Source organism: Liolophura sinensis, chromosome 1 (genome assembly GCF_032854445.1).
Source record: "Liolophura sinensis isolate JHLJ2023 chromosome 1, CUHK_Ljap_v2, whole genome shotgun sequence".
Lineage (NCBI taxonomy): Eukaryota > Metazoa > Mollusca > Polyplacophora > Chitonida > Chitonidae > Liolophura > Liolophura sinensis.
In genome coordinates, this window is record NC_088295.1 from 6,651,437 (window position 1) to 6,857,794 (window position 206,358).

At 40.3% G+C, this 206,358-nt stretch overlaps 12 protein-coding genes across 16 annotated transcripts; 6 read left to right on the forward strand and 6 right to left on the reverse strand.

Moving 5' to 3' along the window:
- Window positions 1–623: 623 nt before the first annotated feature.
- On the reverse strand, window positions 624–13,539 carry LOC135472123 (diacylglycerol kinase epsilon-like). Of its 3 annotated transcripts, XR_010444503.1 has the most exons (13): window positions 13,432–13,539; window positions 12,171–12,228; window positions 10,823–10,886; window positions 9,615–10,295; window positions 9,270–9,413; window positions 8,762–8,907; window positions 8,164–8,221; window positions 7,563–7,676; window positions 5,513–5,584; window positions 4,934–5,061; window positions 3,868–3,979; window positions 2,709–3,445; window positions 624–2,388 (listed from the first exon to the last, which is right to left on the reverse strand). XR_010444503.1 is itself a non-coding variant. In XM_064751484.1 (12 exons), the coding sequence occupies exons 4-12, from the start codon at window positions 10,293–10,295 to the stop codon at window positions 3,326–3,328; spliced, it is 1,575 nt and encodes a 524-aa protein (XP_064607554.1). In that variant the 5' UTR covers window positions 10,823–10,886; window positions 12,171–12,228; window positions 13,432–13,539; the 3' UTR covers window positions 624–3,325. The 3 variants fall into 3 exon arrangements, 2 of the variants coding, with proteins under 2 accessions (XP_064607554.1, XP_064607563.1); XM_064751484.1 differs by having other exon boundaries at window positions 624–3,445; XM_064751493.1 differs by having other exon boundaries at window positions 624–3,445; window positions 13,400–13,522.
- A 227-nt stretch (window positions 13,540–13,766) lies between these two features.
- LOC135474862 (alpha-2-macroglobulin receptor-associated protein-like) lies at window positions 13,767–22,562 on the forward strand. Its single transcript, XM_064754499.1, has 7 exons — window positions 13,767–13,963; window positions 14,254–14,395; window positions 15,101–15,247; window positions 16,963–17,058; window positions 17,365–17,597; window positions 18,041–18,199; window positions 20,378–22,562. The coding sequence occupies exons 1-7, from the start codon at window positions 13,808–13,810 to the stop codon at window positions 20,444–20,446; spliced, it is 1,002 nt and encodes a 333-aa protein (XP_064610569.1). The 5' UTR covers window positions 13,767–13,807; the 3' UTR covers window positions 20,447–22,562.
- Window positions 22,563–25,100: 2,538 nt separating this feature from the next.
- On the reverse strand, window positions 25,101–38,554 carry LOC135471086 (NFU1 iron-sulfur cluster scaffold homolog, mitochondrial-like). Its single transcript, XM_064750136.1, has 8 exons — window positions 38,482–38,554; window positions 36,663–36,781; window positions 36,159–36,294; window positions 35,404–35,470; window positions 35,076–35,190; window positions 34,151–34,254; window positions 30,565–30,699; window positions 25,101–25,523 (listed from the first exon to the last, which is right to left on the reverse strand). Exons 1-8 carry the CDS (start codon window positions 38,544–38,546, stop codon window positions 25,452–25,454), a joined length of 813 nt encoding a protein of 270 aa, XP_064606206.1. The 5' UTR covers window positions 38,547–38,554; the 3' UTR covers window positions 25,101–25,451.
- A 181-nt stretch (window positions 38,555–38,735) lies between these two features.
- On the forward strand, window positions 38,736–41,865 carry LOC135461451 (UPF0728 protein-like). Its single transcript, XM_064738559.1, has 4 exons — window positions 38,736–38,842; window positions 39,467–39,568; window positions 39,818–39,937; window positions 41,496–41,865. Exons 2-4 carry the CDS (start codon window positions 39,475–39,477, stop codon window positions 41,558–41,560), a joined length of 279 nt encoding a protein of 92 aa, XP_064594629.1. The 5' UTR covers window positions 38,736–38,842; window positions 39,467–39,474; the 3' UTR covers window positions 41,561–41,865.
- Window positions 41,866–43,030: 1,165 nt separating this feature from the next.
- On the reverse strand, window positions 43,031–71,232 carry LOC135462062 (2-oxoglutarate dehydrogenase complex component E1-like). The gene is given in 21 exon segments (XM_064739411.1): window positions 43,031–44,430; window positions 45,097–45,260; window positions 46,242–46,478; window positions 46,791–46,916; window positions 47,419–47,490; window positions 47,880–47,899; window positions 47,902–48,057; window positions 48,578–48,705; window positions 49,126–49,276; window positions 49,706–49,928; window positions 51,720–51,872; window positions 52,127–52,306; window positions 52,562–52,690; window positions 52,961–53,231; window positions 55,199–55,345; window positions 55,929–56,083; window positions 57,025–57,125; window positions 59,476–59,581; window positions 60,966–61,157; window positions 70,326–70,993; window positions 71,108–71,232. Coding segments are annotated over 20 exon segments (3,048 nt in total). The 5' UTR covers window positions 70,560–70,993; window positions 71,108–71,232; the 3' UTR covers window positions 43,031–44,327.
- Window positions 71,233–78,427: 7,195 nt separating this feature from the next.
- Window positions 78,428–94,351, forward strand: LOC135480115 (solute carrier family 15 member 4-like). Its single transcript, XM_064759882.1, has 10 exons — window positions 78,428–78,648; window positions 78,857–78,955; window positions 81,548–81,633; window positions 81,917–82,056; window positions 84,944–85,113; window positions 88,391–88,593; window positions 90,414–90,600; window positions 90,831–91,031; window positions 92,697–92,831; window positions 93,304–94,351. Exons 1-10 carry the CDS (start codon window positions 78,429–78,431, stop codon window positions 93,570–93,572), a joined length of 1,710 nt encoding a protein of 569 aa, XP_064615952.1. The 5' UTR covers window position 78,428; the 3' UTR covers window positions 93,573–94,351.
- Window positions 94,352–97,952: 3,601 nt separating this feature from the next.
- LOC135462166 (solute carrier family 15 member 4-like) lies at window positions 97,953–110,734 on the forward strand. Of its 2 annotated transcripts, none has more exons than XM_064739544.1 (10): window positions 97,953–98,319; window positions 104,197–104,295; window positions 105,113–105,198; window positions 105,475–105,614; window positions 106,541–106,710; window positions 107,050–107,252; window positions 108,442–108,628; window positions 108,947–109,147; window positions 109,559–109,693; window positions 109,862–110,734. In XM_064739544.1, exons 1-10 carry the CDS (start codon window positions 98,055–98,057, stop codon window positions 110,068–110,070), a joined length of 1,695 nt encoding a protein of 564 aa, XP_064595614.1. In that variant the 5' UTR covers window positions 97,953–98,054; the 3' UTR covers window positions 110,071–110,734. The 2 variants fall into 2 exon arrangements, with proteins under 2 accessions (XP_064595614.1, XP_064595615.1); XM_064739545.1 differs by lacking the exon at window positions 97,953–98,319 and adding an exon at window positions 98,328–101,703 and having other exon boundaries at window positions 109,862–110,733.
- Window positions 110,735–110,746: 12 nt separating this feature from the next.
- On the reverse strand, window positions 110,747–114,644 carry LOC135462167 (ankyrin repeat domain-containing protein 50-like). Its single transcript, XM_064739546.1, has 3 exons — window positions 114,402–114,644; window positions 112,295–112,379; window positions 110,747–111,969 (listed from the first exon to the last, which is right to left on the reverse strand). Exons 2-3 carry the CDS (start codon window positions 112,300–112,302, stop codon window positions 110,763–110,765), a joined length of 1,215 nt encoding a protein of 404 aa, XP_064595616.1. The 5' UTR covers window positions 112,303–112,379; window positions 114,402–114,644; the 3' UTR covers window positions 110,747–110,762.
- A 6,915-nt stretch (window positions 114,645–121,559) lies between these two features.
- LOC135470927 (RUN and FYVE domain-containing protein 2-like) lies at window positions 121,560–165,644 on the reverse strand. 2 transcript variants are annotated; one of them, XM_064749979.1, is made up of 17 exons: window positions 165,339–165,644; window positions 159,782–159,952; window positions 159,081–159,198; window positions 158,151–158,255; window positions 157,141–157,264; window positions 156,170–156,240; window positions 155,552–155,626; window positions 154,980–155,151; window positions 154,213–154,329; window positions 152,988–153,008; window positions 151,225–151,392; window positions 137,357–137,454; window positions 136,583–136,669; window positions 127,801–127,930; window positions 127,351–127,445; window positions 125,956–126,082; window positions 121,560–125,466 (listed from the first exon to the last, which is right to left on the reverse strand). In XM_064749979.1, exons 1-17 carry the CDS (start codon window positions 165,508–165,510, stop codon window positions 125,329–125,331), a joined length of 1,989 nt encoding a protein of 662 aa, XP_064606049.1. In that variant the 5' UTR covers window positions 165,511–165,644; the 3' UTR covers window positions 121,560–125,328. The 2 variants fall into 2 exon arrangements, with proteins under 2 accessions (XP_064606049.1, XP_064606057.1); XM_064749987.1 differs by lacking the exon at window positions 152,988–153,008.
- LOC135470945 (uncharacterized) lies at window positions 142,000–145,959 on the forward strand. Its single transcript, XM_064749998.1, has 3 exons — window positions 142,000–142,227; window positions 142,908–142,982; window positions 145,297–145,959. The coding sequence occupies exons 1-3, from the start codon at window positions 142,051–142,053 to the stop codon at window positions 145,330–145,332; spliced, it is 288 nt and encodes a 95-aa protein (XP_064606068.1). The 5' UTR covers window positions 142,000–142,050; the 3' UTR covers window positions 145,333–145,959.
- A 178-nt stretch (window positions 165,645–165,822) lies between the features above and the next one.
- On the forward strand, window positions 165,823–173,384 carry LOC135476757 (bifunctional methylenetetrahydrofolate dehydrogenase/cyclohydrolase, mitochondrial-like). Its single transcript, XM_064756887.1, has 6 exons — window positions 165,823–166,040; window positions 169,506–169,690; window positions 170,590–170,865; window positions 171,737–171,844; window positions 172,407–172,625; window positions 173,249–173,384. Exons 1-6 carry the CDS (start codon window positions 165,826–165,828, stop codon window positions 173,377–173,379), a joined length of 1,134 nt encoding a protein of 377 aa, XP_064612957.1. The 5' UTR covers window positions 165,823–165,825; the 3' UTR covers window positions 173,380–173,384.
- A 3,252-nt stretch (window positions 173,385–176,636) lies between these two features.
- Window positions 176,637–201,393, reverse strand: LOC135476748 (calpain-9-like). Its single transcript, XM_064756876.1, has 20 exons — window positions 200,794–201,393; window positions 192,228–192,297; window positions 191,021–191,125; window positions 189,791–189,947; window positions 188,818–189,001; window positions 187,527–187,610; window positions 187,185–187,270; window positions 186,858–186,935; window positions 186,275–186,368; window positions 185,724–185,811; window positions 184,527–184,660; window positions 180,510–180,727; window positions 179,746–179,776; window positions 179,344–179,461; window positions 178,578–178,639; window positions 178,242–178,313; window positions 177,915–177,993; window positions 177,541–177,657; window positions 177,029–177,084; window positions 176,637–176,775 (listed from the first exon to the last, which is right to left on the reverse strand). The coding sequence occupies exons 1-20, from the start codon at window positions 200,959–200,961 to the stop codon at window positions 176,749–176,751; spliced, it is 2,028 nt and encodes a 675-aa protein (XP_064612946.1). The 5' UTR covers window positions 200,962–201,393; the 3' UTR covers window positions 176,637–176,748.
- Between the last annotated feature and the right edge of the window lie 4,965 nt (window positions 201,394–206,358).

Below are 206,358 nucleotides of genomic sequence, written 5' to 3' on the forward strand. Positions count from 1 at the left end.
GAGATTAAAATTCTGATTTGCTGATAATGCAGAGAGGATTGCCCGGCATAAAGCCTATGGCCTTGGTTCTCCTATAATAAGTGCACAGTGTCTAAACTAAGGGTTACCTAAAGCTTAGTCTGGGTCTGCCTATTTCTCACACCTGCCAATCAGAAATCCCAGCTGCATTGAGTTATGATTATGGTTACAATAAAACAATACCAAGCAGACTATTACAAGCCACGTTTATTTACCCACAGCTTATAATTATTTTGACTAGATTCATAGGCATCCACAAAATTAAATTATGGCAGATGAAAAATTTCTCGTAAACTTTAATATATACAATAAAAAAAAGAACAAATAAAAAAAATAAAAAAGGGGGGGGGAGATTTTTCAATATTTACTAAGCAACAACAATGGTTTTAATAAATTAAGCATTAAATTAATTGTTCCATGACATTATATATATATATATATATATATATATATATATATATATATAAAGCATCAATATAAAAAGGTCATTTATAAAAAGGTAGCAGAATAGCCCATGGTTCTAATTACATTGACTGTCTTTCCTCATTGAAGGGTTTATTCAAGGGTTTACAACAAGTTTACAAGATATGTCTAGGTGGGTCTAACACAAATGTACACAACTTATCTCAACAGAGTCCTCATATACCAAAGACAATGCCACATAAAATCATCACAGTCATTTCTATATTCATAAACCGTCTGGAACAATGATAACACTGCACTTCATCATGGCATAAGCCAAGTCCTGTACCATTAGTTAAGTGATATTCATTGTAACAATACCAGAAAACTGTCTGCAAAACTTATAAAATTAGGTGAAAATAAACAAATCAGCGTGAAACTTGATCTACATGTAAACTACAAACACTAATGTCAAAAAGGAAAACTCAGATTTAATCTGTAACTTGTCATCGTGAAGTCACATACCAACTTCCAATTCAATATGATCAACCACATTGAATAAAATTTGGCAAAAGTCTCAAAAACAGTCAAAAATAACAGAAAAACAGCCTAAGTTACATAGGCTTTAAATGAACGTAACAGCATGCAACTTATCTAACAGTTTCTGATAAAGTTATGTTTCATTTGAATTGTTTGTTTTCAACAGTTTTACAGACTTTTACTTAAAATGGTTCAAAAGTGACAATAATAGCCTGAAATTTGAATTTGACATCGCTTGTCATCCCCCAGGTTATGGTACATGTAGGAGACTAATAAATAAGATGATAAAAATGTACATGTATTTGGAACTCTGTAAAATTGAGCACAACAGGGAACAAATATGAAGTACATATGCAATAAAAAAAAAGGAAAAAGCATCATAAAAATATTCCTTACATTAAATAATTATCAAATAAAAAAATCACCTGAAACTTCAGATTTTAGAACTAAAATAAAAAGAAAGAGAGCACAATAATATTAAAAGTATATGAAGTTAGTGAAAGCTCCATCAACCTTAAACAGGCTCAGAGAAACTTTGGACACGTTTCAGATTTCCCCACCAAAGAAATGCCAGAAAGCAGACTAACAACACATGTTTATAATGTAGATCAGTGTACACAGGCCACACTGTAAGCAGTGAGCTACACATACATGCTCGTTAATAGCTCAGCTCTGTTGTACAAATACATGCACTGAATTGTATGCTGCAACACTGACAATAAATCCAATGTCTGCCCCACCCTATAGCAACACAATTCTAATAATCAATGTTCTCCTCTATGACGACATAAGCACTGTGCCACTCTATGATGTCACTGTCTCACTATATGGCAACACAATAACTCCCTACTCTGTGGCAACACAATCACTGCCCCACTGTGTGGCAACACAATAACTCCCTACTCTGTGGCAACACAATCACTGCCCCACTGTGTGGCAACACAATAACTCTTCCACTCTGTGGCAACACAATGACTGTCCATGTTGACCACTGTGGCATTAGAGGTCAAGCAATCTTGGCACTCAATGACAGCATGCATCGTAGGCACATCCCTTGCTGTAAAGACTCTAAGAGTGTGATCTGCACACCTCAATTCAACTTTGTTTCAAGTGTGTGAAGGTGTGCGAGTGTGATTCATGTGCCATGATTCCAAATCCTGTGCTGGCCTCACTGTTTACTTCTTCCTGATTTTTTAGAATTTAATGTCAGAGTAAAAATGTAGTCAGCCCCCAACAGTAGTGCAGATTTTTAATACAGTACACTGAGCAACTACTGTAGCCTGATCAGACATAGGAGAAGGCCTCAGAGATTAACCCACAGTTGTCAGAATCAATGTCCTCTGTGGCAACCAAATTGTCTTCTATGGCAACACAATTCTAGCCATCTTAGAACTCTTATGATGACATGCACTGTAGTTACATCCCTTGCTGTATAAAAGGCAACAGGCGTATGATCAGCAAACCTATAAAATTCAACTTTAAACGAGTGTGATACAAATATCATGCCTCAATTTCCAAATCATGTGTTGACTTCTCTATTACACTGCTTTCTGAGAATGACGTCAAAAACATGTGCAACAAATCCCAGGAAAAATTAAAGATTGCAAACCCTGCTTTGTTATTAAAAGGCAACACAAGCTTTTCTGAGTTGCAAGTCAACGTTCAACATGCATGCAAATGCATTTTATTTTCTCTAAAAATATCTTGTTAAGGCTGGTTGTTTATTTACCTAGAAAACAAATATTTACCCCTCTCTCCAGCAGTGCAATTACTCTCCACAACAGTTCGCTCATGAGCACTGATATCTTGGGTTGATGTACACTGTAGCTAAGGCCTTGTTTTCACCGCAGTCGATCACCAATAAGGTTACGAGCTCAAACACCGCTCTTCCTTGTTCACTGCAAATCAGGAGGTCTGTCAGTAACCTGCTGAATGGATGGGGCGTACTCTGATTTTCTCCACCCTGTCACACAAAATTACTGAGAGCATCATTAAACGCTAATCGCATAAACAGATGAATGAAATTATGCCCCTTCATGCCCTGAATTTCCAAGTATTCCACTCCAGTCATAATAGATACATGTCTGTACATTTGCTGCTGTCCTCTTAATTTGTCATCTCATGTCTTAATGATTAATGGCATAACAGGGAATACTTAAAATGCCTCTAAATATATAATTTTCTTTACATCAGCCACTAACAGTAGTGCAGCCTTTTTCATATAGTACACAGAGCAACTAGCCTGATCAGGCATTAGAGAAGGCCTGGGACATTAGCCTACATATACACGGCCTGAATGGCAGATTAGCCCAATCCTATCAGTTCTGCTGAGAACCAGCACGATGCTGGGTTATCTCCCTTTGTATCAGATTTCAGCGTTCACCAGCATTGTTCCCTGTCCATTGTATGTTAAAACAATCTCTGCGGGATGCTGCTCCCAGGGCTCTCCGTCCACTTGCATTGGAGCATTGCCAGTTAAACTTATCTGCAAAGTACAAATGCTTTGTATTTAAACAAACCAGTTAAGTAATTCTTCACTCTGTAACATACATGTGATAAGGAACATCATTAGCTTAACCTGGCACAAAACACCAGCATACATGTACCTTGACCTCTTAGTCTATTACTTACACACCCACTTCAATTCAGTTTATCACACATCCATAACAACTACAACATGGAATTCATACAACGCTCACTTAATTAATTTTTAAAAAGATACAAAAATGTCACTGTCTAATACATAGGGGCAAACCTTTTATGTTATTATTAGATTTCATTGGTCCAATGCCAGCCTCTTCCGAAAGGCCCTCATGAATGGACAAAGACGGCTGTGGGAAGAACCTTCCAATTAGACAGATTTGATCTTTACCTCACTAATCCTCACGGACAGAAGTGACCACTCACCTTGACAGAACGACCTTGGGCCAATTTTAGTGGAGCTGCCAGACCCACCTGGAGTTGAGCGATGTGGAAGGAAGAATAGAGGCCCATCACCTCTAGCAGGCCATCATCAAACCTGGAAAGTAAAATGAATTACAGTTCAGCACATTGCTCCAATAAGCATTTATAATGCCACAGTAAAGCATAACTAATGACAGCTCACCACAGTGCTCCAATAAGCACATTTAGTGCCACTGTAGAGTGAGAACAATGGCTGATTAGCACATTGCTCCAATAAGCACACTTAGTGCCACTGTAGAGTAAGAACAATGGCTGTTTAGCACAGTGCTCCAATAGGCACACTTAGTGCCACTGTAGAGTAAAAACAATTGCTGATTAGCACAGTGCTCCAATAAGCACACTTAGAGTCACTGTACAGTAAGAACAATGGCTGTTTAGCACAGTGCTCCAATAAGCATTCATACTGCCAGTGTAAAGTAAGGAAAATACCATTCTCAGCACAGCTCAGCACAGTGCTGCCACAAACACACCTATTACCACTGTAAAGCAACAGGAATAACAGCTCAGCTCACAGCTTCCACAAACATATCTTGTGCCAATGTAATGACAGCTCTGCTCACTGCTGCACGAAGCACACCTATTCCCAGATATGACAGCTTGCCTCCAATGAACCTGAAGATACATGTACTGAAGTTCATGTTACCTAATTCCAAATCTTAACAGATTTATCTACATGTACCTTAGGAGATCCTGATAAGGTATGTGTAGTCAGAGAGATTTGTGTCAGCTAAACAGTTTACCGTGTAAGAATTTAATACTAGTTGCCTAAATTTTACTGGCTTGAAAGTTCTCTCTATAATGTTACTTAGTTTCACAATTTTCCATCGAGTATCAATCTCACCTGACAGTGAGGCATAGTTAGACGGTCTCACTTCTCTACACTTTAGCATTTACCTTCATAAGTATGCCTGGTCAAGAAGAAACTATCCTTAAACTGACTGTGATAAGGGCATTATGGGTAATTTCACAGCAGATTTCATGTTAGTACATGTACAAGTAAGTAGCTTACCGTGGGGGAAAGAATTGATCACCATCCCCTGGGGTCCAGGGCTTACAACCACCACCCCAGCTGCTGATGTTCAGAACAACCACCCCCTCCAGCTCTGGCAGAGTCAGTTCCTTCCCATCCACCTCTACCTGTAAACATAACAATACACACCTGAGTACACACAATAACACGACAGACAGGTATATCACAACCAGTTCCTTCCCATACACCTCTACCTGTAAACATAACAATACACACCTCAGTACACACAATAACACAACAGACAGGTACATCACAACCAGTTCCTTCCCATACACCTCTACCTGTAAACATAACAATACACACCTGATTACACACAATAACACAACAGACAGGTATATCACAACCAGTTCCTTCCCATACACCTCTACCTGTAAACACAACAATACACACCTGATTACAGACAACATTAACACAACAGACACATACATGACAACCTGCTCTTTCCCATCCACCTTTACCTGTAAACACAACATTACACACTTGATTACAGACAACAATAACAGAAAATACAGCCTCAAAAACCACCTCCTTCCCATCCACAAAGGAAACAGTTCTTACCTTTAATTTCTTCTGGAGATTTTTGCACTCTCTCTCAAGAACATCTTTGGTGCCATATGTAAAGTAACAAAACTGAAAGAGATGAACAAGAATGTATTCATACATATAACTGAACAATCGACATGTAAAAGTGTTATAAAATACCCTCAATACCCTCTAGCATAGGTTGGTTGTTTAATTCTGGAATTCTGGTGGCTTTTCCAGGGGTAAAACTCTCAACATATATCATATTACTTCAACCACCTCACATGTCAAAGTTCAGCCTTAAAGGCAACTTATCCAAATTAACCTTTTGATTATTGTTATAATTTATCTCGAGTAAATTTACCAACACCAGGGCTTCACAGGAAATACATTTGCTTCAGTCTAGGCACAGAAATTACCTTAAGATACACCTCTTCCTCATTATAACAAGCTTCATTAAAACACGTTTCAAAATAACACAATCACAAATGTGTCCTCGAAATGTGTGCTGTTTTTGTACACATTTGTAGAAGTTTTTAAAAGCTTCAGTGAAGAAAACTTCAGAGTTTGTAAATATCGTGCACTCAGAAGCTTGGTTATCATGTAATTATTACAATAAAAACCATGAATTTATGTTGATTTGGCCTACAGTTAACATGCAGTATCACACCATATTATACACGCCACAGGCTATCCACAGGTAACAAACTTCATTTGTCATGCTTCGCTTAAAGCATGGAGGGTAGATCTGTCCCCAATCAACAGCGCTGTAATGAGGGAGAGGTCTACGCTTAAAAACAGCAACTGGTAAGCATGTGAAAAAGTTGAAGGGATGGGGTATTTACAAAATTCTTAAGCAGATCATTACTATATAAAATATGTCCTCATTCTTCAATATACACACCTTAATGATACTACTATGATATCAGGGAAGAGGGGAGGCCAGCTTTGATGGACAGAGTGAGTGACTGAGTGAGTGCTTGGGGTTTAACGTATTACTCAACAATTTTTCAGTCATATGACGATGAAGGAATCCTTAGGGTGTATGTAATGTGCTTCCTTGTCGAAGGACGGATTTCCATCGCTGTTTTATTTAGTGCTGCTTCCCTGAGACGACTTACTGAAGGCAAGTAAGCGGCCCCGCCCGAGCCATTATACTGATACAGGTCAACCAGTAGTTGCACTATCCCACTCATGCTGAACGCCAAGTGAGGAAGTTACAACTTAATCTTTTAAGGTCACGGGTTTGATGGACAGATATATGTATTTTAGCCATTATTCCCCAGTATAGGCACCCTATTAATGATTCTATGTGTGAAGAGGGAAGGCCAGCTTTGATGGACAGATACATGTTTTTTAGCCATTATTCCCCAGAATAGGCACCCTATTAATGACTCTATGTGTGAAGAGGGAAGGCCAGCTTTGGTGGGCAGATACATGTTTTTTAGCCATTATTCCCCAGAATAGGCACCCTATTAATGATTCTATGTGCGAAGAGGGAAGGCCAGCTTTGATGGACAGATACATGTTTTTTAGCCATTATTCCCCAGAATAGGCACCCTATTAATGATTCTATGTGTGAAGAGGGAAGGCCAGCTTTGATGGACAGATACATGTTTTTTAGCCATTATTCCCCAGAATAGGCACCCTATTAATGATTCTATGTGTGAAGAGGGAAGGCCAGCTTTGATGGGCAGAAATATGTATTTTAGCCATTATTCCCCAGTATAGGCACCCTATTAATGATTCTATGTGTGAAGAGGGAAGGCCAGCTTTGATGGACAGATACATGTTTTTTAGCCATTATTCCCCAGAATAGGCATCCTATTAATGATTTATGTGTGAAGAGGGAAGGCCAGCTTTGATGGGCAGATATATGTATTTTAGCCATTATTCCCCAGTATAGGCACCCTATTAATGATTCTATGTGTGAAGAGGGAAGGCCAGCTTTGATGGACAGATATATGTATTTTAGCCATTATTCCCCAGTATAGGCACCCTATTAATGATTCTATGTGTGAAGAGGGAAGGCCAGCTTTGATGGGCAGATATATGTATTTTAGTCCTCATAACTCAATATACACACCTTATTGATAATCCTATGAGTGAAGAGGGAAGGCCAGCTCTCTCTTCGTCTGTGGAAATTTAGGGTCACCAGAGCATCAACTCCTATAGACGCATAGTTGTTCATCTTCACTTTCTGAATAAACAAACAGACAACCAAATGGTCTAATACATGTACATATTTACTTAACTTACTGGAGTGGCCAGCTTGAGTGACGGAGTAAACCCGGCAGTCAAGAGGAAGCCTCCATCCTGACAAACTTCCAGAAAAATACTCAAAATTTATACCCAAAACACTGAGGGATTGATTCAAGCAGGCAACTCCACTGGTCAGAAGAGAACTGCTTGTAGCTGAAGAGACACCACTGAGCCAGTTATTGCTATCAAGCTATTTTCACAAAATCTTGTTCTCATATATCAGCCATACCAGTAAATGCATTTGGAAGGTAAACACTAAAACAGTAATACCACAACTACTGCTAAAACAAATCAAACATTAATATGCAATATAGCTATCTGAATTTGTTTGAAATTAATTCTACCTGAAAACAAATGGCGTGAATATAGATCACAGGAACAAAGACAGCTTCCTTAGAAATTTCCACATGTGTGGTACCACTTACCTTATTTCGTCGGTGTATTCCTGCAAAATGTTTGGCATGTGAGATTGCCACTTGCCACCTGATGAGGAAAGCAAATCAAATTCACTCTTATTTACTGGGAAATACCGAAGCCCAGAGCTATACTAGTAAGACCAGCACATCTCATACTGTAAACTTTCCCTAACCACAATTTAAGAAACACCATCTTGCTTTAATTAATTTAAAGATGCACACATGAAGAACACTAAAAATGTCGTTATAAAAGAACACTTCTTTTGTCATATATGTGTAATACAATAGACATCTTCGGCATGATAATTCAGTGGTGGCAGGGTTTTGGTGGCATGGACTCTACCTGAAGAAAACACAGTTTATATATATATATATATATATATATATATATATATATATATATATATATATATATACACACACACCTAACGAATCGTAGTCGTCATATGACTGATAAATTGTTAAAGTACCACCTTAAACCCCAAGTATACATACATTCACACATAAAAGCTTTACATGTAACGTGCACACCTGAACTGATTTCACTCATAATGATATATACAAGTCAAATTGGACATGTCACCCCAGCACAAATCCTAGCCCTCACCTGTCTAATTTGGTGACCTGTGCAGTGGCCATGGCATCCAGGATTTCAGTCAGTTCCTTGTCTCCTGTGTACCCGTCCCCCCAGCCAAGCACCTGAGAGAGGTCATTGCCTGTACCTAAGGGCAGGATACACACCTGTGGAGGGGTCTGAAAAGTAATGATCAAACAAACTGTAGTAGTATCACTAGTAGTGTACAAAGCACAGGCACAGTATACGTACTGAGGTGACAAGGTTGTCCGTACCTAAGAGAAATACTATAATATATAACACGAGTCACTAAAATTTTTCTTATGATTTGGACTGTACAAGTATTGTACAACAACTGGAGAGCACTAGGTCTCATACAATGAGACTGCTTGGCTGAAACCACAGTCTAGGATGTGACGCTTCATGCCAAGAAGTTTGTCATGTCATCTTGATGACAACATTGAAATCAACTTCAACTCAAAACAACACTTTTAGTTACATAAATACAATAGATAGGTTTCAAAAACTGTTTAGGTTTTACCTTAAGTTGAAGCTTCTCTATGGCATTAAGCACCCAGCCCACAGTTCCATCACCCCCGCAAACGAGGATCCGACAGGTAATGTCAGGTAACAAGTGGCACCACTCTATGGCGCTCTCAGGTGGGATGTCATGAAGGTCAAACACCTACAAATACACACATGACTTATTTACAGGGCCACATCACACCATGTATTAAATATTACAATCCCTCACAGCATTTAAAACATCTCTTTGTCCATTAAGTCAATACTGCTTAAAAATGATACATCAGACTGGTAATCAAATCAGAAATGCTACAAAATGGACATCAAGGAATCAGCAAACACCTGTGTATTTCAGTATTACCTGAGCGGGGTTAAGTAATCCCCGAAACCCCTGCAGCAGGGCTTCCCCGTCATTGTTTCCACTCTTCCTATTGGCTATCACAATCACAGGACTCCACTCCTTCAGGTTGGGTGGGAACACTGACTTGACAATGAGGTGTCGCCGCCCCTTCAGTCCCACCCATTTGAGGGTGACGCAGTAAGGTGGTATTATGGCGTGCCTGTACGCCCCCAGATCACAGATGTCAGTGTATGCCCCTGTCCTACAGTCCTCATGGATGGCCCGTTTACACCAGCAGCACTGATAATCCACCAGCCCAGCTTCCACTCCACACTCCTTACCACACACGTAACACCGGCTCCCTGCCTTCAGATTACCCTGTACCCAGTGGTGGCTAAGATCATCCCCTTTGATGGACAGGCGTTTACACGGTATCTTCCTATTGGCTACCTTCATGTAGTGATCAGCAACACAGACTCCGCAGGAGTCACACTGGGCACCATGGATGATCAAGTCCTTGCCGATGCTGCAGTATGTGGCGTTGCTGAAGATCTCCACCATGGACCAACGGTGACCCTTGTTGAAGTCCCGGACTGGCACCTCGTAATGCTTCAACCTCTGTCGGCGGTACAGCTTAGTCAAGATCACCATGATCAGCAGCAGCAACATTACATAGACTGCCACACCTAGCAAAGATTCCATCTGCACACAATAGAGAGACTGTGGTCAGACCATAGAACAAAATCATGGGACAACTCATCAACTGTTGAATAGTATCGCAGCCAAAATACCTGGCATGGACCTGTTGTTAACCTGAGCACCGTAGGCTTACATGTATAAGTGCTCATGTCAATCAGTTCTCACAATATCAACTCTTATCATGTCACAATCAATAAACAACAATACACATTGCACACTAAGACAAAAGTACAACTTCATTCTTGGAGAAATTATTTTCATATACGTTACAAAAACAAAAATCACTTGAATACCTTTCCAACACTCTGAACATTGGTCTTTCTAGGACTTTTTTTCTTGTGCTCTTCACAAAAATATATATTTCTTGTTTTGCCTGCACGTTACTATTAGGAATGCAAATCCAGGTCTTCAGTGAGGGGTGTGACAGGCACATATAAAGGCATGTTTAAGGACTGCCACACAGCTAAATAAACACATGTAGTCAGCACTTGCTGCCATGTGATAAACACCAGATCAATCCATAGACCTACCTTCTGTATGTGTGTGTCAGTCAATACAGCCTTCCTATAATCCTTCCCCTGACCCTTAACTGTCCTAAACACAACAAACAACAAGCCAGGTCAAGCAAGATTTACACAAACATGGAGCATTCTAACTACCCGATACATTTCATTTAAAGAGTTAATAAGATCACATTTGTGTTTATATTTTGGCTATAAACATAAGTCATGTTATTTATTTATTTCATTGGTATTTTACGCCGCACTTGTACTCAACAATATTTAATGGAAAAGACCTCTAAAAAATCTAAATAGGCATCACTAAATAGACTACTTAAAGCTATGCATAAACATACTTTTATTTATTTGTGAGGGTGGGGGGGGGGGTGATATTTGTGAAAAGAGTTAAAGGTGTTCAAACATTTGAATTCCAAGGTGGGCCTTATGGACCATACTATCCGAGGTTAGGAACTATGACATCAGAGGAAGTTTTTCCAACTCAATAAACGACACTGAATGCTGGAATGACTCTTTTTAACCCTTGAGTAAAAGATTGCAGAAATTACATGTATGTTTCCAAAAATTCTTTCCTCTTGGTAAAAATGAAGAAAAAAAAAAGGTGAGGTGAACTCCTAGAGTTCCTATATACTGTCCGTATGGCTCATAAAGCCAACCACAGTATTCATATATTTGAATGTCTGTCAGCACTCTTAAAAAAATCTGAAAAAATGAATGAAAGTATTTTTACGCATAATTTTCAATTGTCTGTATGATGAACCTTACTTCTTTTACTTTAACTTATACCACGGCATCCAGCATTATGACAGGAGGAAACCCATGACCATCTTTTGGTTGCTGGAACACCCTCCCTAGAACAGCCCAGAGAGGAATATAAGTCATTTTCACACTGATTGCAATATTATGTATGTGAAACATACACTTCTGCTCACCATCATGACATGACATGAATGATGTTGAAAGTGAACCTGCTAGCAAACCTGTAATCATTAAAGTGACATTAAGCCCCAAGCAAACTCCTAAACGTTACAATGGCATTAAACCCTTACCAAACCCCACAAGCCTACAGTGACATTAAATCCCTACCCTAGCAAACCCCAAAACGCTACAGTGATATTTAACCCCTAAAAAAAAAAAACAATTAAACCCCTAGCAAATCCCTAAATGCTAAAGTGACATTCAAACCCTTAGCAAGTTAAAAGTAAATTTTCATCAAAACTAATCAGAGCTTATCATATTCTGCATAAAAATCTCTTTCAATGCAAAAGCATTGAACCATTCACAATTAACCAAGTAACATTTATAGTAATTGAAAAATCCTGTAATGAGCTGTACTGCAGACGAAGTTCACATAGATTACCTGGCTTACAAGCCCTGCACACACATTTCTCATCCTCCAGATTTGATGGCATTTTGGTCTAAACAGAAAACAAAAATCAATGTCTATATAATATTTATTTATACAATTGGTGCTTTACAGCATACTCAAGAATGTTTCACTTCGAAGACGGAGGCCAGCATTATGGTGGGAGGAAACCAGACCAGGGGAAACCCACGACCATAAAAAAGTTGCTGAAAGACCTTCCCATGTACGAAAGGAGAGGAAGGCAGCATGAGCTGGACTTAACTCACATTGGTGGGAGCCTCCAGGGTCACTGAGCCGTGCTGGCGTGTTAACACCCTCGGCCACAGAGGTCTCATATATTACTTCAAATACAGGTCTTCTTAGAATATTTCCTTAAAGGCATTTTTCATTGGAAAGATTATGATTTTTACTATTGGGACATGTAACAAGCACGAGCTAGCTGATAGCTCTTTGTAAGGCAGCTTGGAAGTTGGAGATCACATGATCGCCCTAACATGAGCAAAGACAAAAATGCTTTCAAATGTAAGGGTACTATAGACATTGGACTTTGTTGTCAGTAGTTTATCTTTCGAACAGCCAGGAAACTGCAGAGGCTTGAATTCAAAACATATCAGAGGTTGGTTCAACTTGTTTGATTCAAAAGTTTAAATGGCTGGAGTACTGTTAAAAGATGGTTTAGTAATGCTGGCTGTGACATACATGTAAATACGTTTCGATCAACTCAGGGAATAAGTGCATACCAAATGTAATGTAGGGTTTGTGCTGCTATTTTTACAAAGTTATGGAAGCCTACAGGCCGGTGCTGGGCGCTACTTTATTTGTAGTGATCAGCTACATGTAGCTCAACTAGCTCTGGAGTTTGAAATCCATGCCACGCTTATTTAGACTGACGGACTCACTCAGTGTCACGTGAATAAATTTTAAAACGCCATTGTGACGTGATATTAATTTAATTCAAGCATATGTGGACATGGAGCTCACTACGACACTCTGACTAGACACACTGCGCTGTCAACACTTTCTGACATTATGCTGACATGAAACACGCTAATCAAGCCATGATAATGCCAAAAAATGCTGACAGCGCTATCGCTGCATCAGCATGACACGTGACTGGAGTCAGCGCTTGTGTTTTGTTGTAGTTGTTGTGTCAAACTGTTAAAATAATCCAGTCAGCTGACGAAAGGAAAACTCAGTCATCCAGTCGAAGTGTGTACGCCCACCTACAATTTCCATGCAAAGAAATATCCGTCACCTGGGGTTTTGCTTTAAGCCATTCTCCTTAATATCACATCATGGGGATGTAATTTAACGTCCGTCCGAATTTTCGGGAGCATCATTTTTCGATGATGAAGCGTACTTTCACACGGGATTTTCAAACATGTTATGACAAGATACGAAGAAGAATTGAATTTAACACAAGACAATATATAATTTCATTGAACATTATTTTTACTGTGAAAGTTACATATATATTAGTTAATTTGATACCGCGTATTACAGTCACTGATGAACCACTATATTGTGAAAGATATAGTCCCTGATTCCGGATATTTTATTGATGTCAGTTTTGTACTAGACACACGATTATGGGAGGCGTGGACAGAGGGGAAGAAGGAAAGAAAGGGAAAATGACGTCTGCTAAAATATCCACATTTGTTCTGCTTATTTTTCTAAATTATGGTGAAGGAAGCAAATATTCGGAGGAATTAAACAGGCCGATCTCAGAACTGAACGACCCCTTCCGAATGATGAAAGTTAATTTACTGTGGCACAAAGCAAAACAGGTACAATACTACAAAGGCACATCTAAAAAGCGATGGTTACCGGTAACAGATCTTTTTTTCTATATATAACCCGACTGCCTTCATTTACCTGTAAACTCAGAATTCTAGTCTTATGATAAAAAAATACATCAGTTTAGTTCAAGGCGAAGTAAAGCTCCAGTGTTTGTTAAATGTCAAAGTTAGTCACTTTCAGTTGTCAAAGTGAGAGCAAATGAAATTTTACTTAATTTTTCTCCATGAATTACTTAGTTGACTTTTATGAGTCATTACATGTTGCTTTTCTCTTTAAGAACCTGCCTGAGAAGAAACTTGTTGATCTTTACACTGAGTTGAAAATGCATGACAAAAAGGAAGGCGATTTGAAGAAAATGAAGCTGTCTGGCCTTGATGAGGATGGTTTAAAATCTGCTCAGCTGGAAGAGAAATTCATGGGTGTGTATGACAGATTCCACAAAAGTATGGCAGAGGAAACACAGAGTAGTAGCTGTATTGAGAAAGAGAAAAGCCTGCAATAAACAAACTGGAACAGCTTTAGAGCCATTACTGAAATTTGGCTAACACAAAATGATAAAGATAACCTCAGAGTGTATACATTAAATTTGTGTGACCAGAAGTAAACTGCACAATCTGGACTGCATAGTTTGTTCAAAAAGTTTGGCATGAACGTCCAACTTAGGTTTTGAAACATCATGACAATATGCTGACACTTTTGGCTCATTCATTTACCTGTTTCATTTTATAAAACATGATTGAATGAAGGAGACCACTATAATGCCATGCCGTTCTAAAAATAACGAAAAAGAAGTGAAGTATCTCATTATGTATCACAAGTGCAATGATTTGTATACATGTATACCTGTAATTATTATTGTTATTTTTTCTTTTCTTTTTTTTTTCTTTGTTGCACAATGAAAGCTGTTACATTCAGCCTTATGCTGTTGCAGGAGGGTGTACATAAAAGGAGAGGGTTACCTATGAATCATAGCACTTTAATACAAAGTTACTTTCAGAAGCTAAAATAACACTGTAACTTCAGCAAATTAAGAAAACACTCTTGGAAGTTATGAGTTATACATGTCATGTGTTGTGTTTAACTCATCAAATAGATTAAGATTATATGTGCCTTCTTTTCTCCAGAAATTGTTGTAAAGTATGGGTTGAATCATCACTACAAATATGAACAGGGTGAGGAGTCAGAAACGTCGGGGAAGAAGAGACCCCAACAACTGAAGGACCCCAAACTGAAGGACTTGTGGCATCAAGCTTCCTCCTCAGGTTTCTCTGGTGAGTGTCAAGAGTCATGCCCTTGCCTGTGCTGACCTTCACTAGTAAGTGTCTAGAGATTCATACTGTTCACAGTATTATATGTGTCTGTAACCTAAAAGGACAAGACAGCACCTGGATAAAACATATTTCAATCAAAAGCAGGATACTGAAGTTTTCTAAAAAGTATCATACTTTAACTGAATAACATGAAGAGCGAAATAACAATGCTGCACAAATGGCGGGTGTGAGTTAAGGCAGCCATCTTGAGAATTTTATCCAATCAGTCACGTTGCTATCATATTGCGCGGCCTAAGTTATCACGTGGCCTCTACCCATTCACTCCATGAAGTTACATATAATAACACACAGAACAACTGCATAAGACATCATTTTGAGATCATTAACAATGATTCAATTACATGTAGCCAAAGGGCCATTTCACAAAGTGTTGTGGGGCAGGTCTGTACCATTTACGGACCAACACGGCTTGTAAATCAGCTGATTAACAAGCCATGTAGTATGCAACGACGGAATCACAAATGATGTCAGAAAAGTAGCATACCATCTCGGTCCAAACCCCATTCATCTCCCCAAATACATTTTTGTTGATCGTTTTAGCGTTTAGTCAGCAGTTTCTAAGTAACAAATATCAGTCAATGCAAAATTCTTTAGGAATGCCGAAGGTTTATTGGAGTGAGAAGACGGTATCTCAATGGACCAAGCTTAAAATTAATTAAATCTTATGATATAATTTTTTTTCTCTGAAGTTATTAAAGCTGAAGAATTTAAATTTTGATCCTTTGTCTTTCTCACGTTCAAGGGATGTTATTTTCTGTTTTCTTTTATAAAATACAGTAAAATTATTCAAACGCCGTGGTCAAGCAAAGGTGCTTTCTCTGACGTCCGTGATAACTAGGTCAGCACTGCTTTCATCTTAGAGGCCACCGCTACAAAATTGAAGGATAAAAACCAGCGACAGTCGAATGTCTAGATCAGCCTCAGTTTTGCTTAGATTGATCCATTTGTTACAGAATTGAGCATGAATCTATTTGCACAACAATCCTATTGTAATTTTTGTAAACATTTAAAAATCACCAGCACAACTTCTCAGGAGGCTACCCCCTGAACAAGGCTGTGCATATGCCACTAGGTTTAAACAGGATCGCTGGAGTTCCTTGTAAATGACATAGTACATGTAAGCCTACTGTATCAAGAGTTCAAGCAGTGGAAGAAATATTCTTCCAGTATGTCCAGTTTCTGAGAAAAATATATTTATCACTTGGGCCTTCATTGCTGAAGTCCAGAACTAATATATCATAGGCTACTGCTTAGATTATTATGTGGGAAGTACCTTCGACATCAGAAATCTAGTGTAAACATGACATCACCTTACTCTCGATAATGGAGATGTGCTGAAGCAGGGCCAAGATGAAGTTCCACTAAACTTTTACTGGATTGAAAAAGATCTAAAAAAATATTTAATGTCTGTTTAAGATACTTTGGATGGTGGTCTTTGAGTGGACATAAACATTAGTCAGGTACTGTCTTTCACTTTAACTTTGCCCAATTCATTCCCTGAATTTTGTGCAAACTGTAATTCAATTACAGTTTTGGTCAATTTCAGGACTTGATTTTACCCATCATACATCTTTACGTGTAAATAAGTGATATAAAGAGTAACTATAATGTTTTGTTTGAAATATGTGTATGATTGGGCCTTCTTTCTGTTGCAGAGAATGAACTGAAGGCGTTGAAGCAAGAGTTATCTCATCATCAGAACAAACTTGATGAATATCACGCTCTTAAAGACGAGATTGATAGATTTCAGGGTACGTAATGATCAACCCCGATTACCTTGAGCACTGCTTATCAGTGGGTCCATGTGAATATTTAATTTACAGTATATCTTAATTTATTCCAATTCCAATTAATTGTTAAATGACATATGTAAATGGGGGAAATGTATTGTATAGAAATGTGGATGATCCCCCGTCATTGTATTCATGGGTACTTTTGAGTAGGTGTCCACTTGAGTATATTATAGGAGAAAAACAGATTTGGGTGTGTTGCTATGTCACCGGCCTCAAGTATTATTGTTTCATCCGCGTACAATCTTACATCTCAATTTTATATAGAAACTGAACATAACATGGTGGACTCTGAAGATTATGATGAGTATAAACTAAAGAAGAAGAACGTTATGCTGAAGTCCAAGCACAGGGATCTAAAATCCAACTTTCAGAAACTACAGGAGTTAGCATCTGACCCAGAGCTGGCCACGGAAGACTTCTCAGATCTGCGTGTCTACCAGCTGTGGTCTATGGCCAAGAAATCAAACATGTCGCACACAGAGCTGAATTCACTCAGGGTAAGATTGAGAAGCTAAAGTTATGTCGTTTGAGTATTTACCGTGTTACATGACCTTTAACCACTGACAGTTGAAAGCAAGTGCTGCGTGCATTTGCATGTAGTGAGCAGTCATCATGGCATGACGCTATGCCTTGTTTGCAAGGCAATAATCAAAGCACTTTGATTATTCTGATTGGACAAAATAATGTCATATGACCAGTCTAACTGAAAACTGCAATGGAGGTGGATCTTAAATTGTTTTGGAGTGAACGGAAGTGATTACATGTGAAAAAAAGAAACTGCTGGCCATTTTGTATTCCTGCAATTGTTGTCTGTCTGACAGCCCAGGCTATCAACTTTCCTGGCCTTGGGCTTTAATGTGTGTTGTGATAATTTTGCTGTTCACTGTAAAATGAATGATGAATCAATGATGTGTTTGTGTTTTTTTCTCCACTAATATAGGAAGAACTGAGGCACTTTGAACATCGTTTGAAGAAGCAAGAGTTTTTCAAGGAGCAGCTGTCCTTGTCAGAGAAGAGTTTAGACGGACAGGTGAAGGATGGGGATTTCCCGGAAGCACATGTCAGCTTAGAGCAGAAAGTCAAGGATTATGACTACAAGGTAATTATATACTTGTACACGGAGCCATAGAGCCATAGTCTGACCCTGCTGGGTGTAACCCTATAGACGGAGCTGTTTAATACAAAAACACCCTGTCCATGGTAACTTTATGCATTAAGGTCTTACAGACAAGAGTGTTAAATTTCTGCACTAGGCTCTTACAACCACTCTCAAGCCATGGTAAATTTTATACACTAAGCTTTTACAGTCACACTGTGTCCATGGTAAATTTAAACACTAATCTCTTGAAGCCAGCTCTGCCCGGTTTCCTCCCACCACAATGCTTGCCGCCGTCGTATAAGTGAAATATTCTTGAGTACGACATAAAACATCAATGAAATAAATAAGTAAATAAAGTCACACTCTGCCCATGGTAAATTTATACACTAAGCTCTTATAACCATACTCTGTCCATGGTAAATTTGTACACTAAGCTCTTACAGCCACTCTCTGTTCATGGTAACTTTAAGCACTAAGCTCTTACAGTCACACTCTGTCCATGGTAACTTTAAGCACTAAGCTCTTACAGCCACACTCTGTCCGTGGTAACTTTAAGCACTAAGCTCTTTCTGCAACACTCTACCCATGGTAACTTTAATCACTAAGCTCTTATAACCATACTTTGCCCATGGTAAATTTGTACACTAAGCTCTTACAGCCAGTCTCTGTCCATGGTGACTTTAAGCACTAAGCTCTTACAGCCACACTCTGTCCATGGTAACTTTAATCACTAAGCTCTTTCTGCAACACTCTGCCCATGGTAACTTCATACACTAGACTGTTACAGCCACTCTCTGTGCTTGGTGAATGTAGGTTTAGCCCTATACACTAAGCTCTAAGCTACATGCTGTTCAGGTTGTGAGTTTTCCTCAGACATTGCCTGGTTTCCTACCACTGCAATGCTGGCAGCCATTCTCTTTCTACAGCTCTCTGTCCATGGTTACTGCATACACTGGGCTCTTTCTGCCACGCTCTGTCCATGGTAACTTCACACGCTAGGCTCCTTCTGCCACACTGTGCCCATGGTAACTTCATACACTAGACTGTTACAGCCACTCTCTGTGCTTGGTGAATGTAGGTTTAGCCCTATACACTAAGCTCTAAGCTACATGCTGTTCAGGTTGTGAGTTTTCCTTAGACATTGCCTGGTTTCCTACCACTGCAATGCTGGCAGCCATTCTCTTTCTACAGCTCTCTGTCCATGGTTACTGCATACACTGGGCTCTTTCTGCCACGCTCTGTCCATGGTAACTTCACACGCTAGGCTCCTTCTGCCACGCTGTGCCCATGGTGACTTCATACACTAGGCTCTTTCTGCCACACTCTGTCCATGGTAACTTCATACACTAGGCTCTTTCTACCACATTTTGTCCATGGTAACTTCCTACACTAGGCTCTATCTGCCACACTCACTCCATGGTAACTTCATACACTAGGCTCTTTGTTCCACACTCTGTCCATGGTAACTTCATGTACAAGGCTCTTACAGCCACACTCTGTCCATGGCAACTTCATACACTAGGCTCTTTCTACCATACTCTATCCATGATAACTTCATGTACTAGGCTCTTACAGCCACACTCTGTCCATGGCAACTTCATACATTAGGCTCTTTCTACCATACTCTATCCATGCTAACTTCATGTACTAGGCTCTTACAGCCACACTCTGTCCATGGCAACTTCATACACTAGGCTCTTTCTACCATACTCTATCCATGATAACTTCATGTACTAGGCTCTTACAGCCACACTCTGTCTGTGGTAACTTCATACACTAGGCTCTTTCTACCATACTCTATCAATGGTAACTTCATACACTAGGCTCGTACAGCCACACTCTGTCTGTGGTAACTTCATACACTAGGCTCTTTCTACCATACTCTATCCATGGTAACTTCATGTACTAGGCTCTTACAGTGTGTTTGAATTCAGATCTGCTTGGATTGGCTTGCAATCTATTTCAGGAGATCTTTTTGTCAGGTACATAGTGAAGAAAATTCTCTCCACCCATAAACCTTACTGCAGTTGTATATCAAGCGAAGTTAGAAATTATTGATCATGACATAAAGTTCCAATCAAACTAACAAACAAGCTGTTTTAAGGTCAGTCATAAATATGCTACATATCATTGTAAATTGACTGTTATAATGACATAGATGATTTGTTATATTTGTAGGTCAAAAAGCTTCACACAGATCTGAAGATAAGAATAACACAAGCCACGGAGAAACACTCAGAGTTGTGACAGGTTGTTCACAAACTGCACATTATTTTGCACTGGAAGTATTTTTAAGAATCTTGTCTTCCAAGGGAGATTACATTTTTCCTTTTCCTATTCTGTCAGTACTGTTCACAAAGGTGTGTGTCTACAATTGGTCTTTACCTTATCTTTTTGGTTTATTTTTACACTCTTATGTTCTTATGACTTATTCCTGACTTATTTAGTTCTTCCTGCATGTATATGTATTGTAAGCTACATCTGATATTGTGACATTTTTATTTGTTTTGTTCATACAGTGCCTGTAGCAAGTATATCAGTTATCTTATCCAATGGTTACGTGTCCATGTTGCCTGTAGCGTGGATACCGGTTATCTTTTTGAATGGTTACATGTTCATAATGAGTTATGCAAGGATATCAGTTATCTTATTAAGTGGTTACATGTCCATATTGCCAGTAGATAGGATACCACTTATCTTATTAAGTGGTTACATGTCCATATTGAGAATAGTAAGGATATCAGTTATCTTTAGTCTTGTTACATGTGCATATGGAGTTTAGCAAATAGATCAGTTACCATCCTTTCACATGCACCAAGTGCTTGTAATGACTAATTCACAATTGTGTAATGTCTGTAGCAAGCGGATCTGTCATATTACATGTAAATGTACTTTGTGTCTGTAGCAAGCAGGTTAGCCATCCCATATGTACATAGTACCACTAGCAAGCAGAAGAATCAATCTGTTTTAATGGGAAAGTTGTGACTAAATCAAAAAAAGTTTTGTCAGTAACGTAATGAAAGAAAAGCTTCATTAAATCCATGGGTAAATAAAAAATATTTTAACATTTAAATATCTGAGGATGTACGTTTGTCTGATCAGTGGTTCACTCCAATCATCGAGTTTTTAAACTACTTATAAGTTTCTGAAATATGCAAAAGAAATTTCATCTCCAAAGCTTGAATACATGGTGCAGACTCTATTCTATTGTAAATGGTTGTGGCTAACATGATTAAGAGCAGTCTTATGTTGCATTATTTACTTGATGTAATATTATAACAGTCCTAATTTGATTGTTGAGATAATGTACATTTGATGATAATGCATCTGACATTGTAACCTTTTGAAGGGGCATTATTGTTCGGGTATTTATGTGTTAAAAATTAGCAATGTTGGGGTTGTGTGTTTTGAGAGGGCACAGAAGCCATACACAGACAAGAGATGTAAAGGATAGTCTTATTTGTACAGGAGAGTAACTTGCAGTATTTCTGCCCATACTGTTTTCTCTTTGCCACGTGAAAAACTGAAGGGTTAGAATGCGCCTACATGTAATATGTCCCCTGTAGGATTAAGCTACTTGTATGTGCATTATTTTTCAACAGTTGTTCACTTTATCAAATTTTTTCAGTACCGGAATTTTCTCGATATTGTTAAGATTTACCTTTCCAAGATAATTTATGAAACTGCTTAGATGCTCGTATGTATGTCTTTGAAATGTTGGTTATACATGGTCATAATGCCCTCTTATAATAACTGATATATATTTATGTCTACATTATACAGATGTCCATATTGCAGAGATACTTATAGCTAATAAGTTATGGAATGTAAAGTTTGGTGTGTAATATGCCTTTAAGTTTATATTATGATGTAAATATTATTGTAGCAAAGTGTCAGACTTGTGTGCATTTGATGTGCCATCTGATTTTTCCCAAAGACTGCATCCATCCACAGTGGTCACATGGTAGAAATCATCATGCTGTCAGTATTGTAAGTCACATGGCTGGAGATGGAGCTGGCATGAAGCATAAGCGAAATATTTTAAAGGTGAAAACAATGAAAAACACTAAAGCAATTTATCCGTTTATTAATTTTTAAGACTCCATTGAATTGTTATCAAGATCTGACTTCAAAACAGCTGAGAACCAAGTTTTTCGTTATAAAGGAGGATATACACTCATATGTACATGTGGAAAGCAATCAGAACTGGTGACTTTCTACTTAAGCACTTAACAATGATTAAAAAAAAAAGCGAAGTGTAGCCATGAAGTGTTTTGCAGAGCCTCATTGTGACCATGCGTTTGTTATGACTGCATGTGCAGAATATCTCTGAGATTTCTAATAAAATGTGCCATATAAACAGGACGTGAGAATCCACATTTTTCATTGACAGTGATGAACGACCCTAACTGACATGTACATGTGGTGTAAATGAGGAAACATACACGTACTCATTCTGGTTATTTCCACTTCACAAACTTAGTCAATTACATGTTGCTTCACCGATGACGGATTAGGAGTAAAATCTGTTCTCACTGAAAATATCCATGCAACCAAGATAAGAAAGTGTCTCAACAAGCTCTTTACATTGTTATCCCAACATTAAATTTCACATTTATTAAAGGGAAGAATTTTGAATTTGAATTTGGTACTCAAGAATATTTAACTTATACGATGGCAGTCAGTGGATTTAACCACGGTACTCAAAGTAAACCACTGACCTTCAGCAAGTTAGTGACTTTCCCACGTGATACAAAGATACACACGCTTCACCAGTTGAAAACAAGTTGTATTCAGTAAATGTATCTTACTACTTACTGTCACCAAGACCCCTTGAACCATGTGAGCAGTGAAAGCAGGGAGATCCACACTTTGTCTGTCAAAGGCCAGGATAGCTGGGGAGAACTAGGTATAGGATCTCAGCAAATAAGTCACAATTTGTCTGTCAAAGGCCAGGATAGCTGGGGAGAACATGGTATAGGTTCTCTGCCAATAAGTCACAATTTGTCTGTCAAAGGCCAGGATAGCTGGGGAGAACAAGGTATAGGTTCTCTGCAAATAAGTCACAATTTGTCTGTCAAAGGCCAGGATAGCTGGGGAGAACTAGGTATAGGTTCTCCGCAAAAATAAGTCACAGTTTGTCTGTCAAAGGCCAGGATAGCTGAGGAGAACGAGGTATAGGTTCTCTGCCAATAAGTCACAATTTGTCTGTCAAAGGCCAGGATAGCTGGCGAGAACAAGGTCTAGGTTCTCCGCAAATAAGTCACAATTTGTCTGTGAAAGGCCAGGATAGCTGGGGAGAGCTAGGTATAGGTTCTCAGCAAATAAGTCACAATTTGTCTGTTAAAGGCCAGGATAGCTGGGGAGAGCTAGGTATAGGTTCTCAGCAAATAAGTCACAATTTGTCTGTCAAAGGCCAGGATAGCTGGGGAGAACTAGGTATAGGTCTTCAGCAAATATGTCACAGTTTGTCAAAGGCCAGAACAGCTGGGGAGAGCTAGGTATAGGTTCTCTGCCAATAAGTCACAATTTGTCTGTCAAAGGCCAAGATAGCTGGGGAGAACTAGGTATAGGTTTTCAGCAAATATGTCACAGTTTGTCAAAGGCCAGGATAGCTGGGGAGAACAAGGTATAGATTCTCTGCAAATAAGTCACAGTTTGTCTGTCAAAGGCCAGAATAGCTGGCGAGAACAAGGTATAGGTTTTCAGCAAATCTGTCACAGTTTGTCTGTCAAAGGCCATGATAGTTGGGGAGAACTAGGTATAGGTCTTCAGCAAATATGTCACAGTTTGTCAAAGGCCAGGATAGCTGGGGAGAACTAGGTATAGATTCTCAACAAATAAGTCACAATTTGTCTGTCAAAGGCCAGGATAGCTGGGGAGAACTAGGTATAGGTTTTCAGCAAATATGTCACAATTTGTCTGTCAAAGGCCAGGATAGCTGGGGAGAACAAGGTATAGGTTTTCAGCAAATATGTCACAGACTAAAGTAACAGTAAATATGGAAAAAATAATGGTTTCTGACATAAGTGCACAATAAAAACTTTCTATAAAAGTTCTGGTAAATAATTTGACTTGAGAAATCAAAAAGAAAAAAGTACCAATTAACACAGACAAAGACTCCTTTTATTGTGAATGGGCATTACCAGCACAAACTGATGGTTTTAAGGTCTAATGACGCTCTCACAGGTATTCTCTCACTGTATTTACATTATTTACATTGTGACTATGTCAAACCTACTTGGCACAGTTCACAACAAAATACTTGCATTCAGCTCACAAGTAACAGATATAGACAGGTTGATTTCTCCGTTGTCATACACGGTGGCTGTACAACATTTACAGCACTTTTTCAAATGTACAGTATCTCCGTTGTCATACACAGTGGCTGTACAACATTTACAGCACTTTTTCAGATGTATAGTATCTCTGTTGTCATACACAGTGGCTGTACAACACTTACAGCACTTTTTCAGATGTACAGTATATCTGTTGTCATACACAGTGGCTGTACAACACATACAGCACTTTTTCAAACGTGTACAGTATTTACTTTAATATTGGTAACCCAAGACAAGCCCATCACCTTTGATAATAGCTTATCTGACGGCGATTCTATCCAATTACAGTAGCCCTGTACACAGCCACTATCAGACAATCACTCACCATCTATTTCACCCTAACAGGCACATCACACACATATACATACACAAAGTTAATACTCTGTCACAGATCAAGTACAGCTGCATACCCTCTGTGAATCAGACAAATACATGTGAAATATTGTGCTATGTGTATATGTTACATACAGTTGTAAACATACATACATGTATGATGTACATACATACATACATGTAAAATAAATTTTTGGAACTGTATTGATCAATAAAACATGATAGCCAGGGTATTCTGCCTGGCTCTGATATCTCTTCTCTCCTTCAAAGAACAAATTAAGTGACACAATTCTAAATAGCTTGTCACCATGCAAAATCCTACAACATGAAATACACAATTCTGCTGAGTTTTCTTGATTCTTTATCGTATTATATAACTATACACAGCTTTAATGCTGCGTCCACTCTTCTGAAAAGTGTGGACCCAACATCAGGAAATTTCACGTCATGTAAGCCAGCGTGTACCGAAAATAACCATAACAACCCAAATAAGAGCAATGTGACACTGTGGTTAAGGGACTGGGGGAAGCGTATGCAGTTTGTTTGATTAGGTAAGAGCATTACACGTACATCCAGCTTTAGGTTTCCCCAAGTTTGTCCTCGAGTTTCTTGAACTCAGACTCTGTCACATTATCCGCTTCATCATATACCTACAATGCAAAACACAAGTGCCATTAGAACTCCTTCCAAATGGAAGATTCCTTATTTAAAGAATACATGAAGACAAATGGGGGATGCTAAGCTGGTTCTGCATCCTAATAAGTTCAATGAACACATTTCCGAAATTTTTCACCTATGCACAAAACAGACTGGTTATTACAAAATGTAAAATATGCCTCATTTTGTTTGGTATAACTTTCTTCCCTATCCTTAAAATCTTTCATTTATCCTTTAAGAATGACAAATTGCAGTAATTCCACCTACATTAACCATGTAATACAAACTGCGTAAAACTAAACTTTATTCAAGGATTGAGAAGTAAATACATCTATTGGTCAAAGACGAAAGCAAAAAGAGGTCCCAATTATACGCAACAGCATCCAAGAAATTTGACACGTATTTAGTGAAAAAAAAATGCTTAATTCCAGATAATTACTGAACATTTTTATCTCTCATCGGTAGCGTACTGTACTGTATTTGAAAGTCAGAGTAGGTAAACTGTAATAGATCTAGTTATAATCTAATTAAACTTTGATACAATCTACTCTAGCATTATCTATTTTTGTATACTGATGCATTTAATAGCTACATGTAGGTTCTTAATATCAGTATTTTATACCCGTATTACGCTACTCTCCCACTGGCCACGACTATCTTCACATCTGCTTCATGTCTAAAATCGGCTTAATATCGGTATTTTATACCAGTATCATGCTACTCTCCCACTGGCCACGACTATCTTCACATCTGCTTCATGTCTAAAATCGGCTTAATATCAGTATTTTATACCAGTATCATGCTACTCTCCCACTGGCCACGACTATCTTCACATCTGCTTCATGTCTAAAATCGGCTTAATATCAGTATTTTATACCAGTACTACACTAATACTCTCCCACTGGCCACGACTATCTTCACATCTGCTTCATGTCTAAAATCGGCTTAATATCGGTATCTTATACCAGTATTACACTACTACTCTCCCACTGGCCACGACTATCTTCACATCCGCTTCATGTCTAAAATCAGCTTAATATCAGTATTTTATACCAGTATTACACTACTACTCTCCCACTGGCCACGACTATCTTCACATCTGCTTCATGTCTAAAATCAGCTTAATATCAGTATTTTATACCAGGATTACGCTACTACTCTCCCACTGGCCATGACTATCTTCACATCTGCTTCATGTCTAAAATCCGCTTAATATCGGTATTTTATACCAGTATTACGCTACTACTCTCCCACTGGCCATGACTATTTTCACATCTGCTTCATGCTATAACCAGCTTAATATCAGTATTTAATACCAGTATCCATGCAACTCTCCCACTGGCCACGACTATCTTCACATCTGCTTTCATGTATAAAATCAGCTTAATATCGGTATTTTATACCAGGATTACGTTACTACTCTCCCACTGGCCACGACTATCTTCACATCCGCTTCATGTCTAAAATCGGCTTAATATCGGTATTTTATACCAGGATTACGCTACTACTCTCCCACTGGCCATGACTATCTTCACATCTGCTTCATGTCTAAATCGGCTTAATATCGGTATTTTCATACCAGTATTACACTACTACTCTCCCACTGGCCATGACTATCTTCACATCTGCTTCATGTCTGAAATCGGCTTAATATCGGTATTTTATACCAGGATTACACTACTTACTCTCCACTGGCCACGACTATCTTCACATCCGCTTCATGTCTAAAATCGGCCTAATATCGGTATTTTATACCAGTATTACGCTACTACTCTCCCACTGGCCATGACTATCTTCACATCTGCTTCATGTCTAAAATCGGCTTAATATCGTATCTTATACCAGTATTACACTACTACTCCCACTGGCCACGACTATCTTCACATCTGCTTCATGTCTAAAATCGGCTTAATATCGGTATTTTATACCAGTATCATGCTACACTCCCACTGGCCACGACTATCTTCACAACTGTTCATGTCTAAAATCCGCTTAATATCGGTATTTTATACCAGGATTACACTACTACTCTCCCACTGGCCACGACTATCTTCACATCTGCTTCATGTCTAAAATCGGCTTAATATCGGTATTTTATACCAGGATTACGCTACTACTCCGACTATCTTCACATCTGCTTCATGTCTAAAATCGGCTTAATATTGGTATTTTATACCAGTATTACGCTACTACTCCTCCCACTGGCCATGACTATCTCACATCCGCTTCATGTCTATAACCGGCTTAATATCGGTATTTTATACCAGTATCATGCTACTCTTCCCACTGGCCACGACTATCTTCACATCTGCTTCATGTCTAAAATCGGCTTAATTCGGTATTTTATACCAGATTACGCTACTACTCTCCCACCTGGCCACGACTATCTTTCACATCTGCTTCATGTCTAAAATCGGCTTAATATCGGTATTTTTATACCAGTATTACGCTACTACTCTCCCACTGGCCACGACTATCTTCACATTCCGCTTCATGTCTAAAATCGGCTTAATATCGGTATTTTTATACCAGGATTACGCTACTACTCTCCCACTGCCACGACTATCTTCACATCTGCTTTCATGTCTAAAATCGGCTTAATATCGGTATTTATACCAGGATTACGTTACTTACTCTCCCACCTGGCCACGACTATCTTCACATCCGCTTCATGTCTAAAATCGGCTTAATATCGGTATTTTATACAGGATTACGCTACTACTCTCCCACTGGCCACGACTATCTTCACATCTGCTTCATGTCTAAAATCGGCTTAATATCGGTATTTTATACCAGGATTACGCTACTACTCTCCAACTGGCCACGACTATCTTCACATCCGCTTCATGTCTAAAACCGGCTTAATATCGGTATTTTATACCAGTATCATGCTATTCTCCCACTGGCCACGACTATCTTCACATCTGCTTCATGTCTAAAATCGGCTTAATATCGGTATTTCATACCAGTATTACACTACTACTCTCCCACTGGCCATGACTATCTTCACATCCGCTTCATGTCTAAAATCGGCTTAATATCGGTATTTTATACCAGTATTACGCTACTACTCTCCCACTGGCCACGACTATCTTCACATCCGCTTCATGTCTAAAATCGGCTTAATATCGGTATTTTATACCAGTATTACGCTACTACTCTCCCACTGGCCACGACTATCTTCACATCCGCTTCATGTCTAAAATCAGCTTAATATCGGTATTTTATACCAGTATTACACTACTACTCTCCCACTGGCCACGACTATCTTCACATCTGCTTCATGTCTAAAATCGGCTTAATATCGGTATTTCATACCAGTATTACACTACGACTCTCCCCACTGGCCACGACTATCTTCACATCTGCTTCATGTCTAAAATCGGCTAATATCGATATTTTATACCAGTATTACGCTACTACTCTCCCCACTGGCCACGACTATCTTCACATCTGCTTCATGTCTAAAATCGGCTTAATATCGGTATTTTATACCAGTATTACACTACTACTCTACCACTGCCACGACTATCTTCACATCTGCTTCATGTCTAAAATCGGCTTAATATCGGTATTTCATACCAGTATTACGCTACTACTCTCCCACTGGCCATGACTATCTTCACATCCGCTTCATGTCTAAAATCGGCTTAATATCGGTATTTATATACCAGTATTACGCTACTACTCTCCCACTGGCCACGACTATCTTCACATCCGCTTCATGTCTAAAATCGGCTTAATATCGGTATTTTATACCAGTATTACGCTACTACTCTCCCACTGGCCACGACTATCTTCACATCCGCTTCATGTCTAAAATCAGCTTAATATCGGTATTTTATACCAGTATTACGCTACTACTCTCCCACTGTCACGACTATCTTCACATCTGCTTCATGTCTAAAATCGGCTTAATATCGATATTTTATACCAGTATTACGCTACTACTCTCCACTGGCCACGACTATCTTCACATCTGCTTCATGTCTAAAATCGGCCTAATATCGGTATTTTATACCAGTATTACACTACTACTCTCCCACTGGCCACGACTATCTTCACATCCACTTCATGTCTATGACCGGCTTAATATCGGTATTTTATACCAGTTTTACATTACTCTCCCACTGGCCACGACTATCTTCACATCTGCTTCATGTCTAAAATCGCTTAATATCAGTATTTTATACCAGTATCATGCTACTCTCCCACTGGCCATGACTATCTTCACATCTGCTTGATGTCTAAAATCAGCTTAGTATCGGTATTTTATACCAGTATCATGCTACTCTCCCACTGGCCACGACTATCTTCACATCCGCTTCATGTCTATAAACGGCTTAATATCGGTATTTTATACCAGTATCATGCTACTCTTCCACTGGCCACGACTATCTTCACATCTCCTTCTTGTCTAAAAATGGCTTGACTCCGGACTCGACTCCTAATGCGGCCTTCTAATTGTTCTGGTCATGTCTTGGCATGTCGGCTTTATACTTGTTGAATCTTGTAAGGTCAGCAAACTTGGCCAGGAATTCACAGTTATGATACTGTCTTTGGTTGTGTCGAAATTTAATCCTGCAATTATCTTGATTCGGTCACAAAAATCAGCATTTGGTCTGGGTTTGTCGTCATTAAGTCGTGTTGTGCCGGGACACTTTTTTGGACAAGAGTGACCATGACCTTTTACAACTATCCCCACTGTCATTCCATGTTGTCCAGCCAAACAGACAATGTGATGGTAACAATGGAAATGGCGTCAAAGGCACCAAAAATGTCATTTCCAGTCAGGTCTTGAAACAGTGTTAAAGGTCTTGAACACTTGTGTTCAGTCCTGGAACTTTGATTGCTGAGTGACCACGATGGGCTACGACATCTGGGTCAAGAACATTCTGGATGTCGTAAACACCCGTGAATATAGTTGTGGGCAGTGGGAGGGACTGACGTCTGTGGTGGTAAGACCCACCTCCTAATGACCCAGTGGGAGGGACTGACGTCTGTGGTGGTAGGGTCCACCTCCTAACCACATACCTGGATGACGCCCATGACCTCTGGCACATAGAACTGTAACATGTTCTGAACTCCATTCTTCAAGGTAACCACTGAGCTTGGGCAGCTGGTGCATGAGCCCTGCATCTTCAGCTTCACAATACCCTCCTCAAACCCCTGGCAATAATACACACATCACAGAATAGTAAGCACACAGAACAGCTAGTACACAAGCCCTCCTGATTCAGCTTCACCCTTCTCAGACCCCTGTAATAATACACACATCACAGAACGCTAAGCAGACAGAACAGCTGGTACACAAGCCCTCCTAATTTACCTTCACCAACACCATCCTCAAACCCCTCTAATAATACACATATCACAGAACGGTAAGCAAACAGAACAGCTGGTACACAAGCCCTCCTGATTCACCTTCACACCTTCCTCAAACCCCAGTAATAATACACATATCACAGAATGTTAAGCAGACAGAACAGCTGGTACACAAGCCCTCCCTGATTCAGCTTCACAACACCCTTCTCAAACCCCTGTAATAATACACACATCACAGAACGGTAAGCAGACAGAACAGCTGGTACACAAGCCCTCCTGATTCACCTTCACACCTTCGTCAAACCCCTGTAATAGTACACATATCACAGAATGTTAAGCAGATATAACAGTTTGGTACACAAGCCCTCCTGATTCACCTTCACACCTTCGTCAAACCCCTGTAATAGTACACATCACAGAATGTTAAGCAAACAGAACAGCTGGTACACAAGCCCTCCTGATTCACCTTCAAACCTTCCTCAAACCCCTGTAATAGTACACATCACAGAATGTTAAGCAGACATAACAGCTGGTACACAAGCCCTCCTGATTCACCTTCACCACCTTCCTCAAACCCCAGTAATAATACACATATCACAGAACGGTAAGCAGACAGAACAGCTGGTACACAAGCCCTCCTGATTTAGCTTCACAATACCCTCCTCAAACCCCTGTAATGGTACACATATTACAGAATGGTAAGCAGACAAATTAGCTGGCACACAAGCCGGCCATATCCAAGTTCAAATTAGCCTCATGTTTGAGTGGCATTAAGATGTTGGGAAGGAAGTACACTGGGAAAGTCTTTCTTCTGGATATACAATATCCAGGTCATTAAAAGGGAAGGAAAACATAAAAATGATGCCAAAATCAGATGGAGTGCCAAAACTTATTTGCAAATATGATCTTTAATAGTTTTTTGGGATTTTTTTTTTCACGAGAAAAAGGGTATTTGAAAATATTTTTGTATGGTGGGTATTTGGGACCAACTTTTGATATTTATCGTTGTTGCATAAGAATGTTCTAAATAAGGATGTAATGCTTGTCTAAAAAAATTGATTTGAATGTAAATTTGTTGTTATTGTTGTTGTTAATATTTCTGAACATATTAAAAATATAGATATGATCCAAATTGAGGTAATACATTTGTTAGCTGAAAAGAACAAATTCTAGTGCAAAAATATTTATTAAACCTGTGTTACATCCTCATTTATGACATTATTAAACAAAGACTATAAATACCAAAAGGTGGTCCCAAATACCCAAAATACAAAAATTATATGTAAGTGTCTTTTTCTCCTTAAGAAAAATTGGAAAAAATACTAAAGACCACATTTAGGAATAACTTTTCGCACTCTTTCATCTGAACTTTTTGTCATTTTTATGTAGTTACTTACATCATTATTACTTTTGATGTTAGTAACTACATCGAACCGTCATGTTAAAGAAAATAGCTACAGGGTTCATACAGAAATGGGGTTTTAAAATTCCACGATATTTCATGATTTTCCAGTCCATCAGTACTAAATTCCATGATATTTCTTAATTTTCCAGTCCATTATTACAAAAACTCCAGGATGTTCCATAATATTCCAGTCCATCATTACTAAAATTCCTGGGTGTTCACCTGTAAAATTCAAACTGTCGAATGGGTGTTTGGTGGGACTGTTAGTGCAATTTGATGGAACAATAAAGTTTGGATTGTTTGTGTATGGTTTTTCTATGCTTTCAACATTATTTCAGTCATATCACTTTATTTAACGAGTGTTAAACATCATACTCAATGAATCAAATGCCTATGGTTTCTGTCTGTTCTACCAAAGCTGCAATATTTAAATAGTCATGCAAAGCATGACAATAAAACAATATACAGTTCTATTTTTACTGACAGGAAGGCCCAAGCAAGTAACATTAATTCATGTAATTCTAGTAATATTAAATGAAACCCTTGGCATGGCCTACATCAGGTGACAGTACAAATGAGGAAAATATATTTATTTATTTATTTGATTCTTCTCTGACGCCATACTCATCAAGATTTCACTTCATGAATGCTGCTGGTAATTAAGACTAAAGACTGGAGCAAAACGGATTACCTAGAGTAAACCATTAACCTTTTGCAAATTACAGACAAACTACCCACATGCAACACTCAGAAAAATGTATACATGTTGTTTTGTTTTTTTTTGGGGGGGGGGGGGTGGGGGTGGGGGTGGGGGGGATGCTGGAAGACAAGTGATCTTAATGAACAATACAGTATGCAACTGGCTACACAAGTATCATAAACTGCTTGGCCTTACTGTCACTAAGGCCTCACAATGGTACTAATAATAACAATATACCACGATTTATTAACACTTGTTTAATATTCTCATCCCTGAAGTTGAATAGAAGAGAATCCATGGTGATTCATCCCAGATACAAAGGATGTTTTATATAAGGTCTCTAGAATATCTTCTGCTGTAGCTCATCGCATGAATTCAGAGCAAGTGTCTAGTGGTGACAATGTTGCCTTCCCACAACCGAATATGAACATCCATCTATTTGTTTTGTGTCCTCCTATTTTTGCTTTCATCAAACAAAATCACTTTCATTTTTATGTGAAATGATGTCTCCCTCATCCTGCTGCACTGTCCATTCACACACATAAGTTACTATCCACACACAGTGTACATTTTACCATTCACACACAGTGTACATGTTACCATCCACACACAGTGTACATTTTACCATCCACACACAGTGTACATGTTACCATTCACACACAGTGTACATGTTACTATCCACACACAGTGTACATGTTACCATCCACACAGAGTGTACATGTTACCATCCACACACAGTGTACATGTTACCATCCACACACAGTGTACATTTTACCATCCACACACAGTGTAAATGTTACCATCCACACACAGTGTACATGTTACCATCCACACACAGTGTACATTTTACCATCCACACACAGTGTACATGTTACCAATCACATAAAGTGTACATTATACCATTCACATACAGTGGACATATTACCATCCACATACAGTGCACGTTACCATTCACATACAGTGGACATATTACCATTCACACACAGTGTACATGTTACCATCCACACACAGTGTACATGTTACCATCCACACACAGCATAAATGTTACCATTCACACACAGTGTACATGTTACCATCCACATACAGTGTACATGTTACCATCCACACACAGTGTACATGTTACCATTCACATACAGTGTACATGTTACCATTCACACACAGTGTACATGTTACCATTCACATAGACTCACCATGTAAATAATGTCTCCCCCATCTTCCTGCACAGTGGGACGAATCCTAGTGTCAATTAGCTCCTTAATCATTTGTACAGTCTCATCATCTTCACAGTCTGCAGCTGAAACAACAATCAGCAAAGGACACTAGTCATTCACAGGGCCTGTGTGCTCATGACTGATCACATAATTTACACAGTGACACTATCTGAAGCATAACAATCGGTAAAGGACACTAGTCATTCACAGGGCCTGTGTGCGCGCGATTGACCACACAATTTACACAGTGACACTTGCTGGAACATAACAATCGGTAAAGGACAACAGTCATTCACAGGGCCTGTGCGCCCGCTATTGACCACACAATTTACACAGTGACACTAGCTGGAACATAACAACAGGTACAGGACAACAGTCATTCACAGGGCCTGTGTGCTCAGAATTGATCACATAATTTACACAGTGACATCAGCTGCAACATGTATGAATACACCTATTATTAAATATGAAATAATGGTGAAATATAAATTTTAAAGCACTGAGATTTATCCTAGTTCCCAGCTGCCACGTTTACCTGTTACTGAGTTCCAGTACCAAATTCTACAGAGAAATCACAAACTGTACAGAGTTTATCTGTATTGGAGTTCCCAGCCAGGGTCTGCAGATTTTACCTTTGTCAGAGTTCCCAGCCAGACTTCAAAGTATTTACCTGTACTAGAGTTTACAGCCAGGCTCTACAGATTCTCACTGTATCAGAGTTCCCAGTCAAGGCTCTACAGATTTTACCTGTGTCAGAGTCCTCTGTCACAAATGTTGAAGTATTTACATGTACCTGAGTTCCCATTCCCTAACATGACAGTCTTTCCTAGCTGCATTTGGGTTTGCAGTCATAAACTACAGTCTTTCCCTGCACCAGGTCATAGTCACAGACTCAAGTATTTACCTGTGTCAGCTGGAGCCTCCTCCTCAGACATCACAGGTAAACCAGTTGCAAAGAAATCCATAATGGTGGCAAAAATCTGAGGCTTTAACACCTGCCAATCTACATCATCATGAATCTAAAATACAAAGGACTTACATGTATTAAACATTAATGGGTACACCCAAATGTGCAGGATAAGAAAAGCAATGAAATTACAAATTTCATAATAGTAACTGGTGATGCAATAAGACTGTAAGCTATGAGAGTGTGGGAGAAATCCTACATGCTTGAGAGAAATCCCTACAGGCAAAAATGCATGTACAACACATCTGACATGATCATAACATACCCTTGTTACAGTAATGAAGTCTGTGCCAAAGAAAATACCTCTCACTCCATCTATTCGAAACAACTGCCTGTTGATAAAGGAAGAGCACATATTAAAACAACAGAATATTAAGCTATACACAAAATACTTGAAACCACAATGCAGTGGAAGTCGTTTCTAAAAAACACTCTGTGCTGATTCATTTAAAGACATATTACCTTACTTACAAATGCAATACAATAAACAAAGACAGTTTTAATAAAGTTTTAACTGCGTCGGTGGCCTATTGGTTTAAGTGTCCGCTTTGAAGTCAGGAGACCCTGGGGTCAAACCACGTCAGGTTATTCCAAAAATTACAAAAATGGTACTTGTTGCTGCCTTGCTTGGCACCCAGCACTGAGAGGTTACAACAAGGAAACATGACTGGTTGGCCCGATGTCAGTATAATGTGACTGGGTGGGGTGTTACGTCTATGTCTTCAGCATTATACTTCAGTGGCAGCAGCACTATGGCAGCATGGACTCACCCTGCCACAAGAAGACACAATATATGAACACACATCTAATGACTCGTTGACATCATATGACGGACAAATTGTTAAGTACGACATTAAATCCCAAGCACACATATACATATTTAATAAAACTCACTATAATTACACAACCAACTGACGCCTTATTTCTGCTGAAAGCAAACTGGTGATTAACCTATACACATTATGTGAATCTCATACTATCATATATTAAGTATGGCATAGTAACAAAAAAGTCACTGACTTTGCTAAGGGTGAGATCTGTGCAGATTTGGCCGTGGGAAAGTCCCTGGTGCCCGACTCAAGAATGGTTCTGCCTGGGATAAACTTAAGACTGTTTGGATTTGGAGTTTCCTGTGTCTGAATGAAAATCTGTCGTTCTGAAACGTGCAAAGTTAGAAATATCACTTCCAAGAGCTGAACTATAAATTATAATTAATATAATAAAAAAATGACTATGGACTATGTGTGCATTCATGCAGTACACATGTACTCATAAGAACTAGAGTAAATCATGACTGTTTGGAGAATGTTAGAATTAATACGAATAGCTAGAATCTGGGACTAATATAAATGTTATATTAGTCCCAACTAGAATCAGATGGGTCTTGAAATTTGCTTAATCTTTAAATCACTTCAATCTTAAGACAAACTTATAGAAGCATGAAAATGGTTTGCTTTCTGATTAACAACCACTTATCAGGACAAAAAGCCCCATGCAGCGTAATGATTACATAAGAGCTCTGACTTTGGAGAAGAATTTGAGAGAGTCGGACATCGTCTCGCAGCAATGAGGGCTGACCACCATTCTGAGTGAAAAGGGAGAGTGATCGGGCTGAGCACTGGCACACTTTCCAATTCCAATTCCTGCAAGTAAACAAAAGATTAAGCTAAATAACTTCAAGGATAACAGGTTGTGTTTCCAATACAGACATTTTTATCCTGACTCATCTACTGATTGGTGTAATTGTTTGCTCAAGGTGTAACATTATATTCAACCTCTTTCTGGCTGGCTGGTTCCAGAGCAGACATCTTTCAAAATTTATTTATTTATATGATTGGTGTTTTACGCCGTACTCAAGAATATTTCACTTATATGATGGCAGTCAGCATTATGATGGGTTGAAACAGGACAGAGCCGGGGAAACCCACGACCATCCACAGGTTGCTGCAAGACCTTCCCATGTACGGCCGGAGAGGAAGCCAGCAAGAGCTGGACTTGAACTCTCAGCGACCGCATTAGTGAGAGATTCCTGGGTCATTATGCTGCGCGGGCATACCAACCAACTAAGCTCTTGTAAAATGGACGGATATTTACCTTTGGGACAACTAGTAGCTCAAGATTTTAGTCTGGTCTGGTGTCTGAGGGTCTAGAACCGTAAACATTGTAAATATTTATTGGACAGGTGGAGGAGGTTAACATCTATCCTACAGGGGTGAATAAGACCAAACCATGACTATACAAGCACCAGAACAAATATAAAAATGCAAACATATAGTCATCCAGGACTAGTCAGATATGTGATTCTAATATTTATTTGTGGAAAATGCTTCACTCAAGCATATGGTTCGTGTGAAAATCAAATAAAAAACAGAGGCTAGGAGAAACCCACAATCATCCGCAGGTTGCTGCCAGGGCTTCACACATACAGTCGGAGAGGAATCTGGCATGCCTTGCACTCACAGTGACCCCACTGGTGCGAGCCTCATGGGTCACAGAGCCTCACCTCAGCCACAGAGGACTCCCCAGATGGTTATCATTTAAATAATAAAATTGGATAGATATACACATATCTGATTTATGACACAGTCAGCATATTCAATATTCTTACCATATACTCTTTTGTTAAATGCATATATTTTGCACATGGAGCTAAGTTTTGTGTTACCTGTTCTATGTTGTTTTTAACTTCATTATTCAATTGTTTTTATGTCATATACATAAAAAATCAATTATAAATCGATTTTATTGGTAAACAAAACAAGATAAAACTCGGAGAAAACCATTTGTCATACCTCCCTAGGTAGCTTGTCTGACACTTTGTGTTGAGCGTTACACCCATCAATCAAGTCCATCACATGCTTTTTAGCATGTTCTTCAATTGTACTTATAGTACACATATACTCTCTGTATCCTAAAATAAGTAGTAACATGCAAATTATATTACATTTTCATACTAGGATAATTCAATGAAACCACGATTTTAGGATTCGGCATGGGACTGAACAGTGACCGTCTGTCGAAAACTTGGCGTCTGGCCATCCACAACACGTCTGCAGTAATGTCAGTCATCCTGCACTAAGCCAAGGCACTTGGCAAAAGTAAAGACAAGTATGTCATGTTCAAATATTTGAGATCAAAAGCGGGTTGGGTTTACTCAGAATACATGCAGAAGCGAATTTATTTCGACTTCGATACTGGTTGTGAAAACTGGACACTCTATAACCCACACGATTTCAATCATCACATACATTATCTGGCTACACAAAACAGCATTCACTGTCATTTCAAAGCCTGGTAAACTTCAAGTATCCAGGAGTGTTAAAAACCATGTTGAATATCCTACCATGCATGGCTGTTGTTTGCAAATAATCTACTTCGTAGCAGCCGACCTGTCAGACGGGAAGCCATGATGAAACCGCATACAACCTTGCCGAAAATTCGCCAAAATCATATCATTCTGAGAAAAATTATTGTCTATTATTTCTTTGAAAAAAAAATTGATTAGGTTTTTCTCCTGTATGCATTTTAAGATATTGTTCGTAATAATTAGACCAATAAATGCACCAAATTTCAGCAGTGCTTCATTTGTCAACATCCGGTTTTCCTTAGAAACACCACGCTAAAAGTAAGACAATCGCACAAATCCCTTTTAAATCAAATGAACCGAGGTTTTTCAGGCCGAACGAAACCGGAGAACCACTGAGGTGAGTTTGACGACGAAAATGTTTTCATTGTGACCTAATAGATAAGGATAACTGATTAGGCTACGTTTAGAATATTACAACATTTTCTATGTTGGCCGCGATGTGGCTGAAATATACTGCCAATGTGGAGTTATACGTCATAATCATTCATTTTCATTTTCGAGTTCATGTAGACTTAGCTCTGAGATCAGATGGCCATGCTTCCAGCTTAGCTTTCACATCGTATATTTATCAAAGGTGGAAAGAATGAAACAGACTTCAGATCAAGTGAAGACTAATCCATTTGGTACATGGACTCAGTCAGCATGCTATTTCATTTCAGTTCAGGCTGTTTCTAGCTGGATTAGTTTGTAAACTAGTTTCCTTATCGCAGTGTATGCTGAAAGACTACTTATGGTAAATCTGACATGCAATGTCAAGATTAATATGTGGGCATTTGAAAATTCAAATGGCATACTGAGCCATTCTAGATTTCCATATAAAATCGCATCTCAAGCTCATCATAAAGTAAAAATCTGCGCCTGGGGCTTCAATAGTATTAATTATGATCCCTCACAAAGTGAGTTGATGGTAGTCAGTGGCTTCATTCTGAAGAATTTTGGCTAATGTTAATTTGTTGTTTAGGTTTCAGAATGCCATCAAACGCCAAAGTTTTTATTCACTATGGCCCTTATGAGGCCTGTGGTTTAGTTCATCATAGGAAGACACGCCTGGAAGGACTGGACAGTAAGTAGATGGTGATGATTGAGACATGTTTACCATTGTACATGTACTGTTGTGGGTTATCAAACTGTGATAATGTGCTCATATTATTACGTGGAGAATTTGTTGAACGTGCAGTGTTTTAAATTTTAACCAATAATTTAGTGAAGAAATAGCCCTGTTTTGGATAATGCATTTAATGCATGGAATTTTTGGTGGAACCAACTTAATTTCTGATATTTGCATTTGGTATGATATTTCTTTTATCTCCAGCTGTTTTGACACAAGATGGACACACAGTGGAAAAAGTTGAAGTCCCAGATAGAAATGTTGTACAACTCTGGGTTAATGGAGAGATGGTCTTTAGCTGTGATATTCGAGACTTAGATTATGGTAAGTTCCCTGTTTGAAAAGTATATGCTATAAAGAATTATAAAATTTTTGAGTCAGCCAATATGTGGGAATGTCTAGGAATGACATTTTTATTGCTTGGAGCTATAAACTTTTTTGCACCATGGAGGTTCATGTGTTTTGTGAAACTTGAGACCGTATTTCCAAACATTAAAGTTTATGAGTATTGATGCTAATGTATAACTGATATTATTGTGTGTATTCACCTTTTTAAACTGTGCCCTAATTTGCTGCAATGTAACAACAAATTACTACAAAGATACATCACTCAGATGTTTGACATCCGGTGTTGAAATCTCAATACCAGAATGACATGGCTGAAACTAATGTCTTCAGCAAAATCAAATGTATCAAATGAAAATCTCCATATTTGTTTAATTAAACCAAGGACATTAAGCCAAAGAAAAGAAGAAAAGATATATATGTAAAACTATGTCTACACTTTTGTTAAAAATAGATGGTTCAATTTTAATATTTGAATTGTAGAGTTTGCTTCATCATGCTTATGTAACATGTTAATAGGGTTTGGATGGTGATGGTGTCACAAACCTTTCTTTTTTGCTCTAAATCAAGTATTAATGGTCATAATAGGTCTTTGTGTGTATGAGTGCTAATTATTTAAAGGAGAAAACAATTTAAATATCAGTCAAATACCATTGAAAAGAGTATGCATTTCCTCACAGGTGCATGCCATAAAAAATTTTAATATGTACCTCAAGTGGATAAATTATAAATAAAGTCAGCGCCAAAATTTGCTGTGGGCGACTCCATTTTGCCTAAGAACTTGTCCTGAAGTTTTCTGTGTTAGGAGGAAAATTGCCGCCAGAAACCAATGAAGTGCACTTCGTACATTTCCCGTAGAGCTCTTCTTCTCATAAGGTAGCCAACAGTACAGTTCGTTTTCTGCTTGACGATCAGGAAACCGGAATGTTGGACGTAGGTTCCAAGTTTACACGAACAAGCCGGCAGTTTTAACGACTGTCATTGGCTGAGAGGCAAAACACCCTCAGCATAAATTTCGGGGTGTTAAAGATGGAGGACGCAATGGACTCAGCGATTTATGCCAGTTTTGCCATTTATAGGCCTTACGTGTGTGGCGAGGAAAAATCGCAAAATTATGCAGCAGCCACCACTAGATAGAAAAAAAATGTGCTCATTTCAGCCTATAGTGTCATTTTTCTTAAATTTTATTCTCCTTTAATGCACTTTATAAGAATTTCTAAGTTGCAGTACATGTATACATAAAAAACTGTGGTGTCATTGATGCTTAACAGTATCTGTTTAATGTACACGTATATCTACTTTCTCCTGCAGTTTTCAGAAAATTATTTTTCCATCATTTTATCTGAAAAAAATCTTGAGTATGGCAAAAACACCAATCAAGTTTTAACTAAATGATGTTAACACTTGAAATAATATCTGCTGCCTGTAAATCATTTGTCTTTATTCTTATATTAAATAAAATTTATGCGACTGTGTATTAACTATGAATGACTTCACCAGAAAAATAATCAGTTTTTTGTGTTTGTTCATTGTTCAGGAGGGGATGGAGACTTAGATGAACTGTGCCACAAAGCCCGAGATGCTGTTCAAAAGGCCTTTTAGAAAACTGAAGAAAGCAATCACTCATCACTCATGTCAGAGATCGAACACTGTGAAGCTCACATACATGTGGATCATGTAGTTGATTTCATCCAAAATTGTGATATCTCAAACATGCCATTTCCTAGTTTTAATGTATATATGTAGGCCTATTTACTGTTGAACAACCATGTCCCTTGACAAAAGAGAACCTTAGCTCAGTTTTGTGTCAGGCAGTGGTTACAATGTTACAATATCTACTTAATTTTTTGTATACCTGTGCATTTGTCAATAAATAGTCCTTGCAGAAATTCATTCTTGTTGTTGGCAGTAATAATGATGCATCAACATGGGCATCAGAATGCTGGAGGGGGGAGGGGCACAGTGGAAAATGTATTTTCAAGTGATGATTAACTTTGAAAGGGGGTGCTCAAGAGGAATGATAGCAGCCATTCTAATCTGAAAAATGGTATATGAAAATGGTTGATGTATGTCTTTCAGGCAATCTAGATGTATAGGGGTTTCTCTTAGCTTGGTTTGTTGTCATGGCAGATTTGCCCCTTCCCATGTCAAAAACCCTTTCCGACACCTATGATCAATCAATAAAATGCATAGGCCATTGCCAAGACATAAAAGATGGGTATTTGGATTTTGTAGATTCACCCACTTTCACTGATTGTGGGGCCTTGATGACAATATGCAGTCCACCATACTATCATTCGCTGAAGACCACTTGTCTTCCATTATTATGGTGTACATAAGTTCAGTGGTTTATGCTGTCCATGAAAGGTACCATGATCATATAGGTTAAAAAGTCTTCACTATGACATTAAACAGCAATCAAATAAATAAAATAATATTCCAGTATAAAATTTTTGTTTGATAGCTTGATAGGTGATCTTGTCAGTTGACATTTTCGTTATGACCCCCTTTGGAATGATGAGGCAGCATACTTTTTAATCCCTTGAGCAGGTGCTAGTGTGAAGCAGACCCTCGAGCCTTTGTTACGTCAAGAACGGATTTTGGCGTAACATTGACACCGTTACAATGTATCAGTTTGTATTGTAACATCGCACTGTCTTTAATGTGAGGTCATCAAGGTGGACTGGGATAGGAACTCTTGATGTCAATAAAATGAGGTCAAGGTCCTGCTGCTGGACATTTGACAGGTCCCCATTGAACCCAGTTCTCCTGGTTAACAGGCGGATGCTCTAACCTCTCGACAACTTTGGTAAGCTTATTGGTTAAAGCAAGTAAACCGCTAGGCTGGAACCAATTGTGATAATGTGGTAGACTACTGTTGCGAGTTGGAAAAACCAAAGCACTCTGTCAGATAATGAATCAGTTCTGTAGGTTGATCAGCTGGTCAAACTGCTGAGGCAACAATACCTGCACCTCGAACACAACTACTGGTTCATTTGAATAGGAAATTTCCTTCAAATCATCCCGTTCAGCTCCTCTATTGTTTCATTTAGTACAATTAACACAATGGTGTAATGTGTAAAATATCCTTTATTCAACAACTAACACCCTCCAGTCAACCACACAACATGAATGACACAAGAGTTTTTATGGCTTTTCATATAAAAATGAACTACAGCTGTCTACTACCTGCAGTCTCAGCTCACATAATAATAATAATAATCAACATAATTATATCAACACCTGAAGAGGTAAGCTCTGGCTAACAGACAAGTGTGTGATTGCTACTGACTACTCTGCCCACCCCCAATTATATAGCAACTGTAGGGACAACATACAAATGTAAGACAAACAGTTGTGTTTGTGAAATTTACCAGGCGCAAAACCAATCCAGATCCTCTACAGACCAGCTTATCTTTGGTTAATAAGGCAGAAAGGTGCCAAAAGCACTGAATATCGGTAAATTTATGACTTTCTGAATTTATGATTAAGTGCATAGGCGACATCTCCAAATAAAGAACTGTTTGTGCAATTTTATAAACTCAGTACATCTAGACCACAGTGTAAGCTGAAGTGATCAGACTTGTGGGGTGTTTATCACAGGCTTTATGTAGGACAATTAGAAGCAAAATACAACGTTCACAATTATAGAAAATTTACATGGCTTTAGGCAATTTATTCAAAAACATGATGCATGTATTTAAAATAAAGTTTCTAGGCTACCTGATAAAATCACAGAAACAACCAAAAACATGCTACATAAAATTCCTGAGAACAACTTGTTTTCACATGCAGTTACTGAGTCTGGCCAGCCAAAAGAGTTGTCACTACACATCTGAGGATCACACAGTACAAACCATTATACACTACTGTACTGGAAAGTTACACACCAAAACACTTAAATGTCTGTTGTCTTCGAAACACTTTTAAAAGTACCAAACACCGAAACAATCCATAATTCAATACCTAAATCCATATTTTACAGCAAACATGGGACTCTTTCATGCTAAATCATCTTAACTAAAGAAAAAAAAGTCATTCTTTCAAAAACAGTTACTGCGCGATATCATTACCGGACATCACACAATAGTTCCAGCTGTGTCAATGAATCGGATGTAACGTATGGTATTAGCACACAACCACTGTACACACTACAACATGTCCACTGAAATGTTACAGATGTGCTAAAAAAGCTTCCTAAAATAGGAAATATTTTCAGATCCAAATAAATCCATCTCCATTTACATGTTCATATTAAACATTCCACTGTTGCATCAATAAATAAATCTGTGAATATAAATATTGCAGTGTTAAAACTTTAGCTGTTGATTCCATCATGGGCTACCTTCTCTGTCTGCCTAGCTTAACTCTATTGTAGAGATATTGAGTCCCGTAAGAGGTTTGCCAGTTCTATTAAGTGCATCTGTTTATTTCCTGTTGCAGCTGCGGCAGATGCAAAACGTCCTGCATATCTGAAACACATCAGATGTACAATGTATTTGATATGTGCACATAATAGACATCATTATGATACCTGTGCTATGAATTTAAATCAAAGCAAGACAGAAAGTTTGGCCTGGTACTTATTTTCATGCAATCAAATTCAACCAGTTTTTGAATTAGTTTTATTTCCAATTTTCTTTTTGTCAGAATAGGAAGAATCAGAGACAGACCCATGGCTTAAGATGTGTAGAATTGCTCAAACATGAAGTTTACAGCCTTCAAAACAAAACAGGGGGCCTCTGTGGCCGAGTGGCTTAGCACGTCAGTGCTGCGCAATGACCCAGAAGCCTCTTATCAATGTGGTTGCTTTGAATTTAAGTCTTCCTCTCGGACTGTACATGGGAAGGTCTGCCAGCAACCTGCAGATGGTCATGGGTTTCCACTGGGCTTTGCCCGGTTTCATCCCACCATAATGCTGCCCGCCGCCGTATAAGTGAAATCTTCTTGAGTATGGCGTAAAACATGAATCAAATAAATAAATCAAACACAAACTTTTCACATTCAATGTATGGTGTAAGAGTAAACTGTAAAGTAGGTTATCACACACACTTAATATCCACATTATGAATATTCCTCATAGCAACCACATTGTGGATAAATATCTATGTATAGATGGACAAAACACTGATACTCACTGTATTTCCTTGTCCACTTCCATCTTCTGCAAAACAGTTCTCATGCGAGGTTCCACATAAAACCAGGCCCCCATGTTTTTGTGTTCCTCTTGTGCCCAACAGAGCCGTGCCTTTGGGTACTTGCTGATCTCAGCCTTGACTAGGTCAAATGGGAATGGGGAAATCTGAAACAGACAGGTCTCAGGTCAGATGGGGAAATGTGAAACACACAAGTCACAGGTCAAATGGTGAAATGTGAAACAGGCAAGTCATACGTCAAACAGGGCATTTAAAAATATACAAGGAACAAGAGAAATCTGAGACAGGCAAATCATAGGTTAAAAACTGTGATTAGAAACAGACAAGGTACAAGGGAAATCTCAGACAGACAAGTCATAGGTCAGCTGTCACAGGTCACAAAGAATGATCAGAGATAGACAAGGAACAAGGGAAATCTGAGACAGATGAGTCACAGGTCAACAGTCACAGGTCAAAAGGAGTGATTATAGATAGACAAGGCACAAGAGAAATCTGAGACAGATGAGTTGCAGGTAAACCCATCACACGTAAAAAAAAAATGATCAGAGATAGACAAGGCACAAGAGAAATCTCAGATAAACAAGCCACATGTCAAACGTCAAACAGTGCATTTACACATACACAAGGGAAATCAGAAACAGTCACAGGTCAGCTGTCACAGGTCAAAGAGAGTGATCATAGATAGATAAGGAACAGGGGAATTCTGAGACAGACAAGTCAAAGGTCAAGCTGGGTGAATAGAGACAGAAAAGGTACAAGGGAAGTCTGAGACAGATGTCACAAATCAAACGCACCTGTAGTCTGTAATTATTTGCAGCTAGGTCCTGACAACTGTAAGTTTTGATTTTAAATGACGACGACGGTAGCTCACAAGAGTACAAGAGGGAGTAAGTTGATAGTGAAGCCTATGATCACTACTTTCATGATTTATAATCAACTCAGGCTTACGATCCCTTTGTGCAAACAACCCTAGGTAAATAATTATTTAATTTATAAAGATAATGAAGTTGTTTCATAATTATACTGACAAATCCCTACAGTTTATTCAGAATTCCAATCTACAGAAAATGTGCAATACTGTTCTTGTTGACAGATCCTGCTGTGATGTTAGCTATCTCTCCACATACCTGTTCAACCCTGGCTATGGCAATGCTCTCCACTCTCTCCTTCTTTTCTCTCTCCTTCACCAGATCGTAGTACACTCGGCCTGTGCAGAAGATCAGTTTCTTCACCTGGTCGGGGTCCTGAGAAGCGGGGCCTTCCTCTGGGATCAGCCGACGGAATTTTGACCCCTCCGACATCTCATCAAAGCTAGACCTGGCCTCAGGCAAACGCAACAAGCTTTTTGGTGTCATGACTATAAGCTGGGGAGAAAGGAATCGTCAAGGTCAGTAACATTTCACACAAGGTCTATATGCTAGTGTCACAATCTTGGGACACTTTCTCACAGCAAACTGTGATACAGTTTTGGATACACTAATGACAATAATGTCATATAACCACATGTGCTGAAGTACACTTTTTGTAACACTATTTTGAAATAAATAAATAAATATGTTTACAAACAATTACAAACTAAAATGACTTACATTTTCCTTTGGTATATGTCACTATCTCTGTTTCATGCAAACTATAACGAAATACTTCTTAAGGGAAGAAAAAAGCCAAAGACTTACAGGTTTTCTAAATGGAAGAGCAATTTGTCGTCTCATGGCATGAAAGAAATTGGCCGGCGTGGTGAAGTTACACACAAACCAGTTGATCTCGTGCAACTGTTGCATTTCAAAGTTGGGGCCTTCAGGCTGGCAACAAAAATGTACACTGACTTCAGGCAACGAACTGGTAGCATACTTAAGACAAACAGTAACTACACTGTATCTGATGACAATATATATGTACCTAAAGTACACTTATAGCATTTAACAAGCTAAAGATAAAGACAGCAGATAAAAGAAAAAGCTACACAAATACTAACTTTGACAGAGGATTAAGAATTAATTTTCATATTTTACTCTTGATCAACAACACAGTCCAAGTACTTACCATCCTTTTAAAACCTATCCAGGTTCAATTTTCTCACTCATCTCCTTGTTGCATAAGAGATCATGTAATCTGCTCTTGTCTTTTATGCTCGCATTCAAGATGAGGTTACACTAAGATATATACATTCAATTGGACTCTCCTATATGGTGGCTGTAATGATTGTATTAGCATAACAATACCAAACAGGTCAAATCCCTGTATTTACAGTATGAAGCAGAGTGTTTAGTTTGTGAGGGAGGGGGTAGGGAGTGGTGTACTCACAGGAAAATACTCATGGTCATCGTTGCTCATCTGGAGGAATCTCTCGGGGCGGGCACTTGAATGTTCAGGACCCTGGAGACATGGTACAGGTACAGTATGACAGATGTGTCAATGACAGGCCCATGTACAGGACTGTCAAGGTCCAGTTTTGAGCACAGTACGACAGGTGTACAGGTCAGGTGAGTTACAAGCGACAGAAGAAATGTACAGATACATTCATGTGAAAGACAAAAGTTTACATATCCAGTTTAGTGTCAAAAAGACACTGAATTTACATATATTCATGGCAGAATGGATAAAATAAGAAATAACCTTAAAATATGGTAACCTTGACACTTGACAACCTGCTTAGTGTTATATCCCGAGAATACACCTGTGTATATTGCTAAGTAAAACCTATGTACATGTAATAACATGAGAACAAGGCTACTGTGTGATATTTATTGAGTGGTCTGTCTTACCATTCCTTCGTAGCCGTGGGAAGCAGCAGGACTAATCCACTTTGCCGGATCCACTTGGACTGACCACTGCTGATAAACTGGTCAATAATACACTGAGCTGTGTTGTGGAAATCACCAAACTGAGCCTCCCAGATCACCAGGGCATTGGGGTTGGTCATGGAATAACCCAGCTCAAACCCTGAAATAATGCAATACAAGTATGAAAAGACTGTCTATGTCTAGTTGGATATCAACTGTGGCCAGTTGTTCAGAAGTGTACTGGAAGTGAGATAAAATTGTGGTCAGTTGTTCAGGAGTGTACTGGCAGTGAGATACAATTGTGGCCAGTTCTTTAGAAGTGTACTGGAAGTGAGATACAATTGTGGTCAGTTGTTCAGAAGTGAATTGAAAGTGAGATACCAACTGCAACCAGCTGTTCAGATGTGAATGTCTGATTACGCCAAATAAGTCATCACCAAATGACTTAACAGCAATAAGAATTGGAACACCTCATTCAATAACCCTTTGCATTTTATTAGTGCTGTTGGCTGTGCCAATTTTCCACTCACTGTAACGGTAGTTGCTGTCGTATACGCGAAAAACAATGAAATAAATAAGTACTATCAGATCATCGAATGTTCATAGAAAATTGATGAATGACATCAATAACATTGTGAAATGTCAAAACTGGAAGACGACCTTGTCCATCACTGCCTTACCGAGGACTCCATACTCTGACAAGGAGCTGTTACACACAGTGTACATGGCCTGGTCCTGACTCAGATGGTTGAGGGGCACGTACGTCATCTTGTCCACGTTCTGGTTGTGCAGGACACTGTGACGGTGGCTGAAAACACAGCATGCATCACAATCAGTACTAACAGAAACAGAATACACTTATTTCTTTCTTTCAATGCTGTTTCATGCTGTGAATATTTCACCTGCCCCACGGCAACCAGCGTTATGATTGACGGGAATCCGTCTGGGGTTGGGGGAAACCCACAACCATCCGCAGGTTGCTCACAGATCTTTCCATGTACGAGTGGAGAGGAAGCCAGCATGAGCTGGACTTTAACTCACAGCGACGGCATTGGTGAAGGGCTCCTGGGTTGTTGTACTACACTGGCACACTAATCACTGGGCCGTGGAGCCCCAAACAGCTGATGCATGTACTAGAGTACAGCGAGTGTGGATCTATCACAGCAGAGTATGGTTTTAGCAGAGAGAGTATAAAATCATCCAAGCTGATTGCCGCAGAATCACATACCTAAAGGTGCCTCTCTCCACGTCCTGTCCAGACAGCCTTACATGGACGCCTTCCATGAGTAATGACCCCCAGGCCATGGCCTCCCCCAGCGCCCAGTCCACCATGCGCTCTTTCACCATGTTGTCACGGTTCTTCAATATCCTCTTCAGGCCTGAAACACATCAGGTTACACATAGCTGTCTACCAGACTTTTCACAATCGTACACTTCTAAAAACATGAGGAATAAACTACATCAAGTAGACATGTACAGACTGTGAGTCCTGTGTACAGACTGTGAGTCCTGCGTATAGACTGAGAGTCCTGTGTACAGACTGTGAGTCCTGCGTATAGACTGTGAGTCCTGCGTACAGACTGTGAGTCTCGCATACAGACTGTGAATCCTGCGTACAGACTGTGAGTCCTGCGTATAGACTGTGAGTCCTGCATACAGACTGTGAGTCCTGCGTACAGACTGTGAGTCTCGCATATAGGCTGTGAATTTCAAATGAAGACTGTACACCCTGGAAATCCTGTATAGAGATTGCTAGTCCCGTGCACAGGGTGTAAGTGTACAGAGTCTTTCCAAGGTTGTGTTCTCACCTCCATGGATGACAAAGTCCCCAGGTGGCGGCGTACTGACAGCCCCACCGATATGCCTCAGTGTGTCCTCTGATACTCCCGTGGGCTGCATCTTCATGGGGTCACGCCCCTCAAAGAAGCCACTCCAGGGTGAGTCCAGCCAGTCTGTGTTCCTCACTGCTGTCTCTTTCTTGGCCAATACATATGCTTCCTCACAGATCTTGTCATATTTGGCCACTTCCTCCTGTCAACAACAACGAGGAAATTCAGGTTACATATTGATACCTCTGTCAGAAGGTGTTACATGCATACACAGTATTTCACCTAAAGTTAGGTATACATGTCTATAACTGTGATTTCAGAAGCACGTACAGGCCTTAAAAGGAGACTTTCGGTGCCAACACTTAAAGTGAAAGACAGTACTTGATTAATACTTATGTCCACTGAAAGACTACCATCCAAAGTATCTTAAACCGGCATTAAGTATTTTTTTTAGATTTTTTTCAACCCAGTAAAAGCTTAGACAATGCTAAGCCTTGACAAAGCTTCAGCACATCTATATTATCGATGGCAACGTGATGTAGTTCTCTAGTTCTCTAACGTCAAAGGTATTTTCCGTATAACAGTCTAAGCAGTAGCCTGTGACAGATAAAAGTTGTGGATTCGGCGATGAAAGCAAATACAGTTTTCTCAGAAACTGGAATAATATTTCTTCCACTGCTTGAACTGTGAATACAGTAGGCCTGCTGTATCATTTACAGAGAACTCAAACCATCCTGTTTCAATAGCCTTGCTGCAGAATGCATGAGCAGGGTATTCCTGCTGTGATTGTGCTCGTGATTTTGACCCCAAATAAATGCTTACAAAACTACAATAGGATTGTTGTACTACTAGATTCATGCTCAATAAATCTAAAGACCACCAAGGCTGATCAAGGCATTCAACTATCGCTTGATTTTAAGCTTCAATTTTGTAGCGGCGGCTTGTAAGATGAAAGCACATCGGCTTGAACACGGCGTCTCAATAATTTTACTGTATTTTACACAAGAAACAGATAAAAAACAATCCCTGGTATGTGAGAAAGACGAAGGAGCAAATTTTAACTTTTTCAGTTGTAATAAATTCAGAGAACCAAAAAATTATTTCGTAAGATTTTTAATAAATTAATAAACGAATTCTTTGCTGGCTCAGATATTTGTTATTAAGAAACTGATGACTAAATGCTAAAAAGACCTACTTGGGGGGATGAATGCGGTTTGGGCCGAGACAGTATGCTACTTATGACAAAATTTGTGATACCGTCGTTGCATATTACACAGTTTGTAAATCAACTGATTTTATGTTTGTGATGGTCCGTAATTGATACAGACCTGCTCCGCAGCCCCATATGAAATGTCCCTTCGGCTAAATGAAACTAAATCACTAAACGATCCCAAAATGATATCTTATACTGTAGTTCTATGTTATCATATGTCACTTCATGGAGTGAATGGGTAAAGGTTACATCACAGCTTAGGCTGCGCAATCTGATAACGACGTGTTTGATTGGATAAAATTCTCTAGATGTCTGCCTCAACTCACACCACCCATTTGTGCAGTATTGTCATTTCGTTCTACATGTTATTTGGTGAAATCTCATTAAAATAACAAAGTTTGATACTTATTAGAAAGCTTGAGTATCCTGCTTTTGACTGAAATATGTTTTAGCCAGGTGCTGTCTTGCCCTCTGAGTTTTTCTGATAACAAATTAATCAACCTTCACAAAAAACTGTCATGTGGCCCTATAAGGTGGATGAATACATCAGAATCAAGCACAATGTGCCCCTTGAAAACTGCTAAACTTCAGGTGAAGTCACAACGCTGGACACGCACAATCAGTTTACTCTAGGCCTGGTCCTAGCTAACATTTAGTAGTCTGAATTACATGAAAGTGAAATGAACTACATTTTTCAGTACTGGACAGCATGTTAGCATGCATTAGTATATTTGAATCCCCTGACACCATGTGTATGCCAGTTTCTCCCCTGTCTCTGACCTCGTACTCCTGCTGTGTGACTGTTCCCTCCTTGATAAGCTTCTCAGCATACTGTGACAGAACGGTGGGCTGTTTGGAGATCTTCTTGTACATGAGAGGCTGTGTGAACATCGGCTCGTCCATCTCATTGTGGCCGTATCGCCGGTAACCCACCTCAAGTCACAAAACCACACAGTAACCAAACAATGTTCAATTTCTACAACTCTCACTAACACTCAACAGATCAAATATTTAAAGAGAACGCTCTTAAATCTTAATGTACAGAAAAATTTACTTTTGTTTTTTCACTGCCTGTACGGTAATAAATTCATTCCTTAGAATGGTTGAAAAGTTGAGAAATTCAGGCAAGGTCATCTTGTTCCTGGCTAGAAACACGCCCTGGGTGTGATAAATGAGCGATGTCTTACCAAGTCTATGACACAATCTTTGCCGAATGTGGCCCTCCATTCAGCAGCCACCTGGCACACATAGATCACCGCCTCAGGGTCATCTGCATTCACATGGAAGATTGGGGCATTAACTACTCGTGCAACGTCTGTTGGGTACGGGGAAGAGCGTGCCATACGAGGGTCAGTGGTAAAGCCAATCTACAACATGAAACTACGAGGTCACATCTAAACACAGTTGACTGCAACAGTGATCTTAGATATACATTCAATCGGCTCGAAAAATCTACAGTAGTAAATATCCAAACTAGTTATATTGTATCCTTTCATGACGTTAATTAAAGTAACCAACTCACAGGTACATATATGAAAAGGTATAGTCGTGGTGAAAGAAACCAAAATATATATGGAATGAAACTAAAAATATCACAACTTTTATCACGCAGTCTATGTTACCTGGTTGTTGGCCACGATGTGGATGGTACCCTTTGTGGTGTAGGCGGGCAGATCGCTAAGATGGAAGGTCTCATACACCACTCCCTGGCCAGCAAAGGCCGCATCACCATGAAGAAGAATACTCATGACCTTTAGGGGGAAAAAACGGACAAATGGATCAGGAGCAAGCTACCTATATTTTCTGAGGGTGAAAAAAAACCAGGCACATGTACCAGTGTTTCTTGCCATTCTAGTGCCATAAGTATTTCCATGTCTTCAGTTATCTGCTGGGTGGCAATATACCTGTTTTTTGTTCTGTTTTACAAGATTACTGTAAAAGTTTTCCAGTTTTACCTCTGAGTGTTAGATCACAGTACAATCCTCACTTATTAGCATTTGATTGTCCAATCTTCAGTTTACCTGCTTGCCATCCTGGTCACCCCTGTAGAACTGCTCTGCCCGCGTCTTGCCCTGTACCACAGGGTCACAGGCCTCCAAGTGGGAGGGGTTAGCCACCACAGCAATCTTCACCTGTTTGTTGTTCAGGCGGTTCAACCTCTCCACACACATGCCCAGGTGATACTTCACGTCACCAGAGCCCTCGTCTGATGCTTCCAGTTTGGAATCGAATTGACAGATGATCTTCTCCAGAGGTTTACGACACACATTTGCCAGCACGTTCAGACGGCCTCTACACAAATACACAAATCATCAGATTTAAAACACATTTCTGACACAGTAGAGTTCAATCACCAGTAATTACCCTCTATTATTTAAAGGATACCTGAAATCCTTGGTTTCTGTTTCTTAGTACGTAGTATGTAATGTGGAGTATACAATGTGGCAATAACTTTTTACCTCCATATTTCTGCTTTATTCAACATCATGATTTTTCTCCCTTGCCCTATTAGATTTTCTGCATATTTTGCAATGTTGTATACATAGATTTCATGTTAAGCTAAATCAATCAACCATGTGTAAATTCCTGCACATTCTGAACGACCAAGGCGATTTACCTGCAACGCATGTCAACAACAAAGCTGTCCAACATGACAGTTCACCTACATAAACTCACCATACACTCATGTAACTAAACCGTCTACCCCAAGACTACTGGACTCACCCATGAGGCATGCTGATAATTAAACCATCTACCCCGAGACAGCCTAACTCACCTGTGGGGCATGCCGATAACTTAACCGTCTACCCCTAGACAGCTTGACTCACCTGTGGGGCATGCTGATAACTAAACCATCTACCCCGAGACAGCTGGACTCACCTATGAGGCATGCCGATAACTAAACCATCTACCCCGAGACAGCCTGACTCACCTGTGGGGCATGCTGATAACTTAACCGTCTACCCCTAGACAGCTTGACTCACCTGTGGGGCATGCTGATAACTAAACCGTCTACCCCGAGACAGCTTGATTCACCTGTGGGGCATGCTCACAACAAAACCATCCACCTCAAGACACCTGGACTCACCTATGAGGCATGCTGATAACTTAACCGTCTACCCCTAGACACCTGGACTCAACCTGTGGGGCATGCTGATAACTAAACCGTCTACCCCGAGACAGCTGGACTCAACTATGAGGCATGCTGATAACTATACCGTCTACCCCGAGACAGCTTGACTCACCTGTGACGCATGCTGATAACTATACCGTCTACCCCGAGACAGCTTGACTCACCCATGAGGCATGCTGATAACTTAACCGTCTACCCCTAGACAGCTTGACTCACCTGTGGGGCATGCTGATAACTTAACCGTCTACCCCTAGACAGCTTGACTCACCTGTGGTGCATGCTCATAACTAAACCGTCTACCCCGAGACAGCTTGATTCACCTGTGGGGCATGCTCACAACAAAACCATCCACCTCAAGACACCTGGACTCACCTATGAGGCATGCTGATAACTAAACCATCTACTCCTAGACAGCTTGACTCACCTGTGGGGCATGCTGATAAATAAACAGTCTACCCCCAGACAGCTGGACTTACCTATGAGGCATGCTGATAGCAAAACCGCCTACCCCGAGACAGTTTGACCCACCTATTTGACATGCTGATAACTAAACCGTCTACCCCGAGACAGCTCGACTCATCTGTGAGGCATGCAGATAACTGAACGGTCTACCCTGAGACAGCTTGACTCACCTGTGTGGCATGCTGATAACTAAACCGTCTACCCCGAGACAGCCTGACTCACCTGTGGGGCATGCTGATAACTAAACCGTCTACCCCAAGACAACCTGACTCACCTGTGACGCATGCTGATAACTCAACCGTCTACCCCGAGACAACTGGACTCACCTATGAGGCATGCCAATAACTGGACTCACCTATGAGGCATGCCAATAACTAAACCGTCTACCTAGACAGCTTGACTCACCTGTGACGCATGCTGATAACAAAACCGTCTACCCCGAAACAACTGGACTCACCTATGACGCATGCCGATAACTAAACCGTCTACCCTGAGACAGCTGAACTAGCTATGAGGCATGCTGATAACTAAACCGTCTACCCCTGGGCAGCTTGACTCACCTGTGAGGCATGCGGATAACTGAACTGTCTACACCTGGACAGCTTTACTCACCTGTGAGGCATGCTGACAACTAAACCGTCTACCCTGAGACAGCTGGACTCACCTGTGAGGCATGCCGATAACGAAGCTGTCCACCCCCAGGGAACTTGACTGATCAATGAGAGTCTTCATGGCAGGGATCATCACTTCACAGCCCTCCAGGCCGAACCTCTTTTCAGAAGACCACTTTCTCGCTAGGAAATCTTCAAACCTGATAACAAACAGGTATGCATAAAGTCTACTGTCACTTTGTACTTTAACTCTATCTGAACACCTTGAGGCTATTAAACTTGATAATTCTTGGTGATACAGGGAACATGTCATGGTAAGAGATTACAAAAAGTCCTGAAACATTGCACAAAACACTGAACCACAGACAAACAGCACAGTATTTACCTGATGAATGAGTGAGTGAGTGCTTGGGGTTTAAAGATTTTTAACAATTTTTCAGTCATATGACGACGAAGGAATCCTTAGGGTGTATGTAATGTACCTCCTTGTTGCAGGACGGATTTCCACCACATTTTTTATGTAGTGCTGCTTCACTGAGACGCCTTCCTAAAGGCAAGTAAGCAGCCCCGCCCGAGCCATTACACTGATACGGGTCAACCAGTCGTTGCACCCTTCATGCCGAACGCCAAGCGAACGCCTTTTGTCTTAGGTGTGACTCGACCCAAGATTGATCCTGGATCTACCGCTCCCAAAGCGGACGCTCTAACCAACTGTGCTATCCGGGTTGGTCATTTACCCGATGAACTAGGCAGCTTAAAGCTGTATTATAACATACAACTCACCTTGTAGATCGAATCAGTCTTGCCATGGTTAGTCGCTTCTGATCACTGTCAAAGTTCATCACACCGGGTGTTTCAAATTTCCGTCGAATCCAGTCACATTGCTCGAAATTGTTGATGAACATGTATTCTATTCCAATGTGCTGACAGTACACGCCCTGTACATTGACAAAGAAAGTCATAAGTAGAGAACAGAACAAAATGTCAAACACCTCACAAAACTACAGTGCACTGTAAGATAATGAACAAACAATCATCTTGTAAACTAGGATAACATCTTCATTACATATAACAAAGTCATCAATGCACCACTCAGTACCACTAAAATGTGGTTACCATCATCAGGGCTGAAAGCATCGGTTGTTCAATGTCCAAGGCAAGTAAATGTAATGTGAGATACCCAAGGTCCGTAGCTCTGGCCGCTCACGTCAAGATTTTGAAGATGCAAACAACAAGTACACGTATAAAAGTTTTCTTAAATTCTTGATTCTAGTTCATGCTGAAATGTACATGTTTAATGATAATTTGATGAGAACCTGTTGTTGAATTAACTGCTCTGTAAAATCGACAGGAGTTGTGGATATTTGAAGTTTGAACCCTGTCAATGTAGCATATATCTACATGTATATATGACAGCTGAAATGCAGGTATTATTCTGAAAGCTGTAGGGATCTGAAAATGTCAGATTTCAATGTGATGTAAAGAATCTTCAGGTACATCATCAGGACAGACCTGCAGAAAACTTTGTACAGAAATTTCTTTCAGGTTTCCAAACAGTATATGTTAACAAGAACAATGGATCCCACATGTAATAAGTGATGGCAATTATTTCAGCTTATCAATGATCTTACACACATATTATAGATGTACAATACTCTTGTCGGATTCAACAAGCACAGGTTTGAACGATTAGCCACTTCCAGCATCTGACCGTTCGTATTCCAGCTTGTGGAGGCCATTTGTTATTACAATGGATACAGCAAACTTGGTAATCACTAGCCTCTACTCAACTGCACAGATATCAATCTTGCTACACGTATGTTTACATGAACCCACAGCATGATCAAATAACAGGGAGTTTAATATTCCATACACCAACCTGTAGTCTTTCCAGGATATCTTTTAAGGGGAGTGCACCCTGTGATCCTCCAATGTGTGTGGTGTGAGGCAGCCTGAACACCCTCTCCAGGTCTTGATTGTCTGTCAGGGCAACAATTGAGGGCAGCAATCAGAGGTCAAACATGGGATTTAATGGTCAAATGTGGGGTTATGTCATGGTACATATAGGACATCAATGACATGTTAGCTGCACACAACATTCTGCACTGATTAACTACAGTAAAATGAGCTGCATGTTACTTAGATAAAACATGTATGTGTGTAGCATATATTTGCCTGTACATCTGAATTTACATGTACCTACCAGAACAAGTACTGTATATTCCAAATTTATTATAAAGCTTTACTGTTAAATGCCTCATACTTTACAGGCATAACTTTTAAAGCCACAATAATTTTTTTTTATAATTTTTCACAGAACAAAAACAAAATAAAAAAAATGTGGAATAAAGAAATGAAACTAACAAATTTAAATTCATGAACATGTCATGTGTAGTGATAAGATACAAGAATGTCAGAATATCAGTGAGTTTTTATATGAGTTATCCGTGGGCTGCATCTCAGCTTGTTAGGCAGGCGGTCATCACAGTGCTTACCTGAAAATCTTACGCTGTACACCCAAAAATGAAAAATAGCAAACTATGTCAGATTAACACAAGCAGGTACAGACAACACACAGTTAAGCCACAAATAACCTTGTGTCTTACAAAGACAAAAAAAACAAACAAACACCCAGATTAGAACGGATCAGTTTCATGACAGTCACACCCCATCAAACCAAATCACACTAAGTAAGTAAGAAATTTCTCCAATGAGGGTAGGATGGCACATCTCCGAAGACCTTGTCACCTTTGACAGGTACATGTCAAGTGTACTATTGTACCTGGTTGTACAGATGGCTCCCTTGTGAAAAACTCAAGTTTCAATTTTTTCAAAGATTTTTTGGTCAGATTTTTCATTATAAAACATGACATTCTCAGTCATGAAACTCCCTTGTGGAAAACTCAAGTTTCAATTTTTTCAAAGATTTTTTTATCAGATTTTTTTCATTATAAACATGACATTCTCAGTCATGAAATGCCCTTGTGGAAAACTCAAGTTTCAACTTTTTCAATGATTTTTTTATCAGACTTTTCATTATAAAACATGACATTCTCAGTAATTTTTTACATGCTGAAATTTGATTTTTGAGTTCTTTCTTCTCATAATAATGTTTACTCAGAGTGACAGTTTATTTATTTTTCTGATTGCTGGGTTTGTTGGGTGAAGGATGTCCGAAGTAAATACACATAAGAAGTCTTCTCATCATAACTAAGTTCTTCCATAGCTCTGGATGATATTTTATACATGTATAACAATATTGTTTGCCAGTCGTTTGTGATGTCTGCACATGTACACATAGTCATAGGGACACAAGTCAGCCACCACAGAAAGACCTCCATTCCCACATAGCAGCTGCCATCACCAGAATAACCTAACAAGAGAATACCCATCACTGACATACAGACACCCTGTACATGTAGTCAGCAGGTACCCAAACCACACTAGATGACCACACCTCTCAACAAATACCTCGAGCAATCCAATCTGTGAAAAGTCAGAGCCCAGGTAGAAATCATATTAAACACCAAGTTTTACTCACAGGAAGGAAAAAAACAGTGAGTCTCAATGCCAACAAATCACAGCTATTTAGGACAGGTAATGTAGACAGGTACATGTAATTCTGACAAGAGGAGAAAAGTAAAAGGCGACAGAAATGGGACAAGATTCACGAGTTACAAAGAGGCACACTGTTAGGGGAGAGGCCACATTCCAGTGCAAGTAAGTACTGTCCTCCAGTCTTCATTACGCCACGGCATTGGCAATCTCAGGTTAGAACAGGCTTCAGGGCACCTGCCAGTCAGACATCAGGTCTTACCAAAACTATACTCAGCCAGTTGTAAATCTGGCACATCCTCCGGGCTGCCGATGGTCAGGGGGTCCACCTTGGCCAGCTGGTGACCGCGAATCTACAATCACACTTAGGCAAGGTCAACACACAAGCAACTAAAGGGAAGTAACTACAGCTATACAGCAAACAATACCACACCTCCTTCTTGGGAGATGCTGAAAACTTCCAGATGTGGGGCTGTGGACTAGATGCACAATTTGAATAGTGGACAGCAATTCAGCTGTAGGCTGCATGGGGAAGAGAGAGATAAGCATAGAGACAGTGGCCGAAGTGACCATCCCTACAAGATGATGGTTCACACAGGAAGTCTCCTCACAGCATTCAGAGGCTTACCCCGGAAATGCCAGAGGAAAACAAGAGAGACTACAAGTGTGCACAGGTGAAGGACAAACACACAGACACACATACAAACAGAGCTCTGAAAACAGTCATCAGTGGGGATGCGAGTCCTGGACCTGAAACAGAGTCGAGAGTACGTACCTACAAAGCCATAGTTCTGTGGTGTTAAGGCCACAGGTACCTCCGAGTCCAGATCAGCATACCCAATGCCTAAGGGGTCCAGAGAGGCTATATGATGGCCTTGTATCTGGAGATTTAAGGCAGGTATTAACAAGAAAGAACAGGCCTTAACTTTTTTATAATCCTAACAAAGACCCAAAATTTTCCAACTATTTACAGGTTGAAATGCTCATCGGCACATGCTACACACATACTACTTATTTTATCTTATTTACACGTATTAATTTTTTTCATCTTCAAATGCATCAGTAGGGCAAGAGTCAACCATGTTACAAATTTTAACAAAAGTTGCTAGAAAAACACTGGGTTTTGGCAAACCTGGCTCACGCCCCAGATTTGAGATGCTCAGCTCTCAGACATGTAGTAGGTGTGGTCTTGTCAGTCCTCTGTCAGGTTAAAAGTTAAGGCCTGTAGAAGTTTACATACAAGTGCATGTACATGTATATTGCACCTTATCACAAAACATCCATCTTTCACATGAGAAAACCACATAAAATAAACTTATTATCAAACACAATGAAAATTAAAAAATATCTTCATTTTTATCTTTATTAAATTTAATGAATTTGAATCCCTCAGGTGGGCTTTATGGGTTATGCTGATACATGCGATGTTGGCAGCCAATTACAACACTGAAAAATTTTGCCATTTAGTCTATACAAACCACACATTTACAGCCCATATTTATTTGATAGTTGTTTAACGCCATACTCATGAAGACTTTTTGATTACATCATGGCATTTCCACGGCCAAAGTAGATGTACCATCTATGCACGTGCCATCCTGCATATTACATGATGATCTTCATAGGAAGTGTTACTACATGTAATAGCTAAAAAAAGGGTAAAAAGGTTTCAGTGATGTCATGGACCACAAACAATATATAAGTATTGCCCTTAAACCCCATTCAAATACTTGAAAGCATTTAATTCTGTTCAAGAAAGTCCTTATAAATATGTTTAGGTATTTTCATAAAGTCCTCAGCATTGTATCTCATAATAACAGCTTTTTTTTTTGTGGTCTTCTCTTTTATTTTATCTTTCTGTACATATAGATGCTCAGGGTGCGTTCTATTCGTCGATCTGATCGCCACTGGTGGCAGCTTCAGTGGCCATCGGAGGACACAGTGTGACGTCCCAATGTGCACGAAGTCAAGTCAAGTCAAGCGAGTAAAGACACTACAATACATGCCACTGGCTCCACCAACTCAGTGGTGTCAGTGGCGCTACTAGTTTCCTACAGTGGCCAATGGAACAATACGTCAGAGTTGATTGCCTCCTCCAGTGGCCACCAGAGAGCGAATGGAACAGACCCTAGGATAAAAATAAACAAAACTACATGTGAGAGAAAACATTTTATCTTATGTTCTTATGTGCAGATTCCAGTTTCATTCACTTAATTAGCTTATTTTGGAATCTTGCCTTGCAAACATCAGCAACATGTACAATACCTGGTAAGCTCTGATGATGGCTTGCACAGACAGATGGTCGGCTATGACTTTATCGTTGACAGGCTCCGCTGAAGTGGCTGCGGGGGAGGAGGAGGATGGGAAAGCTCCCAGAGGGGCAAGGGTTGGTGGGCGGACATATGCCTCGCCTGGGCCCGCACCCTGTGTGGCTTGTCGAAAGAAAGAGTCCCAGGACTGAAAATAAACAGCACAGTGGGTATCATATTGAACAGAACACACACAAGGCATGAGTGTAAGTGAACAGCACGGGAGGTATTTCAACAGCACAATATAAATAATATCATAGAGCACACACAAGATATTAATACAGTGTACATGTACATGTACATACTTGGTCACAGGTTATCTGGACAGCATCATACAGCACACGCAAGGCATTAGTACAGTGTACATGTACATACTTGGTCACAGGTTACCAGCACAGCTTCATACAGCACACGCAAGACATTCACACAGTGTACATGTGCACACTTGGTCACAGGTTACCAGCACAGCATCATACAGCACACACAAGGCATTAGTACAGTGTACATGTACATACTTGGTCACAGGTTACCAGCACAGCTTCATACAGCACACGCAAAACATTCACACAGTGTACATGCACATACTTGGTCACAGGTTACCAGCACAGCTTCATACAGCACACGCAAGGCATTAGTACAGTGTACATGTGCACACTTGGTCACAGGTTACCAGCACAGCTTCATACAGCACACGCAAGACATTCACACAGTGTACATGTGCACACTTGGTCACAGGTTACCAGCACAGCTTCATACAGCACACGCAAGGCATTAGTACAGTGTACATGTACATACTTGGTCACAGGTTACCAGCAAAGCATCATACAGCACACGCAAGGCATTAGTACAGTGTACATGTACATACTTGGTCACAGGTTACCAGCACAGCGTCATAAAGCACACGCAAGACATTCACACAGTGTACATGTACATACTTGGTCACAGGTTACCAGCACAGCATCATACAGCACACGCAAGACATTAGTACAGTGTACATGTACATACTTGGTCACAGGTTACCAGCACAGCATCATACAGCACACGCAAGACATTAGTACAGTGTACATGTACATACTTGGTCACAGGTTACCAGCACAGCATCATACAGCACACGCAAGACATTCACACAGTGTACAGGTACATACTTGGTCACAGGTTACCAGCACAGCATCATACAGCACACGCAAGGCATTAGTACAGTGTACATGTACATACTTGGTCACAGGTTACCAGCAAAGCATCATACAGCACACGCAAGACATTCACACAGTGTACATGTACATACTTGGTCACAGGTTACCAGCACAGCATCATACAGCACACACAAGACATTAGTACAGTATACATGTACATACTTGGTCACAGGTTACCAGCACAGCATCATACAGCACACGCAAAACATTCACACAGTGTACGTGCATACTTGGTCACAGGTTATCTTCACAGCATCATACAGCACACGCAAGACATTCACACAGTGTACATGTACATACTTGGTCACAGGTTACCAGCACAGCTTCATACAGCACACGCAAGACATTCACACAGTATACATGTACATACTTGGTCACAGGTTACCAGCACAGCATCATACAGCATACACAAGGCATTAGTACAGTGTACATGTACATACTTGGTCACAGGTTACCAGTACAGCATCATACAGCACACACAAGACATTAGTACAGTGTACATGTACATACTTAGTCACAGGTTACCAGCACAGCTTCATACAGCACATGTAAGGCATTAGTACAGTGTACATGTACATACTTGGTCACAGGTTACCAGCACAGCATCATACATCACACACAAGACATTCACACAGTGTACATGTGCACACTTGGTCACAGGTTACCTTACCAGCTCGACCATAGCCGTCTCCCCACCATGAACTAAATGAGTATAGCTGTCGATTATGCAAGCTTCAGAATGGCAACAACAGCAAGGAATCACAAAAATGTAAGGAAAATGCACATACAGCGCTATAGTAAGTTTCTGTTGAGTGTGCCTCTAAAACTCATCAAACAAGTATGCCAGATGTACAAATCTGCAGAATTAACACACATGTACAAATCTGCAGAATTAACATACATGTATAAATCTGCAGAATTAACATACATGTATAAATCTGCAGAATTAACATACATGTACAAATCTGCAGAATTAACATACATGTACAAATCTGCAGAATTAACATACATGTACAAATCTGCAGAATTAACATACATGTACAAATCTGCAGAATTAACACACATGTACAAATCTGCAGAATTAACACACATGTACAAATCTGCAGAATTAACATATCTGCAGAATTAACATACATGTATAAATCTGCAGAATTAACATACATGTACATATCTGCAGAATTAACATACATGTACAAATCTGCAGAATTAACAGACATGTACAAATCTGCAGAATTAACAGACATGTACAAATCTGCAGAATTAACATACATGTATAAATCTGCAGAATTAACATACATGTATAAATCTGCAGAATTAACACACATGTACAAATCTGCAGAATTAACATACATGTACAAATCTGCAGAATTAACACACATGTACAAATCTGCAGAATTAACATACATGTACAAATCTGCAGAATTAACACACATGTACAAATCTGCAGAATTAACACACATGTACAAATCTGCAGAATTAACAGACATGTACAAATCTGCAGAATTAACATACATGTACAAATCTGCAGAATTAACACACATGTATAAATCTGCAGAATTAACATACATGTACAAATCTGCATAATTAACAGACATGTACAAATCTACAGAATTAACAGACATGTACAAATCTGCAGAATTAACAGACATGTACAAATCTGCAGAATTAACATACATGTACAAATCTGCAGAATTAACATACATGTACATATCTGCAGAATTAACATATCTGCAGAATTAACATACATGTATAAATCTGCAGAATTAACATACATGTACAAATCTGCAGAATTAACATACATGTACATATCTGCAGAATTAACATATATGTATAAATCTGCAGAATTAACATACATGTACATATCTGCAGAATTAACATACATGTACAAATCTGCAGAATTAACATACATGTACATATCTGCAGAATTAACATACATGTATAAATCTGCAGAATTAACATACATGTACATATCTGCAGAATTAACATACATGTACAAATCTGCAGAATTAACATACATGTACATATCTGCAGAATTAACATACATGTACAAATCTGCAGAATTAACATACATGTATAAATCTGTTTTCCTTGTCTCTGTTATTTAACGTGTGCTGATCCTGTTGCATGCTTTACATCTTTATACAACCTACGTACAATGTAGAACTAACTGTTGATTGTTGATGTACCACTTTTCACCTACACTGTACATGTACCAATGTGCCTCATCTTCAGCTACATGCATCTTACCACTTTTCATCTACAATGTACATGTACCAATGTGCCTCATCTTCAGCTACATGCATCTTACCACTGTTCATCTACAATGTACATGTACCAATGTGCCTCATCTTCAGCTACATGCATCTTACCACTTTTCATCTACAATGTACATGTACTAATGTGCCTCATCTTCAGCTACATGCATCTTACCACTCTTCATCTACACTGTACATGTACCAATGTGCCTCATCTTCAGCTCAATGCCTCTTACCACTCTTCATCTACACTGTACATGTACCAATGTGCCTCATCTTCAGCTACATGCATCTTACCACTGTTCATCTACAATGTACATGTACCAATGTGCCTCATCTTCAGCTAAATGCCTCTTACCACTCTTCATCTACACTGTACATGTACCAAGGTGCCTCATCTTCAGCTACATGCATCTTACCACTCTTCATCTACACTGTACATGTACCAAGGTGCCTCATCTTCAGCTCAATGCCTCTTACCACTCATCTACACTGTACATGTACCAATGTGCCTCATCTTCAGCTACATGCATCTTACCACTCTTCATCTACACTGTACATGTACCAATGTGCCTCATCTTCAGCTACATGCATCTTACCACTCTTCATCTACACTGTACATGTACCAATGTGCCTCATCTTCAGCTAAATGCATCTTACCACTCTTCATCTACACTGTACATGTACCAATGTGCCTCATCTTCAGCTCAATGCCTCTTACCACTCTTCATCTACACTGTACATGCACCAATGTGCCTCATCTTCAGCTACATGCATCTTACCACTGTTCATCTACAATGTACATGTACCAATGTGCCTCATCTTCAGCTAAATGCCTCTTACCACTCTTCATCTACACTGTACATGTACCAATGTGCCTCATCTTCAGCTAAATGCCTCTTACCACTGTTAATCAACTCATTTTAATCATTTTTCTGACAGCCTGACATCTGCGAACCATGAGAACCATGTATCAATAAAGCTGTGACATTTATGACATGATGTTTCCCCTAACACTATTTGTTCTGGTGGCAGATTGCGCCAGCTGAGGCTACAGGCCAACACAGATTAATGACATTTCAATAGGTTTTGGATGCTAATGCTGGGGAGGAATTGGTGGATAGCCCCTGCATACTGAGCACAGCTCTGGGGTTATTGGGCACATCGTCTGACTTCCTGGACCATCCAATGTTATTCATGGCCAGAATTACGCAGATGTCAAACTTCACGAGACCTCCACCAGCCTGCTGGCAAATCAATACCCACATCACTTGTAAGCTCAGTGTTATGCTCACTGTACAATCACTAAATCGATGTGGGCTCCTGTCTATAAAGCTGTACATGCTCTGCTTTAATTGCCCAGCCCTGCTCCTGCTCACCCAGTGTGATTGAGCTATCAAGTAATACAGTCCCCCATTTGAATTTGCATGGAAATAAAGTCTTTTCAAAATGGGCTATGGATGAATACACATACACAAGATTTACATCATGCATGAGTACAGCATCATGGATGAAGAAAGAACCTTCACCTTGGACATGGAACATCCACAATGCTCCATCAGCTTTTATTTACATGAGGCTCCAATTAAAATGTTTTATGTACGGGTGAAATACATAAATGTCTGCAGTACCTAGTACATCACTGAGGCATTTCCAGATGAAAGATTTCACATCTGGTGAATGGCAGAAAAGCCTAGGCAATATTGCATTATGCTGAGCTCAAATTAAACTGCTTATGTAAAGTTTAGTTTTCACACTGAGACAAGTGGTTTTATTTTGTGGATACTGTACGTGATGGGCAAAAGGAGTCTATTTGGGACAGCTGGCTGAAAAATGTAACTTTGAGCCCTACTTGACCTAAACATGATGGATACACATCTAAAGGTATCAACAGTGACAATGGTACATGCGCTTACACAACCGACTGTGTATTATTTGTAAACTGTTCATCAGAAATTATACAAACATAATGGACAATAGATGGGACACTGTGATTCCTTAATATACCATATCTGAAGTATGCTACTGTGTGCATGTAACAGTTTTTGGCATGCTGAGGTTACACAACAGTGCAGAAGTACCCAGCTAAGAAACATGCTTGTCTGACCTTGTCATACACAAACATCCCAAGTGCACTGCGATCTAGGCAACCTCAGACCCATTTGCACAGTTGTCTGAGGATACATGTAGACAGAGACTATGCCAGGCTTAGACTAATATTACAATGTACATGTAAGTGTTTTGTTTGTGAAAGCCATGGGGCTACTATTATTATAATAAATTCACTATGCCTGCCACTGGAAAGCACTGCAAGATTTCTGCCCACTAAAATCAGACTTTGCTTCTTAATATACAACACTTGCAGCAGTGTCATATATGTACCTGATCACAACTGACTGTTGGTTAGTCTTGCTCCCTAAATTATGAATTAATGTACTAAAAGGGAAGACACTTAAATGCAGTTAAATCGCACCAATCAACAAATCAACCACAATTTTCCTGTAACCAAGTTTCAACCCTATATATCACTCCTCCGATCATCCCTTGAACAAGGACTTTTCATGCTCAAAGCACGAACTTAATGTTACACACTTTCAGCACTAGTGGAACCGGAAACTTGATTCAAGAGTAATCATACACTTTACAGGTAGAGTAAGGATTTTGGCCTTCCCCCAAATGCCACACATAATGTAACAATGTAAGGTTGACAAAGGTCAGACCACCTGCAGAGCGTCTTGAGTTACATACATGTATAGTACATATATTGAGCGTCCATAGGAAGTATGTTTGAGTTTGAATGTACAAGTTTGTATATTATACAATAACTTATCCTGTATACATAATGCATGTATATGGCCCTTAACACAAAGATTAGGTACCACGGACACAGTACTGTAGTGTAGGCATCAATCCATGGAAGTCAATGTATTACATGTACAGCCAATCAAGTTTCCCCACCCCTCCAATCTTCCACAGCTCACTCTCATTTAGGAGTCTGTTGAGTGAGTGAGTGAGTGCTTGGGGTTTAACGTCGTACTCAACAATTTTTCAGTCATATGACGACGAAGGAATCATTAGGGTGCATGCACGTGTAATGTGCCTCCTTGTTGCAGGACGGATTTCCACCGCTCTTTTATTTAGTGCTGCATCACTGAGACGACTTACCGAAGGCAAGTAAGCCGCCCCGCCCGAGCCATTATACTGATACGGGTCAACCAGTCGTTGCACTATCCCCTTCATGCTGAACGCCAAGCGAGGAAGTTACAACTTCCTCTTTTAAAGTCTTAGGTGTGACTCGACCCAGGACTGATCCTGGATCTACCGGTCCCGAAGCGGACGCTCTACCAACTGTGCCATCCGGGCCGGTAGGAGTCTGTTGAGAACACTGAAGGTTGTTTATGGAACCAAACAGATCAACACACTGCAATGCATCTTACTTGTACACAAAAACTGACACACATTTGTATGTGACACATGGCGTGTACATGTAGATGTAGTATATGAACATGTAGCTTTCAACACAGCAGGGCTTAACACTAACGGTGACTGTGTCCAGGATACAGTGTTGGGGATTACAGGATTGAATAATTGACTACAGGATACAGTGTTGAGGATTACAGGATTGACTACAGGATACAGTGTTGAGGATTACATGATTGACTACAGGATACAGTGTTGAGGATTACATGATTGACTACAGGATACAGCGTTGAGGATTACATGATTGACTACAGGTTACAGTGTTGAGGATTACATGATTGACTACAGGTTACAGTGTTGAGGATTACATGATTGACTACAGTATACAGTGTTGAGGATTACATGATTGACTACAGGTTACAGTGTTGAGGATTACATGATTGGCAATGTACACTATGCATCATCAGCTTAGGCCCAGGTCACACAGGGGTGGATAAACCATCAGCTAAGGGATGGGGGTGGGTGTGTCTTAGCTCGTGAAATGTACAAACATGTAAATGCTGGCAGTTTAATTCGGAAAGTTTTCCCCCACTTACCAAAAGATGTTGTTCGATAGATTATGGTAGTGTGAACTAGGAAAGTGCATGTATTACACTTTAAAAATCAGTGTGATGGGTGAATGTACATACTACAAATGAATGTAAGTGATACCCGCAGTTATCCGATTTGACAAATATCAAGCTGCCTTCCCTAGTGCGATACTGTGGGTAGCAGGGTTAAATGTCTGCTGGTCTCAGTACTGGTGCTAAAATGATGTTCAATACCCTTCAGAAATCATAACCGAAATAGCATTCCCTAAAGGATATTTGTGGCTAGATTTTTTTGTGCAGTCTGCGACTGCTTATAAAGTTAAAATAAACATATTCATTCTCCAGGTAGACCATGACAGAGGTCACGCCATAACAATTTGATATATAGGAGGATGACTTCTCAGCCAGTTGACCCTGAACATGACCTTTCTTGTTCCTCATGATGTGCACATAACTAGTTGACCAGCAGACACCAGAGGTCATCTAAATGTACAGCACTAATAATAGACTATAATATCCATGACTGACCACCTGCATACCTGCTCACCCTGTCAGCAGGGGATAATACTTGATAATCAGTCTAAATACAGAACAGGCTTATGAGCTGTTAAAATGTACACACTTAGTAGCGATGTAAAAGACAGGAGGTGTATTAAGCTGGATCATTTAACATCTAACACGAAGAGATTTACTTTTCAGCGACCATGCAATACATGCAGTTTCACTCATTTTAAACAGGATACAAAAGCCTATTGGAGCTTCACCTAGAAACACCCTCATTAAGAATTCATAAAAAAAAAAAAATCACATTCACTTTCTCATGGTCTATTTACAGTTCACAGATGACAGCATTTAAGAACTGATATCTGATACACATTGATAAGCAGATCAGTTGATGACATGGCAAAATGAAGTCTGATTTTTCTCATTCAGGCATGCAGTATCATTCATAGGTCACCAAACCATCAATCTTTCCCCATGCTGACCACGGCTGGTCTTACTGGTGGCCACCATGCTGTGATGCACAGAGGTGCACAACTGAGTGGGCAACTCCATGTGCATGTAAATGAGAAGTTATGAAATGAACAACAATCACAATGAGTCAGTTATTACATTTCCAACACAGAAATAACAATTCTTGGTTCCAAACTGTCAACAAACGATGTACATGTACATACAAGTTGATGGTCCAATTCATAGCTTAGGTCAAAATTTAACCATACAGTACATAGCTTGACTAAAGGTTAAAGATGACCTGTTTGTAGGATCATAAAAAACCTGAGAATAATATTGTGTACATGCGTTCTTAACTTTCATTCAACAGCACTATAGCAGGCAGTCTTCTCAATGACAATGAAATATTTTATGCTCAAGCTGCATGTATTCAGACCATTTAAAGTGATGAGCAACATTGTGCATTTACAAAAGCCATAAAATATATCCAGCAATTGCTTGGTACTCAGAAGACTAATAAGATACTGTAATATTAATGTACATGTATTCTGAATGTTCAGGGCTCAAATAATATGTGTGCATAATAAATGGCCAAAATGGAAAAGAATTTGACAGCGGTGTAAATAGGGTGGAGCCTATAGATGTGTGTCCGTTTGTTTTAAAGAGTGATTTACTCACATGAAAGAACGACCACATTTAATAATCAGAATCATGTGAGGTATTTAGACCAGTTATCAGAGTACACAGGCAAGTAAACAAAAGTGTATGTAATTAATGATGCATTCTGTAAACCAGTGGTGAAAATCTGCACTTTTTGAGGCACACAGAATGACTGGAGTAGTCCTCAAACAAGACCTAGTGATCAAGCATGTATTTTTCTTGGATTTTGAACACCAGAGCTTACCTTGTGAACACTGTTTGGGTCTTTCTGCCAAGACACATACATTTCTTCAACATAACTGGAAGAACTTCCATTAAGGAAGGGTTCTGCTGTGACGGGTAAGGCATAGTTGCGGACACTGTGAGTTACTCCACCAGTGGAGCCTGTACGGCCAGTCAACAGGTTTGCCCGGAGAAAGGTCAACACCCCTTTCCTTGTGCAGCTGTTCACAGACATCAGTGTTTTTAAACGATACATATCAAGTCCGTTTGATATGAAAGTGTCTTATATTATGATGGAGGTCTGGCTTCACGTGTCTAGCCAGAGTGACAGCACTGCGGGTGTCGACACGAAGACACCCTGGCGAGAAGACTGGACCGGGGGGAGGGGGGTGAGGGGCTAAGCCTTGACGACAGCCAGCCTGAGCGGAACACCACTGCCCTTCACTGCTCACCAATCGTGGCGAAAAGAGAAAATCTTCACAGGCTTTCCAGCTCTGCAGGCTATTTCAGATGAATACGTAACAAACGGTTGGCGTTTTCCAATATTACGTCAGTAGCCAGGGTGACGGGGATTCCAGAAAGTATGGAAACGTCGGCGAGCTGAGACCAGGGAAATCCCTCTGACCTCTGCGTCCTAATATGGCGAGCAGTGGTCTCCGTTCGAACGGAGTTTGTCCGTCAGTTTTATTTCTGAAAATATAGATTATCAAACCGTTAGTTTAGTGGACAACATAGAGTGAATGATAGCCTCTCCATATGAAAAAGATCTATCTGTTATAACTCCATCAGAACTACGACACTTACCCGTATATTCCTCGTGGTTCTCTCCCGGTACTTGTATCGACGGAGTTTTACACGAGAGTGACGTCAGCTCCGGAGTTCTCTAAGCCGCTGCCATTGGCTCGTCTTTGATCACATACCAGCCAACCAACAGCGAGTTCTGCAAAATGGCGCGAAGCACAACTGAATGTTAGAATGCGCTCCTTCAGAAATGTTACAGTGCCAATCGAATTGAATCACGATTTTTACCACAACTAAGAATGCGTGAGTTTTCATATGTAAAATGCGTGTGTTTTCATGTATGAAAGGAACCAGGCACCTAAACCCACACTGGTTGGGTTAGATAACTTATAAATGAGGTTTTTGTCAAATGTCGCAATCAAATTTACAGTTCTAGGTTCCAAAAAAGCGTAATTAGTACAAAAGGCTTTCAGATGAACTGTGACCAACTTGAAGGCTGAAACCAAACGTTAGAGCGCTGTTTTGATCATGTTTTTACCATGATCGTTAAATCATTCACCCTAAATATTTGTTCTCACCAGACAGTCTTTACATGATAACTAGTTAATTACTTTATGTTACTTATTTTACACCTGATTTTTAATCTGATAAGAAGTCGCAGACTGCAAATATATATATATATATATATATATATATATATATATATATATATATATATATATATATATAAACATATTCTCTATATAGGATATCATATTGTGTATACGGTATAGGACCTGATGTTCCATTAATTTAGGGACAAGTTTATAAGTTTTTGACCATGTTCAGTAAGAAGGTGAATGACATGAATATATCAAATATATTTTGACAACCTATGCTTTAATTATTACTGCAGTGTTATCAGTGATATATCTTCAGGCTTACAAGTAGATATCGGTACACATGCACCCCATGTGTCTGCTGCCATCAACCTCATGACAGCCAGGTAGCCGCGTGGTCATGCACCCTCACGACATCGGGTCTGGTTGATATCACATGACAAACCTGCTATTATCAGCATAGAAACTGAAACGTGATTGTTGAACGTCTTAACCGTGTGCTGTCTACAACTTCCTAGTGAGCCGATGCTCGATGTTACCACATCATAGTTGTTCTATTTACCAAAGTTGTGAAGGTAAGGAAAAGTTACAAATAAAAATCGATATCATAGATGCTAATTTGTAGTAATTATAGAGTTGAACTGCCTGATCGCATGAAAGACTTGTTTGTTACCTGTACATAAATTTCTGCCGAAGACATGCGACCTCATATATGTAGAAAGCCCCAACCCCCCATATGCGAAGACACTGCTACACAAGCAATGTAATTGTTCACCCAAGTTAATTTTGAATCTCACGTAACTGTATGACAGAACTGAACTACGCTTGACATAATTAACTGCCTTCAGTTTTTGTGAAGCGGACGAAACTCGGACCACAACAGCGATTATGTTGCCCAACTGCATTTCTGGGACAGTCACGTGAGATTGGCATCTGACGTGGTTATGTCCCCTTGACCAGTAGTAAATCCAGGAAGTTCGTCCACAAAATTTTACACATTACGGTGTATTGGACAACAAGTTTCAAAATGTGTGTTTAAGTTTTTACATATCGTTTAATGTGAAATGCCATGTATGAAACCTTTTAAAATAGTATACAAATTAAAGTGCAACTTATGTTTGATGAAATATATTGTTTGATTGAATATTACATATGTTAACAGTGCTGTCGATTTGGAATATACTGGCTCTTTGCAATGATATAATATTTGAACATTAATGTGAAATATGTCATTTATTATTTGGCACCAAATATAGATATCAGTAGCTATATCTGTGAATTGTAAGCTCACATGTTCTTGGTTAAGCAATGATTATCAATGAGAGACATTTCTTAACCATGATAAAATTTAGTAGTATGTTTGTCATGCACTTGTATTTTTTTTTTTTTTTTGATTGGTGTTTTACGCCGTGCTCAAGAATATTTCACTTATACGACGGCGGCCAGCATTATGGTGGGTGGAAACCGGGCAGAGCCCGGGGGAAACCCACGACCATCCGCAGGTTGCTGACAGACCTTCCCACTTACGGCCGGAGAGGAAGCCAGCATGAGCTGGACTTGAACTCACAGCGACCGCATTGGTGAGAGGCTCCTGGGTCATTACGCTGCGCTAGCGCGCTAACCGACTGAGCCACGGAGGCCCCCACTTGTATTTAGTACTATTAAACAGTATCTGTCAGTTTCATAATTCTTAAAAACTATATGTATCTCAACAGTTACTTGAATAATTGAATTTCACTTCAATTATTGAAAATTATTTTAGAAATGACAATGCTGGCTGCCGTCATATAAGTGAAGTATATTCTTGAGTACAGCATAAAACACCAATCAAATTAATAAATGGATAAATATTTTGGAAATGTCTGAGACAAGCCTGACCTACATGATCTTCGTGCTATGAGGTATAAGTAAGTTAGTGACTTATCAGTGAATCGCTCTGATAAACTTGTGGATTACATGTTGTCAGTATAAGACTGTTTGTGATTTGCTGACCAGGACAGCCAGGGCTAGTTCATGGCCTAGGCCATACATTTGTGCATATTTATAGGATCTGTGTGATTTCAACTCACTGCTCAGTTCATGGATCTGAGCTAGAGTGACCTGCTTTACTGCCATACATTGGTCACACACCACATGGTCATGTATATTTCTGCCAGTCATTGCATGACCCACTTATTCTACCTGTCATCTGTCATAATCTGGAAAACATTATGAATCAGTGAATTGAACACACTGATGTGTTTGACATTTTAATCTAAAGTCATGATTATTTCCTGTAACAATATTAAACTACACTGATGAATGTGTTTACTCTAGATGATTTTCTCTTAGCTCAGTTTTCATTGGACATACAACTACATGTAATTACAATAATAAATTTATGTTGAGCCAGGGAAGGGGACTGAGTGACCAAAATATTGCTGATTGACATTGTTATTTCAAGTTAATTGCATAGAAATGTGTACCTCTGAGATGATCCTAGTCAGTGACCAACACACAACTGTCTCTCTGTCTCTCTGTCCACTATTTCCCTGAACAAAGTAGAAACTACTGATGTCTACTATTGCCCTGTATAGTATTTATATCCTTTCCGATGTCACTTACCAAAATCATGCTGAAATTGTCAAATAAATAACTCTCATTTGGTGTAGACCCAAATCAGTACTTGTGTTAGTTAGTACTAAGTATCCCGTCACACATATTTATTTTTTTGTTTTATAACATCTCCCTCGATAAATCCCTGACCAAACTAATGATGATTGACTGTACCATGATTTGTCAGTGACTAAAATAATATGAGCCAGCAGTCTTCCCCTATACATAGTTCACAGACCAAAATATTGCTGAGTGGCTTTAATATCTCCCATATAAGTCACTGACCAAAATACTATTCCTGAGACTAAACTACTGCTCCCCTAAGTCACTGGCCAAAATACTGCTCCCATAAGTCTGAGACCAAAATACAGCTCCCATAAATCTGAGACCAAAAATACTACTCTCATAAGTCTGAGACCAAAATACTGCTCCCATAAGTCACTGAACAAAATGCTGCTCCCATAAGTCTCACACCAAAATACTGCTTCCATAAGTCACTCACCAAAATACTGCTTCCATAAGTCACTCACCAATATACTGCTCCAGTAAGTCACTCACCAAAAACACTGCACCCATAAGTCACTCACCAAATTACTACTCTCATGAGTTACTGACCAAAATATGGCTCCTGACACAAGCCACTGACCAAAATGCTGCTCCCATAGGACTCATACCAAAATACTGCTCCAAAAACATTGGCCAAAATACTGCTACCACGAGTCACTAACTTCCATGAATTACTGGTCAAAATATTGCTCCCATAAGTATCAGATCAAAGTACTGCTTCTATAACTCACTGACCAAAATACTGTTCCCATAAGTCTCAGACCAAACTACTGCTCTCTTAAGTCACTGACCAAAATATTGCTGACTGACCGCCATATTGATCATGACTAACCAAAATGTTGGTTGTAATGCACATACTTTCAGGAGTCACTACCCAAAACAGTGCTGACTGACTGCCATATAATCTAGATGTGCCTTCAGCCTTGGGGTCACTACCCAAAATGCTGCTGACTGACTGCCTTATAATGTACATGTGCCTTCAGCCTGGGAGTTGCTACCCAAAATGCTGCTGACTGACTACCATATAGTGTACATGCGCCTTCAGCCTGGGAGTTACTACCCAAAATGCTGCTGACTGACTGCCATATAATGTACATGTACCTTCAGCCTGGGAGTTACTACCCAAAATGCTGCTGACTGACTGCCTTATAATGTACATGTACCTTCAGCCCGGGAGTCACTACCCAAAATGCTGCTGGCTGACTGCCTTATAATGTACATGTGCCTTCAGCCTGGGAGTCACTACCCAAAATGCTGCTGACTGACTGCCATCCAACTTCAAGGGATTATATACTGAAAACGATACATTTTGAAAATGCCATCATAGCACCCATGAGCTAATGTGCATATGAGAAGGGGATGGGAAAAGGCCATCACCCACTCACTCATTCTGTGCTTTGGACATGTGTATCACAAGGTTCCAACTTCTGGAGGGGATAGGATGGGCTGGTAATGGGCTTTCTCCCACTAACCTCTTCCATTGGTTGGGATAGTTATGTTGACAAAATTCACTCTTGCTTTTATTATTATTTCACTGTTTAAGTACTTTGTGTTGATTTATTCTGCCACTTTATATCTGTATATATATTGTTTTCAAAATCTTGTTGTAAGTGGTTTACACGATCCAAATTACCATGTTTTCCAACGCATATGTATGTAACATATTGTTTCAAATTGTTTGTGTCTGAGGGCCTCAGGGTAGATCAACCTAGTGTTGACTGAGTATATGTATTGTATTTTACCTTCTTGAAATAAAGCCATTATTATTATTGGCTAAACCTCTGCAGACTGATTATAATACATGTGTATCTCTCCCATAAGTCATTGGCTAAACCTCTGCTGACTCACTATAATACATGTGTATCTCTCCCATAAGTCATTGGCTAAACCTCTCCTGACTGACGACTGACGACGTTAAACCCCAAGCACTCACTCACTCACTCTCCTGACTGACTGCAATACATGTGTATCTCTTCCCATAAGTCATTGGCTAAACCTCTGCTGACTGACTATAATACATGTGTATCTCTTCCCATAAGTCATTGGCTAAACCTCTGCTGACTGACTATAATACATGTGTATCTCTCCCATAAGTCATTGGCTAAACCTCTGCTGACTGACTATAATACATGTGTATCTCTCCCATAAGTCATTGGCTAAACCTCTGCTGACTCACTATAATGCATGTGTATCTCTCCATAAGTCATTGGCTAAACCTCTGCTGACTCACTATAATACATGTGTATCTCTCCCATAAGTCATTGGCTAAACCTCTGCTGACTGACTATAATACATGTGTATCTCTCCTATAAGTCACTGGCTAAACCTCTGCTGACTGACTATAATACATGTGTATCTCTCCCATAAGTCATTGGCTAAACCTCTGCTGACTGACTGCCATACATGTGTATCTCTCCCATAAGTCATTGGCTAAACCTCTGCTGACTGACTATAATACATGTGTATCTCTGCCATAAGTCACTGGCTAAACCTCTGCTGACTGACTATAATACATGTGTATCTCTTCCATAAGTCATTGGCTAAACCTCTGCTGACTGACTATAATACATGTGTATCTCTCCCATAAGTCATTGGCTAAGCCTCTGCTGACTGACCATAATACATGTGTATCTCTCCCATAAGTCACTGGCTAAACCTCTGCTGACTGACTATAATACATGTGTATCTCTCCCATAAGTCATTGGCTAAGCCTCTGCTGACTGACTGTAGTAGAAGTATATCTCCCCCATAAGCCATTGGCCAAAATTCTATTGACTGACTATAATACATGTGTATCTCTCTCATAAGTCACTGGCTAAACATCTGCTGACTGACTATAATGCATGTGTATCTCTCCCATAAGTCATTGGCTAAACCTCTGCTGACTGACTGCAGCAGAAGTATATCTCCCCCATAAGCCATTGGCCAAAATTCTATTGACTCACTATAATACATGTGTATCTCTCCCATAAGTCATTGGCTAAACCTCTGCTGACTGACTATAATACATGTGTATCTCTCCCATAAGTCATTGGCTAAACCTCTGCTGACTGACTGTAGCAGAAGTATATCTCCCCCATAAGCCATTGGCCAAAATTCTATTGACTGACTATAATACGTGTGTATCTCTCCCATAAGTCACTGGCTAAACCTCTGCTGACTGACTATAATACATGTGTATCTCTCCCATAAGTCATTGGCTAAACCTCTGCTGACTGACTGTAGCAGAAGTATATCTCCCCCATAAGCCATTGGCCAAAATTCTATTGACTCACTATAATACATGTGTACATGTATCTCTCCCATAAGTCATTGCCTAAATCTCTGCTGACTGACTGTAGTAGAAGTATATCTCCCCCATAAGCCATTGGCCAAAATTCTATTGACTCACTATAATACATGTGTATGTTCCCCATAAGTCATTGGCTAAACCTCTGCTGACTGACTGCAATACGTGTATCTCTCCCATAAGTCATTGGCTAAACCTCTGCTGACTGACTATAATACATGTGTATCTCTCCCATAAGTCATTGGCTAACCTCTGCTGACTGACTGTAGCAGAAGTATATCTCTCCCATAAGTCATTGGCCAAAATTCTGCTAATTACTGATCCTGCCAGTGATGCCCCTCCCAGAAAGTGATTAAAATACTGCTAGATGACTCCTCCTGGAATCAATCATCCAGTGTGGAGTTAGCTGATGTGTCTAACCGATCACCTGGTGGTAATGCAGAACTACACAGCAATTCTCACTGAGAACTACACTTACCTGTATACTATATTGTGTCGCCTTACCCAAGCTTAATTTACTGTGGACTGTAGGCTACTTTTTACCTGAGGTAGGTGCAGCTATAGTTACTGGCAGACTGACAGGTGCTCCTGGGGAAGGTAAATAAAGAGAAGTAAATCAAGGAATGTATAAATTGTCTTCTTGTCTAATGAGACCTGCACACTTTGAGTGTTTAGGCCGAGAGAGTTTTTCATAGGTGTGCACAAAGGTCATGAAGAGGTGATAAATTCGTCAGGTCTTATCTGCGGTTTGACAGGTATAAAAGCAGGGCACCATGGCGACGCACTCCAGATCCCAACCAGGGCAGAGAAGCAGCCTTTGCTTCAGAACGGCAGGATGGCACCCAGCACCCAAAACTACATGGAAGACAGCACGCCTGCCAAGAGCCAGCCTCCAGCGAAGAAGCAGTCCATGTTCGTTATTGCTTGCATATTACTGACAGAGCTTTGTGAACGCATGACATTTTACAGCATATCTGCCAACTTGGTCCTTTTCTGTACCAATAAGCTCGCCTTTACCAGTCCTGATGCCACAACTGTACAATATGTTTTTACAGGTAAGTTTTTCACTTTTCGTTGAACTAGTCTTCATTTAAATATTTTCTGTTGACGTGTAATGTCTCACAAATAATCATACTGAAAACTTACAAACCTGCAGTCATTGAGCAAAAGCATGGACATCATATTTTACTGTGTAAGTGTGAAGCGGGTCACATGGTCAAGTCATGGTCACAATCTGACAGTGTTGTACAATTGCATCCCCAGGCTCATGTTACCTGATTCCTGTGATTGGAGGATGGATCGCTGATACAATATCAGGAAAGTTTAATGCCATCTATGGCTCCGGTCTCCTGTATGTCGTGGGTAAGTGTAATATGGTCTCCTACCCAAGCTCACCTGTGTAATCTAGTTAGATGTAATTTAATAACTCTTTCATCCATTCTCTTTGCCTATAGAAGAGAAGGGCAAAGTCCCTGGTCTTCATATATGAGCTTGTTTCTTTCTTGAGGCTTAGTGTCCTTTTCAACATTATTTTGTTCATTGGATGCTAACTTCCTCTAGAGCTGGTTCTAATGCAAAGATATTAATTTTGTTGCCTCACTTGGAGTGAAGTGCCAAATTCCCCAGATACAATGCCAGAGTCACGTTGGATGAAGCTGTACTTAGTGTATTTTCTCAGTACCAAGCAAGAGGAACAGGCAGAAACGAGATTTATGGCACTCCATTGTGTAATTCTGGCAGGATAGGAGCTACAAGTATTAATGATTTCAAATCAAAACATAGCTGATCTCTGGTCACTTGTGAGGGATGGGGTCACTCTAAAATCTGATGAAGTGCAGTCATTGTGTACAGAAGTGGTATGAATGGATGTGAACAGATAACATTTTTTTTAAATTTTGGAAAAAATTGTCCAGCATACATTTAGTCAAAATGTCCATATTACAGTGCATCCTTTATTATAATGTCACTTGGGCTGGTGGCTAACGCTTCGACAGCACATAAATATATATAAATCATATATATAGGTTGTTGGTAACTATGTCTGTCTATAGTACATGTGGGGTTTTTGGGGTGGGGTGGTGTTTTTATCAGTTATACACTGCCATGTATATAGTAAATATGACCTTTGATATCCAGCCTTGGTCAGATGTTGAAGTATGTCGTGTCTGTGATATAGTCAGTCAGGTGTGGTCTGAGACCTCTCTCCACCAGTCAGTGTCAAGACACACATGGTATGTGGCTGCAGTGGGTATGTTTACATGAACAGTGGCTGCAGTGGGTATGTTTACATGAACAGGGGTATAAGGTAAGCTATGTAACTGACACCCCCCCAAGGACAGTCCCTATAGCTGACATACCAGTGAGGACAGTCCTATACCTGACATACCACCCAGAACAGTCCTATACTTGACTTACCACCCAGGACAGTCCTGTACCTGACATACGACAAAGGACAGTTCTATACCTGACATACCAGCCAGGACAGTTCTGTAGCTGGCATACCACAAAGGACAGTTCTATACCTGACATACCACCCAGGACAGTCCTATAGCTGACATACCACCCACGACAGTTCTGTAGCTGACACATTCCCAAGGACAGTCCTATACCTGACATACCAACAAGGACAGTCCTATACCTGACATACCAGTGAGGACAGTCCTGTAGCTGACATACCAGTGAGGACAGTCCTGTAGCTGAAATACCAGTGAGAACAGTCCTGTAGGTGACATACCACCCACGACAGTTCTGTAGCTGACACACCACCCAGGGCAGTCCTGTAGCTGACATACCACATAGAACAGTTCTATACCTGACATACCAGCCAGGAGAGTCTTATATCTGACATACCACCCAGGACAGTCCTGTAGCTGACACACCACCCAGGACAGTCCTGTAGCTGACACAACAATAAGGACAGTTCTGTAGCTGACACACCACTAAGGACAGTCCTATATCTGACATACCACCCAGGACAGTCCTGTAGCTGACATACCACCAAGGACAGTCCTATACCTGACATACCACCCAGACCAGTACTATAGCTGACAAACCACCCAGGACAGTCGTATATCTGACATACCACCCAGGACAGCTCTATAGCTGACATACCAGTGATGACAGTCCTATACCTGACATACCCCGCAGAACTGTCCTATAGCTGACACACCACCCAATACAGTCCTATAGATGATGTAACATGTAGGACAGCCCTGTACCGGATATACCACCTAGGACAGTCCTATACCTGAAATACCCCGCAGAACTGTCCTATAGCTGACACACCACCCAATACAGTCCTATAGATGATGTAACATGTAGGACAGCCCTGTACCGGATATACCACCTAGGACAGTCCTATACCTGAAATACCCCGCAGAACTGTCCTATAGCTGACACACCACCCAATACAGTCCTATAGATGATGTAACATGTAGGACAGCCCCTGTACCGGATATACCACCTAGGACAGTCCTATACCTGAAATACCCCGCAGAACTGTCCTATAGCTGACACACCACCCAATACAGTCCTATAGATGATGTAACATGTAGGACAGCCCTGTACCGGATATACCACCTAGGACAGTCCTATACCTGAAATACCCCGCAGAACTGTCCTATAGCTGACACACCACCCAATACAGTCCTATAGATGATGTAACATGTAGGACAGCCCTGTACCGGATATACCACCTAGGACAGTCCTATACCTGAAATACCCCGCAGAACTGTCCTATAGCTGACACACCACCCAATACAGTCCTATAGATGATGTAACATGTAGGACAGCCCTGTACCGGATATACCACCTAGGACAGTCCTATAGCAGACATAATGTAGATGTTTTGTCACAGGGTAATAACACTGTTGACCAGAAATCAATCAGAAACCTCCCCAAAAGTGTCCACCTGTGAACCCCTATTTAAGGTAACAGGTGTCTTACTTATTTCAGGTACGTTTCTGCTTGTCTGCGCTGCCATTGATTACAGGGACTGGCTTGGTCGTGATGATGAGGGCAAATACTACAACCTTAACCTGGTAAATTTATTTTGTGTTGTAACTTTAGTTACCTGGTAATGTAGTCTGGTTATGAAACCTCATTGTGGTAATGTGATCTGAATTTGGAACCCTAACCTAATCATATATAGTTTGATAATGAAACTTTGTACTGTTTGTAATGCAGTCTGATAATGGAACCTTGACCCTCTGGTAATGTAGTCTAATAATGAAACATTGGCTCTGGTAATGTAGCCTAATAATGAAAACTTGACCTGCTGATAATGTAGTCTGATAATGTCTCACTGTATATTTTGCATAACAGGATGCGCGCACAGGCTATTACATGACAGGCCTGTTCTTTGTGGCAGTGGGGACAGGTGGAATTAAGGCCAATGTCGGCCCGTACGGTGCTCTGCAGGCTGAAGAGATTGGCCCGCAGGCGGTGCAGACATTTTTCCAGTGGTAAGTGCAGTCTGCTGTAAGGGGCCCTGATTGATGTGCCGGCCCTGGGATCACAAAGTGATCTTACACTTAAGTCAAAATTTCAATCATTGAACTTGGTATGTTCCTTTTAGTGATTTTAGCTGAAATTTGGTTCACAAAAACTTGCGCAGAATTTATGTTGCCAAGCAATATTTTGACCTTGTTACATAAGAAATTACAATTTAACGATAATGACAGCAGATGGTAGCGTGGGATGGAGAAAGAGGATGGCTGGAAACATTACCACTACGGGATGAGATAAGTAACAGATGTTAGAAAGCTTAAGACTGATGGCAGGATAGGGTGGATACGGCAAAACAGTGTGTCACGGAGACAATTGCAACAGGTTTTGGAATAGGGATGAGAAAGGCAAAGATCATTGTGGAGATGATGGCAGATATGATTGACAAACACAGTAAGGGGATGTCTGATAGAAGCAATGTCTACAGAATAAAAAAAAATATATTCTTCAGTATTGTGATAAGATAGCAACTTATGTTCTTTCACAAAGATAATGACAACAGACTGTTGGAAGGATAAGAGAGCAATTGTAGCAGAGATACATCACGGGGATGGCTTTAGATTACTGCCACCACTAGACAAGTTTGGGCAGGTCTCTCAGCAACCTGCGGATGGTCGTGGGTTTCCCCCGGGCTTTGGCCGGTTTCCTCCCACCATAATGCTGGCCGCCGTTGTATAAGTGAAGTATTCTTGAGCACGGCGTAAAACACCAATCAAATAAATAAATCAAATAAACAAAGTTTGACCTTTGAAGCCTGTGGGACAAAAGTATAGGATAAAGAAAAAATATATTCTTCAGTATTGTGATGAGATAGCAACATATGTTCTTTCACAACGACCAGTCCTATAGCCTATAACTCTCTCGATCTGCGGTGGCTTTAGATTACTGCCAGACAAGTTTGACCTTTGAAGCGGTGAGACATAAGTATGCTTCATGAAGAATAGCCTGAATCAAATGTAATCAGCATTCATTTGTAATCATAAGTAATCAGCAATTGTTTCACGTGTACGTGAATGGCATAATGGTGTGCATACTTTGGCAGAAAACCCATGCTTGAAGACCATGTATGAATAGAAACAAAGGTTGAGACAGAGCTTTTGTGTTCTGACATCACTTCTGTCCTCATCACCGTGATCCCATTCACATCTGTGTTGATCAAAATTCCTATACCAAATATGTTAGTGGCAGAGGTGTAAGGCGACCATAGAGTCAGGCAGTAGGTTAGGAAAGACATAGATCTCCCAGAGATAATGACTACAGACTGGGATAGTTGTGGTGATCTTTGTACAAATGGGATAAAATGTATTGATGCATCACATTACGTTAACCTATAAGGCCGTACATATGAGGTTACTATACATTAGTGTTGAATGCGTGGTTTGCGTTGCAATGAACGGCAATGTAAAACTTCTTCTAGTAGCTCAGTAGAAAAGAAACCTGAAGTAGTCTGATTTATCACCAGTATTTATAAGCCTTCATTACTGAATTGTCCCAGATTAAAAATTTGGCACAGTTCAATAATTTACAACTGTTATTTACAACTGAAAACAGTGTACATGTACATGCATGAACAAACTGAGCTTTAGTATTAATGTGCTGGTATTGACAATGACTGGACATTGGCTGTTCCTAGCGCCACACCTAACTCCACCCCTAACTCCATCCCTAGATAGTTTGCTGAACTGCTCGCCAATATGACATACTACCTTAATATTTCACATTTGTCCAATTCCATGTGTAATGTAATGCTACCATTTTCCACTACATTTATTAAGAAATTACTTGAAAGAATTGAATTTTCACAACATATCCACAATCTATGGGTTTTTAACCTTAAAATATTGTACTGTAAAGAATGGAAGGTACTCTAAAAAATGTTGTATTTATATATTTATTGGATTGGTGCCATTTTGCATTCTCAAAAATGTTGTATTTATATATTTATTGGATTGGTGCCATTTTGCACCATGCTGAAGAATACTCTACACCATTCTACTGCTGCAGGACACATTTGGCTCAGCCATGGTGGTCCTCCTGCTGAACATGTTGTATATTGACAGTGATGGACCATAATGAAGACACACCAGTATTTGGTCAAACATGTTAACCTCTGAAGTAAAACTTTACCCCCACCCCCCGCCCCCGTCTACAGCACCCCTCACCCACCCTCCTCCTCCATGCCCCTTCAGTCAGTATCCTTATTGTATTCACATTTACAAAATGACCATATTCTGTACATTTATGTTACATTCAGTACGATTACTTTGCATTGTCAAGTTTACAGTGGTTTTATTTAACATTTATTCCCATTGGTTAAGTGAATTGTGTGATATGTTGTTTTAGAGTGTCATTTATTGCCTCCCTTCAGTGAAGTTGATGTTTATTGCACAGCCTGTTGACAATAGTGCACGTCCTCCTAGGTCTTTAGGGAACCACCTAGATTACATGAGTGGCCTCTTGACAGGAACAATAGAGCATAAAGCTGCCGACCTAGCCCAGACTTGCTGGGGAAGACATTTACATATTTATCCTGTTGTGTTCATGGAGTGCTGAAGAAAAAAAAGATTCTAATAATTACAACAAAATCCAGATGTGATTTTTATTTTTACTTAATATCACATTGTATTATGTTTAAAAAAACTAGGTGAGACATCTTGGGCTAAGAAATGAATTTATCATTCAACTACATTGTACATTGTAATCATAACAACCTCTAACTAACTTTTCATGTCTCATTCACGCAAATCGTTATTGTAAAAAGGGTTCGAGTAGTTTTTGTTTTGTTCATTTTTTTTTGTTGTTACTACATGTGTTTATTTATTTGTTTGTTATACTTTGTTTCAGGTTTTATTTCTTCATCAATGTTGGATCTTTCATTGCATACTCGGCCGTGGCATACGTACAGCAGAACATTGACTTTGCCTATGGCTTCCTCATCCCAATGATCTCTATGATCTTGTCCATTGTGATCCTGATGGCTGGACGATCCAAGTACAAGGACATTCCACCAGGCGGTAAGTACAGACCTGTGTGTGACCTGATATCTGTGAACCTGTCCATTATGATCCTGATGGCTGGACGGTCCAAGTACAAGGACATTCCACCAGGAGGTAAGTACAGACCTGTGTGTGATCTGATGTCTGTGAACCTGTCCTTTGTGATCCTGATGGCTGGACAGTCCAAGTACAAGGACATTCCACCAGGAGGTAAGTACAGACCTGTGTGTGATCTGATGTCTATGAACCTGTCCATTGTGATCCTGATGGCTGGACTGTCCAAGTACAAGGACATTCCACCAGGAGGTAAGTACAGACCTGTGTGTGATCTGATCTCAGTGAACCTCTCCATTGTGATCCTGATGGCTGGATGGTCCAAGTACAAGGACATTCCACCTGGGTGTAGGTACAGACCTGTGTGTGATCTGATCTCAGTGAACCTGTCCATTGTGATCCTGATGGCTGGATGGTCCAAGTACAAGGACATTCCACCAGGAGGTAAGTACAGACCTGTGTGTGATTTGATCTCAGTGAACCTGTCCATTGTGATCCTGATGGCTGGATGATCCAAGTACAAGGACATTCCACCAGGAGGTAAGTACAGACCTGTGTGTGATCTGATCTCAGTGAACCTGTCCATTGTGATCCTGATGGCTGGAGAGTCCAAGTACAAGGACATTCCACCAGGAGGTAAGTACAGGCCTGTGTGTGATCTGATCCCTGTGAACCTGTCCATTGTGATCCTGATGGCTGGACGATCCAAGTACAAGGACAGTCCACCAGGAGGTAAGTACAGACATGTGTGTGATCTGATCCCTGTGAACCTGTCCATTGTGATCCTGATGGCTGGACGGTTCAAGTACAAGGACATTCCACCAGGAGGTAAGTTCAGACATGTGTGATCTGATCTCAGTGAACCTGTCCATTGTGATCCTGATGGCTGGATGATCCAAGTACAAGGACATTCCACCAGGAGGTAAGTACAGACCTGTGTGTGATCTGATCTCAGTGAACCTGTCCATTGTGATCCTGATGGCTGGACGATTCAAGTACAAGGACATTCCACCAGGAGGTAAGTACAGACCTGTGTGTGATCTGATCTTTGTGAACCTGTCCTTTGTGATCCTGATGGCTGGACAATCCAAGTACAAGGACATTCCACCAGGCGGTAAGTATAGACCTGTGTGTGATCTGATCTCTGTGAACCTGTCCATTGTGATCCTGATGGCTGGACAGTCCAAGTACAAGGACATTCCACCAGTGGGTAAGTACAGGCCTGTGTGTGATCTGATCCCTGTGAACCTGTCCATTGTGATCCTGATGGCTGGACGGTCCAAGTACAAGAACATTCCACCAGGAGGTAAGTACAGACCTGTGTGTGATCTAATATCTGTGAACCTGTCCTTTGTGATCCTGATGGCTGGACGGTCCAAGTACAAGGACATTCCACCAGGAGGTAAGTACAAACCTGTGTGTGATCTGATGTCTATGAACCTGTCCATTGTGATCCTGATGGCTGGACAGTCCAAGTAAAAGGACATTCGACCAGGAGGTAAGTACAGACCTGTGTGTGATCTGATCTCAGTGAACCTGTCCATTGTGATCCTGATGGCTGGATGACCCAAGTACAAGGACATTTCACCAGGAGGTAAGTACAGACCTGTGTGTGATTTGATATCTGTGAACCTGTCCATTGTGATCCTGATGGCTGGAGAGTCCAAGTACAAGGACATTCCACCAGGAGGTAAGTACATACCTGTGTGTGATCTGATGTCTATGAACCTGTCCTTTGTGATCCTGATGGCTGGACAGTCCAAGTACAAGGACATTCCACCAGTGGGTAAGTACAGACCTGTGTGTCATGTGATCTCAGTGAACCTGTCCATTGTGATCCTGATGGCTGGACGGTTCAAGTACAAGGACATTCCACCAGGAGGTAAGTTCAGACATGTGTGATCTGATCTCAGTGAACCTGTCCATTGTGATCCTGATGGCTGGATGATCCAAGTACAAGGACATTCCACCAGGAGGTAAGTACAGACCTGTGTGTGATCTGATCTCAGTGAACCTGTCCATTGTGATCCTGATGGCTGGACAATCCAAGTACAAGGACATTCCACCAGGCGGTAAGTATAGACCTGTGTGTGATCTGATCTCTGTGAACCTGTCCATTGTGATCCTGATGGCTGGACAGTCCAAGTACAAGGACATTCCACCAGTGGGTAAGTACAGGCCTGTGTGTGATCTGATCTTTGTGAACCTGTCCATTAAGACCCTGATGGCTGGACGGTCCAAGTACAAGGACATTCCACCAGGAGGTAAGTACAGACCTGTGTGTGATCTGATCTCAGTGAACCTGTCCATTGTGATCCTGATGGCTGGACTGTCCAAGTACAAGGACATTCCACCAGGAGGTAAGTACAGACCTGTGTGTGATCTGATATCTGTGAACCTGTCCATTGTGATCCTGATGGCTGGACGATTCAAGTATAAGGACATTCCACCAGGAGGTAAGTACAGACCTGTGTGTGATCTGATATCTGTGAACCTGTCCTTTGTGATCCTGATGGCTGGATGATCCAAGTACAAGGACATTCCACCAGGAGGTAAGTACAGACCTGTGTGTGATCTGATGTCTATGAACCTGTCCATTGTGATCCTGATGGCTGGACAGTCCAAGTACAAGGACATTCCACCAGGAGGTAGGTACAGACCTCTGTGTGATCTGATCTCAGTGAACCTGTCCATTGTGATCCTGATGGCTGGACAGTCCAAGTACAAGGACATTCCACCAGGAGGTAAGTACAGACCTGTGTGTGATCTGAACTTTGTGAACCTGTCCTTTGTGATCCTTATGGCTGGACGGTCCAAGTACAAGGACATTCCACCAGGAGGTAAGTACAGACCTGTGTGTGATCTGATCTCAGTGAACCTGTCCATTGTGATCCTGATGGCTGGACAGTTCAAGTACAAGGATATTCCACCAGGAGGTAAGTACAGACCTGTGTGTGATCTGATCTCAGTGAACCTGTTCATTGTGATCCAGATGAAGTACAAGGACGGAGGGTGAAGGTTGAAAATTCTTCAGGTCCAATGCTTTAACATGTAACATGTCTGATTTTCAGTGACATGGTCTGCTTTCGCCTTTGTGCTTCACAAATGCACATTGCACTTCAAAAAGAAGCTATATACAGATATGAAGTTTGACTGCTGGTATTAAGACTTGTGTGCACATTTAGACTTTGATGTACTACAGCGGTTTATATCATATTTTTTCACTTTTTTCCAATTTTAGGAAGCGTTTTATCCACAGCTGGGAAAGTTATTGTGGAAAGTTGCAAAAGGAAAGGAGAGACAAATGCTGAATCTTTCCTGGACAATGCGAAGAAGAGTTATGGTGGATCATTTGCCGATGGGACAGTGGAGGGGATCAAGGCCCTGGGGAGGGTCCTGCCTGTGTTTGTTACCATCGTTATGTACTGGGCTATTTACTCGCAGGTGAGGCAGTGTGTGGATGAGCTGTGTTGTGGTTATAGTGGTGGTGGTGATGGTGCTGGTTGTGGTGGAAGGAGTGAGGGAAAGTGGTTATATGATGTTTTGTGGTTATAGCAATGGTGGTGATGGTACTGGTTGTGGTGGAAGGAGTTAGGGAAAGTGGTTGTATAATGTTTTGTGGTTATAGCAATGGTGGTGATGGTACTGGTTGTGTTTATGGTGCTGGATGTGGTGGATGTGGTTTGTTCTAGTCGCATTCTCAGATGTTCACATCCAGTTTATAGTCACAAATCTTTGTTCTAGTCGCATTCTCAGATGTTCACATCCAGTTTATAGTCACAAATCTTTGTTCTTGTACCATCCTCAGATGTCCACATCCAGTTTATAGTCACAAATCTTTGTTCTTGTCTCATCCTCAGATGTCCACATCCAGTTTATAGTCACAAATCTTTGTTCTAGTCCCATTCTCAGATGTTCAGGTCCAGTTTATAGTCACAAATCTTTGTTCTTGTCCCATCCTCAGATGTCCACATCCAGTTTATAGTCACAAATCTTTGTTCTTGTCTCATCCTCAGATGTCCACATCCAGTTTATAGTCACAAATCTTTGTTCTTGTCCCATCCTCAGATGTCCACATCCAGTTTATAGTCACAAATCTTTGTTCTAGTCCCATCCTCAGATGTTCACGTCCAGTTTATAGTCACAAATCTTTGTTCTTGTCCCATCCTCAGATGTCCACATCCAGTTTATAGTCACAAATCTTTGTTCTTGTCCCATCCTCAGATGTCCACATCCAGTTTATAATCACAAATCTTTGTTCTAGTCCCATTCTCAGATGTCCACATCCAGTTTATAGTCACAAATCTTTGTTCTTGTCCCATTCTCAGATGTCCACATCCAGTTTATAGTTACAAATCTTTGTTCTTGTCCCATCCTCAGATGTCCACATCCAGTTTATAGTCACAAATCTTTGTTCTTGTCCCATCCTCAGATGTCCACATCCAGTTTATAGTCACAAATCTTTGTTCTTGTCCCATTCTCAGATGTCCACATCCAGTTTATAGTCACAAATCTTTGTTCTTGTCCCTTTCTCAGATGTCCACATCCAGTTTATAGTCACAAATCTTTGTTCTTGTCCCATCCTCAGATGTCCACATCCAGTTTATAGTCACAAATCTTTGTTCTTGTCCCATTCTCAGATGTCCACATCCAGTTTATAGTCACAAATCTTTGTTCTTGTCCCATTCTCAGATGTCCACGTCCAGTTTATAGTCACAAATCTTTGTTCTTGTCCCATCCTCAGATGTCCACGTCCAGTTTATAGTCACAAATCTTTGTTCTTGTCTCATCCTCAGATGTCCACGTCCAGTTTATAGTCACAAATCTTTGTTCTTGTCCCATTCTCAGATGTCCACGTCCAGTTTATAGTCACAAATCTTTGTTCTTGTCCCATTCTCAGATGTTCACATCCAGTTTATAGTCACAAATCTTTGTTCTTGTCTCATCCTCAGATGTTCACATCCAGTTTATAGTCACAAATCTTTGTTCGTGTCCCATTCTCAGATGTCCACATCCAGTTTATAGTCACAAATCTTTGTTCTTGTCCCATTCTCAGATGTCCACATCCAGTTTATAGTCACAAATCTTTGTTCTTGTCCCATCCTCAGATGTCCACATCCAGTTTATAGTCACAAATCTTTGTTCTTGTCCCATCCTCAGATGTCCACATCCAGTTTATAGTCACAAATCTTTGTTCTTGTCCCATTCTCAGATGTCCACTTCCAGTTTAAAGCCTCTAATCTCTGTTCTTGTCCCATCCTCAGATGTCCAGCACGTTTTTCCTCCAGAGCGTAAGGATGGATGTGAGGATCGGCTCTCTGGTCACACCTGCTGCAGCTCTGAACCTGTTCAACATTGCCATTATCCTCATCCTCATTCCCTTCATGGACAGATTGGTGTACCCGTGCTTGGCAAAGTGGGGAAAACATCCCACGCTGCTGCAGAGAATGGGTGAGTCTTCAGCCTAGAGAATGATTGAGTGCTTAGCACTCTTCACCAGTATAGAGAACATGTGGACCCTTTAGGCACTTCAGACTTGGAATCATGGCATCATTGCTAAGTAAATAGATCACCCATATGGGAGAACAACATTGTTCTTGTTCTTGTGGATGTTTGGGGTTTTTTTATTTTGTTCTTGATTGTAGGTACATTTTTTTGTGTTTATGCTACTCTTTTATCAGGATTTGGAATGATACTGACGGCCCTGTCTGTGGTGTATGCTGGGGTACTAGAGATATTCCGCAAGCAGAACTTGTCCACAACAGGTGGATTCATCCAGGACATCGGGGATTCCTCTTACAACTCCTCCACACTGTCCATGTTCCTACAGGTGCCACAGTTTGCACTCATTGGGGCCAGTGAGGTCTTCACTAGCGCCACAGGTAATAGCCCCCACAGCAATACATGTATTACTGATATATCAACTGGCTTCTGATAAATGAAACATCCCATAAATATTTGTATTCTGTGACAACATCTTGGGTATATCATATCAAAGTTTATGTACACATACAGCTGTACCATGTTCATTGATGTCCAGATGATAGTATTGTTTCAAAATTCTACCATGTGATTATTCTGGTTCATCATATTGTCATCTGATTATTCTGTTTCTTACAGGTGTGTCTTGTTGATTGATATTTCCGTTGCTTGCCTTGACATCTTTTATTCTGTTGGTTACCTTGTCATCTTTTTATTCTGTTGCTTGCCTTGACATCTTTTATTCTGTTGGTTACCTTGTCATCTTTTTATTCTGTTGCTTGCCCTGACATCTTTTATTCTGTTCTTTACCTTGTCATCTTTTTATTCTGTTGCTTACCTTGTCATCTCTTTATTCTGATGCTTCCCTTGTCATCTTTTTTTGTTGCTTACCTTGTCATCTCTTTGTATGCCCCTGTCATTAGGTGGAGTGTATTATGTTATAGCGATTATTTCTGTTTTTCGTCCATATTCTTGTGCGAGCTATATCTCCAAATGTTTTCCACGGAGAGTTTTAATTTTTGGTAGATACACAGAGACACAGATCACAACTCACATTTGTTCGTTTGTGTGGTTGTCATGTTAACCACATAGCCATTTTCCGTATACATGTATATACTATATAAATAGATATGATTTCGTGTCTGGTCTATAACTACAGTTGTTGTCTGTGTAGAAATTTAATCTGTGTTTGGTGGATACATAATAACTCCAACCATTTTGTGCCCAAAAATGTAGTTTTTGGTGGGTACATATGTATACTGTTGCGACGTTTGTCCATTTCAACAGTTGTCATGGTTTTCAGATTGCCATTTCTCTATGTATACTGTATAAATAGATATATAGATATGAATTGATTTCATGTCCGTGCTTTAACTCCAACTGTTTTCCACAAAAAGTTTTCATTTTTGGTGTACACGTTTGCCCACATGCACGGTTGTCATGGTAACCACATACCTATCATCAACACCCATGAAGATTCCCCATCAGGAGTTATACTCACCATAGTGCTGCTGGTATTCTTTTATACATTTCAAACAAATGTATTTGTTGGGGCATATGTTGTGTTCACCTGAACTCTTGTTATTCTGTTGTTTTACCTTGTTATCTGGTTATTCTGTTGTTTATGTTGTTACCAGATTATTTTCTTGCTTATGTTGTTACCAGATTATTCTGTTGCTTATGTTGTTAGCAGATTATTCTGTTGCTTACATGTATGTTGTTACCAGATCATTCTGTTGCTTATGTTGTTACCAGTTTATTCTGTTGCTTATGTTGTTAGCAGATTATTCTGTTGCTTATGTTGTTACCACATCATTCTGTTACTTATGTTGTTACCAGATTATTCTGTTGCTTACTTGTACCTTGTCATCTGGTTATTATTTTGCAATATATTGTCATGTGATTATTCTGTTCCATTTTCCAATCATTTTCTTATTATTTGACCATATTTTGACGTCTGATGATGAGGCAAGCTTACTTTTTAGTCCAGCTCCAATCACCATTAAATGGTATTAATATAGTGGAAATAATCTGCTTAACTGAGTCTTGTCTGGTTTGTGATTTAGGGTTGGAGTTTGCCTACTCACAAGCACCACAGATAATGCAGGGCTTGATCATGGGGCTGTTCCTGTTGACGTCCGGACTGGGAAACTACGTCTCTATGGCAATAGTTCAAATAGTGCAAGCTGCTACAGTTTCAAGTGAGTTTTAGAGATCTAACCCTGATTGCATGAATGTTCACAGATGCTGTTGGTCGATCAGTTTACACCAAGCTTCTTCAAAACTTAACAACACTACAGGTTAATTGTCAAGACTTAAAAGCAGTGAAAGGCATATTGTTATTTAAGGAAAATAATGTTCAAGGCATTTGATTTGATTTTAGTTTTACGCCATTCTGAGGAACACTTATTCTATTGTGGCCAGCATTGTGGTGTTGGGAAACGGAGAAGAGGAGAAATCCAGAACCATCTGCAGGTTCCTTGCAGACCATTCCACATATGACCAGAGGGGATACCAGCATGAATTGGAATATTCCAGCCTAGTGAAGATTTGATGAAATCATTTCCTTTATCCACATTAAACATTATGCCTACTGCAGCACTAGCTGTCTGTTGGGTTATTCTGAACTGACTTCTGACATAACTCATCTGGTTGCTGTTGTTGTTTTCACAGAGCCATGGTTTCCAGACGAGATCAACAATGGATATACAGAGTATCTGTACTTCTTACTGGGAGGTCTCATGTTGCTGAACTTCCTGGCCTTCCTGGTTATTGCCAAATCCTACAAGTATCGAGACGTGGAAGAGATTGCTGAAACTGGTGAGACGCTAAAACACAGTCCTGAAGTGGAACCAGGGAAGCCTCCTACATATGACAACCAGGCCTTTTACCACTGTCAGGATGGTTTTGTTAATGACAAGAGTGAAAGTACAAGGTTCTGATCAATTCATAAATGTTAGGCTCACCTGTATTCAACTGATGTGAATGTGTGTGGAATGTCATGTTTTGCCTCACTGAGAGTAAAATGTCATGTTTCTAGCATTAAATTCAGTTTTATGCTTTGCCGCATTGAGTGCAGTGTCATACTTTGCCGAATTGAGTGCAGTATCATACTTTGCAGCATTGAGTGTAGTTTCATACTTTACTGCATTGAGTGCAGTGTCATACTTTGCCGCATTGAATGCAGTATCATACTTTGCCATACTGATCATGTTTTAGCTCATCATGCAGGGTGAAATGTCATGTTTTACCTCATCTGTTGTAGTTTTGTTTTTGCGCCATTGCGTGTAACATCATGCTATGTATTATAAAGTGCAACATGGTGTTTTTGCCTCACTGAGTGTAATGTCATGTTTTGCTACATGGAGTGTAACATCTTGCTACATGAATGCATCATTGAGTGTAATGTCATGTTTCACCCTCCCAGTGATTACCGAGATTACCAAGCAAGTAGTTGGTGAAGCTTTGAGCATAACACTTGCGAATCGTGTAACTGAGCACGTGAATATATGATTGACTGGATCTTCTGTATTTGCTTCATTTAGCCATACGTGTAAGTCTTTCATAACATCATGCAAGCTTCATTAAACCATACATGTAAATGTTTCATTACATCATGCTGGCTTCATTAAACCATACATGTAAGTGTCTCAATACATCATGCAAGTTTCATTAAACCATACATGTAAATGTTTCATTACGTCATGCTGGCTTCATTTAGCCATACGTGTAAGTCTTTCATAACATCATGCAAGCTTCATTAAACCATACATGTAAATGTTTCATTACGTCATGCTGGCTCCATTAAACCACACATGTAAGTGTCTCAATACATCATGCAAGCTTCATTAAACCATATATGTAAATGTATATGTTCCATATTAGTGTTCTTTTTTGTAATTGAAATGGTTTTTCTACTATATAACACCAGCTGCATACATATGTATACATTTGTATTTATCCTTGATCTCTGTTCTGTGATATATACTTGTAAATATGATGTACTACATCTGTAATGTGTTCTCCTCTGCACCATATTTTTACATTTGCCCACTGATGATTGCAAAGTGTAGCTATATGAAATGAAGCTTTTAACAAGCCTCTGGTGATATATGTATTATTTACAAGTTTTATATTTTACATGTTTATAAATTTACAGCAAAATATAATAAATCAGCTCATCACAGTTTGTACAATGTGTTAAATGTAAGCTTCCATACATCTGACCAATGTCCCTAACCCCTGGCACAGCGTGATTTTTTGTTAATTATGTGTTATTGTCACATTTTCCATATTATAGAAGTCTAACTATCTTCTATTGTAGTAGATTATCTTTAAAATTTGATTTGGTCTGCATTGTTCATTTGGTTTTGTATTTTTTAATTGTTTTTTGTCTTATTATTATACATGTACTTAAACAGAAGTCCATTTTGTGGAGATAACAACCAGTTTTAATCAAAGAGATAATTAAGGGCACTTCTGCAGCATATAGACATACACTTCTCTTCACCCGGTGTTATAAGTGTCATTTTATATTCACCTTGGTGTTATAAGTGTCATTTTATATTCACCTTGTAGTATCAGTGTTATGTGATACCCACACTTCTAATGTTATGTGTTACATGTTTACACTTCTTTGTATCCACTCCAGTGTTATGTGATATATACACTTCTGTGTATACAATGTTATGTGAACTTCTCTTTGTCCAGTGCTACATGTATTTTTATACACATCTCAGTATACAGTGTTATGTGATGTATACACTTCTCTGTATAGAATGTTATGTGAACTTCTCTGTGTCCAGTGCTACATGTATTTTTATACGCATCTAAGTATACAATGTTAAGTGACATATACACTTCTCTGTATTTAATGTTAAGTGTTACATACATAAACACTTCTCTGGATTCAATGCTAAGTGTTATATACATATACACTTTTCTGGATTCAATGGCAAATGTTATGTACAGATACACTTCTCGGTATTCAATGTTTGTATATCCAGTCTGTATACGTCTGTATATCCAGTGTCATTTTTATATGCACCTTTCATACTCAGCGTAATATTCTATGCACATTTTTCTCTAACAAGTTACACGTCACTTCCCTCTATCAGAATGTTGTTATATGCAGTTCTTTGTATACATTGTTATTTTGACGTGATCGAATCCGGTGATTCATGGTATTTGTATCACTACATAACCATGGTTACGTATAAGACTCTCTGAACAGCAATTACACATATTTAGCCAAGAAGTATGTTTTGTTTGTCTGTAATAGTGAATAACTGAATGAATGATTTGTATGTCTAAAGAATACACCATTGTGTTGTATTAGCGTCTGTTATAAGCAAGTCATTACGAAAATGAAAACACAAATTCAGCATTTTCACATTGCGTCATACATATAAAATGCTATTTTCCAAGATATTTTATTTTTAGTTTGTTTTAGGTGTTTAATTTTATGTTGTCATTATTAACAAAAACTAGAATTCACGCTCATATAACCTTCATGTTGTAATACACATAGTCCTTATACTAATTTTTTTTTACATATTTGCAAACATATTAATTTTTGTATTATGCAACGAATGATATACATATATTTCTTTATGTATTACCTATAAAAATTATTCATGTGAATGTTGAATTATCACAACTTTTTTTAAAAGTTAATGTATATGGAAACAAATCATATTTTCTTCAGTTTTAATTTATGTAGGTATGGTAGTCACTTGCATACATAACATTATAGCAAGCAACGTTGGAAAAAAACTCAGCCCATTACAATTAAAAAATTCAAAATATTGGTCTCAAGCAATTTCACAAGAGTTTAATTTGTGTTAGTTCGGGAGAGTGGGAATATTTGAATGTTTCTCGACTAAACTTTGCTGATTTATATATTTACTGTTTTCACTGAACAGCGATTTCTACTGGTCAGTAACACTAGTAACTACAGCTTTAGCTTGCTGTTTGTGGCCGGAAAATCACCAATATGGCCGCTACATGTATGTGAGAAAGTGCTATATTTGAGGTCTTTTTTTCATTTTTTCGTATACACGCTCTTCATGGGCCTGGTAGAGCGTCCGCTTCTCGAGCGGTAGATCCAGGATCAATCCTGGGTCGAGTTACACCTAAGACTTTAAAAGAGGAAGTTGTAACTTCCTCGCTTGGCGTTCAGCATGAAGGGGATAGTGCAACGACTGGTTGACCCGTATCAGCATCAGCGGGGCAGCTTACATGCCTTCGGTAAGTCGTCTCAGTGAAGTAGCGCTAGATAAAAGGGCGGTGGAAATCCGTGTTACCACAAGGAGGCACATTACATATACCCTAAGGATGCCTTCGTCGTCATATGACTGAAAAATTGTTGAGTACGTCGTTAAACCCCAAGCACTCACTCAATCACTCACGCACTCACTGTTCATGGGTCATGCGGTACGATGACGGACAGCATTAAGCCGGGAGGAAACACGACCATGTTTATATATGGACCATTTTGACAAAAGTTTACACAGACAATCAGGTACTTTTTTAAATATGCCCAAGTAAAGAAACATAAATGTACATCCATTTGTAATTATAACAATCCATTGTGAAAAACTTATATCTCAGTATAACTAACACAGCGGACAGACAAGGAGACAATCTGACCACTTTGTAAATATGATTGAACTGGTTTGATAGTTTATAATGGCTGCCATTAAGGTCTGATTTGACTGAGGATCATTATGTAGTCTTCGACGCTCCTGTAGTAAAAATAATTAATAGATGATTTAGGGAAAGATTTTCAGGTGGATACTAGGTATAGTTGTTAATGAAAACAACGCGTGTATATTAATTGTACCAACGTATGGATATTCATGCGAAGACGACGACATTTCCCAGCCTAAAATGACATGAATGTTGCGAGGCGACCTGATGTTTATCTACACTGCAGTTAAAACACCATGAGCAGTAACAATTGAAAAGTAAATAATTGTTGAAGACAAAAAAAAATGAGCAGTTTTTGTTTGCCTATCTGAGCGATATTATGTCATAAATAATAGGCCTACGGGCAATTTAACACTACTTGACTACCGTTAATTATGTCGGAAGATTTTAAACAGCACCCAGATATCAACTGTATTCGGTCTTATATCGTCTTGTGTTAATAAAGTTTAAACAGGCCCCGATCGTACATCAAAAGGCGAGCTTGTTTTCGTACATAGATATGTCAGCATATATTTGCTGTTATCGGGTATGTTATCCGGAATAGATGTTTGTTTAACAGAAAGGGGAATAGCACTGTCACCAGGTAAATGTTTCGTTCAGTACCTATACATGTGACTATTATCAGCGCAGTGCAAAGAGTGACACCTATCAGGCGTCATAACAAACGGGAATTAAAGACCCATGTGACAGATCATAGACCAATCTAGTTGAAAATGTCGCACAAAAACGAGAAGAATGGGTCGATTTTAGAGAAGAACAGCAAGAATGGGGATGTGGTATTCGATGGACAAGATGAAGGTCATGGTCCGTCGCGAACGACCAGGGGAAAATCGCGGTTTGTGGTTATGTGTATCCTCCTGATGGAATTATGCGAGCGAATGACCTTCTACAGTATATCGGCAAACCTGGTACTGTTTTGTACCAGTAAACTGGGCTTCTCTGACCCGGACGGTGCTACCATACAGTACATCTTCTCAGGTAAGTCTAGATAGCCAAAGCTTGACCAAAGTTTTTAAAGGATTAGGCCTCATAACCTGACTTTCATAACAACAAAGAAAGACCAATGTTGTGGGACTTCTTAGTCAGGGGCATATATATTTCCTTATATTTATTTGTTTTGATATTTTCCACGTATTTAGATTCTAAACCAGACAAACGGGAACTCAAGCCAACTGAATTTAACCCTTCGTTGTGACACGGCATCTGACCGAATTCAATTACAGTAAGACGAGATCCTGTTTTCCGTTTATTGTTTATCCCGGATGTGAGGTGTAACGGTCTCAGAGTTCCACAGTACATGTAGTGCTGTCTTGTTTATCACGGATGTGAGAGGTAAAGGCCCCATAGTTCCACAATAAATGTAGCGCCGTCTTGTTTATCATGGATGTGAGGTGTAACGGCCCCAGAGTTCTACAATACATGTAGTGCAGTCTTGTTTATCCCGGATGTGAGATGTAATGGCCCCAGAGTTCCACAATACATGTAGTGCTATCTTGTTTATCATGGATGTGAGGTGTAACGGCCCCAGAGTTCCACAGTACATGTAGTGCTGTCTTGTTTATCATGGATGTGAGGTGTAACAGCCCCAGAGAGCTACAATACATGTAATGCAGTCTTGTTTATCATGGATGTGAGATGTAAAGGCCCCATAGTTCCACAATAAATGTAGCACCGTCTTGTTTATCATGGATGTGAGGTGTAACGGCCCCAGAGTTCTACAATACATGTAGTGCAGTCTTGTTTATCCCGGATGTGAGATGTAATGACCTCAGAGTTCCACAATACATGTAGTGCTATCTTGTTTATCATGGATGTTAGGTGTAACGGCCCCAGAGTTCCACAATACATGTAGTGCAGTCTTGTTTATCCCGGATGTGAGGTGTAACGGCCTCAGAATTCCACAGCACATGTAGCGCCGTCTTGTTTATCATAGATGTGACGTGTAACGGCCCCAGAGTTCCACAGTACATGTAGTGCAGCCTTGTTTATCCCGGATGTGAGGTGTAACGGCCCCAGAGTTCCACAGTACATGTAGTGCAGCCTTGTTTATTACAGATGTGAGGTGTAACGGCCCCAGAGTTCCACAGCACATGTAGCGCCGTCTTCTTTATCATAGATGTGACGTGTAACCGCCCCAGAGTTCCACAGTACATGTAGTGCAGCCTTGTTTATTACAGATGTGAGGTGTAACGGCCCCATAGTTCCACAATAAATGTAGCGCCGTCTTGTTTATCATGGATGTGAGGTGTAACGGCCCCAGAGTTCTACAATACATGTAGTGCAGTCTTGTTTATCCCGGATGTGAGATGTAATGGCCCCAGAGTTCCACAATACATGTAGTGCTGTTTTGTTTATCATGGATGTGAGGTGTAACGGCCCCAGAGTTCCACAGTACATGTAGCGCCGTCTTGTTTATCATGGATGTGAGGTGTAACGGACCCAGAGTTCCGCAATACATGTAGTGCCGTCTTGTTTATTCTCCAAATATGTGTAATATTTTTTTTCTCACATAACTAGATGAATTTTAAAAATATTTAAGTTCTGTAAGGCGGACCACATGATGCCAGTATGCAATGTAAAGATTTTTCATTGTATCATTGTTTTCATGGAATAATAAGCGAATTGTATCGGGTTAGCTGTTTTATAGGGTTAGTTGCGTGCAGCGTTACATGAATGAGTACAAAAAAAGCAAACCAGGTGAACAATTACCTCACATCATTATACCAAATCATGGTCCATAAAGCCTACATTTAATGTGAACATTCGAAAAATATCTTAATATAAAGATCGAGAAAAGTAGTTTGAGATGCATTTTTTCTTGGTTCTTCTGTTGACACTTACTTCATTCGTTTTCTCTTTCTTTAAAATAAATGTTTACAATTTGGGATGTACCCTATTTGAGGTCACAAACCTCCCCGTCCATTATAATTCTGCAACAGAATGTGTTTAAAGAAGCTTAGAAGGAATAGCCACTTTGGTGAAGTTATAAGTTCACGTTTCGTCTGGGACTGTATGAACAAGATGCTTCTACACAACCTGTACAGGTACATAATTGACAGGTAAGTTGGTGTGTTCAGCGGACTTACCTATGGGTGATGTATAGGCAGTCCCGTCACGAGAATGTCAGTGTGACCGTACCGGGGCCAACTCACGGATTTTGTTATTTTATGTCCAGTCATTTTAATAACACATACAAGAAAACAAAGGTGGCCAACGTCAAAGGCTTGATGTTTTGCATATGCTTCCTCTTTGTAATTGTTAATTTATGAGCATGTACCGTGATACTGAATACAGATCTGCATCTTTCTGTGGCAATGGTTCTCCATTCCCTGTTTCTTAAAATTGTGGTCGCTTTAATTTTAGGACAAGCTCTGCTTGGCTTTCTCTCCAATCTGCCAGCAACCTGCGGATGGTCGAGGGTTTCCTCCAGGCTCTGTCTGTTTTCTCCCCACCATTAGGCTATTCTTGAGTACTTTCTAAAGCATTTGTGAAATAAAAAAATTTCTACACGCCCATGATATTGGTAGTATGAACGTATGCACATGTTGCCACAGTAATGCCAGTTTGTCGGTGTATGTCAGTCCTTATGAGACCAGTAACATGTTACTACAAGCCTATTGCATTGGCAACATTTACAATTGTCTCCTTGGTAATGGAAACATATTGGCATACGACCATCTAATGGCGCCGCTAACCTATTAATGTACGTCCATTTTATGGATAACATACATATATGCATAATATAATACATAACTGTAAATTTATGGAAATTTCCAGTGTCTTTTTTAATTAAATTGAACATATTTTATTGCGTTATACACAATGGGATTGGGAACAAGGTCTAGAGCATTTACTATTGTCTTTCCCTGACTAAATACAGTTTAACGGTTTTACTTCAGAGTGAGAGAAGAATGGCAGTTGATTATAAGTAAAAAGCTACAAATAAAATGAAAACAAGGAACAGGAAGAAACAGCATTTATAATTATAGGAAGTAAAGGATACAGAATAAATAAAATAGTAGAACGAACTGAAAAACAAGTCTTACAACTATTGCAGTGTTTCACCATGGGCAGAACACTTTTACATGTACATGTATATATCATCAGCAAAACCTCTTGTTGGCTTCTGTATATTGCATTACTAATTTCATGACATGTAAATTGTCTTTAGTAGATTTGGATTCATCACCCTTTAACAGCTTTTCTATTTTGATGCCCTGAAAGAGATTGATCAAAAGGAGAGGCCGGATTAATCGTATTGTCGAAAGTGAAAGAAAATATGCGACGCATGTTTCCACAAGAACAACATGAGCTTCGTGTCAAGTTTGCCCATCCACGGTCATAGTTCAAGGCGCTGCAGCCGTACGTTAGTTAATATAATACTGTATTTCCGTTTTCCCCAACTCTAATATCTGGGTAGATTAGATTTTTAGAGAGTTCCTGATATTGACATCTAGAGCATTCCACACGTTAACAGATGATGGTATGAAGGAACGTTGGAACCTTTTAGTCCATTTTTTAAAAACTATGTATCTTGTAGTATTGGTAACATGTTTCCATGTTATTACATATGGCCGTAATAATGGTTCTCTATTGTTGACATATACCATTGGTAACATATACGCGTGTTTCCGCGGTAACGACACATGTCCGTTACCGTGGCAACGCCACTGGGAACCTATTACTACACGCCCAGAGTGTTGCTAATGTATGCGCATGTCTCCGTGACAGTAGCAACATACTGGTGTATGTCCGTCGCAATGACACTGGTAACATATTTCTGTATTACCACTGTATTGAAAGGATGAGAGCATATCTATACGGTAGTGGTAACACTGGTATGTTTGCCTGGTGTTAGGCACAGATCTGTGTTAAGTGGGCAGCCCAGCTATATATATGGTCGTTATATCACGGCATTGTAATAGAGATGATAAAGATATCATCTGACAGAGGGTGTACAGCCCATTATTGTTTACAGGTGACAGGGTTAATGCTCCCGTGACCACGGAGTACACGTCATTACCGAAAACCAAAACACACTGTTAGTTTGCGTTCTTTGCTGTTATTCAGATCGTTGTTTTAATACAGAATTTGTACTCTTCTCTATTTAATACGTGAATAAACATAGATGGATGTAAGCGTTAAAGTACAAGAAAGCTAAAATGTGAAGTAAGGTTCATCATACAGACAACTGAAAACTATGCCTAAAAATATTTTCATTTATTTTATCACATTTTTTAGTGTTGAAAGGCATTCAAATATTTAAATGGTAAGGTGGGCTTTGTTAGCCATACTGACTATTTTAGGAGCTCTGACATCACCTTTTTTTGCTGACGTTCATCAAGAGGAAGGAAGTTTTCGGGAATCTTTTATCAGTAACCTTTTGCTCATGGTTAAAAAGGGTTATTCCAACATTCAGTGTCGTGATTATAGCTGAAAAAACTTCCTGTGACATCAGAGTTCATAAACTCTGATAGTATGGTCCGTAAAGCCGATCTTAGAATTCAAATGTTTGAACGCCTTCAACTCTCTTCACAAAAATGTAAAGAAATAAATGAAAGTATATTTATGCATAGTTTTAAGTGGTCTATTTAGTGATGCCTACTTCGATTTTAAGCGGTTTTTTCCTTTAAACACGAACTTCGTACATACCATTCTTAGACCATAAAGAATCATTCCTCGATAATCGATAATCTCAACAAACATTTCTAAAAACAACTTAAACCATCAGCTCATAGTCCATGGATATTCTCCAGGTGGAATACAAGTATAGGTATCTTAGTCACACTTTGATTACGGTTGTTAAAGAAAGTCCCATGTTCATGGCATAAACATGGATGCCTATACAGTCCCAGCCCCAGCCCCTGGTTAAGTGGAATTGCATAAAACTATGATAAAGATTGTCACAGATTCTGAACATTGTGTCAATATCTGCCGACAAGAGTGTTTTTCTCATTGTAGAATTTAAGACACTTAAAGTGAAGACGTTTGACAGAGTATCCTTAACACACCAGTTTTTTAATCCATAAGCTGTGAGGTAGACTGAAATCGTCGCATTTTACACGGGATCTAACAAATGATATTCGACATATGCATACGCAATATGCAGGTCTTTTCGCATTAATTACTATTAAAATGCGGATTTCAAGCTTGCAATTCTATATCCCTTCAGCCATGAAGACGTCATGAGAGGAGATCTTGGTCATCATTGTACAGATATAGGTTTAATCATACGTGTTGTATGAGCAATACCATTTGTTCTTTATGATGTATAGTGCCATACTTTTCGCTATATTTACCTATCGCTAGTTCGCAAGCCTAGACAAAGGTGAATTTGTCTATATTTAAATATCGGTAGTTCGCAAGCCTAGACAAAGGTGAATTTGTCTATATTATAGTATACAGTCCTATACTCCTCACCCACATAGTTAAATTCTATGTGAAAAAGGCTGTTAAATTGCTAAATTATAAGGGATAGATTTGGTTTTCCTGTATTTGGAATAGAGTTTTTCAGTTTAACAGACCAGTGCTTGGCACTTGTCTTTCAATCGTTGGAACACATGATGTACACGTTCAAAACCGACCTAGGACAAGACATATGTAGTCCTCCTCTCAATGCTTGTGAGGCGAGCAAAAGGCGGTCGACCACTTCTCTTCCATCAGTGTGGAGCGCATATCTGTACATCACATGTTAGAAAGCTCGTCAGTAACTTGACCAAGCTCGGTGGTTTATCCCGGGCACTCCGGTTTCCTCCACTGATAATACTGACCCCAAACGCTAAACAACGTTACGTTAAACAAGACTGAAATAAATAGACATGTACTTTACTTTTTATCTGTCCCCACGCTCTGCAGGTTCCTGTTACCTAGTCCCTGTGATCGGCGGTTTCATCGCGGACTCCATCGCCGGCAAGTTTAACGTCATATACGGATCTGGCCTGATCTATGTTCTCGGTGAGTAATTATACACGGATCTGGCATGGTCTATGTTCTCGGTGAGTAGATATGTACTGGTCTGGCCTGGTCTATGTTCTCGGTGAGTAATTATACATGGATCTGGGCTGATGTACATCTCTGTGAGTAATTATACACGGATCTGGCCTGGTCTATGTTCTCGGTGAGTAATTATACACGTATTTGGCCTGGTCTATGTTCTCGGCGAGTAATTATATACAGATCTGGCCTGGCCTGTGTTCTCGGTGATTAATTATACACGTATATGGCCTGGTCTATGTTCTCGGTGAGTAATTATACACGAATCTGGCCTGGTTTGTGTTCTCCGTGAGTAATTATACACGGATATGGCCTGATGTATGTTCTCGGTGAGTAATTATATACGGATCTGGCCTGGTCTATGTTCTCGGTGAGTAATTATACACGGATCTGGTCTGGTCTGTGTTCTCGGTCAGTAATTAAACACGGATCTGGCCTGGTCTATGTTCTCGGTGAGTAGTTATATACGGATCTGCCCTGGTCTATGTTCTCGGTGAGTAATTATACACGGAACTGGCCTGGTCTGTGTTCTCGGTGAGTAATTATATACGGATTTGGCCTAGTGTACGTTCACGGTAAGTATATACGTTTCCGGCCTGGTGTACGTTCACGGTGAGTTATATGTGCGGATCTGGTCTGATGTATCCTGTCGGGAAAAGAAAATAGTGCCAAACTCATGTACACGTAATTGACAGACATGTTCAGTTGGTGCTGATCCGAACCGCCTGATCCAGCGTACTACCATGTACTGCTCTAGCCCTGTTGTCTTGTTATCCAGGCACCTTCCTGCTGGTGGCCTCTGCCGTGGACTACAGAAGCTGGCTAGGCCTGGACGCCGATGGACTCGCCTACAATCTTAGTCAGGTCAGAAATCTATCTATCTTTGCTTTCTGGATTTTTCTTTCATTCAAGTTAAGCACTACTACTTTTTAATCTGCATTTGTGAAAAAATTCTGTAAGATAGATTGATTGATTTCCAATAGACTAGAAGGTGTCACATAACACAACTGATGAATATAACCTCTAACTTCAATAAAAGTAATCAATGTGAAAAACGCTCATAAGAATTCACCTCAAAGGATAGCTCATGGAATGAGATATTAACTGACGGTCACCCTCATGCTATACTCATCATGACAGTATGCCAGGTCTGGATACTTTCTGACGGGACTGTTCCTAGTGGCCCTGGGGACGGGAGGAATCAAGGCGAACGTGGGACCGTACGGAGCGGAGCAGGCAGAGGGGCTGGGAGAGAACGCCGTGCAGACCTTCTTCAACTGGTAACACGGGTTGTGAGGCAGTCATTCATCTCATACCATCCTGTCGTCATCTATTTACAGCCTGACGTGAGGCATCATCCATACCACGCCATCTTGTCATCATCTCATGGCAATATATGCCTGGCGTACGGCATCATCCATACCACCCCATCCTGTCATCATCTGATGACAATATCAGCCTGGCGCACGACATCATCCATACCACCCCATCCTGTCATCATCTCATGAACCTTGTCAGTCTGACGCACGGCATCATCCATACCACGCCTCCTGTCATCATCTTACGCACAGCATGAGCCATACCATGCCGTCCTGTCAACAACTCATAACAACGTCAACCTGACGTGCGGCGTCATCCATAGCACGCTATCTTGCCATCATCTCATGAACTTTGTCAGTCTGTCGCACGGCATCATCCATACCACAACCTCCTGTCATCATCTCATGACAATATCAGCCTGACGCATGGTATCATATGTACCACGCCATCCCATCATCATCTCATGACAATATCAGCCTGACGCACGGCATCATCAGCACCACACCATCCTGTCATGGTCTCATGATATGAGATCATTAGAATGTCATCCTAATGTCTTAAACAGATAATGTCATGCCGGTATATAGAACAGAATATATCACCAGGTTAAAGAGCAATTAGCATATCAATAACATCTTGACGCCATCAACACTGTAACGTACATTTTTCAACAAGGTTGAGGTTAATGACAATCTTTAGATCAGTGGAGGTACTGGGGTCACTCCGATTTTAAATGACTACGGTACGACGCAATATAAAGAAAATCAACGTTACGTCAAAAGAGACTACTTCTTGCAGCGATGGGCGATCCACAAACCTGGTCCAAGAAATTTCGATATTAACTATGGCAGCTCATAATATTAACTAACTGAATGGTTATGTTAAGGTTTTACTTCTTTATCAACACGGGTTCCTTCATTGCCTACTCGGCCGTGGCATACATTCAGCAGAACATTAGCTTCGCCTACGGTTTCCTGGTTCCCCTCATATCCATGATTCTTGCCATCATCTTCCTTCTGATTGGACGACGCCTCTACAAGAATACACCTATCCAAGGTAGATCCATTGCAAGATTATTAATAATGTCACGAATGCAAGAAAAGGAAACGTCCTGCATAGGGAGTTAAACCAACGAAAGCGATATTTGTTTTTTTTTTTACTGGAGGGTGCTATTATATCATCACTTTGACGCACTAATTGCAGGCCCTACTGGTAAATATCGTATAATTATTCACCAAGTATCGCAAATTTTCGTGCGGATATTAGAAGACTATATATTTGTTGTGGGGAGGTGTATACAGCATTACTTCTGAGGCTTTCAGTATATGCTATCACTATGTTATCTCGTAGACTCATTTTCCATTCCTTGTCTCTGCTTGTTTGCTTTGGTGTTAGGTAGTTTATTGTCAACCGCCTTTAAAGTGATCATCGAAGGTTGCAAGCGTCGTGACGCCGAAGACACCAAGTCGCTTTTGGATAGAGCTAAGCGCAGTCACGGAGGATCGTTTGCCGATGCCACCGTGGAGGGCATCAAATCTCTAGGAGGTGTCATTCCTGTGTTCTTGACGATTGTCATGTACTGGGCCATTTACTCTCAGGTATGAAAGCAAGTAATCCAGTAAAAGAAGTTTCTTCCTGCAGTGTGAGTATGAATGTACATGCAAAAATTGGTATCTTCTGTCCTGGTGTTCCCATGCATAATCTTCAATCACTTACTTCTACATAACATGGCAAGAAATAAACATGTACGAAACGATTAAGAGAAAGTTGACAAGAGGTCGTATTTCACCGATTACGCGTAACCATTTACCAATTGTCACACTTTCGTCGCTGCTCTTGTTTTGCTGCCTATACTGTAAGTCTTTTATTATATTGTATCCCTGCATAAACGAGAAATCAGCTGGAAGACTCAGCATTCCAGAGACCTGGTCCCTCAGCATTGTGATAATGTTATTGTATGTCAAATATGATGACAACATACAGCATTTTAAGTATTTATAGACCAGTGACGTCTAAGTATTTCGCCTAATTCTGCTTAAGCCATGGTGCAGGGGCGTGTACTTTGCTACTATTTATTTATTTATTTATTTATTTATTTATTTGATTGGTGTTTTACGCCGTACTCAAGAATATTTCACTTATACGACGGCGGCCAGCATTATGGTGGGAGGCAACCAGACAGAGCCCGGGGGAAACCCACGACCATCCACAGGTTGCTGCAAGACATTCCCACAAACGGCCGGAGACCGCAAGGGTGAGAGGCTCCTGGGTCATTACGCTTCATCTAGAGCGCTAATCAATTGAGCCACGGAGACCCCCTCTAAGCACTTACATGAACAGTTAGAATGAAGCTCTATCTGGGGTAAAGTGACAACAGGTCGTGCTTCAGCGGTTACTTGTGACCATTTACCAACTACTTTGTGTCGTCGCTGATAGGTTTTACTTTCTATGCTGTATGTCTCAATATACTGTTACGCGTGATGCGTATATTGTCACGCTTGAATTGTAACTCTCCACAAAGGCACCATGCTGTTGAAATACACGATGGTGGCTTAAGAGATCCTACTGCTCCCACTAATCTTTGATCATTCTTCAACCCACTGCCAGATGCCCAGCACGTATTTCCTCCAGAGTATGAGGATGGATGTGAGAATCAGCTCTCTGGTCACACCAGCAGCTGCCCTCAGCCTGTTCAACAACGCCATTATCCCCATCCTCCTTATGGACAAACTTGCGTGCCCATGAATAGTTTATAGCCACTAATCTTTGTTCTTGTCCTATTCTTAGATGTCCAGCACGTTTTTCCTCCAGAGCGTGAGGATGGACGTTAGAATCGGTTCTCTTGTCACACCCGCCGCAGCTCTGAACCTGTTCAATGTGGTCATCATACTAATTCTTATTCCCTTCTTGGACATAATCGTGTATCCATGTTTGGCTCGCGTTGGAAGGAAACCAAGTTTGCTTCAACGAATTGGTAAGCAGACTAATGCAAAAAATGTACATGGGCCCCATTCGTAAAGTAATTTTGGACTTTAGCATAAAATTGTACTCTAAATTGAACACATATGCGCTAAATCGATTTTATTTCTGTGCTGTGACAGCAAATTTTCAGCCAAGGTTGAGCACCCAGCTTCAAATATCGCCCCAGAAGACAAGCCATGCCAAGGATTTAACCTCAAGCCACAATCGTGACGTTTGATAGTCTTGTAGTCTTGTTTGTGCCTTAGCACACTCCATAACAGAGTACGTGACAGTGAATGTGCCAGTAGCAACTGTTGTCATTACGTTTTAGGGTTCGGCATGATTTTAGCCGCTCTCTCAGTGATCACGGCTGGCATCTTGGAGATCTACCGGAAGAAGGACATTTCGGAGATGGGCGCGATACCGCAGGTGCTTGGGGATAAGACATACAACGCCTCCAGCCTGTCCATGTTCTTACAGGTGCCCCAGTTTGCGCTAATCGGTGCCAGTGAGGTCTTCACCAGTATCACAGGTAACCTCCCCACAGAATTTTCCGGTTCCTTGAACAGTTTTCACTTTGGTAAACCGTACAATTTTCTGGATGCTCTGAACAATAATGCCAACTCATCACACTCGGACATGTTTAAGTTAGCCAGGATGCATGGGATGTTTGGTTTTTATTATTCAGTATGAGGTCAAAGATGATCTCTAAAACATAAAAGTACAAAAAATACCTTCTTAACTTTCTTCTTCTCGTAAAAACTGGCCTTAAACTACAGTTTTCCCCCAAGGCCCCAGTGGTCAGTCCGGAAATTTGAATAGCCTCCAAGCATCCGTTTAAATGTTTTCGCATGAATAGGGCTGATGTAGTTTTCCGTATCCGTTACATTCTAACATCTTCTAGATGTGCCATCATTGTTATAGTTTCCCTCTATTTCTATAGGTCTGGAATTCGCGTACTCCGAAGCCCCAAGCTTTCTGAAGGGTTTGATCATGGGTCTGTTTCTCGTGACCTCTGGTATCGGCAGCTACGTGTCCGTCGCCATTCAGAAAATCGTAGAGGCCGCCACAGTTTCTCGTAAGTCCGCTTATAATACGTTGTCTCCATTTAATGAAGGATGCATAAGTAAGTGTATATGTTTACGCTCTCTCAATTTGTTCATATAACTCAACCGTAACCCGTGGAAGCAAAAGCTATGATTTAAATGCTGAATGAAAAGAACTCCCCAATTATTATCTCTTCCAGACCCCTGGTTTCCAGATGAAATCAACACCGGAAACGTGGAATATTTTTTCTTCTTGTTGGGAGGTTTGATGTTTGTGGACTTCTTGATTTTTTTGGGAATAGCAAAGTGCTACAAATATAAGAACAAGACTGCCAAAGATACGCCAGAGACAGAGGCCGAAATGGAGGCGTACGACAACCGGGCCTTCCCTGATTCCACCGACTTGTGATGTGACTCGTCAGTGATGGGTGGCTATCCAATAGGCTGGGCAGGTGTTGGCCTTGTGGATTCATTAAATATCTGTATGTATATGTATATAGTGTATATAGAAATGTAATGGAGTTGAAAGGCAATGTTCGGGGTGGACCGGATGTATAAATGGTACCACCCGTACTCCCCGACGATGTCCGACTGTATCACCTGAAAAAACTGATGATGACAGACCAGGCGATAATTGTATAGGGCATGTAAGGGGCAGCGTGATGCTCTGCATGTCCTAGCTTAACTTTCAGTGACTCACGGATTTCAAACCTTATAGAAACGTCCCAACAGAATCCCTAATACGTGTGCTGATCTCAGGATCAGTGGAAATTCTTTGCCAGAACAAACTTTTTAGATCGTTCATCTCGATTCCCTTACCTTACTTAGCCTGTTAGCGGAAGTGAACCGTCCGATGTTTATTGCCAGTTTGTATTTGACCACTAATTTTCAAAATGGTCTTTGAATATTACAGCGCACGGGTGTCAAACGCAAACCTTTTTACCTATTTGTATACATATGAAAGAATGTACAATGTTGATCACAATAAAGCTGTTTCATTCCTAGGATGAAATCGCGCAATGCGTGGCTATTGATTGGATAGTGCCTGTTATAACAAGTGTAAGGACGGCGCTAAATGGAAATGTTCCACAGAGATACAAACTATAGTTTTGGATTGTACACATCGTCGTACATGTTGATATAAGCTTTAAGAGTAGAGGGTATGGGAAGAGAATATGACACGTGCATCCTTCCGCGGAGGAGATGCCGAATCTCTCGTCTACAAAGCTGAAACAGGCTCTCGGGGGTGTACGCATGAGCCCTCAACCAGGCCAACACCTCTATGCTGGAGAACATATCCTCAGTGTATCTGGGGTCAACGAGAAGATTATGAACCACGTTCTGCTCGCTGGATGCCCCCAGCAGTATTTTCGCCATCTCCAAATCGTCCGTCAAATAAGGCTCGTTGTAACAGCTAGATACTTCCTTACTGAAGATTGGGTCCACATCTGCTCCCGCCCTGACCAGCAGTCTGACGATGTGGGTATGGCCATGATAGGCCGCCTCCATTACGGGCGTGCGGCCCTCACAGTCCTTGGGGTCAGGTTGTGCGTCGTGTGAGATGAGAAGAGCGGCACAGGCGGGGTTCCCTCGACATGCTGCTAAGTGTAGGGCGGTTCTCCCAGCGGGGCCCTGGAGGTTCACCTTTACCCTGGCCATCAGCAGCCCCTGTATCGCTCCCACACAGTTCCTCTCGGCAGCCAGCATTAGGGGACTCATTCCCCAAGCGTTCTGATAGTCCTTCTCGGCCCCGGCCTGCACCAGCAGGCGCACAACGTCTCCGTAGTCCCTTTTGACAGCGTAGTGGATGGCGGTGTCCTTCTCGTGGTTCCTCACGTTAACATCACAGCCTGAGTCCAGCAAAATCCTGACAACCTCCACGTGACCGTTCAGGGCGGCCAGCATAAGGGCCGAGTCTCCGTACCGATCAGCTATCCCAGCATCCACGGGCTCCCCTAGCAAGATCTTCACCAGGTGGGTGTGGCCGTTCCAGCTAGCCATATGCAGAGCTGTGCGGCCCGTATCACTGACTAGGTTAACACTTGCCCCACCCTGAAGAAGCACCTTCACCACCTCAGTCTTGTTGTTACAGGCGGCTAACATAAGCGGCGTGTCGTTGTCAATGTCGGTGACGTCCGGTGAAACCCCGTGGGCAAGCAGGGCGCTCACACATGCGGTGCTGCCGTTGTTGGCGGCACGGATTAGGGCCTCGTTCAGATCATCCTCGCTTACCTCCCCTAGCTTTATACCTCCCAGTGCTCTCCTCAACAGACATACGTCATTCTTGTTAGCCGCCTGGATTATCACGCTGAAATGTGAAAATATCAAACATCACATATGTAATAACTAAAATTTCCAATTTAACCAAAAATGTTAGATTTACTTCTCGCGAAAAAATCATAATAAAGAGAAAATCTGGAAAAAAGAAAATGCTTTTACTTGTGTGTAACATCATTTTACAACACAAGAGTGTAACAATTATTAAATCTTGGCAAACATGACTGCGAGTGGCTGTTGTAATCTACTTTAATAAAGTGGATGGTGGCCAGAGTATATCGTAATAATTTCTATTATCTAGACTTACAACTCTCACTTCTAATATCATTTATTTATTTATTATTATTATTACTTACTGCGGCATTGCTTAAGGAGAAGACGTGTCCTTTGGGATCATTCGTCAGATACCATGACATATGTCGTACATCCAATTCTACTCATCTGCAATGAAAAACAACGTGCAATTACTGAACAGTCTGCCTAGAGTGACGAGTTCTGTTGTATGTTCACGACTCAAAATCAAGCTGATGATAATCGTCCTATCGGAGTAAATACGTGCAAGCGGAAGCAGTCATAAATGTATGAATTGAACTTCTTCTGTCCGACAAACCTACACTTAGCCTAGTGTAACCGTGGCGAGACGAACGGTGTACACTGACATACCATTTCTTCTGCAATACTGAAAATCTGTAGTGGCAGATCTGAAACTTTGAAAAGCAGTCGACAGTGTACATTTATCTATACAATTATAGACACGCGTAAACAATACAATGTCCATACTGTGAAAGATCTTAAATTTTATAAGAGTGGACAACGTGTCTATAGTGGCCGATCTTAAATATCATAACAGTGAGCAATGTATCAATAATAATAGACATGCAATCTTAGAACAGTGAACAATATAGCGTCAGATCTATAACTGTAGACAATATTTCTGTGTGACGGAATCACTGGAAGTTTTGTAACAGTTCTGGACAATGTATATGAAGTGTACAATGTATATTTGAAGTAGTCAACAATGAATATTCTATAGCTATATAGGTAAATTAGAACACTTTTTTAATTAATAGTGTTGAATGCATAAGCTCAGTTTCCACGCCAAGAACTCACTACCTCGGTGACGTCATAATTATTTTTAAAAAAAAACAGTGGCATGCTGGGGAATGGGCGTGAAGAGTAATTTGTTTTACAATAGGTGCGCCAGCATGTGGTTAGAACAAACCCCACGTAGTAACACAGCCTACACTACACTCTCAGCGATTAGACGACAGATGGTGTTTTCAGCCAATCACAGGCTTTAATTCCAAAGTACTTATTGATAAAGAAAACATCTTCATATGAAGACAGTAGGGGCGGAGCAAAAAAACCGTACGCCGAGTGAGCAGACATTGATTGACAGGTCACCGATTATGTGACATAACAACGGCTGTTGGGTTGACACACTGAGAGACCAGTGACAGGAAGAGAGGGCGTGGCATTGCATAAAATATCCAATCAGACGCCCCGTCATAATCGTGAAGATTTTTCATGATGACCTCTATCCTATACAAAGACCACATTCTTTCTTATAACAAAACTGCCTAATATCCAACTTTAAAACCATACTGCTGTGAGATCATATACTGCAAGAGATGAAATAAAATTCATTTATTAAGATTATATTATACTAAAACGTATAAACAATTTCAAATATGACAGTGTCAGAAACAGGGCTTACAGTAAAATCGATATAAGTTAAGGTGACTGGTATCGCCCTCCGTCAAAACATGTTGAACTCCGCCCAATATCCAGCATGCTAGTGGTTTTGGAATATTTCTGACGTCACCCAAGGCAATGGGTTCTTGCCTTCGAAACCAAGCTTACGGACTTAAACATTATGAATTAGAAAAAATGTTCTAACTTCATATTCCTTGCAATAATGTGAACTTCAAACATATCAGTGGTAGAGCTAGTGTTGTTTGGTTTATGGTTTATTAATATTCAGAGCCAACAGGCCTGGAGCCCACTTACAGGTCTAATAACAGGGATAAATACTGGGTAACAGAAGCGTATAATATATATATATATATATATATATAGAGAGAGAGAGAGAGAGAGAGAGAGAGAGAGAGAGAGAGAGAGAGAGAGAGAGCTAGGTAAATATCAAATACATTTTTTGTACAAAGATAGTGTAAACGCAACGTGCCATTGACTAAAGGCAATATTGGTGGAGAGTATGTATGTATGTTCAGCTGTTTACAGACAGCTGAATATAGGCGACTCTCTAAAAGAAATAGACTACAACAATTTTTCAGCCATGTGACCGAGTCCTTAGAGTGCATTTACGTGTAATGTGCCTCCTTGCTGCTGACATCGCTAGAGAAGGCTTGTATATATCTTCTGTACTGAGTAATAGTTTCTGTTAGGAGATCCAAGCCGATGTGTGTATTTGGGTAAACAACAAGTCCAGTTCAGATGACTTACGCTTCGCTTGCTTTAGAAGAAACTACGGGGTTCACGGGGGTAGGTTTCATCAAGAGATGCTTCACGTAGTAAGGCACAATATTACCCGTGGTGAGTAGAGTTACAACAGATTTGTGCAGGTACAACAGGTAGCAACAACACCGGAACTAGTTGGCAACTTCGGTGGAATGTTCGGTGAAAAACAAAATGCTAAAAGGGATAGTGCATGAGGTTTGTTTACCAGTACTGAGCCGCCAGTAGCGGGACGGTATGCAGCGCACGGAGAAGGGAAGTAACTCTGTACATGTATACAATGTTTTACGGACGTGTATGGTAGTGTGAAATAAACGGTTACAGTTTAAAAGGGAATGTCACGATACCCTGAATTTAAATATAAATATCATTTTTTCTCTTACTTTGAGTTTTTTTTACTTTCTGATAAAATGAATCAATGAGGTGATTTTTTCTTTGTTATAGGCCTAACAACGACACGATATAAGGCAGACAGAATATGATGTAATGTGTCAAACATAACAGGTATGTTATCCGACACTGAACTAGAAGACCAAGATCTCCATTCCTGTTTATTTCTGGCATAGCATTACTACTAAAAGAACCTAGGTCTACAAACATCTGCCGCCGTCGTATAAGTGAAATATACAGGCATGAGTACGGTGTATAATTTAAATCAATAAATAAATACAGAATTCTCCAACAGACCTTCCGTTGGTATATATACTTAAAGTATACCCATTAAAAATTCTAGAAATACAAGAAGAAATACCAGCTCACCATTCTGATTATTGTAGCGTAGGCTACACTTTGCATACTATGCAGTATCTCTTGCGTCGGCAAGAAGACGCGCGGTTCTCTGGCGAATAATCTTCGTTGACAGCGCTAGATTGATGGACTCGATACATATGAATAACATTTGCTATATGGCGTTTGACAGACCGGCTGGATACACCACGTTTACGCGATGAAATCAACAAACATGACTATAACCGCACATTGAAATTTACGAGAAGGTTAAATAAATGTACAGATACATGGCAGAAACTTTAATGAAGTACGACATTCATGTTCAACCGCTTTACCTTCACAAGACTTTACAAAATTTGTGCTTCAAAGCAGACATTCAGCCGAAATGGACGTTCCTGGTCAATAATCGCAAGACAAACTCCCCAAGACAATGTTCAACACAAAGCACCAAACAACTAATAAAGTACAACTAATAAAGTATAAAAGTGTGAAATTAGAACAGATTAATGCGACGAGAAGCAATATACCAGGAGTGCTGTTAAATGTCATACTCAAGATTCGTGGAATCAGATAGATATTTAAACCAGACGTTTTCCCAGTGTTCCCAAAGTCTGTATACCAGGAGGCTTGTTAACTGTCATACTCAAGATTCGTGGAATCAGATAGATATTTAAGCCAGACGTTTTCCCAGTGTTCCCAAAGTCTGTATACCAGGAGTGCTGTTAAATGTCATACTCAAGATTCGTGGAATCAGATAGATATTTAAGCCAGACGTTTTCCCAGAGTTCCCAAAGTCTACATACCAGGAGTGCTGTTAAATGTCATACTCAAGATTAGTGGAATCAGATAGATATTTAAGCCAGACGTTTTTCAGAGTCTGTATGCCAGGAGTGCTGTTAAATGTCATACTCAAGATTCGTGGACTCAGATAGATATTTAAGCCAGACGTTTTCCCAGAGTTCCCATAGTCTATATACCAGGAGTGCTGTTAAATGTCATACTCAAGATTCGTGGAATCAGATAGATATTTAAGCCAGGCTTTTTCCCAGTGTTCCCAAAGTCTGTATACCAGGAGGCTTGTTAAAAGTCATACTCAAGATTCGCGGAATCAGATAGACATTTAAGCCAGACTTTTTCCCAGAATTCCCAAAGTCTGTATACCAGGAGGCTTGTTAAATGTCATACTCAAGATTCGCGGAAACAGATAGATATTAAAGTCAGACTTTTTCCCAGAGTCTGTATACCAGGAGGCTTGTTAAATGTCATCCTCAAGATTCGCGGAATCAGATAGATATTTAAGCCAGACTTTTTCCCAGAGTTCCCAAAGTCTGTATACCAGGAGTGTTGTTAAATGTCATATCAAGATTTTTACACTTACACAATGTCGTGGAGGAATACGGAGTATGTCGCACTGGACGTAATAATGGAGGACAACACAAGGGAACACCGTCCATCACATATTATTATCACACCTTGCAAAGGCTATAGTAACCATATAAGCAGTGTAATATTAAATTTCGTGTCGGAGAATCGATCAGAAGGCAGACACGTACTGTGCCTTGATGCTAAGATCTATATACACCCAAAATTCGAATGTCACACTCGACCTTCATACCGAAAAGGACGTCAGGAATCATTGACAAGAAGATTCCTTGCACAGTAAAGCATGCAGTCATTATCATATTTACACGAAACGACAAATTAACATACTCATAAAACATAACTTGCAGCATGAGGATATCATCGTCGTGTCCCCATAAAGGGACTTGTGTCCATTTCAACCAATCACGCCAATCCCCAAAGGAATGTTTTGCCTCCAATTAGTAACATGTTATACGAGAAGCTGTTGTCAGTTTTCGATCATTTAGAAAGATGGTCGATACGCCATGTTCATGCAGTGGTTCCTTTGCAATGACCCAGTAAAATATGGCATCACATGTGACTTGATAGTTACATATGGATTCACCCGAGCCGAGCTTCGGGTGTGGAAATTTTGAAGGGGAAATTCTGCTGCAATTCATTTGTGAAACATGAAATAAATAGTATCTTTTATACACAGCAAGGCTGCAGTAATTACATATACATCTATGTATTTACTTATATGACAATAGTGTAATGGCGACACTAGGAATGATTCATCGAGGCAGAGTATATAGAATGGCAGTAAATTCATCTTATTCCCAGGCGATCGTATGTCGTAACGCTAGAAATTGTATTGAGTTGACCCAGAACAGAGTTGTTGAACAATGAAACCTCTTAGAGAGTACAGCACTGATACTGAGGAAGTTAGTGAGGAAATCCTGTGTGGTTCAGAGATAAATATACCATGATGAAAAAAAAAAACAGGATTGCTATTTTTTATTACCTAACTGTTGGTTACATAAATAAATAAATAAACAAATAAATAAATAAATACAAGTCTGGCAGGCATGCAAGAAATAACCTCTTGTTTTGCCGCATGTAATTACTCAAAACAAAACATTAAAAGTAAAGGAGAACAGCATTTTCTTGTTGAACATTTATTTATTCTTCTTTGATTGGTGTATTTACGCTATAGTTAAGAGTGAGTGAGTGAGTGCTTGGGGTTTAACGTCGTGCTCAACAATTTTCAGTCGTATGACGACGAAGGAGTTCGTAGGGTGTATGTAATGTACCTCCTTGTTACAGGACGGATTTCACCGCTCTTTTATCTAGTGCTGCTTCACTGAGAAGACTTACCATGTAAGCCGCCCCGCCCGAGCCATTATATTGATACGGGTCAACTAGTCGATGCACTATCCCCTTCATGCTGAACGCCAAGCCAGGAAGTTACAACTTCCTCTTTTAAGGTATTAGGTGTGACACGACCCAGGATTGATCTTGGATCTACCGTTCCTGAAGCGGACGCTCTACCAACTGTGCTATCCAGTCTGTAGTTAAGAATCTTCCTGATTAAGTTTCGCATCTGAGACACACCCATCACAACGACACACCCATTACGATAATCAGCGCTAAAGCGGATCTCTGTCATCATCATTCTCATGTGTATGTTCTTATAATCCAACAGAATCGTGAACATCATGAACCATTGTAATATCCCGGAGTAATGCAGAAAACAAAGGTGTCTCAATCTAAGTTTACTCTCCACAAGACCTTTCCAGTAGTAATGCATGTAAAAGCAAATTTATTGGCAGCATTGCTCATTGGAAGGTAGCAATTTTCTCTGGTGGAAATCAAATTCAAAGGCTTTTTGCAAATGCGATCATATCCGTCGGAGCTTAGCAAGCCTTATAAGAAGGTATAGACGTAACTGTGTTAGATGGATCAGCACACGCGCCTGATAAACAATAAGGTGGGCAAGTAAATCAAATACAAACAAATGGATGTGGACACGGCCCTGTCAAGCCTTAATGGCAGCGAAGTGGCCATATGATCTACCGGATGATGTATTTCCGTATACGTTGTATGCCGACACATGGCATGAATGAGTTAGCTATACAACTACGCCGAAAAATACCGTGGACCGTGAACATTTTAACTTTATTTGCCATTTAAAAGATTGTCGCCACACCTATCACGCATCTGAGAAAACAACCACTAAGCCAGATGCGTAAGAAAAAAAATCATTCGCTCTATTTCCACGCATCAAAGACTAACTCGCGATAGATGAATATTGAAATCTCTTTTAAGGTACAGACTATAGGTAAAAGGATCTGCACTATTGTGTTAAGTATACAACGCTTTAAACAAAGCTATGTGCATATGTAACGAGTCATCTGAATGGATTGTCAGTATCTCAGTGCCTTTTCTATACAACATGATTTTCCCACCGCCTCCTGAACGAGATACAGCATATGAACAACATGCTATATTGAATTGTATTAGCATATTGAAGAGTCATGCCAGCATTGGAAGTGAAACACTTAAGAATTTCCTAAATACCTATTCATAGTATGAATGAAAACAATTACACTGAAAAACGGGGAATCAGGGAAAAACTATACCCATTGAAATAACAATGCATTAGCGATACGTTAACTGTCTTGTCATACAGTTCCAGAGGAATAATAAAGAAACGTGAAATCCCCACATTCAAAGCAATCAACTTTACCAAATCCTATAATTGCAACGCACATTTGGTGGAAAGGCATGATGGACCTGATAGTGTGTTCCTTGAAATAAATGTAACTTCAGTTTGTTCCAGTAAACACGGAAGCAATTATTAAGGAAATTTGATCACTAAATTCCGGCTCTGAACATTTGCCCGGAGTGTTAAGTGGGTACGCCCAGATATTGTGATGTTACCTACGGCTCCAAGTTCCTCACAGATACATGTAGAGTTGTTAGGAACCCGCGTGCAGTTATCACCTGAGGTCCTCGTAGTGGCTTAGCGGTGTTTACTCTAAAAGGGCTGAACCTCGAACACTTTTCTGAGACAACATCGTGATAATGCAGATGGTACACTTATGCTTCGGAGCCAGGAAGCTTTAGATGTCGTGGAGAGTTTGGCGCAGCAGGAATATACCAAAGTTGTAGTGCAGAGCACTAGTAGTGTAACAGAATGGATTTCTGAAGTCCCTCAGACTGAGAAAAACATGTTTATCACATGATTCATATATTTTGTGGTGAAGTGGGTCCTTTACGGTGTCCCCAGAAGGCCTACGTGTTTTGTTTCTGCTTCACACCAATCTGGACATAATACAAATGTACTTGGAAATATTGTCCATTTGTGCAGTGACAATTTTCTTCTCTCGCACCCTCCTTAAGAGATTTGCCTTGTGGAATCTACATAGAACTCTACCTGATCGTGTTTATATGCACATGTGTTTGTGCTTACAACTTTCTTCCAACACGTTTAAACCGTTTTCAATTACATACATTTTCTATTTTTGATCTGGTTCACATGATCTACAGTTTTTCCAGGGTTTAGCTTTCTAGTTGGTTCACAAGAATCAACTTTTCGTCGTGATAGCATACAAGAGCATAGGTGTCTTCTCTGGGAGAAGAAATAGGTTGGATCCAGGCCTACAGCATATATGTCCTTTGGGAGTCGCATAAGATATGGTATCAGGCCTACTTATATACCCTGGGAGAAGCATAGAGGTGGATTTCAGACCTACCTGTACTCTACGAGAAGCATATAATGAGTTCGACATGTTCGAATGCAGCCCATTGTTTTAACTGTTATCTATTATCTATCTATGATATCATTCCCAATAGCAACACACTACATCATAAAGACCCCAAATAAGACGTCATTCCCAACAGCAACACACACGTTTATAGACAACTACCATGACGTCATTCCTAACCACAGCACACTGCTGTAGAAGACATCAGATATGATGCATTGATGCCATACTCAAGCAGTCAGTGACCTATTATGGATGGAGAAAACTGGAGTGAGTGAGTGAGCTTGGGGTTTAACCTCGTACTCAACAATTTTTCAGTCATATGACGACGAGAGAAAACTGGAGTGCACACGGAAAACCACCCACGCTTTGGCAAGTTACTGAAGACTTTTCCCCATACACACGTGCACACCATACTGCTAGAAGGCGAGAGCAACTGGAAGTTACCACCAGATTTGTTTTTCGTTATTTGAATAACGAAAAAGGAAAAGGAAAATCGAATCTGACGCTACAAGACAAGTGGTCTTCAACGAACTTTAGACTAAACAACCGCCACGAGTGTCATGAATCGTTTATTGTCACCAACGCCTTACAAGCAGTGAGAGCGATTTAAACTACAAATTCTCTGTCCAAGGTCGTTTATGAAACCTCATCTCATTGCAACTGAAACGCTTGTGACTCACTAAACCACAGCACGCTCCCATACCAGATGACGTCATGCACAGTCACAGAACACTACTGTGTAAGCTGTGACATACTGTGTCTGTACTTGGTTGTCACAGACTAAAGCTGTAGGTTGGTTGTAACTATATGTACATTAGTGACACAGTAAAGACATACAATAGCTTGGTGGAACTGGAACCTTCTTCACAGTAATTTAGTACAAAATCAGATAAAAGTGTGCTGGTTTATTCAAAACCCTGCTTCTTCCAACAATTCAACAAACCGCTTCTTCATATACAAAATAAGGGCCTCCGTGGCTCAGTTGGTTAACACAGTAGTGCAGCGTAATGATCCATGAGCCTCTCACCCATGCAGTCGCTGTGAGTTCAAGTCCAGCTCATGCTGGGTTCCTCTGCGGCCATACGTGGGAAGGTGTCAGCAGCCTGATGATCGTGGGTTTCCACCCAACATAATGCTGGCCACCATTGTCTAAGTGAAATATTCTTGAGAACGAAGTAAAACACCAATCAAGTAAATAAATAAACACATGTACAAAATATTCTTCTGTAATCAGGTAAAGAATACCAAGTCAAACAGATTTATGCAATCACTGCACAAGCATGGATGTTTATTTGCAGCTGGTGTATGTACATACATAAGCTTATCAAACATGCACAAGTACAAAAGTCTCTATATACCACATACATGTACTTACATGTAGAATAATACAGAAACAACCGTTATGCAAATGACGAGGTGTTAGAGCCAGTCATCCTGTGGAGAAGGCGCAGTGTAATCTCATGACAATGGCTGGGGTGATGATAATGGTGATTATAACGGTCATCTCCAGCTGTCCAATGGCAGGCTGACTGACCATCAGGGGAATGGGAGATCAGGATGAAGTGAGGAAGAGAGAGAAATGCTCAGCCTGTTGTACCATCATGTTCCACCATTACTAGATGACACATGTACTTGTCCTGTGGTCCCCATGCAGAATCCCATGACAATGAACATGGAGAGTTCATGCGGTCAGGTCAGGGGATGATGCCACAAAGTCAGCTTTGACTTACATCAGAATTTGAAATCTGATTTTAGAGCATATTTTCAGGCAAAATTTCATCTTCCATTGCCAAAACCTAAGCATTATAACAACATTTATTAAGTCGGAACTGTCTTTGTGGAATAGGGCCCTGATCAAAGACTTCACCTCTTTAACAAATCTGTTTCTTGTCATTAGCCCTGTTGTACAGGGTACCCCTGGCTATATACAATGTACAAATGTATGCATAAGGCTATAGCAACTGACATGTACATAAAGCAATTCACAAATGACATTCATATTCAAGCATATTCACAAATTCTATCCGTTATATACAATACATAAAATATATACATGTACATATCCACCAACCAATACAGGTAGTATTTAATATGTATACCCTAGTGTATCGATACACAGAGCTATACAATCCCATGCTTATCACTTGGGGCAAATCCTCACTCATCTGTATAATTCACAATAGTTTAAACATGTCTGACGGAGAACGGAATATTGGGAATGAGGTCAGGGGAGTTTAAATGTTAAAGACACCATGCATCAGGTGACTTAATTGTTAGTCAGATCACAGGGGCTCAATGGTCTCAGTAGATTTGCAAAGCCTCTATTTTCTATGCCAGGACTGATTTCGGTATGCTAAATGGCTATATGGATACACACAGTGTGTCTTGCTGGCTGTGCTTGACCGCTCACTCCCACCCGTCCACTACACTGGCTTAGCACTATGCCCTATAAAGACAGTTAAAATTATAAGACAGACTCAACTACAGATCTGTCCTTTATGTCACCACCCACACAATTCCAGCCATCTCAGCTAGACTTGAACAGGGGTGTCTCAAGACAACACATGCTATTTATAACAAACCAACCCAGAAGTGAGGGGGTGTCAATATGAAACTGAGAGGTGGGAGTCACATATATCAGTCCTAATCAGATCTTACTGCAACCTGTTAATGCATCAGGGGACATCACTCTGTGTTCTCTAATAAGAAACATGTCCAGGGAGCAATACAATTATGCATGTACTGCTCTGTCTGGGAATATATAGGTAGAGGATAGCTGAGAGGGTTATGGAAGGGAGGGCACATAAATGAACACATGTTATCAAAATGGTCACAGTACCTCCAGTACGTATGCTTTGCCACACATTCAATTTGGCAAATGTGGCATTTAATTGTCCAATTTAAAAACTGAAGGGAAAATATAAAATTGGAGCAAGGTTTGTTTATGCCATTTCAAGAATATAAGTTAGTGTTTTTGTACAATCATTTCATAATCACAGATACAAAGCATACACAACTTATAACAAAGTAGCAAAACTGACCACCTCCTCTAGTACCAACCATGCAGGGGGTAGAGTTAAAGGCATGGTGTTGCTACAGAACAGACTATTAAGTCCTCTGTTAAAACTAAGCCACTGAAGACAATTAATGCAGTGCAAGCAGGCTAAAATATGACTGCATTTCATATAACTCTCTACATACTCAAATGCCCTATAAAGGAATTCCAGACTGTCTGTAGGTTAGCTATATTAACAAATAAAAACATACATCTCTGTTCCCCTGTCTGAACACCAGGGGAGGACAAATACTGCACCTAGATCTCTTCTAGTAAACACAGAGTCAATAAAAGCAATTCATACATGCAAGAGAGACTTGGGGCAAGTTGCAACAGTGCCAGTAATTTAGCTCATGAAACCTTATTGTAAGAGGCAACTTCCAACAATGACAAAAATCTTGAATGGTCACAAAGCCTTGAGCATAGAAGAAAAAAACAATTTCCCAAGGCGAAAGTAAATTTTTAGATATGTTAATTTTTTGCTCTTTGCACAAAACTTTTCAAACACGAATTATGTATTATTACTGCATATTCTGAGTATGCAGAAATGTGCAAAACCTATGGCTTATAAAACTAAAGTTTTGTTGGTAGCCACAGATTTGCTGAAATTTAAAGCACATGTTCTTGGGGGTATGTTTCAACATTTCCAATTGAGCAAGTCAAATCAAGCTTCTTTGTATTAATCTTCTGTTTGGTAAACCTCATATTTAATACCTATTTTCTTATAAGACTTGGTCACCTTCAAACAGAATAGAATAGAATAGAAAAGTTCCATGAATAAGGACTTTGCTTCTCAATGTAAGTTACACATGGTATAAATTTGCCTACAAAAAGTTCTACACCATTTTGTTCTGTTTTAATCTGTGATGTATTTTTAAATATTATTCATATTTGTCATTAAAACAAATATATTGGTGTAAAATTCTTTCTAATTATCTTCAATGCTGCAACTTACCTTGCCTATTGATGCAATTTACCCCAGCTCGGGAGGATTCCAGGGTGTGCTTACAGGTTAATTTCACAGAGATGACTGAACCTTCAATCCCTCTTGGGCATATGGAATTAACTTAATAATGCAGCCAACAAACACATGTGTGTGGACCATGTGGTTTCTGTAGTGGTTTGTGTATGGAGGTTTAAGTGAAAAAATGATGAAATGTGCCCCAGTCTCCCCCAGCCATAGGAGTTTGCAGGAATTAGTTATCACAGATGATGAGAGTGGCTGCCATCCTAATGTGCAAGACATAAACTAGTACACTACTACACAGAGCTTAGTCTAACCTTTGGGATCATCCACTACCAGTAATAAAATTATGATACAGTATTAACTCTTTTTTTTAACATGTCATGATAAACTAAATTAAAACACTCTAATTATCCAGCCTTCTTATTTTTGGACCGTCTTGTATTACTTCATAACAACAAGTTATTAAATCTTTACTTTGTTTGCATTCAGGAGGATCTAGTATATAGAGCCACAGTATATGTCCACAAAAACAAAATGAGAAGACAAAGTGAACTTTCTCAAGCAAATAAACAGAATGAAGTCATATTTAATATCTGTAGGATGTCAATGAAGAAGGGTTTTGAACACTACTTTGATACAATAAGCTATGTCCACAAAAATGGCTCAGGCAGTTGCTTTAATCTGCCACTAAGCCAGAGAAATACCTTGAGTACTGCTTACAATGAGCACCGAAACCTTACACTGCTGAAGTGTAGAATTTACTTTTGTACTGTAACTACAGAACCCTGATAAACTGTAAAACAACATCAACAAAAACTATAATATATAAATGTACTGATAAGTTTTGCTCTGTGAATTGCTCCTGGAATATTACAGTTATTCTCTATGAATACCACATGGAAAAATGCCCCAACCTACTACACTATTCACATGAAGCAACCTAGATATGAAACGATGATAAAAGCTGGTATGATGAGAAATGGGATGTGAGGTGATGACTAAGAATAACAATTTAAGGAAGGGGATGTGAGAGGGAGGGGTAGGGCACTGCTACTGGGCTGAGTAGCGCTGTAACAGTATATCCTGGCAACTGTCGCACACTCGGACTGGCTTTGACGATGAGGGGTGTGGCATCTTGTTGTCTGAACACTCACTACAGTATATGTCCCCACAGTTTCGACAGTGATGCTGTAACACACACACAAAACAAACCCATTAAATTACATTTACCTGTATAGGTATGCAAAGGCAAAAGTTAATCTTTAGCAACTATGGACAATTGGGATGGAATCAGAGGCTGTTGGTTCAGGTACCAGCATGTCAAGTACAGGTTCTGTTTCAATCAAGGCTTGCAAACACCTATCACTATAGCATCCAGAAGAATTTGAACACTGCTTTCAATACCTTCCACTATTTGAGCACTGCTTTAAATGTGAGGGTTACTAACCTTCTGTCATCCTACAGAATACAATTTTGAGCACTGCTTACAGTATGAGGGCTGTTTACTTTTCGCTCTGCCAAATGTTTTGAGCACTGCTTTCAATAAGAAAGCTACTAACCTTCCGCTGTGCCACAGAAAAGGGTTTTGAGCACTGCTTTCAATAAGAAAGATACTAAACTTCCGCTGTGCCACAGAAAAGGGTTTTGAGCACTACTTTCAATGAGAAAGCTACTAACCTTCCGCCGTGCCACAGAAAAGGGTTTTGAGCACTGCTTACAGTGGGTGGCCTCCTTATCACTGGCCCACTGAGCCTCCTTCTGTTGCAGGTGAGATTCACGCAAATCTTCCATTTTTAATTTTGATCTAAAATCAAAATGACACACAAGAAAATCCCAATATTCATGCCCTACAATAATATCAAGAATTTTGTACTTTCCACAATGCAATAATGACCTGAGAATTAAGGACAAAATTCAGTGCTTTTCCTCAGAAGAAACACAGTACTTCTGTACCAAGACTAAACAGGAATTTTTTTGGGTGTTTACTCAGTAAGGTACATGTATTTACTCAATAGGACGTGTATGAAGCTCTGCCAGTGTCTGTACAATGGACAGTGTTTACTCAGTGAGGTAAATGTACTTACTCGCTGAGATGTGAGCCAAGCTCTGCCAGTGTCTGTACAATGGACAGTGTTTACTCAGTGAGGTAAATGTACTTTCTCGCTGAGATGTGAGCCAAGCTCTGCCAGTGTCTGTACAATGGACAGTGTTTACTCAGTGAGGTAAATGTACTTACTCGCTGAGATGTGAGCCAAGCTCCACCTGTGTCTGTACAATGGACAGTGTTTACTCACTGAGGTACATGTATTTACTCGCTAGGACGTGAATCAAGCTCTGCCAGTGTCTGTACAATGAACAGTGTTTACTCAGTGAGGTAAATGTATTTACTCGCTAGGATGTGAATCAAGCTCTGCCAGTGTCTGTACAATGGACAGTGTTTACTCAGTGAGGTAAATGTACTTACTGGCTGAGATGTGAGCCAAGCTCTGCCAGTGTCTGTACAATGGACAGTGTTTACTCAGTGAGGTACATGTATTTACTCGCTAGGATGTGAATCAAGATCTGCCAGTGTCTGTACAATGGACAGTGTTTACTCACTGAGGTACATGTATTTACTCGCTTGGACGTGAATCAAGCTCTGCCAGTGTCTGTACAATGGACAGTGTTTACTCAGTGAGGTAAATGTACTTACTCGCTGAGATGTGAGCCAAGCTCTGCCAGTGTCTGTACAATGAACAGTGTTTACTCAGTGAGGTAAATGTACTTACTTGCTGAGATGTGAGCAAAGCTCTGCCAGTGTCTGTACAATGAACAGTGTTTACTCAGTGAGGTAAATGTACTTACTCGCAGAGATGTGAGCCAAGCTCTGCCAGTGTCTGTACAATGAACAGTGTTTACTCAGTAAGGTAAATGTACTTACTCGCAGAGATGTGAGCCAAGCTCTGCCCGTGTCTGTACAATGGACAGTGTTTACTCAGTGAGGTAAATGTACTTACTCGCAGAGATGTGAGCCAAGCTATGCCAGTGTCTGTACAATGGACAGTGTTTACTCAGTGAGGTAAATCTACTTACTCGCTGAGATGTGAGCCAAGCTCTGCCAGCGTCCTCTCATGGTCATCACATGTCTGCTGAAGTAGCTGATGACGCTCCTGTAGACCCGTGTAATCCTGTAAACAAACAGAAATCACAACAATGGCACTACCTGCATATACCTTTTTTTGTTTATTTGACTGGTGTTTCGCCCAATACTCAAGAATATATACTTATACACCAGCAGCCAGCATTATGGTCATTGTGCTGTGCTGGAACACTAACCACAGAGGCTCTGCAAAACCTTTGGGAGCAAGTGTGAAAGAAACACTTGTCAATGAATTTGATTGCCTTTTGGTACCACAGTCAAGAGTCTCATCTACACACGTTATTAAACAAGCAAATCAGTGACTGTGGATTAACCCAGGGGCTTCTCTATCTAATAATAGAATTCTTAAATAGATGGGACACGAATAAATGACAGCCACTCACTTTTTCTAAATCTTTCATCTTCTGCAGGTCCATCTGTACAGAGCCCAGTTTCTCTTTCTCCTGCTCCAAAGTCTTCTGTAAAGTTCCTCTCCATTCTCGTTCTATTTTCAAATCTGTCTCCAGAGCCGTTCTGTAAGCGGGAAACACAAAGCTTGATCACAGGAAATCACAGACAGACAGATGCACAGAGAATACTATAGTATTATAGCACTTGCCATCACATCACAGTGATACTGCATAAGACATTTTGTAATGAATAACCCACATGTAGAGCAGAAAATGGCACCAGAAAAAACAAGACAATAAAAAGCAAAACCAAAATAAAAACCCTAAAAAGGTAGCCAAGTTCCTTCACTTGCTCTACTGTTTGCTCAACACTGCTGTAGCACGTTGTTTTTCACCAAACTGTAATCCACACAAGTCTATTAAGCTACACTGTTCTTGTAAGAGTTCTGCCATGGGTGTCCATATATGCATGTAAACACAGGGTGAAGACTGGGTTGCGTTTTCTATTCATTAAAAACAATAAACACATGCAAGGATCCATGTAGCAAAAAATCTGACAACTCTTGTCACATTCTTTACTGATGCAGGTCAATTTAGGTTGGTAATTTTACAACAAAACATTTGACAGGCACAACGGGAATTTAATGGCAGATGAACAATGTTTGTGGTGACAGTACACATGTAGGCTATAAACAGCCTGAGGGCATCTGAGTATCACAGGCTAGGGTGGGTCAGTCTCTAGGGTGACAGTACACATGTAACACCCTGATGGCATCTGAGTACCACAGGCCAGGGTTGGTCAGTCTCTAGGGTGACAGTACACATGTAACACCCTGATGGCATCTGAGTACCACAGGCCAGGGTTGGTCAGCATCTAAAGTGACAGTACACATGTTACAACCTGATGGCATCTGAGTATCACAGGCCAGGGTCGGTCAGTGTCTAGGCTGACAGTACACATGTAACACCCTGATGGCATCTGAGTACCACAGGCCAGGGTTGGTCAGCATCTAAAGTGACAGTAAACATGTAAAACCCTGATGGCATCTGAGTATCACAGGCCAGGGTTGGTCAGTGTCTAGGCTGACAGTACACATGTAACACCCTGATGGCATCTGAGTACCACAGACCAGGGTTGACCAGTGTCTAGGCTGACAGTACACATGTAACACCCTGATGGCATCTGAGTATCACAGGCCAGGGTTGGTCAGTATCTAGGCAGACAGTAAACATGTAACACCCTGATGGCATCTGAGTATCACAGGCCAGGGTTGGTCAGTGTCTAGGCAGACAGTACACATGTAGCACCCTGATGGCATCTGAGTACCACAGACTATGGTTGGTCAGTGCCTAGGCTGAGAGTACACATGTAACACCTTGATGGCATCTGTGTACCACAGGCCAGGGTTCGTCAGTGTCTAGGCTGACAGTACACATATAACACTCTGATAGCATCTGAGTATCACAGGCCAGGGTTGGTCAGTGTCTAGGCTGACAGTACACATGTAACACCCTGATGGCATCTGAGTATCACAGGCCAGGGTTGGTCTGTGTTTAGGCTGACAGTACACATGTAACACCCTGATGGCATCTGAGTACCACAGGCCAGGGTTGGTCAGTGTCTAGGGTGACAGTACACATGTAACACCCTGATGGCATCTGAGTATCACAGGCCAGGGTTGGTCAGTGTCTAGGCTGACAGTAAACATGTAACACCCTGATGGCATCTGAGTACCACAGGCCAGGGTTGGTCAGTGTCTAGGCTGACAGTACACATGTAACACCCTGATGGCATCTGAGTACCACAGGCCAGGGTTGGTCAGTGTCTAGGCTGACAGTAAACATGTAACACCCTGATGGCATCTGAGTATCACAGGCCAGGGTTGGTCAGTGTCTAGGCTGACAGTACACATATAACACTCTGATAGCATCTGAGTACCACAGGCCAGGGTTGGTCAGTGTCTAGGCTGACAGTACACATGTAACACCCTGATGGCATCTGAGTATCACAGGCCAGGGTTGGTCAGTGTCTAGGCTGAAAGTAAACATGTAACACCCTGATGGCATCTGAGTATCACAGGCCAGGGTTGGTCAGTGTCTAGGCTGACAGTACACATGTAACAACTTGATGGCATCTGAGTACCACAGGCCAGGGTCGGTCAGTGTCTAGGCTGACAGTACACATGTAACACCCTGATGGCATCTGAGTACCACAGGCCAGGGTTGGTCAGTGCCTAGGCTGACAGTAAACATGTAACACTCTGATAGCATCTGAGTACCACAGACTAGGGTTGGTCAGTGCCTAGGGTGACAGTACACATGTAACACCCTGATGGCATCTGAGTACCACAGGCCAGGGTTGGTCAGCATCTAAAGTGACAGTACACATGTAACACTCTGAAAGCATTTGAGTACCACAGACTAGGGTTGGTCAGTGTGTAAAGTGACAGTACACATGTAACACCCTGATGGCATCTGAGTACCAAAGGCCGGGGTTGGTCAGTGTCTAGGCTGACAGTAAACATGTAACACCCTGATGGCATCTGAGTATCACAGGCCAGGGTTGGTCAGTGCCTAGGGTGACAGTACACATGTAACACTCTAATGGCATCTGAGTACCACAGACTAGGGTTGGTCAGTGCCTAGGCTGACAGTACACATGTAACACCCTGATGGCATCTGAGTACCACAGGCCAGGGTTGGTCAGCATCTAAAGTGACAGTACACATGTAACACTCTGAAAGCATCTGACTACCACAGACTAGGGTTGGTCAGTGTGTAAAGTGACAGTACACATGTAACACCCTGATAGCATCTGAGTACCAAAGGCCGGGGTTGGTCAGTGTCTAGGCTGACAGTAAACATGTAACACCCTGATGGCATCTGAGTATCACAGGCCAGGGTTGGTCAGTGCCTAGGGTGACAGTACACATGTAACACCCTGATGGCATCTGAGAAACACAGGCTGGGGTTAGCGAGCTTCTCTGCTACAGAAGGAATTGCATAAAATGGGCCTTGGAATTTTAGTGTATCGCTTCTTGTTCATGGTTCCACAGATCGATGTAGAACCCAAATGGTGAACGTTGTGACCGATGAATGCATTATTTTGACCCTAAAAAGTCAAATGGTGATGTATAAACCAAGATGACAACTTTGTGTTTATGGCACCAACTTGTTCTTTGATCCACATTGCTGAAGACCTAAGACTGATCATTCATGAATGTTGAACGAACAGTTATTTCTGCAGGAGCAAATACAACAAACGTTCTCTGACCTCTGCTCTGTTTCCTTGACTATCAGAGAGAAGCAAGTCTATAAGGCAAGTACTACAGGTAGTTGCTACAAGAAAACATTTTATTTTACTTACTATAAACATGTATGAATGTTAAATTTATAATCGCACACAACATTTACAAACCCATAGAGAACGGTGAGGGATAAACGAAGATCAACAATTCAAAACATTTGAAGCATCTCTGCAATTAAGGGAACGGATGGAAAGTCATCCATGAACGAAACTAACATGCACATTTAAATTTAATGAGCGAAGAACAAAAGCCTATGTATTGACAACAGAAAAATCTTCCATACGAACCAAGACTGAAAAATGCTACATACTGACAACAGTAAATCTCCCAGACTAGATCCAACAGGATCAAACTGGATGGTCGAATGAACAAGTAACTCAGTACAATGATCCATGAATGAACGGAACCAAACCACTGCATGACCAATTAACTCAGCAAATGGCCGATATATGAGTGGAACCAACCACTGTATGGCCAATTAACCCAGGACATTGGCCGATGTATGAATGAAACCAAACCGTTGCATGACTCGTTAACCAATAACAATCAATGAATCATGTATAAACGGAACCAAACCACTGTCTTAAAAATTAACCCGCGACAATGAACTATCTATGAACGGAACCAAACCGTTGTATGGCCAATTAACCCAGCACTATGACCGATGTGTGAGTGGAACCAACCGTTGTATGACCAATTAACCCAGCACAATGGCCGATGTGTGAGTGGAACCAACCACTGTATGACCAATTAACCCAGCACTATGGCCGATGTGTGAGTGGAACCAACCTCTGTATGACCAATTAACCCAGCACAATGCCGATGTATGAGTGGAACCAACCGCTGTATGACCAATTAACCCAGCACTATGGCCAATGTATGAGTGAAACCAACCACTGTATGACCAATTAACCCAGCACAATGGCCGATGTATGAGTGGAACCAAACCGCTGTATGAACAATTAACCCAGCACAATGGCCGATGTGTGAGTGGAACCAACCGCTGTATGACCAATTAACCCAGCACTACGGCCGATGTGTGAGTGGAACCAACCACTGTATGGCCAATTAACCCAGGACATTGGCCGATGTATGAATGAAACCAAACCGTTGCATGACCCGTTAACCAATAACAATCAATGAATCATGTATAAACGGAACCAAATTAACCCGCTGTATGACCAATTAACCCACTGTATGACCAATTAATCCAGCACTATGGCTGATGTATGAGTGGAACCAAACCATTGTATGACCAATTATCCCACTGTATGACCAATTAATCCAGCACTATGGCCGATGTATGAGTGGAACCAACCACTGTATGACCAATTAACCCAGCACAATGGCCGATGTATGAGTGGAACCAAACCATTGTATGACCAATTATCCCACTGTATGACAAATAAACCCACTGTATGGCCAATTAACCCAGCACTATGGCCAATGTATGAGTGGAACCAAACGCTGTATGACCAATTAACCCACTGTACGACCAATTAATCCAGCACTATGGCCGATGTATGAGTGGAACCAACCACTGTATGACCAATTAACCCAGCACAATGGCCGATGTGTGAGTGGAACCAACCACTGTATGACCAATTAACCCAGCACAATGGCCGATGTATGGTTGGAACCAACCGTTGTTTGACCAATTAACCCAGCACTATGGCCGATGTGTGAGTGCAACCAACCACTGTATGACCAATTAACCCAGCACAAAGGCCGATGTATGAGTGGAACCAAACCATTGTATGACCAATTAACCCAGCACTATGGCCGATGTATGAGTGGAACCAACCACTGTATGACCAATTAACCCACTGTATGACCAATTAACCCACTGTATGACCAATTAACCCAGCACTATGGCCGAGTGGAACCAAACCATTGTATGACCAATTAACCCAGCACAATGGCCGATGTTTGAGTGGAACCAACCACTGTATGGCCAATTAACCCACTGTATGACCAATTAACCCAGCACTATGGCCAATGTATGAGTGGAACCAAACGCTGTATGACCAATTAACCCACTGTATGACCAATTATCTCACTGTATGACCAATTAACCCAGCACTATGACCGATGTGTGAGTGGAACCAACCGTTGCATGACCAATTAACCCAGCACTATGGCCGATGTATTGGTGGAACCAAACCATTGTATGACCAATTAACCCAGCACTATGGCCGATGTATGAGTGGAACCAAACCATTGTATGATCAATTATCCCACTGTATGACCAATGAACCCAGCACTATGGCCGATGTATGAGTGGAACCAAACCGCTGTATGACCAATTAACCCAGGACATTGGTCAATGTATGAGTAGAACCAAACCATTGTATGACCAATTATCCCACTGTATGACCAATTAACCCAGCACTATGGCCGATGTGTGAGTGGAACCAACCGTTGCATGACCAATTAACCCAGGATACTGGTGGATGTATGAGTGGAACCAAACCATTGTATGACCAATTATCCCACTGTGTGACCAATTAACCCAGCACTATGGCCAATGTATGAGTGGACCCAACCGCTGTATGACCAATTAACCCAGGACATTGGTCGACGTATGAGTGGAACCAACCACTGTATGACCAATTAACCCAGGACATTGGTCGACGTATGAGTGGAACCAAACCATTGTATGACCAATTAACCCAGGACATTGGTCGATGTATAAGTGGAACCAAACTATTGTGTGACCAATTATCCCACTGTATGACCCATTAAGCCAGCACAATGGCCGATGTATGGTTGGAACCAACCGTTGTATGACCAATTAACCCAGCACTATGGCCGATGTGTGAGTGCAACCAACCACTGTATGACCAATTAACCCAGCACAATGGCCGATGTATGGTTGGAACCAACCGTTGTATGACCAATTAACCCAGCACTATGGCCGATGTGTGAGTGCAACCAACCACTGTATGACCAATTAACCCAGCACAATGGCCGATGTATGAGTGGAACCAAACCATTGTATGACCAATTAACCCAGCACTATGGCCGATGTATGAGTGGAACCAACCACTGTATGACCAATTAACCCACTGTATGACCAATTAACCCAGCACTATGGCCGAGTGGAACCAAACCATTGTATGACCAATTAACCCAGCACAATGGCCGATGTTTGAGTGGAACCAACCACTGTATGGCCAATTAACCCACTGTATGACAAATTAACCCAGCACTATGGCCAATGTATGAGTGGAACCAAACGCTGTATGACCAATTAACCCACTGTATGACCAATTATCTCACTGTATGACCAATTAACCCAGCACTATGACCGATGTGTGAGTGGAACCAACCGTTGCATGACCAATTAACCCAGCACTACGGCCGATGTATTGGTGGAACCAAACCATTGTATGACCAATTAACCCAGCACTATGGCCGATGTATGAGTGGAACCAAACCATTGTATGATCAATTATCCCACTGTATGACCAATGAACCCAGCACTATGGCCGATGTATGAGTGGAACCAAACCGCTGTATGACCAATTAACCCAGGACATTGGTCAATGTATGAGTAGAACCAAACCATTGTATGACCAATTATCCCACTGTATGACCAATTAACCCAGCACTATGGCCGATGTGTGAGTGGAACCAACAGTTGCATGACCAATTAACCCAGGATACTGGTGGATGTATGAGTGGAACCAAACCATTGTATGACCAATTAACCCACTGTGTGACCAATTAACCCACTGTATGACCAATTAACCCAGAACAACCATCGATGTACGGATGGAACCACACCGATCACAGTGCAATAACCAGTAAGCTGAGGTAACAAACAACGCAATTCCCTCTGAACACCTCAAGTCTTTCTTGTGTAGAACTTCCAATGCAATTACACAACTTGGTGATGTAATTATAGAGATAACCCTACTGTTATTTATGGACCTAAAATGGTGAAATGTATGACTTAACAAAGTCTATCTGCATCCATATTCACGAAATAATGAACGCACAAAAAGCTAAACCTTAATTTTCACCTTGCCAGGTCGGGAAAAGAATAAAGTCAGCTGCTACAGCAGGATTCAGAGCAGCTATCCATGACACCATAATGTTATTAACTGACACCATCATACGTTACATGTAGTACTGGATACCACTCACAAATTTCAAAGTTGTTAGCAAAACACTGACCTTCCCTTGGGCACTGTCACCATCTTACTCTCATTAAACATTAACCCATCTACTGGGTAGCTTCATTTCCTGTCTGACCCAGCAGGGCATGTTTCCTCCACATGCCCCAGGGTGCCTCACAGACATCTGGTGAGGCAATTGAAGGCAGCTCACAAACATCAACATGCCTTCTGTTCATCCACTATTGTGAAAATGTTGATGTTTTATAAACACCACATAAATCGTGAACACTTAAATACGTCAGCTATAAAGCTAACTTGTTCCCTGGTGAATCAAGTCTGCTGTTAAAATAACAACCTACGCAAGTGCTTCCTGGATGCTGAGTAGATTTGAAAAAATGATGAGTACAAGGAGAAAATGATTATGACATGATCTATCAGTGTGAGGATTTTAATGTAGGAGGTAACATATTTTTCAGTATATTAAGGCATTTCCTGTTTCGTTTTTACAGTTTTGAACTGATTCAAGATACAGGTGCCTGCTACATGTAACAGTCACAGCAAATCATGTAAACACACAGCAGACAATACACTCATACATGTTGTGTAACTTCAAAAAACAACAGGATCATTTTAGCTTGATATTTCTCGGCACTGAATTTTGCCTTCATCAATACAACTGACATCTTCTGATGATGGCAAAATGAATTACTGAAATGTCATGACAAAAAGTTAGGAGTTCTCCTGATGACAGCAAAATCAAGTGCCGAAACATGAAGTCGAAATGATCCTTTCGTTTTTCAGAATTCCACTAGCTGTATGTTATGATAAACTAATCGCTGGAACAAAAGGTTTCACAACAGACAGGATACCTAACATATCATGTGTTTTATTTGTAATCTTGGGACCATGTTGTCATCATCAAATTACCGTAAAATAGAAACACCAAACACACTCCTAATTATCAAAACTGATGATAAAATCAATTGTGAAATATGTAATCAATTTGTGGGTATACTCCACGAACAGAAGCAAATCTTGTAACCTTTGGCACTGCAGCTCCCTCCATCCCACTGACAATATACTGGTGAAGCATCATTTCTGGTCTTTTTAATCACTTACACAGACATGTTACGCTATTCACTTTTCCTTGCTGACAGGATAACACAATGTCAAAATTTCCAATAGACAAACATCTACAACACATGCTTGTACAACAAAGTATAGAAAAAAAAGCTTTAAGACTCAAAACAATGCAGCTTAACAATTGCAGACAAAATATTCAAATGAAGAGTTGAGATTAAACTTGAGCCACGTGGATCCTATGTGAAGCATGTTCCACCTTACCGTAGGGAATCTTTCTCTGCGACTGTCTGGCCAAGTTTACGAGCAGTTTCCATGGCAGCCTGTTTGTCAGACTCACATTGTTTAAGTCTAGCGGCACACGGGAAGGGCACGCAAGGAAAGCATGCAACAGAAAAGTCAGATAATAAAGGCTAGAGAACTTAAAAGTGCCTGGCAACTACTACGTACACAACTGTCACAGAACAACGCTGTTCATCAACATCAACCAAGTGACACTACTTCACAATGAACAAAGCTGGCAAATTAAATGCTTTAAAGTAAGGTTTCAAGACTACATTTTGGTCTATTTTCAATACCGAAAGTAAAGTAAAAGAAGACTGAATTAAAAATAGAAAAGTTCCTCCAACTATCCCCTGATGTGAATGTTAAAAAAAGCTTCTCTATGTCATGGTTAAGGATGAGCACAACTACATTTACCAGTGTAATGTGCATTTAACCTCTTCACTTACTTTATCATTGGATGCTCTCAACAGTAAAATGTTACACTGGTTAAACAAGTGATACTGTATATCCTTGGATGTAGTGAGATAATCTTTTCATTCATCATTATCATTACGTCAAAAAAATACTTTAAATGAAACCAAATTTATAATTTAATGACTACCATACTTTCATTGCATTATCATGAGAACTGATCTTTAATGGGACAGAATATATGTAACAATGATTCTTAGGATGATATGGAAATACAGTGCCACATACAGAGACAGCTTAGACAAACCAGCACAGCACATTGCCTATAGACCAGATACTCACTTTTTCTCCATATCCTTCATGGTGGCTACTAGCTGGTTTGTCTTCTCCTCCAGTTTGACCACCATTTCTGCCTTATGTTTCAGGGTGCTATCACATGTCTGAAAATGTCACACAGACAGATGTGTCAGTTATGTAGACATCTACTTTAGTTTATACTATACACTATGTACTTTTTCTTCTTAACTATGCTCAGACAAGATAACACCTTTAAATGGTTAAATAAGAAGAGGAATGACATGTATGTGTAAAACACTGAACAGACCTCAAGTGTAAGGCAATGAACACTTCAAAAATCACATCCTGTTTTACAACCACACTTGGTGATAAATTTTTTATCTAAATGGACTACAAAATGTTACAGCATAATGTTTACTAATTTTCGATCATTTCTTAGTCATGCTTATTCCTGAATCCTATGTGCTATTACATATGCTTGATTACAGGTCTACTTGTAAATCACATCACCCCTACCATCCTCCCCCTTTTAATATCCTATCATATGTCATGTAGGCATGGTTACAATACATCTCATGATCCCTGATACCCGACATGTACTTTGTCTCTTGCAAGCATGCATGGAGGGTATCTCACAAGCTCTTATATCCTATATAAACAGGGCAGCCGGATCCTAGACAAATATCCTACGCTCATCGTGGCTGAACCGTACACGGACGGTCTGGCCATTATAGCCTTGTCCACTCCCAACTGAAGCCCTGACGTGATTGTACGCCCGTGGTGGGCCCATCATCCTGACGTGATTGTACGCCCGTGGTGGGCCCATCATCCTGACGTGATTGTACGCCCGTGGTGGGCTCATCATCCTGACGTGATTGTACGCCCATGGTGGGCCCATCATCCTGACACGACTGTACGCCCATGGTGGGCCCATCATCCTGACGTGATTGTACGCCCGTGGTGGGCCCATCATCCTGACACGATTGTACGCCCATGGTGGGCCCATCATCCTGACGTGATTGTACACCCATGGTGGGCCCATCATCCTGACGTGATTGTGCGCCCATGGTGGGCCCATCGTCCTGACGTGATTGTTCGCCCATGGTGGGCCCATCATCCTGACGTGATTGTACGCCCATGGTGGGCCCATCATCCTGACGTGATTGTACGCCCATGGTGGGCCCATCATCAAACTATCATGGGCGTATCGTTCTGCCATCCTCAGCAGAATTTGCCAGTGTTCATGCTATGTTTGATATGAACTTATTTACAGCAAATATGCTGTGCTTTTATGTACTGGCGAGAAGTATTTTTTATGCTTGACAATTTCCAGCAAAATCTGAATGTATAGCACCAGTGTTTGTAGCCTACTACCAGGACTATTGTGCAGGCATACACCAAGCATATATAATACAATGTAGATTTTACACTGGCTCACCCAAAGAACATACATATGTGGCAGTTGTGTGAACGTCATAAAATCATTTGCAGCAGAATGTCGTAAAATGATGCTTGGAGCATTCGGCCACGATGGTGCCACGATGGTGCCACGATATGCGAATCCAGATCCGTTTGTATGCCCACCATGCCCATCATGATACAACCATGATGGGCCCACCATACACTGACCGTGAAGCCATAATGCGCATAAGACATTTAGCTAGAATGTGGCTGTACTGTACATGTCTTTTAGGCTACAAGACATCACACGATCCCCATATGTGCTTACATGTATTGATATATCATGATATCACGTGTCATGTCTATCGCACATGTAAAAAACTGTCTTGAAGGCCTGCTTACAAGACATCCCACAAACCTAATATATGCTTACATGTACTCAGGCATGATTGGAGGGAATCCTGCATTCCCCCGATGTCTAACTTATCTACAGACGACACACCTGATAGCATTAAGCAGATGACGCCCATGTGGGTATGAATGCCACAAAAAACCCTTTCTGAGCAAGATTACTGTCATTCACTCAGCTGCCAGGTATAATCCTATAGTCTAAAAGAGCCTAGCTCTCACAAAAACTAACTAAAACTTTGTATTTTGCATAAAAATGCACAGAGGGGGGAAAAGGCATCCAGCAAGACCTCATGGCACTGAATACAGTGACATCATTGTCACCTACAGACTGACAGGTGCAGATGGTGCTCAAAATTGTAAAGTGGAATGGACAGAGGGACAAACAAGTAAAAACCTAGGAACTATCAAGACCATTCATTCACAACCCTAACCCAACACTTGACCAAAACCATAAGCTTTATAGATACACCAAAAATCATGACAGAAATGTTATTTTATTAAACCAGTAATACTTTTTCTTGAGGTTTGCTCTCTGTGCATATACCAGTTGCAATGGTATACATGAAGCATCCAGACAAAGAGAAGAATCAGCAACAGGGCACCTGTCATTTGTGAACCACTGCTATCCACTAAATATCACGATATGTAAATAATTTACATGGCAGGAAATTATTGTGAAGAAATTATTCCTGAGCCAGCGTGAGTTAACTTCTGAGTTTCCTGTTAGCAAAGGAAAAACAGGCTGCTGGTTTTCTAACAGTAATTGGACTAAAGTGCCTGCGGCTGGAGAACTCGCCATCACCAAAGGACTGCATCATTACGGAGCGGAGAGGCTAGGTGGTAAAAAGGGAGCGAGTCACCTGTTCCTAGATGTGGATATGGTGAGAGGAGAGGGGAGGGGAGGTGGGCAAAGCGTGGGAAATGGAAGCTCAACTCAAGGCCTTCGAAAGTCAACCTTCTCACTGATTATCGCAAACTACACACAGAAGAATGAATTTCTTTCCATTTTCATATCATTTCTTACGACTTCAAACTACTTGTACAACAGCTTTCCGCACATCCAAATCAGAGGTTGTGTGTTGATATTAATTACTGGACATACATTACTTAAAAATTATAATTCTCATATGCCTCAAAACAGTAATTAATGAGTTGTCCATGGCATTATGACACCACAGTGATACACCATTAGGAATCATTATCTGTGCCTGTATAAAATGGTTTGTGAACACACTTTGTGCTCCAGTGCTATAATTGAATGAATGATCAACTGTAGTAACACTCCTCCAGGGGCCATGTCTCTATCTCCGGGTTCTGCTGAAGCAAGGTGCATTTTCCATCTGCTACAACACATTATGATACATTATATTTTATAACATCTTGCCAACTTAAACTGACAACTATGTGTTTTCTTGGAGGAGCATGTTGGCAGAAAGTTTATTATCTTGTATAGCGCTCTATACATGATGGCCAGAGATGCTGATGCAATCATAGCTTTCATAAATTTAGTGGTTGGCAGACCAATTCTGACACAACAGAACTCCATCCCACAAACACAGATTATTCCATCAACATATTCAGACAACATTTAGCCAGTAATAGCCTTGTACCTGGCACTACTGATAAGGTAAGGATGAGATGGAACATTAGATGATTCTGTTTCAACTCCAGGGGAATCTTCATCAAATTAGTATATTTGAGATGGTCCCTACAGGGTTGTCCTGCAGTAGGCAGTGTTGGATATGATTGATGTGAGGCGCATGGCCAATTCCCCCTCCCCCAGACCAGTATTTAACCTGCATCGCCGGACACCTCACTCACTCAGCACCCAACACCACCCTACCAGAAGACCACTGTAACAGGTGTTACTAGCAGAATAACTCAGGTAAGTCCCAAGATTTTTACTTACTGATGTGAAAGCTGAGATCAATTAACACCTGTTTTACATTCAGTCAAACACGGGAATTCTAAGATGTCAATTCCATACACAATATGCAGTTCTCAGTTCTTTTGTATCCAAGCACTCTGCTGATCTAATACACATGTGGAGAGGCACTTTTATGACCAAATGTATTTACAAACGTATTCACTCTACTGTTTGCTCTTAAACTTTTAATTGTTACTTTATTGCTCATAGATATGTGGAAATGTTGGACTAAAACTAAAGCATGTTACTGTTGGTTTTAGCTGTCTTCTTATATTCCATTTATCAGCTGTTCACATATTTATGTATGAATTGATCAAACTGAATTTCATTATGATGAAATAGTAACAAGTCTTTGATTAACCCACAGCAAACATACCAGATTAAATTAACATGAAAATAACCCAAACAGTTGAGACGGATAGCTGATCTGCCACTCCACACTCCTGTATGCCATATGGCAGTGACCTCAACTAAATATGCACAGCTCATATTGTGCAATTAGTTTCTATTTTGGATTATTAGACACATTAAGTATAATTAATTCAGTTGTTCAAAGACCTAAATAACATGCCTGTTTATTAACTAATGAGTCTGTTAGGGAGGCTTGTAGGGCAACCAGGGGGTGTTACTTTAACAACTTAACCCACTCAATCCCCTCTACAACTCTCAAAACACTGGATCCAGCGAACCCATCTACCAGTAAAGGGCACCTCTACCTGGAAGATGTTTACCTGGACCAAGGTTAAGCTGTAATACAGGTGTCAGTGCAAGGGACACTGCACAGTAGTCCACTGTATGAGTATGTTCCTGAATGTCACAAACCAGAAGCTGAGAGGTACTGAGTTTAGTTAAATACAAGTGCTACAAATCTCAGTCATTAGAAAGACTCCAGTGTGTAAATGTGTATGTTCTTCAGGTGACAACGATACACAGGCCAGCCCTGTAACTGACCACTGACTAACTGCTTCAACAAAGCATCCCCGTGTGACAGCTAGACAAAATGAGGAGTCCTGTGAGAGCCGTGGCCTTTGTTGGCCTCATCTGTCTCCTGTGTCATGTTATCTCTGCACAGAACTGGCACTTCAGCAATGGCTGGGAATCTGGTAAACGCTCTTCAGGTCTCACCGAGTGTCAGTTCCGACCACAGGTCAAGGCTCTTGTCAACAGGATTATAGAAGTAAGTGAGCTCAAGCTTTTTTTTACCCAAAATGTTACATTTATATACCCAGCATCTTTGTTTTATGTTCACATGTAGCTTATCAAAAGCTATGTCTCAGTTCCAACTACAAGTCATGGCCAGACCATTAAGGCAGTGTAGCCAAATATCGTTCGAGAACCAATCATCTGCCATCTGTGACTTTCTCATTTGATCAATTTTAAACAGGATTATAGATTGTATGGTATTTCTAGTTTTCTGATTCTTCCAAATCTTACAATCCATCTGATGATACCATTGTGTGAGGCAACTTCAGGGAGATTACCTTTCACAACCGGGTCATGGAGTATTCAGAAAGGGTAAAATCTGAGACACACACATGTAACACTTTGGCAGAGGTTGACTTCAGGGTCCGAATTCACAAGAGGTTTTTGTGAAGTTTATGTATTCCAATACTACTTATGCAGTGATGGGTTCATTTTTTTTTTAAATTTCAAATGTACCAATATATTATTATTAGTAAAATTAAAAAAATAACAACTTATTACTTAAACATGTGTGAAGTTCAACATTAAAAATATTCAGATGTAGTGATCACATGCATAAAATTAGTGTGGCTCAAGATTTTCCCTATCACACATTCATACAAGCAACACTGACAAGATCTGCCCACTAAGACTACTTTTTTGTTCCCTTCACAGGAAGAAATAACAAGACTACAGAGGGTATGCACAAAATCAACATATCTACTACCAGAGACACGGTCATATCTTCAGGTGAGTGATACTAGAAACCTATAAAACACCTGATTACTGAGGCAAACTTTTGTACCTGATTACACAGGTAAAGTTCTGCACATATGGAACCTTATAACTGAGGCAAACTTTTAAACCTGTAGACAGCTTATTACTCAAGTAAAGTTCTGCATGTATGGAATCTCAAAACTGGGGCAAACTTCTACACAAATAGACACCTAATTACTCAGGTAAAGTTCTGCATGTATGGACACCTTGTAACTGGGGCAAACTTCTGCACACCTTGTAACTGGGGCAAACTTCTGTACATATAGACACCTAATTACTCAGGTAAAGTTCTGCATGTATGGACACCTTGTAACTGGGGCAAACTTCTGTACATATAGACACCTGATTTTAAATATTTAGGAAACATTCTGTTCCTGTAAACACCAGTCTTGGTTCTGTATTCGTGATAACTACATGTAAGTCAAACTCCTGCATTTGCACTTGTGATACCAGTGGAAAATCTTGGCACTTGCTCACCTGATAGCTCAGCTAAACTTTTACTCACTTTATAGGTAATTTTCCACTTACGTACATAGATGTATGTTAACATCAGTATGCTGTTCTCCACCAACGTACAGGATACCCTTGATCAATGCATAGGTTGCATTCTGGATTGTAGACATCAACTGTGCACATTACAGCTTATAGGCAAACTTCTACTTGTGTATATATGATAACTTATATACAGTTCGTAATTTCGGTAAATTTCTGCTCATGAATATATAACTTTAGCCAATTTCTACTCATGAACATATGATAACTTCAAATTTTTAGTCATGACCATACGATAACCTCAGAGCAAATTTCTACACATGAACATATCATAAACTTTGGCAAAATTCTCCTCATGAACATATGGTAATTTTGACAAATTTATCTTCATGAATACATAATATAGCCAAACATATGATAACTAAGGCAAACTTTAAACCACACATACACAAAATAAATTGTGTAAACTTTTATGATAAAATGAAACAATTTATTGGTTTCATCCTGTTATCGTTAGTGAACCAGGAATTGTCAGGATTTTGACCAAAGATAAAAGTGTTACATTCCACACACATAATAAAATACTTAGATGAAGAGGAATACTGTTAATAGCCATCTACTGCAGAGGAAAACACCCTAAGGGCTGGTGTGAAAAATGAAGAATTGTACAAGAGAAATGTTTGTGAAGCAGAGATGGCCCCCTGGCATCTAGTAAGCAGTACTATACAGGCAGTCACATCCCTGTTTAAGCTAAGCTAGTATTTATGAAGAAAAGCAATTTACTTCAATAAAGATTTTGTGCATGGTTCCTTCAGTGCCTTCTGTGAACCCCTGGCTTACTCCAGAATGAACCAGTCTATAGATAACGAATTCATGCATTTACTCTGGGGAACAGGAGCTGTTAATTTCGAGACAGAAGAAAACGGTTTGTCAAGGCCTTCTCAGCATGCATATTCTGGCCGAAACCCTCCAATAATATTCATCGGCTATGAGGTTACGATGGGGGCTAATCACCTGTGCAGCAGAGGAACCAACTGGATGGCATTCACCACCACGTCGGTCATACATATTACATTTCTAGTCATCAGCAATAAGGGAGAAGGCTGTTGGATAATAGACTATCGCAATAATGAGTTGTTCCATCAAACATTCTTCTGTTTACTCTGACAGGATAAAGCTAAAACCAAATTGTGTGTGCATTATAAGCAGAAAGGTCATAAAGCTGAGTCTGACGGCACATTCTTCTGGCCACTTTTCTCCTGAGAGACAAAGTAAAATCCATCTGCCACTAATTATTTTATATCTCTACTATAAAGCTGCTTAGACTGAGCCAAACAGTTTAATACCTGCTATTTCTCGACAGTATGCTAATAACATTGAAGGCTTTGCACAGATTTACACCCTCAAACTCAACGGGACAGCAAAAGCAGAACTTTCATCTGTATTCTTTAGTGTTACTGAACAATTGCCTCCACTCCCACAGATTTTATGTTACATGCATAGTTTTTCTTACAAGAATACCTTGTGATATACAGTATAAACAGTTGGCATCTCTGTGGCACTATTTACACTTCAGGCGCAATTCCATTCAAATACAGATTTACTGACAGTATCTTTTGTCTTTTCCATAATTACATAATGTACGGTGCTTTTATATACATGTAGATGTACAGTGATCAAGTAAGCCCCCACCCCCTCCTTCCCACTCATCCACCCCGTCACCTGAATGAGCTGCACAACCATTCTCCCATGTTCAGTGAGGTTCCATGAGTGACTTGTCATGTTTTTGTTACAGGCTAAGAATAGGCAACCCTTTGAGCCTGACCAGTGAGGGGTGTTGACCGGCTGACCAACCGGAATCATGGACACCAACAGGGGTCAGTGGAGTCAAATCCTCATCCATACTTACACTGGAAGCTCTCTGTATGATGAACAATTCTCAGGAAACAGAAAACAGTTCGTCTTTTACAAATCATCTCTTTATTCATCAGAAAAATGAAGTTAAAAACCCTGCAGTTCTGCCGTGCAAGACCAGAAGCATCTGAACCAAAGCCCTGAGACTGAACCAAAGCCCTGAGACTGAACCAAAGCCCTCCCAGCAGTCCATCAATACTCTACCACATTCCCAATGGCTAACTCTCAGCCTAAGACTTTGACCTTAAACTTGTTTTGTTTAATAAATACAATCTTATTCTCGTTAGTGGTGTCCTGTACAATTTGTGGTATGAGCATTCAATTATCTATTTGCTTGCGTGATAATGTCCCACTCAAGATCATTTCACTGTTTTAATGGTTGTCAGGCTTCCAGATACTAGAAACAGGTCAGAGCCATTGTCCTTTGCCAATTACCTGGCAAATACCTTAAAGCTGCCGTGAGCCAGCAAGAGGTGGATATGAATCCGTAACCTCAATGGTCAAGGGCTGATTGATTACAGCCAAGGAACACTTTAGTGCAAAGTGGTACAAATTATGACACTTGCGGTAAATGATCTAAAATTTCATCCCCCCCCCCCCCCACCAAAAAAAACCAAGGGCATGTTTAGATGCAACTAAATGTTAGAAAATATTACTCTTGGTGCTCAAACATTTTTTTCCAGAAGGAGATCAATCTACCTTCCAAACAAACCTGCAAACAGCTTCAACAGAACTCAAAATCAATCAAAATGTGCAACGTAATCACGATGAAATTCTATGTCATTTTACCCCATCAAAAATATTACACTGGCCAGAAGGCAATCCTTCATGTCATAATTTGATGTGTCAGTGTTATGTGTTGTGTCACTGGAAAGGTGTCAGATGGGATGATGACCACAACTGGCTAATTCCTGTATAAAACAGAGAAAGGTTAGACATGTAAGAAAACTACATGTTCGTCTGCAAGTCTTTGCTATGTTGAGTGAGGACAAAAGCTGTGTCTTGGGATAAAAACCCTGAGTTCCCAGAAAACAAATCAACTGACAAAAGTGGGGGAAGGATCTATGAAAGCAACCAAGCTCTATGTCTAAGTTAACTGATCAGCTGTGTAACCATGATCATGCAGAGAGACATCACTACTGAATGGAAAACAGCCTTGTGACAGTTGTGTATCATACTGGCCCATAGAGCATTATTAGCCTTCAGTTATTATGAGAGTGGGAGAAGTCCATCTGCCCCACACTGACACACTAACAATCACAGGTGTAGCGGTGATCTATGGCAGCCCCAGGGGGTACCTGATCACCTATGAAAGGGACCATGGTTTATTCATGCCCCTCTCACCAAACCATTTCACATCAGACTTTGCGAGGGTTAATTGGCCTAAAGTCTGTCTTGTGAAGACACTATAGAGCCTGGATAGCATCAGACTGACTCCTGTCCACAGAGACCCTTTAATCACATCTCTAAGGACAACTCTTTTGCATCCATATGTGCGTAACTAGTATTGGAAAAGAGCTGAGATGTTCAGAGGAGTACCAATTCCTCCCTAAATACATGCAAACCAGAAATTGCACATCCAGCAGAGAGAAAACCGAAGCAAGACTGCATGAAACTGGAGATCCTTCAGCAAAATGGACTGATATCCAGCACGTGTTGTACACACCCTCCACAAGATAATCAATTGTCCAAAGTGTACACTCAAAGTCACAAAGGCCTTGCGAGACAAAATGACAATCCAAAAAAACTTAGTAGCTGAGTAGCTTCCTATTCATGTAAACTTCAAAGACAACTAACCTTAAACACATCCAGGAAACCTAACAGCTCTATACCACACATATTTATACTAAAAGCACACCCACACACTGTTTACACAAACAGGACACCCACACACTATTTACGCAAACAGGACACCCAGACAGTTTACTTAAACAGGACACCCAGACAGTTTACTTAAACAGGACACCCAAACATGGCTTACACAAACACAAAACCCAAGCCACTGTTCACATCAACAGACACTCACACAGCTCACAAAAACAGGACACACATACAGTTTACACAAACAGGACACCAACACAGTTTGCATTAACAGACACCCAAAGACTGCCTACACAAACAGGACACCCACACAGGGCTTACACAAACATGACACCCACATACACTTTACACAAACAGGACACTCACACACTGTTTACACCAACACGACACCCACACACTGTTTATATCAGCAGGTCACCCCAAACAGTTCACACCAAGAGGACACCCAGTGTTTACACAAACAGGACACCATACACTGTCACACCAGCAGAACACCCACAAATTGTTTACACAAATAGGACACCACACACCACCAGCAGGTCACTCCCACACCGCTGACACCAGCAAGTCACTCATACACCCTTGACACCAGCAGGACACCCACACACTGTTTACACCAGCAGGTCACTCACACACTGTTTACACCAGCAGGTCACCACACATCATTTTACACCAGCTGGTCACACAAACACTGTTCAATTGTTCCTTTTATGAAGATACAGTTGACACTTGCCTTCAAGCACACAGCTAATACAGAAAAGGTATTAGCAATATATACATATTTAATTAAGCCATCTGCTCACACGTTTGCACATTTCCTTGTAACATAGGCCCCTGCCAGGGGTAATACAACTGGGCTGTCAAATGCAGCTACATGTGGTCTGATTCAAATTCCAACTACACTATGTTATAATATAATCTTCTTATGCGTAACACCATAACAAACACAGCTACATGGAGAGATGGCTCAATTCCAGCTAGTACATACAAGCTAAAAATTAATGTCATAATACATGAGACCACAACAAATGCAGCTACATGAGGTATGATGGACCTGCTGTCACATATAAATGAAAAAACTGAAATCATCTGGCCATACATTGCAGTAATTGCATGGTCATCACCTTGCACAGTGCAAACAGTCACCAGCTGATACACAATTGAATATGTGCATGTTGAACCAACAGAAATTTCAATCACCTTCCCAAAAATACATGTATATGTGTACACAAATGTATCCAGTCAATGGACCATAAAGTCTTCATAGCGCAAATGAATCATAAAAAGAACCATCCTGGCATTTAAGCATGTCTCTGCATGTATGATTTATTTCAGCTTCACATCCAACATACAATAATGCCTTGTTACGTACACCCATACACAAAGATGTAATTCTGGCTGGTTTAAACACAGAGGCTGGGGAAATGATGTACGTTAACCCTGAGCTCAGCCACATCAGGGAGTCAGGGGGATACATCAGAGAGTCTAAACCCTCAATGGGTATACATCTGATATATTGCTACGATAGCCCATTAGCTAACGTTAAGATCAAACCGATAATGTCAACAAAGTTGGAAACATAATACAGAATAAGGTAGAAACAAGCCCATAATTATATGTAATACAAAGTTATTCTATTTCACTAAACTAGAGTATATACATGTATAAGCAATTAATTAGTTTTCACCTAGGCAAACCAGAACTTGAGAACACTTGAGAACCAGAACTTGAGAACATTTGAGAACCAGAACTTTAGAATACTTGAGAACCAGAACTTTGGAACAACTTGAGAACCAGAACTTTGGAACAACTTGAGAACCAGAACTTTAGGACACTGGAGAACCAGAACTTTAGGACACTTGAGAACCAAAACTTTAGAACACTTGAGAACCAGAACTTTAGAACACTTGAGAACCAGAACTTTAGAACACATGAGAACCAGAACATTAGAACACTTGAGAACCAGAACTTTAAAACACTCGAGAACTTCAGAATATTTAAAGCTAAATGGACATTTGTGAAATGTATAACTGAATGGGTTCTCACTGTATAACCTGTGTTTGGGTTACAAAGATAATTACTTATTGGAATGGGTTTATATTTCAGATACGTTTCACATTTGGGATAACAAATCAATTTTCGATGTTGTTGGGGTTATATGTCAAAAATCTCTACCAAATCTATAATTTCCCCAAATATCTGTAAGAATTATACATGAAAATGTATGTACACGATCTCTTATGTCATTCTGTGTGTTTTCACTTAAGCATTACTTGAGAAGGCAAGTTATTTAACTGCATGCACCTGCAATATATGGATAACCCATGCAAGAGTAATATCTAAAGCCCTTTATATGGCTGTATACTTTTGTGTCCCATGTACGTAAAAATTCAGAATGTTTTAAGGAGGTTTTGTTTACTGCTGCTTAAGGCCAAACTGAAGAGCACTGTATATCTGTTATAGCAATACCACCAGTGGTTATATTGTATAGGCTGTAGGTTAATATACACCTGATTCTGCAACACCACTTGCAGTTCACTGAAAATCTCAGAAACATTGCCATCACACTTAGTTTATGGTGCACCTAATATAGATGTCTAACCTGTAGTTCATTTTATATCTGATATAGATGTCCCAACTGTAGTTTAATGTATATCTCATACAGCCGTCCACTTCTAGTTTACTGTCCACCTGATATAGCTGTCCTGCCTGTAATCTATTGTATATCTGACATAGCTGTCCCACCTCAGTTTATTGTATATCTGATAAAGCTGTCCCACCTGCAGTTTATTGTAAACCTGATATAGCTATCCGGTCTGTAGTTTATTGTACACCTGATATAGCTGTCCTGCCTGTAGTCTACTGTACACCTGATATAGCTGTCCCACCTGTAGTTTATTGTACACCTGATATAGCTGTCCCACCTGTAGTTTATTGTACACCTGGTATAGCTGTCCAACCTGACATAGCTATCCAACCTCTAATTTATTGTACAACTGGAATAGTTACCCACCTGCAGTTTATAGCGCATCTAGAATATCTATCCGACCTGTAATTTATTACACATCTGGCATAACAATCTCACCTGTAGTTTATTGTACACCTGGTATAGCTATCCCACCTGTAGTTCACTGTACACCTGATATAACTGGCCCACCTGTAGTTTACTGTACACCTGATATATCTATCCCACCTGTAGTTTACTGTACACCTGATATAGCTGGCCCACCAGTATTTTATTGTACACCTGGTATAGCTATCCCACCTGTAGTTTACTGTACACCTGATATATCTATCCCACCTGTAGTTACTGTACACCTGATATATCTATCCCACCTGTAGTTTACTGTACACCTGATATAGCTGGCCCACCAGTATTTTATTGTACACCTGGTATAGCTATCCCACCTGTAGTTTACTGTACACCTGATATATCTATCCCACCTGTAGTTTACTGTACACCTGATATAGCTATCCCACCTGTAGTTTACTGTACACCTGATATAGCTATCCCACCTGTAGTTTACTGTACACCTGATATAACTGGCCCACCTGTAGTTTACTGTACACTTGATATAGCTGGCCCACCTGTAGTTTACTGTACACCTGATATAGCTGGCCCACCTGTAGTTTACTGTACACCTGATATAGCTGGCCCACCTGTAGTTTATTGCACACCTGATATATTTATCCCACCTGTAGTTTACTGTACACCTGATATAGCTGGCCCACCTGTAGTTTATTGTACACTTTGCACTGAACAAATGAATGATTATGGCTTATAACCCCACATCAGCAATATCTCAGCCATATCATGGAGTCAGTTTCTACTGAAAAACGCTGCTATTCTACCTGTAGTTCATGGAATATCTCATATATATATATATAGTTATGCTACAGGTAGAATAATGTTAATCTGTTACAGTACTCTAATCTGTAGTTCAATACTGAGTAACTAGTACTGAGAAACACTTGTATATCATCCCACCTGTAGTTTATTGTACATCTCCAGGTTAATGGCCTTGATCTCGTCGAGCTGCTGGCGCAGGGTGACGATGTTGTCCTGTTTCTCGTGGATGTCTTTCTCCAGCAGCTGTAAGGCCATCTCCATTTCCTGCTTCATACTGATCTGTAACTCCAGTTCCTTCTCCACGTCCTGGTGCACAACAACAACAACACATGAAACAAAAACAACACATGTACAACAACTACACATGAAACAAAACACAACAGTAACACACGTTTCTCTCACCATACAGCAGGCAATCACATAAACATAGGCAGAAATTAAGGAATTTTCTTTCTGACTCGTGAGAGTCTATATATACTAACACATAAAATGACAGATAATGTAGCATTACACAAGAAGTGTGAATGGACTGTCTGCGTGCATCATCTATAGTAAAAGTTTCGTCTGGAAAATATCCAGCTCTTAACTATGGAAGACGGTTGCCACTCATGCTCTGGAGCGCATGATGATTAGCAAACATCATGTGATTTTTTTACTTATTCTCGCACAGTTTTTGAGAGACTGTGCGACATTAGCAATAATATGGTGCAGTTTCACTAATCTCACATTCTCGAGTTCTCGCCTTGCGTGTCCTATCATTAAAATCCCAAGTTTTTTAGTTAATCTTGACTCCAATGTTTTTTGTAAGACGCAAGTGGTTCCATCTGTGTTCCACACTTAACAAATGAGACTGTATGTTTGATTCCTAATCCAGCTGATCCACTGGAGACTTTTCACATACTTAGTAACATGGCTTTCTCCAGGCTATGCACAGTTTTCTATACCTGCAAACCTGACCATGGTGGTATGGGTGAGTATGATGAAAATCACCAATCACATACATGCACAAGAAAACTCATTCATTATAAGACAACAAAGATCAATTCAGTTTGGACCTGAATCACATCCAATATTGTACACATACAAGTATCTTCAATATCACTGAGGACAGAAAGACTACAGACAGAACAGAGTCTTTGCGCATATGTTTGTGAATCATGAACATGTATACATGTAGGGGGCCTCCGTCTGTGAGTTCAAGTCCAGCTCATGCAGATGGCTTTGGGTTTCTCCACCATAATGCTGACCGTGGTCGTATAATGAAATATTCTTGAGTACAGCATAAAACACTACTCAAATAAATAAGTAAATAAAATAAATATATACATGTAAACATACAGCACAAATAGGAAAACATAACAGCTATCAATAATGGAATGAATAAAATCATATATCAACACACTACTAGCTAAACATTAAATGACACTGAAAGTCGAACATGCACATGCTTGAACTACCTATGGCATCATACAAGTGAAAAATCATCTTCAAGAATAATACACAGTGTAGAGAGATACAAGGCGATGAAGCATGAGAAATGCTCGCTGAAGTTATATCATGGACGATCTGATTGCATAGGATTTGGATCCTAGCTTAGGTGACAACTCCCCAAGAATATTCTGACACTAGGCCAACCAGCTCTTGGCTTTTCACCAGTGGGTAGCACCCAATCAAGAAATTATCCTGCTCCCCCATTCAGATGCCTTTTCGCCTGATCCACACTGGGACAGATCCCAAGTCCCCCACATAGGAGGCAGACACTCTGACTACTGTGTCTTCTAATTCGTGTGCTTAGATACACATTGTTCTATAAAATGAGGAAAGTCTAATGACACTTTAGCACTTCAGGTTCACAACAACCATGCAGCCATGACTGCAAAAACACAACACTGTTGCCTTACCTTATGGCGCCTCTTTGAGGACTGAAATTATTCAATTATAGTACACCGTCCACATACAAGTTTTCTTATCAACACTTGTACAGATTAAGTATATCCTTACTTCCTGACTTTTGCCACAGCAGCACATCAGATAGGAGTTAAATCAGTGTTAGTAATGGCCAGGCCATGCATAGGAAGAGAACATAAAGCTTCTCTTCTAACAATGTCTCTTTTTGTATGCTTGTTAAAGCTTTAATGTAACTTCACAACTAAATCATTCAGATCCAAAAGCAGGCCATGTCTTATAGTGACATCACACCCACCCATCTTAATGTGCCAAGTTCTATGGCAGACAATCCCCAGATGGCTGGTTTAGACACAAAAAAGGTTTGCCAGTACCAATAGTTCACAACAGGAGACTCGTGGACAAGCTACAAAGAAGGTCCAAATGACAGCAGAACGCACTGTTTTCTTCTGTGACGTTGTAATGAGCGTGTACTTCATGTATGTTGTATGAGCACACATACACCGATAATTGTGACGCAACACAGGAAAGAACAAACAAGTTCACATCTTTGGACTGCCTTGACACAGACAAGAAGGAGTTTCATGAGTTCTGCATTACATCAGAGATGATTCAAGCTGATGCTAGCATATTTGGTGTAACTTTCATATCTAGAGTAGTCCCCCTTGAAAAGCGAGCAGTGCTCAGGATTATCAGCTGAATGGTAGCCAGTTGTACACCAAGTAAAATTGGTAGATAACTTTTTATTTTGGAAAATTATTTTTACTTTTAGTTTCTTCTTTTAGACATTTAGTTGTGAGTATATTTATAGCAATTCATAGGTCACCACATACCATTATTAGGGCATTTCTGTTTATCGTGTGGTTTACCACTTCAGGATCTGGTGGAAAAACTAGATGTTGTACCCATGTAGCTGAATAAAAGTTACTTCTATACGGCCATCTTAGCCTAAATATAACTTCAAAAGACACTCATATTTTGTCAACTATCATAACCATTCACAACATACCTAATACCTCTCGAGGAACAGCCTGATTCCATATTCCTTCAAATTTAAAGTGTGTGGAATTTAATTTGTAGTTGAAACATTGCTAAATGAAAATGATCCAAGCAGCAACAAATTGACATGGGGGTTAATATGGTTATCCTCAAGCCAATACAGCGGTCATACAATAACACTCAATATAACCGTAACCATACAATCTACATATGAGCACTCACAACTCGAAGCTGTGTCTCCTCCTCGTACTTCTTCTTGATATCCGAGTACATGTTGTCCAAGCCTGCACTAGACGTCTGGTATGTCTGTCGCTCTGTATCAATATCCTGACGGGCAACCTGTAATGGTGTAACAGTTTGTAACAATGTAACAGTACGATCTGTCAAAAAAAAACATTTTGTAACAGTGCAGGAATAAAACAGTTTAATAGTAACACCACAAATGTAACAAAACAGTTTGTGTTGGTGCATAAACTACAATATGTAACAGTGTAACAAAAAAGGTTGTGTAACTTTACAATACATAACAAAACAGTTCATAATAGTGAATAAACTGTACAATCTGTAACAGTGTAACAGAACAGCTTGTAAACCTGTAGCTGTGCAATGTGTAAGAGAACGGTCAATAACAGTGTATAAACTGTACAATCTGTAAGTGTAACAGAACAGTTAAGAACTGTAAGACTTAACAACAGCACAACAAAAGAGCTAGGAACATTCTGCAAAGAAAGCAACAAGACCAAGAAAAAATGTATGAACCTGTATCAGTGTAACAGAACAGTTTGTGAGGGTGTATCAGAAGATAGACACCATAAAGATGCACAACAATTAAGTAGCAAAATGTAAATAAGATCAACTTAAATCTGCTGCTTAATTCTCTGTGTTAAAACATATGATTCATTTTGTACACTCCTATGCTATTCTACATTATCATAAACAACATTATCCACATGAAAGATTATTATTTCCACTATGTCACATACACAAACCTGAAGCTGTTTTTCATAATTGTCCAGAAGTTGGTTTTTCTCCTGCCTCAACACTTCATTCTCAGCCTGCAATGTCAAGCTGTGGTTTTTGGCAATGGCCAAGTCTTCCTTCATCAAGGCATTGGTTGTCTGTGATACTTCTAGCTTCTGTTGGAGGTTTGTTACTGTGGCACTGAAAGTGGACAAAGCGAGCTTATTTTGTGAGAAAGAAATCCCCAATCAGGAATTTTCTACAACCAGATCCCAAACTAGAAATCATAAAGAAGGGAAAGGTACACTCATCAAAATGGCCGGGTGGCAATTTCCACGGCCTATCCATGGACATAGTGCCCAGCCAAAATGAGGCACTGTTAAGCATCCATCTAAAACAAAGCCTAGCCTAGGACTTCCACCATAATTTAGCAAAAACAACCTAATTATCGACTGCCATATGCAGATTCATTTTATGACGTTGCCCACCTCATTTTCTGTTAAGACATGAAAAGTATTACATTCGTTGCAGGTAAAGTGGAGGCAGAGAGCGTCAAACAATACTGCACAAAAGTTTCAGCCATTAAATATGAACGACTAACTTTAGATGCCTGTTCAGTTCTTCTAGGTAATTCTTTTGATCCAGAATTGTAGCCATCCTGGACTTTCCTTCCATACTGGAATAAAAACATAATAAGAATCAGAAGTTGAAGTCAACATAGTGTAGTTACTTGAGAGTTGTCTCCCTTGTTCAAAGAAAACGTAAAACCATATACATGTATCCACTGGATATGCTGGACCATCCTTTAAAGGCTAAGAAAAAAAAAAGAAGTATACAGCAGATGAAAGACCATCAAACACTGTGTTAGACAATAATTGGATTTATTATTTTTTAATTTTTCCAGCGAGGTGAAATGGTTTCCAAACATCAGGTTCTACAGGGTTCTGTTGTCACCCTGAGGGTATGAGTGGCATCACTGGAATAGTTTGTTTCAAGGTTGATTTGGCGAATGTGTTTCATCCAAAATGTACTTCACATTAGTGATTTTATTTTCCTTTAAACTTATGTGTATTGATAGATTATACCAAGAATTTTGTGTGACTGTACTTACTCAGTCTCTCTACTCATAAGTCTTCCTCCAAGTTTGTATCTACACGTGTAATTTCATCTTAAAAATTTAAACCACAAAATCAGAAAACGACAAAAAATTGTGACATACCTGTCAGCATCTAATGATGCATCCATCCCTACATTGTCCTTCAGGTAGAGACTGAAGTCTATCACACCCATCTTCAATTACAAAACACATAACATAAAGTTTATATCATGTTGAACATTTACCTTCTTTACTGACCACTGAACTGAACACAAATTATTTCTATCATTGTTAAGCATTATTAAACACAGTCAAACATTATACAATTACACATAAGAGCACGACCCAAGAAGTTGTTAATCCATTTCTATACAAAGTCATCACAAACAAGTGATATCAGAGCTGAAAAACATCCCATAATTAAGATGAGCTTCCTTCATCGGCAGATTTATGGGGTATCCACGCAAACAAGAGTGTAATGTTGTCATAATAATTAATGTACTGAGAGTAAGACATGTGGCACACTAGAATCTTGGCACATACCTGAATCACAGACTACACGAAATGCAAATCTCTTGGTTCTGGGAATGTAACTAAGTTGCTATGATAATAAAGATCATGTAGCTGTAGACGTAGCTCATTCACAAAAACAGAAAATGTCAGAAGAGTGCATGTGCAACTGTTGCACATCTACAGGATGTGAAATACATGTAACACCTCAAATGGAATTACAAATGGAAATACAATCAAAGGTTTTGTATAATAGTGATATCTTGTGCATGTTTTTGATCACTGTCGTTCATTATGTTCAGATTGAGATGAAGATGATATCTGATTCATGCAGTGATGGAATGGCTGACCTTAACAAAACAGGCTTACCAAGACACTGATACAAACGTTACTTTTCCCCACATTCACAATACCTCACCTTAATTCATAAAAATGAGCATAAAATGAATCATACTTTGAGTGCAATTTTCAACATGTCAACTACATGTATTTTAAGACTAAAATTATCTCCCTTTGAAATGTTCTCGCTGACACAACAAAACATTGAAGATAGCAACAGTTACATAGAACGGTCCAGAACTTACCGGTTGGTCGAGATCCTCCTCCTTTATACAGAGGTTAAAGTCAATCACGTTCAGGCCGACCAGCAGACCTGAGATCACCATACCCTCTTCCTCCAACATGATAGCACCAGGTTCATAACATTCCCTGTTCACAACAACAATGCAATACAATGTATACTCATTTTCAGACCTCTGTGTCCATTTCTAATTCAGACCTCTGTGTCCATTTCTCATTCAGACCTCTGTTGCTGTTTCATATTAAGACCTCTATTTCTATTTCACACTCAGACCTCTGTTACTATTTTACATTCAGGCCTCTGTTGCTGTTTCACATTGAGACCTCTACTGCTATTTCACATTCAGACCCCTGTTACTCTTTTACATTCAGGCCTCTGTTGCTGTTTCATATTCAGACCTCTGTTGCTGTTTCATATTAAGACATCTATTTCTATTTCACACTCAGACCTCTGTTACTATTTTACATTCAGGCCTCTGTTGCTGTTTCATATTCAGACCTCTGTTGCTGTTTCATATCAAGGCCTCTGTTACTATTTTACATTCAGGCCTCTGCTGCTGTTTCACACTGAGACCTCTGTTGTTGTTTCACATAGAGACCTCTATTTCTATTGCACACTCAGACCTCTGTTACTATTTTACATTCAGGCCTCTGCTGCTGTTTCACACTGAGACCTCTACTGCTATTTCATATTCAGACATCTTCTGCGACTTCTCATTCAGAACTTCGCCACTATTTCACATATGATTTTTAAAGTGACTGATATGTAGACCACATTGATAGTTCAGAGTTTTTCTTTTAAACCACAAAAAGGGTAACTAATAAATACACAGAATATACATGTATATTAGAGTTCAGCAGAAATGTTGGTCTTTGGTGAATCTAAATGTAAAATTCATATCATTTTTAATGGTGAGACAACATTTGTTTTGTAAAGTAATAACAAAGTCTTTAGTTACCATTACTTCAATCCAGAAAAATGATTTATTATAAATAACATCCAAATAAAGCTTACATGAGAATCTCCTCTCTTTTTTCTATAAGCATTTTGAAGTAGTCAGCCAGTGTCTTCTGCATAAGGGCAATCCTTAACCATGCCCTGGCTCTGCCCAATGGGGTTCTGAAACAAAGAGACAGTTCAAATATGTAAAGGGTAGGAAACATCTGCAGCTATTAATACCTCTCCGCAGCTACTACATGGATAGTGAATTCCACCAGAAAGAGCAGTTTAGATTACATCTGGGGTTGAGTAACACCACAAAATTACATGTACATGTAGGCCTCCAGGCTAGACCCATACGGTCCGTACAAAATTTATCCCACATTGCAATATATAAAGGACACTAAAAAAAAAGAAAGAAATCGCCTGATGAGCTATTTTACCCACTTCACACCTTGAATGAGGTCACAGTTTGCTGTGCCCATACCATGGTTACACATGTAGTTGCCTGTTCAGTACAATGACATGTAGCTGTTTTCAATTAACATATGGCACAACCTTTGGCTGTACCCAGGGCCGGGTTTCAAGAAGCACCCTGAACGTTACCTTCACTTAAATACCACGGCAACCAGTACTGTAGGTAATAGGTTGTCATGGTAGTTGCAGGGTCGACACGTTAACAGAGCTTCGTGAAACTGCGCCCAGCACTTTACCTGTGCTCTGAAAATTTTAATCCACTACATGTACTCACCCCAACCCTCTCTACCCACGCTACTGTCCCACTCTACCCCTGCTACTGTCCCATCCTTCCCTTGTTACTGTACCACCTTACCCCTGCTCCTGCACCACCCTCTGACCACTCATTTGACATCAGGCATGCCGGAATCCTCTATGACTGCTACTGTCACACCCTCTGATCACACACTTGAAATTAGTTATGTCTGAACCGTTTACCTCTGCTACTGTCCCCTACCCTGCTACTGTCCCCTACCCTGCTACACTTACTTGACATTAGGCATGTCCTTCACACTGGTTGTCATCTCAGCTGCCTCCGGGGCAAACTTTTCAATCGCCTCCAGCACACACCAAAACTCCCGCTTGTCACGTAGGATGCCCTTTTTTGCTGTTAACATGAAATCATCACAATGTTACAGTCATCTTTGTCATTTCATTCACACACAGTGCAAAGAAACAGAGTATCTAAATCAGGGAATTAGGACCTCTAGGCTGGGGAATGAGGGTCACCAAATTGAGGAATTAGGGTCAAAAGGCTGGGGAATGACGATATATAAATCAGGGAATTAGGGCCTCTAGAATGGGAAATCAGGGTCTCTGGACAGGGGAATTAGTGTGTCTAAATAGGGGAATTAGGTTGCTAGAATGGGGAAATAAGATATCTATTAAAATCATAGAATTAGGTCCTCTAGAGTGGGGAATTAGGGTAACTAGATCATAGAATTAGGGCCTCAAACTAAGGAATTAGGGTATCTAAATCAGGGAATTGGGGCATCTAGACTTGGAAATTAAGGTATCTGAATCAGAAAATTTAGGGCCTCTAGGCTGAGGAAGAGGGTATTCTAAATCAGGAAAATAGGGCCCCTAGGCTGGGGAAAGAGGGTAACCAAATTTGCAAATTAAGGTCAACAGGCTGGTGAAATACAGTGGCAAGCTTGCAAACTGTAACAGACTTCCCATTGTTAACCTACGTTTAAGTCCATGTCTTAGAACATGTTCCAGAACGACGAAGAACTGCTGCAGAGGAACATGGTCATCATCTAGCATCCGACCCTGTGACAAGGAAGAGTCAATCAGTTCCTTGATGATCAGCTTGGACATGGTCAGAAGGTTAGCCCTCTCCACTGTGATTGGGTCACGACCTGCAAGAAGAGGTAATCAGTGATAGCAACTACCAGCCAGTGACATTACAACATTCAACTGATGTAATGTTCAGTAAACGGCTTTGGAAAAAGAGCAAAGAATGATGATTTCCTGACATAAAAAAAAAAAAAAGATTTCTGAAAGACATAATTCTCAGTGCAAATCTTAACAAGATGATATGGTACATTAAAAGCTGCCTTGATGTACATGTACACATAACTCACAGTAAAATTACAATAGAGAATTCATTGACAACTGCATGCATTCTGTAATACTGATAACAGCATGCACTTTACCACAGTCACAAACTGAATGTATTTTATTGCTGTCAACTGTACTTTATCACATACATGTACATAACACCAATGCCTATGTTGTCTAAGCCTGGCACTCAATCATGTGTGGAAGACTTAGGGATAGTTCCACAGCACAAAGCTTGTCATGCCAGCGCATTATTCAAGTGAGTGAATCACAAATATCTGATGATAGTGAAGGACAGCATACACATGTAATATATACGCCTGTTTATGCATATTACTCTGTGTACATGTACATATATACAGGGCTAATTACCCCTGGGGGTGTTTACATGTTACCAATGACCCACACTCCTCTACAAGCTCTCCACCATTCATAAATGGGATAATTCCTCAGGCATGTACACAGGACTGTCACATTACTAGTCACCTCACAACTTACACAGTGACATATGCACCTGTAACAGGGATGAGATCTGGGTGGCAGATGCTGCACAGCTCTCTCAAACCTCACAACTAGAAAACTACTAATTCATGGACACTAGCCATCAGTATGTTTTCATGTATCCTGTGGCATTAAATTATGAGTTACTACAGCTTCACAAATGTTGAACATCCTCATTTTAGAAGATGTGTCTATCTGTTCATTTATTTACTTCTTTTCCTTTATAGTCTGAAATTTTCACGACTACAATAGCTGGCAGTTTTACGTGTAGAGGAAACCAAAGTTCCCTTGGTAAACCACTGACCTTTGGCAAGTTACTGACAAACTTTATGTGCATTTTTTTTCGATATTTTAAGAAAAAATAGAATTTACTCAGTTAGAGATCTATTTCTGGACAGCACCAATGCACCAATGATGTCCTTGATACTGATATGTACATGTACAGACTTCAGTGCAGATAATTAAGACAGAAATCTATGCTTTAAATGATATCCAAAACTAATCCAAATCCCTCCACGAACTGTCATGTCCTTTATTCATCTACCAGGTAAAGTCATCAGATAAATACATGATGTAAATCAGCCAGAGGGAAATCCCAAATGCAACATCAAAGGTTGAGCTGATTACCTGCTCAACATAATGCTCTCTATTCTGACTGATCCTTTGTACATGTGTGTACATGCCCATGTACATTTGTGGGTCTCAAATACCGCTACATCAGCGTGTGAAACACTTTCAGTACCCTTGTATAACTTATGGTTAGATTATAGACAGGACAGGAAAACACTAAACTCCACAGAAACAGATGTGACAACATATATGTACAATATCAATTGATGCTAAACATTTGTTAACATGTACAAGAATAATACTACTTCACATTCACTTATTTATTTGTGTTTGACGCTTATGCATTACTCAGGTACTTTTCACCTCTACAACTGATGGTCGCCTAGTGTAAGGGTAGATGTGGTAAGAGACTATATAAAGCCTAACTGGAAAACTCCACTCTTCAATAGGTACCCAGTAAAATGCATGGACAAAACTGCTGCAGAAGGATTTCAGCTGTGGCCTCACTTGTCAACAGTTTGCCCAGATTGCAGAATGGAAGCCTAATGTGCATGTACATTTATGTCATCTCTGTATTGAGTAGTGACCTCAAATAATTGCCCTTGTCCACAAGCATCATGATGAGGATGATGATAATCAGGGGCTGGGATGATCAACTGTAATCAGTGGCAGTTTTGATGCCAAATGTGACATACTCCAACTGTATTATAATGCTACCATTATGGATGGTTTGCAGTGGCAGTCATCTTTGAGGTAAGTGTGTGTATTGCCCACTGGGTGTCTATCATTAGAGGTGTCATAAGCTGGGCAGAGGCCCTTGGCTGGTAAGGGCATATTCTGGATGTTCGGGAATATTCCAAGCTGCCAAATCCCTAGCTGCTGAGCCTTGTAAGGATAACATCAGCTAAGATTTAGACAGATCTTTTGAGGGCCTTACAAGGAATCACGGCCATGTACATGAATCAAACACATTACAGTGATTATTTGATACACAGATTATACTACATGTATGTATATCTTTACCTGAATGGTCATGAGGGTTGTGGTCCTCAGCATGGCCACATCACAGTACCATGATCAGTCATAAAGTCTACATGTATCTGCATGCAACCTGTCAATGGTGCATGTCACGTTTTGTCACGATTACCCACAACATACACGTAAATGCATTTGATAACTACATGTACTCTATGCCAGCAATATCAGATATATCATGGTGACAGAACAAATAAAAATAAGGACAATGCATGTGTGTCCACATACATGTGCACATACATATGAGCCAACCACACAACATCCATCTGATCCACATGCAATATTTGAATACTGTCCCTTTGACACATTGACTCTAGTACACATGCTACATGAATATCAGCGATGTATTATAACAGAAACATCATCGCAGAGACATGTCAGATAAAATACACCTGTCAGAATAATTTATCAATACCTGATACCTGCCAAGTAAAAAAGCCATAAATATCCATATTAAAGAACCATTGAAACTGAGTACAAATAGCATTACCACCTGGCGAGCACAAGTGCACTTTGCATATTAGAAGACACATGTAGTCTCACAGCATGTACACTACAACATGTGATTTGACCTATCAACCTGACAAGTTGTTATGATACACACAGGTTGACAAACAGGAGGTAAGATTACCATCTTCCGGGGAGCCCAGCGGAGGTACTTCCAGCTGTACATCAGCCAGCTCCTTGAGACACAGCCAGTCTCCATCAACAGACACACGAAAATTACACAGATAAATCGTCTCCTCGGCCATCTTGAATTAATACATGGAGCTAGGTGTTGTTTTGCAGTACAATCTGGCTATCAGAATGGCATGTACATCAGCATGATGTGGCCTCAGCGTAAAGACAGATCACCAGACAAGGCTAGGGCAATGCCACGATAATGCCAGAGTAATGCCAGCAGCTTGTCAGCCACTCCTACACTTCACATTCCCAGCCTTTCAGCACCACCAGCCTATTTCACACAGTACAGGATTCCGTGTTAATTTTGCACATTACACAATGTGATCCACATGAATCTGACTACTGTGCTATGTCTCTACCCCAGACTCTCACACAGAACACACTCAGGCAGATGCCACAGCAGGCATGGCAATAGACCTAGTGCTAATTACGCTGTTTACAGGAATACATCTGTGAGATCCACAGCAAAAACATGCACGCTTATGCCCTCACTGTGTCACAGCTTCATAATAAATTCTTAATTATATCATGATATATTTACAGATGTGTATCTACACACAAGTATACACCTGTCCTTTGGGGTGAGACATAAGATCAAGTGGAAAGGGAATTCAAACACAATTCACTAAAACTGCAGTTGTATTGATTATTGTGGCAGCACATGCCTACATGCATATAACTAATGCGGCTGCATGTTCATTGTCATAATTAATGCAGAAGCAAGGGGAGACAACTCATTTGTTGTTGCCATGGCTGAGTTTCACATGACTGACAATATTGATTTTTTCTGTTCTGGAATCAACAAGTGTCTGCAGATCTGTCGATTTCAAACTAGCGAGTCAAGCCCTGCGACCCTGGATATAACAACAGTTTGCCATTCATCAACTGCTACACCACAGGTGATACTCTAGACACTAAATACACAACACAACACCATATTAGATCTATCCACTGCTGAAACATACACCTTAATGAGACTTCACTGTGTTTGTGAAAGATTATGTCCAAAATAAATTGTCTTCAATTACAAGAGTCTGAAAATACACTTTTTTGTAATATCTATTGAATTTTTGTAATTTAAACTCCCTTTGATGTTTTCAAAAATAACATTATGCAAGACAAAAAAACACAACATGAGAAGGTATGATGTACACGAATTACATCCAAGTATGCAACAGTCAGACATAGTTATACCCTTATTCCTCAACCACTTCGCATAGGAAAGAGTACCTTCATTGCAATTTATACACACTTATAATCTGATTTTGATGACAAAACTACATTGGTTGGATTGGCCAAAGTATAATTTTATCGATATCCTTTCACAAAACTCCATACCACATCACAACATTCCTTCGTCAGCACTGATTAACGCTACAATATGCTTCTGCTGGTTTAGTCAATAACACAGATTGGTCCACACTTCTTATGTAATGTTCCAACAACCCTATCTGTTGTAGTTAAATTTAACCACACATACACATTAATGATTGCTACTTAATGGATCTCCAGTTACATCAAGTTTCACATAATAAGCAAATTTGAGGCTCTAAAACTGTAAGTACAGATAAGTAGGCTCTAGAAATGCAGTTTACAAAAAGATGCAGAACTGACACTGGGGTCATCAAAACCTATCCTGGTCAAAGGCTGATACTTTCATGCCTTCTATTTATGAACTAACTTATGACTACTGGCATTATAAGGCTATTGGTACCTCAGCCACATATTATATAGTACAATACTGTTGCATTTATCTAAATTCAAAAATAAAAACAAAAGAAAGAAAGAACTAAGAAATAAGTTCAGGACTGTGAGTGGCTCACAACTGCAAATCCTTTCACCTCGTCTATTTATATCACTGGTGTATAATACTACAGTTGTGGTATTCTAGAATGCATATCATGTTGATTGGGTTAAAGCTAGCTAGGCTAGGTGAAACTGGAGAGCATGGAGTAAATTAACCACTGCCCTTTGCACAGTATTATAGGGCTACCTGACAAACTTTCATCCAGCAGTCCTTCTTGTGAGAACTAGCAAAGTAGACTGAATGTTTATGGCCTAATTACATAGGCCTACATATTTCATCAAGTTAAAGGATTTTAAATTAATACAAAGCCTTAATCTGTTAATTATACGCAAATGACACCACTTTGTAGTTACATGTAATAGAGTGTGTTCACATTTTTTTTTCACTTAATGGTAAATTTGGTTTTGGGTATACCGAAGACGGCATGAGGCAATTAAAACAATTAAACTTTTACATGTGTACAGCAAAAAAAAAAAAAACAAACAATCTGCAGAACTACTTTAAAGTTTTTCAAACAATCCATTTTCGCGATATTTACTGCGTGTGACACTGACAGTTGTAACTGTCAGTGTTTACGTTTGACTCACTTGTACGTTTTCTTCTGCTTTTAAACATGGGGATCCTTTGATCATTGGAAGCGATGACTGGTGCCGGCCAAGAGTTGGTGTTACTCCCAGGGTCCCCATTTCCCTGGGGGGTGTGGACTGAAGCCTCCTCGTCTCTCAGCTGACCTGTCGACGTCTCGATAGTCGCTGCCATCTTTCACGCTGACCTGACCTACTTCTTGAGGACCCGCCAAATTCAGACTTCATGCATCCTCTGAACAAATTCACCACCGGATTTTCACCGGATGTTACTCCATACGAGCTCTAATAAATGTTCAAAAAACTAGAAAATTGACAGATCACAACAACAACTGAATGCAAAGCGTCCTGAGCAGGTCAAACAAACTGTTGGGTTTTCCCTCACTCTCCGTCGCAGAGACTGTGAAGTTGTACGCATTTAGCCATATCGTCTCTGTGGAGGAGAAGAACGACTCGCAGTGTGTGTGTGCAGAACGGTCCAGTTTTCGTCATGACAGTTGCAGGTGTAGCTTGTATTTGTGTTTCGGCCAGGATTCATCTACAAAAGCTTTCCTCAAAATACCAGCATGTAAAATGCTTTCATCACCAATGTTGCGCCAGAAGGAACTTTGTATCACAAGAGAAGCCGAACTCTGGCCAAATTAACGTTACACTAACAGGGTTGGTGTCTGTAAGCAGACGACATTTTCACAAGACTCAACGCCGGTAATTTTCCTGTTATAATAGACAGTTACGGTCTTTATATCTCAAGCTAAACCACACGGTCGTGTGGCAGAAGTTATAAGAGGGCAATGTAATTCAGTTTAGGCGTTAGTAACTAGATATGTTGTTGGCAATATGTACAGACCACACGAGCTCTCACAGTCACAGACATACTCATTAAGTCTCTCATCACATATAGTGTGTGTTGAAATGTGAAATTGGATTTACAAGTAGATGAGAGCTCCTAACATACATGATAGGCATATGTTGGCGATGATGATATATGATATTTGATAAGGACCCAAAGCTAAGCTGGGCTTACTTGTGTAATGCCCAGCTTAAGAGCATAATGCTCAGCTTCGTTTTAATCTAGATCGATACACGTGGACAATTTCACTAAAAATAACTGCTTGACCCCTACTTTACTTTTGGTATCCACCGATTCCCTAAAATGTCTGAAATGTAAATGTGTCAAAGCCAGGATGTGTAAACTATATTTCAGCATTAATCCAGCAGTTTAAATCTTTGAATCAAATGAGTGAATGCTTGGGGTTTAAAGTCTTACCTAACAATTTTTCAGTCATATTACGACGATGAGTCATTGGGTGCGTGTACATGTAATGTGTCTTCCATTTCGTTGAGGTGCTGCCGCCACTGAAGTATCATGCTGAAGATACAAGACATATGACACCCCACCCAGTCACATTATACTAACACCGGGCCAACTGTCCTGTTGCTTTGCTCTAACCTCTCAGTGCTGAACGCCAAGTAAGATTTTAGTTTAGTGTGACTTGACTGTTGGCTGCTGATCGTCTGTCAGAAGTTTGAATTCCAAACTTGGCGGACATTGGTTCCAGTTGTGCAATTCAAAAGTTTTAAATGGCTAGATTACTAGTGAAAGATTGTTCTCTGATGCTGGCTTTGACATATTTACATTTCGGGCATTTTAGGGAAACAGTGTACACCAAAAGTAAGGTAGAATTCAAGCTGTTATTTTTAATGAAATTGTTTGTGTGGATCAGGATTAAATCAAAGCTGGGTGCTGGGTAAGTACGTCCAGCTTAGTTTTTGGCTAGTAGGATAATTGATATGAACATGCAGGAAACCGAATCAAAATCTGGGTCGGATTATGTATGACTGAAAAATTATTAAGTGTGACATAAAGCCAAGCTTACATGCATCCTTAGATGCACACATGTATGAACATACTGGGTATACATGTAGACCCTATGTTAACTTGTTTGTGTTATTAATCAAGTGGATGGTATTGGGTAAAGCTCCGAGTGCTGTAGTGGCCTGAGCGAAGACCACGTGTCAAAACACCAAATCAAAGCATAAATATGGAAGCAATACGGAAATACTTGATGGATAATTGTTTATTAATTAATTGTATGTTATAATTCAAATATTACTACATTTCTGCTGTAACAGTTTCTTCGTCAGCAGCCAACTTAGAATGCGACTGGTCAGTTATGATGTTTTCAAGTTTAATTATTGGGTCTCTTGAATATGTGAATAATGTTGGTTATGTGGACATGCTGGATATGTCATGAAAATGATGTGAACACGCTGGATATGTCATGAAGGTGATGTGGACATTCTGGATATGTCATGAAGATGATGTGGTCATGCTGAATATGTCATGAAGATGATGTGGACATGCTGGATATGCCATGAAGGTGGTGTGAACATGCTGGGTATGTCATGAAGATGATGTAGACATGCTGGATATGTCATGAAGGTGGTGTGGACATGATGGATATGTCATGAAGATGATATGCACATGCTGGATATATCATGAAGGTGATGTGGACATGCTGGATATGTCATGAAAATGATGTGGACATGCTGGATGTGTCATGAAGATGATATAGACATGCTGGATATGTCATGAAGGTGATGTGGACATGCTGGATATGTCATGAAGATGATGTGGACATGCTGGATATGCCATGAAGGTGATGTGGACATGCTGGATATGTCATGAAGGTGGTGTGAACATGCTGGGTATGTCATGAAGATGATGTAGACATGGTGGATATATCATGAAGGTGGTGTGGACATGCTGGATATGTCATGAAGATGATATGCACATGCTGGATATATCATGAAGGTGATGTGGACATGCTGGATATGTCATGAAAATGATGTGGACATGCTGGATGTGTCATGAAGATGATATAGACATGCTGGATATGCCATGAAGGTGGTGTGAACGTGCTGGGTATGTCATGAAGATGATGTAGACATGTTGGATATGTCATGAAGGTGGTGTGGACATGCTGGATATGTCATGAAGATGATATGCACATGCTGGATATATCATGAAGGTGATGTGGACATGCTGGATATGTCATGAAAATGATGTGGACATGCTGGATGTGTCATGAAGATGATATAGACATGCTGGATATGTCATGAAGATGATGTGGACATGCTGGATATGTCATGAAGATGATGTGGACATGCTGGATATACCATGAAGGTGATGTGGACATGCTGGATATGTCATGAAGGTGATGTGAACATGCTGGGTATGTCATGAAGATGATGTAGACATGCTGGATATGTCATGAAAATGATATAGACATGCTGGATATGTCATAGAGATGATGTGGACATGCTGGATATATCATGAAGATGATGTAGACATGTTGGATATGTCATGAAGATGATATAGACATGCTGGATATGTCATGAAGATGATATAGACATGCTGGATATGTCATGCAGGTGATGTGCACATGCTGGATATATCATGAAGATAATGCGAACATGCTGGATATGTCATGAAGGTGATGTGGACATGCTGGATATATCATGAAGGTGATGTGGACATGCTGGATATGTAATGAAGGTGATGTGGACATGCTGGATAGGTCATAATTATGATGTGAACATGCTGGATATGTCATGGAGATGATGTGGACATGCTGGATATATCATGAAGGTGATGTTGACATGCTGGATATGTCATGAAGGTGATGTGGACATGCTGGATATGTCATGAAGGTGATGTGGACATGCTGGATATGTCATGAAGATGATATAGACATGCTGGATATATCATGAAGATGATGCGGACAGACTGGATACGTCATGAAAATGATGTGGACATGCTGCAATGGGGTTGATCACTGGTTGATTACCTCTCAGGGGTTGATCACTGGCAGCTGGTTTGTGGGAAGGTCTGCAGCAACCTGCAGATGGTCCTGGGTTTCCCCCAGGCTCTGCGCGGTTTCCTAACACCATAATGCTGGTCGCCGTTGTATAAGTGAAATATTCTTGAAAACGGCGTAAAACACCAATCAAAAAAAAAAAAAATGCAGCAGGAATATCACTTTAGGAAGCTGAGCTACCATGAGTCCAGGAACTGTGTGGTGTTTAATGTGGTAGGGTGGTACAGTATAGTTTGATGTGGTAAGTGTGTCCATATATGACACTGGCTGTTTTGTTGTCTGCTTGCAGGTGTTTGGCGCAGGTGATTGACGGCAGGTCCATATCAGCAGAGGTCCACAATGAGGTGAAGGCTGACCTGCAGACGCTGGTGACAGAGAGAGGCAGGCCGCCTTCACTGAGTGTGATTCTGGTGGGTGAAGACCCTGCCAGTCAGATCTACGTCAGGAACAAGGTCAAGGCTGCATCACTAACAGGTAACATCAGGGTAACTGTGGAGAGGAACAGCTACTGTTGAAGTGTCAGTCATGAAAATCCAGATTTTGTAGAGAGAATTTGTAGATTCCCCTACTGTCATTATCCATGAGCGATCAAGACTTCAAGCAGTCTTATGTTTGATGAAGTATGTTTATCTTTCACCAATGTTGCCTTCAAGTCTCCACTTGATGCACGGGGAAGTTTGACATTTACTTGTTGGTGTTTTGCTAGACATTCTGGTTTGCATCCCACTCCCCCCTGTAAAAAAAAATGAGCATTATTGTATCCATAGACAAAGTATATCAGTGAGGACATGTGACCCAAACCTGCAGAGTTGATAAATACTGACAGCTTGTTTTACCTGTGACGTGAGGACGTGACCCTGGATGTAAGCAGATCTGTGTGAGTTGATAAATACTGGCAGCTTGTTTCACCTGTGACATGAGGACATGTGACCCTGGATGTAAGCAGATCTGTGTGAGTTGATAAATACTGGCAGCTTGTTTCACCTGTGACATGAGGACATGTGACCCTGGATGTAAGCAGATCTGTGTGAGTTGATAAATACTGGCAGCTTGTTTCACTTGTGACGTGAGGACATGTGACCCTGGATGTGAGCAGATCTGTGTGAGTTGATAAATACTGACAGCTTGTTTTACCTGTGACATGAGTACATGTGACCCTGGATGTAAGCAGACCTGTGTGAGTTCATGAAGACTGACAGGTTGTTTTACCTGTCACGTGAGGACATGTGACATTGCACGTAAGCAGACCGATATGAGTTAATGAAGACTGACCAGTTCTTTTACCTGTGACGTGAGGACATGTGACCCTGGATGTAAGCAGACCTGTGTGAGTTGAGGGACTAACAGTTTGTTTTACCTGTGACGTGTTGTAGGTATTCAGAGTGAGGAAGTCAAGCTGCCTGCCTCTGTCTCCCAGACTGACCTTCTCACCACAATACAACACCTGAACTTGAGAACTGAAGTGGACGCGATTCTGGTGCAGCTGCCTCTCCCGCCACACATAGAAGAGCGCGTGGTCTGTGATGCTGTAACGCAAAGTAAAGATGTGGACGGCTTCCACGTCGTCCATATGGGTCGTCTATTATCTGATGTGGACACCATCTTACCTTGTACGCCAGCTGCCGTACTAGAGATACTGAGACGCACAGGTTAAAAATTTAAATAACGGTCTCTAAAACAGACATGTTAATCTAGCTTTGCACAAGAACTCACCAATATGGTATATAAATTTCATCCAATCAGAATTTGTCTCTTGCTTGGCTACAGTTCCAGACATAATGAAGGCACCTCATGTTCTGTATGGAAGTGAGGGAACCAAAAGGAAAATATGTTTGATTTCATTTATTGATCATATAATAAAACATTTAAGGTTTTTAGGGCTTTGGATTGGCCAGTGGATAGATTTCATGAACCTGAAGGATTAATGTTGACCAATGCTGAGATGCTTTACAGATGCTATTATTCCCACTCCAACCATCCTTTTCTTTGACCCTATCAAATGACATAGGGTTGGTCTGATGGGGAGTCTTTTTTTTCTGGCTAAAAATTAACCTACGTAAGAAGCTATGAAAATCGCTGTGGAAAGGTAGGACAAATTTTGGGAGGCTCAGTTGGATTACGCCCTGTGGATATATTTTTAATAATAGCTTCATGTCTTCATAGAAATGCTTAGTTAATTTGTGAAGTATTCTCTTTGTGGTAGAACATTGAGGGGCCGGTTTACTGCTGGGATTTTAGCCTCATGATCTCACTAAATTCATCATGTGAAACTGACATCTTTTGCATTCATAGAGTGTGATTACATTCACTTCAAAGTCACTTGTGGAGCATGTCCAGTTTTCTAAGCAGTAAAATAGTAAACAGATCAGTGTTCATCACTTAATTTTCCGTAAATCCCCAATGGCAATTTGAAAGTAGTTAAGCTGATTAAACAAGTACATTTGTAGTCTTGTTTAAATGTTTTCAAGAAGTTTGATGTGTTTTGCTGAGTTTCCTGATGCCGACGTTTGTATTTGTCAGGTATAGAGACCTGTGGGAAGAAGGTAACACTAGTAGGGCGATCCAAGCATGTGTGTTTACCTCTGGCTATCTTACTACAAGCAGACAGATCCAAGTTACCCACAGGAGGTAAACTCCTTGGATATGCATTGTTTTTTGTCTAACTCATGACATAGTCATTATTTTCTGTATCTTTTGAGCAGCTTTTCTGTAAAAGCAAGTAAGAATATTGCCTGAGGTATGAAGTGGTGATGAAGCAGGCTGTGACTTGAGTGTTTTTTTGCTTTCCTTTTAATTGCCTAACACAAGATGCAGGTTCAAACCTGGCTGTGGACAGGGAATTTGTAAATGCTTTCACTGTTTGTGGGGACCATGGCAATGATAAGCAGTTGACAACACCTGTCTGGCCCTTTGCGCAGACTAAGTTTCCACCAATATGATGTGCATATCTGTTTGTACACACATCCAAAAGCCCTGGCACTCTGCTTTCTCCCACCTATAAAACTGACAGCCATCCTATAAGTGAAAAATTCTTGGTGTTTAACTACATTAAAATAAATAAACTGGAAGCAGAACAGTGTATGAGCTTGTTAAACCAATTAGTAAGGATTGTGATGGCGAGAAAATTGGCCACCAAAAAGTGAAGACCTGTTTTGTTTTTACCTCTGTTAATATTGGATTAATTTTGTAGGTGATGCCACAGTCACGATATGCCACCGAAACACACCCCAAGAGTTGCTGACACAGAGCACACAAAGTGCTGACATCATCATATCAGGAACAGGCATCCCCAGGCTGATCACTGGGGACATGGTGAAGGAAGGAGTTGCAGTCATAGATGTGGGCTTTTCAATGTCCTACAATCATGATACAGGCAAATCTAAACTTGTGGGAGATGTTGACTTTGAAGGTACAGTAGAGTTTAATCCTTTGATACCTTTTGTCACATTGTCCCTTTTCACATTATCTTTGATATCTGAATCCTATTTTTTTTTATTGGTGTTTTATGCCATACTCAAGATATATTTCATTAAGATATATACGATGACAGCTAGTATTATGTTGGTTGGAAAGCAGTTGTTAAAGTTGTTGTAGGCCTAGGGAAGACTTCTTGTTGACAGCCATATCTATCTTATTTTGAAGAATCCTCCATGTTGTTGACCTTTTATTGTCTGAAACTCAATTGCTATGCATGTAATGAATTAAATCCACAGCATGGAGAATTCCAGGACCCCACCATGAAATGCCAAACACGGTTCAAAGAAGGAAGCTTAGTTTATTACTTTCTTATCACCTCTTTCTCATTATATCTCTTCTCAGCTATTTCATCTAATGCTGAATATTGGAAGAGACCTCTCCTTGTTTTGAAGTCTAGGCCAATTTGTCAACAGGTCTCACAAAAAAATACCAGGTAGTTGATCAGTAACCCCAAATATTTGCCATAACATTGCTACTCAACAACCATTTCAGTGACATCTGCCTCTCTGGTGTCCGACTGTGTCCTCTATCAAAGTCTGGTTGTCTCTTTGCAAGGTGTGTCGCAGAAGGCCACTTACATCACACCTGTGCCTGGAGGGGTGGGGCCTGTTACAGTGGCAATGCTTATGAAGAACACCCTACGATTGGCTAGGGGAGACTTTCGCACACTTCCTGTCTACATGTAGCAGTATAGTTTATACACATTGTAAATGTCACAAACTGGATGGTAGAATGGATGCTTCCTTTTGTGGCAGTCACAGGTAATAACACTGGATCTGACCCAGCATAAATGGGATATAATAATGGTAACATAGTGGCTGTGTCAACCAGTACTGAGCATAGGGACAAAATGCATTACATAGGCGGAACAATTTTAGTCTGTGGTAATATTTATGTAATGCCATGCTGTTCATTGCTGGCAGATTTATGATTTTATGCCACAATTATTTTTTCTGTATTGTACTATATTTTAGTATATTTTGTAATTTCCTGTTGTATAGCATGCTGTGATTTTAGGACACTGGCTGATGTGTTCATAAATTGTGCTTATCGTTGTCATTGGTCACCTCAGCTTCCACGCTAGTAACAGTAGCTAAGTTTGTATTTGAATAGTATATCAAATATTTACCTGACAGTGCAAGCAAAAGGCTCCAATTATTGAAGCTTCACTACTAACAAGCTTGCTTTCTTTGAGCTCCTTGGTTTTATATATTTATTTTGTGCTATTAATTTATTTCCTTTGGCTTACTTATAGTTGTTTTGCCCACGATTTGCCATGCCCTTCTTTGAAATACATGTAATGTCTGTATTCAAGATGATAGTGAGTGAGTGAGTGCCTGGGGTTTAATGTCGTACGTAACAATTTTTCAGTCATGAAATGTGCCTCCTTGTTGCAGGGCGGATTTCCACCGCTCGTTTATCAAGTGCTGCTTCACTGAAACTGTTTTAGAATTAGGACAAGCCTGGAAGCCAGTAGTATTTTGACATGGGTCAACAGTTTGGTACAAGACAAGTCCGAGTTGGAACTTTTTAAGGAAGTGGGTAGCTGGAAAAGTTATGTGTCGCATCAACTGAAAAATTATTTCCAGGCTTGTGGGGATATTTCAGATGCCAAAGTACTTTTAAATACTACTTATATCCCAAGCCAAATTCTGTAGACATTTTCGTAACATAACACAAAGAAATAATCCAGACCTATGTATGTATTTGTAAACTTGCTTTTAAAACTTTTTTTCTTAAATGGTCTTACTTTATCAAAGATTATTAGTTTATGTGTGTGTTTTTTTATTAGTATTATAGAATATTTCACATATAAGATGGCAGTCAGGTTTGTGGTTGGAGGAAGCCGGGCAGAGCATGGAGGAACTATTGCTTGTGATAAAACCTCATGAAGTATGTCTACAGCTGAACCAGCAAGAGTGAGATTTGAACATGTGACCTCATTGGATAGTGCTTAGTGCTTTGAACTCAGAATGTCTAGATCAAGTGGTCAGCGAATCTGATATTGATCTGGTGAAATGGTATTGCTGGCTTATGTTACAATCTGAATACAGTAGAGTTTTTCTTCCAGAAATTGTTTTCAGTTCTATTTATAGTGGATAAGGTGTTCTTTTGTTCATTGCTTGACATATGTGATCTGGCAAGCAAGGACAGTATGAAGAGCTTGTCTTTCAATTTGTAGGTGTTGGTTCTATCCTAGCCATGAGGATGTGATCCTCAAGATTCCCCTGCCTGCTAGTCATTTCGGTTCCTTTACTTCTGCTTTTTGCATCAACAACTTTTAACTTTGTTGAAGGTCATTTGTCTTCCACCAGTACACCTTCAGCTTGCTCTTTGGTTGAAAACTAGTGCATCAGTTATTTGCCAAAGGTCAATTTTACTTCCACCACCCCATTTTTCTCCACCAAGAAACTGCTGGTTTACAAAAAAGAATTTTTGGAGAGGGCCTTCACGTAAAGAAAGTAAATAAATAAACAAATAAATAATGTCACCAAACGAATCTGGGAAGAGATGTATAACTTGGCAGTGGGGACCCACGTGCTAACATGTGGTCAGCCCGTGGTCAGCCCGCGGTCAGCCCGCGGTGTTACTCCTACCAGGTTGCATTATAAAGTCATACCTGTGTATATGTCACTGTTCTGTTCTATTTAGAGATAACTCAATTTTCGTGTTGGGCCTCTTCTACCAATGTGCAAGTGACTGGCCGTAACGTAAGATGGCAGTCGCATCGATCAGCTTAGGGCTTGCTGTATCCTTACAAAAGCTTCCTAAGTTTGTGGCTCTTTTATTAAAATGACTGGCTCAACCAAAACTTTAAAAGGTTTGATGACCAGGACTCAAGAGGGATTTACCACGGACGATTTGTCGCCGAGCGACCTGAAAAACCATTAATATGAGTGCAGCCCGAAACCAAATTAACACTTGACCTACATGTGGCTCTAACGTGACGTTTTGATTTTAATATTTTATTCTTCACATCCGAGATTAAAAGACTTCACCGTTGCTTTCTTAAAAATCTCACGTACATGTCATGAATTGATTTCTTTTCTTGTTTGTTTTAAACATTTTATTTGATTACAATCGGGTAAGTACCGGGTAGGCCTAACTGCGTCTACTTCCGGTTTGCCGACACATTTTCTGAGCACTCGTGGGAATGAACCGCAGCCAGTTTGGATGGAAATAAATCACCCGACTTATATCCTACAATTTAATACGCACCCTCTATCAAAAGTCTGATCCTATGGGGGAAAAGAGTATACTCATGTATGTACGGTACATTGTAAATATGTCCTGTAAGAGCAATGCTTCGCCTGGTCTCCTATTCACTGGATTGTTATCTCCCCTGCTCCACGTGCAAAATCTGACTTGAACACAAGAAAAACATCCAGCTTATCGGAATATACATACTGTATAGCTTTTATTGTATTTACAAATGATGTTAAAACTAACTTGTAAATTGCTGCTCTCGTTAACGTATATAGGGAGATCCATTTCTCTAAAATGCGAATAGAAAGAGAATTGTATTTATATATATGAAGTGGGTGTTAAATATAGTTGAGACTACTACCTGCCATAAGGTACATGTAATAAGGAACCATGTGACATACTTAAACAGTGGCATGTCATGAAGTTATCCAAAGTGTCACCTCTGAAGTGAACAAGTTAACCCTAAATCATGGAAAGTCCACTATCTGCTTCTACAATCTTTGGGGATTTCCCCTCCCCCAACCCCAACAAGAAGCGAGCCAACTTTTAAACCCTTATGGGGCAGTGTCAAGCCAAGATCGGTATTCTTCCCCTTCCCCAAGTTACACTGGTCCTCTGTTGGACAGACTTCATTATAACCATGATCCTTTGTTGTTTTTTTTTCATCACTGCCATCTGGTGTCTTATCGTATACATTGTTTCTCTGTTAATCTTGGGTCGTCGTCCCACTGCCCTTGTTCCTCTATCCACAACTGGATTGCGCACTGAGGCTGTTGTCCAGATGTCCTCATTATGCATAGAGATTATCCATGCACTCGTTTGTAGCTGATCGTCAGTTGTTGTTGTCCTCATTGATACATAGTTGTCTCCAGCCACTGTAAAGATAAATAAAAAATTTGTGGATGCGGAAGAGGTCCTGGAACTCTTACCTTGAACTTTAATATGTTTGTTTATTTTGTCGGCACCAGTTTTGTATCAGAGTAGATTTCGAAATATTTGAACCCTGGGTTAGTATGGAGTGTCAAGAAAGTGAAATGGAAAAATGCACAGCGAAACTTGTGAATCCCTTACACAGCTCAGTGTTTCCGGTACTGTGACCAATGTGCCTATTCCATGTGAAATACTCACCTCGTTGGCGTCTAGAGTTGCTTTGGAGCCGCTGTCAGCAAAAAACTTGAATGCTCCTGAAACACGGACAATGTGAACTTTCAGCATCATATTTTTTAACAACATTTTAATTGTTTGGATTTAGCTTCAACTACCAAGCATATATTGACACTATTGATCTGCTAAAGGTTGTTGTTCAGAGGGGCAAACATGGGCCTACAGGGTCCATGAAATTCCGGAAAGTACTTGAATATTGTTGAATTGTCATTGAAAAAGAGTTTACTTGGAACAATGTTCTTGAAAGTAATTGATTTTTCAGTTTTAATCCACATAAAGCATTGTTTTCGAAAATGACCGACGAATCACTCATCAGGCAACAGTTTCCATTAACCCTTACATAGAGGTTTATTTAATGTGAGTGCGTCAAAGTACTGGAAAACATAGGAACTGGGAGACATAGGAATTCCTTGAAAAACGCTCTCTTTACGAGTACACTGGGCTATCAGAACCTCTTTTCAAAGAGTTCTACTTACTGTACATAGCGACGAGTCGTGAAGAGCTGAGTACGAAGTCCTCGAATTCCATCCTACCCACCCTGCCGCCGTAACGTCGGACGATGGACTTGAGTACACGACGGCTCACCGACAACCCTATAATACAAGTACAGTCCGATTTACAGTGTTCCGGTTTCACATGGGAGTATTGGGCGTAATAAAACAAATTATTTGTGTCCGGCTGCATGGTGTTCAGTTGTATCGATCACTGACCAAAGAGTCAGAAGGATCTACAACAGAGTTCGAAGAGTTGGAATAATTTTAGCTAGACTAATCTGACCATGGTGTTATGAACATGCAGATATAGCATCATGACGGGCCTATACCAGCGACATGACGGACTGTTTACTTGCCTATTAACTTGTAAACTTCGTTCAGCTCGTAGGTATCGATAGACCCCGATTTGTCCCTGTCAAACGCCCGGAAAGCCTCCTGAAGTTGAAATGGTATTTATTATCTTATATATATATATTATCAATATTATATCTCTGGAATATTAGACAATATCATTTTGACAATATGGAATTTCCTTTCTTGCTACATATACACTATTTAACAAACCCTAGATATGGCTGTTTCTGTAGACAAAAAGTTCTTCAGAAGTCGGATTAAAGACACTTCGTCGAGAGAATAAGACTGTTGTTGCCAGATGCAGAATAACCCGTGAAACCACAGCTTACCTTCCAGACTTTGAGGTCGTCCCAGATCTTCTTGACGGTCACCAAATCGACCACACCCTCTTTTCTCTTCATCTGGGGGACTGGTGAAGGCAAACTTATGCGAAGAAGTGAGGTGTTCTTGGCGCGATTAATGCCTACTATACAAACGCCAAGAAGCGTTCATATCGAGTACTGTCGGTACTGATTTTAGTGGTAGTATGTAAATCTAAATATCTTAGTACGAAATATGTTCAAAGGCTGCAGTAATCCCCTGTAAAGGCCATTTCTGACCTAGTCTTAACAACTAGAACCTTTACAAGTGGCTGTATATATGTAGATAAATTGGCAAAAGGATACATCATTAGAGGTGAGCAAACTACGACATGTTTCCAGCGAGAACCCATCGCTCTGGCCCCATACTGCAAAACAAGACAATATAAACTGTCCGGACATAAATTACACCACCCAACCCTAATCACATACTGCAAGACATTGCACACACTACATTTATTCTCAGTACACAAGGTATATTATAACTCCGGCTCCATTGATACAATATTGTGAAACAACACTGCAGGCGGTCACTAAATATGTAGCGGGAGTAGCTTTCCAGTGCCTATTATACTAAGAGTAGCTGGTGGGTATTGCCGCTATAGCTCATCTGGTGGAGCGCTGGGCTTCAGCTGTGGAACTCCGAGTTCAAATCATTGTGTGATCCACAGAATAAGTCCATCCCTTTATACATACACTATGTCATTCACACAGCCAGTACACAAATTTAATGATTGTTGCTTAACGCCATAGCCATATACTCGGGAATTTTTCCCTCCTATGATAGCGGTTAGTTTTACTGGAGGAGGAAACGTAGATAAACCACCGATCTTAGGCAAGTTAATGATGAACTTTCGCACTTGTCATTACATATATAACATCACCTTTTTCCTGGTTCCATGTTTTAAAGCATTTTTGGCCTACTGTTAATTGAACAGTGTCAAATACTTAAACGTAATGTACGCATTACTAATGGCAGGGGGCGTTAGGCGTGCCCTTATAATGTGTGGCTGTCCTTTTAAAGCATACAGCGTTTCGACGAAACCCATGTGAGTTGACATAAAACCTTTACATTTTTTCTTGGCCTCGCTGAGAATGTCCCTGATATCGTACGGGTCCGCCAGTCCCTTGTTGCCGACGTAACGGGTGAACAGTTTGAACACGACGTCATTGGGGTCTTCTCCGTCAGACTGGACAAAATAACAGAACAACATCTGACATACACACTAGATTCCACAGTTACTGTTTGTGGTTACCATCATGCAGAATAACCGCTACAGTCAGGTAATATCATAGGACTGTTCACGTTCATTATACAGTATGTGATGTACTTTGACCATACGGAAATTATCACACTGTTGTCACTTTCATTATACTATTTTAATTCTAAGCATTACTTTTAAATTAATTCTTTCTTGAATGTATATTTTCAACCTTATTGCTAAACTTGACCTCAGCCCATTTTTTAGCTTACCTCAAGTGGTCCGGTCGGTGAATCTAGAGGCCTGAAATTAACCAATACGAATCATATTCAATATAGGTCTATCTTTTACGGCACCATCACAGTTGTGCTTTATGGAATAAATTGTCCATTGTAGCCATGATACTAACACGCTATTACGATAAATTAGTATATGTTTTGAAGAAACGACAACACCAGGCCAAAGGTATACATGCACAACTAAAGTATCCCACAAAAAGTTTAGAAGGTATAACTTTTGTCTTTTAATCACGTGTCTGGAGTACAAGTGGCCAGACATCGTGTTTCCGGTTTCTTTAATATGGCGCACCCCATGGTCTTGTAAGAATTCTATTTTGAAAACTGATTTATTGAGTTACCAAACACATCTGAAAAAGGTGGCTATGAACGTTTGGTCTGTCTCCTCTACCCCTTTTTAAGTCTCCATCAGGAAATAAGACGACATACCCTATAACACCAGCTGTAGTCTATTTATTTATTTGTTTATCCGATCGAGGTATGTGTGAAAAACCCTTGACCCGATGAAAACCATGTCACTTCGTCAGGCATCATCAAGCAAAGATCCTGATTTCAAGCTGGAATGGCGGTGGCTAAATCCAAACTCGCAATCTGTAGATCTAAACCCACCATCTCAGTGACTGAGGCTTTGAGGTCTTCATGATTCATCAGCGTACCCCTACCCCTACTATGCCGACTGTATTCAAGTCACCAACGGACTAAGCATGAAAGGGACTGATATTTATAGCCTAAAAGCTTACACGCTGTCTGTTTTCTTCTCGGCAAATATGCGAAGTAAGAATTCAGATTCGGCGTAGGGTTTGAATGTGGACGGAATGATGACGTATTTGCCAGGGTCGAGCTCGAAGCGGATAGTCTTTTCTCTGTAGGCCGAGTATAAACCTGAGGATTTCTTCAGGATGAGGGCGCTGCGCTCGTAGTTCTCCCTCAGGGGTTCCTCCCGGGCTCCCGGGCGCAGCTGTGACAAACAACATGAAGAAACAGGTGTATAAGTTGTATAGTTCAGAGAAGTTGTATAAGTTGTATAGTTCAGAGAAGACTAATTGTAAAATGGAAAACAGGTGTGTGCTTTAAAGAGAAACTTTCAAGAATTAACCAGGCTTGTAAATATTTTATTGGTATTTAACGACGCGTTTGAGAATTATTTACTTATCCGATGGTGGAGAGGTTTATGGGTGGATGAAATTAGAGCGTCCGAAGTAGGCAGTTTGGTATCAGACCTCTATATAAAAACCTGTTGAACACAGATTCCGAAATAACGGCGAAAAACATAAGAAACAAATAAGCCAAGAAACTCTGACAGCCAAGTCAACCCAGGAAACAATCAAATATGCCAAGAACACGTGGTGAAAGAATAACGTTAATACACAAACCTGGAGACAAATAAGCCAAGAAACCCTGATAAATACTGACACCGATACAAAACCTGGAAAAAATATGCCAAGAACACGTGGTGGACAAATAACGTTAATACACAAACCTGGAGACAAATAAGCCAAGAAACCCTGGTATATACTGACACCGATACAAAACCTGGAAAAAATATGCCAAGAACACGTGGTGGACGAACAACGTTAATACACAAACCTGGAGACAAATAAGCCAATAAACCCTGGTAACTACTGACACCGACACAAACCCTGGAAACAAGTAAACCAAAAAACTCAAGCGAAGCCTGGGGACAATATTCAGAGGAGAAACACATAAGCTAAGGAAACCTGACTGACACCAATACAAACCTGGGAAACATATAAACAAACTCTGATGAAGACCGACGAAAATACAAACATGCGAAACAAATAAGCCAAGAAACCCTGGAAAAGACTTGAGAGCTATACAAACCTTGGAGTCTAGACTTGTGGCTAGTATCAGCTCATTCACCACCACATATACCTGTTGTTGGAATATATCCTTCTCTATATTCAGACCACAGTATGATACCTCTTGCCCTTATTGGTGAACTATTCAAAGAAAGGGGCTGTGGATTTTGAAACTAAACACTATTATTCGAAAAAAATGTAGATAAGATGATACGAAAGATGATAAATGACAGCGCAACAATGTTCTATGATGTGAACAATAAAGGATTAAAATGTGAACTTGTCAAATGTGGTATACGAGGCCTTTCAAATAGATATGCTAAGAAGAAAACAAAATAACAACGGACAGAAGAAATGGAGCTTAATGAAAGTTTAATAGAGCTTGAAAAACGATTAGGAAAAACTCCATTTTCTGAAACATATGGTAGAATTAATGAACTCAAAATCAGAACTGAAGCAGATAGACAAACTAAAAAATGCCAAAATCATATTCAGAAATAAGGCACGATGGTATGAACAGGCAGAAAAAAGCTCTAGATGTTTTCTTAGTCTAGAAATACAAAACTATCTCAATATAACCATTAACAAACTAGTTGACAGTGAAAATGATCTGCATGTCACCAACACAACCGAAATCCTGGAAATGCAGAAACATACACAGAAGTCACTCTTCACAGAAATTACAGACTGCACTCCCGAAAACATCACTAGATACATTGATGAGAACAGTACCCCAAAAATAATTGAGAGCGCAAAAATTGACTGCGATAGGACAATAACTGAGGCAGTGGGTAGACAAGGTGTTAAAGCATTAAACAATAGTAAGTGTCCTTGATGCGATGGTTTTCCATTTGAGTTCTACAAGCTTGTGTGGAACAGCTAGCAAACAGCTAGTTGTTGATAGTATAACTTATGCGTATGAAAAAGGACCACTGTCAATTGATCAAAGAAGAGGTGGGATAACCCTTAAATCTATAAAAGATAAGGACAGAACAAAACTATCCATTTGAAGATCAGTCACTCTGTTAAACACTGAAAATATGTTAAAGAGTATGATCCCCGCTGTAATACACAGTGACCAGAAAGGATGTATCCAGAATGGATATGCTGAGGAAAATATCAGGTTTATCTTTGATATCATTGAGAATACGGAAAATTATAAGGGAAACGGTATAATAATGTTCCTTGGCTTATTTAAAGAAAGTTCTGGAGATGTTTGTATTTGGCAGTGTGTAATTTGTAAACTGGATCCAGATTCTTGAAATGAATGTAAAGAGTGGTATAAGACAGGGATACCCCTTGTCTCATTATCTCTTCATCTTAGCTGTAGAGCTAATGGTCATTAAAATCAGAAATTCTAGAATGTTTTAAATTGAACTTAAGTGAATTCCTCTATTGTAACTTTGTTACAGTTGATATTCCAGCTTGTGTACCATTCTTGTACAAAGAAGTGTTACAAAGCTGGACGTATACTGCTGAAGATCATAATCTCACTACACCTGTACACTTTACACAAATATTGAAGCAATGTATATGGTTCATCGGGTATATCACTATTGGAAGGAAAACCGAAGCAGAGATCATATACTTGTACCAACTATTTGATGAAAATGGTAAGCTTTGCAACCTAATGTACTACGAGAAAAATTCATCATCCACGATGAAACTAACTTTTTATCATTCTGTGGTCACAGAGAAGCCATTCCATTTGGCTGGAAACTTTTGATTAAGGAGACTACAGGGAATGACACCGTAAGGGAGGTTAATGTAGATTTCAGCACATTTATAAATGGAAAAAGTATTTTTAAAAAGTTAAATGTAAGCACTTCTATTGGCATCTTGTGAATAAGATAGTTGTTGCGCCAACTTGTGTAAAGAAGTGGGAGGGAATTTTATTAACAGCTACCTCTGTTACACATGAAAGCTGTAGCTGTCCTTACAAGATATGCAAGGTTAGTAAATTTAGATCATTCCAGTTTTGATAATGCATCGCACACTCCCTTGTACCAAATATTTATATAGAATAAAACAGACAGATAGTCCACTAGGTAACGATTGTCAAGAACAAGTCCTTATGCCATATGTTGTATGAATGTAACACTGTTACTTATTTTTGGCACCAATTCGGTGATTGGTGATCTGCGAATTTCTCTGCGGTTACGTTCAGAATGCTCTCCAGGAGTGATATCATATTTGGCATAGTAGGGAAAAACAACCAGTTTAATGTACTGTTAAGTTATTGCATACCATTAGGAAAATGGCATATTTACCAATGTAAACTGGGAGACAGAAAACCTTAATGGCTTAATGCCTTTCTCATATGATATAGAAGATACCATCACAACCGAAAAATATATTTGTCTAAAAAGTAATGCTTCAATTGACATGTCTCAAAAGATCTGAATATGTACTCTTACCTGTGTATACATGTATATACTTTTACCCTACACAGAGGGATTCTTGTTTCCATCTTCCTTCTTTTAAATAATTAGCAGGATATGCATTTTATAAATTTGTCATTACCATCACTGTCATTTTTTGCAATATGTAATGGTGTATACTTCCCTTCTCTGGCAGCAAGACTTATAGTATATGTAACTGGTGTTGTACATCGAATGTAAATGTGCTAATGCACATAAAATCATTTTTTACAAAAGACTCTACTTGAGCACCCACAAAAAAAAAATAAAGAGCAGCTTTGCGCAAAAACAATACAAACCTAGGAACCATTTAAGCCAAGAAACCCTAGCTTTACAAACACCACAAACCTGCTGAAAGCAAACTTGGTGAAGAAAGAAGCCAAATGGAACCAAGCGCCAAACCACACCCGGTGAACACAGCAGCCAAATAATACAAACGTACCGTAAAACACAAGTCTGGTAAATATCGATGTATACTGAAACAGAAAAAATTGTCACCATATAGGAAAACACGAACCTGGTAAATATCAAATCCAATGTTGATCTTCTTACTCCTGTCTTTCTGCACCTCGAGTAAGGACACGACGACAGTGCTTCCGTTTGTGTCCGGGTCCAGGTGTAGCCGGAACTGTGGGTTTTTCCAGTACAAAGCTGATGTAACAGAACAAATGATGGTATGAGGCGAGTGGAACACGTCAGAGAGAACAGAAAAGTGCGATGCTGTCATGCAGTGGCAGTGTCTCCGAAAGCAGAGATAAAACTGCGAATAAATCTATGGTATTTTTAGCGTCAAAAGCCCCAAAATTAGTTATGGAAGAACACCTCAGTAGCTCGAAATGTTTGAAGTACATGTACATGCGTTAAAATATCAGTCGGTGACAAATATACACTTGGCTTTAACATTAGTGAACATGACCATCGATCAAGTCATTAAATGAGCACTGGGCCACCATGTCTTATGAATTAACGTTAACAGTAATCAGTTTGTAAACGACAGTCACTAAGAGACACTCAGTAGTGGAGGGTGAGATTTCGAGCACAAGCCACAAGCACAACCAAGCATACCTACTGACCCTAACTGGTTAGATATTAGTCTATGAGCCAGAGCTTGCTAGATCTAGTCGCCAGAATTAGTAGTAGAGAATACCGTATGTTTTGCGACTGAGGATATACTGTATACTGTCGGGATACTTGTCACTAGCTTATCATATTGCTATACATTACCTTAACGTTACCTTAATAATGCCACATGTACATGTACTGTCTTCTATTTATTGTGTGATTTGTGCTGTGCTTGACATCTGGCGATATGACTACAGCATTATCTAGTGAGGGATACCCTGCATTTGGCAAATCCTGATTGCGTGAAAAATTAAACTCAAAGAGAGATACGCCGCGACACTACAACCCTGATTGTGTATACCCTGAGACTAATATAAAAGTTACATTAGTCCCAGGTATGCCAAAGAGAACCTAAAGCTCCAATGACCTCTAAAGCCCACTGTGTCCTGCGTAACATCTGCTGTGTACCTAAAGATGTTAGGAAGTAAGGAGAAACCGTAACCGAGTATTACATAGGTAAATGATGGAAATTAGCAGAATGCACAGTAGTGAGTGATACACAATCAGATAAACCTGACTAAATGACAACTAGCGACATCAAGGTAAGTCGGTGTCAACGTGGAGGGTAGGGGAAGGAGTGGAGAGTGTTTACCTTGATAGGGCGGGTTGCCACACCCACCGGCTGACACACCGCGCACCCAGGCGTCCTTAAATATCGACGTCTCCCACTGTTTCTTTTTCTGCAAACATGACAGTGCAAACCGTGGTAAAATCAGGCGTGGAAATCACGCATGGTTAAACCCTACATTTAGGGGCTTATTACGTTACAGTGTACTATCAGAAGAATTTATTATTTACAGCAGTTGACGAGAATATCTTATGAATACACCAGGGGTGGGGTTACTGGGCGGAGGTATCAGATTAGAGCCCAGAAAATACCACCCCACCTCTCCAGACATCTGACAAAACTTGAAAGCATAACCAAAACTTCGGGAGTTCAAATTGATCATGGGGCTGCATCAGTCAAGGTAGGCTTTAGGCTAAAGTGATTCAAATTAAATTCTTAAGGGCGTGAATGATACATTTTTGATCAAAAAAGTACACCCAGGCCCATCTCCATCTAAAACCAATCCACATTTTAAAACTGACTTTGTGTTGTCAGAATGGAGTGTTACAGCGAGTCTTAGATAGCTGTCTGCTCACCATGTCCACGGCCACCTCGGCGGTCAAGGCGTCGGGAATTAGATGGGTAAACTCCATCTCGCTGAAGTTTGCCACCATGTCATGTACTGTCATCCTGTGGGAGGGAATATACATGTATAAAATAATTAGAATTTGTTTCCTAAGAGGGTGTTGACAATCCTAGTACAAGAGGCGAAGGTACAGGGGCCGTCCAGGTACCGAAGCTCAGAAGGCTTGAGACGCGTTCTGGCCTGACTGGTAGTTCAGGAGCCGCCTCGGCCCCAGGAGCTCTTGTATTTCAAACAGCCAGAGACGTGTTTCAGACTTCTGATAACTATAAAATTGTGATATTAAGCCTGGATAATCTAGTATTGTATTAGACGTAGATTCGTGGGTTCCGGACGCTCTGGCTTTTCACATACCCTTGCTGAGAGGTGCTTTCTGATCATTTCTGATAACATAGTTCCTTTTTTTCTCTTTTGTTCTTTGTTAGTTAATTAAAAAATTAAAAAAGGACTTACGTATATATGTGTATCTGTATAACATACTAATCAACCGTGTTCTGAACACTGTGGAACTGGGTACATCTTAACAAAACTCTTACCAGAACTCTCCTTCATTGTCAACCACGAGGCCAACTTTTCGTTTGTCTTCAGTCGACAGCATTCTCCACTGGCTTGATCTGGAGAGAAAAATGTCAATGTTGGGTAGTGTACAACAAATTCTCTCAAAACGCTGACATACCTTGGTTTATTCCTGAGACTCATTACGGCTATGAACAAAAAGAAGATACATAGAACACGTACACTATAATACTGAGTTAAATGTTCTGCAACCTCTGCCGAAGGCTGGTGGCATGTTTGTGTTTGCCATTGTAAGACCTTATTCTTATCCTTAGTTCTGTGGTAAGTCAGAGAGTCTCGTTCCTTACCGGTCACTCCATGCCCCATTCCACTCGCCCTTCCCCCACGGGTTCCTTATTCTCACCAGTTTGTACTTGACGCCACCTCTTTCAATCTATGAGACACAAACACAGCAACTATTAACAAGGCCATGTTACAGTCAACTTGAATTCATGTCATCACCACATATGGGGAAGCAAGGTTTTATACAAACACTGAAAAGTTTGCATTAAAGGTCGACATACAAAAAGGAATCTGTTAGTTATGGTCTTGAAAGTAAATTATCAATTCCACCTTGTCTCTAATCGCTGCCATGTGCACAGCCAAATGGGTTGAACGGATGATCCGTCCAAATGGAAATGCTAACTCACCAATGCCAGCTTCGTGATACTGTAAGCATGACCCTCGTACAAACCATTTGGTAACTTTATTTCTCTTGGACCAGCTCTTGTTTTCTGGAAGAACACAAAATAAGAGATTTAATTCTCTGACTAATATAAATATCACACATGCAAATGTCGATTTACAGGAATGTATGTACTTATGTGATAAGGTGAATATTTAGTTATTTTCAAACCAGAAATAGATTTACACGCCTTGTAAACTGTAACAGATTTACTCTGTGGACTGTTTCCATGGTTGATATATCAATGTTAACAGATTTACTCTGTCGACTGTTTCCATGCTTGATACGACAATGTCAACAGATTTACTCTGTGGATTGTTTCCATGGTTGATACACCAATGTTAACAGAATCACTCTGTCGACTGTTTCCATGGTTGATACACCAATGTTAACAGAATCACTCTGTCGACTGTTTCCGTGGTTGATACACTAATGTTAACAGATTTACTCTGTGGATTGTTTCCATGGTTGATACACCAATGTTAACAGAATCACTCTGTCGACTGTTTCCATGGTTGATACACTAATGTTAACAGATTTACTCTGTGGACTGTTTCCATGGTTGATACACCAATGTTAACAGAATCACTCTGTCGACTGTTTCCATGGTTGATACACTAATGTTAACAGATTTACTCTGTGGACTGTTTCCATGGTTGATACACCAATGTTAGCAGGTTTACTCTGTGGATTGTTTCCATGGTTGATATACCAATTTTAACATAATTACTCTGTTGAATGTTTCCATGGTAGATACACCAGTGGTAGCAGATTTACTCTGTGGACTGTTTCCATGGTTGATACACCAATAGTAGAAGATTTACTCTGTGGACTGTTTCCGTGGTTGATACACCAATGTTAGAAGATTTACTCTGTGGACTATCTCCATGGTTAATACACCAATGTTAGAAGATTTACTCTGTGGACTGTTTCCATGGTTGATACACCAATGTTAGAAGATTTACTCTGTGGATTGTTTCCATGCTTGATACACCAATGTTAGAAGATTTACTCTGTGGACTGTCTGCATGGTTGATACACAAATGTTAGAAGATTTACTCTGTGGATTGTTTCCATGGTTGATACACCAATGTTAGAAGATTTACTCTGTGGACTGTTTCCATGGTTGATAAACCAATGTTGGAAGACTTATTCTGTAATCCCATGGATTATACACCAAAACATTAATGTCAACAGATTTACTCGGTGATGGCTGATAAAGGAAACTTTTTTTAACAACAAGGAGAGAAACTCACAAATATGGCTCCGGCTATGAGCGAGTTCATGTTGAAAGTCCGACTGAGGATGGTGTACAAGTTATCTGGATTAGGTTTCTTGTCTTTCTCTGTCATGTCGATCAGCTCCGATATACCCCCTGTCATGTCCACAAAGGCGTCGTGGACTCGTCCACCACTGATGGCTTCGTAACATCCATATAATCTGTAAACGAAGGAAAGAAAACCATCTGCCGAATTACAGATTTCACAATTATATATAAAAGAATGGACACTGAAATTTGAGAAAATTTGCACTACACATTTAGATTTAAAATGTACTAAAGGCAGGTAGTTCTTATCTATCTTGAAGATCAATGTAAGTATCTTGGAAATGATGTCTAATATTATAGAAGTCTTGGAAAGGTCCTGGAAGAATCGTCTTGTGAGAATGACGCCGGGTTGGTTTTATACTTGAATGCATGTAACATATTAATGTGGCTAATGATTAAATCTATGCGTCAAAACAGACCTTCGAATACGAGCCGTCAATCACTAAGGACATTCCAGGCCAGTAGTCGCAAAACCAATTCTCAAACACGAAGTATAACACAAGCCATCAAAGAACTAAGAAAGTATATAAAGTACGAAAATAAGACGGAATCATGCAAAGAAAAGCAGTCAACAATTTTCACTGATGTTGGGAAGACGCAAATTATGTTCTAAGAGACTGAGTGGATTCAATATTCAAGCGCCTTGCTAGAATATCAGTTGTCGATAACAAAATAGTCATAGGTTTACATCATTCCATTCACATGTGGACCATTGAAAAGACCCATTGTCTTGGTTACACATCAGGATAAACATTTCACCCAGGTCATATCAAGTAGATTTCGTTTAAATTAAATTCGTATATCTGAAAGATTGTGATACTAGTTCATGAAAAAAGCAGGTCTATCGGGATTTGAGAGAAATTTCTACTGAGGGAGACATCAACCGCTGGGACAGGACGTACTTGGCATAAGCCTTCTCCAGCAGCGCCGTCCAGAATTCGTTGGGCTGGTCGAGGTTGCGGCCATAGATCAAGTTTCGCCCCCTGTACGTGGGAAGCCGATCGTCCACGGTTACCTCAGTCCATCTGTCGTATGTCCAAAAGTTAAACCGGAACAGTCCTGGGAACGGATACAAAGATATGTCATGTTACACGCCCCAAACGTTGATGGTAAAACCGGAACACGTACTGAGACGGATACAACGATATGTCATGTTATACACCCCGGACACTGATAGTAAAACCGGAACGTGTGCTGAACCGGATACAAAGATATGTCATGTTAAACATCCCAGACGTTGATGGTAAAACCGGAACACGTACGGAGGCGGATACAAAGATATGTCACGTTACACGCCCCAAACGTTGATGGTAAAACCGGAACACGTACTGAGACGGATACAACGATATGTCATGTTATACACCCCGGACACTGATGGTAAAACCGGAACATGTGCTGAACCGGATACAAAGATATGTCATGTTATACACCCCAGACGTTGATGGTAAAACCGGAACACGTACGGAGGCGGATACAAAGATATGTCATGTTATACACCCCAGACGTTGATGGTAAAACCGAAACACGCACTGAGGCGGATACAAAGATATGAGCGTCCGCTTCGGGAGCGGTAGATCCAGGGTCGAGTCACACCTAAGACTTTAAAAGAGGACTTCCTCGCTTGGCGTTCAGCATGAAGGGGATACTGCAACGACTGGTTGACCCATACTAGTATAATGGCTCGGGCGGGGCGCCTTACAATCAGTCATTAGCCAATCATTTGCATACGGCTATACGCACAGGGCTCCGGGTAACACTTGAAACATTCTTTTGGCAATGGTGACAAAAGTGAATTTTAAGGAAATGCCTAAGACTGATGGCAATGATGGGTACACTAACCGCGTTGGTCTGTATTGACGGTATTGTGTGGTAATGACGGTAATAGTGAATATTTCAGGGTTTGTTTTCTGATATTGGCGGTATTTTTCGGTGTACTGTGTGTATTCCCGGAAGAGGTGATGTGTAATGGTGGGTAATAGTGGTAATGATGAGTGTTGAGGCATTGGACGTAGCCAAAGGTAATGCGCTGAGTACATAGTGGTAACGAATGGAATGCCATTCCAGACAATTCAAGTGAATCCAAATGCTACATCCATATGAAAACAAAAGTCATCAGCCTTGATGAAACTTACCGACATAGCCACGCCCAAAGCTCTGGTCGAAGGGCACCACCCGCCTGAGGAGTCTTTGGTTTGTGGCGGCGATCGTGGCCGCTCCTGCCAGAAACCAACAGTCACCTGGGATAGAGGACAAGTACACAATAAACAGTCACCTGGAGGTAGAGGACAGGTAAACAGAGAACAGAGGAACTGTAACAAAGCTGTAAACCTGCCAAACTGAATCCTGAAATCAGACCTTACCACTGACTGAGAACATCACAATTCGAAATAATGGAAACTACACCAAATAGGCCATACGTATGACAAAAAAACCGACCGAGGAGCTTTGAAGCAAAATATCTCCGCGGTGTTCAAATATTGTAAACTTCCGCCCATTTACCCACTTAACAGTACTGAGTGTACGTAATACTGAAATACTGTCACCTTTGTACCGCATGTAACTTTGATGTCTAATGTAGACATACTAATGTTTTGTCAGAAGACTTTACGACAAGTCAACAGGAATAGTTTAAATATGGATACTGATCATTACCATTATTTGAACAGCAAAATCACAAAGTGTCCTGCACAGCATAGTCCTTGTAGTATTTGTTAGATCCTGCGTGTTGTGCTACGATTTCAATATCATCACTCCATTAATACCATCGGTTATTACTTCCAAAAACTGTGTCAACAATATTCTGCGAAATACATTCAAACACACTTTTTTCAGTTGTACAATGAGTACAATTCTCTTGTAAGTAAGTATGAGCGGAGTGTTCAAAATACCTGGCGCTACACAAATGTAATTCTAATTCCGCATGTCCAGTGGCTGGGGGATGTGCCCGCATCGTGTTGAATAAACTTCAAACGTTTGACAAATGAACAGTCGCAGCCGGAGCCAAACTTAGACATACAGACCTATTTTTGATAAACGACAGCTTATATCCTACCAAGGTTCACAATCTGAATATTGTATGCATTTATACGCCTAGCACATTCCTCGCGTCTTCGGCATCAATGAAATGTCAGAACTGTTTCTTTTTGGATGATTCGATCAAAATTTCTCACATACTGTCTAAGCTCACTGGTGGTTTGTCTTGAACAGTGTACTGAAAATTGGTCTTGCGATTACTGACCTGGAGCGTCGTTAACGATTGTTTATATTTTGTGTCCTAGATAAAGGATGTGGCATGGCCTTATCACCCGTGCTGGCTGTGACAGTGTAATTCCCGCTTACCCAGTTCTCCCTGCTGGACATCATAATGCGTAGCGCTCTCATTGATAAAGACGGGGTTCGAAACCAGTTCCTGAAACCATGCAATGAAGACTTATAGCATAAAGCTAGTAAAAAGATACATGTAAATATAAGATACATTTCACACTCTTTTGAAATATCGTGTTGTGCATAAATACCTCAAAGATACGAAACAGTTTCGCCTAATTTTCATCAGATTCCGAAGGCAGTGTATTGCAAGCCATCTCTTATCATTGTATTCCCATACTTGCACAATACAAGATTAAAATGCAGAAATGAATTTGAATGTTACCACTCTTAATCACAATGAAAAAGTGAGGATGAACTTTGTGTCTCAAGCTGCGTGGAAGCGAGTTTAACGGGTTATCTCTCGTCTAGTCCCTCGGGCATGTTCCGCCCCAAAAACCAACGCGCCACAAAGATGCCGGGGGTAGCGGAGGAAAACAAAACACTCACCACGTAATCTTACCGGGGATGTGAGAGCCCGTATGAGGAATCTAATACTTAACGCTTACCACATGTATAAATACCTTCATTTCCGAGCTGCACACCCCTTCAGTCTTTTATGTGCATTATAGCTGCTTATAATATTAGTTGTTCAATAATGGAATACACGGAGGAGTCAGATATGTGGATGTTTGAGGAAATTTGATTTTTCACCCTAAATAACCTCTAGTGATGCGTAGTTGCGACACATATAAAACTATGTTAACTTCTCAGAGTACAATGACATTGTCAAGGTCGTTGGTTTACTACTCAACCCAGAGGATTAACCGACATTGTAGAACCCAACGGATCTTCCAAAATAAATGAAACCAAAATAAATAAATAACTGGCATGGGTAGAACTATATCGAAATTAGTTTCATCTTACTGTAAAAGTCTACAGACATTCTATTCTCAGACTTTGGAGTTCCGGTCAAGCATTGTGGCTGTTTCAAGCGATGCCAGATGACTACCTGGTTATAAAATTGGTCTCCTACATAGTGTTGAAAGGTAGACTTTGAAAAATGTATAAATGAACTACACGCATATTATTACAGTGTTTACATTGTTATTACAACATGCTTATGCATGAGATATCACACCACACAAGTAGCGGCTTTTCTGCACACCACCCTTACTCTGTATCACATTCAAATGTAATGGTCCGTATACAGTAAATTTTCCGAATTTGATCATGCGTGATGTGTCTCTCTCGGAACTACAGTTATACACACGCGTAAGCACTTACATGTACATTAAAGACATTTGGCTGTGTAGTGCAACCCATGGCGTGTTAACACTGACGTAAGCTTTTATATACACGTAAAACGTGTCATATATAAACAATACACACAATAATCAGCTCATTAGCTTAAACATGGACATAGTGTCATTATGTCATACTGACATGTACAGGTAGCAGTCATGTGTAAACGAGCTTTATAGGAAGATCAAAGCCTAAGTGAATATATAGGTGAACGGGTTTGTGATGAACGGGTCATGATGAACAGCTGATAGGCAGAATGCTGCTGTTTTCACCTAATTGGCTAACCGATGCATGATTAGCTGGTAAATAGGTTCACTTACTGGGTTTTTTATTCAGTTTATAAAAATGAACATCTAAGAGTAATTCTACAGATGTTATAAAGTAGTTGACATGTGGTTTTGTCTGTCTGAAGCTGACAGGTCAGGGTTTTCCTGATGTATTACCCAAAGTATAAAAACAAAATCTGTCAAGAATTACGCATCCAGATCAAAAAACGCGCCCCTGTGTGAAAAACAAGGTGAGAAACCAGAAATATGTTGTACACCTGTTAACATTGCGTGTGTTATTAGCACAGGTTGATTACCACCTTGGATGAGGAGCTGGTTATGCACATCTGAGCATGGTGTTTTAGAACGATGAGTTATAATTTGTCGTCTCTATTACACAAATATAGCCGCTCTTACTTAATTCGATTCCTTGCAATCCCTTCTATTCCCAAAGTCAATCTATATAAGTATATTTGCACCATGATTTCTTATCCCTACGAAATTGCTAAATTCTAATTGCTTTATTGGAACTGTTAAACCTCCCGTCACTGAGTAGCCTACTTTTCTAAGTTGATGTAACTCAGAGTTTACATAATCTGCCATAAAGACAAACGGATGGCTGTGAATTCAGACCGCTAATAAAAACGACGGGTATATATTTATACCCCTTTGCATCAAGAAATGAGTGTGGCTTACTACAGGGATCATTAAGTGATAAGTGGTTAGAGTTTTACGTTCGTTCTGTCCCTCTCCACACAGTTCATGTGGCCATAGAACTGTGGCTCCATGGTGTGTTAATGGCGCCTCACTTTATCTGACGCTAGACACCGTTAACGTGCTTCAGCTAGATAACAGCCACGGTTCGGTTCAGACTATATATATTATGTCGGTGTTTATTGGAATATAGCTGTTGACATTTCGCCAGTAATACCTTTTAAGCATTTATGTATGGCTCAAATATACATAATTAGCAGTCTTCATAACTGACAGGTATTTGATAATATTTGCTGTTCTGACTACCGACTACCTACGTTGGCAAACACCGCACTGTAAATACCTGCTTATCAGGTCCTCACACAAGCACATTTGTCCTCGTGACGTAACCCGTTATTACCCACACACAGCCCAGTCCTACTCTCCTCGCCGGTAAACAGTCTCGTGTCCTCACGACATGATCCGTTATTAACCACATCAGGGTACAAAAGCTCAGTCCTATTGTCCTCACCAGTTTTGCCCACACCAAGGTACAACAGCCCAGTCCTATTGTCCTCAGCTGTAAGCTGTCTCGTGTCCTCACGACTCGACCCGTTATTACCCACACAGAGGCGCAACAGGCCAGTCCTATTGTCCTCACCGGTAAGCTGTCTCGTGTCTTCACGACGTGACCCGTTATTAGCCACACCAAGGTACAACAGCCCAATCCTATTGACCTCAACGGTAAACTGTCTCGTGTCCTCACGACTTGACCCGTTATTACCCGCACAAAGGCGCGACACCCCAGCCCTATTGTCCTCACCGGTAAGCTGTCTCGTGTCCTCACGACGTGACCGGTTTTTACCCACACCAAGGTACAACAGCCCAGTCACACTGTCCGCACCGGAAAGCTGTCTCGTGTCCTCACGATGTGACTCGTTTTTATAACCCACACCAAGGTACAAAAGCTCAATCCTACTGTCCTCATCGGTAAGCTGTCTCGTGTCCTCACGACGTGATCCGTTATCACCCACATCAATGTACAGCAGCCCAGTCCTACTGTCTTCACAGGTAAGCTGCCTCGTGTCTCCACACACTGGTACCAAAGTCTTCTTATTTTTCCTCACAGTTAACTTGTATCGTGTACTCATGATTTTAATTAAGCATACATTTCTAACAGGTTTCTTTAATTAAGGTAATTAACTACCTTCACAATGTCGTGATGTTGTACTTATTGAAATTGGTCTGTTACAGTTATATGGTACCATCATAGTGGCGGGACCATCTAGGGTGTTAATTGTCGTTAAGTGTGGGAGACAAGGACCACTGATGGAAGGAGTGTAAAGCAACATTTTGAAAAACTCCAGTTTTTCCAATTTGTAGGCTATAGTAGCACAGACAATTATCAAAGAACTTATTCGGCTTTCGTTGGCATATTTGCCTTACAGCATTGCTCTATAGCCGCAGGCGATCGACTCTGCGTGTTCGAATCTAGATGTCGTACACGTGAATACACCATGAAGTATTTATTTACTTATTTATTTATTTATTTATTTGATCAGTGTTTTAGGCCGTAGTCAAGGCTATTTCACTTATACGATGGCGGCCAGCATTATGATTGGAGAAAACTGGGCAGATCCCGGGGGAAACCAATGACCATCCGCAGGTTGTTGGCAGACCTCATAAAATAATATTGTTGGATAAAGTAAGCTTATTCATTTGTAGCAAAATTTAGTGCGATACACCTTAATAATGATGAATTACAGACATGAATGTATTCAGCACTAACCAGTAGCTGATAGACACATATGTTGGTATATTCGCCTGCGGGTTTCGCTACAGTTCTGCTGTATTAATGACAAAGGCTCCGGGTTACGTTGACCCACAGGTGTTTGCTTAACATAATAGACAAGGTAAACTAAAGAGTCAGAATCAGTCAGTACATGGAGGTTAGAACAGCCGTACCGCAACCATCGTGAAAATCAATATGGATAGCTTTTTATGAAGTTAACTCTATGTACACACTGTAGACTAAAATTTGTGCCAGCCGTCTAGAAAAATTCGGCAGCGATAGATCCAGGGTCAATCCTGGGTCGAGTCACACCTAAAACCGTGAAAGAGGAAGTTGTAACTTCCTCGCTTGGTGTTCAGCATGAAGGGGATAGTGCAACGACAGGTTGACCAGTATCAGTATAATGGCTCGGGCGGGGCTGCTTACCTCCCTTCGGTAAGGCGTCACAGTGAAGCAGCATTAGATAAAAGAGCGGTGGAAATCCGTCCTGCAACAAGGAGGCACATTACGTGCACTCTAAGGATTCCGTCGTCGTGAAAAATTGTCAAGTACGACGTTAAACACCAAGCACTCACTCAGTCACTCACTCAACGAGAAGGGAGGTTCCAACAATAAACATCCCTAAACAAAAAGACCTTCCAAAGGAGATGTTCAACACAAACCACCTAAGAACCAATAAGGCATAGAGTAAGAAATTAGAATCGATTCATGTACCGAGAACCAGCCAAGAGTTTCCTATGCTTCTGGCACGGCGCGAGGAATGTTCTAGGTGTATATATTTGTCCGACGTATATAAACAACCCTGTGAAAAATTTGCTATTGTATGCTACTTTACAAGTAGAGATAGAGACGGGGTGCCATAGTCAAAGCATACAGCGGACCTACTTTAATATTAGATTCACGGGCATTATTCACTAGCCTGCATTCAGTTGCCTATTGGACGGTTATACAGAGCTGTCCGACAGCGTGCCTTTTGCTCTCGCTTGACCTGGTAGCACATGACAATATTGTTCTTTAGTACAGGCTGTAAACGCCACGATACATCAAAATGTGTGTATATATTACATTGCCTCAGGGAGGTATGTACACGGAGAAGTGAAACGAGCTGAGCGACAATCCACACCAGATCGTATAACGGGCAATGTTTTATTCAGGCAGATCAGAGGTTACTAAGTTATAACGTGGGGTGGATGAGACAATCCACAGCTGAGAGCAATGCTTCATTCAGGCAGATCATAGGTTAGTAAGTTATAACGGGGGAGGGGGGGGGGGGGGGGCAATCCACAGCTGAGAGCAATGCTTTATTCAGGCAGATCAGAGGTTATTAAGTTATAACGTGGGGTGGATGAGACAATCCACAACTAAGAGCAATACTTCATTCATGCAGATCAAAAGTTACTCAGTTTATAACGTGGGGTGGATGAGAAAATCGACAACTTAGAGCAATGTTTCATTCAGGCAGATCAGAGGTTACTAAGTTATAACGTGGGGTGGATGAGAATTCACAGCTGAGAGCAATGCTTCATTCAAGCAGATCATAGGTTAGTAAGTTATAACGGGGGAGGGGGGACAATCCACAGCTGAGAGCAATGCTTTATTCAGGCAGATCAGAGGTTATTAAGTTATAACGTGGGGTGGACGAGACAATCCACAACTAAGAGCAATACTTCATTTATGCAGATCAAAAGTTACTAAGTTATAACGTGGGGTGGATGAGAAAATCCACAACTTAGAGCAATGCTTCACTGAGGCGTATGAAAGGTTATTAAGTTATAGCGTGGGAGTGCGTGTGTGTGGGAGGTGGGGTGGGGGTGGGGGTGGGTGAGACAATTCACAGCTGAGAGCAATGCGTCATTCAGGCATATCAGAGGTTATTAAATTATAACGTGGGGTGGATGAGACAATCCACAACTGAGAGCAATGCTTCATTCAGGCATATGAAAGGTTATTAAGTTATAACGTGGGAGTGGGGGGGTGGGGTGGTGAGACAATCCACAACTGACAGCAATGCTTCATTCAGGCATATGAAAGGTTATTAAGTTATAACGTAGGAGTGGGGGGTGGGGTGGTGAGACAATCCACAACTGAGAGCAATGCTTCATTCAGGCATATGAAAGGTTATTACGTTATAACGTGGGAGTGGGGGATGGGGTGGTGAGACAATCCACAACTGACAGCAATGCTTCATTCAGGCATATGAAAGGTTATTAAGTTATAACGTGGGAGTCGGGGGTGGGGTGACAATCCACAACTGAGAGCAATGCTTCATTCAGGCATATGAAAGGTTATTAAGTTATAACGTGGGAGTGGGGGATGGGGTGGTGAGACAATCCACAACTGACAGCAATGCTTCATTCAGGCATATGAAAGGTTATTAAGTTATAACGTGGGAGTGGGGGTGGGGTGGTGAGACAATCCACAACTGACAGCAATGCTTCATTCAGGCATATGAAAGGTTATTAAGTTATAACGTGGGAGTCGGGGGTGGGGTGACAATCCACAACTGAGAGCAATGCTTCATTCAGGCATATGAAAGGTTATTAAGTTATAACGTGGGAGTGGGGGGGGGGGGGGACAATCCACAACTGAGAGCAATGCTTCATTCAGGCAAATGAAAGGTTATTAAGTTATAACGTGGGAGTGGGGGGTGGGGTGGTGAGACAATCCACAACTGACAGCAATGCTTCATTCAGGCATATGAAAGGTTATTAAGTTATAACGTGGGAGTGGGGGGTGGGGTGGTGAGACAATCCACAACTGAGAGCAATGCTTCATTCAGGCATATGAAAGGTTATTAAGTTATAACGGAGGAGTGGGAGGGGGGGAGACAATCCACAACTGAGAGCAAGGCCCCAAGGGTTACTAAGTTATAACTTAGTAAGGCAGATCAGAGGTTTGTAAGTTATGACGTGAGGTGTAGGAGACAATCCACACAACACGTAATGTGGATACACTAACATATAGATGCAGTTACCATTTATTCTTTTCGCGCCTATCTCACTGCGTAGGCCTACCTAGACTCCTGAATCACACAGTTAAGACAGTTGCGGACCATCGTTCAAGTTTATATGCTGCTAATACGGGTCTCGTACTAAAAGGCTTACACAGTAGGCTGCAAATAATGATTGGCTTTGCGCCGTCGTCAAATGAGAACAAGACGACAGACGAAGTGAAGAAGAATTTCAGCCTAACAAATGACATGCCAAACATAATATGTACAATACTATCGTGTCGTAGTACACAGCGCTGTGACGAGGTGGGATGAGAATCTAAGATACTGCATGAAAACTACGGGCACTTTTACATAATCGTATCAATTCGTCCAACTCTACCTACACTGATGGATCAGTTCGCTCTGCTACGGATCTATATGTGTATTACTAGATGAGATGACGAGGCAGATATGAATAATGCCTGACCCATGTACACATAACTGATGAAGACATTTGCTCTGGGTACTTGGTAACACACAAATCTAACAATTAGGCTCGATACTACTCTTGGTAGTTATTGTTTAAATCTCAAATCAACCCGACAGAACAGGATAACTGTCATTATTAAAACCACCTGGCGGCCAACTGATCAATAAATGGGTTTTTAAGCTGCACAAACGGGGTTCGTAAGCGAACGCATTAAACCATGTAAATGTGGCTGGTGTGCTTTCTCCCGGCCAGAAAAGCCTGAGTCCCAGCCACATGACCCGATAGGTAGCAGATGTGTATAACATTCCTGTGTATACAGTCGGGTAATGTCCTCAGAGGTTTACAACCCAGCGGTTATGCAGGCCTGTACACCGGTACAGCACTGACCTGCTGTTATGTACGGTAAGATTAGTGGGACATCTGCACCTGGAGATTACTCACTACCGATGACGGCTAAAATGTCGTCAGTCTCAAATAAACCACGAGCCTCGTAAAAGCATAAAGAAGAGAATGATGCTACATTAAGGACGGCTACAAAGCTTCATCAGCGGTTTAAAAAAGCATGTGATATTGCAGAGTCGTAGGCCTGTCCATATCAAGGCATGGACATGTTTAGAGCTATTGTCTGTTACTATACAGGTCCGTGCATGGCGAGCATGGATCAAATCACTGAAATTCTTGTGACAACTGTTAGCATTGCTTTGGGCAGTGCCTAGAATAGACGCAGGTAATGACTTCTGAATGACTAGGTAACGGGTTGTAACAATGACAGAGATCGGCCACTGTGTATACCTGTGCGGTAGACATGGGAGATGGTAGGCTATGTCCTGTTCAGGTGATGAACGCACTACCCACCGGTCCGCTATCTCAAGGATCTCGATGTTACAGGACCTATGTACATCATCCCTACCCCCAAACTAGATCAGAGTTACACTGCACGTCTTCCAGTAACTACCGCAAATAATGCATACAGTATTCAAAAGATTAATTTCTGAACAGGCTGGTACACTTAGTGCCTTTAGAAAACCGGTTATGGCTAAATTTAAATTTTGTACGATGTATCTGCAACAATACTTATGTTCCCTCCTTTAAGGGTTGGTGACCTGAGGACGTAATTAACTCACCTTCGGTCTCCTCCAGACGATGTCAAGCGAGGCGGTGCCTTTGTAGTAGAGAGACCTGGCATTGGCAGGAAAGTCTGGGTCTTCATACAGAGACCCACCACGGCTCTCCAATTCGGCCCTGAGGGTCTTGTAATCCCTACCCTCTTCTTCCAGATAACGGTAAAACATTTCACCTTTCTCTCACCTGTTCACCTAACACCTTAGTTAGCCCCTGTACATGATAGTTTCAGGTAATGCGATCGAACAAGCTGTGCTCTGCACTTAACTGTCTCCCTTTCCACTGTGTAACAGACGCTGCCAGGCTTGACTGAACCCTCCAGCTCACCTGTACATCAGAAGACACTAGTTTCACTTTAGCCGCCTTTGCTAGAAAACGGATCTCTCGAGATCCAATACCGGTTATGTGTCGACAAGTCTTTTGTAAATACCATATATAAATATCTGTACTACAGGCCAACTACGTTTGCTCAAACGCGCCCTTTTCACTGTCCTTGGGTAGTTATACAGGTGCTGATTCTGCGGCCACTCACTGCCTTTAAGCCAGTATGGATCTACTTTCGTATACTATGACGATTATATTGAGGATTCACTGATCGCCTTTCTATGGCATTTCCTCAAATGCAGGTCAAGGCACCGTACGCAACTGTTCATGTACTCAGCATGCGCACACTGGATTGACCTAGTTTGCCGACATTCACCTGTACGAGTCATTGAAGTTTATATATATACGTATGTATCATACCGGCAGGTTTCAGGAAGCCACGAATAACTCGATACCCGGACCGCAACCCCTTGACTCAGCTTCAATAAACCCTTAGTCCCCAGTCCCTCTCAGGCCTATATTTTCGGCCACGGTTACAACAACGCTATTAGCTGGTGGATAGCTTCCCTGTCATCCACAAGCAACAATCAAATAAATAAGCAATAAAATTAGAAGAAATGGCATTGACAACTTGGAGAATAAAGAAAATTTTGAGACCGATAAAACTCTTCCAACGCAGAATTTAAGCACAAATACCAACGCTCATAATTTGATTTCTACACAAACAGCACAAGTATATTATTTAACTACATCTCCAACGGGTGACTAAATTAACCTACCCCAACAGGCGCGTGTACAATTTTCGAAAGGCAGACATTCCTCATCTAAAAATGCTTCTTTCATCAGTGTCCTGCAACTCTCTCATAGGCAACACAGACGTTAATGGAAGTATGTCAAATTTTTATGACATTCAGTATGCGTCAATCTCTAACTCTGTTCCAAGTGTTTTAATTCGTGGGCGCAAGTTTCCACCTTGGTTTGATCAAGATCTACTAGCCGTGCTTAAAGAAAAGGAACAGTCTTATAACATGTACAAAAAAAGATAAAAGTGACATTCATTATTCTAATTTCGCTGTTATGCGAAAAAGATTCAAAAAGTTCAAACGGGAAAAATATCAGGATTATATTTCAAATGTTGAGTCAGAAACGGAAAACAACCCGAAACGATTCTGGGGTTTCGTAAAAGCCAAAGCAATCAGAAGGCTCAATTCCGGGCTCTGTCAAGTATGAAAATATTGGGGCTAATGATATCAACTCAGTCACAGAGTTGCTTAACGATTTTTTCTACAGTGTTTTTACCAGACCCCAAACAACGGAAATGCCTCTGTTCTCTGTTCAGTGTGATGACATAATGAGCAATGCTACTGTTAATGCCCATGATATATCCTGATTACTGGATTCTGTAAAAATCCACAAGGCCTGTAGATATGACAATATTTCAGGTCTACTTTTGAAAGAGTGTGCAGAGGAATTTTCAATGCATCTCTTCAAAATGGGTGCTTCCCAACAGATTTTAAGAGAGCTAACGTGATTCCAATTTTCAAAAAGGCGACCGGACCGACGTTACTAATTACCGCCCTATATCTTTGTTACCACTCTTCAGTAAAATTTTGAAAAGGCTGTATATGAAACACCGTTTCAACATGTTCGAAACAAAATAGCCTTAAATCAACATGGATTTTTTCTTAACCGTGACACAGTTACCAACCTAGCCTGTTATGTTGATGGTATCACTAAGGTTTTTGACGCAAAACTGTAGACCGATACTGTGTACCTAGACCTATGTAAAGCCTTCGACAGCGTCTCTCATGATATGCTGATACATAAACTGAAGCATTATGGCTTCCAACGCCCACTGCTCAAATGGCTGCGCTCCTATCTCGAAGGCCATTCGCAACGAGTTGTTCTACAGGGCGCAGAATCTTAATGTAAGCCGGTATTATTTGGTGTACCGCGAGGGTCTTTGATTCGTCCGCTGCTGTTTACTTTATATGTAAACGACATGTCTTCTTGTGTTCGGCACTTTAAATTGTCACTGTATGCAGATGACAGTAAACTTTACAAAAAAGTGCGTTTCGCGCAAGAGTGTGAGCTATTACAGGATGACCTTGCAAGTTTAACAAACTGGTGTTCAGTTTGGCAGCATAAGTTAAACGTGGATTAAGTGTTGTGTCATATCATTCACGAATAAGACCAACAAAAGTATATCCAATTATAGCATAGACATGCACTTGAAAGAGTTGAGACTGTGAAAGATCTTGGGATAACATTAACCAGTAATCTGATTTTTAGAGTACATGTCACCAGTACCGTTAGAAAAGGTTATAAAATGTTTGGTTTTCTCAAGCGATCGTGCATTTCTTTTACAAAAATCAAGTCACTTATATCCCTGTACAGATCTTTAGTTCACTTCAACTTGGAGTATGGGTAAATTATATGGTCCCCCACTCAAAAATATCTCTCAGACAAGTTAGAGTCCGTTCAAAAAAGTTCATCAAATATCTTTGTTTTAAAACTAATGACGCTCATTCCTCTGAAAAATACAGTTCTATGTGTAAACATTTTCAGCTGCCAACACTATCTGATCGCCGCAGAGCTGCCGATTTAAAGTTCTTACACTAATGTGTTCATTCTATCGTTGACTCGTTAGTAGAGCAGGTCAACTTTAATTTTCCTGCCTGGACCTTACGACAAACAGCAACTTTTCCGGCCTTCGTCAACTAGAATTAACGCTCGAAAACATTCATTTTTCCCTCCAGCCATGAATTTCTATAATGACCTGAGTTCTAGTCATTCCACAGAAATATTTTCTTCACAACAATCTTTTAGAAGGTCAGTTCACTCGATTCTTTTTTAACGGTTTTTCTATGATTAACATATTTCATGATCTTAACTTCTGATTATAACGGTTTACAACTTTTATCTTTTTTAGATGAAATTTCAACAAGAACAGTTTTATATATTCACCTGTTTACATGTAGGCTTATAACATTTCTGTACCAAGAATGACATCACATGTTTACACTATCTTTGTACAAAAAATGCATTTCATATTTACCTAGCTCTACATATGTGTATTATACGCTTCTGTTACTCTGTATGTTTCCCTGTTATCAGACCTGTAAGTGGGCTCCTGGCCTGTTGGGTTTAAATATTAATAAACCTAAACGATAAATCATTTAAATCGGACTTATGCGTACAAGCCCTTACTTCCCAGGTTTGAATCAGCACACACCTATATGTTGCCGTCATTTACGCTCAATTTGAAATCGGATATAGACCCACGTATGAACTTCCTCAGCATGACTTGCTCATCAGTATAATTGTTACATTATTATACAACAGTTAACTCTCTAAATCGATGTACCTTGCACTCAAACAGACCGCATCCACAATAATTTTAAAAAATCCATTATGATAATAAAGATAACCTACGTAAGCCTCCTACATTGCATGAAATCATGGATGTATGTTGTGTACGCATCCTGTTCGTCAGAGAAGACGTGCGCTGTGCATACACGTGTGTAGTTAATAGTGCGCATGGGAGATATCCCTGTGTACATTTACGGATATATAATAGTGCGCATTGGAGATACACCTGTGTACATTTACGGATATATAATAGTGCGCATGGGAGATACCCCTGTGTACATTTATCCATATATAACCGTGCGCATGGGAGATACCCTTGTGCACATTTATCCATATATAATCCTGCGCATGGGAGATACACCTGTTTACATTTATCCATATATAACCGTGCGCATGGGAGATACCCCTGTGTACATTTATCCATATATAACCGTGCGCATGGGAGATACACCTGTTTACATTTATCCATATATAATCGTGCGCATGGGAGATACCCCTGTGTACATTTATCCATATATAATCGTGGGCATGGGAGATACCCCTGTTTACATTTGTCCATATATAATAGTGCGCATGGGAGATACCCCTGTGTACATTTATCCATATACACGTTATATATATTTCTACATTGTCTCTCCCTTACCGTTTCTTGTCAACACGCTGTAAATGAACTTTAATGTAAACTGCCTTGGTTTACTAAGTGCCATTCTTGAGTCACTGATACATTTTTAAAAAATTATCTACATTTCATATCACCATAGTTTTATTTTGACAATTATTTTATTTCACGATCATTCTATTAATCAGGCACATCCTCTTGCAAACATTTTTGATTCACCTATAAAGACGGCTATGTGTCCGTGTATGCCACGAGCTTAAAAGGCTTATGGGACCGTTCACAAAACCATGTTTTCTATGTTTCATCTCTACGTTTCAGAGTTATAAGATTAGGTTCATATGAGGAGTGTTCCCGATGCAGAATCTGTTCCCGGACACTGATCATCCAACTACGTGTAAGTACGTTCAAATATTACGACAGAGATTGGGAGCTGTGCTTGCCGACTATATTTACTGTGAATCTTAAATTCACCATAATTTTGATTCACGGTGCCAGTCAAATGTACAAAATTTCCATTCAACTGTCAATAACCACAACTTCCCAGTACGGCTGCACGTTCAATTCTCTCGATTATTTGAACCGTATAGAAGACGGAAATACGACAAGACGGAGATACAGCAGGCCTGCACGAAATGGCAGGTAAAAGGTATACAGAGTACGGTACTTCTACGTAAACATATATATGGCCTTTGTAAACATTAGAAAATAAATAAATAAATAAATAAATAATAGAGACAATGCTTATCTACCTTAAATTATATGATACAATAGTATAGAAATTAATGGCATTTAGTTAAAATGTTTACCGATCAAGTTCAAAATGCGTTTACCCAACAAGTTAAGTAACTTACATATGCTGCTGGTAAAAGTGGTTTGGATAGCGAAAGCTCAAGACGAGTGGCGTGAATCTCAGCTGCGTTGGAGCCAGTTTCCGTGAAGTCAATGTGATCTTCAACATCGAAAGCAAGTTTTATTGAGCAATGTACTAAACATATCTGATTGGAATCTGCTACAGCCACGGTTTACGTCCAACAATGCCTCAGTCGAAGAAAAAAAACAGGATCTTATTTCCTCTTCAATTCAAACCTTGTATTTAGGAATGTATTTTGCTCAGTGACTTGCAGAATGCGATAAGAAGGATGTGTGGTTTATCCATTTTGTTCCATGAATCCATTTTGTCCGCCGATATTGGCCAAGAGGAAAACCATGTAGGCCAACATAGTAAAGAATTTCGTCGCTGATCGACTCTTGA

Coding starts and splice junctions, on each gene's coding strand:
- LOC135476748 (XM_064756876.1), bottom strand. CDS start 200,961: ATGTTTTACCGTTATCTGGAAGAAGAGGGTAGGGATTACAAGACCCTC. Junction 191,126..192,227: donor TGTCCAGCAGGGAGAACTGG/GTAAGCGGGAAT, acceptor CCTCTATCCCAG/GTGACTGTTGGTTTCTGGCA. Junction 184,661..185,723: donor TGGCAACCCGCCCTATCAAG/GTAAACACTCTC, acceptor CTGTTACATCAG/CTTTGTACTGGAAAAACCCA.
- LOC135470927 (XM_064749979.1), bottom strand. CDS start 165,510: ATGGCAGCGACTATCGAGACGTCGACAGGTCAGCTGAGAGACGAGGAG. Junction 155,627..156,169: donor GCATCATTAGATGCTGACAG/GTATGTCACAAT, acceptor TTTTTATTCCAG/TATGGAAGGAAAGTCCAGGA. Junction 155,152..155,551: donor GAACTGAACAGGCATCTAAA/GTTAGTCGTTCA, acceptor GTCCACTTTCAG/TGCCACAGTAACAAACCTCC.
- LOC135462166 (XM_064739544.1), top strand. CDS start 98,055: ATGTCGCACAAAAACGAGAAGAATGGGTCGATTTTAGAGAAGAACAGC. Junction 105,199..105,474: donor TCGCCTACAATCTTAGTCAG/GTCAGAAATCTA, acceptor TCATCATGACAG/TATGCCAGGTCTGGATACTT. Junction 107,253..108,441: donor ACTGGGCCATTTACTCTCAG/GTATGAAAGCAA, acceptor TCCTATTCTTAG/ATGTCCAGCACGTTTTTCCT.
- LOC135461451 (XM_064738559.1), top strand. CDS start 39,475: ATGCCATCAAACGCCAAAGTTTTTATTCACTATGGCCCTTATGAGGCC. Junction 39,569..39,817: donor ACGCCTGGAAGGACTGGACA/GTAAGTAGATGG, acceptor TTTTATCTCCAG/CTGTTTTGACACAAGATGGA. Junction 39,938..41,495: donor TATTCGAGACTTAGATTATG/GTAAGTTCCCTG, acceptor TTCATTGTTCAG/GAGGGGATGGAGACTTAGAT.
- LOC135472123 (XM_064751484.1), bottom strand. CDS start 10,295: ATGGAATCTTTGCTAGGTGTGGCAGTCTATGTAATGTTGCTGCTGCTG. Junction 7,677..8,163: donor GAATACACCGACGAAATAAG/GTAAGTGGTACC, acceptor TTGTTTATTCAG/AAAGTGAAGATGAACAACTA. Junction 5,062..5,512: donor ATCTCCAGAAGAAATTAAAG/GTAAGAACTGTT, acceptor TTATGTTTACAG/GTAGAGGTGGATGGGAAGGA.
- LOC135480115 (XM_064759882.1), top strand. CDS start 78,429: ATGGCACCCAGCACCCAAAACTACATGGAAGACAGCACGCCTGCCAAG. Junction 82,057..84,943: donor GTGCAGACATTTTTCCAGTG/GTAAGTGCAGTC, acceptor ACTTTGTTTCAG/GTTTTATTTCTTCATCAATG. Junction 92,832..93,303: donor GCAAGCTGCTACAGTTTCAA/GTGAGTTTTAGA, acceptor TTGTTTTCACAG/AGCCATGGTTTCCAGACGAG.
- LOC135470945 (XM_064749998.1), top strand. CDS start 142,051: ATGAGGAGTCCTGTGAGAGCCGTGGCCTTTGTTGGCCTCATCTGTCTC. Junction 142,228..142,907: donor TTGTCAACAGGATTATAGAA/GTAAGTGAGCTC, acceptor TTCCCTTCACAG/GAAGAAATAACAAGACTACA. Junction 142,983..145,296: donor AGACACGGTCATATCTTCAG/GTGAGTGATACT, acceptor TTTTTGTTACAG/GCTAAGAATAGGCAACCCTT.
- LOC135471086 (XM_064750136.1), bottom strand. CDS start 38,546: ATGGCTTCCCGTCTGACAGGTCGGCTGCTACGAAGTAGATTATTTGCA. Junction 36,782..38,481: donor GCAAACAACAGCCATGCATG/GTAGGATATTCA, acceptor GTTTACTTGCAG/GAATTGGAATTGGAAAGTGT. Junction 34,255..35,075: donor GGAGGCTCCAGCTGACACAG/GTAAATACTTGA, acceptor TTGTTGTTTCAG/CTGCAGACTGTGAAGATGAT.
- LOC135476757 (XM_064756887.1), top strand. CDS start 165,826: ATGACAGTTGCAGGTGTAGCTTGTATTTGTGTTTCGGCCAGGATTCAT. Junction 170,866..171,736: donor AGAGATACTGAGACGCACAG/GTTAAAAATTTA, acceptor TGTATTTGTCAG/GTATAGAGACCTGTGGGAAG. Junction 172,626..173,248: donor GGGAGATGTTGACTTTGAAG/GTACAGTAGAGT, acceptor TCTCTTTGCAAG/GTGTGTCGCAGAAGGCCACT.
- LOC135474862 (XM_064754499.1), top strand. CDS start 13,808: ATGACGTCTGCTAAAATATCCACATTTGTTCTGCTTATTTTTCTAAAT. Junction 13,964..14,253: donor TGTGGCACAAAGCAAAACAG/GTACAATACTAC, acceptor TTTCTCTTTAAG/AACCTGCCTGAGAAGAAACT. Junction 17,059..17,364: donor CGAGATTGATAGATTTCAGG/GTACGTAATGAT, acceptor AATTTTATATAG/AAACTGAACATAACATGGTG.